The sequence below is a fragment of the Macaca mulatta genome, chromosome 5 (assembly GCF_049350105.2).
Source record: "Macaca mulatta isolate MMU2019108-1 chromosome 5, T2T-MMU8v2.0, whole genome shotgun sequence".
Lineage (NCBI taxonomy): Eukaryota > Metazoa > Chordata > Mammalia > Primates > Cercopithecidae > Macaca > Macaca mulatta.
In genome coordinates, this window is record NC_133410.1 from 27,439,566 (window position 1) to 27,727,923 (window position 288,358).

The 288,358-nt window shown below is 35.9% G+C and overlaps 2 long non-coding RNA genes across 2 annotated transcripts; both read left to right on the forward strand.

The window, feature by feature from the left end:
- The first annotated feature begins 30,473 nt into the window (after nucleotides 1-30,473).
- On the forward strand, nucleotides 30,474-135,993 carry LOC106998298 (uncharacterized). The gene is made up of 5 exons (XR_001444726.3): nucleotides 30,474-30,813; nucleotides 50,212-50,316; nucleotides 97,264-97,323; nucleotides 112,614-112,688; nucleotides 135,444-135,993. It is a non-coding gene; the product is annotated as an uncharacterized LOC106998298 (long non-coding RNA).
- Nucleotides 135,994-138,181: 2,188 nt separating this feature from the next.
- On the forward strand, nucleotides 138,182-171,881 carry LOC144340969 (uncharacterized). Its single transcript, XR_013417506.1, has 3 exons — nucleotides 138,182-138,406; nucleotides 154,688-154,845; nucleotides 169,118-171,881. It is a non-coding gene; the product is annotated as an uncharacterized LOC144340969 (long non-coding RNA).
- Nucleotides 171,882-288,358: the final 116,477 nt, after the last annotated feature.

Sequence of the window (288,358 nt, forward strand, 5' to 3'; positions counted from 1 at the left end):
TTCAGCAGCCCTAGTAAACTAATATGCCAGGAATGAAATGCTTGAATTTCATCAGAATCTCCTTCAATTCATGCAACATATATTTTTTCTTTTATTTTTGACCTGGAAGATGTATTTGCTTCTTATTGACTTAAGTAGCACTTTGGAGAAATGGATCTAAACATTGATTCTTACATCTGGAATCTAAACTGAACTTTTTTTCTCCCCTCTTATCGTTGGATTACTCCATTTAAAAAAACATAGCCTGTTGAGGCCGGGCACAGTGGTTCACGCCTGTAATCCCAACACTTTGGGAAATCAAGGCGTGTGGATCACAAGGTCAGGAGTTCGAGACATGTCTGGTCAATATAATGAAACCCCATCTCTACTAAAAATGCAAAAAATTAGCCACTGTGGTGGTGTGCACCTGTAATCCCAGCTACTTGGGAGGCTGAGGCAGGAGAATTGCTTGAACCCGGGAGGCGGAGGTTGCAGTTAGCGGAGATTACGCTCTTGTATTCCAGCCCAGGCGATAGTACGAGACTCCATCTCAAAAAAATAAAATAAAATAAAATAAAATAAAATAAAATAAAAAATAAAAATAAACATAGCCTGTTGAACTGTTGAGGGAAGAAGAGACAAACAGACAGAGACAATTTATGTAAACAATATAAATATATGATATTTGTATGGTGGTGAATTACTTGTTAGTCAGCAAGTAATTTATCAACACCATACAACTTAGAGAAAGAATACATGCCACGATGGAATTACACCTTGATTAACCAGATGATGTAAAGAAATCACATGTTAACATAGCCTTTTTCTATGACTATTTAAAATGGATATATAATGAGTGTGTGTATCTCAAAACACTATAGTCCTATAGAGATAAATGTATTAATATAGGAAAATTAGAATTTTGGGCCCTGAAAATACACACTGGGACAATAGGATCTTTAGGGATTATCTATTTTCTAGAAGTTAAAAAAATTGTTTTACATTTAAATCATGCACACAAACTAAACTTTCATCTTTTAAATCCTCATTTTAAATAGACTCTATTTTTCTTGTGAATCATGAAGCATAATTATTATCTCCCTGAATCTAGTATGTGAGGGCTTGCTATACAGACTTGCCCATGTGAGAAGTAGCTCAATCATAAAACAGCACTTGTTTTTTAGAAAAGATACTTTTATAACTCTTAAATTATAAAGTGTTATTTGAAACCCCTCTCCATGGTACATATAACAAATGGTTCATCTCTCCTGATTTGCATTCACAGAAGTTTCTTAATGGCAACAGGTTTCTGTTTTTCTTAGTGGTCAGTGTTACTGTTTGAGTGTGTACCCAAAGAATTTTGTTTGTATTACAAAAACTACATATCCAAAACATATCTTCCTAATTTGATGAAAATACGTTCAACTTTAAAGTATGACTGTAACAAATAAAAGGAGTCTATTTTATTTGTATATATTTCTGCTTTCAACATTTATAACATTTTATTCTGAGAGATAATCAGAGTCAACATTTGAAGAACTGGCTCACGGTTACCGGTAGTACATTCTGTTTTGTGTTATCTGTGTGTGATGATGTGGAAAACAGATATGAAATTGCCAACAGAATTTATAGTATACACTATCCACCCATAATCAAGACTTAAAGTCAAAGCACACTGAGTCAAGGGATATATATTTTACCTTTAATATCTCTAAGAAATGGAGACAATTAACTCCCTCACTTTTTTTTTAATGAGTACTTTTTCTTAACAATAAACCATGAAAGATATATAAAATCATCCTGTGTGTTGAAATGGATACTCGACATATCTTGTTCTTGATGGCAATTTAAAAAATAAATATCTATGTGGGCAGATAAGTGAATGCATTTGTAAATAATAAAATTATTTAAATAAATTGCAATCAGAATTACTGTTGTTGTTTAACTTTATATATGTCTTTAGTTTCACAGGATCACTGAGATTCACTTATCTCTAACAAATTGTGTTACACAACAATGTCACCATTAGAACTGGGCAAATAGATAAATAGGTTTGTTTAGTTTAAAGTTCAAGTAAAGTGACTTCCAGATCTTGTCTTCTAAGATTAAGATCTTACTGTCCACAAGATGGAAAAATGATAGATAACAGTAGCACTGATTCTCATAATATTTAATAGTTTCTTTCACGGAATACCCTTTAACAAGGGAAATGCAATAATTATAGTTACTCATGAAGGATTTTAGAAATGGTAAAAGGGCCAGCTTGAAAACTCCTGTTTTTCATCTTCCACAGAGAAACTGTACTCTTTCATTTCTATTGTACTACAGTATAAGAAATCAATGACAGGTACATCTCTGTTTGGAATAACTTTTATAACATTCTCTCAAAGAAAAGTCTCTATTTTCTGCATGCCACCCACAGTTCACTGACTTTGAACTAGTCATGTCCTGGCCCAAATAGTTTGTTTCCACTATCTTTGGTGGAAGAATCCCCTGAGATTTCTTTGCTGAGGTATTTTCAGTTGCTGTTCTCACAATAAAGATGACTTTTTAGAGGCCAGCCATGTTACTTATCAAATGAAGTTCAGTGCTTACTTATTTTCTTCGTTAACCTTTTGAAGGTCATATTGGTTTACTAGTGTATATATTTTTTAAAAATGTTGCCTACTAATTGATTCTTCTATCCATGTGTTTTATTACTTTAGGGTTCTTACATAATTATATTTTTTAGTCTTTTGCTATTTCTCCAAATGAAGGAATTTCCCCTTTAGGGAATAGCAGTGCTTTCAGTCATGACTCTAATTAGAAACAAAATAGATTCTATTATTGTATTATTTAGCTGATTTAAATAGATAACACTAAAATACTTCAAATCTGAAGAGGATGCTCTTTTCTTGCTCCTGTCAAAGCTTTCAGGGGTCCAGCCTATTTAATTTCTTTTGTCTTTCATTAACTAGTTAATTCACAAACCTTTATAGGGTCCCAACAGTATATCAAAAACTATATAGTTTATTACAGTAGCTGTAAGAACTGAGTGACTCATAATTTCATAAACTCATCATCTATTAATAGGAAGATAAAAAGGGTAAACATAAGTAAGTTCAGGATATGGTATATTAGCAGAAGAGACAGGCCAGCGAAACTAAAATATGATCATGAGTCTGAGGGACTTCCTTATTTTTTTCTCTTAAGTTTAAGAAACCAGGATAGGAATTGAGGAGACAATGACACTTGGGCACAGTGTTTCAAAAAGACGGAACTGTAATAATGCCCTGAGACGTGAGCACACTGGCATATTTGAGTAACTGGAAGTAGTGTGTCGTGACAGTGTGGATGATGAGCTCAGAGTTTTGATTGGAACTTGGATTGTGCAGAAAGTACTAGGTCATTGAAAACCACTGGCTTTCCTCTGAATCAGGTGAGGAGCGACTGGAGAGTATTTAGTAGAGCAGTGACTCGATCTCATTGACATGTTGAAAGAATTATTTTGGCTGCTGTGTTTCAGTGAGACTCTATGGAAGGCAATAATGACAGCAGGAGGCTGTCACTGTAACCTGGGAGAGAAAGGAGGCTATCACTGTTACCTGGGTGAGAGCTAACGGTGCCTTGGAGAAAGGTGGGAGTGTGTGTTAGTGGGAAATTTTCAGGTTCTATCTATATTTTGTAAAAAATTAAGTAATTAAAGCTAATTTTGCTGATGTTTCAGATGTGGGATTCAAATAAAATATTTTAAGGATAAATAAAGTTTTTCTAATTGATTGTGTTTTTTTCCCCGGATGGGCTAGAATGATCAAGCACAATGAAAAGGAAGAGTGTGTGGAGGTGAAACAGGTTCTATTGGAATAATAAGCAGTTCTATTTTGAGCATTTCAACTTTGACATTTTCCAAGTAAAGATATCAAGTATGCAGTTATATGTAGTGTTATCAAGTTTAGTGGACAAATCTGAATCAGAGATATAAATTTACTTGTCATCAGTATGCAGATGGCAATTAAAATTGTGAAACCAGAAGAAATCACTGAGGAAGTGTAGATAAAAGCTTAAAAAATGATCCATAAGATGCTCTAAAATTAAGAAATTGGTGGAAATTGGATTTAACAAAACCAATAAAGTATTACTAGAGTCATCCAAAAAAAATCAGAGAGTGTGATATACAGAAGGCAAGTGAAAGAAACACTTCTAAGATGAAGATGTTATTAGCCTTGTCTTATGCTCTGATGTGATGAAAATGGGATAGTATATATCATGTTTTTTCTCCCCAAAATACAAAATCCTATCTATTATGAGAAAAACATGAACTAGATTCCAATACAGAGATACTCTGCAAAATGTCTAACCACTACTCAATAAAACTGTCAAGATTGGCCAGGCACCGTGGCTCGTGCCTATAATCCCAGCACGTTTATGAGGCCGAGGCTGCTGGATCATTGGAGGTCAGGAGTTCCAGACCAGTCTGGCCAACATGGTAAAACCCCGTCTCTACTAAAAACACAAAAATTACCTGGTGTAGTGGTGCATGCCTGTAGTCCCAGCTACTCGGGAGCCTGAGGCAGGAGAATCGTTTGAACCCGGGAGGCGGAAGTTGCAGAGAGCTAAGATCGTGCCACTGCACTCCAGCCTGAATGCAATGTAGTATTCTGAATAAGATCCTGGAACAGAAAAGGGCACGAGGTAACAATCAAGGAAATCTGAGTTAAGAATGGAATGTAGGGGGCCAGATGCGGTGGCTCATGCCTGTAATTCCAGCACTTTGGGAGGCCAAGGCGGATGGATCACGAGGTCAGGAGATCCAGACCATCCTGGCTAACACGGTGAAACCCCCGTCTCTACTAAAAATACAAAATAATAATAATAATAATAATAATAATAATAATAATAATAGTAGCCGGGTGTGGTGGTGGGCACCTGTAGTCCCAGCTACTTGGGAGGCTGAGGCAGGAGAATGGCGTGAACCATGGAGGCGGAGCTTGCAGTGAGCAGAGATGGCGCCACTGCACTCCATGCTGGGCGACAGAGCGAGACTCCCTCTCAGAAAAAAAAAATTGGGGGGGGGGGGGCTTTAATTCATAACAACATACCAATATTGGTTCATTATTTGTACTACTGTACCACACTGATGTAATATATTAGTAATATGGGAAGCTGGGGCATACTCTCCATACTATCTTCATAATTTTTCTTAAAATCTAAAACTGTTCCAAAATAAAAATTTTATTTAAAATGTTTATTAGAAGTATTATTAGGACCTTTCAAAATATGAAATAACTTTCTCCTAGTCCTGCTTTGCTAAGATTTTTAAAATATGAATGTGTGATGAAAACTATCATGTATCTTCCACATATATTTACATAAAACATCCATTTTCCCATTTAATTTGACAAACTATAAGGAAAATTATATTTAAAGATTTTCCAAAGTTAAAATGTTTTAAATAGTTCTGATAGTATAGAACAGACTGCAGTAAAAAGCAAAAATAAACAAAAAAGCAAGCTAACTCCCAATCTTAGTGACTTCAACATCACAGGATCACATCTGTCTTGAAGCACAGGTTGAACTTCAGTAGGCAGTCTGATACAGGACATTCTCACCCCAGGGATGCATCTGAAGGAACCTCTATGATCTAGATGTTCCTGGACACTGGAGAAAGATAGAAATATGATCAAAGACACAGAAACACATTTTTGAAGGATATTTTTTGTCGGGTCTTTTATTCTGTTGTGTCTATAGTTTAGTCTCTCCAGTAAATTTTTAATCTCAGGTATTACATTGTTATACTTCGGAAATTTAATTTGGCTTTCTTATCATTATGTTTATCTTTTTCCCTTGAGGTAGTTGCTGACTTTTAAAATGGTATCTCCTATAGTTCGGATCTGTGTCCGTACTCAAATCTTATGTTGAATTGTAATCCCCAGTGTTGGAGGTGGGGTGTGGTGGGAGATACGTGGGTCTGGTGAGAGATACGTGGTTCATGGGTGAGGATCCCTCATGGCTTGGTGCTGTCCTTCTGATAGTGAGTTTTCACGAGATCTGGTTGTTTAAAAGTGTGTGATACCCACCCCTGGAACCCTTTGCTTGCGCTCTGACATGTGAGATGCTTGCTTCTACTTCGCGTTCTGCCATGAGTAAAAGCTTCCTGAGGCCTCCCCCAGAAAGCCAAGCAGGTGACTGCACCATGCTTCCTGTACAGCCTGCAGAACCGTGAGCCAATTAAACCTCTTTTCTTCATGAACTACCTAGTCTCAGGTATTTCTTTATAGTAATGCAAGAACAGACTAATACAGTGTCTCACAGGCTGAGAAACTGATAAGAGCTTTTGGTAGACTCATGAAGCCAAAGAGAAGAGTGGTACAAACTGAAGTTCAATGCTTCAAGAAGGAAGAGTCTAGAAACATCTCAGGCATTCAGTCAGGATTCCTAAGGGATAATGCCAGGAGTATATGGGAAGTGGAATTTGACTTGTCCTTAGAAGGACTGAAGTTCATCCTTGAATAATGTTATTTCCTGGTTAAATCAAAATTAAATGGAATGGCTGGTTTCCCTAGCCTATCAGCCTATCAGAAGCAAAAACAAATTGTCTCTTGGGGAATATGGGTTCATACAACCATTAAATTATAGTTATATTTTTATTTGCAATGTATGCCATTTAAATCATAATAACCAAGTATAAAACAAGACAAGCCTTAACAATTAATCAAGTGGCAAAAACAAAATAATAGATACAGGCTCACAAGAAATCCAGATAATAGAGTTATAGACATAGACGTTAAACTGATTAATATGTCAAAGAATTGCAAAATATACTGAAGAAAACAAGAGTATGAACAAAAATGAAATGGAAATTTCAGAACTAAATTTTTGTCCTTTCTAGTTACAAATTTTTTCTTTAGCTCCGTTTGCTCTGCTGTTAATCAGATCCATTACGTTTTATTTTTAATTATTTTATCTTTCAAAAATCATAACAGATATGAAAAGATATCTGGAATAACATATGAAGAGGGAACAGTAACAGACATGATCTGGATCAGTCTAATGGAGAAGAGTGTAAACAATGTGAAGAGTCAAAGAAAGAAAAAGAATACATATCTTATGGTGTCATTTACATAAAGTGAAAAAAACAGGAAAACCGTATCTATAATGTCGCATGTCTTGACATTTCTTAACTTCAGAAAGAAGAGAATGGTACTTAGAAGATGGGAAAAGGCATGGGAGTTCTTGGGTGATGATATTGTTCTATATTATGACCTTATCGGTAATTACATAGGTGTGCTCATTTTGTAGTGTTTCTTCAGGCTGACCACTTACTTTTACACTTGTTTATTTCATACATCAAAAAAAAGTTTTGCTGTCAAATAAAGGTCTTTACCACATATTAAACTATTATTGATCCTCTTTCATGACCCCCAAAATTGAACATCTACCTACCTAATCAATGTTTACCAAATTAGGTTTGGGAAATAAATGATTTTTCTATGATAATCTTTTAATTTCACATTTTCATATTGATAACAATCTTAACAATTAACTTTAAAAGAGTCTCCATGATCTAGATAGCTACTTATGATTGCTATTTGGTTTTCGTCCTTTTTGTGTGTCAGGAGATCAGTTGAACTGGAGAGAGAGTTGAGCTGTCAGATGTTGAGGGTAGCCAATAAATTCAGCAAAATGTACTGAAAGTAACAATCAAGGCTTTAATCACTTGCTCTGAGAGTACAAGCAAGAGAAGAAAACCTGTTCCATTTTCCCCCATGGAACATGGAGCGTTACCAAGGCAGGTAAGTTGGGAATGGATCAATGCAGATATAGGTACTGGTTCACTGATAGGAAGCTCCGGACACAAGGTCCTAGCGTTTTATGGACCTTGGGGTTGGTTTTACATGAACTGTTCTTTTTATGTCCTATCTAAAAATGCTTTGTGTGCCCCAAGGCTGTGAAAGCAGTCATTTTTATCTTGATACTTTATAATGTTGGCTTTTACATTTCAACCTATGATCTATTGCAAACTAATGTTTTAATATGTTGTGGGATGAACCAAAAATGTTTTGTTTGTTTAATATGGTTATTTCAATAATCTTTTTCTCATTATACTACACTGATAACTTTATTAAAAATAAATTTACCATATACATACCAGTCTACTTCTGGATTCTATTCTGTTCCATTAATATGAGTTTTTAAATTTCCTATGTAAAAATTACATTATCTTGATTACTATAGTATCTATTAATGTTAGATGGTATAATTTTTCCCAATTTGTTTTAGGGATTATAATATATTGCTTATTTCTAATAAACTACTTACATTTAGTACTGTACTACTTCACATAAAATGTAAATTATAAAAGCAACAGAATATTAAACAATATTATTTCATCAACTTCTCCAAACCTTTGTGCCTTTCTTGTCATATATGTTATATACAGATATGTTATAATGTTGGCATTTTATTTATTTTAAATAGTCCATTTTAATCTAAATATATTAAGAAAATGAAGCAAAAGTAATATTGTATATTTATACTTAATTTTTCCCCTTCTAGTTTCTGGTTCTCTTCATTTCTTCATGTATACCTGAGTTTCTATCTGGTAACATTTCCCTTCAATGTGATGAACATCCTTAATCATTTTTTACAGCTTTTTTCTGTTGGGAACTATTTCTTTAAACTTTGTTTGTCTGAAAATTCTGTATTTCAAATTTATTCCGATTCATAAAGGATAATTTCTCTAGCGATAGGATTCCAGTTGACAACTTTTTTTAAAACATATTAAACTTATTGTGTTTTATCACTCCTTCATGTAATAAAGTTGCTGGAATTGTTGTTATTGATATCTTGTTTTTGTTAGGTTTTCAGAAGTTTTACTATGATATGCCAATGTGAGGGTTTTTTTTTCTGTGTTTTTTGTTGTGTGTATGTGTGTTTTGTTTTTTGTTGTTGTTGTTGTTTTTGTTTTTATTTTAGATAGGACCTCTTTCTGTTGCCCAAACTAGAATGCAGTGGTGCAATCATGGCTCATTACAGCCTCAACCTCCTGGGCTTAAGAAATTCTTCTGCATCGGCCGGGCGCGGTGGCTCAAGCCTGTAATCCCAGCACTTTGGGAGGCCGAGACGGGCGGATCACGAGGTCAGGAGATCGAGACCATCCTGGCTAACACGGTGAAACCCCGTCTCTACTAAAAAATACAAAAAACTAGCCAGGCGAGGTGGTGGGCGCCTGTAGTCCCGGCTACTCGGGAGGCTGAGGCAGGAGAATGGCGTAAAAACCCGGGAGGCGGAGCTTGCAGTGAGCTGAGATCCGGCCACTGCACTCCACCCTGGGCGACATAGCGAGACTCCGTCTCAAAAAAAAAAAAAAAAAAGAAATTCTTCTGCATCACCCTTCCCAAGTAGTTGGTACTACAGATGTGCACCACCACATCTACCTTTTTTTTTTTTTTTTTTTTTTTTTTCCCGTAGAAATGTGGTCTTGTTATGTTGCCCAGGCTGATCTTGAATCCCTGGGTTGAAGCAATTCTCCCTACTCGGCCTCCCGAAGTGCTGGGATTACAGGCATGAGCCTCTGTGCCTGGTGTATTTGTTGTTTTGTTTTAATATAGTTGCCTTCTTTGGGCCTGCTAAGCTTTTAAGACACACTGTGAGTTCATCTTTTTAAGCAAATTTGGTAAGTTTACAGACAAATATTTCTACAAAATTTTCTTTCTCTTCTTTCCTTTGTAAAATCCAATTGTATGTATGTCAGTTGACTTAATCCCTCAAGTATTTGAGTCTCTGCTCATTTTTTTATTCTAGCTTTCCTTCTCTTTTGCTTCCGTTTGAACAATTTCTATTAACCTAAATTCAAGTTAATGGATATTTTTATTTTTCCTTTCAGTTGATCCTGTGAGTTTTCTCACTTCAGATATTTAATATTTTATTTTATGGGAATTCATTCAGACTCTTTTTTTACAGTTTACTTTTTCTGAAATCCCCCATTTTTTCTTTTTGACTATCTTTTCCTTCAAATGCTTGAACATATATATTGTATCTTTTTCAAATACTTTATATGCACATTCCAATATTTGTATCACTTTAGGGTCTGTTTCTACTATGTTTTTACTCTTTTGGCTGGAGAATACATGCTTCTACTTCTCTTGAGTGTGAAAAATCTGTTTCTGGTTATCTCATGTCTAGTATTTATGATTGTGATATAGTAAGATATTTGGATTCTGCTTCTTTCTTTGAAGTATTATGTTTTGTTCTAGCATACAGTTAAATGAATAATTAATCACGACAAGCCTTTTTTTTTTTTTTTTTCCGCATGTATCTGTTTTAATTTTTTGCTTGGTAATAGTCTGTAACTCTTACTTTTGAAAGGTGACCTTTATGGATCGTCAACAGTACCTTAGTAGGATTACTTGCTACTTAGGAAGCGTCTCCCGGTTAGCTCAGCTATACTGAAATGTTTCCCAGAATTGAGCAACCTCTGATGTCTTCATTCATTCATTAGCCTCCTGGAAACTGCACAGGCCTCAGAGTCTCACCTTGAGCATGCATAGCCTTGTCCTGATCATCCTTAAAAACAGAGGATACAACATGCTGCCCTAAGGGTCTTTTTCTCTATACTTCTCTCTCCTTTCTATTATCCTACCTCATAAACTTATCCCTACTCAGAAGATCTGAATTCTTATGTCTTCCTGTTTTATTCATTGACGCTCAAGCTTTCTTCCTGGGTTCCTCCTCTCTGTGCTGTGGTCTAAAAAAAAAACTCCCATGCAAGAAGCCAGGGTGAATGCAGAGCTCAAAGTGTTTCTCTTCTTTCAAATAAAATAGTCCTACACTCTCTGTTGTCTACCGCTTGAAAACATTTACTTTATGGCCGGGCGCGGTGGCTCAAGCCTGTAATCCCAGCACTTTGGGAGGCCGAGAGGGGCGGATCACGAGGTCAGGAGATCGAGACCATCCTGGCTAACACGGTGAAACCCCGTCTCTACTAAGAAATACAAAAAACTAGCCGGGCGAGGTGGCAGGCGCCTGTAGTCCCAGCTACTCGGGAGGCTGAGGCCGGAGAATGGCGTGAACCCGGGAGGCGGAGCTTGCAGTGAGCTGAGATCCGGCCACTGCACTCCAGCCTGGGCTACAGAGCGAGACTCTGTCTCAAAAAAAAAAAAAAAAAAAAGAAAACATTTACTTTATATATTGTGGGCATTTTAATACTTGTTTACAAAGGCTGCATATGTCTCATATGGGGTCTGTGTTATGGATTTAGAAATGGAAATCCTATATATATTTTATTTACACCTAGCTAAATAAAACAGGAACTATCTGGTTTGGTATATTTATCTCAAAGCAATGCTTTTGAAAATAAGTACATTCTACCTTGTCCATTTAAAGAGAGAATTTAGCTGCACTTAATTGAATATGCTAGACCTGGTATACAATGTTCCTATGGAGACACCAACAATTAATGTGCACCCCTAATTTTAAGCTAATAAAGCCATATGATTTATTCTGATCATCATCATCATCACAGGTAACACTGAATATTTTGTATCCTTTAAATTTTTTACTCGACACTTGCAGTAACCTTGTGAAATCGGTAATATTTTATATAAGGGGACTTAGGCACGGAAAGATAAAGTCATTTGCTCAAAGTCACGCATAGAAGATGTGTTAGAACTGAGCAACTAATAGAAACAACCCTGTTCACGCTCTTCCCCAGGGTTTTACTATCTCAAAAGACCAACTGTTTCTCTTGTGGGCTTCAAGAACATGCTTTTCTCCACTGCCTGCTATGCCACTTCGTTCCACTTCATTGCCTCATAAAATAAAATTAAACTGAAGAGTAGGAAAGGTGAAGAACATAATTTGAGGCAGAGTTATAGATAAGACAATTTCTAGGAGCAATGATAATTTCCAAGAGAGAACATCTTATGACAAGAGTGATCAATCTGAGACCTATCTCTACTCCCACTCCAAACTCCACCTTACGGAGCTATTATTTATTTAATATATTTTAGAACATAGTTTAGATGTCCTTTCTTCTAGAAAGACTTTGTTAAATACTCACGGCCATCTCACCCCCAAATTGGATAAATGACCCCTCTTCTGTGTATTGGAATCCTCCTCACAGTACTCATGACACTGTACCATAAATGTCCCTTTACTCATCTGCCTATGAACTCTAAACACAAAACATTTTCTTGAAAGCTGATCCTTGTGTTATTCACTCCTTTATTTCAAGTACAGGCACACAATGCCTACAAAATGCTCACAGTTATTTTGTAAAAATCTTTCATTTGGGTACCTTGCACAATCAAGAAGTTTCAGACACAGCTGTACATGATATAGTTAAGATCTCTCTTTTCAAAAAAGTGGATTTCCACTTTTGTCTGCACTTTGATAGTGAAGCCCTGGCCTGATTATGCTGTGATTATTTTTAGTCTTCTGGAACCTTTTGCCAGTGCTTTCACTGTGGAGGATGAGCTTATATGTTCCTTGAGGTAGTCATAGAAAGAGCAGCTTCTTCATGTTAACTGTAGCCGGAGAGTAGTAGTATTTATCAGAAGTAGAAGCTACTGAAATTTTTATATGGCCATTTATGGTTTCAACGAATTATAGGAAATAAATGACAGTTGAGCTATTTTCTAGAACATATGAATGTTAAATCTGAAAGAATTATTTAACAGCATAAAATTTTAAATAGGAGGCATTTAATTAACAAGAAAATGTTTCTTTTAAGACACAGGCTTACAATTAGAGTGTGAAAACAAGTGGCTAAAACGGTTCTAAAAGGTGGCATAACCTGAGTCCCGCACTTGGCAAAATATGAATGCTTTCAGAAAAATAATCCTATAAAAACATCTAATTAACTTCTGGCTAAAAATAATGAGATTTTCCCATTCTATCTTTTCTTTTTCTTCTAGTGGGTCTTGCTTAGTAAACTGTTTAGGTAGCCTCAGGATATAAAATCTGTCAAGAACATTATTGAGACATGGGGGATGGTTCGTAGAACCTTCTCCGTCAGAATAGATGACAACTAATTATAGTCCAGAAACTGGAAAACCCTGGGGAAGAAGGAAAGTCTGAGTCTGCCCAGATAAGATTGTTTGAGGCTATTTTTGATGGTTAGAGTATTTATGAGTTGTATTAATAATAAATGAACTAATGTTGTAGCTCTAAAATATGAAAACATTCTTATTTGACCAGTAGAAAGTTGCTTGCCTGGCAACCATAATAAAAAGAAAATAAATATTAAATAATAAATTACTTCTTTAAAAGAAAGTTTTCATGCAATTCTTTAATATTCATAACGTTGTAAACCAAAATGTTTAAAGCTTTGTAGTGCTGCATTGTGAAAGAGAAGAAGGAATATAGTTTACTTAATTTAAGAAATGGTTTGTTATTTCTTTCTAAAATCACTGTGTGTTCCTTAGTGCTAACATTGTTCTCTGTGTATCCTCTATTATTAAGCAATTGATGTTATTTATAATTAAATGACACTACTTAGTTGCCATTCTATCACATAATACTTAATAAATGAATAAAGATCCTTGAAGTTTTATTACCCTTTCTGGCAAGGGAGAGAAAAGGGCTTCTCTTGGTCTCTCTCTGGCATTTGTATGAAGAGTTTTCTTCTAAGTCTGCAGACTAAGTGAGTACACTGGAGAAATATCAGCAGTGTATTTTGATTTAAAAGGCATTCGGTAAGCTCTTACACTCTGAAGCCTAAGTCAGACATTGGTGCCACAATGCCTGAAACTTACCATGTATATCTGCCAATTTTTATTAATCAGTGTCCCTTTTCTTCAGCCTTTTATTGCAAAACAAAATGTGTACGTAAGTGGGGGAAGGCAGACAATGTTATTACTTTGGCATGGATCAGTTCATTAGATCCTTTGTGACTAGAACCTGGAGTACGTGTGCAAGAGATAGTAAAAAAAAGGTACATGCAGAATAGTGATAATGTTTTCTCATTTTCCAGCCCTATATATAAAACTGGAAGGATAAAGACACATTAGATAGGTAGGTAGGTAGACAGAATGAATATCATCCCACTTCATGAACTAATTTACCCAATGTGTATAATTCCAACAATGTTTACTATTGAAACGGGAAAGGTTCCCTTGTCCCCACCGCAGGGTGTATGATGGGGGTGTGGCTGACTTCTTCAGTACCTCGCTGCTCAAACCTCTAGGGTAGCATACAGATGGGCAGGTGGTGGGGCGACCCCACGGCAGGGTCTAGGAGTGAATAAAACCGCTGAAGCCTCAGTGGGCGTGTGCTACAGGGCGCTCTTTTAGATTGCCGTGTATAGGCTGCTTGCGGTAACCAACTCAATTAGCCCCCTTCCTTTCCACAAGAACAGAGGGATTTCTGTATCTTGAGGTTTCTTGTCTTGGTGTACTGGATGAATCGGATCACATGTGGGCTTGGAGAATGAGTGCAAGGTTTTATTAAGTAGAAGTAGCTCTCAGCAGATGGAGGAGTCAGGAGGGAGATGGTTTTCCCCTGGAGTCTTCTGCCACCGCTCTGGTTAAACTCTTCTCGGATCATTCTGGCCACACTCTTCTCTGATCATTCTGGCCAAACTCCATGTCTTTCCGCTGGTGCATGGTCTGCGATGCCTGTCGGTGTGTTCTTCCCACAGCGGGTTCTCCACGACCAGCCGCTTTTGTCTTCTTCCGCTGATGTGCTTCTCATGACGTCCAGCCACTTCTGTATCTGCCCAATAGGGTCTAGGGTTTTTATAGGCCCAGGATGGGGCGTGGCAGGCCAGACTGGTCTTAGGAAATGCAACATTTGGGCAGGAAATGCCTGTCCTCAGGTAGGTCCATTTGGGTGGAGCCCCAGGCAAGGACCATGCCCTTCTCTACCTAGTGCTTCCCTTCCCCACTTCTGTATCCTGTAAAGGGACCACGCTCTTCCCTTCCCAGCACTTCCGTATCATTGTTAAGATAGAAATGGTAGAGAAAAGAGGAGGACAGTTCCTTTCATTGATCTTTTTTCACTGATTATTGTTTCTGCTATTAAAATTGACTTATAGGGGTACAGAGAAATCGAAAATGCTTTAGAAACTCCACAGGCAAATAGAGGGAAGATATTTAGAATAGGAATAAGTTTAGAATTTTAGAATTTTATACGGATTTTAATGCTGTTTCTTTCACCAAGTAATTTTAGATCCTTTGCAATAGTAATCTCAAATACTATAAAAGCAAAAATTATTACAAAACATTAAGAGGAAAGTCTCAATTTATAGCAGGAGGGAGGAGAAAACTAGGATTAAGAGAAGAGGAGGGAAAACTTCATTAACTTTTTTCACAAACAGACAAAGGTGCAACGGAAGATAGTTGCATAATTCTATGGCTAGTAAAAGTACAAATCTCATTATTAAAGGAGGAAAAACTCGCATATGACTCTAGGCTCTGGGCTAATTTACTTATGTACATAATTATATAAAAGATTTTGAGCTCTCTATTGAATGTTCTTGAGAGTTACTGTACAGAAACATTTGAGAAACTCCTTGTAAGTACATATGTGAAATTATTTTATGAAATCTAAAAGGACAATTTTAGCTGTCATAACATACACGTAAGTTCATAGGAATCAGAATAATATGTCTATTTTCAGAGAATGTGGGTAATGTGCTCAATAAAAGGAGAAATCTCAGAGAATCCAGAAGGAGATTTTAAACCTCACTACCTACTGGTGCCTGAAACGTAAATGTAGATTCGTAAAAGAGGCTGGTTCTAATAAGAATTGATGCCTCTAGAGTGCTTACTAGCTGCAAGGATGTTTAGCAGACTTGGTGAATAAAAATAAAAAATGGTCAGTTAAATTTGAATTTCAAACAAACAATGAACAACTTATTTTTTTAAATCTAAGTATGTCCCATGCAATATTTGGTAATATTCTTTTTGTCTGGGGGGACATCCTTCAGTAAAAACTTATTTATTGTTTATCTGAAATTCAAATCTAAGTATACATTCTGTATTTTATCTGGAAACCAGGTCTAAACTTTAAATTATTAATGCATTCGATTCTTAACCTGGCCTGGTAAGTATTTTACTTTTTTTTTTTTTTTTTTTTTTTTTTTGAGAGAGAGTCTGGCTCTGTTGCCCAGGTTGAAGTGCAGCGGCGCGATCTCAGCTCACTGCGACCTCCGCCTCCCAGGTTCACGCCATTCTTCTGCCTCAGTCTCCTGAGTAGCTGGGACTACAAGCACTCTCCACTACGCTCGGCTAATTTTTTGTATTTTTAGTAGAGACGGAATTTCACTGTGTTACCCAGGATGGTCTTGATCTCCTGACGTTGTGATCCGCCCGCCTCGGCCTCCCAAAGTGCTGGGATTACAGGCATGAGTCACCACACCTGGACTTTTTTTTCTTCTTCTTCTTTTTTTTTTTTTTTTAATTTTACAGATGTTAAAACTCAAAGAGGTTATATAACTTTCTTACATCCATGCAGTTAGTGGATCGTGAAGCTGATGCTCAATCCCTGAGGCTCCAGGGCCCCGTGGATTCAACTTTTCTCTCTACAGAACTTCTCTGCCTTCACCCACGAATGTGGGTGCAGACCAAAACCAAATGGAGGAAAATGAAGAACTGATATGAAGCAAGACTTCTAGTAAAATACTAAATGTAATAAAATAGCTCTATTAAAATTCCTGCTTCTAATATCACCACACTTTAATCGCTGTCATCCTGTCGTAATGTGGTTTTCCTAAAATTTAAAACCGGTGTGATTACTCTAGACTCTTCCGCAGCTCTCAGACCCTACAGAGTAAAGTTCAATGCCTTCACATGGATAAGCCTTCATAATTTGACCCTGGCCTGCCTGCGTTACTTCATCTCTCTTCCACCTCTGTTATCTCACTCATTTTAAGTTTATGCAGAGGTGTCATGCCTCAGAAATACTGAATTACTTTAGTTCTCTGAATATGAAGGGCGTAAATGTATCTGAAATTTACGCAGAACATAAAAGGAGCCAGGAGTAAAGCTGTTAAATGAATGAGCAAAGGGTCATTTCAGTATGCATTGATACTCCATTATGACATTTCCTCCTCGCTCTTTTTTCCTCGACAAATTCTTGTTATCTTGGATATTAATACCTTATCATATGTATGGCAAATGTTTTCTTCATTGCAAATCCTGTCTTTTCACTTTATTGACTGATTTTGTGGTTGCCATTGTTGGTAGTGATTTTTTTTGTGAGAAACTTTTCAGTTTGATGCAATCCCATTTGTCTCTTTTTGCTTTTGCTGGCTGTGCTTTTCGGATCATAACCAACATATCTTTGCCACCACCAATGTCAAGAGGCCTTTTCTCTATGTTTGCTTTTAGTGGTTGCGTAGTTTAAGGTCTTACACTTAAGTGTTTAAGCCACTCTAAGTTGATTTTTTTTTTCATAAGAGTTGAAATAAGGGTCCAATATCGGTCTTCTGCATGTGCACATTCAGTTTATTTTTCACCACCATATATTGAAGAGACAGTCCTTTCCCTGTTGAGTGTTCCTGGCACTGCTGTGGAAGATCAATGGACCATAAATATGTGGATTTATTTCTGCACTCTCTTTTTCTGTTTGATTGGTCTTTATGTATGTTTTTGTGCCAGTACTGTGATGGTTTCATTACTACATATTTTAGTAAATTTTGAGATCAGATAAGGTGATGCTTCCAGCTTTGTTGTTTTCTTTCAAGACTGTTCTGACTATTCTGGGTCTTTTGTGATTCTATACAAACATCTGATGAAGGGTTAATATATAAAATATATTTTAAAAACTCAAACAGCTCAACACCAAGAAAACAAATAACCCAATTTTTAAAAATGCGCTAAGAACTTGCATAGATATTTTTCAAAAGAAGGCGTAAAAATGGCCAACGTATTTATGAAGAAATTCTCAACATTACTAACCATTAGAAAAATGCAAATTAAAAACACAATGAGCTGGTCACAGTGGCTCACGCCTGTAATCCCAGCACTTTGGGAGGTCAAGGTAGGTGGATCACTCGAGGTCAGGAGTTCAAGACCAGCCTGGCCAACATGGTGAAACCCCATTTCTACTAAAAATACAAGAATTAGCCAGGCATGGTGGCGCATGCCTGTAATCTCAGCTACTCTGGAAGCTGAGGCATGAGAATCCCCTGAATATGGGAGGCAAAGGCTGCAGTGATGTAAGATTGTACCACCGCACTCTAATCTGTGCCACAGAGACAGACTCTTCTCAAAAGAAACACAACACAGACACACACACACACACACACACGTGATGAGATATTACTTCATAACTGTTAAAATGGCTTTTATCAAAAAGATAAAAGTGTTGAGAATGTGGCAAAAAAGGAACTCTCTTACATTGTTGGTGGAAATTAAAATTACTACAGTCATTGTGAAAAAACATCATGAAAGTTCCTCAAAATATTAAAAGCAATACTACCGTATCACCCCCAGTCCTACTACTGGGTATATATCCAAAGAACATGAAATCAGTATGTCAAAGATATATCTGCACTCCCATGCTCATTGCATTATTATTCATAATAACCAAGGTATGGAATCAACCTCTGTCCATTAACTGGTGAGTAAAGTAAATGTGTTATGTATACACAATAGAATACTATTCGGCCTCATAAAAAAAGGAAATCTTGCCGTTTGTGATAACCCAGATGAACCTGAAAGACATTATGCTAAGTGAATTAAGCCAGACCCAGAGAGACAAATACGACATGATCTCACTTACAAGTGGAATCTAAAAGAGTTGAATTCATAGAAGCAGTGAGTAGAATGGTAGTTATTAGGGGCTGGAAAAATAGGAGGAGATGGGAAAATGTTGGCTAAAGGGTCGAAAATTTCAGTTAGAAGGAGTAAGTTCTGGATATCTATTGTACAGCATGGTGACTGTGTTTAATAATAAAGTATTGTGTGCTTTGAAATTCCTAAGAGAGATTTTAAATGTTTTCACTACAAAAAATGCTAATTATATGAGATGAAATATATGTTAATTAGCTTGACAAACATTTCACAATGTATACAAATGTCAGATCATCGTGTACCCCATATATACAATTTTTATTTGTTAATTAAAATATGTATTAGAATTTTAAAAATAAAGTACTTTAACTTAATTTCAAAAGAGAAATATGACTAACTTAACTTTTAGGTACTTGAGATTCAAAATATTTTTTTAAAAGTAAATAAGATAAATACCATAAAAAGTTAAATAAAATACTTTCTATTGAAAAAAGTCTTGTTTTTTTGTTTTTTTGTTTTTTTGGTTTTTTTTTGCTGATAAAATGTTTTCTCCCTGAAAGGCTATGCTTGGCTCTCCAAGGCAGACTTTCATACTGGCTATCACTTGCTTACCCAAAGACAGCCATGTTTGGATTTGCTTTTCTAGACAACTTAATGTTATTCAATTTTGATATCTGAAATTTAAGCAATATTTAAAAACAAAAACAGAATAACACACAAATAAAAATGTATTCCAACAATTTATTACCTAGTCAGTGCTTTTAGTTATCTCTTGTAATTGCACATTGTAAGCTCCCAAGAGTATCTTTTGGTTGGCTGACTAATGGCTTATTATCTGTAAATGGTTTTTTAAAAAATGTATTCATGAAAAAAGAAGATCTTTGCATCAAGTTATCTCTGATAATAAATATTAAGATGTTTATAATGTGCATTTTTTCAGTTATATTAAAATAATGAATTCATTATAAAGCATTTATTAAAAATCCTACTACATGCTGAATAAAGCTTTAATTATAATGTATAGTAGTTGCCAAATAAACTTAGGTGATGATTAAATTTTCAAAATGAGAAACTTGAATGCATCTTATGCATATTAACATTATACTCAGTCTTACAGATGTTAAAGCTTAGTAATGTAAGTAGGTTGCTTATACTTTATCTTTGTCCCTTCTTGACAAATAGAATAAAACAAATTTTAAAAAATGTATTGTTATTTCTCAAATGAGGTTTGTCATGGTTGTGGTTGTCTTTCTTTTCTTCTTTCTCCTTTTCTCCTTCCTTTCTCCTCCCTCTTCTTTATTCTTCTTATTACTATACATAGTCCTAAAATCAATTACTACTTTTTACTGGCAATGACCAAATCTCTATCTGCAGTTCATACCTCTCCCCTGAGTTTCAGAAAAACAGTGGATTTTTTTTTTTTTTTTAATCGAAGTCTCACTCGGTCACCCAGTATGGAGGGCAGTGGTGTAACCTTGGCTCACCGCAAACTCTACCTCCCGGGTTCAAGAGATTCTCCTGCCTCAGTCTCCTGAGGAACTGGGATTACAGGCATGGGCTACCATGCCTGGCTAATTTTTTGTATTTTTAGTAGAGACAGGGTTTCACCATGTTGGCCAATCTGGTCTTGAACCCCTGACCTCAGATGATCCTTCTGCTTTGGCCTACCAAAGTTCTGGGATTAGAGGCATGAGCCACCGTGCCTGGCCTACCAGTGGATTTTATATTCTGTTTCTCTCTAGTATAATTCCAAGTACAAAGTGATAATGATCCCATGAATGACAAACTGATGAATAAAATGTCAACAGTTCACCCTATTTAGCCTTATGATGGCCTCTTATTCCCAATTCAGTATATTTTTATTTCCTGCCTTATCTTTACAAAATATAAACAAAGGAATATATTAAAAAGGAGGGAACCAGGAAAGGGGAAAACCAAGAGATGAAAAACAAAATTCTGATAAACCTAGATCAAGGTGCATCTGAATTATAAAATATATTTATTAATATGTTTTTATTCATTTAAATAAAAGCCTAGAATTGTGCTTATATTATTAAATTGATAGGAGAAAATGCCTTGTTATTAGTATAGCCATCTTTTATGTCTTCATTTATATAGAGAGACATGTTCCTAAGATATTGAAAACATCTGGTGCTTCATTGGTTTTAAATATACTTCTTCATATTTTTGAAAGCACAAATTACAGAAAGCTTATGGGCAGTTACCTAGTCCAATCACTCACTTAGTGAAAAAGGAATATTCACCTCAGTAAAGTCAAGTACCTTTCTGATTATTACACAATAGGTTAAGGGCAGAACTGAATCTATAACTCGCACCTAAAATATTCCAGTGTCTTTTCCCACACATCTAAGAGATCATTAGAATCATTATTCCTAGATCTAGTGCAAAGGCAAACTAGAGCCAATGTCCTGTCCTGAATTATACTGAATTTTGAAATAACATTTTACAAATACATGCATTTGTCTTTATAATTTACAAACCTTTGTTTTAGATTGTGGTATTATGTGTGTGTGTATGTGTATATTTGTTTGTACATAAATACACACATACCTCCTGAAATCCTTGGCATTTACTGAATGGTAGGAGTAACTTCTGATATTCATAATGAACCATACATGAGGGGTTTTTTGGTGTTTTTTTTTTTTTTTTCTTTTTGAGAGGGAGTCTTGCTCTGTCACCCAGGCTGGAGTGCAGTGGCATGATCTCACCCACTACAACCTCTGCCTCCCAGTTTCAAGCGATTCTCCCACCTCAGCCTCCAGAGTAGCTGGGATTACAGGTGTGTCCCACTACACCTGGCTAAGTTTTGTATTTTTTAGTAGAGACGGGGTTTCACTATGTTGGCCAGGCTGGTCTCAAACATCTGACCTCAAATGTTCAGCTTGCCTAAGCCTCCCAATATGCTGGGATTACAGGAGTGAACTACCGTGCCCAGCCTATGTCTGAGTTTTTGCTGATGAGGTGATGGTGCAAAATTTTGGGAGGAAGAGGGAGTTGGCCAACAGAAAAGATCAAACTCATGAAGAAAATGGGAATTTTCAGCTCCATCTTGCAATCTCTTGGGCAGAGAGGAGGGCTGGAGATTGAATTAGAAACCCTCTTAAACAACAAGATTTGGAGACTTTCCAGGTTGGTGAACACAGCAATGTGCTGGGAAAGTGGCAGGCTGCATACCACACCCCCATCCCTACCCCACACCTGGCTTCATGCATCATTCTAGTTTGTTCTCTCTGAATTGTATCTTTTAAAACAAATCAACAATTATAAATAAAGTGCTTTTGTGACTTATTCTAGGAAATTATGAAACCTAGGAGAAGGCCCTGGGACCCCCTCCCCCAATTGCATAGCCAGCTGGGAAGAAGTGCGGGTTACCCGGGGCCCTATTTGCGGCTGTTCTCTGATGTGGGGTAGGCTCCTGGGACCAAGTCCTTAACCTTTAGGGTCTAGACTCACTCCAGGAGTTAGTGTCAGAATTGTATTGATTTCATCTACACCCAGTTTGTTGGAGAGTTGGAGAATTGTTTGCTGTAGAAAAACATGTATTTGTTTAAAAAACACACATGGCCAGGTGCAGTGGCCCATGCCTGTAATCCCAGCATTTTGGGAGCTTGAGGTGGGTAGATCATCTGAGGTCAGGAGTTCAAGATCAACCTGGCCAACATGGCGAAACTCTGTCTCTACTAAAAACATCAAAATTAGCCAGGTGTGGTGGTGCACACCTGTAATCCCACATAGTCAGGAGACTGAGACACTAGAATTGCTTGAACCTGGGAGACGGAAGTTGCAGTGAGCTGAGATCGCGCCACTACACTCCAGCCTGGAGCGAGATTCCATCTCAAAACACACACACACACACACACACACTCTTAGTGTCAGAAGTGGTGTCAGAAAATGATACACAAGGCCATAAAGGATGTGTGTGTGTGTGTGCACACATATAGAGCTTTTATAACATACACATATATGTGCAAATATATATATGAAGGGCATATATTTTTATAAAGCTTATATATGCTTACATACGTAAGCTACATACACAGGCATATATGTGTGTACTTTTAAATATATTTTATAGAGGGTATATATAAACTCACACATACACATACAAACACATACATAATATATCCTGCAATATAAACGAGTCTTAGTAGTTAGAAAAGTTTGCATAGGACATATTTATACTAACAAAGTACTCATAATTTATCCTAAATTTAAATTAAAGTGGGAGTCTTTTATTTTATCTAGCAACCCTAAATATAAAGCATTTTCCTAGATGCCATAACTCACACCTTCAAATCAGTGAGGTTTTTCCTGCTGGTGTACTTAAAATAGGTTTACTGCAATGTTACTCTGGGTTGGCAGAAGAGAGAAAGTTTGAGAATTAGGAGTCAGTAAACATCTTAAGCAGACATCAATTGTAGAGACCCGGATTTTTTCAATGCCTCGTTATTCTGATGTGTTAATATTAAATCATATCATCTTCAACTAGCAAATGCTGCAGTGTTAACATTTGCATATAAGTCAATTGCTTGGAACTTGATAATTATGCTTTTCAGAAATAATATTCTATAAGACTGTCAGCTCCCCTAGGCCATATTACAAAGGCCTATTTGGCAAATAACGTAGTTGAACTACTCGTTAAAATACCATTTGATTTGTGCTTTAGAACTCGGGACAAAGTGGCCCAATTTTATTCCTCCTTCTGTGAAGCCGAGTGGGCTCTTCTGCTACACGACTTATTATTGTATCTTAGAAAGGATGTTGACCTCCCAGCAGAGCTGGCAATTTGTATAATTAAGAGTTTTGTAAGTTTTGTATTAGTTTCTCAAGGTTGCTTTCTATTCTATAGAAAACAAATTTGCATCAATTTCTCTTTTTTAAACTGTCTCTTATTCTTATGTCTTGTAATTTGCCCTAACGCTGTTTAGGTTGACATTTCACTGCATCTTCTCAAGCATGTACTGAGGGAATTGTATGGTTATGAGGAAGAGAAGCAGAACACTCAGAAACAGCACCGCCGTTTTTGAGCATGGTTGATGTACCAAGCACTGTGCTATGCGCTGCTCTCTACAGGCTACAGATAACAGTTCTTACAGCCGTCCTGTGATTTAGGTCAGCGGCCGCCAACCTTTTTGACACCGGTGACCAGTTTCATGGAAGCCATTTTTTTCCCCCATGGTGGGAGGGGGTGGTTTGAGTCGTGATGGTTTTCAGAACATCGGGCATGAATTATATTCTCATCAGGAGCGTGCAATCTAGATCCCTGGCATTTGGAGTTCACAGTAGGGTTCGCACTCCTATTCCAAACTAAAGCCGCCACTGATCTGACAGGCGGTGGGGCTCAGGCATTAATGGTGGCTGCTCCGCCTGCTGCTCACCTCCTGCTGTAAGGCCCGGATCCTAACAGACCACGGGCTGGTACCAGTACGTGCCCCGGGGGGTCGGGGAGCCCTGACTTAGATGGTATTTCTCTTTTACGGAAGAGAGATGGGTCACGGAATGATTATCCAAGATAGTGTAGCTTGGTAAATGGTGCAGGTAGGATTTAAACACATTATTTTTCTGATTCTAAACACCTGTTTTCATTCATAATGTTGTTTGGGGGTAGAAACCCCATAGGTACAGTAGTTGAGAGATGAACTATCTTAGCATATCCAAGCAATTCAAGTGGACAAGGCTAGATAATTTGATTGAAAATGTTTTACATCAAAATAGCCCTATTTAGTGAAACAATGGAACATAAAAAGTTTTCTATTTGTCTTATAGTCTATGTTCCAAATTTTTACCTCCTTTGTTTACTTGTTTCTTGTGATATTTACACTCACACAAGACCATTATATTATATGGAGACTGGAAACTCCAGAAAGTTAAATTTATAAAGGCAGTAAGAGGTAACGCAGATTTTCAAATATGACCTCTGATCTCGTGTTTATTAATTTTTCTAATTTTTTTCAAAATATTATTGTTCCAGCAGTGTTTCATATTACATTTGTCTTAATAAGACTTTCAAGTTGATTTATGATACTCCAGATGAGTTACTTGAAAACAGAAATTAAACGATGCTGTAAAATGTATCTTCTCTTATTCTAATACTTCACAAAAAATTGCAAGGCTTTCTAAGCCATACTTGGTGGCACATATTTTGTAATTTTTCTCACATTGTAGAAAATTTTAAAATAGTGACAATAAAAAAATACAGTGTTGGATAAATGTATAACTACTGTCCTTTGAATGATTACTGTGTGCCAGGTCTTATGCTGAAACTTTTACAGGAACATTTTCATTTAATCCACAGAAATAAGAAAATAATCAGAACACAGTGGCTAGCTTTCCTAAACAAAGTTATTACAGTACGCTTTTACTGTTAATAGTTTTACTAGTACACATTCTTTTGTTACCCAATCTTTTGGACAAATGTGTAAAACAAATGAAACATTATAAAAAAACAAAAATATGCAAGCATAATATTGCAACTGATCAAAAATACACAGGAAGCTCACAGGATAAATGAGGCATTAACACAGGGTGACTGTTTCATTTGAACAAAAAAAGAAGAGGAACATTTATCTCATTAGTTTATTATTCACTCCTGAGAAATGTCATAGAAATTCTAGAATGCCTTGTCCAACCTCCACAGATTTCTAGTTATCCTTTTGTGTACTAATATCATAGCTACTTTTAGCTAACATCCTCAAAAATAGCTCAATGCTGTTACTAGGAGCAGAAAGGAGTTGAAACTTCGAAGTCTTCCCATACTCTTCCAGGGGTCCCATAAAAAACCTGGCTAAAAGACTTCCTAAAGTTAAACTCAAAGTCTTCTATGCTCATTCCACACTATGGATTTTTTAATGCTTACTCTCTTTTTTACATAACTGTTCAACATTAATTCTCATTTGCTTTTCATTGTTACCTGTCTGTCTTTCAGATGAAAAAACACATGTAGCTGAATTCCATGTTTAAATAAATGCAGAACATTGATATTTTTAGCATTAGTCCCAGGGGCAGAAAATAGTACAAGAACTGTAATGTAACAGATAAAGCACAGATTCTAACCCCAGATAGAGTATGTTCAAATGTATGTTCCAATATATCTGTGTGCAGAGGTTTAGACTACCAAAGGAAATCAAACTATTTCACCCCTTGAACAACACAGAAAAGGCACCACTGATCCCTTCTTGGGGGACTCTCTGCTTTTTTCACAAAGCCCAAGGAGCCATGGGTAGATTTCTCTCAGGTCTGAAACTCTGTTCTCTTTTACAGTGAGCCCCCCGATCACTGGGCTTTTGAATATATACATGTGTGCATGTGTGCATCATATATTGTATTTCCATGTATGTATATGTCTGTCCATGTCTTTGTATGTAGTCTACATGCTATCAAACTGATTGAGAAATATATAGACACTCCCAAATTAAATAGCTAAGCCAAATGCTTTTCAATTTCCAGTGATATGGGTACATCTTTGTGAATAAGACTAGCAAACATTGCTGGTTTAGTAGAAACTGCTTGTCTTATAAGTTATCAACAAAATACTCACATAATTAACTTTAGGGGTTTTTCTTTCATGGTAACTGCCTAATGTACATGTACTATGAAGCCGGTTAATAGAAAAATAAGATAATGACTAAGCATTGTCTAATACCTCAATAATTTTTCTATAATTATTGAGGATGAAGAAATTAAATAGATAGAGGTGCAATAAGAGTCTATAAACATACTTCTTTTATAATAATTATGTTTAATGATATGTTTACTTTAAAGATTTTCCAAATTCATTTATATCTATGCACTTAAACTTTTGCCAAGTTAAATTGAATTATAGCTATTCACAGAATTTTCAAATAAGACAAAATACTGAAACATTAACAAAGGGTTTACATATATTCACTTGTTGCTTTTCATCACAAAGAAACAGAATTTTTTTTCATTTCTTAGTATGTTCCACATTCAAAACTTTGAAGATTCCTATATTTTTAGAAATTAGGAAGTATATATTCAAAAAATAAGCATATGTGACAATTAAAATGCGTTAATGAGTCAAAATGAGTTCTTGGTTTTCACTAGAAATGCAGGTTATTTTGTGTATTAGGCCACTCTTGCATTGCCAAAAAGAAATACCTGAGAATGAGTAATTGATAAAGAAAAGATGTTTAATTGGCTCACAGTTCTGCAGGCTTCACATGAAGCATGACACTGGCATCTGCTTGACTTCTGGAGAGGCCTCAGGGAGGGAATACAAAGAGGAATAGGCACCATATCACATGGTGTTTTAGTCCATTCTCATGCTGCTATGAAGAAATACCTGAGACTGGGTGATTTATAAAAGAAAGAGGTTTAATTGATTCACAGTTCCATAGGGATAGGGAGGCCCCAGGAAACTTACAATCATTGTGGAAGGGGAAGCAAATATGTCCTCTTCACAAGGTGGCAGGAAAGAGAAGTGCTAAGTAAAAGCGGGAAAAGCCCCTTATAAAACCATCAGATTGGCCAGGTGCAGTGGCTCACACCTGTAATCTCAGCACTTTGGGAGGCCAAAGCAGGAGGATCACGAGGTCAGGAGTTCAAGACCATCCTGACCAATATGGTGAAACCTTGTCTCCACTAAAAATACAAAAATTAGCCAGTCATGGTGGCGTGCGCCTGTAGTCCCAGCTACTCAGGAAGTGGAGGCAGGAGAATCACTTGAACCAGGAGGCGGAGGAGGTTCCAGTGAGCTGAGATTGCACCCACTGCACCCCAGCCTGGGAGACAGAGCTAGACTCTGTATCAAACAAACAAACAAACAAACAAACAAACAAAAAAAAAACAGAAAACAAATCTTGTGAGAACTCACTCGTTATTACAAGACCAGCAGCATGGGGGTAACTGCCCTTATGATTCAATTACCTCCCACTAGGTCCCTCCTACAACAGGTAGGGATTATGGGAGCTACAATTCAAGATGAGATTTGAGTGGGGATGCAGCCAAATCATGTCATATGGTGAGAGTGGGAGCAAGAGAAAGAGAAGGGGGAGGTGCCACACACCTAAAAAACAAACAAACAAACAAAAAAAAACAGATCTCCTGAGAACTCACTCACTACTGTTTGGATAGCACCAAACCATGAGAGATCTTCTCCTAAGGCCTAAATACTTTGTACTAGGCCCCACCTGCAACATTAAGGATTACAATTCAACATGAGACATGGAGGAACATATATTGAAACTATATCATTAAGAGTTAAAATTGTCATTGACATCTGTAATTAAAACTACTAGAAATAAGGGGAAAATTTGGTATGCAAAGTGTACAAGAAAAGCAAGACATATTTTTGGTAAATATAATGAAAGCCTGAGGATGTGGTTTTGTTGAAGAAAAAGTAGTAGTGTTTAAAGGTTATTGAAGAGTTGTTTCAGAATGAAAGAATACAAAAATAAATTACATATATAAAGCTGAATGAATATCAATATTATAAAAGGTTATAAAATTTTATAAAGAAATTTTACATGTGATAAAATGCACTAAGATTAAACAAGTTTATTATTAGGTTTTTAAAAATTGAGCTTTAATATCCAAAAGTACATTGATATAAAACTATAATTTGGTTTTTCTTTTAAGCATGATGTTTGTGTCATATGTTGTTTTTTATTTTGAGACAGAGTCTTGCTCTGTGGCCCAGGCTGGAGTGTAGTGGCAGGATCTATGCTCACTGCAAGCCCCGCCTCCTGGGTTCACACCATTCTCCTGCCTCAGCCTCCCGAGTACCTGGGATTACAGGCGCCCACCACCACGCCTGGCTAATTTTCTGTATTTTTAGTAGAGACAGGGTTTCACCATGTTAGCCAGGATGGTCTCGATCTCCTGACCTCATGATCCGCCTGCCTTGACCTCCCAAAGTGCTGGGATTACAGGCGTGAGCCACCGCGCCCGGCCATTTGTGTAATATTGATAAGATACAGTAACAGATTTTTGTTTACTTTTTGAGTCAACTGCAAAAACAAAGAAAAAGAAAAGGAAAAAGAGGGAAGAGAGACAGAAAGACATTCTGTATCTTGCTATCTTTATTTGGTGTTTTGTTAAAATTAATAACTATGATCTCATAATGATCTGTGATTCTGTTATAATCAAGTGTTTTAAACCTTTACATATTTGGCAGACTTTCCAAAATCAAATTCCAAGAACTAAATTAAGTCTTTTCAACCTCAAACTAACTTTTGGACATTTCACAAGGGCCCCTGGAAACATAGGAGAAATATATTAAACTAATTAGCTTTATTTGCTATGTTAAAACTATACAGAATTGTCAATAAATTATATTTAACATTATTTGAGTAATATTTATGTAAATACGTTATTGATATATTTGCACCTAAACTGTATAAGCTCCCTAGAAATTGAATGTTTTTAGTCATCATTTTGTTTTTTACGTTAAAATGTTATGCCACAGAAATAACCCAATTTTATTCTTGATTGTGGAGTATAATAATGTCCCATCAGGTCTTTAACCATGATCATTTTAAGTCTTTTTGTCCAGTGGTAATTGCTTTTTTCTGACATTTTTTGGGGGGTGAGGCGTTTAACAAGTAACTATAATTCTACAATGTGTATCAAGCAATCCTAAGATAAAGAAACAAAGTCAAAGGAATCATATTAACTGACTTTAAACTATATTACGACTATAGTAACCAAAGTAGCATGGTACTGGTACAAAAACAGACACAGAGACCAAGGGAAAAAAATAGAGAATCCAGAAATAAAGCAGAACACCTATAGCTTTGACAAACTCAACAAAAATCATAAATGAGGAAAAGACCCTCTTCTCAATAAATGGCTCTGTGATAACTGGACATCTTTACGCCAAGGAATGAAACTGGATCTCTACCTTTAACTATATAGAAAAATTAACTCAAGATGAATTCAAGACAAACGTAACACCTCAGACTATAAAAATTATAGAAGAAAATCTAGGAAATACTCTTAGTGTCAGTCTTGGCAAATAATTTGTGGCTAGGTCTTCAAAAGCAATTGCAGCAAAAACAAAAATTGATAAGTGAACCTAATTAAAGAGTTTCCTTTGGGAGGCCAAGGGGGACAGATCAAGAGGTGAGGAGATCGATACCATCCGGCTAACCCGGTGAAACCTCGCCTCTACTAAAAATACAAATTTGCCAGGTGTAGTGGCACACGCCTGTAGTCCCAGCTACTTGGCAGGCTGAGGCAGGAGAATCACTTGAACCCAGGAGGTGGAGGTTGCAGTGAGCTGAGATCCAGCCACTGCACTCCAGTCTGGGCAACGGAGTGAGACTCCAACTCAAAATACATACATACATACATACATACATAAATATTAAAAATAAAAAAGAGCTTCCATATATCAAGATAAACTACCAAGGCAGTAAACAAATCATATATAGAAGAAATATTCACAAATTACACATCCAACAGAGGTCTAATTTCCAGAATCTCTAAGGAACTTAAATTAACAAGCTAAAAGCAAATAACTCCATTAAAAATTGAGCAAAAGATATGAATAGACACGTCAAGAAACAACATACAAGTGACCCAGAAACATATGAAAAAAGTGCTCATCATCACTAATCACCAGAGAAAATAAAGATATTGGCAGGGCTTCAGAGAAAAGGGAGCACTTTATCCACTATCAATCGGAATGGAAATTAATTCAGCCACTGTGGAGGACAGTTGGGAGATTTCTTTAAGAACTAAAAGTGGAACTACCAGTTGATCCAGCAATCTCATTACTGGGTATATATGCAGGGGCCTTTGAAAACAGTATGCTGAGAATAGATAGGGCTCAAGGACAGTATCTCCAATTGAACTTTTAATGAACTCCCGTAGGCGCCAAGAAGGCGGGCAGATAAGGAAGAGCATAGAAACAAGGAACTGAGTAGAAGGTTACATGTAGGAAAAGAAAGTTTGTTTTGCATTGCATTCTTTCTGCTGATGTGGGGTTTATGGAGTATAAATAAAGTGAGGCGGAGGCTCTGAGTGCGGCCGCCATGTTCTCTGTGTGTCTTTGTCTTTTGTGTGTTCTTTCATTCTCCACCACCCCCGGCACGGACCCCAACAAGTGGCGCAGCGAGCAGGGTCAGCATGGGTGAGTAGGGGAGAACAAGAAGGGGAACCCCCTAGGGGCGGGTAAGGCCCGGATATTGTTAAGGGGAACCTTCTTAAGCTTTCATTATGGGGAATTCCATCTCTCTGGCCTCAGAATATTTACGGCTGTTTCAAGGACTGTTGCTGTCTATAGGAGTGGAAGTAAAAGAAAAAGACTTTGAAGCGATTGTTTGCCCATGTTGAACAACATTGTTACTGGTTTCAGTATCAGACTAAAGTGCAGCTGAATCGCAGAGAATGGTTACAGGTAGTAAAAACTCTGCTTAGAGCTCTCCAGTTAGGGGATGTTATGCCTCTAAAATTGTGGACCTTGTGTGACTCTATCACTCAGACATTAGAGTTACTTGAGACTGATTCAGAGTGTGGTAATGTAGCCACAGGAAGAAAGGTATCTGAGGATTTGAAAAAAAAAATAAAAAATAAAATAAATAAATCTGAAATGGAGCCCATTTGTGCCAGGATAACAGAGGATGGGGGGGTAGCAAAAGGGGGAGAAGAGAAAAAGCCAGCTCTTCCTTCTTCTAAGGGAAATTGTGACATGCAGTGTATTATGGAAATGCTTCAACAAATATTACAGATATATTCTTCTAATTCACCTTTGCGAGCTTTCCCTGTTTCTTTTCCTTCTGCCCTGTTAAAAGAGGATTTTCCAGAGCCTCCAACCCCCCGGCTTCCTTATCTTTACCTTTGTTTGGCAAAGTTGAAGCCCTGTTCACATCAGACATACTTTAAATTTATACTAAACACCTGTTTAATATGTCAAAACCAGTGTATATGTATATCTTATTGTTTGTTAAAATATTATGAGTATTTCAATAGTCAATAAGCACATTAATATTAACTATTAATATTAATATAGTATTAATAACCCCAGCTAGGAAATTGTTATGTTATAGGGGTGCATAGGTTCCACCAATTTACACTCCAAACAGAAGTTGAGTATTCGAGTTGCTTAACACATTAACTACCTCTTGATATTTTCTGTGTTTTTAAATTTTAACCATTGTATTGTGTATGTAATGATTCTCAATTTGGTATTAATATACATATTTCCTAGTGAGTAATGATGTTAGACATATAGGTTTATTGTCATTTCTTTGTTCTGCTACTTTTGGTTGGTTTATTTACCTTTTCCTATTAATATGTTGGGATTCTTTATATTTGGGGATATGAGTATTATTATATATTATATATACTTTTAATTAAAAAAAAAATTTAAGGAGCTGGATCTGTTTCCAATTATTTGTGCTTCTTTTGCTCCTAATGCTCAGTTTTCAAATGGTGGCAATAATGTCCAATTTAATGCCTTACAAATTAAATTTTTAAAAAGAAATGAAAGCTGCCATTTCTAACTATGGACCTCAACCTCCTTTTATCCTTGGTCTTCTTGATATTTTTCATCAGAAAATTTGATAATTCCTATAGACTGGAAGACTTTGGGGAAGGCTTTTCTTGATCATTCTCAGTGGTTACAATTGCACAGCTGGTAAATGGACAAGGCACATGTACAGGCTAGGAAAAATGTTATGTGTGATCCCCCTGGACCCACTGAGGAACAACTCACAGGCACGGGCCAATATGCTACTCTTAATACTCAGGCTGGTTTAGATGATGTTGCCCTTACTCAAATCAAGATTTTGTTTTTAAGGGCCTGAAATAAGGTAGAGATAACAGGAAAATCTTCCCTTTCCTCTGTGAAGATTTTACAGGGCACAAATGAACCATATCTATATTTCGTAGCCCGTCTTCAGGATGCTGTCTTCAAAATTGTGGGTGCTGGCCTTGCTTCAAAAATTTTGTTACAAACATTGTCTTTTGAAAATGCTTATGCTGACTGTTAAAAATTGTTAAAATCGTTAAAGGCCAATGGGGCCAATATAGATAAATATATTAAAACTTGTGTTAGTGTTGGAGGGGCTATTTATAATGCTCAATTATTTGCTGGAGCTTTGTTTAAAGCCTTAAAAGGAAATAACAAACAAGGTGCTTGCTTTCAGTGTGGTAAACCTAGACATTTCAAAAAAGAATGTCATAAAAATTGAACACTTTTATCCCTCAAGGCAGAAAGCTGCCTTCAGAGGTGTACAAATGTTGTGGTAAAGGTCGACATTGGACAAATAAATGTCGTTCCAAAACTGATAAAAGTGGAAATTTACTGTCTCCTCTCCTCGGAAACGGGAGCCGGGGCCCACAGGCTTGGGGCCCCAACAATTACAATACAAGTCTACTACAATATTCAGTGAGCAATGGCCTACAACATTAAGGAATAAATTCAAGTCCTCCTTAAGGATCCCACACCTTACCCCAGTTTCTCAGCTTTATGCGGCAACTAAGCAGAGCGCCGCTGCTGACTTAGCTATTACTCAGCCTTATACTTTGTCTCCTAATAAAGGAGTATATAAATTAGCTATTAGAGTGTGTGGCCCTTTGCCAAAAGGACACGATATTACTAATAAAATTCTTATTATGGTTCAAGTCTCACAATTTATATGCCTAGAGGCAGGGGAACGTATTCTCAATAGGGAGGGTTTGGTAGCACAGAAAAAACTGTTTTTTGGGAAACTTTAGTTTCTAATCAAAAGCCCTTATGTTCATTGCACATTAATGAAATAGTTTTTAAAGGGTTAATTGATACGAGGGTGAATATGTCTATTATTTGTTTAAATTAGTGGCCTATACAATGGGAAAAAAGACAAGTTTCAGTTATACTCACTAGCTTGGGTGCTGCTTCTGTGGTTTATCAAGATGTAGAACGTTTAACCTGTGTCGGTCCTAAAGGTCAACAAGGTCAAGTGTTTTTTTTTATTTTTCTATTGTTCCTATCAATATTAATTTTTGGGAACAAGATCTTTCACAACAATTTGCTGCTTTTTTAAACATTCCTCATATTTCCTCAGCTGCCAAAAATATGATGTTCAAAATGGGCTACAATCCTTTAAACTCATAGCCACCACTCCTATTTAGGTGAAACAGTGACCATTATTTAAAGAAATACTTAGGACTTTAAAAGAGTAAGTCAAAAAACAAATGGCCAAGAGGAATCTAAAGCCACGTACTTCTGCATGGAATTCCCGTCTTTGTCTTGTCTTAAAACTATAAATGTTTACATTTAACCTAGGGAAAGTTTACAGCCCGGTCTTCCTAATCCTGCCCTTATCCCACAAAGTTAAAACCAGAGAAAAGCAGCAAGATGCTTTTGTATCATTACAAACTCAGCTTTCTTTCTACTCACTTAATATTGCCACAGAAAAAATTTAACTGGATTTTCTTATTCAATATTTAGGTTATACCTTGGGGGCACAAAATATTCGACCCCAAAAAATTCAAATTCGACGTGATCATTTAAAAACATTACATGATTTTCAAAAGCTTCTAGGAGACATTAATTGGATGCGTCCTGTTTTAAGAATACCAACATATCAGTTATCACATCTTTTTTCTATTCTAGAAGGAGACAGTCACTTGGACAACTCACGCCATTTAACTCCTTTGGCTTTACAGGAACTCCAGCTTGTTGAAGAGCAACTTCAAAAGGCCCTTCCTTTTGTTTATTTCATACTTTACCTTCTCCCACAGGAATGATTCATCAAACTAATCGACCACTAAAATGGATCTTTTTGTCCAATAAAATATCTAAACGCTTGGCTACTTATATCGATCGTTTAGCTGAACTGATCATCAAAGGACGGCATCACTGTCGACAACTTTGGGGAGGAGATCCTTCCTTAATTATCTCTCAATTCACTCATAGTCAGATCACTTATCTTCTTGCAACTTCTGATTCTTGGCAAGTTGCTTGCGCTTCTTTTGTTGGACAATTTTCTACCCAATATCCTAAGTCTCCGATCTTTTCATTTTTTAGGCAACATTCTGTGTTGCCTTTCTCACCAATTTCTGTATTTCCTGTTCAAGGTCCTACCTATTTTACTGATGCTAGTAGCAATGATAAGGCTGGATATTGGAGTGTTCCTCAATCTCGAGTTACAGTTTATCCTTATCCCTTGGTGCAGCAGGGAGAATTGTTTGCTGTTCTGATGATCTTACTTGATTTCCCTACTACTGGTTGTAACAATGTTAGTGATTCTCAATACGCTGTTTATGTTACTTCTTATATTTCTCAGGCCAGTTTACCTCTTTGTGCTACTTCTTCTCTTCAAAAACTCTTTTCCTTGTTATCTTCTACTTTGAGCCAACGTCGAGCTCCTTTATTCATCACTCATCTTCGTTCTCATTCTCAACTTCCTGGACCATTAGTTCATGGTAATACTCAGATTGATTCACTTTTAATAGGCCACCTACATGCTGCAGAACAAAAATATACTCTACATCACACTAATAGTTCTGGCCTTCAACGACGGTTTCATTTAACTTATAAACAAGCTCGTTCTCTTATTCGAGCTTGTCCTTCCTGTGCTCCTTTGAGCATGCCATCCTTCCATCCTGGGGTTAATCCATGAGATGTCCCTTCTTTTGAACAATTAAAGTATGTTCATCATACCATTGATACCTTTTCTTATTTTCAATGGGCCACTCCGTTGACATCTGAGAAAGCTGATTCTGTTATTACACATCTCTTAGCTTGTTTTGCCATCATGGGCATTCCTCTTATACTTAAAACTAATCATGCCCCTGCCTATGTCTCTCGTAAATTACAAGTTTTCTTACAGCAATACAATATTCAACATATCATCGGTATCCCGGGCAACAGTCAAGGTCAAGCCATCATTGAGCACACAAATTTAACTTTAAAAACTTAACTATTAAAACAAAACAAAAAGGGGGAAATGAGCCCCCCAGAAACCAGATTTTGAAACCAGATTTTGAAGGTTCTTTTTACCTTAATTTTTTTGAATCAATGGAGACAATTGCAAGATTCTGCTGTCGTAACCCATCTTTCCTCACCTCCCTCGGTGATAGTCCCCGCTGACAGTTTAAAGGTTTGGTATCCTAATGAAGAAGGTAAGTATGTTCAAGGGCAAGTTCTAAAACAGGGACGGGGCTATGCTCTTGTCCTTACAGGGAGCGGACCTGAGTGGTTTCCTACAAGATGATTGAAACCCTGTTGAAAAGAAAACTGGATTCAGCATGCATTTCTTCCTTTGTTGGATATGCCTCGGTGGGGGACTTATTTCTCTTAGTGAGGCTTTGTATGAATATTGGACTTATATTCCCTTTCCGCCCTTGTATCAGGGAGTCGCCTGAGGGGAGGTGGAAATTAAGGTTTTCACCAACGACACTACTTGGATGCCGTCCCCCTATATAGACAAGGACAATATAGAACGGGAAACGGGAATTATAAACAACACATATCAATTTGGAGTGGAAGGACTTCCAATATGTATGGGAAATAGTTCTCATTTTCTCCGAAAATCGCATGAAGCCTGGGCTGTTCGTTATAATCATAGTCATGTGGCTGCTAATACTGTTATTATTGTAACTAGAAGTTTTTAATATAATCATACTGTATATAGTAATGAAACTATTCCTAGTTCTTTACTTTTTTGTCCTATTCTAGAGGTTTCTCCTAATATTGAGGTGCTGGAGTGACAACAATGTCGGGGAACAAAACCTCGGATTTTATTAGAATACAATGGAATGTAAATAACTCATTGGAGAGTGCACGGTGATTTTCAAATAAAATTTAGTCACATACCTTTGAAATGACACTGGGTAAATAAAAGTATTGCTGCTAACAGTAATGAAACCTTGGTATGGCGTGAAGGAGGCCTGAAGTACAGAGTCATCTTTGGAAGTTGTTAGCTGCAGGCGATGCCATTAGCACTTTTGTGGGGAATATGTCCCTTAATCTTTCTAACCCAACTAACTCCTTTCATATTCAGTTATATCGAAATACCTCCTGATATATTATTGCTTGTGTCCGTGAGCCCTACCTATTATTAGCAGGGAATTTGACATGGGATAATGATACGGGGATTGTTAATTGTACAGATATGTGTACATTTTTGTCTTGCCTCAATCATTCCTGGTGGCACAACTTTACTGGGGATATTTATATCCTCAGGGCTCGTAAGGAAATTTGGCTACCTGTTAACCTTATGCGACCATGGGGGGCATCACCTCTTGAAACTTATATTTGGACTTCTCTTCAGCGAACCTGCCATGCCCTTGGACTTATAATTGCCTCGGTGATGAGTCTTGTTGCCATCGCCTCCACTGCGACCGTAGCAGGACTTGCTCTTCATCAAAGCATACAAAATGCTGAATTTATGCAGCAATGGCATGAACAATCTCACTGGTTATGGCTTCAACAACGAAACATCGACTCTCAACTTGCTGAAAGATTGAACAACATGGAGCAAGCATTAACATGGCTTGGAGATCAGCTCACTGTACTCAGTACTCGGATGACATTACAATGCGATTGGAACTCCACTCAATTTTGTGTAACGCCTGTACCTTTTAACATCTCTCAAAATTGGACTGTAATCCGAAAATTATTAGTAGGCCATAAAAATATTAGTTTGGACATCCAAGAGCTCATTCAGAACATTTCCAAAGCATTTCGACAACAATTACATGTGTTATCTGGAACCGTAACCCTGCAGAGCTGGGTCAGCGCCTTGCTGCCTTTAACCCATGGACCCAGATGAAAACATGGATTTCTACAATCTCTGGAAGTATATTGCTTTGGGCACTTGGATTGAGTCTACTTCTTTTGGTGATTCGATGCTCCCTCCATCGCCTCCAAAAACAAAAGAAAACACAGGAACAAATATGGGCTACCTTTTTAGGATTGAGGCAAAACAAAAACAAAAAGGGGGAAATGCAGGGGCCTTTGAAAACAGTATGCTGAGAATAGATAGGGCTCAAGGACAGTATCTCCAATTGAATTTTTAATGAACTCCTGTAGGCGCCAAGAAGGCGGGCAGATAAGGAAGAGCATAGAAACAAGGAACTGAGTAGAAGGTTACATGTGGGAAAAGAAAGTTTGTTTTGCATTGCATTCTTTCTGCTGACGTGGGGTTTATGGAGTATAAATAAAGTGAGGCGGAGGCTCTGAGTGCGGCCGCCATGTTCTCTGTGTGTCTTTGTCTTTTGTGTGTTCTTTCATTCTCCACCACCCCCGGCACGGACCCCAACATATATACGTAAAGGAAAATAAATCATTCTACCAAAAGAACACATGCACCCATATGTGCATGGCAGCACTGTTCACAGTGGAAAAACCATGGAATCAACCCAGGTGCCCAGCAACAGTGGATTGGATAAAGAAAATGTGGTACATAGACACTATAAAATACTATGCAGCCATAAAAAATAATGAGATCATGTCTTTTGCAGAAACCTGAATGCAGCTGGAGGCCATTAGCCTAAGTGAAGAGAAAACTAAATACCACATGTTCTCACGTATAAGTGGATGCTAAACATTGAGTATACAGGCACATAAAGAAGGGAACCATAGACACTGGGGACCACTAGAGGAGGAAGAGAGGGAAAAGAGCAAGAGCTGAAAAACTACCTATTAGGTACTATGCTCACTATCTGGGTGACAAGTTCAGTCATACTGCAAATCTCAGTATCATGTAATATACGTTTGTAACAAACCTGCACATGTACTCCCTGATTTTAAAATAAAAATTGAAAAAGAAGAAACACACACATATAGTCATATATACATATATAACTGTATATATGCATAGATTTATTCATATAGAACTTCATACGTATATAACTATTATATACATATATAACTGTAAAACTATGAAACTTCTTGATGGAAGTTCTAGTAAATATACAACTAATGAAAAAGATGTTAAAGTGTGTGTCTTCAAAGACATGCAATCATATCTTAAAGATGTTGAGGGTTCAGGTCCAGATGACTGCAATTAATCAAATATTATAATGTAAAGAGTCCCAAAAATGTTACAATTTCCCAGTGCATATAAATATTATGTTTACACAATACTGAAGTCTGTGAGGTGTGCAATAGTATTATGTCTAAATAATGTATGTATATTAGTAAATACTTTCTTAATAAAAATGCTAATGATCATCTGAGCCTTCAGCATGTCAAAATCTTTTGGTTGGTGGAGGATACAGCCTCAATATTGATGGCTGCTGACTAATCATGGTGATGATTGCTGAAGTTTGGTGTGACTGTAGCAATTTCTTAAAAATGAGGCAATGATACATTTTGCCACATAAATTGACCCTTTCTTTAATCCATGATTTCTCTGTAGCGTGTAATGCTGTTTGATAGTGTTTTGTCCACAGTAAAACTTCTTTCAAAATAGAGATCAATCCTCTCTAGCTGTTCCAGTCTTATCAACTATTATTCTGTGATATTCTAAATGTTTTTTTTGTCATTTCACCAATGTTCACAGCATTTTCACCACGAGTAGATGCCATCTCATAAAACTGCTTTCTTTCCTTATCCAGATGAGTGGAGTTACTTATCCATTCAAGTTTTATTATGAGATTGCAGCAATTCAGTCATATCTTCAGGCTCCTCTTCTAACTCTAATTCTCTTGCTATCAACCCCATCGGCAGTTACTTTCTCCATTGAAGGCTGAAACCCATCAAAGTCATCCGTAAAATTTGGAATCAACTTCTTCCGAATACATGTTCATGTTGACATTTTGACCTTCTTCCATGAGCCACGAATGTTCACAATGACATTTAGAATGGTAATTCCTCTCCATAAAGTTTCAAATTTAGTTTGCCAATATCCATTAGAGGAATCACTATTTGTGACAGCTATAGACACACAAAATGTGTTTCTTTAATAGTAAGACTTGAAAGTTAGAATTACTCCTTGATCTATGAGCTGCAGAATGATGTTGTGTTAGCAGGCACGAAAACATCATTCATATCCTTGTATCTCTCCATCAGCCCCCTTGGGTCTGAAAGCAACAATATTTTGAAAGAAATATTTTATTCTGAGCAGTTAGTCTCAAAACCGGGCTTAAAATATTCAGTAAATCATTCTGTAAACAGATGGGCTGTCACCCAAGATTTGTTTTTCCAGTTATAGAGCACGAGCAGAGTAGATTTAGCATGATTCTTAAGTGCCCTAGGATTTTCGAAATGGTAAATGAGAATTGGCTTCAAGGTAAAGTCATCAGTGGCAATAGCTCCTGGCAAAAAAAGTGGGCCTGTCCTTTGAAGCTTTGTTATTTATTATTTTATTGACACATATTTGTACGTATTTATAGGGTACGTGTAATATTTTAATACCCAGAAAAATGTGTAATGATTATATAAGAATATTTAGAATATCTGTCGCCTCAAACGTTTATTATTTATTTAGGTTGGAAAAATTTCAGATTTCTCTTCCAGCTATTATGAAATATACACAATATTGTTGTTATCTATGCTCATTCTATTGTGCCATTGAACAGTGAAATATATTTCTTCTATTTAAATGTATGTTTATCACAATTAATCTACCTTCCTTCACACCCACACCCTGACACACACAACCTTCTCAACCTCTGATATGAGATGAATTTACTCCTTCTCCATAAGAACAACTTTTTTTTTAGCTTTCAAATTTGAGTGGAAATACACATAATTTTCTGTGCTTAGTTTATTTTACATAATATATTAACTTCCAGTTCCATTCAAATGACAGGATTTTATTTTATTTTTGCCCAAATAGTATTTTATTATGTATATATGCCCCACTTGCTTTATGCATTCATTTGTTGCTAGACATGAAGGTTGACTCCTATCTTTCCTATTGTGAATAGTGCTGCAATAAACTTGGAAGTGCAGATGTCACCTTGAAATATTGAATCATTTTATTTGAATAAATACCCAGTAGTGGGATCACTGGATCATATGGCAGTTTTTTGTTTTTTGTCCTTTGAGATATTTTCAAATTGTTTTTATAATGGCCGTACTAATTCACATTTTTCACTAACAGTGTATAAGAAATCCCTTTTATCTGCCTTCTCACCGGCATTCATTTGTTTGTCTTTCTGATAATAGCCATTCTAACTGGGGTAAGATGATATTACATTGTGGTATTGATCCTCATTTGCCTGCTGAGTAGTGATGTTGAACATCTTTATATCCTTGCTGGCCATTTGTATGTCTTCTGTTGAGAAATGTCTATTCAGATCTTGTGTCTGCTTTTAAATGTGATCGTTTTACTGGTGTTGAGTTCTTTGAATTTCTTATATATTCTTAATTTTAGTGTATTGCTGAATGAAGAGTTTGCAAATATTTTCTTCTGTTCAACAGTTAGTCTCTTCATTCTGTTATTGATTGTTTCCTTTGCTATACAGAAGCCTTTTTAGTTTAATATGGTCCTAGGTCCTATTTGTCTTTTTTTTTTTGCCTGTGCTTTTGAAGTCTTAACCATAAAATCTTTGCTTACACCAATGTTCTAAGGCATTTCCTCTATGGTTTTGCCTAGTAACTTTATAGTTTTGAGTTTTAAGTCTTTAATCCACTTTGAGTTGATGTTTTGATGTAATGAAAGATAGAGGCCTAGTTTCATTTTTCCGCCCATGGATATCCAGTTTTCCCACACCATTTACTGAAGAGGACATCCTTTCCCAAATGTATAGTCTTGGCACCTTTGTTGCAAATCAGTTGACTGTAAATATGTGGGTTAATTTCTGGGTTCTTTATTCTGTTTTATTGGCCAGTGTGTCTGGTTTTATGCCAACACATGCTATTTGGTTATTACAGTCTTGTAGTATATTTTAAATTCAGGTATTGTGATGCCTCCAGTTTTGTTTTTATTGTTCAGAAATAATTTAGTTATTAGGGCTCTTTTATGATTCCATACAAATTTTAGGGTTTTCTTTTCCATTTCTGTGATGAGTGACATTGGTATATTTACACGGATTGCTTTGAAACTGTGGACTACTTTTGGTAGTATGATCATTTTAAGGATATTAATCATTTCAATCCATGAGCATAGGATTTTTTCCATTTATTTGTAACATCTTCAATTTATTTCGTCAATATTTTGTAGTTTTCCTTAAAGAGGCCTTTTTCCTCCATGGTTAAATTTATTCCTAGGTATCTTATTTTTTTTTTTTGTAGCTATTGTAAAAGGAACTTACATTTGGTAAATTATTTCTTGGTTTATTTTTCAGATTGTTCAGAAATGTTACTAATTTTTGTAAGTTGATTTTATAACCTGTTACTTGACTGAATGTGTTTATCTGTTCTAAGAATTTTTTGGTGGAGTCTAGGTTTTTCTAAATTTAAAATCCTGTCATTTGCAAAAAGGAATAATTGTACTTTCTTGTTTCAATTTGGGTGCCTTGTATTTCTTTATCTTGCCTGTTTTAGCTAGGACCTCTAGTACTCTGTCGAATAGAACTGATGAAAATTATCGTTTATGGTGTTTTCTAGTTCTTAGAGAAAAGCTTTTAGCTTTTCCCCATTCAGCATGATGTTAGCTATGGGTTTGTCAGACATGGCCTTTATTATGTTGAGGTGTGTTTCTTCTATGCTTGAGAGTTTTTATCATGAAGAGATGATGAAACATTGATTTTATCACATCCTTTTGCTGCATCTATTAAGATGATCATATATTTTTTGTAGTTAATTCTGCTGATGTAATGTATCACACTTATTAATTTGCTTATGCTGAATTATCCTTGTATCCCTTGGATAAATCCTGTTTGATCATAGTGTATTATCTTTTAGAGGTGCCATCGGATTTGGCTTGCTCATATTTTGTTGAGGATTTTTGTGCCTTTATTCATGGTGGATATTGGCTTGAAGTGGGGTGCGTGTGTGTTTGTATGTATTTGTGAGTGTGTGTGTATGTTTATGTCTGAGTTTGGTATCAGGATAATGGTGGCCTGGGAGAAGGAATTAGGAAGAATTTCCTTCTCCAATTTTTTAAAATAGTTTGAGAAGAATTGATATTAGCTCTTCTTTATAAGCTTGGAACAATTTGGCAGTAAAACCATCTAGTCAAAAGCTATTTTGGAGGGAGATATTTTATTACTAATTCAATGTCATTACTTATTATAGGACGGGTCAGGTTTTCTATTTATTTCTGATGTAATCTTGTTAGATTGTATATGTTCAGGAATTTATTATTTTCCTCCAGATCTTCCAGTTTATTAACATATAGTTGTTTATAATGGTCTGTAAGAGTCATTTGTATTTCTGTGGTATCAGTTTTAATATTTCCTTTTTAATGTATGATTATGTTAAGATTTCAGTCTTCTCTGTTTTTTTCATGGTTAGTCTAGAAAGTGGTGTTTTTATTTTGTTTATTGGTTAAGAAAACAACTTTTAGATTCATTGATTTTTGTACTGTGACTTTACCCTTTATTTCACTTAATTCTGCTTTGATCTCTGTTATTTCTTTTCTTCTGAATTTAGGTTTGGTTTGTTCTTAATTTGTTAGTCCCTTGTGGTGCATAATTTGGTTTGAAATCTGTTTTTTGATAAGGGCATTTGTTCCTTCCTCTTAGTACTCCTTTTGCTGTATCCCATAAGTTTTACTATGCTGTCTTTACACTTCCATTTGTTTCAAGTCTTTTTTTAAAATTGTTTCTTAATTCTTCACTAACCCAATGGTCAACAAGATCAAGTTGGTTAATTTCTATATATTTGTACAGTTTTCAGTGTTTCTCTTGTTCTTGATTTCTTGCTTTTTCTTTTTGTTGTTGTTGTTTTTTTGGTTTTTTTTTTTATTTTGTATTATGGTGGTCTCCGAAGATACTTAATAAATTTTGGTTTTTATCAATTTACTGAGTTTTTGTTTGTTTGTTTTGTTTTGTTTGCCTAACATATACTTTGTCTTAAAGAATGCTCCATGTGCTCATGAGAAGAATGTGTATTCTGCAGCTGTGGGATGGAATATTCTGTAAATGCCAGTTAGGTCTAAATGAAATTTAAATGCAATGTTTATTTGTGGATTTTTTGTCTAGATGATTTGTATAATGCTGAGACTAGGATGTCGAAGTCACCGACTATTACTGTAATGGAGTCTATCTTTTTATTTAGATCTAATCATGTTTAACTTATATTTCTGGATACTTTGGTTTGGGCGTATATATATTTAGAATTGTTATATCTTCTTGTCGAATAGATCCTTTTATCATTATTTAATGTGCTTCTTTTTTTTTTTTTGTACTGTTTTTGACTTAAAGTTGGTTTTACCTTATTAGGTATAGCTGCTGTTGCTCATTTTTGGCTTCTGTGTGTGTGGGAAACATTTTCCATCCAATCACTTTCAGTCTGTATGTCCCTTTACAGGTGAAGTGAGATTATTGTAAGCAACTTACAATTAGGTAGTGCTTTTTATCTATTCAGCATGTCTATATCTTTTAAGTAGGTAATTTGAGCTATTTATATTCAAGGTTATTATTAATAGGTAAGAACTAATTCCTGTCCTTTTCTGATTGTTTTGTATATCTTTTGTTGTTGTTTTCTTTTTTCTTTTATTGTTTGTTTATTTCTTTCTATTGTTTTTGTCCTTCTGGTTGGTGTTTTTCAATATGGGCAACACTTGAGTTTTTGCTCCTTCTCAATTCTGTGTCTACTCTAACAAGGAGTTTTATACTTTCATTTGTTTTTATGATAGTAGATAATAGCCTTTCACTTCCAGATTTAGGGCTGCCTTAAGCATTTTCTGTTGGGCTGATCTAGTGGTGATTAGGTCCCTCAAGTAATTTATTTATTTATTTATGTACTTACTTATTTGGGAAAAACTATTCCTCTTTCATTTTTGAAGGATAGCTTTGCTGAGTATAGGGTTTTGTTGTTGTTGTTGCTGTTTGTTTTGTTTTTAGTACTGGGAATATAATCTCTCATTCTCTCTTGGCTTTAAAATTTCTCCTCAGAAATCTGCTGTTAGTCCGATGGGGGTTCCTTTATATGTGACTGGATGCTTTTATGTTGCTGTTTTCACAGTTCTTTCTTTGTCTTTGACTTTTGACACTTTGATGATAATTAAACTTTGCCAAGGCTTTCTGTATTGTACTTATTTGTCTTTGAGCTTCTTATATACAAATATCTAAATTTCTTCTAAGACTCAGGCTTAGGAAATTTTCTGCTACTTTTTGTTGTTGCTGTTAGGTAGAATTTTGTTTTTGTTTTTGGTACAATTTCTGCCTATCTCTTTCCCTTCCGAAAGACCCAAAACTCAAACATTTGGTCACTTTACATTCTGCCATATTTATGTAAGCTTTATTATTCGTATTCTCTCTATATATAGAGTAAAATAAATATATATATCAGTATATAATCTACGTATTTCAGTATATCTATATATATCTATCTATTGATATATATATACTGATATATATATAGATCTATCATAGTAGATATATATACTGATATATAGATATCTATAGATAGATATAGATGTGTATCAGTATATATATTATATATACATATATATTATATATACATATATATATGCTGATTGGGTTATTCCCAAACACCTGTCTTCAAGTTCTGTAATTCTTTATTCTACTTGAAGCCCTTGATTACAGTTTTGTTTTATTTATTATAATTTTTTAATACAGAATTTGTTTTTTTAATCTCTGTTGAATTCCCATTCAGATTATAAATCATTTTTCTGATTGTTTTGTATTAATTTTCTGTGTTCTCTTTTATCTCACTAAGCTTCTTTCGTCTTAATTTCAATTGTTTCTCGGGTATTTCATGGAGTTGTTTTGGTTGAAATCTGTTGCTGGAGAATTATTGTGTTACTTTAAAAGCATCATGTTTTCTTGCTTTTTCATGTTTCTTGGCTCCGTATGTTCATATCTGCACATGAGTTGTAATAGTCCCTTCTTCCAATTCTTTCTGATTTACTTTCCTAGGGAAAGACATTCTTTTCTGTAGGTGTTTCTACAGTGTTGTTTGGGTAGGGAACTTTAGACTTGATTCTGTGTGTATGAAGTATAGTTTTTGTATGATTACTTTGGTTGTAATCAGCATCAGTGGTGTCTGTGATTTCCACAGTTTCCTATCCTGCACTTGTCAGTGAAAGCTGTATCAGGCTCTGCTAGGGACAGATGTGTCAGAATAAACTAGTTTTTGGTCCACAGTAGTTGTTGCTGTGAGCTAGGTAAGCCTTTCTGTTATTGGCTTCACTGGAGGCATACGTGGGCACTAATAGCAGACCTAGGTAGGTTGATTCTTAAGCTTCCAGGCTGCTTGCTTGGATAATGACGGTGCTAGCAGTGAACTGGGATTGTGGGCAGCAGGTTTTGTATCATCAATGACTATCAAAGGCAGGCCAACCCTCCGTTCTCAGGTGGCACACTTTGGTGTTAGCAGTGGTGGTGGCAGCAGGTTGGGCTGGCTTGCCCTCAGGGCCCCCAGGAGTAGCGCACAGATATCTGTGATAGTGGGTGGTGTGGAGTGAATCTCAGGCCACTATATGACATGCTTGGGCACCAGTGGCTGACAATCTGGGCCTTTTTAAAGGCTCTCTAATGGTGCATGTGTGCACCAGAAGCAGCAGGCAAGGAAAATTGATCCTCAGGTTCCCAGACAGAGTTCTTCCATATAGGGAGTTTGCACCAGGTGGGGTGGGCCTGTCCTCAGGACCCCAGTAGTGTGCACAAGCACAGGATGTGATTGACAGAAAAGGATGATCTCCAGGTTCCCTGATCGCATGCTTGAGTACCAGCAACAGGGAAGCTGCACCATTTGTCAGACCTTCTAATATTGCACACATGCACCTGGGACAATAGGTGGGGTGAATCAGCCCTCACTGCCTCTCATGGTGCACATGGGCATAGGCTGTGGTAGGCCAGGTGGAGCAATCCCTATGCCCCAGTTGGTGTTCTTGTGTTCCTGTAGCAAGCAGCCTGGGTCTTTTTTTCAGAACTCTTGATACTTCACACATGTGTCTGAGTCTAAAGGTGGGGTGGGTCATCCTCAGGCCCTTGGGCATGCCCGGGTGGTGGTAGCAGTGAACAGGGCAAGCCTGTCCTCAAGCCCCGGCATGGCATTTCACGGGGCTCATCTCCAGGCCCACTGAAGGTGCATGGTGGGGCATGGCCACCCTGCTGCAGGGATGGGGTCAGGGTTGCTGTGAGTGGCAGCAGTCCTAGTCGGGCAGCTCGCAGGTTCTGGAAAGCATGTGCTCCAGCTCCCTTTGTCATAGCTGCAGCCACCCTGGTGTGCTGCACCCAGCATTCCCCAGGGTGCAGAACATTGTGTGAGATAGAGTTCTCACAACCTGGGCACACTGGAAGTGCCAGCTGGTGTTCCATCTCCGTAGCCCTCCAGGTGGGCATGCGAAAATGTTAGTTGGGTTCCAGGATGTGGAAAAGCCTCCAACAGTCTGATGGAGGCTGGGCTCTCATAATATCTCCATTCAGCAGCTGCTTAGGTCTCAAGAAGTGTGTAACACCCAGCATGGACTCCTTCTCTGGAACCGTGTGGTTGCTCAGACTCTAGACAGCCGTCTATCCTAGTCTCAGGGACTGCAATAGCCAAGGGGCTTTCTTTTTTTTTTTTTTTTTTTTTTTTTTTTTTTTTTTTTGAGACGGAGTCTCTCTCTGCCGCCCAGGCTGGAGTGCAGTGGCCGGATCTCAGCTCACTGCAAGCTCCGCCTCCCGGGTTCACACCATTCTCCTGCCTCAGCCTCCCGAGTAGTTGGGACTACAGGCGCCCGCCACCGCGCCCGGCTAGTTTTTTGTATTTTTTAGTAGAGACGGGGTTTCACCGTGTTAGCCAGGATGGTCTCGATCTCCTGACCTCGTGATCCGCCCGTCTCGGCCTCCCAAAGTGCTGGGATTACAGGCTTGAGCCACCGCGCCCGGCCAGCCAAGGGGCTTTCTTAGGCCAAGATTGTGGGAGTTTTCAGTGAAAATGTGGACCTCTAGGAGTTGCTCAGTTACCTTTTCCCTACACTGGGGAGCTTCCACAGGCTCCCAGCTAATCCCAGTTGGTTCAGCTGCCTTGTTTCCCTTTCTTCCTGTGTCTCAGATGTTCGCTGTCATTTCCCTGCAGAATTCCAGTGTTCTCTCTTAAATGCTGTATTCAATGTGTGGTTATCTACTCACCGTCCTTCTATGCAGGAGATGAGGGCTAAGTGCCTATAGCCAATCATTTAAAGCCTCTCCCCACCATTTCTATGAAGCTTTGAAGTCAGTCATTGACTTCTTCTCTCTAGCTATGAGAGTCCAAGAGGTCTGTTTCATATAATTGATAATCTGTTGTTTAGTGTAGCCAGTTTCTCTCACCCTAGATATAATTAAAGAGTTAGGTTTTTGCTCTGGATTACACTTTGGCTTCATGCAATGTTGCAGCTGGTTTGATCTTTTATCCAGACCACTAAAACTTTCTCCATATCAGCAAAAGGCTTCTGCACTTTCATATCATTTACATGTTCACTAGAGTAGCAGTTTTAACTTCCTCCAAGAACTTTTTCTTTGCATTCACAACTTGGCTGTTTGGTGAAGGAGCCTAGCTTGTGGCCTATCTCAGCGTTGGACATGCCTTCCTTACTAAACTTTATCATTTCTAGCTTTTGACTTTAAGTGAGAGACATGTGACCCTTCCTTTTACTTGAACATTTAGAGGTCATTGCAGTGTTACTAATTGTCTTAATTTCAATATTTTTGCATGTCAAGAAATAGCTAGGGAGGCTTGAGGAGAAGCTGGTCAGTGGAGCAGTCTGAACACACACGGTATTTGTTAATTAACTTTGCTGCCTTCTATGGGTGTGGTTTGTGGTACCCGCCAAGATGATAACAGTAATAGCAAAGATCAGTAATCACAGATCATCATAACAGATATAATAATAATTAAAATTTTGAAATATTATGAGAATTACCAAAATGTGGCACAGAAACATGAAGTGATCACATGCTAATGGAAAAAAATGGGATCAATAGAACTATTCTACATTGTGTTGCCACAAAACTTCAATTTGTTAAAAATGCAGTATCTTCAGAGTGCAATACAATGAAGTCCAATAAAATGAGGTATATCTGTATATGGAAAGAACAAAAAGAACCCTAAGAAATACAAGACTCTAATAACTTTGAATCTATGCCATTAGACTAAATTTCCAGAAATCTAATTTAAAACAAAACTGGGCTCAAAAAACTGCTAACCTAACATTAAGCAAATTAAGAATTAATTGTATGGGATTGAACTGACAAAATATTGTAATTTTAAATGAGTTTTTGTTTAAAATATTCCTCATTATTTTTTTATTTTCCAGATTTAAGTTAACTTTGTTTTAACCTATATATAATTTGCAGCAATTTGGTAATGCATACTTCCGTAAACAGAACTGACATATTTACTTTCCTCTTTACCTAATCTCTCTAGAATTTAGAATTTATTCTTGAGTATTCTTAAATTATTTGCATAATTTCAATAAGAATATCTTTTTTAACAACACACAACTGGAAACCCGGTTCTTTCACTGAGGTTTTAAAAGTAATGTCATATTTTCTGATCTGACCAGATAGCTTTCAGGAACCGAAGTTGAATTATAAAGCCAATAAAAGTGCCTTGGAAAAACTGGCCTGAAATACCTTGTCTACACACTTCCTTATAAGGGTTTCTGGGTTTGTGATAAGTAAGGAATGTAACTTTCTGACAGGTCCAGGAATTTCAAAACATTTTGAGAACTTTGAGAAAAGACGAATTTACCAATTTGTAGAAGTATTACAGATGCAGTCAGATGGTAAAGCTTTCCCTTGACTCCTAGCCTTCACAGGCCTTTTAAAAATATAACCTGAAGTCACTTACAAAAGAGTCCCAGCAAACCATATATTTTTTAAACCCTATATTATCAATCACTATTCTTGTTGCACTTTATGCAAATAATCTTGCCAAGTTAATGAGTCTAAACTTACGTTTCAAATGAATTAGTCTGACTGTAAATATCTTTGGTAGAAATGGAAATGAATGTGGAGAGAAAAATTGTGTTTAAAAAAGGCAATTATAGTACATCTGTTATTAGATTCTAGCTCATTATTTTGAGGATTTTATTCTTTATCTACAATCTGGACTAGATACTGAATTCTTTTAGTTTTTTTCAATATTAAGCTTTGAATCTCCAAACTAATATTTTTCAAATTTCCTCCTATCCTTCTGTTTTTTTTCAATTTTCACTAAAATTGAAACTGCTTTTCCTGCGGCTTTGAATGCTGAAGCTGGTCAACTTGATAAATACAATTCAGAGAAATTACCTTGATGGTTGCGGATGGACAAGCTTTATGACATTCAAACTGCAAACCAGGAAATTCTGTCAGTTTGTCACTGCCTGCTCTGCTCCAGCTGAAAATACTTTAGCTCACATTCAGAAATCTTCTCAGTGAACTGCTATTCAGACTCAGAAAGTAGCTTGGAGAATACTCCAGACGTTAAGCTTTGTGAGTTTTTGTTTGTTTGTTTGTTTACATAGAAAAGTCTCTTATTAAATTTCCTTATTCTTACACTGCATAGAGACCTAACCTTGATGGGCCCCGTCTGCAATGCACCTCCTGCAAAGAGACAGAGCTGTTTAAGTGAACTGACCTATTTGGAGGACTAATAGACGGATTTAAAAAGGTATGTGGTGGCCGGGCACGGTGGCTCACGCTTGTAATCCCAGCACTTTTGGAGGCCGAGGTGGGTGGATCACGAGGTCAGGAGATCGAGACCATCCTGGCTAACACGGTGAAACCCCATCTCTACTAAAAATACAAAAAATTAGCCAGGCGCGGTGGCGGGCGCCTGTACTCCCAGCTACTCAGGAGGCTGAGGCGGGAGAATGGCATGAACCCGGGAGGCGGAGCTTGCAGTGAGCCAAGATCGCGCCACTTTACCCCAGACAGAGCAAGACTCTGCCTCAAAAAAAAAAAAAAAAAAAAAAAGAAAGGTATATGGTAGTGTATTTGAGAGTTTTTTCCCCTGTTTTCCTATATATGCTTTCTCCTCCTCTTGTCTCGAAACTTCTAACCCAAATCTCTACATAGCTACCGATTCTTCTCTATTATGTGAAACTTTCTGAAAATTAAATTTCAAACGGGGAACCGAAGGAAACCAGCACATTTTACTTGAAAATATACTTCTCTATATATTTCTGTATAAATCCAAAGATTTATTTTCCTATTTCCCTTCCTAAACCAGAAGGGAAAGTCAAGCTGGGTACTGCGTTAGGCAAACCTTCCTCCTATTTTATTATTTTATAAGTTAGCTACAAATTAAAAACAACTACACACCTCCTTCACAATTTGCCCATGGGAATTTCCTTGTGGGCCTCAAGGTCTTCACCCTAGAACACTTCTGTTGAATTTTACCCCAGTCATGTAAATTACTAGCTTATTTCACAGGTGCCAGCAAAGGACAGTGAGAATTCAGTCATTCCTCTGCTCACCTGAGACAAATGCATATCTGATTGCTACCTCTGTCCTATCGTTTACATAAAAATGCATATTCAATGAGTCAGACTAAAGACGTAAGTGACTATCCCTCTACCCTCCTTTCTCATGTAAGTTGCGTATTCAGTGAAAGAATGATCAAAGTCCCAAAAGAACGCAACCTTTTGTCTCTTATCTACCTATAAACTGGAAGACTTACTTTGAGTGGTCCCACTTGGCCGGAATAAACCAACGTACATCTTATACATATTGACTGATGTCTCATGTCTCCCTAAAATGTATGACAGCAAGCTGTGATCTGACTACCTTGGGCACATGTCTTCAGGGCCTCCTGAGGCTGTGTCACAGGCACGTCCTTAACCTTGGAAAAATAAACTTTCTAAATTAATCAAGACCTGTCTCAGATACTTTTGGGTTCACACTTCTTTGGCATATTTTGCTATGACTATTTGGAGGGGCTACAATCCACAGAAATAGCTCTGAAAAGTTGCCCTCTTGTCGGGGAGGTTTGTGACTGCAGAGAAAATCTACAGTAGTGAGGTAAATGGTGGTTATTGAGAAGAGCAAAAATCACCCAGTGATCACCGAACAGGTCTCAGAGACGAAAACTCCTTCTTGGAGGAATGTAGAAGGAAGCAAAGACCACCTGGTGACCCTCAAACAGGCAAAACTGGGGGATTTAGAAGTAATTAAACTTTGTTAGTATTTAAAGTCAGTATCTGGTTCCAGACCTCTTTTAAACTTAACATTTATAAATAACTAGAATTTCTATACGTCTCCGAAATGCCATGCCAAAACTCATTGCACACTTGCTTACATGAAGGCACCAAAATTACTACAAATGTGATTATTTATCATGATCTATGTGGCTCATAAGGTCCAAATTACCCTTAAGCTCCTGCCTTAAGGTCTGTAAATACTCCTAAGGAAAAATAGAACTGACATAACTTACCATTCTAATGTTTCCGTTGCTATCTGTTTTTACTATCATATCATAGCTCATATCATATCTCAAGATCATATATCATATCATAGCTCAAGATTAACTTCCATAAACCATACCCCTACAAAATAAATTCACTGTACCTCATTGGCTCTATTTTCTCAAACTTTAATCAATTACATAAACTTGCTTTGCCTGGAATTCTAGAATAACCAAATTTTTATCTAACTCTCTTCTACTGGCTGTCTTTATAAATTACATCTTCAAGGTGACAATGAAATACTACTTTCTCTAAAGGTGAATTTTGTGTTATCCACTCAAATATTTCCATGATTTATGATCAATATTTGGTTTTGTGTTTTTTAAGGATTTTATATTTCCAATTTGTATTGCCTGGTATCATATACTAATAAGAAGATATAAACATACATCTATCATTCAACTCTTCTTAGTTTCTTGAGGTGGTTATTATGCCTCAAGATCTTTTTTTTAATCACGAAATGTACCAAAGTACCTTCTTCATAGCATAGGTTTAATAAATATATTGAAAAAAATAAAGGTGTTAATTAATGAGGGAATTAAGCACTCAATTCTAACAAAAATGAATACAGATTATAGGATTTTTAAAACAGTTTGAATTAAACGTTTTTTGTTTTGTTTCTTAGTTTTTAGAAAAGTAGAATTAACGGATCTAGGATCCAAATAAGATCTCTGTGTCTTCCAAACCTTCTTTAAAAATATTTCTCCCTGGTTTTAAGAGTTAGAGAGATGTAAAAGATAGTATTTGGGGTTATATAATTTTGTTCATGATTTTAATCACTGGAGAGAAAATAGTTTAATCAATTAACAGAAATACTTAGAAAACATTTTTCTACATATATAGAAAAGCAAAGAGATAAAGAAAGAGTTTTAAAATAAGAGTAAAGAGCAAAAATCCTAGAAAATAGGCTAGAATTGGAATAAGAATTCTAAGAAATTGGGAAGCTTAAAGAAAAAAGAGAATAATCACCAGAAAAAGAATGGTAGAGATTAATTCAAGCTAGTTATGTTCAAAACACTTCATGCGATGGTAATGTCGTAATATCCTACTTTTACTTGTACATGGTTGCTCAAATTTTATAAACAATGATGCCTGAGGACCCTGTTCTTCATTAACCTGTCTAACCTTGATATGTAGAAATAGCTTAATGTTTTTTCTAATGCCATTAGTAAGCAGAAGTAATTTCAATTCATAAAACTAGGGCAGGAAGCAATTGACCCAATCAGACTGTTGCATTCCCTGATGCCATTTTTTAATTAGACATTTTTTTTCTAGTTCTGAATTTCAAAGATCTCTTAGATTTAAAAAGTGTGATTGTCTTACAAAAGTAAAATTCTATGAGCCCCACATCATGTGACAACTCTGAAAATGCAGCTCTAGTGCTTAAAGGTTGTTTGATTGAACCAAAATGACATCACATTTTACCCCAGATGATTTGTGTGGATGACTCTTGGCAGATACATTTTTACAATGCCACATTTATATGTTTCTTTTCCTTTTGACTGTTATTTTTTGGATTCCAGATATATAATTCTATTCTGAAAATATTAGTATATGTCTACCAAAAAACATAATAAATTATACTTTAAATATTAGTCATGTTACTTTATAGGAAACCACAAGTCTCAAGGTCATAAATGTCTGAATAAAGAGAAGGAGAAAGAGGAAAGGAGGGAGGGAAAGCAGAGAGAGAGGGAGAATTGTCTCTAAGCCTGGAAATGTCATTGGAATATGTGAGAAACAAAATGGAAGGGAGGAAAGAAATGGGAGAGAAGAGAAAGTAATTTAAAGGGTACTTCAATGGTTTTCTTCATTTTGGCCTTGGGAAACTTAAGACAAAGTTAAATTAGAGAACAAAAATAGTAATATAAGTAACATAATTTTTCCACCTTATTTTCCATGTTGAGGCCCTGACTGCTATTGTCTGTATTTCAAGCTAATAATAATAATACTAAATGAAAATCTTTGAGAAATATGTCTTTGTTTCTCCAGTGCAGTGAAAATAAATTAAAGCTAATGTCTCAATTAAGGAGAGTTCATAGTAATCCCCAGTTAAAGGGTAAATATTCTTTGGGAAACATACTAATAAGATAACTTTTCAGTCAGCAATAGTTCTAGAAGTATTGGTACAAAAACTCTGGATACCATGGAAGTTTAGTGGATGATCCTAATCAATTTAAATTCAGCTAATGCTTTGTCCTGAGCAGAAGAACCAACCAACTTAAAATATGACATTTATTCTTGTTTTCTTCCTGGCCAGAATCTGATGTCACCAAGTTTTGATATATTTATCTTTATTCAACACATATTTGGATATTTATTATTTGATGCATACTATTCTAGGAACTCATGAATTACTAGTAAATCAAAGCCTACTACCTATCAGCACATTCAAAAAATCCCTCTTCTCTTCTGCAAACAAATAAATAGTAGATGCCAGGTGTCAGTAAATTATACTATATAGGCCAAATCTAGCATGCTGCCCGTTTCTGTGCGGCCAGCAAATAAGAATGGTTGCTACATTATTAATGCTTTTAAAGAATGAAAATAATATGTGACTAATGATAATAATATTGTGTAACATATGAAATTCTAATTTTACATTTCATAAGAAAGTTTTATTGGAACACAGACAAGTTCATTCATTTATATTTTGTCTACATTGTCAGCTACAGAGGCAGAGTTAAGTCATTGGGACAGAGACCATATGGCCCACAAAGTCTAAAATATGTACTTCCTGGTACTTTATGAAAAAAAATTTGCTGACTCTGGGGATAGGCCCTTACTATATTGGTCTTCAGTATTAAATACCCTTAATACTGACTTCCCTGTTCCCTCTCACTTTTCTCTCAAATCTGTCTTCTGCAGAGGTAGAAGAGAGATCTATCTAAAATGAAAATCTAGCCTTGTTCCTCCCTTAATTAAAACCCTTCACTGGCTCTCCACAAACTACAGGGCAGTGCAAGCTTTGCAAACCAGTCATGACTCAGTTGATCTTTGCTTGCTCACACATTTCCTTCACCACACCATAAGCAGTGAGATATTCCTATTAAGAAAAAAGAACAGTCATAGTTACCCTCTAGAATTAACTATTTTAAAGCAGAAAGGAAAGAAAGGGAGAAGGTGACAACTTATAAAATTAGGGGTCACAGCTGAGAGAGGACCCCTGATGTTGTAGGAATGATCTCCATGCTTTTTTGCATAGTGTATAGAGTGTAGCCGAGCTAGATACTTTACTGATACCAGTAATTAGAAATGGGAATAATACTGTCAGTCACGAGCACCAACAACATCCAACAACAAATGGAACTATTTTATTTGCTGGAACTACACTCATCCAACAACTATGCTAGGTGTTGGAAATCAAATTGCAGAGACATATATAAGTGAACAAGAATGGCATTAGCCTAACAGAAGTCTACCAATGATATAAGCTCAGAGACCCATAGAAATGTGGAGAAGGGAACCCTAATCAATATGTAAAGTGCCAAGGAAGACTTCCTGTAAGAACAGACCACAAAATAAGTCAATAGGAGTTAGCCAGAAAGAAACAGGGTTCCAAGCTAAAGATACAGTATTTGCGAAGGCTTCGTAGCAGAAAGAAACGTAGTATAGGAAAGTCTAAAACTTCTCTCTGGAGGATTAAATCTAAGGTTGTTACGAGATATTGACAATAGACAGAACAACAGGAAAAAATGGGTCCAAATTGATGAACATGCATATAGGCATGGGACCCTTGCAACTATAAGACTCAAAGGATGGCCAGGCGCGATGGCTCAGGCCTGTAATCCCAGCACTTGGGGAGTCCAAGGCAGGTAGATCACGAGGTCAGGAGATTGAGACCATCCCGGCTGACATGGTGAAATCCCGTCTCTACTAACAATACAAAAAATTAGCCAGGCATGGTGGCGGGTGCCTGTAATCCCAGCTACTCGGGAGGCTGAGGCAGGAGAATGGCGTGAACCCAGGAGGCGGAGCTTGCAGTGAGCCGAGATAGCACCACTGCACTCCAGCCTGGGCGATAGAGCGAGACTCCATCAAAAAAAAATTAAAAAAAAAAAAAAAAGAAAGAAAGAAGACTCAAAGGATGAGCCAGATCATTGAAATTTATAGAATAGAAAATAATAGAGGCTTGGAGGTCTGCAAAAAGACCTGTATCATGTTCTTCAAATCTTGAATTCTATCCTTTGGCACAGAAAGACTTAAAAACTATTAGGTCTTCTTTTTGGCTTGTTAGAAACAGGGACTAACGTGAATTTCCAGAAATCTTTAAATGCAGTTTTTATTTTTGGTTTTTGAGTTTTTTTCTAATGAACAAAGTTTTTTCATATTTAAAAACTTTATAGTTTTCCTGCTTTTGTCTGGATGGTCGGGGCAGGTAGTGTCACAAGCTATAGAAGGACTGTGGATAAGAAGTATGGTGTATTAGTTTGTTCTCACACTGCTAATAAAGACATACACAAGACTAGGTAATTTATAAAGAAAAAAGGTTTAATTGACACAGTTCAGCATGGTTGGAGAAGCCTCAGGAAACATATAATCATGGCAGAAGGGGAAGCTAATACATCCCTTCTTCAGATGGCATCAGGAAGGAGAAGTGCTGAGTAAAAGGGGAAAAGCCCCTTCTAAAACCATCAGATCTCATGAAAACTCACTCACAATCACTAGAACAGCACGTGTTATATTTTTACTTTCTTTTGTTTTTGAGGTACTCTTTGCTAGTTCTGGATAAGGAAGTTAAAACTTGCCATGTGGGAATTACAACTCAAGATGTGATTTGGGTGTGGACACAGCCAAAATCATATCACACGGCAAGCAAAGACTGTATTGTTATGTAGATGAAGCCTCACGGGTAGTAGCTCTCAGAAAGAACAGATGGCAGCTGTGGTAAAACTTTCTCGGTCAAATACTTTAAAATGTTATATTTTTACTTTCTTTTGTCTTTGAGGTACTCTTTTCTAGCTCAGGATAAGGAAGATAAAAGGGGCCTCAAAAAAAAAAAAAAAAAAAAAACAGTGTCAGAGTCCCAGCATCAGCATCATTGGAAGTGGTCGAATCATGGGTTGTTAAGAATAATTCACCAATAACAATACAGATTAGAGAAAGGAAAGTTTATTAGAAGAAATACTGTAATAGGGTGCAGCAGGGCACCTCAAGTGAGATAGGACTTAGTGTTCTGCAGTGGATTAAGTTATGTCAGTTCTATTAGTTTCGTACAAAAGTAATTGCAGATTTTGCCATTACCTTAATATTTTCCCCCTGCTGCCACCCAAACATAGTGATGAAGTGATACGTATAACATCAACACAACAGCAACAATAACTTTGCTGGTGCTTACCATATGCCAAGCCTGTCAATAAACTATAGACACACCTGTAAGTTAAATACTAAAGTTGATCCTATTTTGTACACGGATAATTTGAAGTGCAAAGATATTAACTGGTTGGCTCTAAATAACAGAGATTCAAGCAGATAGAGCCAGGATTTCAACTCTTGGTATCATACTTCAATTTCTTTGGTATCTACAAGAAGATGGAAATAAGTAAACAGCGAAATAGTACCTAACAAAACACATCCACCACTGACAACAGAAGTCACCAATTTTCCTTGTTTTCTTTGTGCTTCTAATCTCACCCATGAAACTCAAAATAATCCTTTACTCCTCCACCTCTCTCATTTCCATTTTATGTCTATACTTTCATATTATCTGTAAGAATGACCTCCATTTGGTATCTACTGTGACAACCTTACTTCAGTCCCTGATTACCTCTTCCTTGATTTATTGCAGTAGGTATCAAATGAGTGTGCCTGCTTCCAGTATTTCCGTATGACTGCCACACTGTAGTTAGAATGATCTTTCTAGAATGCAATTCAGTTAGCAAGCCTACAGGAGGATGGAGGGTGGGAGGAGGGAGAGGATAAGGAACAATAACTAATAGTTACTAGGCTTAATACCTGGGTGATAAAATAATCTGTACAACAAACCCCCATGACAAAAGTTTACCTATGTAATAAACCTACACAGGTACCCCGGAACTTAAAATAAAAGTTAAAAAAGAGAATTTTTTTCAACAAGGCTATTTAGCATGACACTTATCTGCAAAATGACCTGTATCATGTCCCTCAAATCTTGAATTCTATCAAGATTTAAGGCACAGAAGGACTTAACAACTATTAGGTCTTCTTTTCTGCTTGTTATAAATAGGGACAAACGTGAATTTCCAGAAATCTTTAAATGCAGTTTCTGTTTTTGTTTTTGTTTGTTTTTTTCTAAGGGACAAAGTTTCATTTACAAACTTCATAGCTTTCCTGCGTTTGCCTGGATCCATCCAGTGAGTTGCTACTTTCGTTTAAAGATTCTTATCAGGCCAGATCTCCTTTTTGAAACTTTTCTAAACCCAGCAATCAAAAATTTTTTTTTCCAAATTTGCACATATAGAATCCTATACTTGCTATTTTGAGAGCACTGTAATACTCCAAATTCATGCATTTAAAATGCTGGCTCTACCTATAAGTTCTGTGAAAACAGAAAATATATATATATATATATATATATATATATATATCTTTTGATTATTGGTCTTGGGGCCAAGCACTGAACTTGACATCTAGTAGGGGATGAACAAGTGAATCATTGAAGGAATGAGGAGGGTTGTGGATGTAATTAGATCCTGTCTCCAGCTGGTGGGGTCCTCTAAAAAAAAAAAACAAAAAAAAAACTTGATTTAAAAAAATAAAACACCCGTATCTCTCCTTAAACTGTTCTACTGCCCAATTCCCGGTATAATTTAATTATACCCTGAATCTAAGAAGCCACAGAGGTAACAGAAAGTTTGCATTGTGTTTGTTCTGATGCATGAATTTTCATCTAATACATGAAAGGAGAAAAGTCTGAATTAAAGTACTTGCGAACTGTCACACATGGCTGTTCTGTGCTCCCAAAAGATGCCTGGAAAGCCAGATTTGAGGGGGTGAAGGTGGGAGGCTGAGAACAAGGGAAAGACTAAGAAATCAGGAGTGGGGGTGACATGAGAGAAATCCAGGAGAGCAGAAAAGAAACTGCAAGATAATTAGCTGCCATGATTAAAAGGTTTCATTTTTCAAATCACTTTTCAATCTCATTCATGTCATGCAAAATGTTAAGATCTATTTCTAGACTGAGTAATACGCTGTAGTACAAAAATTTGATAAATAATTATCTTCTTATTTTATCCATAAAAATATTAAGACAGATTCATTTAATTACCATAACCAAGCTCGACAGGGTGCTGGCTGGGCCCTGATGGATTCCCATTCCCTGCCTGACTCACGTGTTTGGCCTTGAGACTTGTGAATGAACACCTGGGGGCAGAAGCTGGCCCAGCTCCTTCCAGTTCACAGCAGAGTACGGCATGTCATGCTGCTCATTTTCTGATGTGCAGGCTTTGCTCTTCCCTTAGGGAATGAGATTCTGACAGGCACTTTATCTCAACACATTGAGTTTTATATGAAATTGTCATTTTCTCTTGCCGCCTTCCTAGTTAGTTCAATACCATGAAGAGATACACAGAGTGAGATTTTATATTGAAGTCAAGCCAGGAGACTGTTGATTCAAGGGAAGTACACTGTTTTACACACATTGCTGTAGAACAAGAAATCAAGAAGGACAAGGGCCACAGAGCTAGGCCATTTCACCGTGAGGTTTAAGTGCCTTATGTGTACAACTCTTGTTGTGTTCACACATATTATCTTAGTCAACCTTCATAAACTTTCAAAGAATGTTATATGCCTCATTTTCATTATCAGAAAAATGACATTCTAATAAATAGCTGAGAGAGATGCTTTAACCTCTATGTACAATTCTCCTGGCATGATGTAGCAGCTTATAAGTGAATTTATGAAAGGGCTAACAGTCACTGCTAGCGACTGGCCTGTCTTCATCACTATGTGAAGAACATTCTAGTTCATGCATTTTGGGGGAATAATCATTAGTAATGTTTGTCACCATTTAATGACCAAATCAATGTTTTACTGATTTCATGGTAATTTTCTTTTGGCAGCTGCTCTAGCAATCACTTCAGTGATTAGGATTTTGGAGCAATGGAACTTTTCAATGGTTGGAATTAGGTGTAAAGAGCTTGTAAATGTCTAGTTTGGGGGACCACAGTCTGACAAAAGTAGGTGTGGACTTCTAATTTCCGTAACTGTTTCTCAGTCTCTTACACTGAAAAATATTGTCAAATTTTGTGACTGACTGCTCATGCTCACGTCTTGTGATTCTCATTAAAATCATTGTAAGAAGATAAATAAAGGCATAAAGCCACAAGTACAAAAAAAATGAAAAAAAAAAAAAAACAGAGAGATGGAGGTTGCAGTGAGCTGAGATCATGTCACAGCACTCAGCCCAGGGGACAGAGTAAGACTCCATCTGAAAATAAATAAGTAAATACAATCAAAATAAAAATAGAAACAAAGCAAACAAAAAACAGATTTGGTGACCTTAAAAACCTCTTGGATATGCATAATAGGAAAATTTTAAAAAATTTAAAAATGTAAAAAACAATAAAAAGTGATGATAAATTAATGAAATCACAGAGAACATAGAAAACAAGAAAACAGTAGAAAATAGGAAAACAAAATTGAGAAATTTAGAACATTAACCCAGAAAACATAATATCTAAATAGGCATTTAGCAATATAGAGAAGAGAAAATGGAAATGAATAAATTATTTAAAAAAAAATTTCCTAGATTGAATATCATAAAATGATAGATTTTCATGCCCCTAAATGTGTCCAGCACAATGAATGATAAAAGGCCCACCAATCACCCTTTATATATTTGGAGACAGATGACAAGTCACTTAGAAAAGTTTGGTGATCAGAATGGCGGTGGATCAGAATCTCAAAGACAGCGAGGGCCACACTTCTATAGTCAGCAAATGTAACCACGCATTCTATAACCAGGTAAAGTATTAATAATGACATTTTCATCTGTGTATGTTCTCAATGCTTCTATTTCTCAAGCACTCTTTCTTTTAAAGAGACTAAGAAGGCGGGGCGCGGTGGCTCATGCCTGTAATCCCAGCACTTTGGGAGGCCGAGACGGGCGGATCACGAGGTCAAGAGATGGAGACCATCCTGGCTAACATGGTGAAACCCCGTCTCTACCAAAAATACAAAAAAAATTAGCTGGGCTTAGTGGCGGGCGCCTGTAGTCCCAGCTACTCGGGAGGCTGAGGCAGGAGAATGGCGTGAACCCAGGAGGCGGAGCTTGCAGTGAGCTGAGATCCAACCACTGCACTCCAGCCCGGGCGACAGAGAGAGACTCGGCCTCAAAAAAAAAAAAAAAAAAAAAAAAAAGAGTAAGAGAACGGTTGCTTCTCTAATAAGGACTAAAGAATTAAAAATTAGTGGGATGCAGAAGAGTTTTTTCCAACATGTGAAAGAGGTAAAAAGAATTTTCAAAAATGATGATGAAGAAGTGTTCCACAGGGTGAGAGTTTCATATCAGGGAAAGTAGCCACTTTATGTTGGAGCAACAGATAAAGATGTCTGAAAAAAAAGTCTCATTAAAATCAGTAATTAATGTGCAAAGTAGGTTTGCTAATTACCAATCCCAAGGGAAGACTCCCGTTGCTTGGAGAATAGCAAAGATCATCACTGTGCCAATCACCAGAAACAGAAGTCCATATATACTTATTCCTACAGTATCCTGGGCTATTATTTCTGTCCACCATGCACTAGTTAACTATTTATCTGAGGCTGGTGAAACAGAACATACTCACACACAACAACTTATGCTCAGTGGATTTATTAGTTACAGAGAGGCAGCAAGGGACAAAAGAAGTCTCGCATTCATTGTGAGCTGGTCTAAGACTCAAGAAAGCTGCTCAAGTTAGAGGAGTCTTGACTGTGTGCACCCCATCTACACCACAGCTAGAGAACCCCAAAAGACAGCCTGCCCAGTTGTATACTTCAGGAACCATATGACTCACTCAGTAAAGCTTTGAAAGACTTCCTGCTTCTAAGGAACAAAGCCCAAAGCACAGGCTGTCCTGGGCAATTCTTCCCTAACACAAGATGTTACAGTCCCTAGAAGAGACAGGAGCAAGACCTGGGCTTTTGCGGGCAGTCCCTCCCTATCTCAGGAGGCTGCATTCCCAGAATGCAGATACTCTTGAGAACTACAGGCAAGAAAGTGGGAAAACTAGGTAGGTCCAAGGTAACATGGAGAACTGTCTGCATAATGATGAGAATATTTTAAAAATAAAATGTCATCGTAATATTCTAGATAGCTAAGCTGTTACCACAATATTGACAACAACTCTATATGGAGTTGTAATGTTATAATTCTTACATTACAGATGAAGATGGTAAGGCACAAAGATAGAAAGCAACTTCACTAAGGCTACACAACTATTAAGTGGCCAGAGCCAGGATTCACACGTTAGAACTCTGCCTCTGGAGTTTGTGTTCTCAACGTGGCTGCCAGCAAAGAAATGAAAACTGTGAAATAGGCTATCTACGTTTGTATGTGGGGGTCCACATTTGTAGATGGAGTAACTTGGGTCCTCTGACTTTGTGGGCTTCCATTTCTTCATCTGTAAATGTGGGATGATAATGATACTTAGAGGACTGAACAATGATATATGTGTAAGCAATTTGTAAGTACTGAAGTAATACAAACTCCTCTTTGCTTTCAAGAAAAGCAAATTTCATGACAGATATTTTCTGAGACACAGGTTACAAACTAAAGTATAGACAGGCAGAAGCAGCGGGAACATGTTTGTAACTTGTGACACCTGTAATTCTAGAGAGCTGAACTGAAGAATTGTTAATATTAGAGACAATTGAATTACAGTGTGCACTGCAGTGAGGATTGCAGTGTGGAGTAAGATCCGTCAATAAACTCACCTATGAGCAATAGAAATTGAGAACTTGGAGAGTCAATGGGAATTTCAGGCTTACTAGGACAAATGTAATTAACTAAATATTAAGTCTTCTTTCCCACTGGAATATGGTAGGGATTGGCCTTTGACATAATGGCATGATTCAGTCAATAATCACATCGAAGTGGTAAGAATAATTCAAAAATTAAGGTTGCAATAAGATGCGCCAGAGAATGTATATTCCTGAATACAGTGCTCATTCTTTTGGCCTGAGCATAGCTTAATAATGTAAGATCTTTTTAATAACTTGCAAAATTCTTAAACTTAGGAATTACATGTATTAATGGTTCTAGATGGCTATAAACCTCATAAGGAAATACAGCTCTTTCAAGGTCACGAGGAAAATTTGTGTTCCAGAATCATCAACTGCCAGCTGTATTTCAAATTAAAGAAAAAACAATTAAAATAGCAAATACAACTTGAATAAAGTGTTAGGCCTTTTAATCACTGAAAACTCAAATTTTACTTACTCAGTTAATTAGTAGTTGGCACATCAAATGATATATGATGCCAGTTCTGGTATAAAACAGAACATTAAAAATAACTTATGAGTAGGTAGGAAAAGACTTTTAAGTAAATAAAGATCAGTAAAGTTCTGCAATTGCACTGGAGTTCAAAACATGTCAAAATTTAATTTAATTTCTTCAGAGAATTATGTCAACTTTTTGAGATGTATAATCATCAATGGATTTTTTTTCTGCTTTTGCTACTAAAGTCTACAACTGGCAATTAAGCAAAGAGGAGAGGTTGAGGAATTCTTTATTTCATTGTTGGCTCAAAATGTGTTGAATTCAAAGTCCACAAATAAGAAATTATCTTATATGATTCTTCACACTTTGCAACCTTTATTTCTTGCTGTTTATATATACAGTTGAAATTCCTAAGAACCAAGAATATAAAAGAAAGTTTATTAGGTACAAAGTCAAAGATAATGTTTTCTTAAGATCTTGTGTATGGTGGCCTTGCCAGCCTTTTCCCCACAATGCAATGCAGAATACGAAAAAAAAAAAAAAGATGGAAGAACAGATGGGAAAGTAACTAAGTTATGCTAAACTAGGCTTTCAGGGGGAAGCTGGCAGCTGTAGGTATGCCAAAAGCTACAGAAAAAAACAAAAATCCAGCCTACAGAAATCGTGCCCCTAGAACCCACAGCTCCTGCTTTCATGGTCAAAACGTAAAGGAAAATTGAAGAGGAAATCTAAGTGTTCTTGAAATTACCAACAGCAGATTCATGAGGGCTCTCACTTTCACTTTTAATTATCTCCAGGAAAAAGAAAAGACTTGCTGTAAACAACATCATTCTATCATCCTACAACATCCTTGACAAAACTCTGGAAACAGTACGTTCTTAAAGATGCAGTTCCATTATTGAAAGATCCTCATTAAATTATCTTGATCTGGATCTTGTGTGAAAGTATGAAACTTGTTTTCTGATATTTCTTTGGGTTATGCTTTGTGAATCTCTATCTGTTGTCACTTTTTAAGGAGTCAGGAGGCTTTCATTGCAAAAACAAACTTGTTCAATTTAAAATTCTAAGTGCATGCACATATTCCCTTTATTTTCCATAGCCCAGTGTTCTGTGTGGGTCTGTGATCAAGGGTGTATGATTATGATGGAGTCTGCTATTTTGTTCATTTTTTCTCCCCTTTGTTGATCTAAGAATAGGTGAAAATTTCAACATATCTTACATATATGGCTACCTACGTAAAATACATTTTTGATTGCTGCTTGCTTTCTGGTGTACACCAATGGCCAACAATATCCTTTGTGTATCAAATATTCAAAAGGTGGCATCCTAGTGGGGAGCATTTTGAGATGCTCAGAGTCCAGCAGGGTAATACATTCTTGAGTTTGTGACTTTTTGTAGCAGTTTTGCTTGGCTTGATCTCCTCCTAACACAGTTCCCCTAGGCTTCCCTTCATTCTCATCTCTGGGTTCAGTGCTGATAATCATAAAGTGGGACACTGTCAAGATATGTAACCCATCCACCTTCTTTATTGTTCAATTAACGAGTGCAAAATACATGCACATTTTCAAGCCAACTATGAGGATATATGCTCTTCACTAGCATTATTCTTTCTGCCCTGCTGTTTCTCTCCAATACCCTGTTGTTCCCTTCTCACATAGGTCTGGAGGGCAGATTGACAAATCTACCTTATAAGTGGACATTCACCCAGGGAGGGGATACTAGCTTTCACTCCTTTTAGGCTTCCCTGATCTTTATGAGTGACTTTATTGTAGCCCTCCTTCCCCCTCTTAACTTAGATGAGATTGCATTATCTTTATCTTCCACCAGGAGTAAAGGAGTCAACTGCCAAGGTAATTTAATTACTTTTAAACTTGTGACTTCAAACACCAAAGTTAATCTTCTACCCACTCAAACCCCAAGTAAGTCCCTTTACAGGTAAAGGTGGTCACTAAAGACAGATGAGCCAAATCACCCTCAATATTACTGCTATTATTAAGATGATCATTATTTTTTATCTGAGGGATTGCAGTGATCCATAAAAAGATATTTCTGTTTCCCGTATAATCCCTCCACAGTATAATCTCCAAATTCTATTCAACCAATAGAGATAGTGGAGCACAATGTTAAGAGTCAAATTCCTGTGTTCAAACCCTAGCTTCACCAATTACATATTGGTTCTATGGCTTGAGGGAATTAAAATTCCTAATTTCAGTCTCTTCATATGCAAGTTGATAACAATAGTGCCTATTTTATAAAGTTACTAGGGATATAAGCTTTGTAGAGAGAACACAGCATTTAGCAACTAGCTATGTTTTACACAGATTATTTTTCTGCATAGCATCGACTGTACTGTATTCAAAAATAATATTTGAATAAGTCTTCTTCCTAATACTTTAAGATATATAATATTTTCTGCATTTTACCAGGAAGAAATAAAACTTGAGAGAATATGTACTTGCCTAAGTTTCCACAGGTGGTAAATAGAAAAGTCAGGCCTTTAACTCAAGTTATTTTGAATTTTAAAACAAACACACACATATACACACACAAACATAAAACAAAGCTGCTCAGAAAACTGGCATTTTCCTTCACATTGGCTTGTATTTTTGTCATTAAGTTAATTCCCTCAGTGCCTCTGTATATCCTTAAATCCAAATTCTCCTGCAAGACAAACAAACCTTCCCTAATCTGATCTTTCCCTCTTGGTCTCAAAACACTGCAACAATTTTCCTGAACAGCTGTGACCATGTAAAGATAATTCTAGTTCCCTGAGTTGGCCACGGCCTTTCTCTCTTGCTTATATTCACATGGGCCATTCTTCCAGCTGGACTTGCCCTTCCAACTTTCCTCATCCCCATTCATCTAGAGAACTTTGGTTTGAGACTTACTTCAAATTTTTTTCTTTGTTTTTCTTTTTCTTTTTTTTTCTTTTTGAGATGGAATTTTACTCTTGTCACCCAGGTTAGAGTGCGATGGTGTGATCTCAGCTCACTGCAACCTCCACCTCCCTGGTTCAAGCGATTCTCCTGCCTCAACTTCCCAAGTAGCTGGGAGGCATGCACCACCACACCCGGCTAATTTTTGTATTGTTAGTAGAGATGGAATTTTAACACGTTGGCCAGGCTGGTCTCGAACTTCTGACCTCGGGTAATCCACCCTTCCAAAGTGCTGGGACTAAAGGCATGAGCCACTGTGCCTGGACAAATATTTTTATTTCTGAAGTCTTTCAGGATTGACTTCCCCCACTCTTTAGGTTTACTTTATGTCATTTTGTTATTGTTACTACTATTAATGCTATTATTAATTATTTGAAATCTCTGGTGTGAAGTCCCATGTAAAAGGCCCCATGCCTAGGAGACATGTGTTTTTGGAACTACTAAATAAAAATTTTAGTTTATTATTACTATAAAAATTATGGGCTTTATTTTTGCCTCTAGTGTTAGGTGAAATGAATCAGTCATACCACATACATCATCTCTAAGATTGCATCTACTGAACATATTTTGAAAAATGTGAGCAAGTCATTCTCATTCTTTTTTATAAAAAAAAAGGTTTGCATTGAAGAAAAAAATTAATTTCATGTTTCAATCCAAACTAAAAAGCTATTTTTATGATCTTTGTATTCTCCTATACTCACGATTTGTCTATCATCCACCTCCTCCTACTTTTCTACCTTCTATATGTTAGTGAGATTATTTTTATTATATATAATGTACATATTTAAATATATATAAAACATACTTCATCCATATGCCTTCATGTTCTCTAATTGCAATAATGCAAATCCTTACAAAAATGAAGTCCAGTTCTAATGTCAAAATAGTCATGTGTGTGATTCTGTGATATGAAGGTAAAATAAACTCTTGATTTCACATTATTCTAGGAAGATACTATGCAAATAAGTATATTTCACCTTCATTGATTAAAATTTAATTTTTTCATGGAGAAAGGAATCATTTTCCCCAGGAATAATGTAGAATTTAAAAACAAACTAAATAAACCTTTCAAAATTGCAATTTCAGATAATGTTTAAAAGTGAAATTTGTAGATTAAGTGTTTTCCAAACCCTTTAGCATGGGGGTTAACAGGTTATAAGTCACAACACCAAAGTTCTTTTCTTAATCTCTTTCCTTTCAGCGCAGTCCCTAGACTAATGAAAACACTGAACCTCCACTCATACAGGTTTTCTCAATCTGAAGAATATCTAGCAGCATAGTAAAAGTGTGGAAGAGCTCTGTTCCAGAATTCAGGGGAATTAAAAAAGGCACCCCCCCCGCCAACACACACATACACCACACAACACACACATGTTAAAGCAAGGTACAATTTTGGGGGTTCAAGTACACAGTCATGAGAAAATATAAACATAGGTATATCTTGTATGAAAATTAGATCTTCAAGAAAGTTGTCAGAGAGAAGAATATCTTGGAGGTTAAAAATATTTGGCTTAGGAGGCACTTAATGGGGGTATGTTGGGTGCAAGCTATCCAACTTTGTGTGGTTCTGTTTGCCAATATCAAAATTGGGGAAACACAGAACTCATAGGGTTATCAAAGTATCCATATAATAATGTAGGTAAAAAATATGGGCCAGGCGCAGTGGCTCACGCCTGTAATCCCAGCACTTTGAGAGGCTGAGGTGTGCGGATCATGAGGTCAGGATATCGAGACCATCCTGGCTAACATGGTGAAACCCTGTCTCTATTAAAAATACAAATAATTAGCTGGGTGTGGTGGTAGGCACCTGTAGTCCCAGTTACTCAGGAGGCTGAGGCAGGAGAATCACTTGAACCTGGGAGGTGGAGGTTGCAGTGAGCGGAGATCGTGCCATTACACTTCAACCTGGGCAACAGAGCGAGACTCCATCTCAAAAAATAAATAAATAAAGTAAAATTAAATTAAATTAAATTAAATTAAAAAAGGAACATTTCTTCCACATGTCCACATGTAATTGTTACCACCACTGGGCAGAACATGTTGAACACTGGTAATATTAGGGGACTTCTACCTTTTCAGGAGGATTAGAAAACTCCACAGAAAATGTCCATTGGCACATATGTCACACACAAAAAAATAGAAATTTCTTATAAAAATTACTGTGTGCAAGGAATCCTTATATCAAAGATACAAACACTAAACATATATATGAAGGGGTTTCCAAAATTTCATGAAAAATGTGCATTATGAGAAAACTATGCGTGGGTTTCAAAAACATTTTGCACCAAAACAAATTTTTATTAACTTGTTATATCATGTCTGAACAAGATCTAGTTTGAGCACTAAGAAGAGGAAGACATTTGTTTGAAACAGGCTTCTCCAGGAACAACACGAATTCTGTTACAATGGAAGAAAGTACAAACATCACATTTATGATGAAGTTTGAATGGAGGAATTATGAAATCACTGATTATCTATGAAAACTTTATGGGGATATGTTCCAAGGAAATCAGTAGTTTCTTAACCAATGGATAACCCATTTTAAAAAAGGAAGATACAATGTTAAAAATGAATCTCGCAACTGCAGACATGTTGTCATCCACATCAATTCACAAGGAAAAAGTTAATCTTATTCACGACCTAATTGAAAATGATATTTAACAGGAGAAAATGCAGGCAACACCCTAGACATCTCAATTGGTCCACCTTACACAATTCCAACTGAAAAAATTAAAGTTGAGCACACTTTCCACGGAATGTGGGCTAAAACCATTGCACCCAGATTAGTTGCAGAAAACAGCAGAGCTTTCTATGCAAATTGTAAACAAGTGCAATCAAGATTATAAAGCATTTCCTTGAAGATTTGTAAGAGGAGATGAAACATGATTTTACCCATACAATTATGAAGACAAAGGACAATCAAAGCAAAAGCTACCAAGAGGTTGGCTACCTGTAACAAAAACAGACCTATGAAGAGAAAAGGTCATGGCAACAGTTTTTTCTGATGTTCAAGGCATTTTGGTTGACTTGCTGGACAGCAAAAGAATGATAGCATTTGCTAGTTATGGGAGTGTTTTGAGAAAGTTAGCCAAAGCTTTAGCAGGAAAAATGACAGGAAATCTTCACTATAGACTTGTATTAGCCTATTCTCACATTGCTAAAAAGAACTACCCGAGACTGGGTAATTTATAAAGAAAAGAGGTAGATTGGCCCATGCTTCTGCAGGCTGTACAGGAATCATGGCTGCAGAGGCCTCAGAAAGCTTAGAATCATGGTGAAAGACGAAGTGGGGGCCAGACACAGCTTACAAGGCTGGAGCAAGAGGAAGAGGGAGAGAGGGAAGTTGCTATAAAGTTTTAAACACTCGATTTCTGGAGTACTCACTGACTATCATGAGAGCAGCACCCAGGGAGAAATCCATCCCCATGATCTAATCACCTCCCACCTAGGCTCCATCTCCAACATTGAGGATTATAATTCAACATGAGATTTTAGCAGGGATACAGATCCAAACTGTATCAGGAGTCTTTCTTCACTACAACGATGCCTCTGTTCATTTCTCTCATCAAACAGGGGTCATTTGTGAGAATTTTGATGACAAATCATTAGATATTCACCTTAGTCTTGATTTGGCTACTTCTGGCTTCTTTTTCTTTCTAATCTGAAAACTTGTTTAAACTTAAATAAAACATGTTTTTTCAGTTAATAGTGGAAAAAAACACTGAATTGACGTGGCTAAATTCTCAGAACCCTAAGATCTTTAGGGCTAGAGTAAACGGCTGGAATCACTACTCACAACAGTATCGTGACCTTGATGAAGCTTCTGTTGAGAAACAAAGTTTATATTTTATGATTTTATTTTTTAATACTATTTTTTCACGAACTTACTGAAGTCCACTCACGTGTGTGTGCATGTGTTTGTATTCTTAATATTATGGGATTATAGATAAAAAGAATATGAATATATAATACCAAAAAGAAAAGATACACAGTCCAAATTTTAAAAAATAATTTGATAATAGTAGATTGGGAAAAAACATCTTAGAACATTATAAATACCATGTGTGGATGAGGGATAGAGGGAGTTTAATACAACTTAACAAAATTAGAAATAAACAGATGCTATTTTTTTCTGGTGGTTCTTATATGTACATTTGTATTTGCAAATATATATGAATATACACTGATGTATGTATTTATATGTGTATAAATATTTATAAAGTTAAAATTTACAGCAAATCTCAAAATCAAGCTTTGTAACTTTCAATTAGCACTCAATATTCATTGATGTCCATATTGTTTCCATCTTTATGTGCATGTGTACCCAATATTTAGCTTCCACTTATAAATGAGAACATGTATTTGGCTTTCTGTTTCTGTGTTAGTTTGCTTAGGATAAGGACATCCAGGTGCATCTGTGTTGCTGCAAAGGCCATTATTTCATTTTTAATGGCTGCATAGTATTCTATAATAAATATGTACCACATTTTCTTATCTACTGTTGATGGACACCTGAATTAGTTCAACATCTTTGCTATTGTGTAGTGATGCAATGAACATATGGGCTATTTCTGGGTATACAACCCAAGAAAAATATATATGATTTTAAATCTAATATTTGTTTCAAACTTTCCAAACTTGACATATTTGTCAAAATTATGCAGTGCATTACTAATCGTTGTATGAAATCTCTTAACTTTCAACATATAATTATCTTAATAATTTAATTTTATATAGCAAAACACAATAAGGAAAAATGTCCAGCATTTTGTTTTCATAACACCAATATTAAGAATTAGCAGAAGGACAGCCACCACCACCAAGAAATATCATTATATTTTTCTTCTAAAATGTGATGGAAATAAAAAATTATATTTTAGAAAATAGAATGATTAAAATAATGCATAAAATAATAATACATTGATAAACTGGAGTCATTCAAGGAAGTTCATATGATGAATAATATGTTTGAGTACAGTTACGATTCAGAGAGAAAAAGGATCCAACAATATATAAAAAATAACTTGGTAAATTAAGCTTTTGTTTTTATTTAAAGCAAGCTCACTAGAAACATTTCATACAAAATATACAAAAACTATCATCAATAGCAATAAAAATTATACCTAATATTTGTACTAAAATATATAGTGGTTTTGAATTTACTATTCAGTTAAAAATACAATTGGATATTAAGAAGTTGGAGAAAACAAAGCTAGAGTTTCCACTTTATATCACTTATTATGTTTTTGTTGCTCACCTTTCCAGGAAAGGTCTTCAAAATAGTCATCTACATTTGATGTGAGATCCTCCAAAGCTTCTTTATTTCCATTTTGTTTAGGATATTGCTGGAATTATCACAAATAAATTACTTTCTTCAAAGTCTCCAATGACCTTACAGTTTTTTTTTTTTTTTTTTTTGTCAACTTTTATTTTAAGTTCAGGGGTACATATTGATATGGTTTGGCTGTGTCCCCACTCAAATCTCATCTTGAATTGTAACTTCCACAATTTCCACGTGTTATGGGAGGAACCCAGTGGGAGGTGATTGAATTATGGTGGCAAGTCTTTCCTATGCTGCTCTTGTGATAGTGAACGATTCTCACAAGAACTGATAGTTTTAAAAATGGAAGTTTCCTTACACAAGCTTTCTTTTCTTGTCTGCTGCCATGTGACACATGCCTCTCACCTTCCAACATGATTGTGAAGCACTCCCAGCCACGTGGAACTGTGAGTCCTATAAACCTCTTTCTTATGTAAATTGCCCAGTCTCAGGTATGTCTTTATCAGCAGTGTGGAAATGGACTAATACAGTAAATTGAAACCAGGAGTGGGGTGCTGCTGAAAACATACCCAAAAATGTTGAAGTGTCTTTGGAACTAAGTAACAAGCAGTGGTGGAAATATTTTGGAGGACTCAGAAGAAGACAGAATTTGGGAAAGTTTGGAACTCCCTAAAGACTTGTTAAATGGGTTTGACCAGAATGCTGATAATTATATGGAAAATGAAATCCAGGCTGAAGTGGTATCAAATGGAGATGAAGAATTTGCTGGGAACTGGAGGAAAGGTCACTTTTGTTGTGTTTTAGCAAAGGGACTGGTGACATTTTGCCCCTGCCCTAGAAATTTGTGAAACTTTGAACTTGAGAGAGATGATTTAGGGTATCTGGTGGAAGAAATTTCTAAGCAGCAAAGGATTCAAGAGGTGACATGGCTGCTGTTGAAGGCATTCAGTTTATAAGGGAAGCAGAGCAGAAAAGTTCAGAAAATTTGCAGCCTGACAATGAAAAATCACGGAAAAGAAAAGAAAAGAAAAGAAAAGAAAAAGAAAAGAAAAGAAAAGAAAAGAACACATAGAAAAGAAAATCACATTTTCAGAGGAGAAATTTAAGCAGGTAACAGAAATTTGCATAAGTAATGATAAGCTGCATGTTAATCACCAAGACAATAGGTAAAATGTCTCCAGGGCATGTCATAGGACTTTGTGGCAGTCCCTCCTATTACAGTGCCAGAGGTTTATGAGGAAAAAATGGTTTCATGGGCCAGGTCCAGGGTCCCTGTGCTATGTTCAGTCTAGAAATTTGGTACTCTGCATCCCAGCTGCTCCAGCCATGACTAAAATGGGCCAAGGTATAGCTCAGTCTGTTGCTTTGGGGGATAGAAGCCCAGAGCCTTGGCACCTTCCATATAGCATTGAGCCTGTGGGTACACAGAAGTCAAAAATTGAGGTTTGGTGACCTCTGCCTAGATTCCAGAAGATGTATGGGAATGCCTGGATGCCCAGGCAGAAGTTTGCTGCAGGGGCATGAGGTTCATGAAGAACCTCTGATAGGGCAGTGCAGAAGGAAAATGTGGGTTCAGAGCCCCTATACAGAGTTCCTACTGGGGCACCTCCTAGTGGAGCTGTGAGAAGGCTACCTTCCTCCAGATGCCGGAATGGTAGATCAACCAACAGCTTGCACTGTGCACCTGGAAGAGCCACAGACACCACGTCAGCCCATGGAAGCAGCCAGGAGGGGGGCTATACCCTGCAAAGCCACAGTGGCAGAGCTGCCCAAGACCATGGAAACCCACCTCTTGCATTAGTGTTACCTGGATATGAGATATGGAGTCAAAGGAGATAATTTTGGAGCTTTAAGATTTGACTGTTCCATTGGATTTCAGACTTGCATGGGGCCTGTAGCCCCTTTGTTTTGGCCAATTTCTCTCATTTGGAACAGCTATATTTACCTAAGGCCTGTACTCTCATTGTGTCTAGGAAGTAACTAACTTGCTTTTGATTTTACAGCCTAATAGGCAGAAGGGACTTGTCTTGTCTGGAAAGAGACTTTAAACTGTGGACTTCTGAGTTACTGGTGAAATTAGTTAAGACTTTGTGGAACTGTTGGTAAGATAAGGTTGGTTTTCAAATGTGAGGACATGAGATTTGGGAGGGGCCAGTAGTAGATTGACATAGTTTGGCTATGTTTCCACCCTAATCTCATTTTGAATTGTAACTCCCACCATTCCAGTGTGTTGTGGGAGGAACCCAGTGGGAGGTGATTGAATTATAGGGGCAAGTCTTTTCTGCACTGTCCTCATGATAGTGAATGAGTCTCATGAGGTCTGATGGTTTTAAAAATGGGAGCTTCCCTGCACAAGCTCTCTTCTTTTTTCTGTCACTTTCTGAGATGTGACTTTTACCTTCTGCCATGATTGTGAGGTCTCCCCAGCCATGTGTAACTGTGAGTCTCATAAAACTTTTTCTTTTGTAAATTTCCTAGTCTTCCGTATGGCTTTATTAGCAGTGTGACAACAGAATAATACACATGTGCAGAATATGCAGTTTGTTACATAGTTAAATATATGCCATGGTGATTAGCTGGAAAGATCATCTCATCACCTAGGTATTAAGCCCAGCATTCGTTAGCTAATTCTTTCTGAAACTCTCCCTCCACAGGTCCCACCCAGTGTGTGTTGTTCCCCTGCTATGTGTCCGTGTGGTTTCATCATTAAGCTCCCGCTTATAAGTGAGAACATGTAGTGCTTAGTTTTCTGTTCCTGTACTAGTTTGCCAAGGATAATGGCTTCACATTTGAAGCCACGTCCCTGCAAAGGACATAACGTCATTTTTAATGGCTGCATAGTATTCCATGGTATATATGTACCACATTTTCTTTATTCAGTCTATCATTGATGGACTAGCAATTCATCTATTTTATTAACTTTTTCAAGACACTAGTTCCTGAATTCATAGATTTTTTTTATTTTAATTACTTTATTTTATTTTTTCGCATGTTATTGAGGTACAGGTGGTATTTGGTTACATCAGTGAGTTCTTTAGTGGTGATTTGTGAGATTTTGGTGCACCCATCACCCAAGTAGTATACACTGCACCATATTTGTATTCTTATATCCCTCATCCCCTTTCCACTCTTCCTCCCAAGGCCCTTAAGTCCGTTGTATCATTCTTATGCCTTTGTGTTCTCATAGCTTAGTTCTCACATACAGTGAGAACATACAATGCTTGGTTATCCATTCCTGAGTTACTTCACTTAGAATAATAATTTCCAATCTCATCCAGGTCACTGTAAATGCTGTTCATTCATTTTTCTGACTAAGCAGTATTCTTTCATATATATCTAACACAGTTTCTTTATCTACTCATTGATTTATGAGCATTTGGGTTGGTTCCACAATTTTGCAATTGTGAATTGCGGCACCATAAACATGCATGTGTGAGTATCTTTTTCAAACAATGACTTCTTTTCCTCTGGGTAGGTACCCAGTAGTGGGATTGCTGGATCAAATAGTAGTTCTACTTTTAGTTCTTTAAGGAATCTCCACACTATTTTCCATATAGTAGCTGTACTGGTTTACATTCCCACTAGTGGTATAGAAGTGTTCCCTGATTACCACATCCATGCCAACACCTACTAATTTTTTATGTTTTTTATTATGGCCATTCTTGCAGGAGTAAGGTACTATCTATCGCATTGTGGTTTTGATTTGCATTTCCCTGATCGTTACTGATGTTGGGCATTTTTTCATATGTTCAGTGGCCATTTGTATATCCTAATTTGAGAGTTGTCTATTCGTGTTTTTGCCCACTTTTTGATGACTTTTTTTTTCTTACTGGTTTGTTTGAGTTCATTGTAGTTTGTTTCAGGGTTTTTTTGTTTGTTTGTTTGTTTTTTTAATGTATCTATCTCCTTCAGTTCAGCTTTGATCTTCATTATTTCTTATTTTCTCTAGATTTGGGGTTCGTTTGCTCTTGGTTCTCTGGTTCTTTTAGTTGTGATGTTAGGTTGTTAACTTAAGATCTTTCTAGTTTTTTGACACAGGCACTCCAGTGTCATTAATTTCTCTCTTAACACTGCTTTATCTTTGTCCCAGTGGTTCTAGTACATTGTATCTTTGTTCTCATTAGTTGCATAAAACTTCTTGATTTCTGCTTTAATTTCATTATTTTCTCAAGAGTTATTCAGAAGCAGACTGTTCAATTTCCATGTAGTTATGTGTTTTTGAGTGAATTTCTTAATCTTGAGTTCTAATTTGATTATGCTGTCATCTGAGAGATGGATATGATTTCAGGTCTTTTGCATTTGCTGAAAAATATTTTACTTCTATTACATGATCAATTTTAGAATAAGTTGTGTGCAGCAATAGGAAGAATGTATATTCTGTTGTTTGGAGTGGAGAATTCTGTAGATATGTGAGGTCCACTTGATCCAGTTAATTTTCTCTCTTGGTTAACTGTCTAATATTATCAGTGGGGTGTTAAAGTCTCCCACTCTTATTGTGTGGTTGTCTATGTCTCTTTGAAAGTCTCTAAGAATTTGCTTTATGAATCTGTGTACTCCTGTATTGGGCACATATATATTTAGGATAGTTAGCACTTCTTGTCAAATTGAATCCTTTTGACAAGACCCTTTACCATTATGTAATGCCCTTCTTTGTGTTTTTTGATCATTGTTGGTTTAACATCTGTTTTGTCAGAAACTAGAATGCAACCCCTGCTTTTTTCTGTTTTTCATTTGCTTGGTAATTTTTCTTCCATCCCTTTATTTTGAGCCTATGTGTATCTTTGCACATCAGAGGGGTCTCTTGAAGACAGCATACTGATGGGGCTTGACTCTTCATCCAACTTGCATTCTGTGTCTTTTAATTGGGGCATTTCACCCATTTACATTTAAGGTTAGTATTGTTACATGTGGATTTGATCCTGTCATCATGATGCTGGATGGTTATTTTGCAGACTTGTTTATGTGGTATCATCACTGGTCTTGGTACCTCAGTGTGTTCTTTAGTGGCTGGTAATGGTTTCCCATTTCCATACTTAGTGCTTCTTTCAGAGGCACTTGCTAGGTATGCCTAATGGTGATGCATTCCCTCAGTATTTGTTTGTCTGAAAAGAATTTTATTTCTCCTTCACTTATGAAGCCTAGTTTGGCCAGATATGAAATTTTGGGTTGGAAATTATTTTCTTTAAGTTTGTTGAGGCCAGGCACAGTGGCTCATGCCTGTAATCCAAGCACTTTGAGAGGCTGAGGTGGGTGGATCACTTGAGGTCAGGAGTTCAAGACCAGCCTGGCCAACATTATGAGACCCCATCTCTACTGAAAACACAAAAAATAGCTGGGGATGGTGGGGCACAATTGTAATCTCAGCTACTTGGGAGGTTGAGGCAGGAGAATCATTTAAACCTGAGAGGTGGAGGTCGAGTGATCCAAGATCATGCCACTGCACTCTAGCCTGGGTGACATAGTGAGACTGTATCTAAAAAAAAAAAAAAAAAAAAAAAAAAAGTTGAATATTGGTTCCCAATTTCTTCTGGCTTATAGAGAATCCACTGAGAGGTCTGCTATTAGTCCAATGGGCTTCCCTTTGTAGGTGACCTGACCTTTCTCTCTACCTACCCTTCACATTTTTTCTTTCATTTTGACCTTGGGGAATGTGATGATTTTGTGTCTTGGGGATTATCTTCTCATGGAGTATCCCACTGGGGTTCTCTACATTTCCTAAATTTGAATGTTGTCCTGTCTTACTATGTTGGGGAAGTTCTCCTGAATGAATTCCTGAAGTATGTTTTCCAATCTGTTTCCATTATCCCCATCATTTTCAGGTACCCCAATCAGTTGTAGATTCAGTCTCTTCACATAATCCTATATTTCTCAGATATTTTTTCATTGCTTTTCATTCTTATTTTCTCTATTCTTTTCTACCTGTCTTAATTCAGAAAACCAGTCTTCCAGCTCTGAGATTCTTTCTTCTGCTTGGTCTATTCTGCTATTAATGCTAGCGATTGCATTTGAAGTTCTTGTAGTGTATTTTTCAGCTCTAACATGACCTTGCAGTTTCTAAACACAATGCTGAGTCATAAATTCTTACTTAGATATGAACTAGTGATATTCTTTCTTTGACTTACCATATCACTTGGCTTGGCTTGGGGGCATACACATTTTGTCTTATATCACTGGCTGTTCTTGCTCAGTTTTGTTAGCTGTCATCTCACCTTTTCCAAATCTCTTAACATTGGAGTATTTTGGGCTCAGTTCGTGGAGCTCAACTCTTTTTTTGCCTGTTATCACTCCCTTAATGAAATTATCTAGTTTCATGCCATTAAATAAACCTATATGCCCACAAATCCAAAATTTATATCTCCAGATTAGATGTTTTTGATCTTCAGATGCTTATATCTAACTACTAAATTGACATTTACTTGTCATCTCCCAATGAATGTTTAGTAGATATATAAACTTTTGTTTATTTTTTTAAAGCAAGCTAACCACAAACAAAAAATACATAAATGTCAATAGTAACAATAAAAATTTATATATCCAAAATCATAATCTGAATTTTTCCCCAGCTTACTCAAAGGGAATCTTCTCATCTAAGTTGATAGTAACTTAATAATTCTAGTTGCACACGTCAAACACTTTGAAGTCATTCTTGGTTCTACATTCAATTCATTAAAAAAATCAATTCTTTCAAAACTCCAGTATATCCAGAACAGGCTGCTGCTTATATTCTCCATTACTAATACTTCCATCTGAGCCATCAAATAAACCACCATTTATTTGGATTAGTGTAATCATTTTCTAATAATTCTTCCTTTTACTACATCTAACCCAACTCTATAGTTTGTTCTCAAAGCATCAGCAAGAATTTTCATAAATGGAAGTTTAATCATAAATCTCTTTTGTTCAAAATTCTGTATCACTTTTCTACTTTACTCAGAGTCAACATCCTACAAAGACCTAAAACACCCTACATAATATGGTTGCTCTTTCTCCTTTCTGTTCCTGTCTCTTACCATTTTCACCTTCACTCACTCTATTCCAGCCATACTGATTCCTTTACTGTCAAGTAACACCAGGCATATTTCAACATACTTCCTTCTGCTTGGAAGTATCTTTCCCTGGCTAATTCCTCCAATCTCTCCACATTTTTACTCATATCATGTATTTTCAGGATTATTAATTTTCATGATATTGTAGACATTTTTACATTTACATTCTTGTAGTTTCCAATTCATCCTTCATTGCCAGGTGTAAGAATAGAGACATGAGCTCTTTGAATATTTTCTCTTTGCTGGGTGGCATATTAACCCTTGTCAGGAGAGGACACTAGACAGACATTGCTAGAGAAAGGAGTTTTCTGTCATCTTCCTGAATACTATCTCTGCAAGATTCTGCAGAGCAAGAGATTTTTTCCAGTGCCTGGTTACTGGAGCATAAATGGTTTATTCAGTGCCAGGTGCCTATAGTATAATAATTTTCTCCAGCACTGGGATCCTGCAGAACATTATGGTTATTTCAGTAGCAGAAAAAAGCTTCCTCTGACATCACTCTTAGGGAATTCTATTTGTGAATATGTTTCTCCAATGTCCTAAAGGGTGGATTCCAGCCTGGCCCACCATCAGAGCACCTAAGTGACTTCTCTGCCATTCAGCACACCACAGAATGAACTCAAAAACAACATATCATTTGCTATATTCAAGTTATTGATTTATAATAATTTTTAGAATATGTTTAATTAGGAAACTCAATTTTTGTGAACAGAAAACAATATTATTAAATATTTTAAAATATAGCTGTCATGGTCATATTTTATCTATCTTTTCATGTACTTTTAAACATTACACAGTTTTATCAAATGGACTAAACACTTTTATTGTTCTTAACAATGACTACCGTACAATCAGCCATGCTATGCGTATTGAGCAACACATGAAAAGTTGAAATGTGTAATACAGCCATAGCTCTGAAGAGTCTCTTGTGTTTCATAGTTAACTATTTTGGTCACCAACTTGGTGACTGATTATCTGGCTAACCTGACCAAATACAGTTTCAGCAAAGAAAATGCATTGTTTTCCTAAAATCTAAACAGAAAATTATTTGAATAAATAGAATAAATATATTTTAAGTGATGTAAAAGTGAATGAGTAATAAAATCTCAGCAATCTGGCAAAATGAAATATAGAGAGAAAAAGAGGGGAAAATGAAAAGATAAGCAAAGAGAGAAAGAGAGAGGGAATGAAGCTATGGAGATAAATTTCACTAAGTATTCTTTGCTGCCCTATTCTTATATTCTTCAGCCAGTTTTTTTTTTTTTTTTTTTTTTTTCCAAAAAGCAATGGCCTAGAGCTGGGAACTAGATTTTTGCTTTTGTTATCAAAACCCAGTTGCCTGATACTGCCAATGTCTTGTGTGCTGGAAAAGCAGTTAAATGATAATAAAACAGCAATATTGAAGATGTTCCAGCTCATATTCATTTGACAATGTGAAAATATAGTACAATTTAGTTGTAACTGCTGTCAGACTTTTAAATGGTCCTTAAACACATAGTCATTCTAAATTTATTTTTTCTACAATTTGTGATAGTGTTACTAGCCAGGAAACCACCAGGAAACAACAGAAAACCATTTTTGGTAAATTGGAAGTCTTTAATGTTGGGAATGCTGTGCCTAAAAGTGTTGTTATACTACAGGCTGATTTATAGTGGTGCTGTTGGTTATTTACTGTGTTGTTATAAAACAAATCTGCTGTGCTTTTTGTGGTTTACCAAGTGCTTTATGTAAAATTCTGAATGGTGATTTAACACAGCTCTCTAAATAACTCTTCTCTTCTCTGTGGCTCCTGATGCTGACTTTGATTTAGGATGTCAGTCTGAAGATGAGAGGCTTTCATATAAAAAAGCAATATTTTATGTGTAGATATCTTCCAACAGCAGCAATGTTAGCCATTGAACAGTTTTCATTGAGGAGCTAAAATACCAAAGGCATTGTCAGAGACTAAATGTAGAATTACTGGTTTCCACAGTTCTCAAAATCCCATTCAATATCCCACAGCCAAGACCACCTCTGAAGCTCACTTAACTTCCATTCATGTTGAGAAGAGCACCAGTCAAATTTGGAAGAAAGAAATTGGTCTATTGTAGATGATAAGTCAAGCTGGTGTTCTTCTGTTTCATTCTTTTCATCCAATGACAATGATAATGCTAAATTTCCTAGGTTTCAAGGAACAACGTTATTTGGTGTATGTGATCACTGATTTTATATGTCAACTTGGCTGGGTTAAGTGAAACCAAGATAGGTGGTAAAACATTATTTCTGGGTATGTCTGTGACAATGTTTCTAAAAGAGATTAATATTTGAATGGGTCGACTGAATAAAGAGGATTGCCCTCACCAATGTAGGTGGGCATTATCCAATTCATTAAGGGCCCAAATACAACAAAAAGGTGAAGAAAGGGTGAATTTGCTCTTTGCTTGAGCTGGGCCATTAATCTTCCTTTGCCCTTGTCCATTGGCCTTCCTGTGTCTTGTGCCTTCCCGCGTGGACTGGAACTACATTGCCAGCTCTTCTGGGTTCTAGCTTACAGAGAGTAGATCAAGGGACTTCTCAGCCTCCACAAGCAAGTAAACCAACCCTTCATAATCAATCTGTTTCTATATTTAGGTTGGTGCAAGAGTAATTGTGGTTTTTGCCATTGCTTTCATTGAAATATATCTAAATATATCTAAATAGATACATCTAAATATACCTAAATATATCACTATATGTCCTATTGGTTCTATTTCTCTGGAAATCCTTGAAAAACACAGTGTGGTATTTTTTATTTGATATTTTGTGGATCCAAATGTAAACAATTTTGTCTCCAATTGTGTCAACAATTTTGTCTATTAATAATGGCAATATTAAGTGAACAGTTAGTAAATGTGATCAGTCCAACTAGGTGATAGGCCATAGTTGATTAAAGCCTTATTAATAATTGATATTAATACTATTGTCAAATTGGCTATGTGACATTACTCATCAATAATTATGGTTACCCAGTTAAGAGACTGATGCCATTTTGGATCTACTGTTATCTTTTGCGTATTTTAAAATGTTACCCAAGTTAATTAATTTTGATACTTAGATTAAATTTTTAAAATGATGAAAGCTAACCAGATGTACCCCAGTGATTTTTTTTTGTTTAAGCCTATGGACCAAAAAGTTGGTTCTGAGAGTTATTCAATTTGTTATACTTGGAAACTAGCCACTTGGTCCATTTTCAACTGGAAGCTATAAGGAGTGATCTTTTGCGGTTCTGATATCCAGGATTCTTGTAAATTAGATGTATACACATACTATGTACCCATAACAATTAAAAACTTAAAAAAATAAATTTTACATATTGTATACTTAAGCTTCACTTGATTGAAAGACCCAGGCATAATGAATCTTGAATTTATTCTAGCTGCATGTTTTCAGATACAGGTTAGCTAGTCTCATTATTGAATTTTATAGCACATACATCATCAAAAATAATAATATTATTGACATAATTTATGAATATGTAGATTTGTCATCAGGGTAAATGAAACATCTGTTTAAAATTAGCTTTTACAGAAAAGATATACTTCTTTTTCCTTTTCTGGATAAAAACTCTAAATTAATTCATTCACTTTTGTGTACTTGTGAAGAGGGAGGTTATCTCAATAATAGTACATGCTTCAGTTCATACATATAACTCTAGATACACTGTAATTTTCTCTCTCTATCCCACCCTTTCCTGTTTTTCTTTTTAAAATTCCTCCTCATTTCACCCAAATATTGGTTTCCATTGCTTCTCGGCCTCTGTTTTAATGCTGGAAAAAGATTTCCTACCTTGATGAATGAGCTCTGCCAGAGCTTATACACTTTGATGCCTTGGTGCTTCTTGGAGTAATAATGAGAACTGCTGCTTCCTAATAGGTATTGCTGTTAACTCTAGTGAGAAAAGGGATTTTACAAGATGATTTATTGACTACACAACATGATTCCCAAACTGATTTGCTGGCTGGCAAGTAACAATAATATTACCAGTTGATATTAAACTTACATAAATGGAAAGTTAATATAGAAGCTGATTTTTAAAAAAATGTTTCTGTGCTGACATATCTAAAATGAAAAGATCTTAGCCCTATCTTAATGGTTTGCAGGCTTGAAAATCAACTGCATGTAATATAAGTAGCCAAATACCTGATGTTTGTGATAGCTCGTAGATAACCTTGAAAGAATAATTTTCTTCAGGCCTATCCAATTCCTTGTCTTGATTCGCCTCATCCCAACTGACTCTAAAAGTTGTGTTCCTATACCTCTGATAATGACATTTTTATCAGAATACAACATAAAATGCCATGTACTAGTCTTTTAAATGTCTTGAACCACATCCCAGCCCACAGAAATAAATTCAATCTTATCATATTAAGCATACTCTAAAAAAGAATATTTTCTCTCTGCCCTTTACGGTGGAAGTGAAATGAAGTAAGTTTAAGTGCTCACTGCATGATGTGAGTGAGTGGGTGTGTCCTACTTAATTCTAGCAATAGAGCTGGGAGGTGGGGGAAATTTTTTTTTTTTCTTTCTGTAGACCTATACTGAGATTCCAAAGAAACCATTTGTCTTAAATCCACAGAGCTATTAAAATTGAAATTAAAATCTAGGTCAGTCTAACTTTATGACCAATGTCCTTTGCTTTATTTTAATACATATAACATTATTTAGTATAGTGACTATTACTGATATATAATTGTAAGAAAATACATATGTTAAGATAAAGTATATGAGGGAAACATTTATAATTTGCTTGCTTTTGAATTCTGTGGGATTCACCAAGAAAAAAAAAAATCAAGCATCGACTTTCTGCACCAGTAAAGTATAAAAAAGTATTTATATTTTATTCTATGTAGCACAATTCATCAGAGGTTTCTGAAGAGGAGGAGGTCTAGTAGTTTAGATAGAACGTTTGCCACTCTCTGCCACCAATTAGTATCTTTTCATCCAAAGATTTTGTGCAGAAAAATCTGGTTAACTCAAAATATGTCAAAGTAGAATCACTGGTCACATATATACTCTTCATTTTATAGATGAGGCGTTTGATACCTAGTGAAGGGAATTACTGAGTTTACATTACAGACAGTTAGAGGGAGCTCTGGGATTCTAAGCTATGCTTCCCGATTCCCTGAACAGAGTTATTTGCACTTTACCAAACTGCTTTTCTGATATTCGACTAGCTTTGGAAATAGTAGATTCTAAGGGCTATGAATCCAAATGCTTGTACATTTGGCTTTTCCTTTGTAAATTTTATAATAGCGCAGTGGCTGTGGAGAAGGTAATCTACTTCTCAGTGTGCATGTTCTTTTACTACGGGCGATAATCTACTGAGTTCTGGAGTTCCCATAATATAAGCAACTCCCTTTGTGACTTTCAATTGCTGTAGGTTTGTAATGGTGCTTGGCACTTTAATAATTAGTCTACAGGGAGCTTTAATAGAGTAGGGCAACTGTTTTAATTAACTTAATCCCCAGAACATGAGTTGACCATTAGACATCAAATCACAGTTTAGCTCCAAGAGTATTTGAACTCTGAGGAAATCACATTTGTAACTACAGTGGGGATAACATTATCTCCTGTTATAAAACAATGCAGCTGCAACCAATTTGGCTTCGCTGGCCTCTGACACTGTGGTAAGTGGAAGCCATTATTTCCATTGGAATGAATGCACAATGGAAATGGCTTAAGAGTTTGGTTTTGGGTAGTGTAGAAATGATGTGTGCTGGCCTAATTTATGAGAAGCAAAAGACAAATAGAAAGGAATAGCCATTTTAAAACTTGCAGACTGCCTGTTTTCAGCTGAATAAAGAAATGCATGTTACAAAGCAACTTAACAGGCTAATTAGGCTCAAAAGAGCAATATCTCAATAACTCATTTTATACTCTGATAACTTTATGTGACCTTTTTTAAACTATGGAATTATTTTAGTCACTCAGTTATTTGTTCAAATATTTTTATTATACACAGACTACCTGTGAGAGAAATGCTAGGTGCAGAGAATATGAAGACAAGTATTTTCAACAATATTAAAATTGCAATCTAGAGTTTACAAAATATGTTTTCGTCTACATAAAGGAATTTTGTCCTCACCTTAAATTAAATAGATTATTTCATTGGTTCATATATTATTTTCTGCATTTGACAAACATTTTAAATAACTATTGTAAAGGCAATATAGGAAGCACTGGAGGTCAAAATGAATAAGACACATAAGGTAACTTTCAAGAACATGAAGTGAAGTACAAAAGACAAACATGTAAACGGGCAATTTAAATACTGTATAATTAAGTTAGATAATAATACTACTTACAGGGTACCACAAGAGAACATTAGAAGGAGACATACCTAGTCCTGAAATTCTAGAAGATTTTATAGATGAAATGATATTTGAACTAAAAAACTGAAGATCAAGAGGTTACCATCAGACCTAAGAGTTGGCAAAGCTGTTTCAGGCAAAATGAGTAAATGCACCAAGACCTAGATTCAAGAGAAAACTTGCCTGGCTTCTACTCTCATGGAGATTCTTGGTGCTGGAATAGAAAATATAGAGATAAAGCTAGAGGAGTGATTATATCATGAAGACTCTTTTATGTTTTGCTATAAAATGTATACTTAATCATAAACAGCATATGAAACCACAATGAAGAATATTAAGCAAGGAAGCTTATAAACAATGAACAAGCAAACGGAATAATATAATTTAATAGCATATGTTCAAAAGAGTACCTCGACATGTAATAAACATAAATATACCAATGATATAGCTTACATTATTTTTATTGTTATGTGTTTGGAGTTTGATATGTATTTTAGACATGTTACACATATAAATTTGGATTAGGTACATTTCAAGTGTTCATTAACTGGACATAGTGAGTGGCTACCTCGTTAGACAGTGCAATTCTAATTCTTACCTAGCAAACCTCTAAGTCTGAAAGAATCTACCTCAGTCTAATCCTTCCTGAAACTGGGTAGATAATTTTGCCTAATTCTGGAATTTAGAGAACTGGCACATATGGGCTCACACCAAACCACATCTGCAAATTAAATGATAAATGATTATAATCAAATAATATTAAATGATGAATAATGTTATTTATTCAATGATTATTTTTTATTAAATGATAATATCATTTGATATTTAGCTTCATTTAATATTATTATTTAACAAATAATACATTTATCATCAAATGCTATTATTAAAACTATTAAGTGATCAATGATTAATAATAATATTTTGGCAATTATCTGAAAATTCCTTGAACTTTCTATTTCCTTAGAATATATGTGCAGAAATGGTTTTGTTTATTGGATGTCTCCTTGGGAACTTCAATTAACAAGAATTAAAGGATGAGAAATAAGCCAGAATTATAACAAAATTTTCTGGCAATTGGATAGATAATTCCCCCATCCTTAAAATCAAAGAACATAATATAAGAAGTAGATGGAGGAAATCATGACAGTTTCTGTTCTGTTCAGGATAATTGTAGCTTTAAGAAATCAATTCAGTAAAGTTGCAGGATACAAAATCAACATACAGCACTGTGTTTCTATGCACTAGTCACAAACTATCTGAAAAAAATTAAGAAAACATTCCTATATTCAATAGCATCAAAAACAATAAAAATTGTTTTTGGTTAAAAAATAATTTTAACCCAAAAGCTAAAATATTTCCAAGAAAACTATGAAACACTGATAAAAGAAATTGAAGGAAACACAATGAATATATATCATGTTCATAGATTGGAAGAATTAATAGTTAAAATAGCCATACTACTCAAAATGTTCTACAAATTTAATGTATTCTCTACTATTCTTTCTGTTGCATTTCTCACAGAAATAGAAAAAAAAAAAAATCCTACCTTTTTTATGGAACGACAAAAGACCCCAAAAAACCAAAACAGTATTGAGAAAGAGGGAAAAAGCTGGAGGTGTCACACTTCCTGATTTCAAACAATATTTCAAACATACAGTGATCAAAAGTATGGTAATGGCGTAAAAACAGACACATAGACAAATGGAACACAACAAAGAGCCCAGAAATAAACCTACACATACAAAGTGAACATATCTTTGACAAGGGTGCCAAGAATACACAATAGGGAAGGGTTATTCTCTTCCATAAATGATGTTGGGGAAAAGATATTCAGATGCAAAAATGAATTTGGACTTTCATCTTACACCATATATAAAACTTAATTGGAAATGAATTAAAGAGTGTAATATAAGACCCGAAGCCCTAAACCTCCTAGAAGAAAACACAGGTTAAAAAAAACAAAAAAACAAAACAAAACAAAACTCTGTGACAGTGATTTTTGCAATAATTTTTTAAAAATATGACATGAGAAAAAAGAAAAAATATAGTGGAACTACATCAAACTAGAAAGTTTCTTCTTCACAGCAAAGAAAACAGTCAACAAAATGAAAAAGCAAGCTACAGAATGGGAGAAAAGATTTCCAAAGCAAATATCTGATGAAGGGTTAATATCAAAAATATATAAATAGATACTATAATTTGATTCAAAAATACAAATAACCCCATTAAAATACGGACAAAGGACCTCAATGTGCATTTTCCAAAGAAGACATATAAATGGCCAAGAGATATATAAAAAGCTGTTCAACATCACTATTCATCAAGAAAATGCAAATCAAAACCACAATGGGTTATCACTTCACACCTATAAAGGTGGCTATTATCAAAAAGACAAGAAATACAAGACAAGTGTTGGCAAGAATGCGGAGAAAAGGGAATACTTGCACACTGTAAATGAGGTCACAAATTAGTGCAGCCATTACGAAAAACAGTGTTGAGGTTCCTCAAAATTTAAACATAGAACTACCATATATATGATCCAGCAATCTCATTTCTGGGTATATATTTAAAGGAAATCAAATTAGTGTTTTTATTCCTATGTTTATTGCAACATTATTCACAATAGTAAAGATATGAAAACAATTTAAACAACTTGTGTTTATCAATTAATGGATAAAATATTGTGGTATGTATATATGTGTGTGTGATAGAATATTATTCACACTTAAAAATGAAGGAAATCCTGCCATTTTTGACAACATGACTGAATCTGGAGGACATTATGCAAAATGAATTAAGCTAGGTACAGAAATACACATACTGCATGATATTATTTATATGGGAATCTACAAAATTCAAACTAATGGAAGCAGAGAGTAGAAAGCTGGTTGCCAGGGACTGGGGAATGGGGTAAATGGGAAGGTATTGTCCTTAAGGTACAAGCTTTCAGTTATGATTTGAATAAATTTTTGGGATCTAATGTACAGTATGATCACTATAGTTAATATTACATTGTTTACTTAAAATATGCTAAGAGATTTGATCTTAAGTGTTCTCATCTCTCTGTCTCTCTCTCTCTTTGTCTCTCTCTCTCTCTCTCACACACACACACACACACACACAATGACAGCTATGTGTGGTAATGGATCTGTGAATCAATTTGATTGAAGTAGTCATTTCGCAGTATGTACATATAGCAAATTAAGAAAACACCCCCACCTTCAATAGCATCAAAAACATGTACAATTTGTATTTGTCAATTATATCTTAGTAAAATTGAAAAAAACTTAAAAATAGCACTAAATTGTGGGAACAACTACATCCCCCACTAAATAAATAAATAAATAAATAAATAAATAAATATATATATATGTGTGTGTGTGTGTGTGTGTTTGCATATATATGTGCACGCATATATATATATATATTTTTTTTTTTTTTGATATGCAGTCTTATTCTGTTGCCCAGGCTGGAGTGTGGTGGCATGGTCTTGACTCACTGCAGTTTCTGCCTCCTGGGTTCAAGGATTCTCCTGCTTCAGCCTCCTGAGTAGCTGGGACTACGGGTGCACACCACCAAGCCTGGCTATTTTATATATATATATATATATATATATATATATATATATATATATTTTCAGTAGAGATGGGGTTTTACCATGTTGGCCAGGCTGGTATTGAATTCCTGACCTCAGGTGATCCTCCTGCCTCGTCCTCCCAAAGCACTGGGATTACAGGCATGAGCCGCCATGTCTGGCCCAATAAATATATTTTTTAAAAAGAATATTTATTTAAATTTCTAAAGAGAGACATCAGGATCCTGGTAAATTTGCTCATTTTAAATCAACAAATGTAAACAGGAAGTTTGATATAGGAATGCACTTGGGTAATAAAATTGAAAATTATGATAAGGTTATTATAATCCTGCTTTCAAAGGACATGCAATCAACAGGTGAGACAAAGCTGTGCAATATTGACTGTATATTAGGATGAGTGATGTGTGTAGCTAATCAAAATATAAAAAGAAAATGTGCCACCAGAAATGATCTGCATATTCTCACTCAAATATTTGGGAATATTTACAAAGGAAGGGGTGTTTTAGGTAAACTTTAAAGGATGAAAAGGATAAACAAAGATTGAGGTGCAGGGCAATCTAGGGTAAGAGTAACTTCTGGGCATGGCCTGCTCAGTGTCTCAAATGAAGGTATTGTCGCAGGATCTTTATAAGAACATAGGAGGGGGTGGAATTACAAAAGGACTGTGGTCACAAACAAAAGGAGATTTGCATTGTCTTGTTGAAGATTTCAAAATTTATAGTATAGGTAATGATGTATTATTGTAGAAGTTGGAGTATGATCTAAGAGTAACCATGATGTGAAAGAATGATTAAAACTCGAGGTGACATATCTTTAGGTGGAATGTTTTCTCTTATTTTATATCTTTATTTTTATTCACTCATTTTTAGAGATGGAGTCTCACTCTGTTGCCCAGGCTGGAGTGTAGCTGCTGGATCATAACTCATTGCAGCCTCAAACTCCCGGGCTCAAGTGATCCTCCTAACTCAAATTCCCCCCTCCCCAACAAGTAGCTGGGACTACAGTGTGCCACCATGCCTGGCTCCTTTATTTTAAAGGTGAAGGAATAGACATATAGAAGTTCTCTAAGTGAACCAAAGGTTGTATAACAGGCTGAAAGTGGTGGACATGACTCTTACAGTCAGAAAGTCAGAAACTCTAACTCTTTGAGTCAATGTTTTTTTTTTTTTTTTTTTTTTTTTTTTTTTTTTTTTTTTACCACTGCCCCTTTCTCTGCCTCTCTGAAGAATAGATGGCTGTAGCAAAAAATAATAATTATTATAAAATGATGAGTATTATGTGCAAGTAGAGGTGTAGGCTGCTTAGGACCTAGGCATTGCTTTGGTGTGGTGGTGAGGAGACCAAGAGAAGGAGAGGAATTAAGACGATTTCAAAATTATTCTGCATGAGTAGAAGGCTTTGTAGATAGTAAACCAAGAAAGGGGAAGCAGGAATAGAGGCAACTGTTCTCTGTAACTTCTTTACATATTTTTTTTTCCACAATAGATTTGTTGGGTTAAAACCAGCAAGACATTTGTTTGGTGATATGTAGCAGTTTGACTATTCTTAGATGCTCCATTTGTTCATAAAATTACCAGATGAACATTTTCATCTTGGGAAATTCCACTTCCCTTTATCTATGTAATCATAGTCATTTTAAAATTATAGCCACAGATAAACACTCAAACAAACCCACAAACACAGAAAGAGTTCCTCCTTTACTCTGAATGTTAAATGGCTAAAGACATTAATTGGTGATTTGAAACAATAAACTCAGGAGCATTGTATTGTAATGTTACCAGCTTTAATAGAGGTGGGAAAGAATTCAGATTTTTTTTTTCTATTTGACTATATCTGTAGAGCTTTTTTATATATAAGAATACTCAATATATAAAAAACCTGTATACTGTCTGTTGCTATTTTGCAAAATCTTCTGCAGTAGTTTAAAATATTGGGCCTAATTCTGAACTTGTTCTTGGATGTAGGTTCTTTAGCACGTGATTTTAAAGTAACTCCTAGGAAAGGTGAAGTCTAATCTACTCCTGTTTACTTTGGCTTCTTCTATAAAACTTGAATTTGTTATTGTGATTTGGACAAGAATGACCTTGCATAAACTCTTAGTTTAGTCCTTAAGCAATCTTGCGTATTTCAGAGAGTGCTCTTGTGCTTATATCTTCACTAAGAAAAACAAACAAACAAACAAACAAAAACAGCCTTAGTCATCCCCATAGGCCCCACAAGTCGAAAGAGATGTGCAGAGCCCAGCCTCACTAGGTGACCTTAACTTAGCATGAAGTACAGCTGCCCCAGCCAACCTGCAAACACATGAGAGCAGTTCATTCTTTTTGTCTTCTGCCAGTAATTGCTGTAAGTTGTTACACAGCAATAGTTGACCAAAACACCTCCTGTGTAAGTATACGTGAAAACTCTTTTTATGTTTTTGAAAAAATATTTGTTAATTTGAGATAGAAATTACAGAAAATAAGGGTGCTCCGATTTGTCAAGAGCCTGTTGAAGGCCTGTACAACAATACTTGTGAAAAAATATTATGAGTTTCCAAACCAGAGAGAAAGAGAGAGAGAGCAAGAATGAATGTGCGTGTGTGTGTGTGTGTATGTGTGCATGTGTGTGTGTGTGTGTGTGAGAGAGAGAGGTTCTACTGAACAGAATCACATAATCAATATGCAGCATTCCTCTGTAGCACTTTACAAAGGAGAGAAGGCTAGTGCTGACCAATTGATCTATTCTACTTTAACATATTGCTTCTTTGCAAGTTGGTTTTCTAAAGTAAGCTACAGGCTTTGATTTTTTAGAATAACCCTTGCACTATTATCAATTTATCCTGCCAGAATTTTGTCTTCTTGGTGAAAGTCCAGAAGTCCTTTTTGTAGAGTGCATTGGAACATGGTCTCAGGTCTCTCTGTGAAAACCTCCAAAATAACCTTAAAAAGATTTTAATATTAAAATAACCACTAAAATAGTTAAACTATTTTTTAAATGTCTCCTAAATTTTGAAGTTATATATTCCTAAATACTCATATTCAAGACAAAATTGTGTTTCTATAAATTTTAGGTTCAGCTGGGGTAGGATAATGATGTAATATTCCAGGATATCCATAGCAGAGGGGAAGGATTAACCAAAACAGTCATTTCCTCTGGTATCAATGACCCTCTGGCCAGAAGCCTCATCTTTACTTCTAGTCGTGGTCTCTTTTTAGGTTGAGTAATGCTAAGTGCAGCCATGTTCCCATTACTAATTATTAAATCTATTGGTCATTAGATTAGTCATTAAAACCTATGTTTTAAGGACTCACAGGGGCCTTTGGACTTCATTCAATGAGTTTTCTAAATCACTATCATAGGTACTCATTAGAAGAATAATAAAGGCTAGACTTAATCAAAATTTTATTTTTGCTCTGCCTGAGCAAAATTGGACAAAGAAAGAAAAAGGAGATATATTATTCTTTTAATTCTAGTTTCTGGCACTGGTCTCAGGTAAAATGTTAAAATTGGCAAAGTTCCCTTGTCTTCCAAAAAACAATGCAAAATGTTGGAGATGCCAGGTGATGATTATTTGTCAAGAATTGTCCTAGGGTTTATAAGCACACCAGAGACAAAAATGGACAATAAATAATCTTTATCTCTGGGAAGACAGATAGTAATCAATAAATGATAGATAATAAAATGCTATATTGAAAGGTTAAAATTATATGGTAAAATAGATCTGGGAAGAGAGTTAAGGTAGAGTCTATGGTAGAGATTAGAAGCAGTGGGCACTGTTAGTCTCATGGAGAAAATGACAGAAATATGGTATGGAGTAAAGGAGAGAAAGGACCAACCAAAAAGGGAATATGAGAGAGTATCAGTGCAGAGTTCCTGAGGCAGTGAGTGCCCAGTAGATTCCAGGAGCTTTATAGGTCTACCATGTAGCCATTATGGAGGAGAGAAATAGGAGATGACATAAGAAGGAAATGAGGAGCCAGATTATATAAAGCTGCGTAAATCCAGCAAAGACTTTGGTTTTACTCTGTGAGAAAAGAAGTGAGCAGCAAAGGGTATGAAGCAGGTGGATGACATCTAATAATAGGTTTAACAGCATTGTTTTGGCCCCTGTGTTTGGAAAGTGATCGGTTAGGATTTGTGACCCCACCCCAAATCTCATTTTGAATTATATTCCCCATAATGCCCGCATGTCAAGGGAGAGACCAGGTGGAGGTAATTGGATCATGGAGGTGGTTTTCCCCATGTTGTTCTTGTGATAGTGAGCGAGTTCTCACAAGATCTGACGGTTTTGTAAGGGGTTCTTCCCCCTTCACTCAGTACTTCTTCCTTCCACCTTGTGAAGGAAGCGTCTTGCTTCCCCTTCGCCTTCCGCCACAATTGTAATTTTGCTGAGGCCTCCCTAGCCATACTGAACTGTGAGTCAATTAAACCTCCTTCTTTTATAACTTACCAGTCTCAGGCACTTTCTTATAGTTATATGAAATCAGACCAATAAAGTAAATTAGTACTGCCGAGAGTGGGGTGATGCTATAAAGACACTCGAAAATGAGGCAGCAAATTTGGAACTGGGTAACAGGTAGAGATTGAAACAGTTTGGAGAGCTCAGAATGACACAGGAACATGTGATAAAGTTCAGAACTTCCTGGAGACTTGTTGAATGGCTTTGACAAAAATGCCAATAGTGATAAGGACAATGAAGTCCAAGCTGAGCTGTTCTCGAATGGAAGTGAGAAACTTGTTGGGAACTGGAATAAAGGTGACTTTTGCTATGCTTTCACAAAAAGACTGGTGGCACTTTGCCACTGCCCTAGACATCTGTGGGACATTACACTTGATAGAGATGACTTAGGGTATCTCGTGAAAGAAATTTCTAAGCAGCAAAGCCTTGAAGATGTCACTTGGGTGCCTTAAAATCATTCAGTTTTATGCACTCACAAAGAAATGATTTGGACTTGGAACTTACGTTTAAAAGGAAAAGCAGAGCATAAAAGTTTGAAAAATATGTAGCCTGACAACGTAATAGAAAAGAAAAACCAATTTTCTGAGGAGAAATTCAAGTCAAAATTTTGCATAAGTAACCAGGAACGAAATGTTAATTGCCAAGACAATGGAGAATATGTCTCCAGGGCATGTCAGAGGTCTTCACAGCAGCCCTTCCCATCACAGGTCCTGAAGTGTAGGAGAGAAAAATGGTTTTCTGGGCTTGGCCCAGGGTCTTGCTGCTTTGTGCACACTCAGGACTTGCTAACCTGCAACCCTGCCTTGGCTAAAAGGGGCCAATGTACAGCTCAGGCAATTGCTTCAGAGAATGCAAGCCCCAAGCCTTGGCAGCTTACATGTGATATTGGGCCTAAGAGTGCACAGAAGTCAAGAATTGAGGTTTGGGAACCTTCATTAAGATTTTGGAGGTTGTATGGAAATGCCTGGATGTTCGGGCAAAAGTTTGCTGCAGGAGTGGAGCCCTCGTGTAGAACTTCTACTAGGATTCTGTCAGTGTGAAAGAGAAGTGTGGGGCCAGAGCCACCAAAAGGAGTCCCCACTGGGGCATTACCTAGTGAAGCTGTGAGAAGATGGCCACTGTCTTCCAGACCCCAGAATGGTAGATCCTTTGACAGTTTGCACTGTGTCCCTGGAAAAGCTACAGACACTCAATAGCAGTCCATGTAAGCAGCCGGGAATGGGGCTATACCCTGCAAAGCCACAGTGCAGTGCTACCCAAAACCACAGGAACCCACCTCTTACATCAGTATGACCTGGATGTGAGACATGGAGTCAAAGGAGATCATTTTGGAGCTTTAAGGTTTGATTGTCCCACTGGATTTTGGACAAAAATGGAGCCTACAGCCCCTTTGTTCTGGCCAATTTATCTCCTTTGAAATGGGAACATTTATTTGATCCTGTACTACCATTGTATCTGGGAAGTATCTCATTTATTTTTGATTTTACAGGCTCATAGGTGGAAGGGACTTGCCTTGTCTAAGTTGCGATTTTAAACTTGGACTTTTGGGTTAATGCTGGAATGAGTTAAGACTTTGGACACTGTTGGGAAAGTATGCTTGGTTTTGAAATGTGAAAGGTAGATGAGATTTTGGAAGGGCCAGGGGTGGAATGGTATGGTTAGGCTTGGTGACTCCACCCAAATCTCATTTTAAATTATAATCCCATAATCCCCATGTGTCAAAGGAAAGACCAGATGAAGATAATTGGATCATGGGGACAGTTTCTCTCCTCTCATGATAATAAGTGAGTTCTCATGAGATCTGATGGTTTTATAAGGGACTCTTTTCACTTTGCTCAGCACTTCTCCTTCCTACCACCTTGGGAAGAAGGTGCCTTGTGTCTCCTTTGCCTTCTGCCATGCTTGTAAGTTTCCTGAATCCTCTCCAGCCATGCTGGACTGTGAGTTAGTTAAACCACTTTCCTTTATAAATTACCCAGTCTCAAGCACTTCTTTATATAGTATGAAAGTGGACTAATATAGAAGGATTACAAGAGTGGCAAGGATACAAACACAGAGACCAACTGTGGTTATTGCAATATTTCAGACAGGTGATAATTGTTTAGACAAGAGTAATAGCAATGGGATGTGGAGAGAAGTGAATCTTTATTGAGAGTAGAGACAATGCGATTTAATAGAAGACATGAGAAAAAATAGGGAACCAAAGATATCTCAGGGTTTTTTCCTGTGCACCTAGAATGAAATTGCTGGCATTAACTTAGTAAAGAAAGTCTGTGGATAGAGCAAGTTTTGGAACCAGATGGGCGAACTCTCTGTACACCCTATTTCTAGTCTTTCAGAGCTTCTATACAACTCCTTTAATACCAGCCTATGATGTCAGACACCCTATTCCTACCACAATCCCACTTAGATAATCTGAAAAATTAACTTTTGAGAACTCCATAAACAAAAACAAATTTAACTTGATAACCTCTGTCACCTCAGGATAAAATATGTCTTCATAAAGTCCATAGCAACCACAGATCTTTTACCAAATGAACAATGTAAAAAGTAAACATCTTAGGTCAATGACCAAGGAAGCATAGAACTGCAATAAGTGATGTGGTTTTGGAAAATTTGAATCTGAAACAGATCTTGAAATCATGCCATGTGTATAGTCACCCACCTTGAACTTCAGCAGAGTCAACAAAATTTACTTACGTTTTTAGGCCCTGCAGCTGTAGCATTTTAGGGCCTGTAGCTATATTAAGGGTGCAAACAAATGCTCTTATTTACTGTAAAACCAGGGCTGGTTATGGGGGCCCTGTAATCTTCATACTTTAGAAAGCTGAGGCAGGAGGATCACTTGAGGGGAGGAGTTCGACACCAGCCTGGGCAACATGGCAAACTCCCCCACTTTTCAAAAAATCTTTAAAACATTAACCAGGAATGGTGAAACACACCTGTAGTCCTAGCTACTCAGAAGGCTGGTGTGGGAGAATCACTTGAACCCAGGAGTTTGAGGTTACAGTGAGCTATGACTGCCCCATTGCACTCCAGCCTGGGCAACAGGGTGAGACTCACTCTCTGAAAATAATAATAATAATAATAATAATAATAATAATATCAGAAAAATAAAGAAACACAATTAGACTGGATTCCATTCATCTTTATACCAAAATAATAATGCAACTCAGTTTTAGAAATGTATCTATTTATTGGAAGAAAGATCACACAAATGCAAAAATGCTAGGCCCAAAAAATTCATAATGAGTCCCAGAGAACCAGGTTGGATAATAATGTAGTCCATACTACAAATGCTGGAATTATTGAGTTAATGCTTTTGTAACAAAAACACAACTCTCTCTATCATCAGAGATCTGAAACTCTGTGTTTCAAACTACTCCTTCAGAGAAATACTTGTTTATAAAGGCAGTATGCTTGTTTGCTGAATATTGTCTATTAACTCTTGATAGCAATATACTATGTACTCTACACTAACTAAATCTTTGGAAATGAAACATTAGAGAAGTACAGAAAAACCTAGTAAAATTTCCCTTTGTTACAAACCAATGTGTTTCTCTTTTCATATAAAATTCTTCTTGGATATTGTCTTTTAAGTGTTGAAAATTGCGAACATAATTCAATAATCAAGGGAAATGATTGCATAAATGTCCTGGATTGAGGCAATTTAAAGCAGCAGGTAAATTTAATCCCATATCGGATACTCCACAGGGTTGACAAACCTGTATTTTACTTACCCCGAGGAGTCTGAAAAGAATTGATGGACAAGTGAAAAACAAAATAAAATGGCAGTGCCAACTCTCTTTCTTTTTGCACAGTGAACCAAAAAAGATTTTTGATTGATTAAAAAAGGCTGGCTACTCTTCACTCACAGCTGTAACACTTAAGTGAAAATGAATAATAAGCCTAGAAAAAAAAGGCTATTCCACAGTCTTCTGATGCATTGATAACTACCTCTTTTTTTTTTTTTTTTTTAACTTTGTTTTCCTTTATTTGTCTGGCTGTTAGTGTATGTATCTGACAGAATCAAGAATTAAGGCTGATTATCTGTTTGATGAGCTTTAAAAAGAATGTTTGGCAATGAATTTTCTAACGATAAAACATCCTTGAACTCTCATTTCAGGTGCCCAGGAAGTCCTGGAACTGAGTCCTGGGGCAAAGTTCTGGAAGGCGGGAAAAGAAGGTAAGAGTGTGCCGAGATTGCTGTGTTATAATGAGGTGTGTGGTTGAGAAATTTGTGAAACATCAATGTCCAAAACCAAAGAGGGGGACAGCAAAGAGAGTCATTATAAATTTGCACAAACATCCAAGCTGGTGAGCAAAAGGTAGAAGCCAATTTAAAGCTAAGATACTCCGGCTGAAGCCTGCAGGAAGACATACATGCCTTACATATAAATTGCTGTCTAAACTGAGAGAACCCACAACTATTCCTCAGAGCCATGCATTCACTCTACACTTGTTCTTTCTACTCCTTCCTCCTTTTTTCTCCCCATTTCCCTCTGTGAGAGGCAATATTACTTCATGGATAATAAAGTTGACACCTAACGAATTGTAGCCCAAGTTCTGACATTTACTGGCCTTGTGTAGTTACCTAACCACCATAAGCTTCTCACTATAGCTTCATTTGTTAAATAGGCAGTTGAGGAGTAAACACCTTATTAATTTATTTTAAAGTTTAAATTTGATCACTTGTTATTAGCATATATATATATATATATATATATATATTTTTTAGGAATCAAGGTCTTATTCTGTGGCTTGACACAATAGAGATGTTGTGTAAATATTAATTGCTTTTTGTTACTGTTGCACTATTTGACAAGATGAAGCCATATTGACTTAAATACAGAATACTTAAAGTCTTTAAAGTTTTATTTCACGTGGGAATTAATCTTTGATTCTTTACTTCCCTCAAATTCCCCATTCAATGACTTTTTGAACTCACTAATATTTATCAGAAGTAAAATTGTAAATTCCAATGACTCTAATTTTACTAGTAAGTCCTGGGATGTAATATATAACTTTGGAAAATATTTACCGTGTTTTTCTGTCATCCAGTTTATTATATTTAAAGTCTTTTCATTTTAACAATACGTAGTTTAAGTAGCTGATTTTACAGAACCTGAGAGTAAGCCAGCATTATAATAAATGTCTCAAAATAGCTGAACTGACATTTCAGACCATTAAAAAATAATATTTGACTGGGCACGGTGGCTCATGCCTGTAATCCCAGCACTTTGGGAGGCCGAGGCGAGTGAATCACAAGGTCAGGAGTTGGAGACCAGCCTGGCCAACATGGCAAAACCCCGTCTCTACTAAAAATACACAAATTAGCCAGGCATGGTGGCGGGTGCCTGTAATCCCAGCTACTCGAGAGGCTGAGACAGGAGAATCGCTTGAACCCGGGAGGCGGAGGCAGTGAGCCAAGATGTGCCACTGTACTCCAGCCTGGGTGACAAGAGCAAGACTCTGTCCCTAAAAAGAAAAATAAAATAATAATATTTTCAGATGAATACCAAGCAGGCTAATAACAATATGACACAATTGGTATGGTTACATTTAAAAATCTATCATTAAAAAAAATCACTCTGAAATAAATATAATACAGCTACAGGGGTATCTATTTCTTCTATAATTCAATTTTTATGCTTTTGTTTGTTAAAAACTTTAGAACTCAACATTTTCAATGGAAATAAGATAAAATGTTTTATCTTGTTGCTTAACTGTGCGTAAACAGAGGAAGGTCTGAGAAAGACAATGCAATGTGCCATTCAAATACAATAAGCTTAAAACAGAAAACGATGCTGGGCCATAGATGCCCCTCTATATTGTTTCATTCCCTGTGGCTACCACTTAGCATGTTCCTTCTATGTCTGTAACTCATTAGACTTTAGGTCTGCTACATTTGTCTTGGCATTCTCTCTTGTACACTCCACTTAGCTTTCTTTTTCACAGTTCCTGGCACCAGTATACCCCAAAAAGTGTGTTTTGGAAGCATGAATTAATCCAGTGCTTTTGATCCTATATATTGAGAACCAACTATGCAGGCAGTGATTTAAGAGCTGGGGCATAAGACAAAGAACAAAACACACCAAACCCCTGCTCTCAATGTGCTTACAGGATCATAATGAGGGAGTCGTGGCATTTGTAATGCCAGGTGGCATCCACCCATGAATAAGATTCACAAGCCTAAGTGTAAGGGGACGTCTCTCATGGAGCCCTGGGATGCCAGGAGCTGTGAGAATTATCTCTGCAATGGGCAAAACAAATCCTTATTGCACTGCTCCTCTTCCACATACAGAGTATTCTGGGAGAAAAAGCACAAATGCCCGGGAATTCAATTTAGATGTCCAAAAGGAAAAAAAAATACAAAAATCTTTAAATTTCAAAGCTTCCACTCTATTTATGCAGAGTTAGGGACAGGGTGCTGATATACCAGGGGCTTGTTGATAGCATCCATTTTTTTGAAAACTAACTGCAAATAAAATTTAAAATCTATAAGAATTATTTTTACTACACAGGCTGGCCTCAAAAATTAGTGTAGAAAAGAAGGATAAGGAAAAGAATTTAAATGACTCTGCATGGTAATATGAAATATGTACTCAATTTGTGGACTGTGGTAATGCCTTTGAATTATGTGACCTATGGGAAAATGGTTCTCTTTTTTCTATGGTTTCACAGGATATTTGGAGAGTATATGTAAATGAGAATGAGTGTGTATATGAGTGTTTGCAGTCATGCTTTGCACAATAAACCAAAAGTTACTAGGAAAAAAACAATAAGGAAACATACATTCATCTCGCACTGGCCACAAGACTTACATAAGACTGGACCTATTTTAGTGAGTGTTCTCCAGAGAAACAGAATCATCGTGTGTGTGTGTGTGTGTGTGTGTGTGTGTGTGTGTGTGTGTGCATGTGTGTGTACATATATATCTCTTATTGGTTTTCTCTTTCTCTGAGTCTCTCCCTCTTGCTCTCTTTCAGTCTGAAGTTAGCAAGCTGATGAACCTTGAGAGCTGGTGTGTAGTTCCAGTCCAAATCTGAAGGGTTGAGAACCAGGAGAGCCTATGGTTAAGTTCAAGTCTGAAAAGCACCAGGTTCAAGACCCGAGAAGAGTACATGTTTCAGTCCAAGTTAGAAGGCCAGAAAAGGCCAACGTTCAGCAAAGCAGTCAGGCAGAAAGGATTTCCTCTCATGCAGCCTTTTTGTTCTATTCAGGCCTTCAATTGATTTGATGAGCCCTAGCCACATTGGGAGGGGCAATCTGGAATGCTCTGTGTACTGATTCAAAGGTTAACTCAAGCGGGAATACCCTCACACAAACTCAAGATAATATTTGGCCAAATGTCTGGGTGCCCTGTGACCCAGTCGAGTTGAAACGCCAAATAGCCATCAGAGACCCACTCTTGGACTGTTCTGTTAAAACCCTTTCAGATATTCAAGAAGAATTTCTCAGAAACCAGACACTGTGCTCTGTGAATTAGTATGTGCCATTGTCCAGGCAAGGAAGTGGTTGAGATCCTAAAGGGATACCAGGTTCTGTGCATAGAGGGTAAGGTGCTCAAAAGAGGGGGAAGGGGGTGGGAGAATTTGCAATATAATGGACTATAGGAGTGCCAACTCTCTATCTTTCTTTCTGTGTTTTTTTTTTTTCTTTCAGCTACCCCCACATATCAGTCTTGCCTTCATAATATAGCAGAAAATTGTATTAAAAAGTAGTGCTAGGTCTAGCCACAGCTCTTTCTCTCTTTATGTGTCTGTTATGGTCTTTCTGCTATCCACACACATCAGTCATATATTAGTGACGTACTATTATGAGACTGAGGTATAGGAATGTGTAACCTTCATGTATCACCTCTCTGCTGAGGTCAGTATCATTATGGCTGCATCCGGTTAAAGGAGGATGGTGGTCCAGACATTCCTGGAGAGGGACTGGAACTGCCGATAGGAAGTAAAGCAGTGGGAAGAGACTGATCAGAAGGTAAACCAAAATAGGCATATGTGTGTAACGTAGGTTGAGGTAAGGAGAGATAGACATTTGAATTCATTTTGACAGTTCACTGGCTTGCTGTAAAATAATTTGTACTTGGCTCATTCCCAAAACCTCTCTGACAGCAAAAAAAAGTCCAGTTCATGTTTATATACACAAAGACTGAATCTGTGTCTGTGCATTTACTTCTATCTGCACAGTGGGTGTGCACTCAAAATATAGATGAGAAAAGGATATACAGAACCCTTCTTTCTTTAAAAGCATAGATTCTTATCCTGTTTTCAATTCTCCTACATAGCTCCATCAGTTAGTACAGTACCTGTACCATAATATACACTAAATAAATCTTTCTGGAAGAAATGCATGAAGGTGGGGTGCCAGGGGCTATGATAATTTACTTCTTAGTCTTTTTGTTTTTGAGACAGAGTTTTGCTCTTGTCGCCCAGGCTGGAGTGCAATGGCACGATCTCGGCTCACTGCAACCTCTGCCTCTTGGGTTCAAGTGATTCTCCTGCCTCAGCCTCCTAAGTAGCTGGGATTACAGGTGCCCACCACCACACTCAGCTAATTTTTGTATTTTAAGTAGAGACAATGTTTCGCCATGTTGGCCAGGAGGGTCTTGAACTCCTGACCTCAGGTGATCCACCCACCTCGGCTTCTCAAAGTGCTGGGATTACAAGTGTAAGCCACAACGCCAGCCTACATCTTAGTCTTTTAAGAAAATCATATTATCAATGCCTTTGTAAAGAAAAATAAGACTGATTTGGATTTATTTGTCTAATCCGTCCTTCATGAATATCTGGATATTTTAGAGGAAAACAGCCCTGACGGAAGCAGTAATAAGTATTTTCCTCTGAGCACAACACATATCTCGTTCTAAATAGACTTGATTTTTAGCCAGGGTTTCCAGATTTTCATTTATCTTTACTTAAATTCAAGTGTGTGACTGAAAGCTAAAGGTCACTTTATTTACCAAAACCAAAATGTCAATAAGTAAGCATTCTCTTTCCTGCCCCTTCAAATCAGCATGCACAAAACATCACACAATGCTGTAAAACCAACTCCTCAGAGATATTAAATGAAAGTATTAATCCATACAAAATATGTTAATTCCTCAACTACTTAGCCCACAGGAACACAAAGGATAATGTGTCAGGAATCAAAAACCCTGTATACTAAATAATCCTTTCAGGAGTCTTACTAAGCAGGAATCCCTGGGAATAATTGTAGTAATTCAGGGCCAATCTGGCTAGGAAAGAGAACACGTGCGTTGTAAAGGCCGTGGAACCTGAAATACCTGTGTCACTGTAGTCAAACTGCTTTTTTAACCCTCTGGTCCTTTTATTTTACCACCTGTAACACTGGCAATAAAACTTACCTTAAGAATGATTGATCTAAAATAGAATAGGACCCCTGGAAATGATGGGATTTGGGTAGGCTACAAAAGCTAAAAAATATAAGCTGCAATTACCTATTGAATTTGGATATTGATGACGATGTGCTTATGATAACTGTAGGCACGGACTCTCTTGATGAATTTTCTGGTTCCCCTCTGATATGTGCACACTGTGGAACATTAATTCATTCTGTCATTCAGGAACTGCTTTTTGATACCCTGTAATATATATCAGACAATAGGGTAAATGCTGTACAAAACAATGACAAACCATTACAACTTTAATTATTATAGACAGAATCTGTGTTTGACATTGAGAAATCAATGAGAAATTAGATTAACATGAGATCACTGTTGTGTTAAAAATCAAAGGGGTTTTGGGGACCACATAGGTGGTACACTGAACTCTGGTATCCAGGAGGAAATTTTCCAATAGAAGGGATGGGCTGTTACAGTGATTGTCACTGGTGGTGTTAGAACTCAGGGTACAAATCTTAGAGAAAGTTTCCTAAGGTTCAAGTGTAACCTCCATTTCTCTGGCTTTTATGGAAGTTAGTAACAAAAATTCTTCTATAATGTGACTTTTAAAAGCATTATGAGAAAATGTGCATAAAAATAGGGCTTTTGGGGAAAATGTTAATAGGATTGTTGGGTGACTCCCAACCTGATATAAAAAAATGATAGTGAAACAATTGCAATCCATATCAAAATACTAGCATTAAAAAAAACACGCTAAATCCTATAGAAACAAACAAACAAACCACTCTGAAAAATATAGGACTTTGCCTTAGAAAAGGGAAAAGCAGCTTGACAAAACAAATTCAAGAAGAGTTGAGGTTGCTGAGTCATGGGGACAAGGTCAAAATGCAGGCAAATCAGGAAAATGACTCCCCAAACAGAACAGGTGGTCAATTGGAACCACAGGAGAAGAATGGGCATGAGGTACAGGCCTGTTTTCCTCAATGGCTTGCTGGGCTCAGCTGATATTACACAAAAATTAACTGGCTGGGAAAAATCACATTTGAGCTAATATGACTTGTCCATTATGCTAACATCAGCCCCCTATTCATCAAGCACATGGGAGCTTATTCACATTGCAGAAACTCACACTGAAGCAGAAGAGACTGTTGAGATAGTTATTAAAATGTGATGTTTGATTCTGTGGAATTCTGCTCTGGGGCACATTATCTAGCTTCCCACAGTTCCTGGTACATTGTACAACCTTATTAAATATTTCTTAACCAAGTGCCCCCTTGAATACGTCGAAATTCCAGTAGTCCCCCGAGGTATCATGAAGCGGAAGCTGGTCTCACTGTGCACACAATTCCTTAGCTCACCTGCAAATGGTGTGTCTATCCTTTGCACTCTCTCAGCCACTTTTCACTCCTTTACTGGGAAAGGGTGTAAGTCATCTAAAAAAGGGCACATTTTTAGAAGAAAGATGGGGACCAATTACTTTTGCTTTACTGGGCACTGTTTTCATACCTAAATAGGCAATTGCATGAAATCTTGAAAAGCAAGCAGTGGGCTCAGTTTTTGTATGTTCAATTATAAGAAGGGGAAAATATTGAACCTCAGGAATTTAAAGTATTTTGCCCAGTGACACTCAGCTAATGATGGTTAGAGTTAGAATATGAATCCAAGGGTGTCTTTCTCTGACATTTATACTCTTTCCCCTAGGTTTGTCAGTGATATATGACAGCAATAAAAGTTTTATTCACTTCAATGTCAATATGTTTTCTTTTAGAAATCAAAGTCTTACTCTAAAGTAACAAAGATCTGCGTTAGATTTTAATCATCATCTACAGTTTGAGAAGGAGGAGTGGTGTTCTTATAATACTTCAGTTTCTCAAATTTCATCTGCTTGGTCCCACTTAAAACAATCTCTGGGAAAAAGCTGTTTAGGGCCTTCTGTTTCAATGGACTCTCTCACCATGCAGGCCTGTGCTCTACTCATAAATAGAGCTGCTAAAACTTCTTATAGAAACAGAAATGGCTTATCTCAGTTTTTAAGAGCTTTAAGAAACCTTGAAGAGCTTTTAGATCCTATTTAGTTTAGTTTGTTTTTATAAACATCCTGGAAGTTTCCATAGTACTTTTTTTCAGTCGCAGAGGATATATTGAAAAGGATCAATTTGTTGTTTAGGACAGTATAACTCTTAACTCATGAAGAATCTGAATAAAATAACCTCACTTCTCTTGCATGCAAACACAAAAGGAACCTACTGTATGTGGAGTGCTACGGAATGAATATTTGTGTCCCTCAAAACTCATACTTTGAAATCTTAGCTCCCAAGCTGATGGTATAGGGAGGTGAAGCTCTTGGGAGATTAGGTCATGAGGGCAGACCTCTCATAATACAGGCCACAGTGAGCTTCCTTGCCTCTTCCAACATGTGAGGACACAGTGAAAGGACAATCATCTGTGAACCAGAAAGCCAGCCCTCACTGGACACCCGATCTGTTGGCACCATAGTCTTGCACTTTCCAGCCTCCAGAACTGTGAGAAGTAAATTTCTGTTGTTTGCAAACTACCAGTCTATGGTATTTCGTTATAGTAGTAGAACAGACTGAGACATGGGGGCTCCAAATCTAAGTTCTGTCAAACTTATTGGCAAAACCTATCTGCTTCGTATACGTTGTTTGTAAAAGTCTGGCTCTATTTCCCTAATATCTCTCTTATTTACTTATAGCAACAACTTCTTTTGATTTTAATATATTCATTCATTTAACTATTTTGTGTGTTGAGAATATAGTGGTAAAATGCAAAACAACATGTGTTTCTTTTCTCATAAATCATACATTCTGATGGTGATGTTAATGGGAAAGTTTTGGGGAGAAATGAAAAGAAATAAATGCATAAGTTAATTTCAAAAATATAAGTCAAATAATGATTAATTTAGCATCTAATTAAGTGGAATAATTAGAATCCATTATCATAGAATCTGAAAAGGGAACACATTTTCTCGTCTAAATAACTCTGGGTACCATGGTTGCCAGGCTTGGTGGCTTACGTCTGTAATCCCAGGGCTTGGGAAGATAGAGGTGGGAGAATGGCCTGACTCTAGGGGTTGGAGACTGCAGTGAGCTATGGCCTCATCACTGCACTCCGGCATGGGGGACATACTGAGACTCCAACTCTAAAAATAAATCAGTAAATTGTAAATATCAACAATTTTGAAAATGTACATGCTCAAAGACAATTTATTTGATTAGCTCTTACTAGAGCTTTCTTCTTAGAAGAGTTCTCAGGAAATGGGGCACATGGTGATTGTTTTAAAGGGTATAAGGGCTACAGAGTATCAGCTTAAATGCTGGGCTCCTCCATGGATTAGCCCTGAAATGAAGAAACTTCCTTTGGCCATCTTGGTGGGCCCTACCACAGGGCTATAGTCTTATGGCATCTGTGGCTAATTGCAATTTCCAAAATTGACCATAGAAATGTAAGTATTGTCACATACTCCCCCAGAATTTTGATACTCTTCTCATCAAAAGATCAAATCTGAATGCTGTCCCCTCAAATAGGGATCATAATTTGATGGAAGTGACACTACATAGATTCAATGGGTGACAAAAGGTGATACAGCTTCCACCTGGCTCTCTTCTCTTCTCTCTTGGGACATAACTATGAAATCCTTGTGTTTTATTTTTCCTGAAGCATTCATGCTGAAGTAGTCAAATGAAGATAGAAACAGATGCTTGAATAGCCCCAACTATTTCAGCCACCAGTTTGAATCTTCTTACAACTAAAAATATAAGTGAGCAAACCATCCTCAAGCCTCCACAATGCCCCAGCTGATGCTGAGTGGAACACAGATGAGATGCCAGAGTCCTGCCAAACTGCAGATTAGTGACCAAAATAAAGAGCTGTTTCAAGCTACTAAGATTTGTAGTAGTTTGTTATGCAGTCATGTGAACTGAAACACTTATATAAAATATAAGTCAAGAAATTGCACTATGAGGCATGTTGTGTAATCTCAGTATATCCCGCATAATTGAATGGGACCACTAGAAAATTGCCTATTGACTAATGAATGTGCTGATTTCCTAGACACAAACACACACACACACACACACACACCAGCAACAGACTTCTAGAATACTTCTAATGTTCTTCTGAGTAGTTTTCTTATGTAACAGTAAAAAATTTAGAAATAGTAAATCAATTTTTGCCTTCAAGCCATCGCCCTTATGTCATTTTGTTGGGAAAAATTCAACCTGTCTACCCATTGGTATTTCTCTTTTTTTTTTTAAGAAAAATTTCGCTAAGGCTAATGTTTTAAAATTTATTACTTTCATTTCATTGAATATTAACAAATAATAATTTTAATATTCTTGGAGTACAAAGTGATACATGATATATGTATGAAATGTGGAATAATTGAATCAAACTAATTAGCATGCCCATCACCTCAAATACTTATCATTTATTCCTCTTTTCTAACTAAAATATTGTACCCTTTGACGAACATCTTCCCATTTCTCCCACCCCCAACCACTGGTAATTGCCACTCTACTCTCTGCTTCCGTTAATATAATTGTTTTCAATTCTACATATAAATGAGAACATGCAATATATGTCTTTCTGTGCCTGGCTTATTTCACTCAGCATTATGTCCTCCAGGTTCATCCTTGTTGTCACAAATGACAGAATTTCCCTGCTTTTAAAAGCTGAATGAATAATATTCCATTAGGTATATAAACCACATTTTAAATCCATTTATTCATTGATGGACCTCTACATTGCTTCCATAACTTGGCAATTGTGAGTAATGCTACAATGTACATGAGAGTGAAGATATTTCTTTAACACACTGAGTTTAAATCGTTTCCATAAATACTCAGAAGTGGGATTGCTGGATCATTAGGTTTTTGAGGAACCTCCATACTGCTTTTCATAGTGGTTATACTAATTTACATTTCCACCAATAGTGTACAAGAGTTCCTTTTTCTCTACATCTTCACCATTTTCATATTTCATCTTTCATCTTTCATCTTTTTGATAATTACCATCCTGACAGTTGTGAGATGCTATTTCATTGTGTCTTTTATTTGCATTTTCCTAAACATTAGTGATGTTGAACATCTTTTCATATATCTGTTGCCATTTGCATGTCTTCTTTGAGAAATATCTACTCAGGTTCTTTGTCAATTTATTTAACAATTCTTGTTATTGAGTTGTTTTCTTTGAGAAATATCTACTCAGGTTCTTTGTCAATTTATTTAACAATTCTTGTTATTGAGTTGTTTTAGTTTTATATATATATAATATATATATAAAATATATATTATATAATATATATAATATATATATAATATATATATTATATATATTATTATATATATAAAATATATATATTATATATATATATTTGATTTTAACCCCTTGTTAGAAACATGGCTTGCAAATATTTTCTCCCAAGCTAAAGGTTGCCAGGTTTTGTCTTTTCACTCGTTAACTTTTTACTTTGTTGTGCAGAAGCTTTTTCATTTGATATAATCCCATTTTTCTAGTTTTATTTTTGTTGCCTGAGTTTTTGGAGTCAAATCCAAAAAAATCATTGCTCAGGCCCTTGCCATCCAGTTATTCATCCATGTTTTCCTCTAGTAGTCTTACAGTTTCAAGTATTACATTTAGGTGTTTAATTGATTTTTTCAATTGATTTTTGCATGTGGTGTGAGAAAAAGGGCCGGTTTTATTCTTCTGCAGGGGGATACCCAGTTTTGTCAATAACTTCTATTGAAGGGACTGCTTTTTTTTTTTTTTTTTACCCATTGTATATTCTTGGCCACTTTGTTGAAAACCAACTGACCGTAAATGTGTGGGTTAATTTTAGGACTCTCTATTTTGTTCCACTGATTGATGTGCCTATTTGTATGCTGACTGGTATTTTAAAATTTTTTCATTTTTCATTTCTATCATGTAAAGAGTCATTTATGATTGGCAGATTATAAACTGAATAATAATAAAGAGGGTGGTGGATATGGCAAATTAAATCACTTGGTTCTAATTATTCACCTCCTTCACTCTCACTCTTTGTCATATAACTGTCCAGTGCCAACTCATTGTGGGCAGGAAGACCTATCCTTGCCTTCTAAATCAGAACTTAGCCTTGGGATTCACAATCATTACGTGTTAGCAGAAGTGAAGTCATAAAATCTTGAAGATATCTTTGTATATTTTTCTTGTTATCTTGTACCTCTGTCATCTCCCTGAAAACATGCTGGTGATGACACGTTGGAGGTTTAGAGCTATATGCAGAGAAAAGCTGAGAGTATTAATGGCCCAGTCACCCCAAGCAAGAGCAACCTAAATAAGTTGACAGTCAGTCAGCCCCACATATGGAACTGAGCATGGCAGGAATTGCCAACCAAGAGCAATCTAAATCTCTTACTCCCAGACTCATGAGGTGATTAAGGGTTTATTGTTTAAAGCTGTTGAGTTTTGGCATGGTTATTAGGAACACTCGTAATATGAATGGAATAAACTGTTTTAACATTACATTGGGGAAGAAAGTCTTGCTGGAAGAAAAATGGAATTTTGACTTGAGTAATAATTCAGCAATGCCTTTTTGGCATTTGTATTAGTATTTAAGATACCATGAAATACTCTGTAGTGTAATAAAAAATAAAATAGTGTCAGAAAATGGAGAGCCACACTCAGAAATACAGTGTGCAGAATGTTCCAGAATAAGAAAACAAAACAAAACAAAACAAGATATGAAGTAACAGGTGGGATTTGGATCATTCTAGAAGAGGAATGACATCTAATGAGATTTGAGTTTGCCATAAGCATGAAAGTTGATAAGATGTAGACTTCATGTTTTTAAATAGACTTTAGAGCAGTTTCACATTCATAGAAAAATTGGGGACAAGGCACAGAGTTCTCACATACTGCATTGTCCCATACATAAACAACCTTCCTCCCTCAACATCATACACCAAGAGGTATGTTTGTTACTATCAGTGAATCTACATTGACACATCATTATCACTCAAAGTGCATAGTTTACATTAGGGCTCACACTTGGTGTTGTATATTCCCCGGGTTTGGCGAATATATAATGACTTGTATCTACCATTGTGGTAGCATACAGAGTGTCATTGCTCTAAAAATCCTCCATGCTCTGCTATTCATTCTTCCTTCCACTTTAACCCTTGACAACCACTGATCTTTTTACTGTGTCCATAGTTTGGCCTTTTTTCAGGATATCATGTAGCTGAAAGCATACAGTGTGCAGTGTGTAGTATTTTCAGATTGACTTATTTTACTTACTAATGTCCATTTATGTTTCCTCTTTGTATTTTCATGGCTTATTTCCGTTTAGAGTTGAATAATGTTCTATTGTCTGGATGCATCACGGTTAATTTATTATTCACTTGCTGAAAAAAACCTCTCAGTTGCTTCCAAGTTTTGAAAATTATGAGTAAAGTTGTTATAAACATCTGTGTGCAGATTTTTATGTAGACGTAAATTTTTAGCTCATTTGGTTAAATACCAGTGAATGTGATTGCTGGTTGCTATGGTAGGATTATGTTTTGTATTGTAAGAAACTGCCAGTCTTCTAAAGTAACCGTACCATTTTGCATTCCCATCAACAAATGAGTGTTTGTGTTACTCCGTATCATCCCTAGCATTTGCCATTCTTAGTGTTTTAAATTTTAACCATTCTAATAGATGTGTCTGAGTGTCTCATTATTGTTCTAATTTACATTTCTCTGGTGGTACATCTTTTTATATGCTTATTTTTCATCAATATATCTTCTTTTGTCAGGTGTCTATTCAAGCCTTTTGCCCATTTTGGGGGGTTATTTTTCCTATTATTGAACTTTTAGAGTTCTTGATATATTTGAATCGCAGTCATTGATCAGATATATCTTTGGCAAATACTCTCTTCCAGTCTGTGTCTTCTACATTCATTCAGCAAACAGTGTGTTTCACCACAACAGGAATTTTTAATTGTATTGAGGTTCCATTTATTAATAATTTCTTTCATTCATTGTCTTTGGTGTTGTGACTACATATATTTTAACTGGAATTTCTCAGTTATTAATGTGGGAAGCTGAAACAATATGTTTTAAATGTTGACATAATGTCATCTTTTCTAAGGCAAAAAGAGAAATAAGGAGCATGCAAAAGAAATGATCATCACAATTACAATAAATAATATTTCTTATTTATTAAGTTTCTGGAACTAATTAAGACACTTACATTTAATATTTTATTTTATCCTCACTACAACCAATGTAAGTGGTATTAAAACACAGCAATTGTTTTGTAAATTAGGAAGTTGGAAGCTCAGTTAGTGAGGTTACATAGCATTCCCAAGGTCATATAGTTGGTTAGTGATAGAGCCAGGATTCAAACACAGAAAGCTCCAGGATTAAACCCAGTAAGGATTCTATGAAACCAAAGTATTTACTTAACTTCCTCAGGAAAGTTTCTAGAAAACAATAAGCAAATGGCCAGCCTTCCGAGATGTGGACGTCGCTGAGTTCCAGTGATGTGAAGAAATTAGGCGAATACATTTTTCTGTTTCTGGCTTACAGCCCAAGATACTGGAGCCTCCCTCCTCTCATACCTTCTTATCATTTAATTATTAACAGTCTTAGTTAATCATTAATTATGCACTGTCAATTATGCTTATATTATTATTTGAAATAGATACAATATATGACTGATTTGACTAAAATTACCCCTTTGTTTAATTGTCAATTTGCATAAATTCAGATGCAATGAGATGTTGCATAGTGATTCATCAGGCATTGAAAGCAGAAGCAACAACCTGAACGACGGGAGGCTCAGTCTCACAAATTATTGCCATTTTCATCAGGAAAGGAATTCCATTATGACTGACTTTCCTTAGTCTGAAATTGTGATGAGGAGTTTGCAAACTTGAGCCATCATAGGTTTTATAGGGTGACACTAAAGGCGAACACGTATCTATGACCACTGGCAAGACATCTGTCCTGCACATAATTGAAACTTTCTCCTGTGCTGGTCCAGTGCCTTCATAGCAGGGCAATAGGTTTCCATGCTGGTGCTCTCATTATAGGGATGGCTGTCTGAATGTGATCCTTGAGTCTAGGGAGTTGAATGACTCACTTCCCCCACTTACTGTAAAGTGAAATTTCAATTGAAGGTGAGTGACGTGAACTAGCAAATTTGCTTCAAAGCTGTTTTCCTATGCTTCCATAGTAATAACATTTTGAAGTGCCTACTATGTGCTAGTCGTGTATTAGGAATTATGAGTAATTGCTCACATTTAATAAAAACAGCTCTATACAAATTTATGGTGCTGTCATAGTTTTAGAAGTCACAAGTTTAACAAGTGTCAAACCTGCAATATATTCTAAATTTAGTGGACTCAAAAATCTTCTGTGTTATAACTCTAGTACCTATAGGGTATTAACTGGCACATCTAGAAAAGTAACTTACGTTGTTTTCATATTTAATAAGTACATATTTTTTAAAGTATATTAAGACATATATTCTTCTATTTCTAGTGGGGCTCTGTTATTTAAGCCACTACTGATACAAAGTTGTTTTCAGGCAAAGCATAATAACATATGTTCTGAATTTTTAAAATTTTATTATATTTTTAATTGAAAAATAATAATTGTATATATTTATGGTATACAATGACATTTTAGATACCTGTATGCATTGGGGGATGATTAATTTTATCTAACTAACATATCCGTCACCATACTTATCATTTGTTTTTGGTGACAACATCTAAAATCTACTCTTTCAGCAATTTTGAAATATACATTATTAATAGCTATAGTATTTGTTACAGCCTAATAATAAGGGATATTTAAATAGTGCTACAGTTTCAAAATAATTCAAATTTACAGAAAGTAACACAATCTCTATTACATTATTAGAATTTAGGGAGTAATATTATAATACCCATTTTATAGACATGAAAATTCAGAAATTTACTTACCCAAAACTGTAAAACTCATAAATGAAGAACTTAAATAAAAGACTTGTATTTCCCAAGTCTATCCCCTTTCCTCTCATCTGTACTTCAGTGCTTTAATTGTTTTCTCTTTTCTCTTTTTTAAATTTAATTTTAGGTGATCAGCGTGCTCATGGATGGCTTCTGACTCTCCAGGTTTCCATGCAAGGGTACTCAAACGTGTGTATGTGCAGTGAGTATTAAAGGCTAAGATACTTTTCTATGAAGTCTCCATCTTATTAGAATTTATTTCCCTTGATTCCTACACTAAAAGGATCTAGGAAATATTGCTTTCTTTGTAAATTGTTCTTCTTGCTTCTTCACACCAGAATTAATGTGCCATCATACCTTTGAATGCTGAGAAACCTGTGCCATCCTGTCTCCTCTGCTAGCTATTAACTAGACAAATATTTTTTCTGGACATTTTTATTGTATCTTTGACCAATTTCCCCACATAATAAGCAAATTACTATGTAGGAAACTGCCAACATGGCTTAAAAGTTAACAAACATTCATTAGGTTTAAGGTCCTAAAAAAATTGAATAATAGTGTACATTAAAAAAGTAATAAAATAATAAATAAATGTGCATCAAGAAATGATGTATATTAAAATAACCAGTAGAATATTTTGGAAAGAAAAATATATAAAAAATCAAATGAATCTAGGAGCTAGTTTTTCAAAAAGATTAGCAAAATAGGTAGACTGCTAGTTAGACTAATAAAGAAAAGAGAGAAGAATCAAATAGACACAATAAAAAATGATAAAGGGTATATCACCACTGATCCCACAGAAATACAAATTACCATCAGAGAATACTGTAAACACCTCTATGCATATAAACTGGAAAATCTAGAAGAAATGGACAAATTCCTGGACACATACATCCTCCCAAGACTAAACCAGGAAGAAGTCGAATCCCTGAATAGACCAATAACAAGTTCCAAAAAGGAGGCAGGAATTAATACCCTACCAACCAAAGAAAGCCCGCGAACAGACGGATTCTCAACCGAATTCTAACAGAGGTGCAAAGAGGAGCTGGTACCATTTCTTCTGAAACTATTCCGAACAATAGAAAAAAGGGACTCCTCCCTAACTCATTTTATGTGGCCAGGGTCATCCTGATACCAAAACCTGGCAGAGACACAACAAAAAAGGAAAACTTCGGGCCAATATCCCTGATGAACATCTATATAAAAACCCTCAATAAAATACTGTCAAACCGAATCTAACAGCACACCAAAAATCTTATCCATGACAATCAAGTCAGCTTCATCCCTGGGATACAAGACTGATTCAACATACATAAATAAATAAATGTAATCCATCACATAAACAGAACCAATGACAAAAACCACATGAATATCTCAATAGATGCAAAAAAGGCCTTTGATAAAATTCAACATTCCATCATTCTAAAAACACTCAATGAACTAGGTATTGATGAAACATATCTCAAAATAATAAGAGCTGTTTATGACAAACCCATAGCTAATATCATGCTGAATGGGCAAAAGCTGGAAGAATTCCCTTTGAAAACTGACACAAGACAAGGATGCCTTCACTCACCACTGCTATTCAACATAGCATTGGAAGTTCTGGCCAGGAAAATCAGGCAAGAGAGTGAAATAATGGTTATTCAAATAGGAAGAGAGGAAGTCAAATTGTCTCTCTTTGCAGATGACATGATTATATATTTAGAAAACCCCATCATCTCAGCCCAAAAACTTCTCAAGCTGATGAGCAACTTTAGCAATGTCTCTGGATAAAAAAAAATAAATGTACAAAAATCACAAGCATTCTTATACACCGACAATAGACAAGCAGAGAGCCAAATCATGAGTAAGCCCCCATTTAAATTGCTACAAAAGATAATAAAATACCTAGAAATACTTAGGGACCTGAAGGACCTCTTCAAGGAGAACTGCAAACCAGTGCTCAAGGGAATAAGAGAGGATACAAACAAATGGGAAAAAATCCCATGCTTATGGATAGGAAGAATCAGTATTGTGAAAATGGCCATACTGCCCAAAGTAATTTACAGATTCAATGCTATTCCCACCAAGCTACCATTGACTTTCTTTGAAGAATTAGGAAAAACACTTTTATATGGAACCAAAAAAGATCCCATATAGCAAAGACAATCCTAAGCAAACAGAGCAAAGCTGGAGGCATCAGTCTACCTGACTTCAAACTATTCTACAAGGCTACAGTAACCCAAACAGCATAGTACTGGTACCAAAACAGATATATAGACCAATGGAACAGAATAGAGACCTCAGAAATAACACCACACATTTACAACCATTTGATCCTCGACAAACTGACAAAAACAAAACTGACTAGCCATATGCATAAAACAGAAACTGGACCCCTTTTTTACACCTTATACAAAAATTAACTCAAGATGGATTAAAGACTTAAACATAAACCCAAAACCATAAAAACTCTAGAAGAAAACCTAGGCAATACCATTTAGGACATAGGCAAAGACTTCATGACTAAAACACCAAAAGCAATGGCAACAAAAGCGAAAATTGACAAATGGGATCTAATTAAACTAAAGAGCTTCAGCACAGCAAAAGAAACTAGCATCTGAGTGAACAGGCAATGGAGAAAATTTTTGAAATCTGCCCATCTGACAAAGGTCTAATATCCAGAATCTATAAGGAACTTAAAAAAAATTGCAAGAAGAAACAATCCCATCAAAAGTGAGTGGAGGATATGAACAGACACTTCTCAAAAGAAGACATTCATGTGGCCAACAAACAGATGAAAAAAAAAAAGCTCATCATCACTGGTCATTAGAGAAATGCAAATCAAAACCACACTGAGATACCATCTCATGCCAGTTAGAATGGCAATCATTAAAAAGTCAGGAGACAATAGATGCTAGCAAGGCTGTGGAGAAATAGGAATGCTTTTACACTATAGGAGTATAAATTAGTTCAACCATTGTGGAAAACAGTGTGGTGATTCCTCAAGGATCTAGAATCAGAAATACCATTTGACTCAGTAATCTTATTACTGAGTATATACCCAAAGGATTAGAAATCATTCTACTATAAATATACATGCACACGTATGTTTATTGCAGCACTGTTTACAACAGCAAACAGCTGGAACCAAGCCAAATGCCCATCAATGATAGACTGAATAAAGAAAATGTGTCAACCATAAAAAAGAATGAGTTCATGTCCTTTGCAGGGACATGGATTAAGCTGTAAGCCATCATTCTCAGCAAGTTAACACAGAACGGAAAACCAAACACCGCATGTTCTCACTCATAAGTGGGAGCTGAACAGTTAGAACACATGGATATAGAGAGGGGAATATCACACAGTGGGGCCTATCCAGAAGTGGGGGCAAGGGAAGGGAGAGCATTAAGACAAATACCAAATGCATGTGCAGCTTAAAACCTAGATGACGGGTTGATAGGTGCAAGAAACCACCATAGCAAATGTATGCCTATCTAACAAACCCACATGTTCTATACATTATCCCAGAACTTAAAGTAAAATATAAAAATTTTTAAAAAAGAAAATATATACATGCATTGAAATATAACGTATACACAACAGGTGGAATAATAGTAAACGTATGTATGGTTAGATTGGATTTCGAAATTGGAAAACAGCACTGAAGAATTTATCAATAAAATGTGTAGGGAAGACCACTTATTTGATAACACAATAGGGTGATGACATTCAATAATAACTTAATTGTATATTTTAAAATAACTTAAAGAATGTAAAATAACCTAAAAAATGTAATTAGATTGTAACTCAAGAGAAATATCTTTAGGGGAAGAATAAAAAAATACAAGGAAATTAAAAAATTAAAAATATGAAGAATAAATTTACAAGCATAGATAACACTGAAGAAATTTTTGATAGTTTCCTAATAGAATGACAGGGATAACATTCAGGGAAATATAACTGAAACTATTGTTGAATTAAAGAAGTACATGAATTATCTTAGTGCACTGACTTTATACTGAGTATATAATGGGACAGAAACATGTTAAGGATAAAGAAAAATCTCTAAAACCCAACTAAAGAGAAAATATACATAAAAAGGAAAAAAAATATTATTGAAAATAAAATTATTACAGTAAAATTACTATAAAACAAATAACTTTCAACATAAAATTTCCTAGCCATTGAACATATGATTCAGACAAGACTATTACATGAAATTTTCAGATATACAAAGAATATATACTACCAATAGATTCTTACAAATTACCCAATAATGTATTTCAAATCAGAAAACCCAACAAAAATAACAAAATATGAACACCTCATCAATCTTGGGTTTTAAAAAAACAGAAATAAAAAAAACCAATTCAACAAATTATACACTATCAAATTATAATCGTCTGATATAGTTTAGCTGTGTCCCCACCCAAATCTCATTTTAAATTGTAATTCCCATAGTCCCCACATGTTTTGGGAGGGACTAGATGGATGGTAATTGATGGGGCAGATTCTCCCATGCTGTTTTCCTAGTAGTGATTTCTCATGAGATCTGATGGTTTTATAAGCATCTGGCATTTCACCTGCTGGCACTCATTCTTGTTCTGTCCTATCACTCTGTGAAGAAGATGCCTGCTTCTCCTTTACCTTCCACCATGATTATAAGTTTCCTGAGACTTCCCCAGCAATGCAGAACTGTGAGTCAATTAAGCCTCTTTTCTTTATAAATTTCCCAGCCTTGAGTATTTCTTTATCGGTAGCATGAAAACAAACTAATACAGTAAAAAGTTATCACAGAGAGTGAGGCGCTCCTGTTAGAATGCCCAAGAATGTGGAAATGCCTTTAGAACCAGGTAACAGGCAGAGATTGGTACAACTGGAGGACTTAAAAGAAGCCAGGAAAAATCTGAGAAAGTTTGGAACTTCCTAGAGACATGTTGATTGGTTTTGACCAAAATGCTGATAGTGATATGGACTATGAAGTCCAGGCTGAGGTGGTCTCAGATGGAGATGAGCAACTTCCTGGAAACGTGAGTAAAGGTCACCCTTGCTATGCTTTAGCAAAGAGACTGGCAGCATTTTGCCCCTACCCTGGAGATCTATGGAACTTTGAAGCTGGAAGAGATAATTTAGGGTATCTGGTGGAAAAAAATTGCTAAGCAGCAAAACATTCAAAGAAAGCAGCACATAAAAGCTTGGAAATTTTTCAGCCTGCCTTCAATAGAAAACAAAAACACATTTTCTGGGGAAAATTTTAAGCTGGCTACAGATGTTGGCATAAATAATGAGAAGCCAAATATTAATCACTAAGATAATGGGAAAATGTCTCCAGGGCATGACAGAGAACTCCCCAGCAGCCTTTCCCCTCGCAGGCCCAGAGGCCCAGGAGGGAAAAATGCTTTTTTGGGCCAGGCTCAGGGTCACCTTTCTCTGAGCAGCCTCAGGATGTGGTACCCCATGTGTCAGCTGCTTCAGCTCCGGCCATGGCTAAAAGGGTCCAGGTACACTTTGGGCCATTAATTCAGAGAGTACAAGCCCCAATTTTTGGTGGCTTTCATATGGTGTTCAGCCTGTGGGTACACAGAAGTCAAGAATTGAGTTTTGGGGACCTTTGTCTAGATTTCAGAGGATGTATGGAAATGCTTGGGTGCCCAGGCAGAAGTTTGCTGCAGAGGTGGAGTCCTTATGGAGAACTTCATGGAAGTGCTCCCATTCCAAATGGGATAAATTGGCCAAAAGTGTGGCTACAGGCCCCATGCAAATTCAAAACCCAGAAGGGCAGTCATTAAATATTAGAGCTCCAAAATGATGTCCTTTTACTCCATGTCTCATATCCAGGGCATACTAACAGAAGGGCTGGACTCCCAAGGTCTTGGGAAGCTCTGCCTCTGTGGCTCTGAAGGGTGCAACCCCATGGCGGCTTTCATAGCATTGAGTGTGTGTGGCTTTTCTGGATGCACAGTGCAAACTATTAGTTGATCTACCATTATGTGGTCTAAAGAACAGTTGCCCTATTCTCACAGCTTCACTAGGAAGTACCCCATTGGGCACTCAGTGTGGGGGTTTCAACACCATATTCTCTCTCTGCACTGCCCTAGCAGAGGCTCTCTATGAGGATTCTACCCCTACAGCAGACTTCTACCTGGACATCCCTGCATTTCCATACATCATCTGAAATCTAGCCACGGGTTCCCAAACCTCAACTCTTGCCTTCTGCATCCTCACAGGACTGACACCATGTGGTAGCCACCAAGACTTGGGGCTTGCACCCTCTGAGACAATGGCCTGAGCTGTACCTCTGCTTGTTTTATCTATGGCTGGATCTGGAATGGCTGGGATGCAGGCCACTATGTCTCCAGGCTTCACAGGGCAGCTGGGCCCTGGGCTTGACCCACCAAATCATTTTAATATGATAGACCCCTGGACCTGTGATGGGAGGGGCTTCCCCAAATGTCTCTGACATGCCCTGTAGACATTTTCCTCATTGTCTTGGCAATTAATATTTGGTTCCTTTTTACTTATGCAAATTTCTGCAGCCAGCCTGAATTTTTTCGCAGAAAATGAGGTTTTGTTTTCTACCACATGATCAGGCTGCACATTTTCCAAACTTTTATGCTCTGCTTTCCTTTTTAAAAACATAAGTCCCAATTTCAGATCATCTCTTTCTGAATGCCAATGACTGTACACTGTTAGAAGAAACCAGACCAAATCTTGAATACTTTGCTGTTTAGAAATTTCTTCTACCAGATGCCCTAAATCATCTCTCTAAAGTTCAAAGTTCCATAGATCCCTAGAGCAGGGACACAATGCCACAGAAAGAGTGACCTTTATTCCAGTTCCCAACAAGTTCCTCATCTCGGTCTGAGACCACCTCAACTTCTTATTGTCCATATCACTGTCAGCATTTTGGTCAAAACCATTGAAAAAGTCCTCGGAAGTTCCAAACTTTCCCACATCTTCCTTTCTTCTTATGAGCCTTCCAAAGTATCTCAACTTCTGCCTACTACTCGGTTCCAAAGTCAGTTCCACATTTTCGGGTATCTTTATACCAGTATCCCACTTTCCTAGAATTAATTTTCTGTATTAGTTTATTCTCACACTGCTATACACAACTACCTGAGACTGGGTAATTTATGAAGACAAGAGGTTTAGTTGGCTCACAGTTCCATAGGTTTAACAGGAATTATGACTGGGAGAGCTCAGGACACTTACAATTATAGCAAGCAGGAAAAGGAAAGCAAGCAGGTCTTACCATGGTGGAGCATGAGAGAGAGTGAAAGTGAACAGGAAACTGCCACACACTTTTAAACCATCATCTTGGGAGAACTCACTCACTATCATGAGATGAGCTAGGGGAAAATTCACCCCGATTATCCAATCACCTCCCACCAGGTCCCTCCCCTGACACATGGAGATTGAAATTCAAAATGAAATTTTGATGGGGACACAGAGACAAATCATATCACCCTGTGACATGACATTACCTATATAATAAATCTGTGCATCTACCCTTGACCTATAATAAAACTTAAAAAACAACAACAAAGTGTTTGCATCTGTAATACATAAAGAATAATAATATTTTATCAGTTTCAAACATAAATAAAAGGCTTGAATAGAAGTTTTTACAAATGAGTATATAAGAAAACATATGGCCAATAAGTACATAACAGTGTTCAACATCATTTGCCTTCAGGAAATTCAAATTAAAGTCGGGATGGAATACCAATCTACACCTACTGAAATGAAAAAAAAAAAAAAAAAAAGCAAAAGAAAATCAACAGTACAAATATTGGCAAGGATATGGAAAAATTAAAACTTCTACAGATTTGTAGTAAGAAAATACATTGACACAACCATTTGAATGTCTGATTTTTTTAAATGTAAAATATACATGTAGAGAAGAAAATGTAGTATATTTTCCTCAACCATTCCAAGAGTCTTGGCTGGCATCTCTATAACAAAAGACAGATTAACAAAATGCAGATTAACAAGAGAAAAGAATGACAAATTAATGTAACAAACTTTTACATTACACATGAAAACCTTCAGAAAAAATGACCCAATGACCCAGCGAAAACTATGTACTTTTATGCTAAGTCTGATGAAAGAAGTAGATAGTTGTGTAGAAAAGTGGATGGACAAAAATGATATGGTAAATGTTTATTATTATTATTATTATTATTATTATTATTATTTTGAGATAGAGTTTTACTCTTCTTGCCCAGGCTGGAGTTCTATGGTGTGGTCTCGGCTCACTGCAACCTCTTCCTCCTGGGTTCAAGTGATTATCCTGCCTCAGCCTCTCAAGTAGCTGAGATTACAGGCGCCCGCCACCAGGCCCAGCTAATTTTTGTTTTTTAGTAGAGATGGGGTTTCACCATGTTGGCCAGGCTGGTCTCGAACTCTTGACCTCAGGCAATCTACCCACCTCAGCCTCCCAAAGTGCTGGGATTACAGGCTTGAACCACCGTGTCCGACCTGGTAAATACTATTAATGCTAACAAACTGGGGGGAATACAGAAAAGCCTGTTTAGAGCTTTTCTGCATCTCTGTGTCTGTAACCTCTCTTTCCTCTGTGTATGGGGCATGACTGCTCCGGAATGAGGATCTTATAACCTTTTTTTTTTTTTTTTTTTTTTTTTTTTTTTTTTTTGAGGCGGAGTCTCGCTCTGTCGCCCAGGCTGGAGTGCAGTGGAGCGATCTCGGCTCACTGCAAGCTCCGCCTCCCGGGTTCCCGCCATTCTCCTGCCTCAGCCTCCCGAGTAGCTGGGACTACAGGCGCCGCCACCACGCCCGGCTAGTTTTTTTTGTATTTTTAGTGGAGACGGGGTTTCATTGTGTTAGCCAGGATGGTCTCGATCTCCTGACCTCGTGATCCGCCCGTCTCGGCCTCCCAAAGTGCTGGGATTACAGGCTTGAGCCACCGCGCCCGGCCCTTATAACCTATTTTTAATTGTGGTAGTGGAGAGAAATTTGTACAGATCCTGCATTACACAGAATGGCAAAGGAGGGTCAGAGTGACTTTCTTGCTTCTGAAGCGTTCCAATTGCCACGATGCCATATTTTGTGTTATTGTGTTCTGAGCCATGACATATACTACCCTACAATCCAGTAATCATACTTTTAGATATTTATCTAAGATAAAAGAAAACATGTCTGCAAAAATCTCTGTACTCTATTATATAAATAATATAATGGTGACTTTTTTATAATACCCTCAGACTGGAAATTGCCCACCTGTTCATCAACAAGGAAATAGATGTACTATGGTGGATATGAATAAGAAATTAATTCTTGAAAAAAGAATACACAAGAACATTAATGTATCTTAAAAACCTTATGACTAGTGAAAGAAGTAATTCACAGAAAAGTAAATACTGTGTAATTCAATTTTTATAAAGTTCAAGAATAGGTAAAATTAAGCTAGCTATGTGGATAAAAATCAGATCGCTGGTTTCTTCAAGGAATTGATTAGGAAGGAGTTTTAGGAAATTGCAGCTTGATGTTAATGCTCTGTGCCTGAAAAAAAGGATGGGGTTTACACGAATAAATACATTTTTTAAAAACTGAAGGAACTATACTCTTAATACTTCCACATTTCAAGTATATAAATAATATCTCAGAAACAGATAATAGTAGCTTTCTACATTTCAAAATATGTAAATAAATTCTATATAAACAATAATAGAGAAAAAGAAAGGGAATGTTCTTCCTTCTTTGGAAGGAAGATAAACGTTCCAATTAATTTATCAGAAAAAGATAATTTTAAGTAGTTTTGTGAAACATATGTGTGTAATTATTAATAATACTGTGGGATTTATTATTTCACAAGTCATGTCAGATCATAGCAATAAAATAATGGTAGTACAAAAGAGAAAATAAAAACTTTCAACCAATGGGAGGCAGGAAATTTGAGGGAATAAGAAAAAGAAAAAGTACAACCAAAGCCAAACAAAACAAAACAAAAACTACACACACACACACACACACACACCCCCACATACACACACACCCACACAAACACACGATAAATTGACAGACCAAAAGACCAAGTATTGAGTAACTATATGAATGTAAGCAAATTAATATCTGACTGACATAACAGGAGAACAGATGAATAATTGTCCTCTGGTCACAAAGCAAGTGACAAGATTGAGCATTGAATCCCCAGTTTATTTTGTACAAAGCATACACACTTAAATACTAGAGAACATCTAGGATTTCAGGTGAGCTTGGAGGAGATATTTTATGATAATGATTGAGAAACAAAGAACTGAATTCATTTATAAACTAATTTTATAATGCATACATCAGTTTATAAAAGCCTATTCTGAAGATTTGCTAGTCACACTGGCCTCCTTGCTGTTTTGGGGATATGTGAAGCACATCGTATTCCTGTATCATGCTGTGTTCTTCATTTCTCCCACTGTGGTGAATGCCCTACTGCCAAATACCTGTGTGGCTCAACTCTTTCTCACTGTATTCACGTAACCACTCAAACGTTACCTTAGTAAAGAAGATTTGGTTCTACTCTATTAAATATAGTAGTCCCTCCCTTCTGCCCTGTCACTTTTTATTCCCTTATCTTACCCATCTGACATTGTATGTGTCTGTATTCATTAACTTGCTCATTGACCATACTCACTGAACAGAAGGTGCCTTCCATGAGAGTAAGATTTTCCCCTATAAAGTTACAGCAATGTTTTGCAAATAGTAGCTGGTCATTAAATATTTATGGAAGGAAATGTGAATGCATTGCATTCTTTCCTTCCCCCACAAAAGTACTTATTTATTATTTAATTGATAGTTCATTGAGATATTTTCATAACTTATTATATTAGTCCATTTTCACACTGCTAATAAAGACAAACCTGAGACTGGGAAAAAAGAGGCTTAATGGACTTACAGTTCCACATGGCTGGGGAGGCCTCACAATCATGGTGGAAGACAAGGTGGAGCAAGTCACATCTTACATGGATGGCAGCAAGAGAGTTTGTGCAGGGAAACTCCCATTTTTAAAACTGTCAGATCTAGTGAGACTTATTCACTCTCATGAGAACAGCAGGGGAAAGACCCACTCCCTTAATTCAATTACCTCCCATTGGGTCCCTCTCACAACACATGGGAATTCAAGATGAGATTTGAGTGGGGACACAACCAAACCATATCACTGGTGTTTTAATTCATTTAACAATCATTCAATAAGGAATTCCAGCATCTATGTCTATACATTTTTGCAGTTGTCTAGATAACAATTTTTCATCATGTTATTATCTATTACAGGTAGACAGTTTTGGCAGATTTATTTCTAGTGAACACATAATAATAAAGACACACTACCATTTGGGGGTGCTTACTATGAAGCAGTCACTATACTAGGTACTTTAAAACATTATGAAAGATAATTCTTATAAAAATACATAGTTTTATTCGATCAATTTTACAGATGAAATAATCTGAGAGCTAAAGAGTTGAATCAGTTTGCTTCAGGATATGGAGCCTGATTTGCCTTGCTTAATAACAAAAATTGGGACAGAAAGAGGCTTGACTTGTAGCATATTCCTGGTTCCACAGTGTAAACATCCACATCATGGCTGATTTCAAGCTACAAATGTGATCACTGAACACAGAAATAGAAACAGAAACTAACAATCAGCTCGTATGAGCCACTGTATATTTCTAATATTTGGCAAAGACAGAGAACAAACCATGGCTGTTTGAATCTATGTTTTCAGCCACTACACTGGAGTTACCTAAGACGGTGACTAAGCACTGTTTAGATGTACTTTAAAATAAATCTAAAGGTATAGATCTTTTTTTCAGTGATATTATTTGGCCTGAAAAATACTCAACGAAGAAGTAAATCTACTTTGTTGACGGTTGGAATAGTATGAGCCTCCATTTCCAGTCCCTGTTCAATTGACAAGAATACTATTCTTTTTCTCAGTATCTGTTTCTTTCGCACTATAACAAATTGGTTGGCTCTAGTTTTGTCTTTTATCAGGACTTGTTGTCTAGTATCTTCTTTCTCTCTAACCAATATGGATGATGAATCACATCTGTTCCCCACGTAATGACTTCAAAGGAAGAGTTTACAGCTCTACCTGTGAGTTTCTGTGATGTCTGGTTGTTTTCACATTGCTGTATAATAGATCTCCAAAGACCAGGAAAGAAGAGGAAGTCTATTTCTAAAACCATTATGGCATAATCAACAATGAGAAAAATACTGGGGTTTTATTCTGCCTTACGATGAAAATGAGAAGTTATGGGTAGGGAAATTTTAATAACCAAATAAAACTTACAAGATAACGTATCAACTAGTCTATGTGCAAAAAAGGGAAGACTGTATTAAGAATAAGATTCTCTGGTTAATGAGATTGTTTTAATAAGAAGGTGTAAGAGTCACAAGTTAAATAACAAACTCACTCACTTGCACAAGTATCTGTTCTTGGAAGTTACATATATTTCTTTGCCTATCAGAGTACTTGCCCATATGCAATGTGAGTGCCTGATCATATAAAACTGTGACCTTATTATACAGGGTTTCTTCAATGTGAAATATGTCTAATACATTAGCCAATAGTTGCATACAAATTAAGATAACAATGTCAACATTTTCTAATTTCAAATATGAAAATAACTCTGTTTGAAAATACAAAAGGGTTCTTTCTCACTTGTGTTTTTTGTTTTTTGGAATCATACAATTTTAAAATCTCAAATATTTAAACTACCATAACAAAATATCTATATAAAGCCTGTTATAATGTCAAAAGTAGCCATATCCTCCCATATTCTAGCTTACTTTACTTCTTTATTATGATTATTTAAAGATAATAGAAAGAGAAATGAAGGGGAGATTAGGTTTGTAACACCTTTGAAAATATTTGAATAGCAATGCATCTTAAATATTTAATATATATGAATTACCACTGTATGTTCTAAAATAATGTAATTGCACATAAACTCCTTGTCTTCCTTATTTTAAATGCATTCAGGGAAAAGTTATTCAAATAAAAAATTATATTCCCAGGATGAAAATCATAGAATTATAAGGTTCTTATGCATCTACTTACTATGCAGACTTAATAAGTAACAGGATTTTATGAGACTGAAATATTATTGTTATTCATTTCAACCATTTGAGCTTAAAATACTGTCAATTTAAAAAAGCACAGCGCTGAGTTTGTAGCAGCTTCTGAAATAGCTTACTCTTTTGTTAAAGTATGTTTGGGTTTTCTTACCTCAAGAAGCAATTTTAGGCTGGGCACGGTGACTCACGCCTGTAATCCCAGCAACTTCGGGAGGCCGAGGCAGGCGGATCACCAGGTCAGGAGATCAAGACCATCCTGGCTAACATGGTGAAACCCCCGTCTCTAAAAATACAAAAAATTAGCCGGGTGTGGTGGTGGGCGCCTGTAGTCTCAGCTACTCGGGAGGCTGAAGCAGGAGAATGACGTGAACCCAGTAGGTGGAGGTTGCAGTGAGCAGAGATCGTGCCACTGCACTCCAGCCTGGGTGATAGAGTGAGACTCCGTCTCAAAAAAAAAAAAAAAAAAAAAAAAAAGAAAAAAAGAAATTGTATTCTGAAATAAATATTTCAGTTTTCTCAGCAAGTGTAGAATTAAATGAACATTTATTAATATAGAGTACATTAGGGATACATTTATATATTGCCTCAGAAGCAATAAATGCAACCTGGTTTCTGCTTCATTACATTTAAGATATGACAACTGGAAAGATTCCCTCATTAAACCAAATACTTTTTATTCCAGTGATGGATTAGTTAATATTTAAAAAATTAGTTGAGATTTAGGACTTATCTGTCTTCTGATATAGATAATGCCAGTCAGGGCAATGTCATTTTGAACAATGTTACGATTCATTCTGACGTTATACTCATCATCCGAGGCACAGGGTGAATCACATCTCTGCTAGAAGCGTTTATCTTTTTAAATTCATGGGATACAAAGTTTGGAATAAATGTTAGAACTCATTGTGTCATACCTTTAGACCAAAATTTCTCAAATGCTTTTGCATCAACTTTGCATCAGTAGCACATAGCAAAACCATCCATAAAAGTATACACTTAAAAGAGTGAAGCCCAGAAATCTGAATTTAATCTGACACTACAAGTGATACTTTGCATTATAAAATTGTCAAACGACCACTCCAGCATGGCTTGATATGCTTCTTTGACAACTTTTTCAGTGGCTGAATATCTTTGGAGGAAAAAAAATGCTATGACACTACACTCAAACACTACTCATAATATAGGCAAGTCTATTAAAAATATAAATATACCTTATACTTTGTCACCATTTTTCACTTCCAAAAGTCTATTTCATCCTCCTAAAATGACACTGAAACCTTCCAATATTTTCAATGTATTTTAACAAATTATGTAATGCAAATAGGCCTTTGCATTATTGACTAAATGCAACACTCATTCATGTCAAAAATTCTCAACAAACTAGAAAGAGAAAGGAGCTTCCCAACTTGATAAAACACATATACAAATAACCTCTATTGAACAACGTATTTAGTAGTGAGAAACTGGATGATCTCATTTTAAAATTGGAGATAGGTAATGATATAATTCCTCATCAATTACATGAAGAATCATACTGGAATTCCTAGCTAATGCAATAAGCGTGAAAATAAATAAAATGTATACATTTTCAGAGAAAGAAATCAAACCATTTGGTTTACAGAAGACATAAATGTCTATGTAGAAAAACTCAAGAGTCTTCAAAATTAAATAAATAAAACCTTCTTAAATGAACTAATATAGGAAAGACACAGGATACATAGCTAATATACAAAAGCTAATTGATTTCCTATATACCAGTGATAAACTGGCATTTGAATCCTTTAAAAATATACTATTTACAATACTCCTATCCCAAAACCAAAAATGAAACACTTAGGTATAAATCTAATGAGATATCTATAACATCTACGTGCATATTCCTACAAAACTCTGATGAAAGAGATTGAAAATATTAAATGAAGGAAGAGATATTTCATGTTCATGTATTAGAAGACTCAATATTGTTAAGATAACAGTTCTTCCAAGTTGATGTATAGATTTGATGCAATTTCAGTCAAAATCACATCAAGCTATTCTGTAGAAACTTACGAACTTATTATAAAGTTTATGTGCAAAGACAAAAGACCTAGTATAACCAAAACAACGAGGAAGAAGAGGAACTGTATTAGTCTGTTCTTATGCTGCCATGAAGAAATATCCAAGACTGGGTAATTTATAAAGCAAAGAGGCTTAATTGACTCACAGTTCTGTTTGGCTGGGGAGGTCACAGGAAATTTATAATCATGGTGGAAGGGGAAGCAACATGTCCTTCTTCACATGACAGCAGGAGAGAGAAGTGCCAAGCAAAAGGGAAAAAGGTCTTTATAAAGCCATCAGATCTTGTGAGAACTCACTCACTATCATGAGAACAGCAACACGAAGGTAACTGTCCATATGATTCAATTATTCCCCAGCACATCCCTCCCATGGCGTGTGGGGATTATGGAAACTACAATTCAAGACCATATTTGGGTGGAGACACAGCGAAATCATATCAAGAACTAGGATGGATGATTCAAATAACGTGATTGCAAGACTTATAAAGATACAATAGTCAAGACAATGACAATTTGATAGAAAAGGAATAGTCTTCAACAAATGATGCTGAAACAAGTGGGTGTCCATATTAAAAAGAAAGAACCCACATACAGACCTTATATCTTTGAGAGAAATAAATCACATTGAATCATAGATGTAAATGTGAAACAAAAATATGTAAAACTTTCAGAAGAAAACATAGAAACTCTAGATGACCTTTGGTTTGGTAATGAGATTTGAGATACAACACAAAAGCATGATCAATGAAAAAATGATAGTAGTTGAACTTTACTAAAATTAAAATCTTTTTCTCTGACTAGTACACAGTAAGAGAGTGCAAAGACAAGGCACAGACATGCAAATATATATGTTAAACAAGTGCTATCCAACACATACAAATAACTATTATAACCCAACAAAAGTAAACACATGAACTAATTTGAAAATGGTTCAAAAAATTGATGCTCACTAGAAAAGATATCAATATGGCAAATACGCATATAAAAAGATACTTGACATCATATGTCATGAGGAAATTGCAAATTAAAAAATTACCTGATATCCCTACACACCTATTAGGACAGCTATAATCCAAAGACACTGGCAATAGCGATTGATGAGCAAAGATTCACAGCACCAGGGACTGCCATTCATTGCTAGTAGAAATACAAAATGCTATGGCCATTTTGGAAGCGGTTTAGCAGTTAATTATAAAGTTAAACACAGCCTTATCATATGATGTAGGAAATAGACTCTGGCATACGTACAAATCTGAGTTGAACACATATGTTAACATGAAAAACTTTATATGAATGTTTATAATACCTTTATTTATAATTACCAAAAGCTGTTCTTCAACAGATGACTAAACAATGATATATCTATGCAATGGAATATTATTCATAGATTAAAAGAAATGAGCCATCAAGACAAAAAGATGTGAAGGAATATAAAATGCATAATGATAAGTTTAAAAAAACAGTCTGTAAAGGCTGTATCGTATAATTTCAAACATATGACATTCTGGAAAAAAACAAAATTATGGAAAGTGGTACAAACAGCAGTGGTTACTAGTGGGTCAGGGAAGGAGAGTAAGATTGAAGAGGGGAAGCACAGAAGTACACAGCTTAGTCTACATTCGTATATTTTCTTGTTCTGACAGATGAGAGAGCCTAGAAGCAATAACAGTCCAATAGCAACGAGCACACTTAGTTCATCGATCTATGTTTCTAACACTGTTGTTCACTGAAAGGACTCAGGTAAACTTGAAAACACCACTGATTGTTCACTGAAAAGACTCAGGTAAACTTGAAAACATCACTGATTGTAAGACTGGGGCGACAGGAAATATGCAAGATGATTCTGAAACTTCTTGTAGTACAAGAAAATAAAGAAGTTCTCCAAAACCACCTAACCAATAAGCAGACGGACAAACAAACCTACACACATTGATGAGGGTTTGTCAAAGGGACACAGGAGTCAACTGGAGGATGTTTCAATGGTCATAGCTAGAGAAATTTGAGCCATACAATAAACAAAGTACTATTGGATTCTAACTCAAAGTATAAAATACATGCCCATGAATTATGCCGATGTGAATAAATAATAAACGGGAGAGAAGAGACAAATCTGTGCAGAATTAGTTCAATAATTTATGTAGATATATCTCCCTCAGGAGATGGAGAATAAGTCCTCACACTTTAAGTATGTGCTGTACAAAGTGTCTTCCTCGCAAAGCATACACTGTGGAATGGCGTTGGGGTAGGGGAGGAGTAACTTTCAATAAAGAAAGCTGATAAACATCACCTCACCCAGATGGCCCAGGTTAGGTTGATAGTATATATTCTTACTATGATGTGATGAAAATGGAACATTATTTCTATGACTGTCCTCCTCCAAACCTGTAACTCAATCTAATCATGAGAAAACATCATACGAATCCAGAAATATTCCACAAAATAGCTTGAGCAGTACTTCTGAAAACTGTTATGTCATCCAAAGCAAGAAAGGGTTGTGAAACTCTTCCAGTGCAGAGGTGCGTAAAACAATATGACAGCTTAAAGTACTGTGGTGCTCTAAATGAAATCCTGGAACAGAGACAAACATGATACAGTAATAAAGAACATTGCCGGGAGCAATGGCTCGCTCCTGTAATCGCAGCACTTTGGGAGGCTGAGGCAGGTGGATCACCTGAAGCCAAGAACTCGAGGCCAGTCTGGCCAACATGGTGAAACCCCATCTCTATTAAAAATACAAAATTAGCTGGGAGTGGTGTCGGGCGCCTGTAATCGCAGCTACTTGGGAGGTTGAGGCAGTAGCTGGGATTGAACCCGAGAGGTGGATGTTGCATTGCATTGAGATCCTGTCATTGCACTCCAGCCTGGGCAAGAAAAGTGAAACTCCACCTCAAAAATAAATAAATAAATAAATAAATAAATAAATAAATAAATAATGAACATTGATTCGTTAATTTTAATAACTGTAACACACTAACATAAGATGTTAACTATGGGGGCTGAGCAAGCGATTTATGGAAAATTGGTACTATTCTCAATTTTTCAGTAAATCAAAAAGTATTCTAAAAATAAATATTTATTCTTAAAAACAACATTTACAAGGAAAATCCAACTAAATAAAGAAGAAAAAGCACAAAGTGCAAGCTTCTTAGGAGCAGGATTCAAGTATTCAGAATTGTATGCTTTCCCTTTGTAATTTTAATGTTTTTCAATTTGAATTCCTTCCTTCCTTCCTTCCTTCCTTCCTTCCTTCCTTCCTTCCTTCCTTCCTTCCTTCCTTCCTTCCTTCCTTCCTTCCTTCCTTCCTTCTTTCCTTCCTTCTATTTTCTTTTTTCCTTTGAGACAGGGTCTCATCACGTCACCCAGGTTGGAGTGCAGTGGAGCCCTCATGACTCAGAGCAGCCTCCACCTCCTGGGCTCAAGCAAACTTCCTGCCTCAGCCTCCCAAGTAACTAGAATTACAAGTGTGTGTCACCACGCCTGGCTAATTTCTGTATTTTCTGTGGAGGCAAGCATTTGTCATGTTGCCCAGGCTCGTCTTGAACTCCTAGACTCAAGCAATCCACCTGCCTTTGCCTTCCAAAGTGCTGGAATTACCAGTGTGAGACAAAGCTCTCAGTCCTCAACTTGAATTTATTTTTTATAAAAGGAGGAGAGAGACTAAAATGGGAAGCAAGAAGGAAGGAAGGGAAAAAAAAGGAGAGAGGTAGGAACAGGGGAAGAGAAAGTTAGAGCAAAGCGGTAGAGGGAAGAAACAGAAGGGAGGAAAGAAACCATTGACTTGCCCCAAATTACCCACGTAATAGTAGGTAAAACCAGAACTTAATTCTTTTTTTTTTTTTTTTTTTTTTTTTTTTTTTGAGACGGAGTCTCGCTCTGTCGCCCAGGCTGGAGTGCAGTGGCCGGATCTCAGCTCACTGCAAGCTCCGCCTCCCGGGTTCACGCCATTCTCCTGCCTCAGCCTCCGGAGTAGCTGGGACTACAGGCGCCCGCCACCTCGCCCGGCTAGTTTGTTGTATTTTTAGTAGAGACGGGGTTTCACCATGTTAGCCAGGATGGTCTCGATCTCCTGACCTTGTGATCCGCCCGTCTCGGCCTCCCAAAGTGCTGGGATTACAGGCTTGAGCCACCGCGCCCGGCCCAGAACTTAATTCTTAATTCTTTCAAATGCCAAAACCCTCACATTATTAACCTTTTCCCCCCTTTTCTGTACAGAGAGGATAAAATGGCTACAGAGTCAGCAATGTGTCCATTGCTTAACAGGAACTAAAAGGAGGGAAATTTCATTTCTCACCCCTTTGGCAAATTCGTAAAATATGTGCTTACTGCCATGTTACTGAACTAAATAAACAATTATAGTCTAAAAGATAAATGTGAGTTTTGCCTAAGATGTTGCAAACAGTTAAGTCAATTCTATCTGCTTTTTGTTGTAAATATTCTGCAGAGCCAAATTTTATAACTTCTTTTGTCATATGTTCTTTGCATCATCATTGCACTTTGGTTTGCAATAGCAGATTCTGGGGTGTAACGTTAGTTAAGTTGATGAAAAGGAAGTGATCAAGTGTCTCTACAAAGTAAACCTTGTTTGAGGAGTTTACAGAGAAAATAACCTCTATTTAAGTGGAATGAGAAGGTTCTTACTGCAATATTTTAAAGCTGTTTCTCACATATTATATTCACTTTTTAATCAGGGGAGATGATGTATAATTCTAAAAAATACTTTAGGCCAAGATATAATGATATTCTTCTTCAATACCCTATATTACCCATGTAGTTAAAAGAAAGAGAATGTGCTTGGTTATTTTTTTTTTTTTCCTTTTGCCTCCCTTTATTTTATAAGCCCAGAGGGATGCAACTCATTTTCTGTGTAACTATTTTAAGACTAAGTTAGAGAACTCCCTTTTTCTTTATTCTTTCGTCCTGTTGTGTTTTCGGTTGGGAAGAAACTAAGCCTTTTTAATCAGTTGTGAGTGTCAAGACTAGAAAGAGTTCTAAAGATGTGAAGCAAACCCCTGGAGTTAGTTGGGCTGTGGTGATTGCTCTAGAGCCCAGGGTGAATTTTCATGGGGCCAGGCAACTGTCCTCTGCAGTTGTTAAGAAGAGACAGGAAAACACCAGTTTGCAAATTTCCGCATATTTTATTTATGCGGGCGAATATTATAATTCAGATATAATATTACGAAAAATAAAATAATGATCATTAAAACTTATCCCTATAAAAACTCATGATATAAGAAAACTACAGATAGACTTTCTTCTTTTAAAGTAATTATTATCTGCGCCCGGCATAGTGGCTCATGACTGTAATCCTAGCACTTTGGGAGGCCGAGGCGGGCAGATCACCTGAGGGCCAAGAGGTCAAGGCCAGTCTGGCCAACGTGGCAAAATCTCGTCTCTACTAAAAATACAAAAATTAACTGCGCGTGGTGGCAGGCGCCTGTAATCCCAGCTACTCGGGAGGCTGAGGCAGGAGAATCGCTTGAACCCTGGAGGTGGAGATTGCAGTAAGCCAAGATAGCACCACTGCACTCTAGCCTAGGCAACAAAATAAGACTCTGCCTCAGGAAATAATAATAATAAAATAAAAAATAATTATATGACTTTATTGGTACTACTGAGGCAAAATGACATAAAAACCACTTCCAGTTTTCCAAATCCCGTTTCAAATATTAAAATAACACCAAGATTATAGCATACACACAGTCATAATTGGGCATGTGTGCTTTTTTAAATAACTTAATTGACAGATATAAATATATATAATTATTTTATCTCATTTAAGTTAAATTAATTTTCATGTGAACTGGAGAAATTTTATAGGTTGTAGTAATCTACATCATATTTTATCAAATTGCATCACATTATTTCACAATTTTACAATATTAAGAAAAGCACCAGAATAAGAGGTAGCTCTCTGGTAGCTTCTCTGAACATTAGCCAAATCACTTGAAAAGACTGCATGATCTTTAAAAGTTTTAATGTCCTCAAATTTAAAGTGAGAATAATATTTGCTCATTTCATATTCCAGGGTCTTTAATCAATGACAAATAACATGAGAATTTTTAAAAATGTAAGATACTAACTATTTTTTAAGAAAGAATTGTAATTAAACATTTGACATATAGGCCATCACTCTTTCACAAAACACTAAACCTTCATAAGCAATTAATTGAATTTACTCATTTAAAATTTTATAAAGGTTTTACATACAAATAAATTAATCTTTTACATGTGAAAATATTGAAAGGCTTCAAGATTAAAGAAAAAATATTTTGTTTTTCTTTTCTTTTCTTTTTTTTTTTTGGAGGCGGAGTCTCGCCCTCTCTCCCAGGCCGTAGTGCCTCAGCCTCCCGAGTAGCTGAAAAAACAACTCTCTAAATTTAAAAGAAGAACAATATTTTGACTCAGTATACTGTCTTGTAAATAGATAAAGATTAATAGTTGTTATTTAGGAAAGATACAACTGGAAACCCTTCTGATAAGTAAATACAAACAGCATATTATTAACATTCATCACATATGAACATCATTTTAATACCCTTGAAGATACTAAAAAACAATTTGTATATATCAATATTTTGAACAGTAATTGTGATATTTTTGTTTACGTTATATTTTCTTAACATTTTTGCTTAGAGTATTTAAAAATTTAAACAATTTTAACCTTAATTATCATGTGATAATATATTACATGTATCTCAGTGTAAAGAATATTAATTACATAGGCTCTAATTCATATTTCTAATACATTATGAGGGTATTGCTAAAATAGCAATCTTATAATAATTCTGCAGAAAAATGCTCAGGTATTAACTTCTTCCTCTATAACTATGACATTTTCACTTGAAATGTTACTGTTGAACTTAATTCATTTCAGATTATACAATTCTAAATGTATAGATATTTAAATGAGAGCTTGTCACAAGTTTACTCATGAAACTATTTACAAATAGACAAGGGAGTTTCATAAATAATATCTGGGATGATAATTTATAATATTTTGCAAAGCAAATTGTTTCAATTGACACAAAAGTAATTTGGAAGCAATCGAATATATACCATAATTGATATGCTAATTATAAGTTGTTATTTATTAAAATAAATTTCCTAAAGGTGGACTTTTGCTCAAGAATGTTCAATTTTGAAGTTAGTCTACAAATCAGATCAACCCTACTCCAAATGATCAAATTCAGTAAGATTAAACAATGTATCTTCTATGTTGTATTCAAATTATCAAAATCTTAAGTATATCTCTTGCCTCTCATTTTTATTTTTATAATTTTCCATGTGTAAAAATAAGAGGTAATATGTGTAATGTGGTAGTAACATATAATCCTATACACACTTTAGTTCATTGCCAGAACGTGGCAGATAAATTCTTTCCTAAGAGTCCTAGATTCAACTAGTAACTTTCTTAAACACAATGAAATTTTTATCATCCTTACTTTATAACTAAAACCAATATTTTTCACTTATGTTCTCTCATCAGTCTTAACTAAACCACTGGTCACGGGAAAACAGGCTTCTAGTTTTAGAGTTATGCAATGAGTTAGATGAGTGCCGTGGTTTTTCTAATGGATCCCTAAATGGAAGCCACGTTTTAATGTATTCAGCCCATCCCAAGTCATATCCTTAGTTTGAGAGTTTAGAAATTTTATTGTATACTTAGAGGCTATAACGCTTAAAATAACTGACTTCTACTGAAACATGTAGAAGACTACATATACAATCAGAGATCTGTGTATTCTTTTCAATGAAGACTGTAATATCTAAATCAGATATTTATTTGGGTCTCTAAAGATCATCATATTTTTTTTTTCTCTAGGCAAACCATTGGAAAGCCAGATAATAGATGACTGCCTGAAGAGCATAACAAAAGAAAGGCGTATTATGTGAAGTATTCAAATCTCTCTCACAACATCAGACTTACATATCCTAATGTTATCGCCTTCGGTATAGGGATCTAGATGTCAGGAAGATGGTTGAGTTTCCCCGGATGATATTTTCAGTTCTTAACAACATGGGTAACATTGGCCTTTGTAACTATTTTTTCTTCTCTTCCATTCATTCTTGACTCACCAACTAAGTTTCTAATTAACCTTTTGGTTAACTGAAATAAAATAAAATAGCTGCTATTAGTTAACATTTATTTTAAGTGCTTACAATGTGCTAGAAAGCATTTTCATCATGTTACATTAATTATCTCATTTAATCCTCTCACCAATCCTGCTAAAAACCAACAGTTTACATTTCAGGAAACTAAACTGTAGACTGCTAAATTAACAAGACTGATTGGAGGTAATTGTTAAGCCACAGATGTAGTACTCAAACTCGAGTGTGTTTAAATGTAAACAGTAAATCTTCAATCTCGGTGCCTTTCATTTCTCCTCATGATAGGGCAATCTTGCTCTTATTTTTATTTGCATTTTGGGGAGTGTCAAACACCTCTAGATTGCTTAATAGTACCACCAACACTCTTACTACAGATGACAATGCTGGGTTTCAAAATAACGTGTTCAAGTTTCTCAGCTATAAGGACTAGTAAGGGACCTGAACCTGAATCTTCTTTTAAAACAGACACTTGCTGCAGAGGTGGCCTCCTCTTGGTAAGCTCGGTTCTTCCATATGTGAACAAAATTCAATAACTGACTGGGCAAAAGTTCTCTTTGGAGTAATTATTTCCTTGGGGAGCACTGCTGGTTAAGCCCACAGTATAAAATCCAAAGGGTTTCATCATTATCAAGAGCAGGTCAGTTCAGTATGGTATGTGCACTTTTCTTTAATTCATTTTTACCATCCCTGCAGTAAACATGGTCATAAATAAGCCTATCAAAACTCTAATTTAATGTTCAGAATATTCTCTTCATTGCCACGCAAACACTTATCTCTACAGCCCTCTCAGTTATCACAGGGACAGCTAGAGATTTCCATTTTGAGAAAATTAACCTTTTATTGCCCACCACAGTTCTTCAAAGCCACTTGCTATTGTTTCCATCTAAATCACCCAGGAGTGACAAATTGCAGCCACTGCATAAGAAAAGATTCTCTGGGAGGTCAAGGGCTTTCTTTCTCAGTTGCAAAAAAAAAAAAAAAAAAAAAAAAAAAAATAGGTATTGTCAAATAACTCTAAATTTACCTTGAAAAACATTTCAAGGGCCGGGCGCGGTGGCTCAAGCCTGTAATCCCAGCACTTTGGGAGGCCGAGACGGGCGGATCACGAGGTCAGGAGATCGAGACCATCCTGGCTAACACGGTGAAACCCCGTCTCTACTACAAAATACAAAAAAACTAGCCTGGCGAGGTGGCGGGCGCCTGTAGTCCCAGCTACTTGGGAGGCTGAGGCAGGAGAATGGCGTGAACCCGGGAGGCGGAGCTTGCAGTGAGCTGAGATCCGGCCACTGCACTCCAGCCTGGGCGACAGAGCGAGACTCTGTCTCAAAAAAAAAAAAAAAAAAAAAAAAGAAAAACATTTCAAGGAATCATGTAGTGTATTATAACAGAAAATGATCAATGTAATTTTTTTACAACAAAGATGAATGAAAATTATATGCACATATGGTATGTGTATGTTTGCATCTGTAAAGTAACTCTAATGCTAGTTAAAACTTCTACTTACAGCATTTATCCAGATTAAATTAAATGTGAAATCAAGGAAAATTATAATCTGGGTATAAATGAGGCAGATGTAGAACGTGAAGACACTTTGCTCATTCCATTATGGATATTGATTTAAAATTACATACCTCATGCCCTGAAAGCTGATGAAATAGTTTGGTTCCTTACTGAAAAAATTTCTTCAGTATATAGCATAATGCTCATAAGTAAGTGTGAAAGTGAATGAATGGATAAATGAAAGGGCAATAGGCAAATTATGAAAAGCCTTTAAGAAAGAGCATAAAAGCTTACATAAATTAAAAAAAAAAAAAAACCGTCATCTAAAATGCAAAACTCTCCCCAATATGTTGTCAGTCCTGCGGACCAGAGTCATTTGGAACAGAGCTGAGATCAATTTGAAAAATAAAACCTATATTTAAAAAGTGATTTTAAAGACACTAGGTCTGGCTGTTCTTTAGTCTGACAAAGTTAGTTAAAATCAGAGAATTATAAAGTATTCTCAATTTTCAGTTGACTTATTTTTTAAAAACTTGATTTAATAATAATTTTGTTATAGCCTAAAATAATTGCAGCCTCTTAGAATTCAAGGTAATAAAATTGGTTTTACAGTATCTGGAATAACCTCTTTCTTACATGGGTAACAGAAAGATGAACCACTTTGTTTCAAATTCTCATGTTGTGTATGAAGGTGGCTCCAGCCATCCCTGTTATTTCAGAGTACCCTTAGTGTGTGGACTATCTTCTGCTTTCATAATAATGGATTTCTTTCCTCTTTGAATTTGCTACCAGTTAAAACATTTTGTAAAACCGTGAAGGTGTACTTGACTTTCTGCTATTATTATCTCATTCTATAGTTATACAGAAATTTAAAATATGTGATGTATATTCAAACATTGTTATAAAAGTCCTTTTTTTTTTTTTTTTTTTTTTTTTTTTTACAAAGAGGACTTCATATAATTTTCGGAGAAACTTTTAAAAGATGTATGCTTGGGAGGCTGAGGCAGGCGGATCACCCGAGGTCGGGAGTTTGAGACCAGCCTGACCAACATGGAGAAACCTCGTCTCTACTAAAAATACAAAATTAGCCGAAGCATGGTGGTGCGTGCCTGTAATCCCAGCTACTGGAGAGGCTGAGGCAGGAGAATCGCTTGAACCCAGGAGGCGGAGGTTACGGTGAGCCAAGATTGTGCCATTGCACTCCAGCTTGGGCAACAAGAGAGAAACTCTGTCTCAAAAAAAAAAAAAAAAAAAAGAAGTATGATTATTTTCATTTCATAGATGAAGGTACAGTGCCTATTATAGCCTAAGTGCTCAATAAATTATTATTAAATGGATAAAAGAAGCTAGTAAAGTTAGACAACTTTCCTAAAGTCATGTAGAAAGTGTATACCAGTGTAGGAACTTAGCCATCTCACTGTTTGTGGTCTACCCTTTGATTATTGGGAAAGTATGTGTGAAGCACCAGATATCTGCTTTGTAGAAGGAATGTTCTCAAAATTCACTTTAAAGCTAGCTTTTTTTTTTTTTTTTTTTGCATAAGAGCTCAGACATTTTTCATCCCATTTTTTAAAGAGATAACCATTAAGTGTCGTTGTGTTTATCTTCTAGTAAGTCTCTGAATCATCTATTTTCTTAGAATAAAGGCCTCAAATGATGGAGCCTCAATTTTAACATGCTCTTTGATGAATTAACATTTGCTCTAATAGTCCCTCTTTATCTTTACGACCTAAGGACAATTTATAAAAGTTTCAAATCTCTGTCTTAGTATCAGTATCTGAAAATTTTCTCTTTTTAAAAGAAAGTATGTAGTTAGCAGTGGACCCTACAGATTATTTGTCTGCCACCAATTCATCTTCCTCCTTACTGAACCTAGCGCTGCTCCATATGCCATTGCATCTGTGGAAACTGACCTCATCTCAACTTTAGTAGGAGACTTAGTTTAGGTAAAGACAGTTGGCTTTGGAATTTCTTGAGTGACTCAGGGGGTGAGCAGTAGGCCTATGTTTGTCCCATCACACTGACTACAAGAACTTATATTTTTCTATCTGTTGAGAAATATGACTGTTTTGATTATTAATGGTTGCATCACAAACACTCGTTCCCTCCAATTTAAAAAAAAAAAAAAGAACAAAGCAATGGTTTAAACAGTGGTCATTTATTTAATTCACAAACAAGTAATCTGGGAAAGACTATGTGAGGATAACTCGTGTCCATTCCATGTGGCATCAGCTGGGCAGCTGGACTAGAAATGGAAGATTCACATTTAAGATATTAATCTACATGAATCATAAGATGGTGTGGGCTGTTTCCTGGGAGTTCAGCTAACCACAGTTGCTCTTCACAGGGGCCTGGTGTGTGACTTATTAGACTTTTGCACAGTACAGACATTGGGTTGCAAAACCAAGTGTTCAAAGACAAAGTAGAAGCTACCAGTATTTTAAGGCTTGGGTCTAGGAGCAATCACAGATTCACTTTTGCCATATTCCATTGTTCAAGTAGACATAGCTATCACCCAGATTCAAGGGGATGGTACATAGAACTCATCTCAAGATGAAGAAAACATCAAATTATTTGTGGCTACCCTTAATGTTGCATGATGAGTAAGAAAATCTGCAGCAGTGACAGATAGTATCTTGAAATCAAGAGAGGAACAAGCTTATAGGTTACTTTAATCCAGTGGATTTCAGAGTTATGGGAAGAACCTGGGTCTTTGAAAACAATGAGCCACTTAATCAACCTGCCTGAAAATGTCACTGTGTGTGGGATTCCACCTATGTGAGATAATACATTCAATACTTTTCAAAGCAGGTCAAATTTGGAATATCTGTTAGTTGTATTAAAAAGATAAACTGAGGTAAATATAATTTATATAATGTATTTAAACAAACAGTAATCCATGAATAGGACAGCTCTAAACAGGAAGTGGTTCTTCAATGCCATTGAAAAAACATAAAGGATACACTTTTACAGAATGAATCGGAAGGTAATACAAAGAAAATATTTAATTGATAAGCATCATGAAACTGCCTTATTTGCTCCATCCCACTGAAAAATCCCTTGTTCTGTAGTCACATTATCTGGCCTCCTCTTATTGGTCAAGCTTAAGTTCTGTTTTTCTGTAATACAGGCATTTACAAGAAATGACCCAAGTTTTCTCCCTACATTGGCAACTTAAGCAAGGTTAAAGTTATTTTCAAGGCCTAAATGGCTTGGTTAGCTCAGGGATTTTTCAAACCTGATCTTCATTTTTATTTGCTTTAATAGTTTCTACTTAAGCAATTCTAACTGATAGAAAGTCACGCCAGGATTTAAAAGACAATATGGAAAAATTTGATCTGGTTTATATCTCTAAAAGCCTGTAGTTAGAAAGAAAAAGGGAAGTGTGAGAATCAGTAAAAGAAAGAGGAATAAATTATTTAGTTTCTGTTTCTAAGATATAATATGGGTCATAGTAAATTTATTATTAAACAACAAAGGAACAACTGAATTAATACTAATTAGTAATGTGCCAACTCCCTTGAGCCAAATGAAAATTTCTTTATTATCAAGAGTAGATAGTGATGAGTTGTTTGATTTGTTTGTTTTACAATCTCTGTGGCAGATTTTAACTACATTCTAATTAATTTACTAATGGGATTTGAACACTAATTGGCATTTTACAAAACCTTCAGAATTGTAAAAAATAAGATGTTGTACAAGTCTTGTCAGAAACAATTGGCTTATCTGTCATTCTATCAATCAAAAATTTTCAATATTGAGAACTTTGAAATCTGCCTTGAATAATAATCTAGAACTAGTTTGTATGTTAAAAACATTAACTTTCACAAAATAAAAATTCGTCTTTGAGAATTATATTTTTCCATTTCACCTGTCTTGTAAAATGAAAATAATAGCCAGAAAAGCATTATGTTAAATTTTTCCTTCCTTCCTTCCTTCCTTCCTTCCTTCCTTCTTTCCTTCCTTCTTTCCTTCCTTCCTTCCTCTCTTTCTCTCTCTCTTTTCCTCTCTCTCTTTCTCTTTCACTGCTTAATAAAAATAACTGAATTGGTAGTGTTTATATCTACTAGAATGAGATGTCACAAATTCTTTCCTGTATTAATATTATCGGAGAAATTTATGCTAAAATTTTAAGCCCCACCCAAGAGTGCATATTTTGTTAAGTGTAAATACAATTTGTAAATTACGAAGTATTTCATGTGATCCTGTTCAGGGGTTGCCCTCTGAGAAAATATCTGATGAGGGAAATTAAGTGGGCAGTGGCAGGAAAGGGAAAGGGCAAGAATGGACCCAGATGCAGATCCAAATGTAACCAAGTAGATCAGTTTGTCTACAACCTACCACAAATGTGGGTTTTAATTCCGAATAATGATCCTGAGTTACTGCGTTTTTAAAAATTACAGCCTAAATCATCAAATATGTTGGATCAATATAATGCTGTAATTACTAAATTTAAAGTATAGTTAAACATTTTTAAAATGCAAGATTCTGAATGACAGTATTTGAGGCCAGAAGATGTAATTTCTTTGAATAAATTCAAACAAGATTTTTTGAGATGCATATTTTTAAAAACCATTGTCTATGTAAGTAAGAATATGACTTAGTAAAAATTATCTTTGACTGTATCAGGCATAAAAATAAAGTACTAGTACTTGGAAAACCCTCTATAACATGAAAACATATAATAAATGTTCTTATGCTAATTACAATTCTACAACCATGATTAAATTCCCCCGGTCCCAAACTCCAGTCTCCACCTCTCTCTCTTTCTCTCTCTCTCTCTCTCTCTCTCTCTCTCTCTGTCTCTCTTTCTCTTTCTCTTTCTCTGTCTCTGTCTCTGTCTCTGTCTCTGTCTCTTTCTCTCTCTTTTGCTCTCTCTCCTCTCCATACCTGATTGTCATTGTCATTTGCATTAAGTGGGCATACTAATACAGGCTGTTATTTGGGACCTTGGTCAATTTTTTTTTTTTTTTTTTTTTGAGACGGAGTCTCGCTGTGTCGCCCAAGCTGGAGTGCAGTGGCGTGATCTCGGCTCACTGCAAGCTCTGCCTTCCGGGTTCACACCATTCTCCTGCCTCAGCCTCCCGAGTAGCTGGGACTACAGGAGTCTGCCACCACGCTCGGCGAATTTTTTGTATTTTTAGTAGAGACGGGGTTTCACCGTGTTAGCTCGGATGGTCTGGATCTCCTGACCTCGTGATCCGCCCCACCTCGGCCTACTCTCTCATAGCCTAAATGTCTTCATTTTAAAAATAAGCACTTTTATGAGATGATTTCTCATGTTTTAAAGTTCCATCTCATTTCTCTGTCTCTTCTCAACTCCTCTCTTTGTGTGTATATGTATACATATGAATTCACATACATTTATACACACATATATGCATCCAATTACTCTACTTTGATGCTCACTGCTCACATCCAGAATTATGTTTAATATTTTTTCAATTTATATCATTTTAATAGATTCACATGTGAAGATGATTCAGTAATATAATATGCATAATTGATCCCATCAATGCCAGCACCCCAATGATTATATACAAATATTTGTATGCCTCTGAACAACAAAACACATAACCTAATTTAGTATTTGTTATAACCCTGAGAAGGAAATCTACCAGTTTAAATTTGTTTTAGTACTGCTGCAGCTAATAACTGACAAGATGAGATAATCTGTCTTGCTCCCACTAGTCCCAAAATTTAATGCTTCTGTGAAAAACAGAACATCTCTGGACCAGCACAGGTGAGTCTTACTATCTTTACAAATAAACCTGGGAATAGTTGGTTTTAATAAGCTGCCTCTGTCTCCATTTGTAAAAATTGTAAAAAAAAAAAAAAAAAAAAAAAAGAATGATATCGTATTGAGAGGGGAAATATAGCAAAAAGCATATAAGAATTGTAGATCTGTTATGCTTGTCACAATGTTGAATGGGTACAGAATAAATGAAGAAATACACACTTATTTTATTTTTTATCTTTATCCTCTGGTATATACAATTTTTCCTGACCAAGGCAAGGCTGTAAGTCCCTTGTATTTCTGAAAAAGGTTTTTATGGTCTTTTTGGTATTGGATATTGTCAATTGATTCACATTTTACTTAAAGCTTTATATTACAATAAGAATTTGACATAACCAACTAACAAAGTATTATGAGTTTTAACACAGTAAATTTTAGACAAATGGATAATACTTCACAAACTCCAAGTTGGATTGGTATTTCGCTGGGTGGTCTGTCTCATGTAAGATACGCATCACTCCTGAGCACATTGAGGGTATGTTCCTGCACAAATGGTGAACAGTCGAGTCATTAAAATGTAGAGTGCAGTAGGGGAGAAAGTTCAAAGGAACATTGAAGACAGAGCAGTCTGGGAGATTTCCCTCCACATTTTCTTCTTCCTTAATTTATTCTGTTTCATCGTCATCTTCAAAACTTATTTACTAGTCTTGCTTCACTGAGGTGAGAATCTAATTAAGGACAAGACATTAAGGAATTAATACACTGCAGAACTGACTCCCTCTCAAGTTGCATTTATTTGTTAAAATAGGTAATATCTTTAATCCAGCATCCTTGAAGCATGGTGTATTTGGCATCACTCGTATAACTGAGCTAACCCCTCCCTTACACACACAGGCACACACACAAACACACCAATATATTATTACCTACTATATCAGTCCTATTAGCAAGTCACCAATGTCAATCACTATAATTTCTGGTTAAGGGTTGTCTTTTTTTCCAAGTTTATATTTTCTTCTTTATCTCGTGGTTTAAACACCAAAAAAAGCAACAAAGCATCATCTTGGTGAATGTTGAAAATCTTGTGTTAACTCGCACTCCATTATGTCACTTTACCACAAAATAGAGTGGAACCTATTATTGAAATTCCTAAAAGTCTATTCCAAAGAGGAAAATAAAATATAATAGACTTGGTTCCAGGAAAGCTAGCTAAATCTATTGTCCTAACCTAGGACTTGTACTTCTACTTGAAGGCCTATGTTTGTGTAGTACAATGTCAGCCCTGGAGTTCTTCCAAAGGGAATACAATGCCATAGTATTGCCCAGAATTATCCTGGCTTAACCTCTGCATTAATTACTACAACAGCCTGAATTCTACCCTAAATCATTCTCATTAGCGTGAGGCCCCCGTTATATGCAGCATGAATAAACCAAAACATCTTACAGAAATCCCTTTTTGCAGCCTCTCTCTTCTGTTAATTGGCTTCAATGTCTCCTCGATTCAAATTTCATAACAAAGTGATAATGATTACATCAACCTGGAACAGAACAGTTGGCAGAAAACCTGAGTTCTGGCACTACTGCTGCCATGAGATTTGTGATCTTGGAAATTCACTTGACTTCTGTATCTGTTTTCTTATAAAGTAAGAAAAATCATGTCAGCCTCACAGGATTGTTGTGAGGTTTCAAAGAAAGATGTTTAAAACAAATGTGAAGCATATTATGATGAAAAGCATTTCCATTATTATAATAATTACCGGTTAGTTGGCAGGAAGAAAACACACACCCTCTTCAATGGTATAACACCTCTGGTATTCCTTACTACACTGGTACTGCAATTATCAGCATGTCTTTCTATAAAGTCATGCATAATAGGTTTCAGGTCCTTAAAAAATAATTTCTAATAATCTTATGTAACATATTCTTCTAAAATTCGGTGTTTTTAAAGGGAATTCAAGAAGAGGGGACCTTGTAGAAGTATTTTCCTATACAGGGTCGTCTATAAACCGGTACCCACAGTGAACATTAGTTGAAGAAATGAGAACATATGTTTAAAAAGTTTTTAGGCCGGGCGCGGTGGCTCAAGCCTGTAATCCCAGCACTTTGGGAGGCCGAGACGGGCGGATCACGAGGTCAGGAGATCGAGACCATCCTGGCTAACACGGTGAAACCCCGTCTCTACTAAAAAATACAAAAAACTAGCCGGGCGAGGTGGCGGGCGCCTGTAGTCCCAGCTACTTGGGAGGCTGCGGCAGGAGAATGGCGTGAACCCGGGAGGCGGAGCTTGCAGTGAGCTGAGATCCGGCCACTGCACTCCAGCCCGGGCGACAGAGTGAGACTCCGTCTCAAAAAAAAAAAATAAAATAAAATAAAAAATAAAAATAAAAAGTTTTTATAGAACTTTGGCCAATAACTTTATGTCCATTGAATCTGATAATAAAAATCAGGACTGCATTTTATGTGTCTTTTTATTTATTTTCTTGTAGTTCATTTGTACTCTATTTTACAAAGCTTTGTTAAACAACAAATTGAAAAACAAAATTCCTCAGCAGAGGTAGGTTGAGAAGCACTGGTTAAGAAAACATTGTCCAATGCTCTATTTAGCATCGTTTTATAAACAGGATTGAGAAAGTAACCCATTCTCTAAAATGTCACCCATGTTACAATGTGTTTCATCAACATTCCCTACAGAACTTTCTAAGGTTAACCAACATCCTCATATAAATGCTTATGCAAATATTGGAGCTAATGATTCTCTTAATCTAGATATCTAACAGTTTATTAAAAATGTGAACATATCTTGACAATAGATGTTAGGTTATGATTTTCTATAAACATTGACTACAAAATAAGTGGATATTAATTTAAATAGATTGTTAATGATTAAGATGCCTACTATTAAACTACAAAAATAACTATCTAAAAATTGAAATATCAAAAAGGAAAGGGAAACAAATTATAAAAGACTAAAGAAAATGGTCTTTTGGCCAAAAGAAATCATTTCAGAAAAACTAGAGAAAAAAGGGAGATACGACTTTCAAGTTTTGCAACAGCCCTCTAAAAAAAGCAGAATAAGAAGATAAACTAAAACATCTGTCAAGTAGAAAAACAGAAAAATCTTGACTATATGAACATTTTTCATTTGAAAATTGTATGATTAAATTATTGCATACTATAAAAACAATTTATTTTCAAAATCTGACCTTTAATCTTAAATCTATAAGTACATTGAGAAAAGAATCAAAATCTAATGTTGACTTAAAATCAATCAGTACTCTGTAAGAGACACCCTATTGAAGATTATGGAATATGACCTCAGATATTATAGACACATTAATGTTCTATAGCATTCTAAAAAGGTGCTTATGCAGCCATATATCCACTTGATAAAAATATAATTTTACTATTTGTTCTAATTTAAGATTTGTCATGAACTCATTTGATCTTGATAGTTTCTTAACCTCTTAAACCTCTAGGTATCTCAATTTTATTTGAAACAGTCATCATTCTTCTGTTTAACTGGCTCCCTTTTAAAAGGTTTCTTTACTGGTTTCTCTGTATTTCTTCAATCTCTAAATGTACTAACCAAGAGCTGAGCCCCAGGGTCTCTTGCCCTCTCTATCTGTGCTCACTCTCTAAGTGACTTCATCTAGGATGATGGTTTTAAACAGCATCAAATAATTCATTAAGCTTACAACATTCAAATATTTATCTCCTCTTGTCTCAATATTTCTATATTTATTTGTCCACTCTTCATCTCCAATTGGTTGGCTAATAGGCGACTTAAACCTGTATAACTGAATACAACTCTACCGGGCCCCTAAACATGCAGTCTCCCTCATCTCACTCAGTTCAGTTTGTGTGACCCAAATACCATGAAATTGTGATTTCCCTCTGTCTGTAACACTATACATCCAGTCCTTTACTACGGTATTTGGCTCTGTTTATGAAACATGTCTATCTATATTCCCAGCACTTCCATATCTACCCCCACATCCTGGTCCAAACCACTGTTACCTCTTATTTAGATTATTTCATTAGCTGCCCAACCCTCCACTCATAAATCATCTCACCCGCCCCACAGCTTAGTCTTTACACAGTCAGCAAAGTTATGATTTAATCAGTAAAGTTGATCATGTTGCTATTCTTAAAATTCCTTGATGGGAACTATCTAGCGCAGAGTACAAGACGAAGTCCATCATTGCTCCATGAATCCCCACATGATCTGGCCCTACATTCTTCTCTGACCTAATTGCCTTCAGATACCCCTGGCTTGTCCTCGTTCAGTTTCTGGAAACCATGCTCCAACCTCAGGGATTTGACCTTGCCTGTCACTCTGTACTGGTAATGGCTACTCAATATGAAATAGTATTAACGTACATCTCCTTCAGAACTCTCAAATCTTTCTACTTTGCTTTATTTTTTGTTCTCCATAGTTCTTTTTATTATTATTATTATTATTATTATACTTTAAGTTCTAGGGTACATGTGCATAACGTGCAGGTTTGTTACATATGTATACTTGTGCCATGTTGCTGTGCTGCACCCATCAACTCGTCAGCACCCATCAACTCGTCATTTACATCAGGTATAACTCCCAAGGCAATCCCTCCCCCCTCCCCCCTCCCCCCTCCCCATGATAGGCCCCGGTGTGTGATGTTCCCCTTCCCGAGTCCAAGTGATCTCATTGTTCAGTTCCCACCTATGAGTGAGAACATGCGGTGTTTGGTTTTCTGTTCTTGTGATAGTTTGCTAAGAATGATGGTTTCCAGCTGCATCCATGTCCCTACAAAGGACACAAACTCATCCTTTTTTATGGCTGCATAGTATTCCATGGTGTATATGTGCCACATTTTCTTAATCCAGTCTGTCACTTAAAACCACATAACAAATGTAACGTGTATTTGTTAATTTATTTATTGTCTGTATACCTATCTCATTATTTGGGTAAGCTTTATAATGAGGCAAATTTAGTTGCTTTACTCACAGCTCCAAAGTCAATACTCAAATTTAGAACAGCACCTGATCTATAATAAATACTCAATAAATATTGCTGAGTACTTAAAATAAATATAAAATGGGCTACCATTTCTTTTTTGAATAATTAACAGCTATTAGCCCTCATGGTTTCAACATAAATATCTTTTCAGAAGAACTCTTTTTCATTTCTCTAGTCATCTTCTTTATCCTTTCTCCCCCAAAGTCACAAATCTGTATAATTGTAGTCTTATTTAATTTCTCTTCTCCTCTCTAGTTATTTCTTTTTTCTCTTTCCTTAGAGATATGGCTGTGTCTATCAGGGCCTAGATTAGTGCTGCGCATCCTGTGTGATCAATATTTGAAAAAAAGAGGTAATTGAATAACGAACTGAGTGGCATATATTAACTGGGTGGCATTTGATGTCAGTTGAAACTAATAGGTGATAGAGATACAGTGAGAAGAGCTAGGTAATCAGGATTCTGAACTCTCTCCCTCATGTCATATAACTTCGGAAAATCTTCTACTGGTCGGTATGACTGAGCTTCCCCTTCAAAAAAATAAAATATAATATAATTTTTCAAAAATATTTTCCTAGCATGATAATCAAATATATTATCGAAGTCATATCTTTCTAACATTTTTTTTTTAAATTGAGAACAAAGAAACTAGTTGCATTTATCTGGAAAACCTTATTTATCACTGTTATAATTTTGGAAATAAGGGACTTCAAAGTGTAAATTATAGAGGATTGTAAAAAGAAAATGTTAGTAGTCATACTATTAAAAAAAATCTAAGTTAGACTTTTTTTTCTTTAATAAACTCTTAAAAGAATTGTAAGTTTTGCATGGATCATTAAAATACGATAAATGTAAAGATTCATGTATTTTATACACAAAACGTATTAAAATAGCTGTAGTCAGTTTACTATACTTAAAAATGAATTATTCACTAAATATATTTGAATATACTTGACTTTATTGAACTCATTTTTATACACACTAATTATAATTATACTTACTTTAATTGCATTATTATTAATTTTCACAACCACCCCCATTATTTCCATCTCACAGATGGAGAAAGGAGGTCTGGAAAAGTTTAATAATTCACTCAAAATAACAGAACTAGAAATAGGTGGACGCATTTTTGTGTGTGTCTTTCTTGTTATTGTTTGTTCTTTAAAATGGTTGATAGTCGATTGTCTTTTTAATATTAGAAAATATTTCATTCACACAATAACAGGAACTTATATTCATAACTTACAAAACAAAATAACAACATAAACACCCACGAATATTTCACTCAAGTTAAGAAATTGAACTTTGCTCAAGCTGCTAAAGCTCTCTCAGTACTTATTTCATTCCTATCTTCCTAATCCAGGGATAATCAGTGATCTATGGTATCGTTTTTAATTTTTATGGGTACATAGTAGGTGCACATATTTGTGGGGTACATGTGATGTTTTAATGCAGGCACAGAATATGTAATAATCACATCAGAGGAACTGGGGTATCCATCATCTCAAACATTTATCATTTATTTGCACTAGGAACATTCCAATTCCACTCGTTTAGTTACTTTTATATATACAATAAATAATTGTTGACTGCTGTCACCCTGTTGGGGTAGCCATTACTAGATCTTATTCATTCTAACTATATTTTTGCGACTGTTAACCTTACTCATTACCCCCTCCCCACCCCTGCTACCCTTCCCAGTCTCTTTTAACCGTCATTCTACCCTGTATTTTACTTTAAAAATCATTTCCTTTTATCCTTTAATATTTTTAAACTTATGTTTTTGATCTTCTTAAAATGGAAACTTACTGAGCATATTCTTTCTTAGCTTTTTTCCTCTTAAAATTAGGATAAGTTCATGTCCTTCGCAGGGACATGGATGTTGCCAGAAACCATATTTCTCAGCAAACTATCGCAAGATCAGAAAACCAAACACCGCATGTTCTCACTCATAAGTGGGAGTTGAACAATGAGAACACGTGGACACAGGGAGGGGAACATCACACACTGGGGCCTGTCAGGGATTGGGAGTTAGGGGAGGGATAGCATTAGGAGAAATACCTAATGTAGGTGACAGGTTGATGGGTGCAGCAAAGCACCATGCACATGTATACCTACGTAACAAAGCTGCACGTTCTGCACGTGTAACCCTAGAACTTAAAGTATAATAATAAAAAACGTTATTATGATTTATAGAAATTAATATACATAGCTTTAATTAATTCATTTTCATCACCATAAGGTATTTCCCTGTATACTGTAAATAGTTATTCATTCTTCTATTTGGCACTTAAGTTGTTTTCAGGTTTTTACTCATTTGAATATGCTGCTATGAGCACTCTTGGATATACCTACTCCTTCACTATGGCATAAGTAAAAGCAAAATGACTGGACTTATGTTTTACTTCAAGTAGTTTAATTTGAAAACCTGGTTAAATTTGAAAACCTGGTTTCATAACAGTTATTACTTATTCCTTCGTATGTAATGGCAAAATAATATGAAGTGTGATTTTAGTCATAGGGTTTTGGCAAAGTTGCCACAAAATCAAGAAAAATTCAACAGTTTTTATATGCTCCTATATTATAAAGTAAAACATAAAACTGCCCTTCAAATAAGATTTTGAGACATATCCTAAAAATGTTAAATCATCATGTTCCACTCCCTTCCAAGTTACAAAGAAAGCAAACACTTCATTAAGAGGTTGATGGTAGTAAGGATTTCCTGAGAGAGCACTGTGGAAGGAGAAGAGACACCAAATAAGGAGGATCAATGGGGGACAGCTTTGGAGAATTTGAAATGTGTTATTTGGAATCTGAGAGACAGGCACTGGTATCTGAATCATGACTGAAGAAGTTTCCAGCTGAGAGTCTAGTACTAAAGTTGCCCCTGTGGTAGGTCAGAATATGGAACACTTCCAAGAATAATCAAAATATATTGGGACAGCAATGTTTTTGTATTTCTCATGGGCCAAATAATAGGGCAATGAGAAAGTAGCCAGTTGTCAAACTGATTTATTCTAAAACAACTCTGCCTAATAGGACTACTAGAAGGAAAAAAAAAAAGGTGGGGGTGGGGACCTGAAAAAGGGAGAAGGCTGCCAAAATCTAGGAGTCTGTAGTGGAATTTTTATAAGACCATCTGGAGGAGACATTATTCACAATTTAAATCAATGAAGTTATAAGAAAGAGCCTCTCTCGTGATAGTTTTCTAAAAAAAAAAAAATTGTAAAAACCAAAAAAGTAAAATAATTTATAAAAACACTTCCCTGAATGAAAGCCAGCCTTTATATCTGTTTCTTCAAGAATGCAACAACAGCAGCTATGCCTGTTGCATTAGTTCAGTAAAATATTTTCTGTCCTTGATTCTTCTTCATTCTATAATCCTAGAGCATCTAAACAGTAATTAAGAAGTGAGGAAACACTTAGAGAGAGAGAGAACCAATTACGCCTTCCTATCTTCAGTGCAGGCATCCTGTCCACATTCGGATGTTGACTAAACTAGGGAAGGAAAACAATTTCAAATCAAATGAGACTTCCAATATTACACTGGGTTTAATTTTTTAATCTCTAGAAAATATTTATTTAGTTATGTTTTATTACCTACTAGTGGCTGCAGAAGTTTGTATTACCTGAAAATAACCAGACAAATATGTGATACTTGTCGCAGTTTTTTTTTTTTTTTTTCAGTGTCAGGAGAAAAACAAGTGATGAAAAGAGTTTGTAATGAGCCGTCTTGTAATAATAACAAAATTGTTTCCTACTTGTATTCTACCAAGTCAAGCTTTCAATAAATTATGTGTATATGAATTAAATAGATGGTTATTTAAATGCATAAATGAAAGAACCAGCTTTTTACACACCAACCTATAGTTAACTTTATGTAACATGTTGTTATTGATAAGATACTATGGTAGACAGAATAACTGCTTCTCAAAGATACCACATCCTAATCTTCCAAATCTATACATATACTATACTAACTGCAAAAAGGATTGTACAGATATGACTAGATGAAGAATCTTGAGATGGAGATTTTTCAGGATTATCCATGTGTGCCCAATATAATCACAAAGGTCCTTATAAGAGACAGGCAGGAGGGTCAGAATCAGAGGCAGAAGGTGTGGCAATGATGACGAAGAGGCTCTGAGTTAAGCAATACTGGCGACTTCTAAAATCTGTGAAAGGCAAAGAAACGGATACCCCCTAGAGCATTCACAAGGAATACAGCCCTTGATTTAGGACTTTTGACGCCCAGAACTATACAATAATAAATTTATGTTGTTTTAAACCAATACATTTGCAGCAATCTGTTTCTATTGCAATCAGAACTAATAATGATACTATGTACTCAGCTCTGTTCTAGGTGATGAAAATACTTAGATGAACAAAATAGAGAACCCTTCTGTATGAGGTGCTTGATGCTTTGCATGAATTCAAGGCTTATTTTTTTTTACAAGTATAAAGTGGGTATCATTAGCTCTTTTAAAAGATGATGAGAAAAGAGATCAAAAAGCAATGTTTTCATTGTCACAGAGCTAATAGATGAGCTACCTGTCTCCCAGAGCCTGTGATCTTTACACTCATTAAATTAACTCCTTCACATCCTTCACATAAGTGGAAAGTATATTTCAGTATAAAGTGGGCTTATGTACCAAAGATTTATTTTCTGAGATACAGCTTGTTTCGCCATTGTTGAGGGTGATAGGAAAGCAGGTATGGGGAAGACGCTTCTACTTGAAGAGTTCGAATGCAATTTCTTTGACACAAGATGGACCTAAACATCTAAATCAAATAAAAAATTAAAACTTTTGATTTAATTCAAATATTATTTTAGCAGAAAACTACACCGTAGACATGAACACATGATTATTATATATACATGTTTTCAATGTGGCTTTTCATTTATGATTTAAAAAACCAAAATGAAACAGAAGTTACATCAATAAAGCATGTCCCCTAACACAGTTATTAATAATTATGTCTTTGGAAAAGCATCACATAAGAGTGGGTTTTAGTAATTATTCAAGGGACAATTGATAAGGTTCTCTTCTCATTTCCCATTATTTCTCTCCAATCAGTTACCTCTTTCATATATACTCTATGTGTAGATTTCTGCTTATAAACATAGCATTTACAGATTCCTAAATCCTTATAAGCTTTACCTGCAAAGAAAAAGGTAGTCATATATGGCTACAAAATACTTTAATTCCTGAATAAGTCTCATAGTATTTGATGTTCAGTAATGAAGAAAATGTATATAAACTATGAAATTTTTATTACTAACAGGGATATGAAGAATGTGGGCATATAAAGAAGATGGTCAGATGAGGAAAAGTATAAGCTGGTCTATTAAGTTTTTAAAACGGAAGACACCAAAAGTGGAACTCTTCATCTTTAACAAGAAAATCATGTTTAAAGTAAAATTATAGATGCTGCTTTTTATTAGGGTCAAAATTTTTACTAATCTGGCATTTTAGATGATAGAATGGATTGAAAAGGAAGGCTAAGAAATAGTTTCTTAAGCAAGGTGTTTATGGATGGAATGTATTAATACATTCTTACTTGTACTGAATGGTTTCTTTTTTCATTTCAGTAGCTTTAGGGGTACAAGTAGTTTTCGGTTACATGGATGTATTGTAGAGGGGTAGAGTCTGAAATTTTAGGGGATCCATCACACGAGTATAAACTGAATGCTTTTTAAGCATTGTGTAAGTTGAATGCTTTTTAAGCGTTTTGGTCAAAAGCAAGTGGAAAAACGCCAAGACCCTCAGAATTTGCTCTTAGCCCCAGCTCATTTTAATAATAATAATAATAATTAAAAAGCAATTTGCTTGGAAATAAAAAAGGTATTTGTTCTTGAAGCATATCTTGCCTGAAGATTTTTTACCTAGGGTGAAAACAACATTTGTAAGCCCATTAGTTCTTTTCCCTAAAATAGTTCATTTAAAAAGTCATTAGCTCAATAAAAAGGAATTGATAGAGGGCCTTTAGGGATTCTACTCTAAATCTGAGGGATTTGCTCATTAAAAATCAATTGCAGAACCAAAGCCTCCTGTATGTGCTTGTGATGGAAAGAGAGAAAGAGAAGTTTTGATATAAAAATCTTGCCTAGTTTTATTTAAATATATTTGAGTAAAAATCTAAAAGTTATCTTAAATGATATTTTAAAAGATTCCTTCTTTAGGATATTTACATCTTAATAGAAACATAATGTTACTTCCAGATGTCATTATTATGAATTTACAAGGGCTAGATGCCACCATGTCTCACAGCTAGGTTAGAAATTTTACGTTCTGATAGTTTCCTTATAAATTAAGCCATAAATTTTTGTCCATTATTTCTACTACTCTGCTACAAATTTAGCACTGAGTAAGTTTAATAAGTTGTAAACATTACTCAACAATGTATAAGTCACACAAAAAAATAAAGTTAGTTTTTCTTTAGTTTTTCATCTTAAGAAGAAAAGATATTTGCTGACCAAAATCTCAGAAATCACCACTTAAGAAATCAATCATGTAACCAAACACCACTTGTTCCCCAAAAACTTATGGAAACAGTAATAATAATAATAATAATAATAATAATAATAATAATAATAGTAAGTGTTGGGGCCTGGTGGATGATTGGATCAGGAGGGCAGATTTCTCATGAATGGTTTTGCACAATCCCTCTTGGTACTACCCTAGTGCATAGTAGTTGATAAATTTGATTCTCTCCTTGTAGGAAGTTTGATGAGCTATGTTGCTACCATTTGCCATTACTTCCAAAGACCTCATGTGTCAGAGGATGATGAAAACAAGGTCAATATCACCCTGTAAGTTACACACAGAAAGTGGCCACAGTAGCATAATGATATCTACAACTATTTAAGAGAAACAAAGGTAAGATGTGAAACTGCCGTCTTTTGTAACTAGTGAAACCGTTTCTTTACAGAAGGTGGGAATCTACTCCATGTCTTTACCTATCTAGATAATTGCCTTCATTGCTTTCTTCTTCTGGCAATTCATTTTGAAATTCCCACTTACCCATGAACTTTTTTTTTAATTTAATTTTTGAGACGTAGTCTCGCTCTGTCGCCCAGGCTGAAGTGCAGTGCCACAATATTGGCTGACTGCAACCTCTGCCTCCCGGGTTCAAGCAATTCTCCTGCCTCAGATTCCTGAATAGCTGGGATTACAGGAGCATGCCACCATGCCCGGCTAATTTTTGTATTTTTAGTAGAGATAGGGTTTCACCATGTTGGCCACACTGGTCTCCAACTCCTGACCTCAGGAGATCCACCCACCTCAGTCTCCCAAAAGACTGGGATTATAGGGGTGAGCCACCCTGCCCAGCCACCAAGGAACTTTTAAATATGGAAGTTCCTATAGCAAAAATCACTTTCTTCTTTAAATTCAAAAGTAGTGGTTGGGTTTGCAGTCTACCCACCAGTCAAAAATGTATCATATGTTCAAAGTAATTTGTACAATCTCAGCGCTACATTACAAAGTTTTTATCAATGATAATTTAATAAATATTGAAGAATCAGGCCTGCAAAGAACTTTAGGTGTCGGGAATAGATAAATGAAAGGTGATCGACAGATAGATTTCTGAAAACATTATCCCAATAATGCACTAAGAACATAATTCATGATTTCTGAGTCTTTCTGTATGGTTAATATTATTTTCAGATTCTGTCTGATTCAAAGATTGTTTTCAGAAAAGCTATCGAAATAATCGAATGTTGGCTGAATGCCAACAGTGCACCAAGGAATATTCTGCACTAATTTTATGAAAGCAATGTATTGCAGTAACTATTAATAACCCAAATATATAGAGAGGGAAAGTGGGGAGTGAAAGTGAGTTATCCAAAGTTAGTTAGGAAATGGAGAAGTGAAAATGCAAAGATGTTTTGATTTTACGATCAGGGCTTTACAGCATATCTTGCTTTTTAATTTTTTGAATGTTTAAATCAGTGTTAAATAAAACAATATATGTTAAAGTCCCCTAAACAGAACCATGAGGCACCTTTAAAAATGAGAAACTTTTTACAAATGCCATCTTTTTTTTAGTTCTTATAGACTATTAAACTGTACTGTCTTTAGATTTAGGAGTCAGTGATGATGGTGCTGTTATTTTATTTTTGTATCTTAATGTGAGTGATAATTCTTCATGTTCTATTTTGAGGTTTCTCTTTTCTTTCCTTCCTTTTTTTAGTATCCTTCCTGGAATAAATTGAAAAAATCCTTTTAAAAGATAATAACTCAAAGCAACAAAAGTCAGAATGAGCATATCTGCAGTGTAGCAGTGCCTGAATTTAAATGAAACTAGTTCTATCTTTTAAGCTATTGGAATGTATTCAGTAAAGATGACAACTTAATTCATTAAATTATTATAAGATTGCAGTATTTGCCTCACATGAAGACATGCCCATCAATAAAAAAAAGAAAGAGAGAAAGAAAGGAAAACTAGCTTTATGTTAATAAGGCCATGACATGGTACTGTCACGTACTTGTTCACGTTGTGTCTATACATAAAGTGTGAGGAAATAATTAGTCCCTGACCCTAGCATTGTAGTTGAATAGCCCTGTGGCTACTGTGATAAATGGGTTGGGTTCCCACATGTTCTCAATCTGTATTTCAGATGCTGGGATCACCTGTACTCCAAGAAGGCAACAAACCTCTGTTGTACAATTCTCTTCGTCTATTTTTTTGTTCATGACTTCTATAAACCAATAAGAAAAAAAGCAAATGCTTTTACCCTTGTCTCATTGATGACCATAACAAGTTTCCAAGGGATTCAGCAATAATATATATCTGCTTTAAGGAGATATCTCTGGATTGGGGACTTAGATTGAAAAGGCCAAGAAAATAATCATTTTGCAATTTTTGCTGAAACCTTTACCATTGATGTTAAATCAATGAAGGAAATTATTTACAATCCAAATTATTTTCTAAGAGGTGGAAATAATTAATTAACAAAAATATATTGAGTCTCTACTTGAAGTTTGACATTGATGTAGGGATCACACTTTTTCCACCATTTACATTTGGTCTTAAATCTTAATTTGTTAGATGCTAAGACAAATGGAGTACAAAGTAATCAAATAAAAGCCACAACAATTTTTGGGGGGCTTGGGGAAATCAAGAGTTATGATGTTTTGCATAATCTTATTGAACAATTATTTGGTGGTTCTTAGTTTTTATCCAAAGCAATAGTTCTTAGTCCTGAAATCACAGAGTTCTGAACAATGGTATAAAGAAATAGAAAAGAGGTGGCACAGTCAATGGGTCAGAAAGAAAAATAAACATAAAATAACTAGTTCAAAATATAGTATAGGGCTAGATCTAATTTCAAAAGTTAAGAGCCTTACGTTTAATAGATGAATATTAAATTCACCCTTTAAAGAAAAAATGCCCTTTTAAACTTACGAATCATTTATTCTTTATTGTTAAAATGATGGGGATAATTTGATTGTTTTAGGCAGTTCTCTGTCCAAAAAGGAGAGAAAAACTTGAAAGGTTGTTTGTTTGGCTAATATATATGATATTCTATATCCATATCACATATATCATATTGGAGTGAGAAATCTAATCTCACTCCAAATATTGCAGGAAGATATGCCATTCGTTGAAAACTCTGGGGTAATATTTTTATGGCCAGTGTTCTTTGCTTGACAAAATATATTCATTTAGTAAATAATTATGGAGCATTTTCCGAGCTCCAGGTAATGAAACCAATACAGGAGTTTTTTTAGACTGCCAATCTTTAAGGAACTCTAAATCCTGTGTATGATGTATACATTGAAAATACTGTGATACAAATACAACTTAGGTAAGAAACATCAGCAAAAAGTTTATGGAAACACTGAAGGGAGAGTGATTAACTCTGACAGAAAAGGGTTGGAAAAAAATCTTTACAAAAACATTTACCTTTCAAGAGCATGTAAATGGACAAATACATAATTTAAAACTAAAAAGTAGCTGAAATTTCATGAAGAATTTATATTTGAACAGTTTCAAATAAAGTTAGTTCATTCAATATTAACACATGATTTCTTTTGACAGGGTCTTGCTCTGTTGCTCAGGCTGGAGTTCAGTGGTATGATCATAGCTCATTGAAGCCTAGATCTCCCAGACTCAGGCAATCCCCCCACCCCAGTCTCCCGAGTAACTAGGTCCACAGGTGTACACCATCACGCCCAGCTAAGTTTCTAATTTTAAAGTTTTTGTAGAGACGAGTTCTCAAACACCAATATCAACACAAAATTTTATCTTAGTGAAATCATGAGTAGAGTAAAAGTTGCTTTTTTAATTTTATTTATTTATTTATTTATTTATTTATTTATAGGTACATTTTCTTTTTTATTTTCATTTTTTTAATTATACTTTAAGTTCTAGGGTACATGTGCATAACGTGCAGGTTTGTTACATATGTATACATGTGCCATGTTGGTGTGCGCACCCATTAACTCGTCATTCACATTAGGTATATCTCCTAATGCTATCCCTGCCCCCTCCCCCCTCCCCACAACAGGCCCCGATGTGTGATGTTCCCCTCCCTGTGTCCAAGTGATCTCGTTGTTCAGTTCCCACCTATGAGTGAGAATATGCGGTGTCTGGTTTTCTGTTCTTGCGATAGTTTGCTGAGAATGATGGTTTCCAGCTGCATCCATGTCCCTACAAAAGACATGAACTCATCCTTTTCTAGGGCTGCATAGTATTCCGTGGTGTATATGTGCCACATTTTCTTAATGCAGTCTGTCACTGATGAACATTTGGGTTGATTCTAAGTCTTTACTATTGTGAATAGTGCTGCAATAAACATATGTGTGCATGTGTCTTTATAGCAGCATGATTTATAATCCTTTCGGTATATACCCAGTAATGGGATGGCTGGGTCAAATGGTACTTCTAGTTCTAGATCCTTGAGGAATCGCCATACTGTTTTCCACAATGGTTGATCTAGTTTACAGTCCCACCAACCGTGTAAAAGTGTTCCTATTTCTCCACATCCTCTCCAGCACCTGTTGTTTCCTGACTTTTTAATGATTGCCATTCAAAAGTTGCTTTTTACAAAATCATTATGCTACATTGGAATTTTGCCTATGTTTATTCTATCATTTTTCTGGACAAAAGATGAAAGGATGAGATTGTAATACACTTCTTCCCTTAGACCAATGTTTCGCACTGGTACAGTTATTGGCATTTTGGCAGAAAAATTGTGTTTTTAAATATATTTAGTATCTATGGACCCTGGACATTACATGTAGGTCATACATTTCAGTTATTTTGACAACTAAATCACCCTCTTACTTTTCCAAAAATACCAAGTGAGCATGGAGGTATGCTTAAGACACTTGGTTGAAAGAGCTAGCCATTCATCATACCTGACTTTATAAAAGCATGGGTTGATATAACAACTCCATTTTACCTGCTCCTGGTGGGAAAGTCTTTGAAATGGCAAATTTCAAAGGCAATCTTTAAAGTTTAACCAGAATACTTTTGGTAAGAATGTACTTCTGAAAGCTTACATATTGCTTACCATTACTTACCAGCAGGTGCCTAAAAGGCAAAAGATTAGAAAAAGAAGTACAAAGAAAGGGAGCAGAAGAAACAAAAGGAAGAGAAGGAACCAATCATGTTTTTTTAAGGAAATAAAATTAATCCTATAATACCTTACACCCTAATCCATCTCAGTGAAGGCCATAGATTATAAGTAAACTTCAGAAATCACCCTCTTTACACGTATTTTTATTCCCACAATTTGTATCTACCCTAGTCTCCTCCCTGTTCCATCTCCCTGACCTCCTAATAGAAATGTAACCCATGACATTATCACATTTTCACTGTTTGTAGCTTCAGGAAGAATAAGTTATGCCTCTTTCATTTTCCATCTCTGTAACTGTTTCCTTGCACATACTTTCAACTCCCTTCATTATAATAGCCTGACATAAGCAAAACCCTGGTTATGTCTGGCAAGATAATATGGCTGGAGAAAAAATAAATAAAAACTTTTTCTGCATAAACCACAACTGGGACTCCATCATTGCTTGAAAACCCTACTCAACTATCCTCTAAAAGAACCATTTCTTTCCTCTTTTCTCTTCTCCCTATTTACTGTAGAAAAATAGAAAGGATTTCAGTAGAGCTACTTCATCATGCTAGCACCAAATCTATTAGCTTGCATTAATATCTAGAACTCTTTCCTATATTTCCCTATAATAGTGAAGAATCTCTGTCTCCTTCAATCTAAGTCCAGTACTTCTGTTTGTATGCTTGTATCCTGGATGTCACTGCTTCTCAGTATTCAATGGATTGTATCTTCAATTATCCTCTCTAGTTTCATTTCTTCTTTCTTTTCTTTCTTCTTTCTTTCTTTCTTTTCTTCTTTCTTTCTTTTCTTCTTTCTCTCCTTCCTTCCTTCCTTCTTTCCTTCCTTCCTTCCTTCCTTCTCTCCCCCTTTTCTTTCTTTCTTTCTTTCTTTCTTTCTTTCTTTCTTTCTTTCTTTCTTTCTTTCTTTCTTTCTTTCTTTCTTTCTTTCCTTCTTTCTTTCTCTCTCTCTTCCTTCCTTCCTTCCTTCCTTCCTTTCCCTCTCCTTCCTTCCTTCCTTCCTCCCTTCCTTCCTTCCTTCCTTCCTTCCTTCCTTCCTTCCTTCCTTCCTTCCTTCCTTCCTTGCTCAATCACCTAGGCTGGAGTTCAGTGGCACAATCACACCTCACTGCAGCCTGAACATCCTGGATGCAAGTAATCCTCCTGCCTCAGCCTTCTGAGTAGCTGAGACCTCAAGTATGAGCTACCATGCCTGGCTATTTTGTTTGGTTGGTTTTTTGTAAAGATGGAGCCTTGCCATATTGCCAAGGCTGGTCTTGACTCCTAGACTCAAGAGATCCTCCTACCTCAGCCTCCCAAAGTGCTGGGATTTCAGAGCCACCATGCCTGGCCTTTTACTTTTTGGCCCTCTATTTTCTTCATCATTAAGCTCCCCGTTTTGTTGGATTATACCCATCAGTAGGCACATATGCCTTGATATCTTTAATTTTTATAAAATTCATTTTCTTTACCATTTGCCAACCAACTTTTTAAAAATATATGCCCCATTATTACCTTTCCTGCAATCACAATATATGTCTTCAATATAACAATGCACCTTTACAGAATTATACTCAGAGGATGAGAAGGAAGATAAAACAGGACAGGATAAATAAGGTAAAAGATAATGGCTGAGAACTTTCAAAATTTCTACAAAAATGATTACTCATATAGCCAGGAAACTCATAAAATCTGAAGGAGGGGAAAGCTAGAACAAATATCTTACTTAGACACATTGTCATCACACTTATAAAACCAAAGTTAGAAAGGAAGTGTTAAAAGCAACCAGAGACAAAACAGACAGGTTATGTGACATATTGGTGACAATAATATGGTGTAATGGCTGACATCTTATTCAAAATACTGGAGGCTGAATAACAATGGAGTAATACCTGTAAAGCGCTAAAATTTTTTAAAAAGGTAAACAAAACTCTCATACCTAAAATTCTATATCCAAATAAAATAAAATATCATTGAAAATGAAAGTTAAACAAATATATTTTCAGGCACATAAAGGCTGAGATAATTCAGTTCTAACAGACCTGCACAATAAATGCTAAATGACTCTTAATTCTGAAAAATCTGAATCTAATTACATACGTGGTAGGCAATTTAATAACGTCCTACAAATCTCACATATTCATACCCTTTTTTGTGCTTTTTTCTTTGTGCTTCAGATTGAACACTATTTATGCCTTCAAGTTCACTGATTTTCTCCTCTATGTTTGTTCATATTTATTTAATGAATTCTTTATATCTATCTATATGTCTATGTACTATCTATATATCACTAGATCTATATATATTCATATGTATATATCTATATTGACATCTTTACATACCTTATCCTAAAATTTTTATTTGATTCATTTTAATAGAGTCTATGTCTTTGATAAAATGTCCATCGCTTCACAACTTTTGTCAATATTTTTTATAAAACCCACATGGTTATTTTTGAGTTTCTATCTAATAATTCCAACATCTTGATTATCTGTGAATCTGTCTTTATTAACTCTTTCTTCCTTTGAATATATATTCCATTTACTTGCTTGTTTGAGTGTTCTATTCTTTTTTATAGAAAATCTTTCTTTGCTATTTAGTCTTGCTACCCAGTTTTGCGGTTGCTACACAGTCTTTGCTTTCTAATCCTCCATAGTGCTTTCTATACTTCAGAGAATTATTTATATGCATCTTCACTTCCCTCAGCAGTCACAGGATAGTCATTTTATTCTCTGCAACCCGAGAGAGTATCTTTCTTATTTCTCATGTACAACCGTCAGCCTTCTGCAGGTTCAGTCGGTAGTCTTTCAGATAGGTTTCTTTCAACCTTCCTGCCTACCACTTTCCCAGCCTGTGGTTCCTGGTATCCCAAGGTGCCTTGTGTGGATTTTTCTCAGCTTTCCTTCCCTGCCCCTAGTTATTGGCATACTGCACTCAAGCACTTAATGAAGACCCATGGGAAAGAATTGGAGTAGGTGAAACTTGTCATGTGGCTGGAACTTCTGGAATTCTAGTCTGTCATACCAGACATGAAAGGTTTTTAACACATAGTTTGGCATTTCTTACACCAGTCTTTAGCAAGTTCTTTATTTTTTAACCACTCTGCCACTGTTTCAGAGATAAGAACAGCTAAGTCTCTTTTCTTGTATAAACGTCTTGTCTTTGTCGGAAATTTAGTTTAGTTAGGTTTCCTTGAATCTTCAACTTTCTGATTGATTTTAAAATCTATTGTTTTATAGCTTATGTGGTTTTTCTTTATTGTTTTTAGGTTGAGAACTATGGTGTTTAACAACTTTTTAGTCCTTAAATAGGAGTAGATATTCTGTTATTTGCTGTTATTTTGGATTCAGTCTCTCCAACTTTGTGCTCTGTTGATTTTATCCAAAATTCTATTATCAAACAGAAGTTGGAGATTGTTTTATTTTTTTCATCCTTCTTTATCCAAAGATAAAGTATAAGAATTTTAGGCCAAAATATCTGCATTCAAGCTTATTCAAGGTGGATTAACCACTAAAAAGCTTTGAATTGCAGTACTTTTTTCATTAAAAGAGAATACTAATTAGTACTATTTAATAAAACCAGCTTCAATAAACAAACTGTCCTATGAATCATCGAGTAGAAGTGAAAATGAAGTAAGGTAGAGCTCATGAAAGCTCTTTATAAATTGTAAGTTAGTATGCACCTGTTGATTTTTATAACCATTAATAAATGGTACGTTTCGAACCGGTAATTTTTCTAAGATTGCATCCAAGATCATTCCAATTTGTAGCAAAATCACACTCTCACAACTGCCATCAGCTCTGGTGAATATCATTGACAACTTCTTAAATTCTTTATCCTTTGTGGCAGGTTACGATTTTTTTTTTCTTGAGAAATAAAAATGTAACATAAAAAATAAAAATTTATTATTTATAAAAAATAAAAATGTAAAAAAAAATAAAAATTCACACTGTGAATGCAAGTCACCTAGTATTTCACATCCTAAGGGAATAGCGCTATTAAACACATTTACTACTTCATTAATTATTCAGACTATCACTCCTACTCCATCACTAAAATGTATAGTAAATCTTTAACATAAATCCAGGGAAACTCCTTCAAACTGTATAAATAAACCAAATATTGTTTAAAATATAAACATCTGTTAGAAATGAAATGGACATGGAATGAGCATGTGTGATGAATCTTAAGTAAGACATCAATTCCATGTTAATACTTTTTAAAAAATTTGTTTGATTCTGCAAAATAATATTTTACATTTTTAAAAATTCTCTTTAATAATTACTTGTAGTCCTAGCTCACTTATTCTCCCTTTGCACCTTGGAATATTTCACTTTTGTGTGGCAGCAACATTATTTCTGGATAGGGGCTGGGTGAATTTTAGATTATTTTAGATTTTTTAATGAGTTCTAATAATATTACTGATGCCACCACTTTTCAACTAGCTAAGTAAATGTTTAACAGGGTTAATAGGGATAACTGAAATCCATACATAGGCGCACAGTTTTTCCAATTTCTTTTTCTTGCTTATTTCAAATGATAGCTTCTAGCATAGGGGAAATGATTGAGCAAAATAATGCCTCCTTTCTCTTCCTGACTCTGGCTTCAAGTAAAGGTGCTAATGAGAACTGTGGAGGAGTGAGCCCCTAAAATAGAGTCAGGAAAGAGGCAGGAGCCAACCAGGATGGCACTTGGAAAAAGTTATGAGCAAAGACATGTTTAAATTGGAATTGTATTAGAAAATTCTAAAAATGTTTGTGAGGATACAAATTGTATAAGACACAAAGTATTTCTGAGAAAGAAATATAGAGAAAAGTCAAAAAGGGAGGTTGTGACCTGCCTGTTACCTATTTCAACATGCATTTACTCAGAATTCACCTGTACCAAACACTGAGTATTAATATAAAGTCAGAATGATAATATTGGGCTTCAGATCTAGCCTGCGCTACTAATAAGTTACAACAAGTATTATGATGGGTAGGAGAAACCAGTACATTCTTATCCTATAAAATTAAACAATAATTAAAGTAAGTAAGGTGTTAATAGATGTTTTATCACCAGGATATTCCATATCAAATGTGAAAAAAGCAATCATGACTGTGAAGTAATTTCCCAGGAAGAAAAAAATAATTAAACACTAAGAAAGCTAGAGAAGGAAGTATTTATCATTCACATTTCTTATACCATGATTAAAATATATTATCAAAAATAGAAAGCAAATATATTTCATCCAAAGTATAAAAATTATAGCTAAAAATAATATAATGTAATGTATCTATCAAAACCAAGTGATAATTTTAAAACAATATAAATGCTTGGAAATTGGATACTCAGTAATGCCATTTGAGGTATTTTGCATGGTGCAAACATCCAACTTTTTAAAAATGTTATGTTAATCTAGTGTATTATGTGTCTGAAACCAATCGCAAACTAGCCTTTGACAGACATACAATATAGAAGGAAACAAATATCTCAAAATCAGTATCTTTTTATTTTTGTATTTTGCATAGCAAAAGAAAGTGGCAAGTGTGATTCCAGAATGAGGAAAGAGAAACATTTCAAGGCAAAGCAGTCAGTTACAATACCACAGGTTTTCTTTCCTTACCTATTTGGCCATAAACTCTATTAGGCATACTAGCCCAATTCACATGCAACCACAAAACTGTCTGAGATCTGAGTGTACTGTATGACTTGTTTTGTTGTTTTACTTTTTTTGTTTTGTCTTTTTCTGATAGTGATGGCATTCCCTGTCCTTTTTTCTTTCTAAAATTGTAAGCTTCACAGTTAGTTTAAAAATGTTAGTGCCATTGCTAGCTGCTATTTCAGTTTCTGAGCATCCAGATGAGCAAAGAGAATATGTTTCTTCCATGTCACCAGTTTTATTCCATAAAAAGAAAAATGGGGTTCTTAAATATTCACATCTTTTCAAATATCATGAGTTTCATCCTATTTCCAATTCTCATTTACTCAAGCCCAACTCCTACAAACATCCCCTAAGCATGTACTATTTTTGATTTCCCTGTTCTAAATTATCTCACAAATCACAAATGTTTTTTATACAGTTCTTTTTTGATCACATTTCTTTCCTCAGCATCTCCATCGCCTTCCTCTAATTCTTCATTCACTTTAGCCTTTGAGTCCATTTCCAAGCTGCATAAGAACAATATATCTGGGCTTAACTTTTGTCACTTTATCACATGACCAAGATGTTCTGTAAATCATCTTGTCTCCCCGTGGCTCCTTTCTATACAGTGTTATCTGCTGCCTTCTCATCATTAGAAATATTGTTCTCTTGGTCTCTATTGACATCCTATCCACTCTTTCAAGCTTAACTGAGTACAACTCTGCAAGCTATCTCCAACATTATAACACAGGAAACTCGACATATATGAAGCTTAATTTCTTACTGTTTAATACTGAATTTAAATGCCCCTGTCTCACCGTGATTTCTGTACCTTGGTTAATGGTGCCATTAGAAACAAGCCTCCCAGGAAAAAATTCTGAAAAAAAAAACAAAAAAAAAATCCAGTCTTCTTTCTCTTCTATAAATCAATTCTGGTCCATGATTTCTCCCCTTTGTTTTTTGTTGTTGTTGTTGTGTGTGTGTGTGAGTATCATTTGAATATGTGCCTTCCTGTGCTTACCTACAAATTCTGTCTTAGGTCAGATGTTTATCAATTTTCACTAAGTTTACTATATAACAAAAGAAAAGACTCTCCACTGCCCACCAATTCCATCCACTCAGTGGCCACCAGAATTAACATCAATATCTGGGTGTCTTATAAGCAAATTATATTCAACATGTTTCAAAATAAATTCACTACCCATCACTCCTTTAAAGTTTGTCTCCTTCTCTATTCTCTCCCCATTTTAATGATAGCCTAATGAATCTAGTTATGCAAGCCAGTGACCTGGGATCACTGGTATGCTGGAGCCAGCTACTTAATGGCTTGTGAGAGCCAATTGTGTGTATCTCTTTCCAACATTGTACTCAATGACATCATGTTGGCAGCTTGAATTCGGCTTTCACGGGAATATTTATACCACTAGAAATTGGCAAATGCTGTCATTTGGCACTTTGATTTTTGTTCTTGTTTTCAGGAAGTCAATTTACCAGCATGTCACTGCCTGGGAACATCCTCCATGACAGTCATTCTTCTTTTCCATTTTTTTTTTTTTTGCAAAGTGCCAGGTTTTTAAAGACTTTAACTTATGTCTGTTTAACCGTTTTATTCAGATACATCCATTTATCCTCAAGGATCATCACTGAAATAATTTCCTCATAATTTATTTTCTTTCTTCCTTGGAATAGTTCTGCAACACTGCTACCAAAATGATCTTTCTGTAATGAAAATCTGATCCTATAATTTTACGTATCATAGGATTATATAGGTTTATACTATACTATGTTATATTATATCATATTATATTTATTATAACATTAGTTACAAAATAATGTAACTCCAAAATACTGGAGAATAGAGTACAAATTCCCAAACACACTGTGGAAGGCTTCCATTTGTGATCTGTGATCTTTACCTATTGGTCCAAACTTCTCTTCTCCTGCTTGGTGTTAGATATCCAAATGACATACCTATGAATTATTTTCAGCTCCCTTAGGTTAAATCAGTTCATTGCTTATAGTTTGTAATGCTGCGCATTATCATTTCAATATTCATTTTCCAAGCTCAGAATGCCTTACTTATCCAAAATCTAACTGTAAAATTTCATCTGCCAAACCATTCCAGATATTTTCAGATATTCTCATTCCATTGTTGTCTTGTAAATAAAAATCATATTACTACTAAAGTAAAGCCTTTGTCACATTAAAGTACATATGGAGATTCATCTTTTTATTCAGTTTTGCGTTCTTGGAAGCAGTCCTAACCATGGTGACTGATTGACCCATAGTAGTTGCTTAACTACATAAAAAAATAAAAAGAAGGAATAATCTGTGGATTACATTTAAAAATCAGTCATAAATGACAAAGATCTCTTATACTCCTGCTTCTCTTCAATTCAAGTCAAGGAGTCCCTTCTGAGTGCCTATTACTACTAAGAACTATGCATCTTGGTTTTAGATCTGTCACAATGTGTCTGCTTGTATTGCTGTTACCTGATTCGAAAATGGAATGTTTGTCACATGTGTGTACATGTAAATTTTTTCTAAGAATTATGGCAACATGTTTGACCTATAAACAATATCTGTTCAATTTTGAAAATATTCTCAAGGTTTGATAGGGCAAATATTGTGCCATAAAGTTTAGGAATAATAGCTAACATGTTTGTACTATGTATTTATCTATCATCTATATGACTAAAGAGAATTCTCACCGCTATTGGCATCTGTGTCTATTCACTTAATCTTCATAATAGGCCTATGAATTTTGCTTACTATCATTATCATCCCTTTTCTATAAATAAATTAGCTAGACAGAAAGAAATTAAGAAAAGATTTCCAATATTACATGGGAAATAAATGAAGAAAACAGAATGTTAACCTAGGCGGTCTGACTGTGGAGTCTCTGCCTTTAACTACTATATAGTAGGTGGATGACTCAGTAGCTGATAAAATAACCCAAGCATTATAAAGAAATGTACAGAAATTGGTCTTCCTTTAAAAATTTTAATTACCACAATATTTTTTTCCGTATTATAAATACAAAACAAAACCAATTTTTGTCTGAGTTACAGAAAGCACTGTAGGATTTGCGTCTACTCTTTATCCCACTTCATGATGGGTGAAAGGTGGTAGCTGGAAAAAAGTGTATGTCTGTAAGGGAGTATATATTTATGGAATATCCTGAAGGTTGAAAAATAATAATTATCCTTTAAAAACTATGTGAAATCATTAGGGTCAAATGGCATTTAAATGTTAAGTAAAATTGTTGAACATGACAAAAAGAAAAGGAAAAGCGGCTTTTAATTTATAGCGATTATTTTCACCTCATGGAAGTCTGAGTAAGTTGAACTCTTTGGGGGAAAAAATGTTTTTCTTTATAAACTCTCAGTGCAACACTTTTCTAAATCAGAAATATTTTGTTCCAGAAATAGTGTTAATCTGTTTTAAATGCACTCTTTAAACATGTGAATTTTGCTGATTTTATATTTGAAATACGGCACAGCTCATGCAAGTATTAATTGATTTATAGCTCGCTCAGTTGACTATGATTTCATGGAGCGCAAAAGTACTTACAGTAAGTGTTACAACCTCCCAGGGGAGAGTCCAAAATGTTGAGAAAAGGAGCATTGAGCAAAATAGCTTCTGGAGAAATATTAACCAATTTCTGACTAGCTTTTAATGTGCCTGGGGGGACCTTTTGTTTTGCAGATTATCTTACTGTTTTTGCTGTCATAGAGGACTTTAGCTGGGCATGGAATGTGTTTGCATTACAGCAAAAAAAAAAAAAAAAAAAAAAAGAAAAAGAAAAAATGTTAAATAAATGGAACTGTAAAATATTGAGATACGAAAGAGGCAGGCAGCCAAGCGAATACCATTTATATCAGTCTCCTCTTCCCCTATGTGCTGTACTACCACGTTCCTTCACTGACTTTTCCCCTTCCCTTTTCACCATCCCTCAGCTTGCTGGGCTGGAAAGATAAGGACCCATTTCCTTAGGGGAATCAGTTCTTGCAACAGTTAATCGACCACCAAGTGCTGAAGCATCCAAGGGAAGGCGGCTGTACATCTGGAAAGAACAATCTGCCTCTCAAGAGGCATGGATTTCGAGAGATATTTGGAAGTTTATTGATTCCAAGAGAGTTGAAATCGTGGACATACATGCTGTTTTCTCAGAGGAGTTTATCAGAGCACACTATCACCTTTCCGCGTTCTGTGTCTCTGCTTTGGGTAACAAGAGAAAGTCACTGCTATAGTTTGAACGTTGCACTGGGATAACAAATATCACACAGGAGTTTTTAAAAAGCAGAATTATTGAAGGTTCAATACTTTGAATTCAGGGTAGCCAAAGTCCTAGCTTGGGGTGTACTTTGGGGTAAATTTGTTTGACACTTTGTGTTGCTTTACATTGCTCTTCTTTTGGATGTCTGTTTGTAACAATTAGTTCATTTTATTTTAACAATCTGGGCCAAAATTTCTAGAACCTTTTGCTAGTTATTGAGGGGTGGGGGCAGCCTTCTCCCTAATTTGGAGAAAGAGTTTATTCTCAGACTCCAGATGGTCGTTTTGGAAATTCTGTTGTGACCAGAAGTGGAGAAGTGTGATTGTCACTGTGATAGCTGCTAAAGAATTTGTTAAGTATTAAGATAAAGTAATATATATAGTTTTTTGTTGTCTTATGGTTCTGGGGTATTTTTCTCTTTTCTTATACTTTAGACCATTATGATTTTACTCTCAGTTGATATATAAACTCACAAATCTGGGAAACAATATTTGATTTAATTTTCTATCTGTGGCGGGAAGAGAGGTGGAGTCTGGAATATATAGGGTGAATCCAGCAAGAGAGAAATATATCAAATATTAATATGTGACATAAGACCATGTGGCTAATGTTACATGTCATTTAAACATGCTAGGAAAAAAAAAAGAGATGGAATTGGTTTCAGTCCCATTTTGTTTTGCAGCTCACTTGCAATATGTGGTATCTGGCCAGCTGTCTAAGCCTTTTATATTTTTATTCATGACATCCTATTCATTACATCCTGTATTTTAAAATAAAGCTAGTTTAATGAAGTTTTCAAAGAAAAATTTAAAAATATTTTCTAATGGCAAAGGAAATGTTCTGTGTAGGTTTTGTTATTTTTGTTTTTCATCCAATCTAATTTAGAGAATCAATTTTTAGCTACTGGTTTGGAGAATATTTAGCTAAGATTTCTTTTCTCTTCTGTTTTATGTAGACCAATCTGCGAGTTTTGTAATTTTATTTTTTCTTTTACACTGGGTTTTTAATTTTAAATCCCCACTTTCATACATATATGATCTCTCTATTTTGCATCCGGTAAAATATACAGACATACACACACACACACACACACACACACACACACACACACACACCATTCAACTGTCTAACTCTTTCTACAACTCTTTTCTCTTTCTTGCTTATGCATTGTTTATGACAGGAAGATAGATTGTTAATGCTTAATTTTGAATATTGTTTCATTTTTGAAGCAATATTCAAAAAGTGTGACCTTACCAGAAAAATCTATTTCCAATATAGTTTCTATGCCATTCAGTGTAAGTATTCAGCAATTACAAGGCATGGTTTTTCACTTAGTCTCTTGGAAGCTAGGGAGAGAATTGTTTTTCTACATGCTGATGAACAAATAAATAAATGTCTTCTGAGGTCATCAAAAAACAGTTTCCTCTTTTGGTTTTTAACTTGTTCCTTCATGAATTCTGTTCTCCATCTTCATTTAAATGATTGTAAAATAACCTGTTATGTAGTATAAATCATCTTTTACTTAAGGCATTATTCTCTGTGTTGGATATTTAAGAAATTTTAAGGTTTTATCCTTAGATACATAATATGATAACAGAAAAATTTATAGAATAATATTTGTCAATATCTGATTCATTATTTTTGATAATTTGTAATATGTAAAAGTTTTTTTATTCAAAAGAGAAAGCATTTTCTAAATGTCATTCTTTGTTTTTTAATTCTATAATTAGTATCTTCTTTTTAAATGATACCATTTTGGTTTCATGGAAACTGTCTTGAATTTGTTATATAAAGCTTATTTAAGATCTGTGACAATTTTTTTTAATTTTAATTGATGAAGAAGTTTAAGTTTCACAGTAAAATTGAGCAGAAAATGCAGAAAGTTTCCAAATGCTCCCTGCCCTCTCACACAGTTAGCCACCTTCTCCACCGTCATCCAGCCCCAAAGCGGTACATTCGTTATCATCATTGAGTTTGTAGTGACATGTCATTGACACCTGAAAAGCATACTTTACATTAAGGTTTCCTCTTGGCATTTTACATTTTGTAGGTTTTGGCAAATGTATAATGACATGTATCCACCACTGTATCATCATATGGAATAACTTTGCTGTCCTAAAAATCCACTGTGCTCTACCTATTTATCCTCCTCCCCAAACCCTGCCAAACACTGATCATTTTTCTCTCTCCATAGATTTGGCTTTTCTAGGATGTCACATAGTTGAAATAATATAGAACGTAGCCTCCCAGAGTTGCTTCTATCACTTCATCATATGCATTTAGGGCTTTTCCGTGTATTTTTATAGCTTGGTAGTACATTTCTTTTAAGAATTGAATACTATTTCATTGTCTAGATATGATACAGTTTGTTATCCATTCAGTTATTGAAGAATATCTTCGTTGTTTCCAGGTTTTGGCAATTATGAATAAAGCGTCTATAAACATCTGTGTGCAGGTTTTGTGTAGATATAATTTTTCAACTTATTTGGGTAAACTCTGGGACCGTAATTGCTGGATCTTATGAGGGTATATTTACTTTTGTGAGAATCTGCCAAACTGTCTTCAAAGGTGGCTCCACCAGTTTGCATCACCATCAGCAATGAATGAGAGTTCTTGTTACTTACATCCTCACCGGTATTTGATGTTGTCATTGTTTTGAATTTTTGCCATTCTAATGGGTAGGCAGTGGTCAATTTCCTTTTAAGGTAACTTTCACACCTGATTGCATTTTAATTCTGAAGTCTGTAATTCATCTCTATTATGGAAATACTTCCATTATTAATAGTGTCAAACTCATGTTGGTAATTATATTGTCCCTTCCATTTTCCTCATTTTTATAGCCCCGGAATATATCTAACTTATCTTTTTATCTCTTGAAGTCTTAATAGCATGTCTTGCATATATATAGTAGTTTTCAATGTGGAAAGAAAACAGTTCTCCAAAATCCACATAGTTCCTGAAATAGTTTAAGAAGAAGCGCTAAAGAAGCACTAAAATACCAACATGAATGTGTACCCAAAATAAACTTTGAATCTTATTTTTATTGTTTTTAAAACATTATCTAGCTCATATTATGTGGCTAACACTCTATATTACTTTCAGACACATTTTCAAAAACATATTTTTACATTTAGTCTTCTTTGAAATGCATTCATCAGTCTTATTATCATTACTATTGGCCTGAACGTGTTCCCCCAAAATTTATATGTTAAAACTTAACCACCAATATGAGAGTACCAAGAAGCAGGACTCTAGGAGGTAACTAGATCATGAAGGTCCCAACCTTATGAATGGGATTAATGCCCGTATAAAAGAGACTTCACAATCATTTGTTTCACTTGCCTTCCTGCCTTCCACCATTTGAGAATGCAGCAACAAGACTCCCATTTCAAGGCACCCTCCTGGAAGCAGAGACTGAGCTTCACCAGACAATGAATCTGCCACAGCCTTGATCTTGGACTTCCCAACCTTCAGAACTGTGATAAAAACATTTCTGTTACTTTAAAAATTACCCATTTTGTGAGATTGTGGTATCATAGCAGGAATGATCTAAGATAATCACCGTTTTTAAATCAAGGACATGAAGTACCTAACATTTAAGTGTGTCTTAACATCAAATAATAATTCAAACCCAGTACATTTGAGTCTAAGATGAAAGTGTCTTTTTGTTCCCAGTGGACTATGCCTAGATTGTTTTTCAAATATTTTATTCTAAAAAGCAAAGCAACCATATCAAAGCAACAATTATATTGTTTGTTTATTTCAATTATTAATATTATTATTTTTAAATGGTAGAGGCAGAAAAATAATTTGCATAATAACAGAACAGATATAACAAAGATGGAGATCTTAATATAGTTTTGACAATTCAATTTTTACATAATTTGGTGTTTTTGGTGATGCATTCTAAGATCGCTACCACTTAGAAGACTAAAAGCTATAAGTGAGAACTGCTATCAAAGATCTGCTACTATTGGGGAGTTTGTTGTGGAATGCTAACTTGAAAGCTTAAAAGTTCTAGGCCAAATTCTGATTTAGAGTAAAAAATATGTATTAATTTTCTTCACTTTTTGTTAGTTGGTTAATTGAATCAAGCCTTCAATTGAATACCTTAACACAGGATGAGGTATGCCAAATGTTAAATAATAATTATTTTAGTTTATATTTCATATTTTATACATTTTTATTAAGGGAAATCCTGATTCTGGACTCCATGGCTACAGATCTTTAAGAGAACAAATGTTGTTACAAGCCATTGACTTTGTCATAATTTATTACAGCAGCCTGTGGAATCTAATGGACTATGTTTATACCGTTTTTACATTTCCCAGTCTTTTATGCAGGGCACCAGTTATCCATAACCCTAAGGACAAAGATTTGTGGAAATCATTGAATCTGATTTTGAAAAGTAAATGAGTTTGTTTCTCACCATTAAACAAAACTTATCAGATGAAATATATAATATTATATAATTTACATATTCTAATTATTTCAAAAGCAGTCTTTAGCAAGAAAATGTGATCAAGCTGTCAGCTGTAAACCAATATGTTGGGTCTTGTTCATGAGGCAAATGAAATATGCTTTGCACAGAGGAGAGAAGAATGAAGCATGAATCCTTCGCGTAGACAAAACTTCATTGCCCAGACCATAAAACAGTCAAAAACAAAAACAATGGCTTAATCAATAAATTCTAGACTGTCTTGCACATAATGCTACTTAACAAATAGTTTTTAAGGATAAAAAAGCAGGGAGAGAGGAAGTAAGGAAAGAAGAAAAGGAGTAAGTAAAAAGAAGAAAGAATAAAAGGAAACAAGACATATTTTATAATCCATAACATAGCCTCCATTAGAGAAAAATGTTGCCAAGAGCTGAGTATAAAAATTATACCATAATAAAGCTTAAAGCAAAATCCTGCAAGCCAATATAGACCCTTGACTAATGCTTTAGCTTTCTAATTCTTTTCATCTCACTATTGGGCCACAGGAGATTGGGGGGAATGGAAACAATCTTTTTTTTTTGTTTCTTCCCCTATGTCCACATAGGAGACCATTTCTAACAATAACAATAATAATAACAGCAATTATAGTTCAGGTTTAAGTTATATTAATGAATAATAATAATGATGATGATATATTTGTATAGCGATTCATAAAATTCTTAGTGCCCTCTCAGGCATAAACATATGAAATGACCTATGTAAAGAATTGGCACAATCTGTGTCCTCAGGTGGTCCCTGTTCAGTCTCCAGAAATCATTGCCTCTCCCATGGCAATTCATTTCCTCTTTTGGGTGGTGTGATTCTTTGCCTTCACACTGCATTTCATTGCACTAACTCAAATGGCTCAACCATGTCTGAAGTCGCATGGGGAAAGCTCTGTGAGCTAACACGGATTTTTGCTCGCATGTAGAAAACTTACTTCCCTGGGACAAAATCACAGATGCCCAAATGTTCAGAACTCCGACTTTTCCCAGGAGGGTTGGCTCATACCTCGTGAAGACAACCTCCGGGCAGAGGGCCTATTGTAATGTCTGCTTTTGCTCACACTGCAGTTTTAAGCTCTAATTTTACCCTGTCTACTATAAATGCCATTTGACCACCTCTGAGTGAGCAGTGCTCCTATGGTTATTGCATAATTCTGAATTTTATTTACAAATAAAAGTAATAGTGTAAATCGAATGATTTTTGCAATTATCTAAATGGACTATTGCCTCATAGTAGAAAACCAGAAAATTCACGCAGCCAGATCCCTGTCCACTAAATCATATAATCTTTTTTTTTTTTTTTTTTTTTTAATTGGAAACTTTATCCCAATCCTTGTTTTAGCCGTATGCTGACATAGATGAGGAGTGCTTGGTACAAATACCTTTGCTCACTATGTAGGGGGAAAGACATACATCCTTAGGGAGGATACAGATGTTGGTGAGATTGATGTGTTTTTTGCATAAAAAATACAGAAATTATCAAACTCTTGCAGTCAGGAGCCAGAGAAAAACTGTTGAGTTTTATTGGTTAAACCAAAACTATTACTGGAACAGCAAAAATCCAACATAGTGATATCCAGCTTACCCCTACCAAATGGGTCAGCTATCTAGAACATTCCTATGAAGTTGTTTCTAAGAAATTAGAAGCCTGGAATATTTTGAGTGGTCTGAAACATTTTCCTCCACAAAGCAGATGCCCGTTTTATTAGTTTTTCAACTCCATTGTGATGATACATTTCTTTGTTTTATACTGAAACTGTTGTGCTCCTTTTCAGACAGCCCCTGTAATTCTATTAGAATATAGTCTCCACAAAGACAGGTAAGTGGTCTATTTTGTTTACAGCTGCATCCTCAGGGGTTAGAACAGTGCTTGATATACAATAGGATTTGAATACATGCATGTGGAAGAAATGACTTCCGTCAGGACTAAGGTACTTACACAAAAGTACTTAAAGCAGGGCGCGGTGGCTCACGCCTGTAATCCCACCACTTTGGGAGGCCGAGGCGGGCAGATCACCTGAGGTCGGGAGTTGGAGCCCTGCTTGGCCAACATGGAGAAACCTCCTCTCTACTAAAAATACAAAATTCGCTGGTTGTGGTGGCGCCTGCCTGTAATCGCAGCTACTCGAGAGGCTGAGGCAGGAGAATCACTTGAACCCGGGAGGCGGAGGTTGCGGTGAGCCGAGATTGCGCCATCGCACTCCAGCCTGGGCAACAAAAGCGAAACTCCGTCTTAAAAAAAAGTAGTTACATAAAGCCTTACACAAATTTTGGATAACTGATACTTATCCTAAAATACATACTTGGCTCACTCTTTAGAACAGACTATAACAACATCCACAGTGAAATCTGAAAAAGTTGATGCTGTAGTTCACATTATTTCTTTTCATAATTCTAAAAAGAAGCACTTTCTTTATACTTCTTATTGGCTCAGCACTGTGTATGTTGCTATGATGGATGCAAAAGAAGTCTTAAACCACATTCCTGAAAGGTGCAGCTTCTATTCTAATTGGAAGGCAAAAATAAAATACAACGAAATGGCATAAAATTTTCAATAAATGCTTAAGGTGAGGCATAGTGTAGTTATTGTCATATAATTAGTTTATAACTGTTCTATCTTTAGCTTTAAACCTTTAACTGCAGGTCTTTCACCTACCTCAACTCCACCAAAGGGAAAAAACAAAAGCAAAAACACAACCCTCTTATTCTAAATAGACATTTCCTTGCCTATACCACTCTTCACTTACATAACGCCTTCCTTCTGTCTTTTGATTGCTAGATCACTTAAAACCTAGCATTGCTCACTGCACTCATGACTTAATCTCTAGTTGCTTCCTCTTTTCCCCATTGGTTTGTGCTCAGTCATGACTTTCTGATGACAATTTTTTTTTTTTTTTTTTTTTTTTGAGACGGAGTCTCGCTCTGTCGCCCAGGCTGGAGTGCAGTGGCCGGATCTCAGCTCACTGCAGGCTCCGCCTCCCGGGTTCACGCCATTCTCCTGCCTCAGCCTCCGAGTAGCTGGGACTACAGGCGCCCGCCACCTCGCCCGGCTAGTTTTTTGTATTTTTTAGTAGAGACGGGGTTTCACCGCGTTAGCCAGGATGGTCTCGATCTCCTGACCTGGTGATCCGCCCGTCTCGGCCTCCCAAAGTGCTGGGATTACAGGCTTGAGCCACTGCGCCCGGCCCTCTAATGACAAATTTAAGGGACCTCTTCTCGCTGACCACTGAGTCATTCAAATTATCCTTTCCCAAGTTTTCTGAGATCATGCTTTGTCTTAATTCTTCATCTACTTCTCTGAGTTCCCCTTGTCATGCATCCCCTTTTATGAGTTACTTTTCCTCCTATGTGTGTCCTCTAGAAACACCATCTTTCTAGCAGTCTTTGTCTGTGAGCTCTTTAGTAGAGGAAGACCTTCTCTTTCTTTGACTTGAAAATGCCCCCCACATACACACACATACGCATACGTTTTTCTTGTTAATTTGATTTTCCTATCTGATAAACTATTGGTTTCTCCGTTGTTTTCAACACCAGCTAGGTAACTCAAAACATCTACATAACTGAAAAAATAAAACTCTTTTATCGAAGAATTTCCTGAATACCAAATTAAATGAAGAAATAAAAGGGGGGAGAAGGAAAAAATAAATAGTAGAAAAGGAAGAAAAGAATAGAAAGCCACCTTTATAAGGATAATCATGTAGTTTGTTTTCTGAATGCTCTGCATGGCTGTCTGTTTGCTTTATAAAATTAAAAGAATAAGAAGCAGGCAGTCTTTACAATGTTCATAACTTTTTAGGCATTTAATGTGTGCAAATTCTTCTAAAAGGCACAGTCAGTTATTAAGGGTTAAAATAAAACTCTTACTACCCACTATAAGAGGAAAATACATATGTAGAAAAGCAGAAAATTGAATTATTGATTTGACATTCCCTCAAAAAAAGTTATTCTCTAAAATGTTCCAAGCACATCAATACTTGTCTCTGACTCTGAAAAGGCTTTTTTCATTGTTCTCATAATTTGCATGTTTTACTAAATTTATGAATCCTTTTTTTTTATTATTATACTTTAAGTTCTAGGGTACATGTGCACAAGTGCAGGTATATCTCCTAATGCTATCCTTCCCCCCACCCAATGACAGGCCCTGGTGTGTGATGTTTCCTACCCTGTGTCCAAGTGTTCTCACTGCTCAATTTCCACCTATGAGTGAGAACATGTGGTGTTTGGTTTTTTGTCCTTGCAATAGTTTGCTGAGAATGATGGTTTCCAGCTTCATTCATCCCTACAAAGGACTTGAACTCGTCCTTTTTATGGCTGCATAGTATTCCATGGTGTATATGTGCCATATTTTCTTAATCCAGTCTATCATTGATGGACATTTGGGTTGATTCCAAGTCTTTGCTCTTGTGAACAGTGCTGCAATAAACATAAGTGTGCATGTGTCTTTATAGCAGCAGGATTTATAATCCTTTGGGTATATATCCAGTAATGGGATGGCTGGATCAAATGGTATTTCTAGTTCTAGATCCTTGAGGAACCGCCACACTGTCTTCCACAATGGTTGAACTAGTTGACAGTCCCACCAACTGTGTAAAAGTGTTCCTATTTCTCCACATCTTCTTCCTGAATGAGCAAAACCTGGAAGCATTCCCTTTGAAAACTGGCACAAGACAAGGATGCCCTCTCTCACCACTCCTATTCAACATAGTGTTCGAAGTTCTGGCCAGGATAATCAGGCAGGAGAAAGAAATAAAGGGTATTCATTTAGGAAAAGAGGAAGTCAAATTGTCCCTGTTTGCAGATGACATGATTGTATACTTAGAAAACCCCATCGTCTCAGCCAAAAATCTCCTTGAGCTGATAAGTAACTTCAGCAAAGTCTCAGGATACAAAATCAATGTGCAAAAATCATAAGCATTCTTATACACCAATAACAGACAAACAGACAGCCAAATCATGAGTGAACTCCCATTCACGATTGCTTCAAAGAGAATAAAATGTCTAGGAGTCCAACTTATAAGGGATGTGAAGGACCTCTTCAAAGAGAACTACAAAGCACTGCTCAATGAAATAAAAGAGCACACAAACAAATGGAATAACATTCCATGCTCATGGATAGGAAGAATCAATATCATGAAAATGCCCATACTGCCCAAGGTAATTTACAGATTCAATGCCATCCCCATCAAGCTACCAATAACTTTCTTCACAGAATTGGAAAAAATGACTTTAAAGTTTATGTGGAACCAAAAAAGACCCTGCATTGCCAAGTCAATCCTAAGCCAAAAGAACAAAGCTGGAGGCATCATGCTACCTGACTTCAAACTATTCTACAAGGCTACAGTAACCAAAACAGCATGGTACTGGTACCAAAACAGAGATATAGACCAATGGAACAGAACAGAGCCCTCAGAAATAATACCACACCTCTACAGCCATCTGATCTTTGACAAACCTGACAAAAACTAGAAATGGTGAAAGGATTCCCTGTTTAAGAAATGGTGCTGGGAAAACTGGCTAGCCATATGAATCCTTAATAAAGCTTTTTTTCCACAGAAAAGTAATATTTATTGAATCATATAATTTCTTGGCTTGAAAAGACTTACAGAAAAGTCTTAAGTCTCTGTTTTCTCTCCCCTACTATTCCTAATACCTGAGCTTACATCTTATTACACAACTATAATCCTTGCTGTATGACAAAGAGCTACCTATTGTACTGAAGCCTACTTTTCCCGTATGGAGATCACTTGCCTCACTTCAGCCTGCCCTGCATTCATCTAGAGCCTTGTGCTTTGGCTATGCTGGCCCTGGCCTGCCTCTACCACAGCTTCCACTGAGTAACTCACAGCTTTTCTCCCTCTTCCTACAGCCAGCCACCTCCTGGCACATTCTTTCTTTGAGTTCTCATAACTGCTGATTAGAAACGGAAACTAGTATAAAGCAAAATGCATACAAGCCCCATAGCCATTCACAATAGCAAAAATCCAATAGCCCTATACTAAAGCATTCCATTTTTTAAGACCTTTAGAGAAGAATGGACTTCTATCTTATATCTATACCTGAAGAGTGTCTCATATCCCATAGGAGATGACTTTGCCACATTTCCTTTCTCTATTTTCTTGAATGATTTTTCCCTGGGATATTTACTGGACTTTCCTCTTCATCTATGTTGAATGTTGGTTCAAATGTCACCTACTCCATAAGACCTACTAAAATAGTCTCAGTTGCCCCTTCTGGCATTCCAGATCATACTTACTCTGCTCTGCTTTTATTTATTTTCTCCATAAGAATTAAAAAATTAAAATCTTTTCATATATTAGATAATCTATTCATAATTTTTTTTTTTTTTTTTAATGAGACAGAATCTCACTCTGTTGCCCAGGCTGGAGTACAGTGGCACAATCTCAGCTCGCTGTAACCTCTGCCTCCTGGATTCAAATGGTTCTCCTGCCTCATTCTCCCGAGTAGCTGGGATTACAGGCATTCACCACCACTCTACTTTTTTTGTATTTTTAGTAGGGACGAGGTTTCACCACGTTGGTCAGGCTGGTGTCTAACTCTTGACCTGATGATCCACCCTCCTCAGCCTCCCAAAGTGCTGGGATTACAGGCGTAAACCACCGTGCCTGGCCTGTATTCTTATTTTTAATTCTTCACTATAAAATTTAGCTCCAGTAGAGCGGACACTTTTTGTTTTATAGGATCCCGAACACCAATAACCTGGCAATAATTGGCACTTGAGACTGGTTGATGGGTGCAGCACACCACCATGGCACACGTATACCTATGTAACAAACCTGCACATTCTGCACATGTACCCCAGAACATAAAGTAAAATAAATAAATAAATAAAAAATATCCTATGAATGAATGAATGAAAGAAATGAAAGGAAGGAAAGAAGGTGGGAATCTGGGGAAGGGGACAGAAGGGAAGGAAGGAAAGAGGAAAGGCTAGAAGAAGAGAAGGAGGGAAAGAAGGAACAAAGAATAGCAAGCAAAAGCCAAATAATAATCAGTGATCTTCTCTCGGCAAAGTCAATAAATATTAATTTCAGGTCAGTTCAAGAATTTAGTGACTATCATATTAAATTAAGCATTACTAAGTGTTAGAATATGTAGATAAATGATATATACACCTTCAGTTAAAGGAGCTTGTAATGGTTTTGGAAGACAATCTTCTCTATAAAATGCAGTAAAATATTAGAAAAGTCAGAATATTATTTACTATATAGGCTCTAATAGGTTTGCACTTCAACGTATCCTAGTTGCTTCTAGATGATATAGATAAAGTGAAAGCTAGAATAGGAATGCTGTGTGAAGTGTAAAACCAGCAGCAGGGAGACCAATTGGAGGCTCATGCAATAATCAGGTGAAAGATGTTTGCCTAAACTAGGGTGGTAGTAATGGCAACAGGGAGCCAGGGATGGCTTTCCACAATGCTTAGGAGGTAATATCAGAGGAACGTGGTGAATGATTAAGAATAGGAGCAAGGCATGGGTTTGAGGATAAGTATATTAAATCTGTTCGTCATTGAGGCAGCCTCTATTTAATACTTTTACAAAAGAGTGGATAGGATAAATACAATCCAGTGATTAGAGCAAACACATCAATGGGACATGATACAGAAGAATCTCAATTGGAATACTTTGAGTGTTTGCAGCCTCTGAAAATTAACTGATACTATTAAAAGCAGGCACTAGGAAGGAGTGGGTGGAAGTGTCAATTCAAAAACACAAGAAGTATTCAGTTTTGTTTTATAAGTTAACTTATTTAACATACTCTAGGACAAATTAGTAATATTAGTAATAGGAGAATATGCCAGTTCACCCCATGTTCTACAGGACCAAAGACCTAGTGAAGTTGATGAAAAAAATACACTTAAAATTTTGCATTTATTTAAGGCAAGAAGGTTCTTGAAAGATTTAACTTATTAGTTAACTTATGATTTAACAAATATATATTAATCACATATTGCATAATTAATCTCTCCGTGATGGTGGGGACATGATAATGTTTACCCCTCTGTTTCTAGTGTCTACCCCATGGCTTAAGAGTAATAGACTCTCAGTAATCTTTTTCCAGTTGTGAAAAAATAAATGAATAGGAAAGTTATTAACAGGGTGGACTTTGAAATCAAGGAGAAATGTTTTATATCCTCAATTTGCCATCTACAAGTAAAGAAAGCTATTTTATTTCCCAAGCTTCTGTTTTTTGCCCTCATATATAAAATGGAAATAATAATAGATCTACCTCAAGGGGTTGTTGACATTTATAAGTAATAATCAGTTATTATTTAAAACACTTAGCATAGTGCCTAGCATGCAGTGTGTGTCCAATAAATGTTAATAATTATTATTATGTTCAAGTTTGTGTGCCATGTAGATTTTAAGCCACAAATAAGTTTGAATTCTTAAGGCAGCTATCAAAGACTCTGACAATTGTGTTCTTAGTAAGCCAGAAATCAAGTCCATTTAACGGGATTTCAGGGAAGACAACTCTGCTTTGTAAGTATTGTTTTATTCTTTTGATTCACGTTTCAGCATGTCTTCAAATCTTTTTCCTGTAAATTTCAAATTTTATTATTTCATCATTTCTTCTCATTTTTTTGTTACTATTCTTAATTAGGGATACTTAATATTCCTTATAACAAAATGTTTAAAATTGAAATCATTTGAAAGTGGAAAAGCTGAACAATAAGTAGTTTTTTAAAATATTTTTTTCTTTAGAGAATGTGGTTGAATTTATATTTGTGCAAGAAATATATTCAATAACATCTACAAACTTCTGAATAAGTGTTTTAGAAGAGCAAATACAGGTTTCACTATACTCCTTAGAAATTGATGAGATCCTCTGGAGCAAACGTAGCTTTAACATTCTTCAGGAGTGTTTCATAATCACAATAAGCATAGAACACACTCTAAAAGTAAAAGAAATAGCAAAACCTGCCTGAACAAGTAACACTTTCTGTTTGAAAAAGTCATGTGACTTATTAATAAGGCAGCTCTTGTTCTCAACTTCTGAAGGAGAACCTAAGAGAAACTGTAGTGTTAGACTCACTGACCACATGTGAGATCAAACGTTAGATCTAGACTAAGAAACAGAAGGCACTACAGAAGTCTAGTAAAGAAAACCAACCTAGCAACCAAAATGGATTCATGAAGGTGAGTCTTCTTGTTTTGCATTCATCCAATATGGAAATTAGTTATTTGGTCAGTCCGTTATGTAATCTTTACTAATTAAATGCCAAATGTACAGCTTTTTGAAAACTGCTGCAGATTGTGGACAATAGTGATGAGGCTTTCCATCCAATTAACAAATTAATGCAGTCATCTGCTTAACCTGACTCTTCAGTGAAATTAGTAATACTAAGAGCTAACTGACTCTTAGTGTTAACTTCCCGAGTAAATACTGAAAACCAATAAGCAAGAGTCGGTTTTGTTTTTAGCAAAAACAAACCAAGGATTAATTAACTGGCATGATATACTGGAAACAGATACTCAAGAGGCACACAGAATTCCCTCTGAATGATATAGAGGGATTACAAAAATTAAATAGAATTTGAAAATGATTTCTGTTTAGGCAATGTTGCCTAAAGGCAGGAAGAACTTTCCTAAAAGAGAAATTCCCCTAAAATTCCTTTTGCTAGTATGGATTATTGGTTTATAAAAACATTAGCACCCTTTGTAGAATATTTTCTGTTCGTACTTTTCCAGGAATTCTAAGCAAGGTTGCTAAGTCTGCCGGATCGTTTTGCAGCAAGTTGATATTCATCATTCTCACTCAGGTTTCAACTGCATATAGGGAAACAAATTACCCTTTTTCAGACTGTCATATTCTGAAGAACTGGAGTCCTTCTCAACACAACAAAATTCAGGACAATTTATTTTTGTCCATCTTGGTTCAATAAATAGAAGACCTGACTAGAATTCTGAAAAGCGTATGTTATTGATATAATCCGTAATGAATTTTGGCGAGATCTCCTCAAGGCAAAAGTGTTCATATATGCAATACACAGTCATGTAAAATTCTTGTTCAATACTTTTAAAATCAAAAAGTATTGATTTTTTGAGTGAATTTTTCATTGACTGAATGTGTCAATAATTATGTGGCAATATGTATAGGCATGTAGGTATGGATGTTTGTGTGTGTGTGTGTGTGTGTGTGTGTGTATTCACATAATTAAGGTGAGAATACAAGTCAGGAGTACCTACTGCATTAAAATATTTGCTACTTTTATATAACCCATGACTTCATGATTATTTGAAAAACCTGAAAATGAATTGGATAATATATGCAAATTATCATGCCCTTCTTGAAGAAAACATATAAAAAACTTGGAATTAATGATTCCAAAAACTATTTTTTCTACATAGCATACATTTTAGTGTGAAAATGTGTTAATTATGACAGCACATAACTGTCCCAATGAAAGAGTGCATCTTTAAAACATAAATCAAATGCCAAATATCTGTGATGAACATTCAGGAATACCCGAAGTAAATTTTCTAAATTGAGTGGAAAACAATTAGCTAGCATATCTATTATAAAACTTTACTCTTGAAAACAATGCCAACATAGCCATTCAAGGGAAAAAGATTGTTAACCACCGACTCAGAAGTAGTTACATTAAAAACTTGGAGAAAACTACACATATTTAGTCAATTAAACTATCATTAGAAATTCAAGGGAGAAACGTTGTTAACCACTAACTTGGAAGTAGTTTCATACAGAAACTTGGGAAAAACTACACACAGGTAGTCAGTTAACCTATCAATCAATGTGCATGTGTTAGATATATTCAATGTCATTATTTACTGCCTACAACCATGGTAGCTTTATAAAATGCCAATTCCCAAGCCAATCTCACATCTACTAAGTCAACATGAGGAGGTAGAGGTTGGCAGTATCTGCTGATGTTACTTACTGTGATGTGTGGATCTTCTGGTAGAAACTGGCTCAACTAGAACACTTATAGAAGGTTAGAGTGTTAGCCAGTCACTACAGTAATTCCAATCTAATAACTTTGAAATGAGATCCAGATATATATTCTTTTAATAAATAATGATCAGAAACATTTGAGAAATATTCTCCTAGTCAGTGGTCTCCAAAATGAGAGGTAACATCATCAATAGGAGAGTAGAAAGAAAAATTTTGTTTTTACTCATTTTTATCTCAACTTTCTAAATTTCTCGTTGATAGATATTGTATAATTCTCTTTTGTAGATATTGTATGACAATTGTAATGTATTGACAGAGTGGCACATGTATATAATTATAAATAAGTGTATATGTGCTTTACGTATACATATAAATATTTGTCACAATACACAAAATTGTATTACACATATATCACACAGACTAGACATTCACACACGCACACACACAATATTCAGAGTATGTCCTTAGGAAGTTTATACTAAATGGTTCAAAACATTTGGTTATACCTCTTTAAGAGGTACTAAGTTTTTGTTTAGAAACTGTAGAAATAGAGAAAAAATTAAATAGTTTTTTATAAGCTTACAGTGAAGGGTCAGATGCATGTATTTCATTCCCAGGTAGCCTCATTCAGAAAGAAAGCACCTGGACTCATTCCTGACCCTAGGTGGCTCCTAGGGAAGGGGGGTGGTGAAATAGGTTTGAAGTTGCTCACTTTAGTCACAGACCTCCAGGATCTCAGCTGTAGAAGGCCTCATGGCCCCTATCGACATATGAGCTGGTTTTTCTTTCTCTATATTGTATAATATATAGAATGGCTTTTCTTCTGTATATTGTATAATATATATTTTGTACTTACATATTGTATAATATATATTTTGTTTTGTTTCTCCGTAGTTAATTCCTTTTAGTTAGAAATTATAGCTACATCAGCTATTCTTAGTATAAACTCAATGTACTTGAAAAATGTTCAGAGAGGCTATCAGAGAGTAGGAATATTCCTGACACAAAGCATCGAAGAATCTTTCTAGTCTGGTTGTCTATTTGGAGATTCAATTTTTCTAATAACCCTGTGTTAGCCTAGATACATGTTAAAATAAAACAATACACAATATTATATTTAGGAAAAATATGGCTTACTCAGCAGTCCTAGGGGAGGGGCCAGAAAATCTTCACTTTAGCATCTTCCAGATGTTATAATGACAAATAATCACATTTCAGAATCATTGAGGTGACGCACTTTGGTTAACAGCTCTTGTCACTGAAAAGAATACCTTCACCATCTAGTTATAAAACTTTGGGCAAGATCATTAGGTCTGAGGTTCTAAACTTACCTATAAAACAAGGATATTGACCTTCAGACATGTCTCAACATTTAATTAGGTTGTAAAACCAATTTTGTAATTGACAGTCCCAGTGTGTCATCTATCTTTTTTTTATTTTTTATTATACTTTATGTTCTAGGGTACATGTACACAATGTGCAGGTTTGTTACATATGTATACATGTCAATTATTATTTCTAATACATAAAAATACTTTATAAATCACAAAGAAAATAATGGAAAAAGTCCAGAGATATTAATGGACATAAAAATCTACTTTAGAAATGGCCATAGACTGGAAAAAAAAGCAAACCTTATTTGTGGTTACATAAATGCAAATTAAAAGAGCAATTAGCTACTAGTTTTTATCTTTTAGAGTGGGAAATATTAATTACTCATAGTCATCGTTGACTATAAAGACTATAGGCTTTCTCATACATGTTAGTAGGAGTTTCAATTGGTGCAACTTGTTTGAAGGCAATATCTAAGTTTTAAATGGGAATATCCTTTGACCCACATATTGTACTTCTAAGGCATTTCCAACAAAGTTAACTGTACAATTTTACACAGGTTTTATGATTAGATGGCTTGAGGTAGAATTGCTTTATTACATGGCCACTGAACATGGTATTGGGAGTCAGAAAATTGAATGCCTCTGGGGTCCAGATTTAAGGAAGACTAGGAAGTGGTGGGGCATTATCAGAACTCCAAACCCACAGGCTGTGCTATTTCAGCTCAGTGTATTGTCCTACACCCTTCAGTTTTCAAGATAAGGCCTTTTACATAATCTTTTCACATTTAAAAATGTGGGCCTCTTAGTCTAAACTTTTAAAATGCCATCTAGACCACCACAGTATCTAGATTTTGGGCAACTTTTTCAACCCTTGGTGTATATCTATTTTCTCATATAGTTTTAATTCTAAAATGTGTGCAAAAATAGGCACAGAAGGGTGAAAATAACATATATATGTCATGTTTAAAAAATAATAAAAGAAATTCCAATCATGTTACTACTACTCACCTTGAGAAATAGAACATTAACCAAACTTTTCTGTCTTACTACAATTATATTTGATTTGTTTCCCTTAAGAGGTAATCACTGCCTTTAATTTTGCTTTTATGTCTTGTTTTTCTTTGTATTGTTAGCAATGGTATCTCTACGTTGGGTTTTGCTTAGTTTTTACTGGTATTGAATTTTAAAACAGAAATCAGACTGTAATGTATTCTGAGACTTTCTGAGATTCATCCATTTTTTTGTCTAAATAGTTTATGCTTTTAGATTTAATATAATGTGTTAAAGTTTAATATGCATGCCATATTAAATTATTTTAGAGCATTAGGAAAAAAAACAATTTTGTGTATTGTGACAAATGTTTAAAACTAAGTTATAGAGAACATATGACAGGGTTTCACATATTTAAAAGGTAAACATTGCATCCTGAAACTGTTCTTTGGAATGTGTGTATATGAGTACACTGGGACATGATGTAAAATATATTTTTAACAGTGATTTATGGCCAAAATTATGAGAAAACAATTGGACTAGATTTCTAAAATGTTTTCCATTTGAAAAATGTTTAAAATATCATATTTCTATTTTTGAGCTAGGGACTTCAAGTACAATATCAACAAAGTATTTAAGAAATAAACCAACCTACATATCATTGTTTGATATAATGTGAATTAAAATAAATCAAGTAGAAATATCCAAAACTTAGGATTATTTAAATAAAATCACCCAATTGAGAAACAATGCATTTCTTGATGTCAGAAATAACCAAAGAGTAGGGAATAAATAGCATTCATTTTAATTGTAAATGAAATGTTAATATTAAAAAAATATATAATACATTATATATATTAAACTAAAATAACTTTTTAAAAAAGAAAAATGCAGATAAAAAAATTTAAAATACTCAGAAAAGATGGAAATATCTACTTTTAGGTGATACTAGCATATGAAAAAATCGGTAACAATTCAAATGCTCTAATACCAGAAAACAAATCAATAGGCAAAAAGTCAAGAAATACATACATACATACACACATACACAAACACATGCATACACACATATAAAATTTAACAAAGAAAATAGAACTACAAAGCCTTGATTCTCAGTCATGATTGTACATTGTTTTCACCTAGGGAGCTTTAAAAAGGACTATTGCCTTGATCCCAATGCTAAAGATTCTAATTTAATTGCTATAGGGTGTAGCTTGGGCACTGATATTTTTTATAAGCTCCCAAAGTAATTATAAGACTCGACCAAAGTTGAGAAATATTGCTCAAGAGAATTGATTCCATTATTTACAATCACACACCAAAATTTGAACTTTGACAAGAGACTTTCCATGTGTGTTAAATAAACTGAATCATATATTTTAATTCTTTTTTATTGTTTTCTTCATGTCTTTGTCTTTCTTCAGTTACTATTGACATTATCAATAATAACTGCTAATCACAACTGAGATAAATGAGCATCAAAAAAACCCAACAATACTTTCTTACTTTGATAAATGTTGAAGGAGCACAAAGCAAATCACATAGTATATAAATACTACATATTTATGTTTCATAAATAAAATAAAATCCTTTGGAGATGAGCCAAGATGGCCTACTAGATGCAGCCAGGAAGAGCTTCTCCCACAAAGAGAGATTGGGCCATCGATTAGACTGGCGCACTCTGGGAAGATCATTGGTAAGAAGGCAATCAGAGCAGACAGAAGGACTTTGCAGACAGTGTGCTGCAAGGGTAAGAAGCTGGAAACCCCGCACAGGGTTGCAAAGCACCTGGACTCATTCCTGACCCTGGGTGGCTCCTAGGGAAGCGGGGTGGTGAAATAGGTTTGGAGTTGCCCACTTTAGCCACAGACCTCCAGGATCGCAGCTGTAGAAGGCCTCATGGCCCCCATGGACATACAAGTTGGCAGGGACAACTGCCTGGAGAGTTGAGTGAGACAAGACCCCAGCCAGTGTGGAGCCCAGAGGGTTTAGCATAGGAATAGCCATAGTGGAGCACAGCCATGGGTACCTGTATTAGTTCATTTTCGCCCTACTGTAAAGACACTACCTGAGACTGGGTAATTCATTAACAAAAGAGGTTTAATTGCTTCATAGTTCCACATGGTTAGTGAGGCCTCAGGACACTTACTATCATGGTGAAAGGCGAAGGGGAAGCAAGGCACGTCTTGCATGGCTGCAGGAGAGACAGAGCAGGGAAGGACCACAAACTTATCTAATAATCAGTCTCCTGAGAACTCTGTCACAAGAACAGCATGAGAGAAACGGACCCCATGATTTAATCACCTTCCACCCGGTCCCTCCCCTGACACATGGGGATTACAATTTGAGATGAGATTTGGGTGGGGGCACAGAGCCAAACCACATCATTCTTCCCCTGGCACCTCCCAAATCTCCTCTCCTTCTCACATCTGAAAAACAACCATGCCTTCCCAACAATCCTCCAAAGTCTTAAATCATTCCAAAATTAACTCAAAATTCCAAATGAAAGTCTCATCTGAAACAAGAAAAGTCCCTTCCACCTATGAGCATGTAAAATCAAAATCAAATTAGTTACTTCCAAAATACAGTGAGGGGTACAGGCATTTGGTTAATATTTAAAATCCAAATGGGAGAAATTGGTCAAAACAAAGGGGCTATAGGCCCACTGCAAGTTTGAAACCCAGAAGGGCAGTCATTAAATCTTAAAGCTCCAAAATCTCCTTTGATTCCATGTCTCACATCCAGGGCATGCTGATGCAAGGGGTGGGCTACCACTGCCTTGAGCAGCTCTGCCCTTGTAGCTCTGCAGGGTAAAGATCCTGTGGCTGCTTTCAGGGTCTGGTGTGTGTTTGTGGCTTTTCCAGGCACTTCGTGAAGCTGTTGGTGGATCTGCCTTTCTGGCATCTGGAGGACCATGATCCTCTTCTCACAGCTCTATTAGACAAAGCCCCTATAGGGACACTCTGTTGGGGGTACAATCCCACATTTCCCTTCTGCACTGCCTTAGCAGAAGTTCTTCATGAGGGTTTTGCCTCTGCAGCAGACTCCTGCCTGGACATCCAGGTGTTTCCATATATTTTCTGAAATCTAGGCAGAAGTTCGCAAACCTCAATTCCTGACTTCTGTGCATGTGCAGGGCCAATACCACATAGAAGTTGCCTGGGTTTGGGGCTTGCGCCCTTTGAAGCAATGGCGTAAGCTGTAAGTTAGCTCTTTTTAGCCACAGCTTGAGCTGGAGTGGCTGAAACATGGGGCACCAAGTTCTGAGGCTGCACATAGCAGTGGTACCCTGGGCCCAGCCCATGAAACCATTTTTCCCCCCTGGGCTTCCAGGCCTGTGATGGGAAGGGCTGCCATGATGTATGAAATGCCCTAGAGACATTTTTATCATGGTCTTGGTGGTTAACATTTTGCTCCTAGTTAGTTACACAAATTTCCGCAACCAACTTGAATTCCTCACCAGAAAATGGGTTTTTCTTTCCTATCATATGGTAAGACTGCACATTTTCCAAACCTTTATGCTCTGCTTTCCTTTTAAACATAAGTTCAAAGTCAAATCATCTCTTTGTAAATACATATATATCACTGAATGCTTTCGGAATAAGCCAGGTCACATCTTGAACGCTTTGCTCCTTAGAAATTTTATTTACCAGATACCCTAAATCATCTCTTTCAAGTTCAAAGTTCCACAGATCTTTAGGGCAGGGGGAAATGCTGCCAGACTTTTTGCTAAAGCATAGCACGAGTGAACTTTACTCCAGCTCTCAATAAGTTCCTCATCTCTATCTGAGACCACCTCAGCCTGGACTTCATTGTCTATATCACTATCGGTCTGGACTTCATTGTCCATATCACAAAACCAATCAACACGTCCCTAGGAAGTTCCAAACTTTCCCACATCTTCCTGTCTTCTGAATCCTCCAGAAGTGGGTAACCTCTGCCTGTTACCCACTTCAAAAGTCACTTTCACATTTTCAAGTTATCTTTATAGCAGTACCCCACTCTGCTAGTACCAATTCTCTGTATTAGCCTATTCTCACCCTGCTATAAAGATACTACCTGAGACTGGGTAATTTAAGAATTTACAAATTGACTTATAGTTCTGCATGTTTGGGATGTAAATGCCACTCTGCTTGCTTGGCTCTGCCAGGGTTCCTGCCTTGCTATAACCACTTGCAGCACAGCCTTAGCTTTCCAGCAACTTCTGTCATAGCTCTTCCACTGGCAGACCCTGTCTAATTGTCAGAGCACTTTTGCAGACAAAGCCCCACTAGCACGCACCTGGCCACACCTGCTCCTGTCAGTGTGTACCCACCTGCAGCCTTTCCCTGTCATTTTGCTACTGTGCATACATAAGAGCATCTCCACAGTCTTGCCAGTCTGCATCCACACAGGGCTCACTGGCTTGACTTTCAGGACTTGGCTTCCTGAAAGCATCCAGAAATGAAGTCAATCAACTAAACATAATTTATACCACACTCAAACCCCTTAAGGGCATCACAGAACATGAGAGTGAAAAGCCCCATTAAAAGACAGCAACTTTAAAGAGTAAAGGAACATTAGCCCACACAGTAGATTAGAAAGAACCAGCACAAGAACTCTGGTAACTCAACAAAGCAAAGTGTCTTCCTATCTCTAAATGATCACACTAGCCCCCCAGCATTGATTCTTAACCGGACTGAAATAGGGTAAATGACAGACATGAATTCAGAATCTAGGTGGCAAGGAAGCTCATTGACATACACAAGAAGTTTGAAAGATAATCCAAGGAATACAGTAAAATGGTCTAAGAGTGGAAAGACAATGTAGCCATTAGTTTCTTCTCTTATTTTCTTCAACAATTACATTATGTATTAATCTAACATATTTATTGAATGTACATGGATTGATACTGCAATTATATATACAATATCTGCTCTTAAGAACTTATCATCTAGCCTGGGGCATAAACAAAAACATAAACAAACAATGGCAGAAGTTACAAAAGGTAAAAATAAATATAACACAGTAATTTTATGCTTTATCTCCTTTACTTTTGATTTCTCAACTACTATTACTATACAATAAAAATTAAAAATATGATGTATTGAGCCACTGGGAGGTCACTGAAAGGTGTATTAATGTGTGGTGGGTTGAATTGTGGTCTCCCAAAAAGTAGGATAACCAAGAATCTACAACTGTGACCTTATTTTGTAGAAAAGATCTTTCCAAATATAATTAATAATTTCAAGATGAGGACACCCTAATGATGAGGTCATTTAGGGTGGCCCAAAGTACAGTGGCAGGCATCAGAGAAGGGAAAAAGGAGATTTGAGACACAGACAGGCAGGGAACAAGTCATGAGAAGACAAAGGCAGAGATTGGAATTCTGCAAACACAACACAAGACACCCCTGTTTCCGGAGGTACCGGAAACTAGAATAGGGAAGGAAGGATTCTCGCTTAGAGCCTTCAGAGGGAGTTTGGTACTCCTGGCACCTTTATTAGTACTTCAGGCTCTCAGAACTATGAACAATAAATTTCCATTGTTTTAAGCTACCAAGATTGTAGTAATTTGTTATGGAAGTCATAGGAATTTAATACAGAGGGACATGCCCTGGCTTTGATTTCCATTTTTTTTAAGATTATGGAAAGTATGGAATTGTGAAGACCAAGTGGTGGATATTTTCATTACTCAGATAAGAAATAGTTATAGTTTGGACTAATGTTTGAGTTGATCTGGAAGCCATGAATGCAGAGTAGATGTGGATTACATGAGAGAGATGAACAAAAGGGAGAGATCAGTACAACTCTCAGAATGTTTGTTCAAACAGTTGGTGGATGTTGATGCTATTTACCTATGTATAAAAGACAGGAAGAGTAGTTTGAGAGAGGGTAGTTTTATTCAAATATAAAGTAGGGAAGGCATGAGAAAGAAGAGAAGAGAAAAAATGATGATGAATTTTGGTGGGAGCAATCTCTATATACCTGTATATACATGCATGTGCATATGCATATACATGGCATACATATATACATGGTGTACATACATATATACATATATAAATGTTCTGAGTCACTATTTAAACTTCATGTTTTCATGTGAACAACTGTTCCAAAAATTTGAAAGTCACTCTTTTAAGTGATAAAACCATTAATATCAAATGGTGCTTGCTTGCAGGGACTTAAAAATTGTTTGGAGAGTAAGAAAAATGAAGCAACAAGCATGAAGAGAAAGATTTACATGACAGTAATGAAACAGAGGGGAGGGAGAAATTCGTCTTTACTGGTGGTGCAGTAGTAGAAGGATCAGTGAGGTTCAGGGTTTTAAGTCAGCAATATGGATAGAAATGTGGCATATGATCAAGGGAGAGGAGAATGCTTTGCAAACATTATACGCAAAACCAATGAAGTAGGAGATTGTGTGCTGTGTTGGACGTACTTTAGTAATAAGTAGTAGTAGCGGATATACATGGAAGAGTTTATGGAAAAAGGTGTGGCCCATGTGCAGGCAATAAGTAGCAACTAAAGTTTCTACTATATCACAAAAGATTCTGGCTTGTATCTTTCAAATTTAGGAAGCTATTGAAGGATTTTAAAATAGGGAGTTCATGACTTGAATAGATTTTGGGGAATATTATTCTGGCTATGTGAGATAGCACAGAGGAGTTACATCTGCAGAGTGTGTATCGACAGAAACTGTGCTGCTCCCTGGAAGAATCTAAGAGCAAATGTTGTCCTCAATTAGCATGAAAAATATGTTAATTCTCTATTTGTTACTGCTTCGTTTGAGATAAATATATTTATAATAACTGAGGATAAGAGCAAAGCCCTATGACTCTCTTCTAAAGTTAATAGCAATGCCCTGTGACTCTCTTCTGTTGCCATACTTCACGATATTAAATATTTATAGTAGTAGGAGTCCGAAGAACATTTTCAAGATTAAAGGATAGGATAATATGTTTTCATTTGTTACATTATATGGTCGAGAGAGGGATCATCAAATAAGAGAAAATGAATTCCAATGCTAGCTGTCTTTCTATCATGCATGCGAGTTTTCAATATAATTCTGTTCCCAGTCTAGGAGGGGAGGTAATTGTGTTTTGGAGACACTGTTCATAAAACCTTATTTTATCTTTACACAATGACTTAGCGTAGAAGGGTAGGGGAGGGAGGGCTTTAAACTTGAAGAGAAAATGATTAAGTGCTTCTAAATCCTATCTATAAAATAAAATTTCTCCTTCTCCCTCTCTCTGTCTTTCTCTCTCTTTTGACAATTAGGATAGTCGACTATATCACAGGGTGATACGGTGTCCTCACCAAATCTCAACTTGAATTGTATCTCCCAGAATTCCCACGTGTTGTGGGAGGGACGCAGGGGGAGGTAATCAAATCATAGGGGCTGGTCTTTCTTGTGCTTTCTTGTGATAGTGAATAAGGCTCACAAGATCTGATGGTTTATCAGGGTTTTCCTGCTTTTGCTTCTTTCTCATTCTTCTCTGCCTGCTGCCATGTAAGAAGTGCCTTTCACCTCCTGCCATGATTCTGAGGCCTCCCCATTCCTGTGGAACTCTTAAGTTTAATTAAACTTCTTTTTCTTCCCAGTCTTGGGTATGTCTTTATCAACAAAGTGAAAATAGACTAATACACAGGGTATAGCAAGACAGTCCCCCCTTAAAGATTTTAAAACATTATTTTTCAAAAAAAATGCAAAAATAGTCATGATTTTTTGCAAATATAACATAATATAATAAATAACATTTATTTTTCATTTGTGCCTTACTTATAATTTATTCATCTATTCTTCTTCAGAAAAAAAGTTATTTTTTGCAAGTAACCCAAACCCCAGGACTTAAATAATTTAAAAGAAACTTACTGGATTATATGACTAAAATATTGAGAGACTGAAAAAGCTTCAGAGACTATGTTCATTGTGGTTGCTCAAATCATGCTAATCTCTCTTTGTATTCTTTGGCTTATCTTGAGTTGGACTCTAATCACATAAAACATTCCCTTCTTGGTCTTAAATTGTTTCCCTAGGTCTCAGCTCTATATATTTTCTCGTTCAAAGAATGCTCCCACAGAGCCTCATTTCCCCTAACCATCAAAGAAAGTTTTCAACCTTTGGTCTGATTAGAACAATTTAGATCGGGTGTTCATCCCTAAGCCAATTTCTGGGGCTAGAAAAATGAGATTAGACCAGAGTTTTCAATATCTCTATTATTAACATTTTAGGCGAGATAATTATTTGATGCGGAGAGTTACTGTCCTCTGCACTGTAGAATATGCGGTGATATCTCTAGCCTTTACTCAGTAGAGGTCAGTAGCAATTTATAACACCTTCCCATTGGAAAAATGTCCCTAGGCATGGTGAATGTATCCTGGAGGGAAAAAAAATTCTCCTGGATGAGAGCCACAAGATTAGTATGCTGGAGTTACATCTAAACCCTAAACCAGGAGTAGAGTAGAATTCCCCGAAAATTGAATCCAGGGAAGAAAATGGTATGGATAGACACTATTTTTATAAGAATAATTAGAGAAAGGGGGACTGATACCAGTAACCAAATAGATAAATTATCTGCTATTTTTTATTCATTCATTAAACATATATGTATTACAAACAGTTGTATGTGGCATTATATGATAGAAACTACAGGAAATATGAAGAGTAAATTAATCTCCACATTAATGAAACATACAGTCTACAATCACAGTCTACAATTGAAGTTATAGGTCAACCTATGTATCTTTTTTTTTTTTTTTTTTTTTTTTTTGAGAGGGAGTCTCGCTCTGTCGCCCGGGCTGGAGTGCAGTGGCTGGATCTCAGCTCACTGCAAGTTCCGCCTCCCGGATTTACGCCATTCTCCTGCCTCAGCCTCCTGAGTAGCTGGGACTACAGGCACCCGCCACCATGCCCGGCTAGTTTTTTGTATTTTTTTAGTAGAGACGGGGTTTCACCGTGTTAGCCAGGATGGTCTCGATCTCCTGACCTCGTGATCCGCCCGTCTCGGCCTCCCAAAGTGCTGGGATTACAGGCTTGAGCCACCGTGCCCGGCCAACCTATGTATCTTAAAATAAAATTTGTTGCTATAGCTTTCTGAGCATAATTTTAGTATACTTCTTCTCAGACTATATAGTCATTGATTTACTTGTTTCACTATTAAATACATTGCAATTGCTTTGAGAGTAGATATTATTTATTCCTGCTACATGTCATCAGTACCTAGCACAAAGTAGGCTCTCATTATCTGTTTTATGAAAGAAAAAAGCTCTCTTTCGTTCAATAATTTTCATTCTCATTAATGTCAAGAATTCTTGATACAGAATCTGTATATCTGAATAATTATTGTTTTGTTGCAAAATGTGATGATTTAAAGAGCATATCCTATCTTATATTCTTATTTACAGTTTGGTTTTACATAAACTGTGATAAAATATGGAGGCAAAAGAATTATGAGCTCCCATATTGTTGCCTTAACCTGACATAATAGACATTACAGTGAAACTTAATTTGACACAGTCATAATTTATAATAGCCAATAACCATGGCTTGTATATCACTTGTCTTGTGCATATTAAGGTGTGCTTTGGGGTGAAAGTATACCTCCACACGATTTCACCCCAAAGCAAATATATACACATACACACACACACACACACACACACACACACAGACTCTGTATCTCTGATTCTATACTCTGCTTTTGTTTCCATGCTTGTACCTTAAAAGTCAGAATCTATCTATCTATCTCTTTTCGAGTCATCAACATCATTGTCTTAGTCCTTTCAGGCTGCTATAACACAATACCATAAATTGAGTGGCTTATAAAAACATCAATATATTTTTTTTACAGTTCTAGGGACCGGAAAGTCCAAGATTGAAGCAGCAGCAGATCTGGTGTCTGGTGAGGGCCCAGTTTCTCACAAACAGTTATCTTCTCACTCTGAGCTCATATGGCAGAAGGAGAGAGGGGTGTCCCTTGGTCCTCTTTTATAATGGCACTAATTTCATTCACGGGGACTCAGCTTTTATGATCTAATCACCTCGAAATGCCACACTTCTTAACACCACCATATTTGTGATTCTGTTTCAACATATGAATTTGGGAGATAACCAAACATTCAAACCCATAGTCGTCATCATCATCATCATCATCATCATCACTACCAGGTATGAAAGTGTTATATGCTAATCAAGGTGCTAAATATACTACATAAAATTATTACTTTTAATCCTCACAACCATTTGCGATTGTTACACTGCATGTTACAGACAGATTCCTAAAATGGTGCACAAGATTTTCTGCTCCTTTTGTGGATATCCTACATAATACATGGAGTTGTACAAAGAAAATGTTTTACTCCTGTGATCAAGTTATGTTAGGTGGCACATATGTGTCTTTAAGAATGAGAATTTATCCAAGTAGACTGATTTAATCTTGTTAACCCTGCAAGAGCAGAGAGATTGCTCTGACTGGTCAAAAAGAAGAAGTAAGTAATATCCACTCTGGCTAGCCTGAGGAAAACAAACACCCATGTTGGGTTCCCAATGAGAGCGTCTGCTTCTAGGAACTGAGATTGTCCCCAGTTGATAGTTTTTAGGGAAACAGAAACCTCAGTTCAACAACTGCAAGGAACTTTATTCTACCAACCACAAGACTAAGTTTGGAAGCAGATTTTGTCCCTAACCCTGCAACCTCCAGAACCTCTGTGAGAAATCAGTTCAACAGATCCCTTGATTTCAGCTTTTGTATTTTGATACCCAGCTGTTATACACCGAGCAGAGAAACCTACCACCCCATGCTTGACTTATGACTGACAGAACTGTGAGCTAATAAATGCATATTGTTTCAAGCTGCTAAACTTGTGGTCTTTTGTTACACAACAATCATGTGCTCCTCATATGTATTTTGCATTGTTATCAACTAGATGAGAAATACAGAGGTTAGTAAAGCATAATGGATAAGAAAGTGAGCTTTGCAATGAGACTTCCTGGGTTTGAATTCTAACTCTGTCATTTGCTAGTGATGTGACTCAAAGCAGGTGAAGGAGGTAAAGCATCCGACCTGGTACCAGGAACATTCACATGTTCAGTATATCCCAGCTGTCATAGTTACCTCCATGTCATTACAGACATTCAGGGTTTGGAGGAGAAATTTAGCCAAGGTTGAAAACCTGCTAAGGTGTGAATCCGATTTATCACTCTAATCTGTGTGACTCTCCAATATCTGTACCTACCCTATGGAATGCATCCCACTGCCCTTCAGGATTGCCCTTGGGATAGTCTGGCATGTGTGTCTTTGTCCTCAGCTTCTCAGCTTCTTACTTCTCTGGCAACTAACCTTGCCAATTGGGGAGAGAGCATCTCACCAAACTAGAGGAGATCTAGGTCAGAAAACCCAGAAATCCAGGTCCTTTCCATATTCTTCATGTCCTTACAACATCAGGTCCTAATATAATGAATAGTTCTTTGAAACATCCTCTGAAAAATGCAATGGGAATCTCCTGTTTTCTACCTTTTTCCTCCAGGACTTTTGGTGTGTTCCTGAACTTTTTTTTTTCTTTTCCCTTTGCCCACCTTCACCTTCCTTTAGGAAATGTTAGCAATTAAAACCTCACCCTCAGGTGTAAATGTCTCCTGCCTACAGCAGACCACTAAAAGCCTAATGGACCAGTCTCAGTACACAGGTCACTAAGAGTAGCAGCAGTGTCCTGTAACCTGTCCCTACTTGTAGCAATTCAGGGGAAATATAAGATGTACTATTCTAAAACAATTTAAACCCTGAGTCAGTGGTGGAAAGTTATTAGAGAAGAACATTACCAAATAATTAATCAGGCTTTTACAATTGTGTAAGCCAAAAAGAGCACCTATAAAATGGAAATTTAACCTCTACTGGGTATCCAAGCAGGTATATTTTTCTCCCAGCTTAAAGACTTTGTAGTGATGAAAATGTAGACAAATTCATTGGGTTCGAAAGATAATCATCTGGTACAGAAGTAATTGGTAAAAGTTAACTAATTTAGAGGGCTCTCATGGAGAAGTGATAGCTGGAGGCTACAAAACCTGGCTTCTGCAAGTTCTATTGCACACAAATAATTACTCCAAGAAACAAATGAAGTGCTATTTATTGGCAGTAGGACCTGGATCCTTGGTGATCACCAGTGAAAAAGAAAACTGTGAAATTAATTTGTATTAAGCAAAACTGCATTCAATCCAGCAAAGCTGTTCTGTGAATTTCAGTTGGTATTTAGGCAAGTTATTATTGCCTCAGGCCTATTGAACACTGAAGCCAGTGCCTAGCCATTTTTTGCAACAGTTTTCCAGTTGGGTATTTCATTTTTACTATGCATTCATCTATAACATATTATGAGAGTTATTATTATCTGTGATGGAAAGTAATGATACTATCAGTTGGGGGAAAATGTTTAAAACTTGCATAACCCCTTATTAAAATTCTCAATCAACCAAATTTATCTTATGCCTTAAGAAAATCATTTATTAGGAGCTTTAAGTTATTTATTTCTATTTTTTCTTCAGATTCCTAGGAAAGAGGAAAACAATCACTCTAGAACTGTTATAAGCATGCTAACCAGGACTTCAGATAAATGAAAAAAAAAAAGGATATCAAACTGTTTTAGCCTAAAGAAATATAAATATTCTTTTCCTCTCCAATTTTTTCTTTTAGAATTGTATACAGTAGTATATGAGCACTATTGCGTACAACATTTTTAAAAATGGCTCTAGAAGTGGTTGTGAAGCCCTGATTTACAACATTTGTCTTTTCTGTCATGTGTATCCCTCCCCACCACACCCAAGTTCAAGCTACCAAGGATACAGCACTGAAAGCAAGGTTGAGAAGAAATGCATACAATGGGCTCACTGAGCTTGTAGGTCCCCCAGCACACCACTGATTTTATATCGTTTTTATTATAAGAACTCGAGTAGATTCCCTCAGAAAAAATGGCTCACATCTCTTCTCTAATGCATTGCACTCTTATTTTTTATCTACATTATTGTTATTTTTATTTACTTGTATGCATTTCTCATTAGAATGAAAGACTTATATTGGTTCACTCATTGCCATGGTAACTAGCAAAAGTTTTAGATAGAGTAAGTACTCAATAAACATTGGTACGAAAATTTCCTTGAACTATCTCATTTTACTGCCTCCAATACTAATAGACAGGAGACCAAATTGAGCTTAATGAAAAATGTTTTTAGGTGCTCAGAGTTCCTCAGTACTTTAAGGAAAATCTCAAATGTAGATACCACTTTGCTTTAACTGCCAGACAGTCCTTAGAGTTTGTTGCATATTGAACAAAACACTTATTCTCCAGGAAATGTGAAAGCAAGTGGATTTTAATAACAATCATATTTTGGTTGTTTATTATTATATACTTTAAATCACTTTTCATCCTCAAAACGACTCAGAGAGTCACACATCCTTTTGTAAATGAACAAAAATAAAGGAAATAGTTTTCCAAGGTCATGAAGTTGGTCCACACTGGACCCAGGGGTGGCAGAAATAATGTTCTATGCCTAATTCACTCTTTCTTCTCTTTTGCCATATTCCCATCATTTTATTATTTAGCAGGGAGGTCTATCACACCTATTATCAAAGGTGGGCCTTTTGCTAAGTGCTGGTACCACAAGGACGTAGGTCAGATTCTGTTCTAATTCTTACATATGTAAGCCAAAGTGGGTGCATGTGATTAGCATAGGCTGTTATTTGTGGCACAATAAAGTTACTAACATATTGTTATAAGACTAAGATCATTGGTGGATTATTTTGCCTTGTGAATCAGAAGAGCTCTCACAAAGTAATTTCTTGTTGAATTATACATAGAGTGAAAACATCTATGTTTGAACATATTTTGAACATGATTTGAAAATATTGATGTTATTAAATCATATCTTTATACTTTGGGGTAAGGCTTCTTTCTTTAAAGAGTCACACTAAATGTCTCTTGCCTTGTTTTTAATGCAAGGATCTTCAGAAAACCCGTTCTTTCTCTGTTCCATTTCTAGTTAAAAGCTATATGGTCAACAAAACACATGAACAGTTATTATGAATTGTAGAAACACATATGAATCATTTTACTTATCTACTTTGAAGTATGGATGCTTTTGTAATTTTTAAAATTTTCTTTCTAAGTATTTTGTGGCTCTTTGAATTAAATGCTGACAGAGTAGGCATGATGCATATTATAAAACAATTTCAAGTATTGAAAGTCTCACAAAATACAGTTATATGAACATGGTATAAGATTATAAAAAGAATGTAACATTTATTGAATACTTTTTCTTATGCGATGGTGAAAATTTTATCTCAAGAATCTTTTGGAAGGTTGCTCTATCTCATGATGTTCTGTAACGAACATAAAGGCAGTTTTGAGGATTCGTAATATGCACAAGTTTGTGCATAGCACAGATTTCAAAGAGAAGGATTTAAAATCTGAATATTATCCTTGTTTGTACCTGTATACATTTTGAAATTCTCTCCTCCCGCTCTTCTTAATTGTTTCTCTGTATCTTTCAATGTAACATTTCTTCACCCCCAAAAATACATTTCTTATCAAATTTCTTACTTTTCTTGTAAAGCAGAAGAAGAAAGAAAATTTTTCAAAAGATTTCAAAGAATGACAGTCATTTCACCCTCAGGGCTGGGAGCTGCTCCCTCTGACCATCTGGCTACCTAGTACTTGTTTCCTTTCCTTTTTAAGGAATAGCCATCTTCCAATGTGTGGAGTCTTGGTGCAACCTAAGACAAACTGAAAATCACTGCCCTAGACACAAAGTGGTCACATTACCAAAGCGTGATCCTTCAGTCTTTCTCTGTCTTCAGTGGAAGCTTTGGAGAAATAACATCTGAAGCAATAACTCACTCACAACCAAACTGCATTTGTTTAAACTGTTTTCAATTGTCTTGATGGACACTGTCAGATGCCCCACACTGCTATTTTCTATTAGGTCTCATTAATCTCATGCAATGCAACTCGCCCTGACCCTCTGAGCTTCCACCCATGCAACAGGAGAGACCAGCCACAATTAGTCTGCACCCAACATTATTTCACATTATTCAACATTGTTCCAGCTGCTGCAGGACCATGTTCTTTCTCTTTCCTTCTCCCAGTTGCTATCTGTGGGCCCCTCAGCCAGTATCTCTCTTTGCTCACATATTCCTTATTAATAAACCATTTAATTACTTCTGATTCTGTTACGAGCAATGTGGTGTGTTTTGACATTGACACTTTTAAAGAATGGGGGGCAAGAATGGCAGACCCTGCAGGGGTGGGACAATACAAGAAATTTTGTCTCCTAAAGGGAAGGAAGAAAAAAACAGAGTTGGAGTTTGTTCATTCTAGCAGAGGGGGCCAAATGACACTTCTGAGTAGTTTCCATTATCATAACTGCCAATTCCTTACTTTTCTGGGCCTAGTTCTTCATCATTGCATTTGATTGTGTACATTCCACTAACATGCAGCAAATTCTCTTTATAAATAATAAGTCAAAGATTATGTTGCAACCAAAGAATTATAAATGAAACAATAGGTTTAGAGAGACTATTTAATTATTTAGTTGATGATATGGTTTGGCTGTGCCCCCACCCAAATCTCAGTTTGAATTGTATCTCCCAGAATTCCCATGTGTTGTGGGAGGGACCCAGGGGAGGCTGGTCTTTCTCATGCTATTCTCATGATAGTGAGTAAGTCTCATGAGATCTGATGGGTTTATCAGGGGTTTCCACTTTTGCTCCTTCCTCATGCTTCTCTTGCCACCATCATGTAAGAAGTGCCTTTCACCTCCCACCATGATTCTCAGGCCTCCTCGGCCATGTGGAACTGTAAGTTCAGCTAAAACTCTTTTTCTTCCCAGTCTCGGATCTGTCTTTATCGGCAGCGAGAAAATGGACTGATATGGTAAATTGGTACCAGTGGAGTGGGGCATTGCTGAAAAGACCTGAAAATGTGGAAGCAGCTTTAGAATCGAGTAACTGACAGAGGTTGAAACAGTTTGGAGGGCTCAGAAGGAGACAGGAAAATGTGAGAAAGTTTGAACTTCCTAGAGACTTGTTGAATGGCTCTGACAAAAATGTTGATAGTGATATGAACAATAAGGTCCAGGTTAAGGTGGTCTCAGATGGAGATGAGGAACTGGTTGGGAACTGGAGCAAAGGTGACTCTTGTTATGTTTTAGCAAAGATACTGGTGGCATTTTGCCCCTGCCCTAGAGATTGGTGGAACTTTGAACTTGAGAGAGATGATTTAGGGTATCTGGCAGAAGAAATTTCTAAGCAGTAAAACATTCAAAAGGTGACATGGGTGTTGTTACAGGCATTCTATTTTTAAAAGGAAACAGAGCATAAAATTTTGGGAAATTTACAGCCTGACTATGTGATAGAAAAGAAAAAACCCATTTTCAGCATATAAATTCAAGCCAACTGTAGAAATTAGCATAAGTAGCAAGGAGCCTATTGTTAATTCCAGCGAACATGGGGAATATGTCTCCAGGCCATGTCAGAGAGCTTCATGGCAGCCCCTCCCATCACAGGCCCAGAGGGTCAGGAAGAAAGAGTGGTTTGGTGGGCCAGGCCCAGGATCCCCTTGCTGTGTGCAGCCTAGGGATTCGGTGCACTGTGTCACAGCCATGGCTGAAAGGGGCCAACATAGAGCTCAGGCTGTGGCTTCAGAGGGTGAAAGCCCCAAGCCTTGGCAGGTTCCACGTGGTGTTGAGCCCATGGGTGCACAAAAGTCTAGAATTGAGGTTTGAGAACCTCTGCCTAGATATCAGATGATGTATGGAAATGCCTGGATGCCTGAGCAAAGGTTTGCTGCAGGGGTGGGGCCCTCATGGAGAACCTCTGCTGGAACAGTATGGAAGGGATATGTGGGGCTGGAGCCCCCACACAGAGTTCCTTCTAGGGCACTGCCTATTGGAGCTGTGAGAAGAGGTCCACCATCCTCCAGACGCCACAATGGTGGGTCAACTGAGATCCACTGACAGCTTGCACCATGCACCTGGAAAAGCCACAGACATTCAATGCCAGCCTGTGAAAGGAGCCAGGAGGGAGGCTGTACCCTGCAAAGCCACAGGGGCAAAGATGCCCAAGATCATGGGAACCCACCTCCTGCCTTAGTGCAATCTGGATGTGAAACCTGGAGTCAAAGGAGATCATTTTGGAGCTTTAAAATCTGATTGCCTCACTGAAGTTAAGCCTTGGCATGGCTGCTGTAACCCCTTTATTTTGTCCAGTTTCCCCCATTTGGAATCGCTATGTTCACCAAATACCTGTATCCCCATCATATCCAGGAAGTAACTAGCTAGCTTTTGATTTTACAGGCTAATAGGTGGAAAGGACTTGCCTTGTCTCAGATGAGACTTTGGACTGTGGACTTTTGGGTTAATGCTGAAATTAGTTAAAACTTTGGGGGACTCTTGGCTCTTGGGAAGGCATGATTGGTTTTGAAAAGTGAGGACATGAGATTTGGAGAGTCCAGGGACAGAACAATATCTTTTGGATGTGTCTTCACCCAAATCTCAACTTGAATTTTATCTCCCAGAATTCCCACCTGTTGTGGGAGGGACTCAGAGGGAGTTATTGAATCATGAGGCCAGTCTTTCCCATGCTATTATTGTGATAGTGAATAAATCTCATGAGATCTGATGGGTTTATCAGGGATTTCTGCTTTTGCATCTTACTCTTTCTTCTCTTGTTGCTGCCATGGAAAAAGTGCCCTTTACTTCCCACCATGATTCTGATGCCTCCCCAGCCATGTGGACCCGTAAGTCCAATTAAATCTCTTTTTCTTCCCAGTCTCAGGTATGTCTTTATCAGCAGTATGAAAATGGACTAATACAGGGGAGAACAGAAACCAAATACAAATTAGAGCTATTTCTGAACACCCCCACTCACATGCACACATACATATGCATACCTACATACATGTTTTAACAGTAGGACGAAGACAAAGAATGTGTCTACTAATTCATAAAGATCCATCCAGTTTACGCACCACCTCTGTGGCCACACATAATGTCTACTCTTATTCAAGAGAAATATCTTCTTTCTCTTAGCCTCCATAGCTCTAAACGCAACCCTATATTTTGATTGCTTTACAGAAAATTGTTGAAATAACTGAGATTTATTTAATGCTTACTATGTGCCAACAGTATTCTAAAGACGTTATATTTTTGTTCCTATTTCTTCCTTGGATCAAACATTATTATTGTTATCTCATTATGCAAATGAGTAAACCAAATTTGGAAATAACCCACCTATAGTTTCACAGTTAGTATGGTCAACACAAAATTTGCTTCAACTATCAATGTTTTTATCAATATTTTACGTTGTACATAATTTGTTTTTCCATACTTTGTTGCGTGATACTCTTTAACATCTCTAAACTGAGGCCAGGGAGTGTGTATTTACACTAGATTTGTGTATTGCCCAGAACAGTGTTAATACATTTCAGTAGTTTAGCAAATGCCTATTACAAAATTTCTTGTAGATTTCAAAACACATAACTTGAATTCTTCACTTTTCAGTGAGTTATTTTGACATAATTTGAACATTGACTAAATCTCTTTCAATGCAGGTAAAATATTTAGTCAACATATGTCCAAGACAAAAATAGGAGCTGCAGCTCTTGACAAGCACTCAGTGAATATATAGCATAAACCTATAAGTGAAGGAGATTAAGTATCTGCATGAAGAAAAGGGCAAAGGGATTTCAAGATTTTCAGCTGATAATCAGAGACAGGAAAGAGGATATTACTGGAAAATAGTAACCACCAAGAAAATATGTCCCAAAGTGTACGAATACGACAGAGCTAATTGTCCCATGTCTATCAGCAATGAAGAAAATGTGATCTTAAATTTTCAATTCAGTTCTTCAGAATTTATGTAACTCTGGGAAGTTAAAGTTCCATTGCATAATATAGTATGACACTATGAAGACTTTTCCTTAAAAATAAATTTTATCTCAATAGTTTAAAAAAAAAAAAAAAGTTCATGTTAAAATACACCTGTTATCTGAGAAAAGCAAAATGGCCCTCCAGGTAGAACACTACACCATGGGCTCCAGGAGATAAGGTGATATGAATAGAGAAAGACTGGAAAATGTGATAGGCAGAGCTGGCTTTAGGCATTTGGGTTGCTAAGCAAGCCCACAGATACCACAAGCTCCCCAAGGATCATTTTAGTCACTCATTTAGCATAACCTGGGGTTGGAATGTGATGTGTATCAACAAAATCCCAGCAATGTACGCATGGAAAAGTGCTCATTTCTCTTTCACCTGAAGCAGTTGAACCCCATGAGCTCATGCAGGTTCTTCTTAAAGCTAAAAGAAGTAATGACGTTAGTAATGGAGGCAATTAAGAAGTGATAATGTGACTTATATCTGTCACAGTCCAAATATCAGGAAGCATTTATATTTAAATATCTAGACCCAGATTTTGGTTACCTACCTACGGATAATGAGACTTCATGCTCTCAAGCCATTTCACTCTTCAGATTATGTGCATCTCAGCCTTTTTGGTGTTTCAGTGTATTTATAATGCTGAATATACTTTACTGAATTGAGGCCAGTTTATGACTGCAGACTGAGAAAGTATAAATAATCAGAATAAGGAAAATGATTAAATCTACAAACAAATTCATAAAAGTCAGTTTCAAAGGAAGTATATTTTATGTATTTAAAGGCATAAAGAATGAAAATAGGCTAAATTAACCTCTACCTGTAACAAGTTACACATGGACACAGAGATGAGTCTAAATTGTTGATGCCAGTGAGGATGTAACAGCACCGTAGATGCTATGCTACTGTCTCTTACATCTTCTGATACTCACTTCGAGATTCTCTTTTCAGATTTAAATTTTCTAATATCAAATTCAAATGACAGAGCAGATGCTGACCTTCATCCCCCAGGCGTTTATCACAGGACAGATTCTGACTCGCTCATGAATATAATCTTATTCTTTGCAACTGGCATGTGGCCACTCCGAGTGGTGAGACGGAAAACATTTGGTCAGACGTCCCAGAGTTCAACCTATTGTAAAAAGTAAAGTAGAGGTTCCTCTTCAAAGACTTTCCTCCCCATCTAATTAGGAATAAATAGTAACTTCTCTTAGAAGCAAAATTTATTCAAACACCTGTGCTAACATTCTTAAAGATTTGCTAGAGGTAATAAAGAAATCGGTGTACTTTATGTTCTTAGCTCCCACAACTTAGCCTAAATATTTCCCCTGTCTTGCTTATACTGGTCCAAGTAAGCATTAGATCATAGCCTGTTTTTACTTTTCTCAGCATTCCACAAGTTAATTCTTCCTTCCTTTGTTCTCCTCTGCCTTTGCGTTTTTTAAAATGTTCTAAGTTGCTAGCCAATCAGGACAAATACAGAATGTGAGGTCCTGTTCCAGCCAGTGGAAACCAGACACAGCAGTAGGGTGGATGTGTCAGGTTATAAATGACCCTGTCTCCTTTGTTTGGTGTACTCTTGTGGCAAAACTGCTGGCGAGTGTACCCTTTCTGCAGAAAGTAAAAAAAAAAATGGCCTTGCTGGGGAAATTACATTTATGTTCTAGTGCTATTTCATTACAGCACTAGGGAACAAGCATTTCTAACACTATGCTGCTTCCATTTTGTTTAGTTGGATTTTGTTGGGCTTTGTTTAGTGGTGGTGGTATTGTTGTCCCCACCGATAGAGGCACTTGCTACTGTTCCAGTTCAGTCCTACAGTAGATGAGCAGCAAGGATGCTTTCCCTGCCCCTCTCTTCCTTCTCCTTCCTCTCCTTTTTTTCCCTCTCTTTCTTTATCTCTTCTCTCCTTCCTCTATCTTTAAACATGCCTATAGTACAGCAACTTGAACCTTAAGTACTGTCATATGAGAGAAATATACTTTTGCATTTCCATTTCTTTCAGCCACTGTAATTTTGAATCTCTGTTGTAGTATCTCACTTTTCTTCTTAGATAAAGCAGTTGTTAGTGCAAGGAGTAATAGGAATAAATGGAGTTTAGTGTATTTTCAGAAATTCAAATGCTAAAGCAAACTAAATATGGCCAGAGAAGGACTCTGTACTTCTACATTTGAGTCCTTGCAGATGAACTGCAGCCTAACTTAAAAGATGGACAAGATTAAAACCTAAATATTTAGTATGTGTCTGTAACAATAGCTGAGTCTTGGTCAATCCCAGCAGCTGTACTTCCACCATTCATTCACTGCTGAGTGAATGCCAAGCTGTAACTAATCCATTTGTTTCTGTACCTCACTTCTGAGTTCTGTATGTCACTTCCCTTTTTTTGTTGATAAATTTGTTCTGACCACCCACGAGGCATCCCTGGAGTCTCTCTGCATCTGCTCTGATTCCGGGAGGCGGGGGGCACCCCATTGGCAAATCGTCATTACTCAACTCCTTGAAATGTACTTAGACTAAAGGTTTTCTTTTTAACAGAAGTCAAGGCACTCACTTCATGCCCTCCCTTCCTTTTAGGGAGTCCAGGATTTCTTTCTAACTCTTCCCCTTTTTTTAAGTTGTTGTTTGTTTGGTCGTTGCCTTGGGTGGAGGAGGGGGTTGCAGAAATAAGGGACTGTTGAGGGGAGGAATAGGCGGGGGTATTGTTGCTCTGCTACAGCTCATCTCCTGGGAGCATTTGCTAGGCTCCTGGTTCTCAGGGAAATAGAAAGACCTGCTCTGCTGTCTTGGGATTCCAGATCACTCTTCTTCCTCATTGAATGTTCGTTACCAGTGAACCTTCCTGCTACTCTTCTCTCCAGGTCCGGCTGTATCTATCTCTCTGGAGGCAAAACAAGTACGCTAATCAATTAATATAGTGAAGATATAACTCCCTCATGCTAGTTTGACATATTGCATATCTTCACCTACACATAATAACATTTTGGGGAGCTATTACATAATTTGACTGGCTGATCCTGTATAAAGACTAGAGTTTAATGTGAATGTTCCTAATATATGAGGTCCATGGAGTCTGGCTGGTCGTCTGGTTCACCAGGATCAGTCTGAAACCTATAGCACACTTGAGGTCCAACTGGAGCCCAACACTGAAAAAACAGTGAAGGGAACCTTAAAAAAAGGAGGAGCACAGTGACAGGGCAAGAAACCAAGGAGATCTGATGTAATACGTTTAATAGAGCAAAATGTTTTTAAAGTCTAAATTATCAACAATCTAAGGAAAACCAGGGAAGTTGATCCTATGATAGATCTGAGTGTTCTGTTTTGTCTTATTTTGTGTTGTTGATGCTATTGGTACAAAGTGCATCTTAGGTAAACATCTAGTCCACAAATTCAGGCAAGTATGAAGTGTTTCTTTAATGTTGCACAATCAAACTATTTCTAATTTAAATTTAATTCTAATGGGTGATGAAAAAATTGTCAGACACTTTAATTTCTCTTTACCATCTGGTTGACTTTCCTTAATGTATGAAGGGTTGGTGGCAATGATGCTTGCATATTAGGAGTGAGAACATTTGCCCTTATTCGCCATCTATCCAGTCTGGTACCCACTGAATTTTACCTGTTCCAGCCTCATCTTTTGTTGCATGAATGTCACAGCTATTACATGAATGTTGCAGGTATTCCCAAACAAGAGTCCCCTCTACGTCCAGGTCTAGCAAAGTGTTCTTGTTATTTCTTTTGTGGCCACTCTGATGCCTCTAGAAACTCTCTGATGAAGCTTCAGTCCCTTTCTACATAGAGACATCAATCTTAGCTTTCAACACTCCCTTTCACATGTCTTTCTAGAAATAGAATTTAATTTATTTGGAATATACTTCTAAAGTGAAGAATTAGTACCCTCCACTTTCAGACCTGAAAAACGATCTGAACTATCTCTTACCCTTACATTTCCTTAGAAAAGTTAGAACATTGATATTCAGGAAGACTCCATCATGAAGACCTTTTGCTTCCCCCTTATTATTCCTACATCCAAGTTGGAAATTTTATTTATTTTCTACCCAGGGAGTGGGGGAAACTAGCTCAGCTTTTTCATATATTCTTCAAAATATTTTTCTTTTCTTTTCTTTTTTTCTTTTTTCTTTTTTTTGAGATGGAGTCTTGCTCTGTCGCTCAGGCTAGCGTGCAGTGGCGTGATCTCGGCTTACTTCAAGCTCTGCCTCCGCGGTTCATGGCATTCTCCTGCTTCAGCTTCCCGAGTAGCTGGGACTACAGGAGTCTGCCACCATGCTTGGCTAATTTTTTGTATTTTTAGTAGAGACAGGGTTTCACCATGTTAGCCAGGATGGTCTTGATCTCCTGACCTCATGATCTGCCCGCCTCCACCTCCCAAAGTGCTGGGATTACAGGCGTGAGCCACTGCACCCAGCCCCAAATCTTTTTCTTATACCTGGTCCTCAGCTTTTAAAACCAAAAAAATATGTGTCCAATGTAAGATAACTATCAAGAAAAAAAAACTGCATTGAAAAATGATTACTGTATTATTCATAATCCATTTATGCTGTACTTAAACTTCCACTGGGGTGGTCAACTCCAGCCCATTTTCATGAAAGAGTTATGTTGATTCCTAAGTATTTACTTTAATCAGTAGGGGTGTGTGTGTGTGTGTGTGTGTCTGTCTGTCTGTCTGTCTGTATGTTTCTGTCTCACTTCCTTACTCTCTCTTTGTTTACTCTTAAAGGGAAAACTAACCTAGAAGGAATGATCCACCACCCCTCTATGAAAAAAAGTCTTAATCTTTTAAGTGCCTGAGTCTTGACTCTTTTGTCACCTTAGGAATGCCACTGCCACTCTGGGTTCGTCATCTCACGATGGGTCTTCTATTGGATTGAATAAAGTAAAGCCTATTATAAAATGAAATAAATCTTTTTCCAACTTTCTCTTCCAGAATTCAGAAAATTCTATCCATGTTCCAAATCTGAGCATCAAAGCCAATGGATATCCTTTTGGGTCTTTGGATCTACGGTGTTGATATTTCCATGTTTGTTGGGAAGTGTTTCTGCCTAATGTATGGCAATGTTGACCTTAGTGGGTGGGTGTATTTCTAAGCCTGTGATCTAAGTTAGTCTATAGAATCAGCTTTGTGTTTACTTTATTGTCAGCTCTCCAAGAGCCCAGTGACCTGTGACAGCTGAATTATTGTGTTCTCTATGAAGGCTTCTTCTACCATAGGCCTTTATTGCTGTTTTTCTTTGAGCCAACTTTTCTCAAAGCAATTTATCATCTGTCTACCAAAACTAGTACACCCCCACATCATTTAATTTATATGTCCCCTATGCAGTTACTTCTAATACCCATTTAATTATATTAAAGAATAGGAAGACATGGACTTTTAGCAAAATTTTATTTTAAATAATAAAATAGCTTATGTAAAATTAGAGAACAATTGAGCATTTCAGCTCGAGAGCTTTTACTCAACTGAACTCATCACCTGTATCTTAGCACATGCAGTTCTCTATTGCAGATACTTGTCTGCACTTTCCTCCACAGTTAGATATTCAGTACACATATAGAAAGAGTTGTATTGTGTACATTTTGTTCATCACTGTAGCACATGAAGCAATGTCACCTAGGCAAAACTAAATGTGTTATGTAGATGGTGTCTAGTTTATATTTCAAACTACTAATATATTATAATGATGTGTAAGATATTGAAATAATCTCTACTAACACTAAGTAGAATGAATTGCTTTTTAAAAGATATTCTTAGTTGTCAAATATGAAAAGAGAAAGCGGTAAGTCATGTAACATGATTGTTTTAATTGTTTGTGATTTTTTAGTAGGAACTCAAAGACACATAACTCTATAAGCGATGTTTTTATTGGTCAATGCCTTCAAGCAAGTACATGGAGGCATGTTTATTTTCTCTCAGCTGTTATTGTTATCAGGATATGAGTGCCATCTCCCCTGTATCAAGTACACTTTGGAGAAATGTATTTGATGTCCTTAGGAGACTTGGTGTATTTTTTTTTCCTTTCAGGCTCTTGAGGTTAAAAACTCAGAAATTTGCCTTTGTGAGGAAGTACTTGAGTTTTAACATCACCATAAAGGATGAATTCAAAATACAAGAATATCAGATGGTTCGTGGGTAGTGTTGAAGCTGGGCATGTTTCTAAATAACGGCATTTCAACTTTCTATGAATTAAATAGACAAAAACTATTTGACACTGTCTCATTTTCTAACCTTCAACAAATACGGTCTCATTCTCAAAAAATAGACTCTCAGAATTTTAAGTATTGAGAACCATTACATATGGAGTAGGTGGAAATTTAACTGTCTTTTCTAGTAATTAATTAACTGTTGTTCTGATTAACCATGCTTATATACACTGTTCTTTCAAACAAGCAAATTCAACAGGAAACCACTTGTACCTCTGGATTCTGTATAGTTATATCAACCTACTCTGATTAACAGCAGCAACAACAAATCACATGAAAAGAAAGGTGAAATTGTGCTCAATGACAACATACAATTGTCTTTCATGTGGTAATTGCATATTGTGTTTCTATTGTTTATTCATCCTAGATAAAGAAAGTCTCAACACTTCTGGTATGTAGTATAGTAGCCAGCATTAATAAAACATGTAATAAATGTTGAATGAGTATGCATAGAATAGTCCTAATTAAATCAAGAGGAATGGATAAAGGAACAAAGAGAATAAATGACCACAAAATATAGTACTATTGAAATATCCAAATTGTAAAGTAATGGGCATTTAGGTTTAACTCTTCCTAATATTGGACCAGGTCACAGTCTCCATCTTGAGATCTTTTTAGTAGGTTTCCATTCTTTCTTACAATAAAAGTACTATGCATTTTTTTTCTCAATTCCCATGTTCCTTGTTTAAAGGCTGTAACTTTTTATCATCACATGAAATTGTTCTTTTGTTTGTAAAAACAGGTTTCTCTTTTCCTGCCTTTCCTAATTATAGTAACCCATATTTAACTTTACCAAGAAACATTTTTAAGTCTTGTTCAAACTAGTTAGTTTTACTGGGGTTAGCATTGTTTCAATGAAAGCAATTAACTAACTTTAATAAGATGTTAGTAATGATTTTAGATTTGCTCATCCACGTTCTTCATGATCAGTGATGCTAATCCATATACTCAAGAAGACATAGGGTATGGCTCACGTGCATTATTCTGAAATCAGTCTCTATGTTAATGTTAAAATTAGTTTACAGTGTGAATGTGTCTTTGCAATTCAAAGGTGGCCTGGATATCTCCAACTGGATTTATTCTACATTTTAAGTGAATTCTTTATTGCTTTCTATTATAGACTAGAGATAAACTATGCAAAAGTTCACACAGTCATAGAATCACTGATTTAAATAGAACCTGAGAGATCATGTAGATATATCTTCCCTGGTGCTATTAAGCACCTCTCTGTGTACCTACTAAATCACTTATTGCTTAACACTGGACGTTTATGTTAACACTAATATCTGCTTTAACTATGGGCTCACCAGAACCAGGTACTAGGAATGTTCAGCTCTATATTTGTATTTTACATAGATAGGTATAGCTGTTATTGTTGTTGAGTGAAGCCCTTATTAATTACTTCATCCATATAAGTTATAGCTACCAGGATGCTAAGAAAGATGAGGGAAAAAAGGTGACTTTTAGTATTGTTCTTTTATGCTAAGTAAACCTTGACCCTAAGTTTTATGCTATGGTTTACTGATAAGGAAAAAACACTTATCTAAAAAGTCAACTTTGATTGACTGGCATATTGATCAAATTAACAAAAGTGCAAATGCATTAATTAATTTGCTACTGCCTCTGTGATGACATCTTTTGGTTCATCTAACAACCCTTCTTTGGATATCTTCACGCCTGTAATCCCAGCACTTTGGGAGACCAAGGTGGGCGGATCACAAGGTCAGAGGATCAAGAACATCCTGACTAACACGGTGAAAACCTGTCTCTACCAAAAAAAATACAAAAAAATTAGTCGGGCGTTGAGGCAGGCACCTGTAGTCCCAGCTACTTGGGAAGCTGAGGCAGGAGAATGGCATGAACCTGGCAGATGGAGCTTTAGCAGTTAGCCAAGATCCCACCACTGCACTCCAGCCTGGGCCACAGAGCAAGACTCCGTCTCAGGAAAAAAAAAAAAAAAAAAAAAAAAAAAAAGGAATGTTACACACTTCTCATCTGGGAAGCCTTCTCTGCCCTCCTCATGTAGAGATGAGCCCCAAAGCAGCTATTTGTATGTGGCCTCTAAAAAAGCATCAATCATATGAATCAGCCTGTATGTGTTTTCTTGTGTTCTTTACGACTTGGGGCCTTTGAGACAAGAGCCTATACACAGTCTCCTTTTTATATATTATGTGCAACGGAGTGACTGGACTATCGTAGGCAATCTGTAGATGCCAATAATATTGAAACTTGTGTATTTCATTGAGCGCAAGCAGATGCTTCACTAGAAGTTATTGATGATATACCTAGTACTCCTACAAGATCCCTGAGATGATCAGCTAGATGTCCATAATCTTGGGCTATCTCCTCCCCTAGGCAATTTATAGACAGGAAAACATAAGCCCTCTCACATTTAAGATTGAATGTAACTCTATTAGTTCATAAAACAACTATGAGTTCAGGTTCCTTAATTATAAATTAGTTTTTCAGCTTGTATTATTGTGATTATTAAAACCAGGTTTTGTAAGGGGCTCAGTAATTCTAACAAATTAAAGCATGAAGTGAAAAGCAGATACAGAAAATCAGCTCTTAATATGCATAGGCTTTACCTGTCTCAGTGATTGCATGTATAAATACACTACTTGCAAAATTGTGCCCCTGAAAAAGTATTTGAAATAGGTCATTGATATATTTTTGTCTTATTTTTTTTTTTACAGCTGCAGTTAAAGTAGAATTATGAAAGTGATTAGCCTCAGGTCTGTCATCATTCATCTCGAGCCTGGAATGGCAGAAGTTTGCACATATTATTGTACCACATCCAACAATTTGCTCTAATGGAATCTTGTGAAATCCTGTCTGATGTTTGATAGGTATGAATTTAAGCTGTGTCATCATGTAGAGTACAGGGATGAAAAGGAGTAGAAGCTGTGATCTACAATTACTGGCATCATAAAACATGAGCATGACTAGATCTAAGTCAGTGAAGAAGATCATTTATAAGGGATGGCTCTATTTCTGGGAAACCAGAGTCATCATATTATTTGTGGGTAATTTAATTAGTGAATAAATGATTCAACATAGATGCTGGTGCAGTATATATTGAATTTACAAATAAACTAAAAATAAATGTAATTTGAGCATCAAAACAAAAATAAAATCACTATTAAATGGCTAGAGGGTAAAAATGGTTCTCAAATGGTGTCACCAATTTGGGGGTATTTAAAGAGTCCAATGACTTTGGGATGATTAGGGATCTGGAATATCATGCTCACAACATTCACATTTGCTGAATAAAATGAAAGAAATATAAAATGTTATATGCATGAACTTTATAATATTAAAGCATTAAATATTAATATGAAGCCATAATGCCAAGATATTTTTTCTGCAAACAGAAACTCCTTTTTTATTTACCTAATAACCTTGTGTGCAAGTATTCTTGGGAAGGATGGTTAGAACTTTTGAAAGAGCATCCAATCTGCCTGCTATCTGAGCAGAAGCAAATTGAGGGTATAGATCATAAAATCTTAGTCCTGAATAGGAGCTGAGAAATAATTTAGTCTGCATAGATGAAGGCTCTTAGATCCAGAGCTGTTGAATGATTTACATAAGTTCACATAATTGCCTAGTGACAGAGCTGGGATTAGAACCCTTGGCAGCTGACAAAGAATGCAGGACCCTTTCTATGGTACCACTTCCTATCACAGCTAGAAAATGACTACTAACACATCAGCATAACCTTGATGGCTCAAAATTCCCTTGGCAGAATATGATTATTGAACATGATTATTGAAATAAGAATCCAGAGGCTGCTCTAGCATTGCTTTTGCACATCCTGCCTTTGGGAATTTGCAGGTATCCCCGGCTGTTCTTAGGAGAGGAGAGTATGAAGGGCCACTGGTGATTTTTGCCAAGCCCCTTAAGTACTTGGGAGGGAAATTATTTTAAGACATTAGTGGCTTTTGTGCCTTACTGTTCTATCAGCAGTATGAAGTATGTGAGCTTACATCAGTTGGGTTGTTTCTACTTCAGGAAATAGCAAGAGATACTGAGGGAACCACTGATGTTGATAATCCCATTTTCAAACCTGCTTTCTTAAGGTAACTTTAGAGAGTTTGGAACAAGGCTTTAAATGACCTGTTCCTACTAGAAGCTGAAAGTGTGGTGGTGAAATGATGAAGAGAGGTTGGTTAATGCATACAAATATATAGTTAGATAGAATGGATAAGTTTGATAGCACAGTAGGGTGACTATAGTTAACAACAATGTATTGTGTTTTTCAAAATAGCTAGAAAAGATTTGAAATGTTCTCAACATAAAGAAATGATAAGTGTTTAAGGTGATGACTATCCTAAATATCCTGATTTGATTATAATAAGTTCTATGCATTTATGGAAACATCACATGTACCCCATATGCATGTACAAATATTGTCTATCAATTTACAAAAAAAAGACCAGCTTCTTTAAATGGTTAAATCTAAAGAAGTGTGAATATACTCCTTATACTCCAGTATATGGCATCATAGTCATTCTAGAAGCCTTAGTGAGCTCCGCTGCATCTTCAAGCTGTCCTCTCCAGATGTTGCTAAGAGACGAGTTGCACTAAGTAGCTGGTAGAAGAACCCTAGAGATTTACAGACTGTTCCAGGGAGTCACCTAGGTGCTAATGAGAGCAACATCTGGGCTTTGTCAAATTGGAACCAAAGTCAACATACCAATGGAAATTCTGGATTTATCTGAGGAGATATTGTTTTTCTGAAGGTTTGCTTTACATTTATTGGTCACCATAAATTGTGCTGCAGTTTGCATTTTCTACTCTGTCTAATGACTGCAGGAAGGAAAGAAAGACTGTTGATATGATTTGGCTGTGTCGCCACCCAAATCTCATCATGAATTGTAGTTCCCATAATACCCATGTGTCCTGGGAGAGAGCCAGTGGGAGGCAATTGAATCATGGGGCAGTTTCCTCATGCTATTCTCATGAGAGTGAGTGAGTTCTCACAAGGTCTGATGGTTTTAGAGGGGGCTTCCCTTTTCACTTGGTTCTCATTCTCTCTCTTGCTGCCCTGTGGAGAGGTGCCTTCTGCTGTGATTGTAAGTTTCATGAGGCCTTCTCAGCCATGTGGAACTGTGAGTCAATTAAACCTCTTTTCTTTATAAATTACCAAGTCTCAGGCATTTCTTCATAGCACAGTGGGAATGGACTAATATAGTACAATGGTACCACAGAGATTGAGGTGCTACTGTAAAGATACACAAAAATGTGGAAATAACTTTGGAACTGGGTAACATGCAGAGGTTGGAATTGTTTGGAGGGGTCAGGAGAGGACAGGAAAATGTGAGAAAGTTTGGAACTTCCTAGAGACTTGTTGAATGGCTTTGACCAAAATGCTGATACTGATATGGACAATGAAATCCAGGCTAAGGTGGTCTCAGATGGAGATGAGCAACTTGTTGGGAACTGTAGCAAAGGCAACTCTGGTTATGCCTTAGTAAAGAGATTGGCGGCATATTTTCCCTGCCCTAGATGTCTGTGGAACTTTGAGCTTGAGATAGATGATTTAGGGTATCTGGCAGAAAATTTCTAAGTGGCAAAGCATTCAAGAAGAAGCAGAGTATAAAACTATGGAAAATTTACTTCCTGATGATGCAGTAGAAAAGAAAATCCCATTTTCTGGGAAGAAATTCAAGCCTGCTGCAGATATTCACATAAATAAAAAGGAACTGAATGTTAATTGCCAAAACAATGGGAAAAAGTCTCCAAGGCACATCAGAGGTCTTCACAGCAGCCCCTCCCATCACAAGCCTGGAGGCCTAGGAGAAAAAAAAATGGTTTCATGGGCCGGGCCCTGAGCCTTGCTGCTTTGTGTCGTTTCGGGACTTACTGCCCTGCATCTCAGTCTTGGCTAAAAGGGAGCAATATACAGCTCAAGTCATGGCTTCAGAGGGTGCAAGCCCCAGGCCTTGGCAGTTTCCACATGGTGTTGATCCTGCAGGTGCACAGAAGTTGATGACTGAGGTTTGGGAACTTCCACTTAGATTTCAGAGGCTGTATGGAAACACCTGGATGTCCAAGTAGAAGTTTGCTGCAAGGGTGTAGCCCTCATGGAGAACCTCTGTTAGAGCAGTGGAGAAGGGAAATGTGGGGTTGGAGCCCCGACAGAGTCCCCACTGGGGCATTGCCTAATGGAGCTGTGAGAAGAGGGCCACTGTCCTCCAGATGCCAGAAAGGTAAATCCACTGACAGCTTTCACCATATGCCTGGAAAAAGCCACAGACACTCAATGCAATGAACGCAACTGGGAGATGGAGTATAGCTTGCAAAGCCAGAGGGATGGAGCTGCCCAATGCCATGGAAGCGCACTTCTTGCATCAGCATGACCTGGATGTGAGACATGGAGTCAAAGGAGATTATTTTGGACTTTTAAGGTTTAATGACTGTCCTATTGGATTATGGACTTGCATGGGGCCTGTAGCTACTTTGTTTTGGCCACCTTCTGCCATTTGGAACAGCTGTATTTACCCAATGCCTGTAACCCCAATGTCTCGAGGGAGTAACTATCTTGCTTTTGACTTTACAGGCTCATAGACAGAAGGTGCTTGCCTTGTCTCAGATGAAACTTTGGACTTGGACTTTTGGGTTAATGATGGAGTTGGTTAAAGCTTGGGAGAATTTTGGCAAGGCATGATTGTGTTTATAAATGTGAGGACATAAGATTGAAATGGACCAGGCTGGAATGATATGGTTTGGCTGTGTCCCCACCCAAATCTCACCTTGAGTTGCAGTGCCCATTATCCCCACATGTCATGGGAGGGGCCCAGTGGGAGATAATTGGATCATGGAAGCAGTTTCCCCCATGCTATTCTCTTGATAGTAAGGTCTTACAAGATCTGACTGCTTTATAAGGGGCTTTCCTCTTCACTCAGTTTTCATTTTCTCTCCTGCCAACTTCTGAAGAGTTGCCTTCCACCACAATCGTAAGATTCCTGAGGCTTCCCCAGCCATTTAGAACTGTGGGTTAATTAAACCCCTTTTCTTTATAAGTTACCCAATCTTGGGTATTTCTTCATAGCTGCATGAGAATGGACTAATACAACTGTGATGAGATCATTTGCTACAATATGTGATTGTTGAGCCCTCTCTATGCTAGACAACTTACATATGCAATCTCATTAAATCATCTCAATGGCCTTGAGAAGCGCCTGTCAATATCCCTGCTTTGAGAATAACAAAGAGAGACTCAGAAGTGAAGTGACTTGTCAGAATTCTTTCTGGTAGAATGTGCAGGTTTGGGATTCAAAACAGATCAGTCTCAATTCAAAGTTCATGCTCTTTCTACTGTATCATGTGGTCTGTTTTATTCTTGTTCTTTTCTTCTACATCTCTCTGAGAAGACTGAATTACAATTTCATGAAATTATTTGGAGATAAGGGCTCCAGTCTTTTAGATGGAATTCTTACTCAGTTACAAGAACACAGACACAATATTCAAGATAGAGAGATTTAAGCTAAGGGGCAGTTGATAATTTGTTATCTTCGTAGTTCTCAGAAATGTAGTTATAAATGCAGAAAGAATAATGACATAATCTAAAAATAATAAGACAACATGCTTAACTTGCTGCTAGAGCTATATATCATGGAATATCAAGTATTAGACAGGACCTTTAAGCCAGACAGTATCAGGGGTACTTTGCCTTGCTCCTTTATACATGTAGGTTGCTATGGTTACAAGAGATACTGAATTGCGTGGAGCCTGAAGAAGCTACTCTAATACTTTAGATTGTTTGACATTTGTCAATATTTCTCCCTCTGAGATGTAGCAGGTGGAAGACTGACAATGTTTTGTGTTCATAAACGTAAATTGCCAAAAAAGTCTCCCAAAATTATTTTGTTTGGTGAAATATTATTTCCCTAACATTTTTCTTTTATGTTACCCTACAATACAAGCAAAATGTAGCTATGAAGGCAGAGGAAGATTTCTGGAAACTGAGAGAGTGTTACTCTCAAAAGCACAGATATAGCAGGGTTGAGGCCAATGCCCTACTTACACCCACAAAGCACTTTCTCTAAATTTGATGCCATTTCTCTCCCTAAGTAGAACTAATAATTAAAATAGTGTGTGTTTCACTAAGGTGCACTAATTGAGTCTGAAGCTGGATTTCATAAGCAAGCTTTTGTTGTTAAAGAATACAGCTATCTATATATCCTTTAACAAATATATATATATATATATATATATATATATATATATAAAAAATATATATTTGTTATATTTCTATCTCAGTTCGGGGATAGAAGTCAGACATTCATTTTCTCTGATTCTCCAGAAAATAAAATTACACTTCCAAATTTTATACATGGTCAAAAAATAGCAGCTAGATTGGAGTAATTTCTATTTCATTTTAAAAATTCAAAAGAAGTTCTGATTATTAGCATCCTGATTATGATAGCTGGAAAAAACCAAGAATAAAGAATATTTGGCTAGTCCTCATTAATTTTCCATCCAACTGAGAGCACTAACACTACAGTTTCTGTAGACAGTAGCCAAATGTCCCTGAGAAGCAACCAGTTGATTGCTTTGAAACCTAAAGGACTATAAGACACTGTCACAAGGTAAATTCTGTGCATGAACAGGAGAGACAGGTTTATAGAATTTAAACATTATCTTCCTTTGTATTGCAAAACAGACAGAAAGTTCTTTTTGGAAAAGTACAAGATCAAACATCATTGTAGAAAATAAATATTATTTGGTGAGGAATCCAAAATAGGCCATTTCTGCAAAGTAATCGAATGCAATCTGCAGTTATTATTTGTCTCATATGTACATATTATTTCATACAGTATATGACTACTGGGACTCAGACAATGAATTTTTAAAGGGTTACAACTGAAGAAAAAGTTTATCCTTTTGACCTCTGCTTATTTGACAGCCCTTTTAAAACTGATTTCTGTAATGGATATTCCAGGTTCAATAAATTGAAGTTTGTTGGGTGTAAAACACTTCTACTAGACTGTAAGCATATGAGCTTCAGGAAACCATGTATTTTTTGTTTATTATTAGAGCCCCAGCATCTAGCGGAAGGGCACCTGCTAACCTTCATCTTCCTTTAAAACTGTTTCTGTCTTGGTTACAAGAGCCAAAAAGTCACACAAACTAGGGAATTACTAACTCACCTTTCCTTGGTTCAGGCGTCATGTGACCTGAGCCAAGACAATAAGACTTTTTCCTTATGAATTTAATTTCTGGAACAGGGAGAAATTGGAGATGCTATTTTTAGATGAGATGCTGTTAAGATAAAAGAACAAGATACCTACTGCCACAGTTTCAATGATCAGAAAAATTCCTCATAGTAAAACAGAACATGAAGTTGATACATGAAGTAGAGAAGGCTATTACATAATGGTAAAGGGATCAATTCATCAGGAAGAGCTAACTATCCTAAATATATATGCACCCAATACAGGAGCACCCAGATGCATAAAGTAAGTCCTTAGAGACTTACAAAGAGACTTAGACTCCCAGACAATAATAATGGGAGACTTTTACACCCCACTGTCAACATTAGACAGATCAGCAAGACAGAAAGTCAACAAGGATATCCAGGAATTGAACTCAACTCTGCACCAAGCAGACCTAATAGACATCTACAGAACTCTCCACCCCAAATCAACAGAATATACATTCTTCTCAGCATCTCATTACACTTATTCCAAAATTGACCACATAGTTGGAAGTAAAGCACTCCTCAGCAAATGTGAAAGAACAGAAATTATAACAAACTGTCTCTCAGACCACAGTGCAATCAAACTAGAACTCAGGACTAAAATACTCAATCAAAATCACTCAACTACATGGAAACTGAACAACCTGCTCCTGAATGACTACTGGGTACATAACGAAATGAAGGCAGAAATAAGGATGTTCTTTGAAGCTAATGAGAACAAAGATACAACATACCAGAATCTCTGGGACACATTTAAAGCAGTGTGTAGAGGGAAATTTATAGCACTAAATGCCCACAAGAGAAAGCAGGAAAGATCTAAAATTGACACCCTAGAATCACAATTAAAGGAACTAGAGAAGCAAGAGCAAACACATTCAAAAGCTAGCAGAAGGCAAGAAATAACTAAGATCAGAGCAGAACTGAAAGAGACGGAGACACAAAAAACCCTCCAAAAAAAAAAAAAATCCATGAATCCAGGAGCTGGTTTTTTGAAAAGATCAACAAAATTGATAGACTGCTAGCAAGACTAATAAAGAAGAAAAGAGAGAAGAATCAAATAGACGCTATAAAAATGATAAAGGGGATATCACCACCGACACCACAGAAATACAAACTACCATCAGAGAATACTATAAACACCTCTACACAAATAAACTAGAAAAATCTAGAAGAAATGGATAATTTCCTGGACACTTACACTCTCCCAAGACTAAACCAGGAAGAAGTTGAATCTCTGAATAGACCAATAGCAGGCTCTGAAATTGAGGCAATAATTAATAGCCTACAAACCAAAAAAAGTCCAGGACCAGACAGATTCACAGCAAAATTCTACCAGAGGTACAAGGAGGAGTTGGTACCATTCCTTCTGAAACTATTCCAATCAATAGAAAAAGAGGAAATACCCCCTAACTCATTTTAAGGCCAACATCATCCTGATACCAAAGCCTGACAGAGATACAGCAAAAAAAAAGAAAATTTTAGACCAATATCCCTGATGAACATCGATGCAAAAATCCTCAATAGAATACTGGCAAACCGAATCCAGCAGCACATCAAAAAGCTTATCCAACATGATCAAGTGGGCTTCATTCCTGGGATGCAAGGCTGGTTCAACATATGCAAATCAATAAAGGTAATCCAGCATATAAACAGAACCAAAGACAAAAACTACATGATTATCTCAATAGATGCAGAAAAGGCCTTTGACAAAATTCAACAGCCTTTCATGCTAAAAACTCTCAATATATTCGGTATTGATGTATCTCAAAATAATAAGAGCTATTTATGACAAACCCACAGCCAATATCATACTGAATGGGCAAAAACTGGAGGCATTCCCTTTGAAAACTGGAACAAGACAGGGATGCCCTCTATCACCACTCCTATTCAACATAGTGTTCGAAGTTCTGGCTAGGGCAATCAGGCAAGAGAAAGAAATAAAGAGTATTCAGTTAGGAAAAGAAGAAGTCAAATTGTCCCTGTTTGCAGATGACATGATTGTATATTTAGAAAACCCCATCATCTCAGCCCAAAATCTCCTTAAGCTGATAAGCAACTTCAGCAAAGTCTCAAGATGAAAAATCAATGTGCAAAATCACAAGCATTCTTATACACCAGTAACAGACAAACTGACAGCCAAATCATGAATGAGCTCCCATTCACAATGTCTTCAAACAGATTAAAATACCTAGGAATCCAATCTACAAGGGATATAAAGGACCTCTTCAAGGAGAGCTACAAACCACTGCTCAGTGAAATAAAAGAGGACACAAACAAATGGAAGAACATACCATGCTCATGGATAGGAAGAATCAATATCATGAAAATGGCCATACTGCCCAAGGTAATTTATAGATTCAATGCTAGCCCCATTAGGCTACCAATGACTTTCTTCACAGAATTGGAAAAAACTGCTTTAAAGTTCATATGGAACCAAAAAAGACCCCGCATTGCCAAGACAATCCTAAGCCAAAAGAACAAAGCTGGAGGTATTACGCTACCTGAATTCAAAGTATAATACAAGCTTATAGTAACCAAAAACAGCATGGTACTGGTACCAAAACAGAGATATAGACCAATGGAACAGAACAGAGCCCTCAGAAATCATACCACAAATCTACAGCCATCTGATCTTTGACAAACCTGACAAAAACAAGAAATGGGGAAAGGATTCCCTATTTAATAAATGGTGCTGGGAAAATTGGCTAGCCATAAGCAGAAAGCTGAAACTGGATCCTTTCCTTACTCCTTTTTTGAAAATTAATTCAAGATGGATTTGAGACTTAAATGTTAGACCTAAAACCATGAAAACCCTAGAAGAAAACCTAGGTAATACCATTCAGGACATAGGCATGGGCAAAGACTTCATGTCTAAAACACCAAAATCAACGGCAACAAAAGCCAAAATTGACAAATGGGATTTAATTAAACTAAAGAGCTTCTGCACAGCAAAAGAAACTACCATCAGAGTGAACAGGCAACCTACAGAAGGGGATAAAATTTTTGCAATCTACTTATCTGACAAAGGGCTAATATCCAGAACCTATAAAGAACTCAATCAAATTTACAAGAAAAAACAAACAACCCCATCAAAAAGTGGGCAAAGGATATGAACAGACACTTCTCAAAAGAAGACATTCATACAGCCAACAGACACATGAAAAAATGCTCATCATCACTCGCCATGAGAGAAATGCAAATCAAAACCACAATGAGATACCTTCTCACACCAGTTAGAATGGCAATCATTAAAAAATCAGGAAACAACAGGTGCTGGAGAGGATGTGGATAAATAGGAACACTTTTACACAGTTGGATTATAAACTGGTTCAATCATTGTGGAAAACAGTGTGGCAATTCCTCAAAGATCTAGAACTAGAAATACCATTCTACCCAGCCATCCCATTACTGGGGATATACCCAAAGGATTATAAGTGATGCTGCTATAAAGACACATGCACACTTATGTTTATTGTGGCACTATTCACAATAACAAAGACTTGGAATCAACCCAAATGTCTATCAGTGACAGACTGGATTAAGAAAATGTGGCACATATACACCATGGAATACTATGCAGCCATAGAAAAGGATGAGTTCGTGTCCTTTGTAGGGACATGGATGCAGCTGGAAACCATCATTCTCAGCAAACTATCACAAGAACAGAAAACCAAATACCGCATATTCTCACTCATAGGTGGAAATTGAACAATGAGATCACTTGGACACAGGAAGGGGAACATCATACACCAGGTCGTATTGTGGGGAGGGGGAGAGAGGAGGGATAGCGTTAGGAGATACGCCTAATGTAAATGACAAGTTAATGGGTGCAGCACACCAACATGGCACATGTATACATATGTAACAAACCTGCATGTTGTGCACATGTACCCTAGAACTTAAAGTATTAAAAAAAAAAAAGATAACCATAAATGAAGTCATCTGTTCTTAGCCAACCCTAAATGATGTAGTTTAAGCTGTCCTCATTTCAGGTTTGTTTACATGACCCAATAAATTTCTTTTTCTACCTTAAACTAACTCAAGTTGTGTTTTTTGGAATTAAACTAGAACTTTTTTTGTACTAATTCACTTAGCACAGTGTTCAGTTCTTCCTGTGAAACATTATAAGATCCAAGGAAAAGCGTCTTAACCTTCTCACATTTTTATAAAACAAGAGTGTGGGTCCAGGCAATTTGCCATGTCCATCTTATACTCTGATTCTCTCTCTGGATATTCGTCTATGAAACTTCTCATGACACTTGTGGTTGCCACAGTGTGATAGATGTTAGCTAGAATGTAACAAAAATTTTTCTTATTATTACCCAATTTTTATGTACTCATCTTTTACTCTGATACCTCTACCTCTCAACCATTTATCCTACTATCCTTAAAGAACTTGTTGCTAAACTTGCAGTATTAACATGGAATTCAAAAATTACTTCTGCTTTCTCCATTTCAGGCTGAACCTCGATGGTGATTCAGATGGATCATGAGGCTCTTTCAACAAAGCTCAGTTCCTGTCTTCTAACGCAGTTATTCTCATACTTTTATACTGAAATATCCAGAACAGCAAACGAGTTAAATATGTTTTCTGTGGAGTTCTGTACGAAGAAGATTTAGAGCTTTATAAACCTAAAATAACATATCACAAGGACAAAATTTATTTGAAGTGGGAGACTTGGCTTAAAAGCATCTAATATAAATTGTATATTCTATTCAATAATACAAAAGCAGTGCTTTATTTAGAACGAATTAAAATGCATGCTTCAGATAAATGCATCATGTTTAGCTTTGGATTTACTGAATATACTATTTAACAGATGTTTGAGTTACATACTTTGAGAAGCACAGGCCTTTGGTACTGATGGCTCCTGTTAAAATCAAAACATGTTTTCTGAGAGCATAATCATATGAAACCAGGAGCACATATTAACATGAAACTCAAATCACTTCCCCTGACTTTCTTCTTTCAAATGTAAAGAAAATGGAAAACAGGACAGATAAATTTGAAGAAACAGAAGAGCTCAGGAAAGTTCAAAGCATGAAGCAAACTCAAAAGTCTATCTAAATATCTAGGGAGCAGCTTCAAAGCACATGGTACCTGAAGATGAAACAGCAGAAGTGAAAAGAATTGCTCCTGTAGAATAGGGCTAAAATTGTACTTGAAGCATGTCTGGTAATATCCCAGGAGAAGAAGGGTCAACAGTAGCTGTGGTAAAAATGCATGGAAGCATCAGGGAAAATAGAAATGTAGAGAAGCAGATAGAGTGAGCCCAAGGCAAGATGAGGGTTCCTGGGGCTGAATTTCAGAAAAGCCTGACTATGGAGAGTGGGAGTTCCTGTTTTCTTTCAGTGACTTGCTAATTTCCATTTTGTGTGTGTGTGGCACTAACAGATTTTTGCTTAACTTGGGACATTTTTAACAGTAGAGGAACTCTTCTGTCAGTTCTGATATGGTAATTTTAAAACACATATTCTTTAATTGAACATTCATTAAATCACTTGGCCAGGAATCCAAATAACAAAATGTCTATTATGGAATTCTGTGTGTAATAGAAGTTATGTAACTTGTTTCTTCTCAGTATAGAGAATAAAAAGTAAAGTCAAAACCACCCCCAGATGACCACTTTTAGCACTTTCATTTTATCGGGAGAGGTGAGCAACATGCAGAAAATACATATTCTTGAATTAATCTCCTTTGGGTACAGAGAGAAACAAGCTCATTATTCTTCTAACTGGCAACGTTTGATTTTATTGACACCCTAACAGTATGTCAATTGCTCACTATATCTCCCTAGGCTGTAGTCTTGCAGACTTTCTTTTTTTCAACTTACCAATTTTATGATGTATTCCCATGGATGTCTCTTTACGCTATTTTACACTCTATTTCTAGAATAATAACGGAAATTTCAATGGAAACAACATATCACATTCTCTGTCTACTACATAAGCATGTCTTTTTTATTTGTAAATAGAACACATTTTGCACACATTAGGTAATACACACATATATTAATTTGGTTTAGAAATTATATTGAAAGACACAATTGCATAAGGGTAGGGATTTTACTTTTAAATTCTTTTCATGTCTTCATGGACTGGCTCTTTGCTTCACACCTAGTAGCTGTGAAACAAGTACTTACTTAATGATGAATGAACGAATAAATAAATAGTTAAATGCAGGAACAACAATGTTGGTAGACATATAGGATTATAGAATTTAATTGCTTGGTAGAATCATCAAGTTCTACCCAAATTTGGTGTGGCCAACGGAATAATGTTCCCTTAAAGATATCCAAGTCCTAATCTCCCAAACCTGGAATATGCTACCTTACGTAACAAAGGGACTTTGCAGATGTAATTAAGTCAATGATCTTGAGACAGAAATATTAACCTAAGTAAACTCAATGTAATTACAATGAACAATGTTCCTTAAAAGAGGAAGGCAAAAGTTCAGAATGAAACACACATACACACATAAAGTGACAACGAAAGCAGAAAGAGTGAGAGATTTGAAGATACTACCTTACTGGATTCAAAGATAGAGGAAGGGGTTGAGATCTAAGGATTTCAGGCAGCCTTTTGTAGTTGCAGAAGATAAGGAAATGAATTCTCCCTAGAACTTCCATATGGGAACAGCTCAGCTGATTCCTTGACATTAGCTCAGTGAGACACATTTTCAGACTCTAACTTCCAGATTTGTAAGAGATAGATTTGTGTTGTTTAAACTATTACATTTGTGGCAGTTTGTCAAAGTAGTAAAAAGAAACACATATTGAGGTAGGCATCAGAATTTCCTGAGCAATATAGTGTGATTACCTTTGAAAATTCTACTCAGCAGTTCTGGAATTGCAGCCTGAAATTTCAAATTTACTAAGTGCTCCCACTGTATCTGAGTTAGGAATTACCTAGAAAACCATGCTATATTGCATTACACTAATTCTGTACTTGAGAAAAAGTACAATGTTAAAATCTCAAGAACATTAATACAGATTTAAGTATAATTTATCATGTAAAAGCATATTTGAAAAAGTAAGCCTGAAGAAAAGAAACAACTGAAGTATTAACACTATATTCTCTAACTATATATTGATTTTCTCCTTTTGCTTTTACACAGCGAACCATATATACTTTCACAGAGGGTGATTTGGATAATACGTTCCATGCATTGCTCCAAGCAGAAATTCTCAATCTATCATTTCTGCTTGTATTATTTTACACCTCTCAAAGACATTCACATTTCATCACAGGGAGCCAAAATCAGCCTGTGTTATGTCTCTCTTTGTGTATACCACAATACTTACTTTACTTTCTCCTGAATAGATTGTTAGTGGTTTTTATTATCTCCTGTAAAGAGTGTGATAAACGCATGTTGCAAGGACATTTTTATTTGATTCACCTTATTCTATTAAATCATGATAACCATAGCATTACATCTATTTGTCTATCTGGCTATTAAACATATTCAGAATACCTAACAACTTTAGGGGCATTCAATATATAGAATGTGCTAGTATTGGTTATTTTCTAAAAAAATAATAATTATGAATGTCATTCTATTATTGCATTAGTGACTTAGTTAAAATTTAGGCCATTAACAAAAAAGAGATTAAAAAAAAAAACCATTAGGCGCTAAAGTAATCCTCAGCAATGGCTTTTTCAAAATGACACTTTGGCATCATAAAGCGGGTATTTAGTAACCATACTCTATTATGGAACAGCAAATGGAATTTACATTCTATTTTCCTACATCTACTTCTTTACTATAATTTAACAATCATTTAAATTATTACTATATAGTTATTTCAAATTTGATATGATTCCTACAGGTGCTCTGATAGTAACATTTTCTTTGGTGCCTCATGTCACTCTTTCTCTTTCTCTCTCTCTTTCTCTCTCTCTTTCTTTAAAAATAAGGTGTCTTTACAGGAACACATTTCACTATAAATGCCTAAATTTCTCCTTTCAGAATGATTGTTAAAACTCATTGAGATCTCAGACTCTGTGTTTTTTATTTTTATTTCATACATAGGAAAAAATGGACTCAGAGACACACATGGTTATAGGAGGCTGTGACTGTCAACTCTACCGCTTCCTATTGAAGATTGAAGCCTTTATGTTATTGAATACATTGAATATATTGCAAATTGGAAACCCATTAATAGGATTCTAAGAAGCCTTACTACCAGATCTGGATTCTAAACCTCCTTGCTGGTATGATAGGTTATTGTCTGAGATATTAAGCAACTAGACCTATGTTGGGACACTTGCTTCACAATGTAATATGATGGATTATTAATGAGGAAAAAAGATTGCCCTAATTGTGCTAGTGAGGATCTTGAGCACTCTCTATTTTCTCTTCACTTCTGCTTTAGTGGTTGCAGAAAAGATTTCTTTTTTTCCTGTCAGATATACATGCAGTAGCAAAAAATTGAAGCATCTTTCTGCACTAATGAGCTGCAAAATTTAAAAGTTTGGGGCAGTCTCCATGGAAACTTTTTAGTATGGTGCCTACCAGTGCTAAATGTGTATGAGGTGACAATTCCTTCTACATGGCAGATTGTCACAGATAGCATATGGTAGGACTTTATGAAAACCACTAAAATTATTTCTGCCTCAGTTTCCATCACTATAAGGCATAATCATTCATAAGGATTACTGAGATAATCTTTAAATTTGCATTAAATTCCTTGGAGATAGGCATTATATAAATAGGAAGCTCTATATTAAATGAACAAAATTTCAACAACGAGTAGGTACACTTAATGGATACAATGTGGTCTGAAATTTAAGTAATTGACCAGAAATCAGGACCTGGGACCAATTACTGGACATTCAGTCTGGGTCATTTGAGAGAAATTGTATAGAACATTCTTTCTTCATTTTCAACATTTACTTATTACATGAAGTAGACAATTTAACACTAAATAAGGCTATAGTTACATTTTCTCCATGTATCACTGCAGGCTGCAAAAAAAAGTATTATATTAAGTTAATAGTCAGAATCTTTCCCCAAATGATGATAATTGGATCTCTGATTCAAAGGACACCAAAGAAATGGCTAGAGAAAATATAGCTCTGTCCTCAGTATATATTATTTTTAATAATAATCTGTATTTTAAAAGTATTACATCATGTTCACTCCAAGAAGGGAGAAAAGAGCTCAAAACATATCTGGTGGTGCATCTGTAGTACCAGCTACTTGGGAGATTGAGGCAGGAGGATCACTTTAGCCCAGGAGTTTAAGGCTGCAGTAAGCTATGATTGCACCTGTGAATAGCTACTGTACTACAGCCTGGGCAATATAGGAAGATACTGTCTTTTTTTTTTTTTTTTGAGACGGAATCTCCCTCTGTTACTTAGGCTGGAGTGCAGTGGCGTGATCTCGGCTCACTGCAAGCTCCGCCTCCGAGTTAACACCGTTCTCCTGCCTCAGCCTCCCAAGTAGCTGGGACTACAGGTGCCCACCACCATGCCTGGTTAATTTTTTTGTACTTTTTAGTAGAGACGGGATTTCACTATGTTAGCCAGGATGGTCTCGATCTCCTGACCTTGTGATCCACCCACCTTGGCCTCCCAAAGTACTGGGATTATAGGCGTGAGCCACTGCGCCTGGCCCCCGGAAGATACCGTCTCTTAAGAAACAAAACAAAATATCTGACATTTCACTTATAAATCTCATGTATTAATTTTTCATATTTCTGTTATTCATGCTGACATAATTATTGTGAAGTCTCTTTGCGTGTGATGAAAATCTATATTCTTATTCAATATTTGTTAAATACATTATACTCTGCTAGAGTATCCTGATGGACTCAGGGTAGAAAAATGACCAAAAGAACAGCTATCTGAATTCTCTATCTTAATCAGTATGCACAGTGTTAACCTTATATAAGAATGTCCCTATAGTTAATCATTTGTGTTTTCATTAAGCAGTATTAAAGCTTTTAGAAGATGCACACATACTGTGATTTAAGGAGGCCTGGCAGTTACAATAGAAAAAAGAAGCTGATTCTTGTAGAAAGTCTTGAAATTTTGACACTGGTAGTTTTGGCAAGAACATTATTAAAGTTAAGATTTGTATATAACCAATGAGAACAGATGGACACAGGGAGGGGAATATCACACACCAGGGCCTGTCGGGGGGTGGTGGGCTAGGGGAGGGATAGCATTAGGAGAAATACCTAATGTAAATGATAGGTTGATGGGTGCAGCAAACCACCATGGCATGTGTATACCTGTGTAACAAAACTGCATGTTCTACACATCTATCCCAAAACTTAAAGTATAATTTAAAAAAGTTTTTTAAAAAAGATTTGTTTAGAAAATAGCAAATTGCTTAATCAGGGGAATCCTCACAGAGTTGACAAGTATGGGCTGTGAAGTATGTTTTGCTGGAAATATACCTGTAAGTCACTATATTTATATATATTCTCCAAACAGAGAGAAATAAATGCAAACATCATTTACCTGGAGGACAGGTTGAGAATGAGTTATAGCCTAATATGAGATCCATATGAAACTAAAAAAAAAAAAAAAAAAATCAGAATGAGGGTGATACATGATCCCAAAATAGAAGTAAACAGTTTTGGGACAGAAAAGATTCTGAAAAACTTGCCCCCAGTGGTTCATCCTTGAATTGTATCAGTGTCCCTACCCCTCCCTCATACATATACCATGTCCCCTTCATGATTCTGAGAAATTTTGAAGACAAGAGTCAAGGGGGTTCACAAATGACACTAAGACCTTCATGTTACCAAGAATGATTAGTATATCAGCCTGGAGAAGCACTTGCTACAGGCTAGGCAAATTAGAGTCCCCTATAGAAGATGATTAAAGTAGACAGAAGGAATAAAATTAACATATTATTCAATAAACCTTCCTTATGTCTCATCTGCCCAAATAAAAGTCCTGGGAATATGTTTATAACTAACCATCATGCAAGTTCTTTCATCCCAAGATATGTTCTCACTATATTAACTATATGTACTCCCCTACACACACATGTATCCCCTAAACTTTTTAAACTCTTCTACTTTATATGCTAGAAATTGTGCTAGGCATTTTACAAATATAAATTCACCCTATTTGTACATTTAGAAAGGTAAGATACAAAATTATCAAAATCAATATTGACAAAATTTATCTTCTTTTTAAGTATATTGACTAAATAGTTAAGAGTTCAAAGATGAATTATGATAAAGAGTGTTTAGCAAAATGTTTTCACATAAAATACTTTGAACTCACTAGCAATGAAGCGAATATTATAACCAGAAGACTCTCAGGAAATTTAATCCAGAATGAAGGATACTAAGTGATGTATGGAACTGCTTTTTCTATTTAAACATCAAAACTCCACGTGAATCTTGGAAGTATACCTCTGCGCCTTAAATGAAAACACACTTTTGACATTATGTATTGCCTCTTGAGAGAAAACTCTGCTCAATTCATAAGTGAATCATGGATTACCCAATTCTTTCTTCTATGGGCTCTCTCAGGGCGCCCCTTGGTTTCACTTTATTATGTACAAACATAGTATTACCTTCTATAATGCAATACTTTCATATACAGAGTAATATATCATTTAGATTACTCTTTAGTCCATCATTTTGAAAGTTACAGTTTTCTGAGCTAACAATTATAGCTATATAGAAATAATAAAACCTTCTTTTTTCTTTTTTTGAGATGGAGTCTCACTATGTCACTCAGGCTGGAGTGCAGTGGTGCCATCTCGACTCACTGCAACCTCGGCCTCCCAGGTTCAAGCGATTCTCCTGCCTCAGCCTCCCAAGTAGCTGGAACTACAGGTGCATGCCACCATGCCTGGCTAATTTTTTGCATTTTTAGTAGAGACTTGGTTTCACTGTGTTAGCCAGGCTGGTCTCCATCTCCTGACCTCGTGATCTGGCCACCAGGGCCTCCCAGAGTGCTAGTATTACAATCTTGAGCCACCGTGCCCGGCCAGTAACACCTTTCTTAATTAAACAGACTTATATTGTGCAACTATAATAGAATATGTGATATCTAAATTCAAAGGGTGAGAGAATTATATGTTATTGCATATGCCTAAACTTATGTACCAAAACGTGCTATGTACGTGCATACATCTAAGTGTACTAGGCTTTCATCAGAAGTCCCTTTTAGATTTCTGCAGCTGCTTTTTTCCTTTCTCTAGATCCCTTATAATTATAAAAATATATTTATGTAAATTCAAAAAATCTTAATATATATAGTTACACCTATTTGATATATATTTATATATGTATTACAGTGATGTATTTCTGATGAATGTTTTCTAACAACCACAAATATGTGGAATATAACTTATACAAAAAACATTTTGGATGACATAACAACTCAAAAGTAATGATTTCCCACACCGATGACCTGTCTCTACTTCTAATATAAATATGGCATCAGGAAGTATGCTTTCTTAAATATGCTCCCCTTCAGCTGACAGTTTATTGGCTACCAAGACCTATGATAAGGAGCAAATATACATTTCTTTATTTAGACTATTGACCCTTGGGAGAGGTATATTTCAAAGGCAATTTTTTTTCAGGCTTGAGTGGTTAAGCTTTTAGCTATGTAATTCTACAGAGATCATTTCTTCCAATTTTCTTTAATTTTCAGTTAAGTAATCTGTGACCTACTATACCTATTCATTTGGAGAGGATTACAAGGCAATTTCAATTTCCACTGAAGTCTCTGGCCCTTATGTGCTGGATCATAAGTATCTCATCCAATTGCATTTGTGAGCCAAGAACGCTTTCTACTTATTTGGGGATGCTTCTTTTTATTATTGCCCGAGGATAAGACAGACTTAATGAATGGAAGACTAGTTATGTGGGAGAATAATAACTTCTAAGACAGGTTTTCACCTAAGTGCCATAGAAAGGCTGTCATACACTGATGATGATGTGAAATGTAAATTTAGGGCCTATTGTTTAATCCATTGCTCTTTTTAAAACATTGACTTTTTAGTATGGTAGGGAAGCCGAGAAGTTAGCAATATTTCATTATTTCTCAAATAAATCAATTCAAAAGATCATTACCAAAATAGTAAAATTCCACATATTTTCAATATCTGCCAAGTACTAAAACCCAGAGTCATCGTGTCATAAAAAAATAGCACTATATTGGAATCCTTTTTGAAATCTTCAGTGCCCAAAATATGGAAGAGATCAGTCAACAAAAATGCATTAAGAGGAAGAATAATAGGATTTATGGATCTACTTTTAGTTTTATTTTGTTTTTGCATTTTCATAACGTTTATTGATATGTAGATATTACTTTTAAATATGCTATATTTTAGCTTATATCTAGAATACATTTCCGGCAAATGAAAATGCACAATGGTAAGTAAAGTTACCAGTACAGATTGACCATTGAAATCCCAATGAGGGTTCCAGGAGAGTGAGCCCTTTGAAAACTCTCTTGTTATGGTGGAACCAGGAAAGTCACAAACATGGTGAGTAATATGTTCCGTGAAAAGATGCCCCATGTGTCCAAATGTCGGGAGACACTGGATGATCTGTTTTCCAGAAACAACAGCAGCAGTTTTGAATATGATTCAACAATCCCAGTGAACTTCTATATTCAAAGAAATAGAAATCAGTATATTGACAGGACAACTACACTTCCATGTTCATCGCAGCACTATTCACAATAGCCAAGATATGAAGTCAACCTAAGTTGATTATCAACATATCAACAGACAAATGGATAATGCAAATGTGGGTTATAACACAAATAAATGCTATTTAGCCTTAACAAAGAAGAAATTATTGTCATTTGCAGCAACATAGACAGATCTAGATAACATTACACTAAATGAAACAAACCAGGAACAGAAAGACAAGTATTGTATGAGCTCACTTATAATGAGGAATCTAAAAAAGGCAGAAATCATAGAAGCAGAGAGCAGAATGGTGGTTACTAGAGGCAGGGGCTGGGAGACATGAACAGGGAAAGGGGAGATGTTAATCAAAGGATACGAAGTTTCCTTTAGACAGGAGAAATGAGTTATAGTGATCTACTGCACAGCGTAGTGCCTATAGTTAATAATAATGTATTACATATTTGAAAATTGTTAATAGGTTTTAAATGTTCTCACCAAAAATGAATGATAAACATATGAGGAGATAATATGTTAATTAGCTACATTCCATCATTCCACAATGTATACATATATCAACACATCACATTTTGCCCCATAAATATATAGAATTATTATTTGTCAATTAAAATCAAAAATAATTTTGAAGGGCAGTGCTTAAATTTCTTTATTCTGTGATATACTACCTATTTGATCTTTGTCCAGTCACCCTGCCTCACTGTACCGTGGTTCTCCTCTCCAAAAAATAAAATGCTAACCAATTAAAGAGAAGCCAGAGAAAAGCAAATAGAAGCAAATTAAAGTGTATTGCATATACGTAGTTAAATTATGAATTATCTATTTGTATGTGAATGGGACCCTCCGACATGCACTCATATTTTTAATATAAAATGTAGCCTAGTGTTCCCCCTTGGAATTATAATCATGTGCTATTTTGAAATCATGTGTCAGAAAATAACTTTGCTCTGAAAATGTTTCATTTTTTTCTTTATTTTTATAGAGTTCTGGACTACTTGGTAATTCCACCTATCATGTGGCAGATTACTTATCTGTGACCTGTTGTACCTATTCATTTGGTGGACAAAATCGGTAGACTCTTTAAGTGCAGTAAAATTAGTGATGACTTTGTTTGTCATCACAAACCAAGATTTGTCATCACAAATCAAGATTGTTTTCAGGACAGTCAGTCCCACACTTAGGTTTCAGTGGAATTTGATTTGTAAGAACAAATCAGTGTTTTGGAAATGTCATGTTCTTATTTTAATGAGTTTATAATTAAGCAGAACAGAGGTTGTTTTCTTTGCAGAATCCCACCCACAAGAATTCTATTGATTTACTCTTTGATTATATGAAATAGCACATCAGGGTGAAGGTAAAGCAGAAAACAAATTATGATCTAATCTAAGATGTAGATCTATATTAGAATGAGACTGCTGACCTGTGAAATACATTCAAACAGTATTTACAAAAATCATTCCTATTGTCAAAATGATGAAGAGACATTTTCTCTGGGTGTTGCAGTGGGGACTGAGATAGCAGAAGTCTCCAAAGGTAACTGTGAACTTAAAATGCTAAAATACTTTCCACATATTTGCATTACAAAATGTATTTTTCATTGTAGAAAGAATATTTTAAGTCCTTCAAAGTTTTTTATTATTATTTATAGAGAATATAGGTTCTGAGACAACAGTGTTGAATGTAGAAGAACTCCTGAAATTAAATGCAAGAATATTGAAGATTACGGCTGAGCCTCTTTATAGTTGCAAATGTTATTGCTTTCACTAAAATTACTTTGAGATTGTTATGTTGCCATGAACTTTATTCAAGTGGCAAGCTTTCTCACCCGAAGTATGTTCATCTTTCTCAATTGAAGAAATATCCACATATAGAACAGATATTTACAATCATAAAGCAAAAAATTTGTTATTATACTTTAATTATTATACCAGGTCCTATAGATAGCATCCAATGATGTAGCATCGTTCAATGCTACTTTATATAAGACCTGGCATAATTACACATAGGAATTAGAATTTTAAAGTGAACAAAACAATTCCTTTTTTATAAAAGCTAAAAATGGCATTTTAAATGTCATTAACATAAATTAACATATGTGCAGGGTATTGTAAGACTGCCAAGAAGGACTCCACAAAGAAGAGGTAATTATTTTTGTATGAATGGCAGCTTATTTTTATAATAATAATTAATCACATATAATCATCAGCTTCATATGATGTCCATTTGTGAAATAACATGATCAGAACATGAAATGTGTGCTAAAGGTAGATAAAATTGGAAATTCAGAATAGTACTCAGTTGGGGAGAACCTTGAAGGTCAAACTAAGCCACTGGATTATTTTTACCTTCTTGGGAAACACAAAAAGTTTTCTGTTTACTTTTTCTACCTCTTGGGGAAATGGCCTGTGTAAAGAATACTTAAGAAGTTTGATCTGAAAATACGTCTGGAATAGTCCTAACTGGGCTGTTCTCAATTACCTTACTTGGAGATTCCATGTGATCTCAAAAGCATTTCAATGATGAAAAGTCTAAAAGAACACATGCCAGAGAATAGGCATGTTAGGAAATGACTCAGAATGTCCCACAACTGATAATGAGGAAGAGGTAGATCACAGGCTAGGCTAAGCAAAATTTTCTGAGGGGTGTGTGGGCAGCTATATAGTTTTGTTTTGTTTATTGTGGGGAGCGTGTGTGTGTGTGTGTGTGTGTGTGTGTGTGTGTGTGTGTTTATATAGTTACTGGAGCACAGGCAAGGGCATACATACTCTGGGGGAAAAATATCTTCCAAACTCTTTTTACAAGGTCAGCAGTATTCTCATGCCATAACTAGGTAAGGATACTATAAGAAAAGAAAATAACAGATCAATAGGCCTAATTAATGTAAATGCAAAAACTCAAAAAAAATAAACAAATCAAATTCAGCTTCACTTTAAAAGGATTATACATCATCCTCAAGTAAAATGTACCCCTTGGATGCAAGGATGTTCAACATGTGCAAATCAAAAAATGTGATACGCCGTGTTAACAGGATGAAAAATAAAAAGCAAATGATAATCTTAATGCAGAAAAAGTATTTGATAATATTTAACATCTTTTCATAACAAAATATTTCAACAAATTATGTATGCAAACAATGTACCTCAACATAATAAGTGCCATATACCACATATAATAAGCCCATAGCCAACATCAAACTTAATGATAAAAATCTGAAAGGTTTTCATCTATGATGAGGAAGAAGATTAAGAGGCTCACACTTTCTACTTCTATTCAATAGATTACCGGAAGTCCTACCCAGTGTAATTAGGCAAGAAAAAGAAATAAAAGTCTTTTGAATCAGATAAGAAGTAAAATTGACTCTTTGCAGATGACATCATCTTATTTATAGAGAACCATACAGACTGTTGGAAAAAACTCTTAAAGTTAATAAACAAAAATTAATTAAAATTGCCTAATACAAAGTCTATATGAAAAAAATCAGTTGCATTTCCATACTGTAACAAACTATTCAAAAAAGAAATTAAGAAAACAATCTCATTGATAATAACATTAAAAATAATAAAATGCTTAAGAATAAATGTAAGTGAGGAAGTGAAAGATCTGTACACCGAAAACATAAGAAATACATGGAAAAAATGAAAAAGACTGAAATAAATAAAAAAAAAAACTTATGTTCATGTATAGGAATAATTAATACTGCTGAAGTGCCAATAATAACAAAGTGATTATGTTGTCAAGAAAACTGTATTCTACCATTAATACTGTGTATAAACAATTGTAGGAACATAGAACACTTTTATTTTATAAAATTACTGATTTAAATGAACCATTTATAGTATCTTATAACTTTGAATCTAAAATTCTAGTGTATTATGCCTAAATTACATCTTAAAATTCATTTTGGTGAAATGGGGTTTGAAAATAAATGTATATCTGAGCTAGAATGAGTGGTATTTTGTCATATTTCCAGATATAGTTTACATGCTACAGTGGGTTCCTGGTGTTATTTCCATTTCATGTATAATTGCTTGCATTGGGATCTATGGACACATTCTCAACTGACTTGTTACTAAAACAAGATCAGAGAACCATCTACAAATATGTAGTATTCTAAGAATGTGCATTCTTCTCTTTTGTTGTTTTTATTTGAACTGGAACTCTGACCAATGTACAAAATATGAATTAAAGATGGAATCATTAGAAAAGAGAATGAGATAAAAAGAGATAACAAAAGGAATATAAGTTTGCATGACCTTCAACTCAGAGTATACAATATGCAGTTTGCAAAAGAGATTAGTGCATTATCTCGTGATGTTATTGGAATTACTGACTTAGCCTGTACTAAATAACCTTCAGATAATCAAATTACAAAATTTTATCTGCAATATCTTCAAGAAACTTAAGAAAAGAGGGAGTTTTAGCATACTTATGTCTAAGGTCAAACAATTCCATTTGAATTTTGAGGAAAACAGTATGAGTGCCGTAATTGTCTTATCTTAGGTAATAACGTGAAAGAGAGTTTACATTATGTATTTTTGATAAACTATCATAAAAATTCCACTGAATTTTCAGGTCTGACAAACTCACATAAATGCCAAAGAAACTAGTTATTATTAGTTTGCCCTGTTGTGAAATGATGCCTATAAATTTAATCTCAGATAAAAACATTTAGTGAGAATATTATTAGCTTTGAGAAGTCTAGTGTCCTACAGACTCCCCACAGTGAGTTATCAGATGTGTGTTAAGTCAGCTTTACCACAGAGAATGCTAAACATATAAATTAGTACTTAGTATGAAGGACAATGTTAGGTTAAAATAATAGTGTGAAATCAATTCTATTTTTAAAAAATTAAATAAAATTATACTTAATATATCCTTAAAATAGAAACACATGATTTGCTTGCGTTTGAAAACAATTATTATAGTCTCTCATTTACTGCTTTTTTTGAGTGCCACGAATATTCATTCATTCATTCAAAAAATAAGTACTGGTTGGATGCCAGTACAGCAATAAACATTTAGTAAAATAGTCTCCAAGTCAGAGGATATTACATTCTAGTGTGAGAAAAGAGATAATAAATACATATGTACTTGCATATTGAATATGTCAGTCTGTTATAAGTTTCATGTACAAGAATAACACAGGGTAAAGGGAAAGAGGCCAATATTAGGAGCAATGGTATTTTTTATAGTATAGTCATACAAGTTTTTTTCTGATGAGATATCATTTGAGTAAATACACAGAAGAAAAATAAAAGTGCTAGTTCTGCAGATACCTGGGGAAGATTTTTCAGGGAAAAAAAATTCTGAGGTATGGGGCATTTAGCATGTTCAAGCAATGGCAATAAAGTCAACAGCTGAAATTAAATGAGTGAGGGGAAGATGAATGCGGAGTAGTTGAGACAGGAAACAATGATGCCAATATACCAATGGTCTTATAAACCAGAGAAAAGGTCTTTCTTTAGTACACAGATGTTGGATTCTGGATACATTTATAACTTTAAAGATTGTATGTGGATAGTGAGGTTTGAAATAGATTATTTAAGGATGATTCCAAGGTTTTTTGTTTAAAGCAACTGGTGACATGTAATTGCCATACAGTAAAGTCAGGAGAATTATTGGAAAACTAATTAAGAAAGTTATTGAGTTCGGCTTTTATTTATTTATTTATTTATTTATTTGCAAAGAAGTGGCACAATTTTACATTCCTACCAGCAATGTATGAAGGTTCCAGTTTCTCTAGATTGTCACCAACAATTGTTACTATCTGTCTTTCAAAAAACTTTTGGTTTCAGGGATACATGTGTAGGTTTGATATATAGCTCAATTGTGTGTCACAGGGATTTGATGTACAGATTATTTCATCACCCAGGTAATGAGCATAGGATCCAACACATAGTTTCTCAATCCTCTCCCTCCACTTACCCTACACCCTTAAGTCAGCCCAGTGTCCGCTGTTTCCTTCTTTGTGTCCATGTGGGCTCAATGTTTAGTTCCCATTTATAAGTGAGAATGTGTGGTATTTGCTTATCTGTTCCTGTATTAGTTCACTTAGGGTAATCGCCTGCAGTTTTATTTGTGTCGCTGCAAAGAACATGATCTCGTGCCTTTTTATGACTATATAATATTCCATGGTGTATATGTACCACATTTTCTTTAACCATTTCACCTTTGATGGGCATTTAGGTTTATTCCAGGTCTTTGCTATTGTAAATAGTACTGTGATAAGTATGTGAACATGTGTCTTTGTGGTAGAATGATTTATATTCCTTTGGGTATATACCCAATAATGGGATGACAGGGTCTAATGGTAATTCTGTTTTAAGTTCTTTGAGAAATCACCACAACACTTTCCACAATGCCTGAACTTACATTCCCACCAGCAGTGTATAAGCATTCTCTTTTCTCTACAACCTCGTCAACATTTGTTATTTTTTACTTTTTAGTAATAGCCATTTTGGCTAGTGTGAGATGGTTCTCATTGCGATTATGATTTGCATTCCTCTAATGATTAGTGATACTGAGTATCTTCTCATATGCTACTTGGCAGCATGTATATCTTCTTTTGAAAAGTGTCATGTTCTTTGCCCGGTTTTAAATGAGGTTGTTTGGTTTTTTTGCTTGTTAATTTGTTTAAGTTCCTTATGTATTCTGGAGGTTAGACCTTTGTCGGATGCATAGCTTGCAAATATTTTATCCTATTCTGTAAGTTGATTGTTTACTTGATAGTTTCTTTTGCTCTGCAGAAGCTCTTCAGTTTAATTAAGTCCCAACTGTCAGTTTTTGTCTTGTTGCAATCACTTTTAATGTTTTTGTCATGGACTCTTTGCCAGGGCCTTTGTACAGTATGGTATTTCCAAGGTGACCTTCCAGGGTTTCTACAGTTTTAGGTCTTACATTTTGAGTTAATTTTTGTGTATGGTGTAAGAAGTGAGTCCAGTCTGAATCTTCTCCATATGTCTAGCTAGTTATCCCAGCACCATTTCTTGAATGAGGATTCCTTTCCCCATTTCTGGTCTTTGTCAGTTTTGTCAAAGATCAGATGCTCGTAGTTGTGTGACAATATTTTGGGGTTCTCTATTCGGTTTCATTGATATTTGTGTCTTTTTGTGTACCACTGCTATGCTGTTTTGGTTACTGTGTCCTTGTATAGTCAAAGTCAGCTGATGTTATGCCTCCAGTTTTGTTTATTTCGCCTAAGATTCCCTTCGCTATTTGGGCTCTTTTTTGATTCCATATGAATTTTAAAATAGTCTTTTTCTAATTCTGTAAAGAATGACATTGTTGTTTGAGAGGAAGAGCATTGAATCTATAAATTGTTTTGTGAAGTATGGCCATTTTAACAATATTGCTTCTTCCTATCCATGCACATAAAATGTTTTTCCATTTGTGTGTGTCATTTCTGATTTATTTGAGCAGTGTTTTGTAATTCTCATAGTAAAGATCTTTTACCTTTCTGGTTAGCTGTATTACTAGGTATTTTATGATTTTTATGGCGATTGTGAATGGGATTGTGTTCTTGATTTGGCTCTCAGCTTGGATATTGTTGGTTTATAGAAGTGATACTGATTTTTTACAGTGATTTTGATTCCTGAAATTTTGCTGAAGTTTCTATCAGATCTATGAGTTCTGGGGCAGAAACTATGGGGTTTCCTAGGTATAGAATTATATCATCTGCAAACAGAAATAGTTTGACTTCCTCTCCTCCTATTTCGATGCCTTTTATTTCTTTCTCTTACCTATTTTCTCTAGCGAGGACTTCCAGTACTGTGAGCCTTTCATGTCTTTCTGGTCTATAAATTTTATTATAAGTCACCTCCAGTAGGTCTATAGACAATTTCTCTCACACTAAATTCCACATGTACACATCTAGGAAACATTACCATAACTTACTGTCTTCAAAGCCATAATGTTAATCTTGACTCCAGTAGTCTGGGATGGTTAGAAATATTGATCGTTCAAGATATGTATGTTGTAAGTCACGGACATCAGAAAGTTGATAAGTCTCAGCAGAAGAGAGAAACCAAAAACTTGCCTCCCGGTGTGTTATATTAGAGGAGAAACTGTTTCTTTGACAGATATAATCTGGTGTCAAAATGTACTTCTTAGAAATGATTGAGATATATCACATTGCTCTCTGTGGAGTTCCTTTGCTAAATGAGGGCAATGAACTCCTCTAAGTTCTCAGCAGCCAGACAGATGTTTGTCTTTTCTAGATTACCCTAGCTGCCAATGAATGCCAAAAGTGCTGAGAGAAAAGACATTCTACTGAAAATAGCTTTCCTTTCATTAGATTTGTGGAAGTATCTAAATTTTTTATCTCTCAGTTATTTTGGATCCTGAATCTTTACCTCTGACTACAGCGCCAATTGAAAAGAAGGGTCTGGAAAAAATAATTTTAGGAGAAAAATTTGTTGCAAGGATTAAAATATGAATATGTTCAAGAAGTTACCTGATAAGTCCATGGAATATACATATATTCTGGCTCACAAACAAAAAATGGCAGAAGGAGGTACCTCCGTTATTTCAGAGACCATTGTAAATAAGAACGCCCAATTGACTGTTTAAGTACATGTACTGTCCATATTGTCAGTAATTTTAAACTAAAATATGCAAAATTTTCGCACTTTAGGCTATAATTAAATGTTTCAATTACTAAATGGAGAGGCAATAGAGGTAAACATCAAGACAACTTAAGACATTTTTCATTTATGTGGGGCCTCATAATTTATAATACATGTGTTCACATTTTGTATCATTTAAGTTTCATAAATGATAGATTAACCCCAATTTGAGATTCAGGGAGGGTAAGCAAGTTTCAGGTTTCAGAAAGTAATAAATAATAGGTACAAGATGCTGAATTGGGTCCTAGCATAAATTCCAAATCTTACATTGATTCAAGTACTGCACAATTCTTTCCAAATGGAGAACTATGTTGATTGACCACATTTAGCATGTCAAATTTCCATGTCTTGTCAAGACACACCATAATGTTTTAGTCATTCCTTACTTCCATGAATTTGCATGTGATTTCTAGAGTTTGAAATATTATAAATTTGATAAACTTTATATTCTATGTTACACAAAGTGTCTTAGCTTAATGTCTGTCGCTATAACAGAAAGCCTGGGATTGGGTAATTTATATTAAACAGACATTTATTGAGCTCACAGTCCTGGGGCAAGGAAGTTCAGGAGCATGCTGCTAGGCGAAGGAGGGCTTTCTTGTTCTGTCATAACATGGAGAAAGGGCAAGTGAGTGTGCAAGCCAGAAAGGGTGAACTTGCTCTTATAACAAACCCAATCTTGTGATAGGTAATCCACTCTAAAAATAACAACACTAATCTATTCTTGAGGGCTCCACCTTCATGACCCAATCATTGCTAATTAGGCCCCACCTCCGAACCCTCTTACATTGCAGATTGTTTCTCAAACTTGAATTTTTGGGGGCCACATTCAAACCATAGCACAAAGGCATCCAGTTATTCCAATATTTGAGTCATACTGAGATAAAATTTGTAATATATTTTTCAATTAATCATAAAAAGAATGTAATAATGAATGATGTTTTGCTTGAATAAATTATTCATATATACTTTAAAAATGTCATGATCTTCCTCAAAAGCTTGCTATTACACTCTGTCTAGACTTGAATGAGACAAAAGAAAAGCAAAATGGGTCCTCCTTTGTGAAAAGACAAGGCAAAAGAAGAAGAGAATTGATTGCATCATGAAAAGGTGGTATCAGAGTTTTTTAATATAACTGACAAAATCTGAATGCCTGTCTAGATTTGAGTAGGCTGAATAGAATCTTTGCCTAGCAGGAGCACTTTATGTTCAAGCATAACTTTTCTTAAAATTTGAGGAAAGATAAAAAATATATTCATAATTGAGTATTTGTGGCAATGATTCTTAAATATATACATAATGTTAACTTTTCTGTAAACTTATCTAAAATATGATGTCAAATTTTTTGAACTTTGTGCTACTTAGGGACATACAAAGATAAGTTTCTTCTTTCTCTATGACACCAATACAATTTATGACTGCCTTTAAATTTACATTGCCCAGCTGCATTGGTTACCAACTATCTTGTAGGCAAGTTTATCCAAACTGTTCCAATCCCACTTGCAATTTTTCGTTTTGAATATTTTCAACCAAACCACTTAAAATTCAAAAAAAGATACTGTCAAAATAATAATAATCAGCATGTTTGCTAAGTCCTTGTTTATGCTGATTCCAAACAGGATCTTCTTATAATGCAAATATTCTTTACTTCAGGAGGCACACAACTGATGGCTGATCCAATGTCACTGAATTCTCCTGGTCCAGGGGTAGGCACCTGAATTTCCAACTTACTTGAGAAAGCCAGAAAAGAATAGCCTGGGCATAACCTGAAGAAATTAACTTTGAGAAATTTCTCTCCCAGCTTCTACCTGGTTCCAGCTTTCAAACCAAAATCAGTTCCTGACTGTTCCATCTCACTGCCAAACTATTATATCAGGAGTAGAGGTTCTGGGACAATTACATTGCATCCTTATAAGACTAAGTCAGAGGAGCATGTGTCTGATTAGTCTATCTTAGTGCTGGCTGCTATAACAAACTATATTGGACTGGATAATTTATAAACAACAGAAATTTATTCTTCACAGTTTTGGAGTCTGAGAAATTCAAGACCAGCAAATTGTCTGGTGAGAGCCTGTCCCTCATAGATGACGCCTTTGTGTCCTCATATGACAGAAGGGGCAAACAAGCTCCCTTGGGATTCTTTTACGAGGACATTAATCTCATTCACAAGGGTGGACCTCTTATGACCTAATTATCCCCCAAAAGCTTAAATCTCAATACTACCACATTGAGAATAGGGTTTCCACGTAAGAATTTTGTGGAGACACAAACATTCAGACCATAGCATTTTATCTAAGTTCAATTTTTGTTTTACTGGTTGAGATAAAAGGTACCTAACACAGGAAAGGAAAGGATTTAATCTGTATGGAGTTATCATGGAATCTTTTAAATTTCTTTTTTTTTTTTTTTTTTTTTTTTTTTTTTTTTTTTGAGACGGAGTCTCGCTCTGTCACCCAGGCTGCAGTGCAGTGGCCAGATCTCAGCTCACTGCAAGCTCCGCCTCCCGGGTTTACGCCATTCTCCGGCCTCAGCCTCCCGAGTAGCTGGGACTACAGGCGCCCGCCACCTCGCCCGGCTAGTTTTTTGTATTTCTTAATAGAGACGGGGTTTCACCGTGTTAGCCAGCATGGTCTCGATTTCCTGACCTCGTGATCCGCCCGTCTCGGCCTCCCAAAGTGCTGGGATTACAGGCTTGAGCCACCGCGCCCGGCCAAGGTACTTAATAGCTGTCTCCAAGTATGCTATTAATTTTATTTACTTTTGAGTAAGTGATAGTAAACACAGTAACATTTGCAAAATTGCCAGTAAACAGATACCAGTTGAATTTTTTTGCTCTTATCTTATCTTCTCAAGTTGAAGTAAATTAAGATATCATATAGAGCAGTGCTTCTTAACCTAATTGAAGTAGAAACTATTTTTTTATTTATTTGTTTTCTTCTTTAATTCCCAATTTTCCTTTTTTTTTTTTTTTTTGGTAGAGTACAGAGAGAGAGAGAGAGAGACAGAGAGAGAGACAGAGAGAAGAGATAATGTGCATGTGCTTGGATTTTACACTGAAATCATTCTAGAAATTTCTAAATGCTTCCTCTCAAATTTTGTACTAATTGCATGACAGGCTAGTAACAGTTTGTTGATTGAAATTTGTAATATTAGAAATAATGCCAGAGAATATTGTTTTAAAAACTATTTGTTCCAATAGGTCTATGACACCTTGGAATTCTCTAGTGAAGGCTTGAGTCTTATTTGTTGTATCCATAACTTAAATCGAAAACTGCCTGAGACATAGTAAGTTATTAAAAACTATTATACCTTGAATATATAAATTAAAAAAATCAAAGTAGTTTCAAAACACTCAAGAATCCTGAACTTCCCTGTCTTGGGAGAACCAGTAAAAGTAGAATTAGATACTATGGTATTATAAAAATGACAATAACAACAAAAAGTGCATATATTTAATTTCTTACCTCAAATTCTATATACCTCACGAATAGTTGGAATTGAATTAAAATAGCTTTCAGCTTTTAAAGGTCATTTGTAGATGAAGTGGGTTAAGCTAGACTGTGAAAATGGAAGGGCCTTAGGTTAATCAAGCCTGTGTTAATTCCAACAGCAGACACTCTTGTGGCACATTCTAGTCTGAACTTTGATAGGACAATTTCCTTTTCTTTCAAATGGGCACACTGATACTTACCTTGTGTATTAACCTGCTAGGGCTGCCATATTAGAACAACACATTTTTTTTTTTTTCTCTGTCCATGTGTAATCATGTTTGTCTCTCTCATCTGTTAAGCATATAAATCTTATTAGATTAAGACCTTATCTTAAAAATCTAATTTAACATTAGTTATCTTCATAAAGACCTTGTCATTAAATACAGTCAAATTGTGGATTACAGCTTCAATTTACGAATTTTGGAGACAACTTTCAATATACTTCACAACACTTTGGTAAAATTATTGTGAAAAGTTACAGATAATCCATAAGAAGCATGTTTCATAGTATTCACTGCATATTGACCTGTCATCAAGTTATTACCATTACTAATGAAATGTATTGTTACGCTATGTATTGGTTGTTAACCAACTGCAAAGTGATGCATTATGTATTTGCAAATTTCCCTAAAAACAAATACAATTAAATGAGAGTTTTAATAAAGTAGAAAAATGTAAGTTTTTTCAAAAAGGAGTAATATCCATGTTTACTGTAAGGCTAGATAAGAGTTGAGTACATTATAAAAGAACATTAATGACACTAATGATAACAGCAATAGTTTAAATTGGCAGATTTTAAAGGATAAAGTAACGGTCTAGGTTATCTGATCTCACAGTTAATGACATTGACATCTTAACCTTACCTTAGCTTAACACAGTATTAAGTATCCAGACTCGCTGGAGATTTAATTTTTACCAAGATTTTTTTTTTTTCCAGAAACAATCATGATTACTAATTGACAATCATATCTTAATAGTGTCTTCATAGTGGTTTTCTTATGCAGCATGAATAATTTCATACCATCTGTATTACTCGACTTTCATAACAAAACTCTGCCAATGAATTGAAAACTAAATGTGCTAATCTATTCACTGCACTGAGCTCATGCATAAAATACAAGAGAATGTTTGAGAAGTTATCTATGTATTTGCATAGGCTTTACATTTTTTCTTTCATTCTTTCCTAAGGCTTTTTACTCTGTCACTTTCCCCACCAACCACCAACATGGCAAGTAGCTGCCTGGGCTTCTAGCTGATTCCATTTGTGGACCCTCTGTTTCAAATTATTTTTGACTCATGAGTGGAAGGAAAATTTAATGGTTTACCCCATCCTCTGCCCTGGAATAAATGTTTGTGCTTTGGGAAACTTTGCACCACTCTGGCAATTTCCTGTTTCTTCACTCAATATAGGATTCTGATTGCAAAGGCCAAAAGCTAACACCAAGTATCCTAGCAGAGTGGTGAGTGAGTAGTGAAAAAATTACTTATCATTATGTATAATAGTTACTATTCAGGGCTATATTAGTTCTTTCCTATTTTGAGTACTAAATCGACATAGCATTAAGATGAAAGTTGTGATTGTCTCAAAATGTGTTCATTATTAGATTTTGAAATGATAAATCTCCCTCCTTCCTGAGGTAGAACATGCTTCTAGTGCATCTGTAGTGTTCTCAAAAAGCAGGAAGACAATGCTCAGAATGAACAGTGTTTATAGCTCGAAAACTCCTTTGAGCTGTAAAGTATAAAGGATAGATATTATGATCTAGTGATAAAAGGATCAAGTTCAGGGCTTCACCCAGAGGATTTGGGGCATAGAACTTACAGAAACATAAACTGAAGGATGCAGCCAAACAATGTTAGGAGTGACCTAAGTACAGAAAATTCCCTCATGCAGAATGTCTTCTGCTGATTTTGTCCCCTCACTTTGCAGTTATAATCTCTTCTTACCCACTCCCTGTGAAATAAAAAAACCTTTCCCCCATAGTGATTTTATTCAAAGTGATTCAAAGTGTTTAGCATCAAGCAGATACAGCTCAAATCTCAGCTATTTCCCTGACTACTCGGGTGACTTTGGGCAAGTTTTGTTTATCTTTTCAGAGTTCAAGTATTCCTAACTTGTACAATTGTGATGATGATAGGATTTCTCTTATATCGTGGTAACAGGATCAACTGGGTCACTATATGGAAAGTATTTACAACTTTCTTAGCACATAGTAGGTACCAAATAGTGTCCATAAATATCTGCTATTTTCATGTGGAGAGAAACACATAACTGGTTTTTGTTTGTTTGTTTGTTTGTTTGTTTTTAAAGACATTAGCCTTTCTTTGGTCACCTGGATCTAAGCTGTCTTGGTTCAATGGCTTTGTTTTTCACCAGCAGGTCACTGCATATTCCTTTTGCCGCAGAGCATACAATTACTATGAATACTGGTTTATGACTTCCCTGGGCAGTTGGAATCAAGCTGCAAGATGAGTGTATCTGATAGATAACAAAGTCACTTTCAGTACAACAACAGTCTGTCACTTACATAAGCTCAGATAAATGTCACTAGCACCTATTCAAAGTTTCCATAAAAAGGGGAAGCAATAGTAAGCTCTCCTGGTGAACATTCTCAGGTGGATCCAGCTGTACCTGACCCCTGCATGTCTCCCCATAGACAATAGAACCTATCATGCCACAGGCAGCAACAAACTTTCTGCCTGAGATCACAAATGTGTTTCCTATTTCTTCAAGACCTTTGCTGACTCATTGTGATCATCATCATTATCATCTTTACCATCACCATTATCATCATTAGCAGCAGCAGTAGCAGCAGCAAAACCACCATCACCATTAGTACACTGAAAAGAATGGAAATATGTGGCACTTTGTCTTTACTTTCTAGTTGCTTATATATTAGGTGATAATAATATCATAGTAATAAGCCTTGACACGCATGACTGTAGTTCAAACAAGCTCCTGGTCCTCCATATCCAATATGTAACTGCCCATTGAAACATTCTACTTGGCTGCCCAATAGGCAATGCAGAGCATATAAAGACAAAACTGAACACTTAGCCCTTTTCCATCTCTCATTCCTGGTATCTTCTAGTTTCCTGTGTTAATAAACATCATTCCTCTGCAATTGAGTGCCCATATTCAGAATTATGGACAATCCTTAATTCTTCTATTGTTATAATATACATTGACTATATCAGGAAGTGCTATTAGCTCCAACCACAAGGTATATTTTGCCTTGTTTCATTCCCTCCATCTCTACTACTGTTACCCTAGTGTAAGTCAGCATCATCTCCTGGTCTGACTCCCTGCTTCCATCCTTTACTTACAACATTCCATTCATTACCTACTATGATATAATAATACTTTTTTTAAAAGGCATTATAATTAAAACATAATAAATTGCCATTACACTTAAAATAAAATCAAAATTTCTGATTTTCATTGTAAGATCTCATGACCTGGCTCTTCTTAACATATTAAATCTATATTTTAGGGGCTTCGTCTTTACTTAAAAAGTCTGGCCAGGCTGGCTTCCTTTCTGTCTCTCAATTGTAGAAAGCCCATTCTCACCTCAGAGACTTTACACTTGCTGTTCCCTTTGTCCGAAATGCTTTTATCTCCTTACCACCTATCTGGATCTTTCTCTTTTTGCAGTTGTGAGCTCAGATATTACCTCAACAGGAGATCTCCAAATTCCACCTTCCTGGCTAAAGTTGCACTCCAGTATCTACCACATTGGTCATCAAAACTTGTAACTTTCTCTTCATATATTCATTTACTCTGTTTTTTGTTTGTTTGTTTTTTGGTTTTTGTTGTTGTTGTTGTTTGTTTGTTTTTCTTTTTTTTTTTTTTTGAGACGGAGTCTTGCTCTGTCACCCAGGCTGGAGCACAATGGCGCGATCTAGGCTCACTGCAACCTCTGCCTCCCAGGTTCAAGTGATTCTCCTGCCTCAGCCTCCCAAGTAGCTGGGATTACAGGTGCACGCTACCACACTTGGCTAATTTTTGTATTTTTAGTAGAGACGGGGTTTCACCATATTGACCAGGCTGATCTGGAACTCCTTACCTCAGGTGATCCATCCACCTCCTTTATTCTTTATGGCAGTTCTCCTCATGAGATTGTAGGCTCCATGGAGAAAGGGACTTTGTCTGTATTATTCATGGTTATATGTCCATTCTTAATATAGATAGTGCTCAGGAGACAGAAAGAAAAACAGAAGCCAAATGATGCTAATATAGGGGATTTGTCCCTCATCAATGAGCATATATGTTCTTGGGACTTACATAGCAACATAGTTTCCATATTAGGCAAAATCTGCTTCTTTATATAAATATACTAATTTTAAAAAATACCCAGGGATTAGTATATTTCCTTTGACATCAGCACTTATTTTATTTCTACAGTACATTATCCACCTGAATTGAAGAAGCAGAACAAGCCGGAAGAGGAAACACTGTAATAAAATTAAGATCTAGACTCTAATCTTGTTTTTTTTTTTTTCTCAACGTATTAACCCAGAGTAAATTGTTAATCTTAAAAGAAAATGTTTTTCTTCCATTGTTCCTTTGTCATGATCATGCCTGTGTTCAGAAGGAACTGATTCAAGGGTGTGAGAAGAAGACTCACAACTTATTCATATCTTAGAAGCCCCGTAAAGACAAGCCTATAGTTTGATGTTTTGCAAAGAAAAGAAAAAGTGATTCCAAAACCAAAGGCAAGAAAAGTGAACTTTCTCAAGACATTCTAGGCTACTGTACTTAGTGACGTTTTTCACAACATGGAAAGCTGCTTCCTCCTTATGCATAACATCTTCGTGAGGGTATGATGGCCTTTCCATACCAAGCTTCTTGCCTTGCAAACTAATCAGTGGTCCATATGACAGAGCCCGTAGCCAGAGAAGAGGGTTCCTACGGAGCATCACAGTTGCCTGCCTTGAGAAATGTTGCCTGATACTGCGTGAAGAGCTGGTGATTAGGAGTGTTTTGTAATTGGTGACTGCCATAGGCTAAGAACTATACCCAATACTCATTTTCTTGTGACACATATAATGTCATGCAGAGGAAGAAAGAGTTCATTTTAGACTGATCCTGAATTTCTCACTAAACTTAGTGAATGAACCTGACATGAAAAAATGTAACATAAAAGATTAATCAATTAAGTTAATTAAAACATAAAATAGTTTGTGCTTTATTTGTGTTAGGCTGTCTTCTAAACATAGGAGGTTCAAGGGGATACAATGTTAAACAAAACACACACAGACCCTGTCCACAAGTAATGTATTAGCTAACGGCAATTTCTCAAATCATTTTCATCCAGTAGCCAAAATCCCCCAAATCCTGAATTCATCATTGTATATTTTTAAATCAATGATAAAGTTTTTAAACCTAATATTTTCAGTGACTACTTTGGTAATTTTTCTCAAATAATTCAAATTTTTCACTTAGATTACAAGATTCTCCATTATCTATTCTTTCATTATACTCTTTATTTTTAAAATCTTAACGATCACTTCATAAAAATTGGCTTCCATGCACAGTATTTTCATCTTACTTGAGCAAGCAATTTTGTGATACGTTTGGTTAATTTATCACCTTCCATAAGTACTGAACTTATTTCAATCAGCCAGCAGTTATCAAAATCATCTACTGAAAACAATCCATAATAGAAGATTCTCTCTGTGAGAACCAGTGTCAGTTTTTCAAATGTTTATGTTTATTTGCTGGCATTTAAAATAGAATAAAAGGGCTCATATTTCTGTGATACATTGTTGCAGTAACGACCTCCAATTTATTCATGCTGCCCTCTAGCTGTATCTTTAGGGAGAACCTTCCCACACTGACTCTGGACTTGATAAGTAACTTTCTTTGATCAGTGAGAGAGTAGCAAGAGTAATATAAGCATGCACACGAAAAGAGATGTCTCCTTACTGTTGGTAAACAAGATGTGGCGGCCGGGCGCGGTGGCTCAAGCCTGTAATCCCAGCACTTTGGGAGACCGAGACGGGCGGATTACGAGGTCAGGAGATCGAGACCATCCTGGCTAACACGGTGAAACCCCATCTCTACTAAAAAATACAAAAAACTAGCCGGGCGAGGTGGCGGGCGCCTGTGGTCCCAGCTACTTGGGAGGCTGAGGCAGGAGAATGGCGTGAACCCGGGAGGCGGAGCTTGCAGTGAGCTGAGATGCGGCCACTGCACTCCAGCCCGGGCGACAAAGCGAGACTCCGTCTCAAAAAAAAAAAAAAAAAAACAAGATGTGGCTATTCTGCTGGGAGGTAAGAAGGCACGGGCAGTAATATTCAGCATCCTCCTCCAGCTAACTTTCAGCTAGTCCCAGTTTACCTAGCGACTGCTTACAAAGCCAAGAGTGAGATCCATCCAAGATCAGCTGAGCCTGGCCTAAATCAACAGAATTGCCCTGCTGAGTACAGGGTGAGCTAAATAAATGGTTGTTTTCACAAACCACTAAATTTTGGGTGATTTATTCTGTAACAACAGCTAATCCATAAAGTTTCCAAGAGTTTTAAGTGTGCAGATAAGAGTCTATGATGCTGGTGATTCAAAATATTCTTCAGGAAATAAAATTACTACCAAGACTACCAGGTAAACCACTTCCAGAAGCTTGAAGCTTCAAATATAATCTGATATAGTTCAGATTATGATAAAGTAAGATTTGAATATTTTATTTTTTTTTTTATAAAACACATTTTGAAGAAAATTTTTACAAATTTAACTTTTCATGTCTTTGGACAGTTTTATAGGTCAGATATAAAAGGCATTTAAAATAGTTTTTCTCATAATTTTTCTTAGTTTTAAAAAATAATATGAAGTCCTTTTAAATAGTGTTTAGTTTATAGCTTAGGGGATTTTTAAAATATTTCATATTAGATCTGTCCCATGACTCTGTATAAAGAAGTTTTTTGTCATCCAGAGGAGTCTTAAAAAAAACTTTGAAGTAAATTTTAGGACAAGTTCATTTCTTACATCTTCCAAATAAATCTCAAAGAAACTAATAGTTTTGGTTTAGTTTTATATTTTAGACACTAAGCAAAATAATCTTTAAACAACTTCTCGAGTCTCAAAAATATCCTAATATATACAGGAAACTAAAAATAACCAGCCAATAAATGGTAACTATTTTGTGTCTTGGACACGCTCTAGTAGGTTTTACTCTGTTAGGTATACACAGGGCACATAACATACAAACAGATGTGCAATAAATGGCTACTTAGAACAAAATACTATATTGCAGTATATATTTAATGTAAAATCTTGTGTTTTTGCTTATTACCAAATGAATTTTATCAAATTACTTATTATTGATATTCAATGATGCATAATTGCTTCATGAGGTTTGTTTTTTTAAATTAATATATTTCAAAGAATATAAAGGAATACATTTTATTTAAAGAATAAATACATTCCTTTAAACCCAGCACTTTGGGAGGCTGAGGCGGGTGGATTATGAGGTCAGGAGTTTCAGAACAGCCTGGCCAATAAGGTGAAATCCCTTCTCCACTAAAAAAAAAACAAAATACAAAATTTAGTGAGGTGTGGTGGCGCACCTGTAGTCCCAGCTACTTGGGAGGCTAAGGCAGGAGAATCACATGAACCTGGGAGGTGGAGGTTGCAGTGAGCCGAGATTGTGCCACTGCACTTCAGCCTGGGCAACAAAGTAACACTCTGTCTCTAAATAAATAAATAAATAAATAAATAGAATAAATACACTCTAAAACAGTGCCCATTCAATGTTTTAATTAACGAGACCTAATTGTCATTGCAAATTTTTTGGCTCTATGACATAATTTGTAAAATCTACATGAGTTTTCATGGGACTATATTATGAAAATTGTGTTTTTAAGCAATTGTTTTCCTTTTACTGTATTGCTTTCCTTAAAACTTTCCTTAGAACTTGTATTCAGTCAACAAATACTTTTCACAGATTTTGCATGAAAATAGTTTGATTCCTTAACACTGAAACGCAGGGTTAGACTGATAGCACTGGGTAATGATAAATACCAGAACCAATCCCATCGTATTTTTAGGTGGTATGCCTTCCTTTGGAAAGCTACCAAACAGATTTTCTTAGAGAAACTCATACATACAGACTATGTTCTCATAGACTATAATTATAAATGGATTTTTTGCATAATCTCTAAAAACTATTGCTACAAAGTTAAATGTAGAGATTGTTCATTAGATGGTTGGTAGGAAGAACTTAAAATTCATTTCTATCTTGTAAGACTTTTTGGTTTAGAATACATTGACTTTCAATTGAAAATAAAAGTAGTAAGATTACATATATATATATGTATATCAAATAAGTGGACAAAATGGGAATGCTAACATACTTATATTTAACATATCTTGATAGACTCTTCTTTATTTGGCCATAAAAGTCACAGCTAACAGTCAAATATTTATTCTGTGCCATACCCTGTGCTAAGTGCTTCATCCTTTTTATTTACTCAAGAAAATTAATTAACTTCATTTTATCATTCTCATTTTATAGCTTGGGTGCCCACGGTAACAAAGCTATTAGTGTTTGGATCAAGATCCAAACCCTCAATGTCTAAGAAAAGCATCATACTCTTTATCTAAGTGGACTTTGTATAGATGCAATAGAATATCCATTCAAATATTTTCTAAAGCGCCAGGTCGCTTGAAGTTTATTTATACTACTATAGATTTTAAGCTGCAATTTCACTGTAGATAATGCAAAGACAATTAATAAAACCAGACAATAAGCAAATAAAGAGGCATTATTTTATTACTATGAAAGTTAATATGTCATTTGTCACTTAAAAAGACATGTCTTTAATTTGCTTGGCAAAAGAGTATAAAGTCTGAATGTTTAATCTCCCTAAATTGTTCATCACATTGCAATAGATTTAATCTATTCTTCATCAAAAAAGACCACCTACAAACAAAGCAATTACTATTTGTTGTTATACAGATAATAAAATAATTAGGTATGCCAAGCATAGGAAAGTGTGTAATTTTACTGCCATTTGTAAGAGATGATTAGAAGGAACGCTCCACAGGCACTTCAGAATTAATTGAGAGGAAACAGGTACAGATTTGATTACTGGTAATGCTTTTTGGAAGAATCAGGAATTTAGAAGCTATTAATAATGATTTTAAAGATAAAGTTGGAGAAAGACGTGTTACAGATGGGAAAAAATTATTGTTTTGTAGGGAAGAGTACAGAATCACCCTTTGTGATGCTTTGAAATTCAGTCTATTTTTGGTTTGGTGTAGAAGTTTGCAGAAAATAAGTAACTAAAGATACATCATAAGCAGGTTAACAGATAATGATGAAACTGCAAAAAACATTTATAATGCAAATATTATAACAACAACAGTTATTAATATGGAGAAAACTAGCAAAAGAGGCTGAAGCATAAGGAGACATCTTTTTTGGCTTATTTTGTTTTTGTGTAATGATCTGAACAAATTCTCTTTGTAATTTAAGTAGAAATAAAAGCTTTAAAACCCTCTGAAGATATTTTAGTAGAATCCTTCAAAGTCCTCCAAAATCCATTCTTTATAGGCAGTGACAGTATAAAAAAAAAATCAGTTTTCTAACTTGAAATACCTATGGTAATACTGTGGATTATTTTTAGTCAATTCTAACTCATGTTATTTTTGAGAACATAAAAGAAGTTTATTGTGTGATAAAATTGGAAACCACAAGATGTGTATTATGTCAGAAAGTGATGGCAGATAAATGTCGGATAAGAATATCTATTATAAAGAGAGATGAAACTGAAATATAATAGACAAGAGCCATTTAAGAAAATAAATTACATCTTATTCAACACTTTTGTGTTCTATCTCTTTGCCTCAGATATTATATGCTCTGTTTCTGTTCATAAAATGTTATTTAATGCAGCATAAAGGTCCACGTCTACCATTCTATATTTTTTTGCATCACAGCACAATATTAACTGAAGACTGCCTGCTGATAGGAGAGCATGTTCATTCAATTTTTTTTAAAGCAATATTATTTTCTTTCAGAGATATGCATAAAGAAGACAAAGATTTAGAGTGTGTTACACTAGTTCACTTGCTGGCGAAGATGACACAATCTAAAAGCTATTGCAGATGATAGATTATGACCTATATTGTGAGTCTTACCTAAACCTTACAGTGAACTGGTCAGCTCTTACCAGCAGAACATAAAAGTTACCATTGTTGGAACTCAGTGCATGAAACCCCAAAGCATGACACCTTGGCATGCTGAGTATCTTACACTGAAGGAAACGGAAAGGACCTCAGTAGTGACGTCTTGTTGACCTTGCTTCTTTAATACCCCAAAATAAAGGCCCCAGAAGCAGCCTCAATAGCAGCCTTAGTAGCACCGTTTTCACTGACCTTCTGCCTTTCTGTCTGCCCGCCTCATTCTTCCTCAAGTCAAGGCGGAGAAACCAGACTCTCTATTCCCTAAGGGGGACTACAGAAATTAGAACCCCTATCGCCCAAAGCCAGCCATAAAACCCAAAAATATTACTCTAATTTTCCCCTGCCTTTCTGTGTAAGGCCTGGACATAAAGAGATTCTTGTCAGACTTTGTTTGTTAATGGGCCATAAGATGCCCATCCCAGAGAGGGTCTGGCCTTATACCCAGAAAGAAACAATGCTGCACAGAGGCCAAGGAGGATGGGAACAGACGCACCTTCCTAGGTTTCCCCCTTTAGTCTATTCCTATCCCGTCACCGTTCTACATGGCTGCCCATTCTTCATCAAATCTAAGCATAAATGTGGACAGTTTTCCTGTCTCCATTGGGTCTCCATTCTGGAGGCTTTCATTTCATGTAAAACTTTGATTAAATGCATTTGTTGTTCCTTACCTCTGTTAATCTTCCTTCAATCCAGTGGGATTGTTCTGTAGTTATAATCATTCTCGAAATATGTATCTGAAAAATTCTGGAATAAATGTTAACTAAGCACCTGATTCAAGTTTCCTAGCATTAATTTTGTTAGTGGTTAGGTAACTTGTCATTCTTTCAAATTCAGCTAAAAGACAGACTTTTAACTAGATGTCATGTCCTCATCCCTCAAAGTTAGATGCAGGCTATTTTACATATTCTCATAATCCCTCATGCTTGCTCGCAACTTAGAATTTATCAACTAGTATTGTTGTTGCCTATTTACTTGCCTTTCTCCCCTACTAGACTGTATCTTTTGAAGGGACTTTGTCACAATTGTAAAATGAAAGAAAGAGGAAATGCAGAAAAATGTATAGACCAGGAAGAAGAGTGATGAAAATAGTGATGCATATGAAGAAGAGAAAGGAATCAAAGTCTATTTCTTAAAATACCTAAAGAAAAGATGGGGAAAACTAAAATTAACAATTTGCACACAGCTATTTATAAAGGATATGTGTTTGGAGAAAAATATACAATGTTAGTAAAGCAGCTGTAATGAAAGATGGAGTTGGTGATGGTTGATGGTTCCCAGAAAAGTCATGATCATTATGAAGATGATTGGGGTAAAAAAGAAGAAATGTAAGGAATAGCATTACATTTAGGGTAGAAACTCTTCTCTATCAGTATTTTTTATGAAAGTTTAAATGTTTCTTTAGTCTTTCAAAAATATAAAGTTTGTTAAGTATAGTAAATTAATTCATACTAGGAGATCTTGGGTAATTAGATTCATGTTTGTGACTACGATATGGATTAATACAGAGACAATATATAAGATCTTTCAATCCAAAAATCAGAAAGTAAGGCATCTCAACAGCCTATTTAAATAAATAAAACCTGGGAAAACAGTCTTTCTATGCGTGTACATGTTATTAGCACACTTTTATATATTGTTGTATCTTCTTGGTTTACTTCATGCAAATATGTATCAATGATTTCATATAAATGTGACTTATTCATTCATTTATCTATTTTAGTAAAATTAGATTACTCTCTTTGGCTATTTTTTTTTCCCTCCCTGTTCAAATAAGAGCAGGGAGAGAGAAATGTTCCCAGGGCCACCAACTCTATTTAATGGGGAGTACTACCATCTTGTTAATGAGTGTGTCAAACATATCCCTATAAGATGTCCCTGAGCTACCAAGAAAAGGCCTTAAGAAAGAGGAAACTAATTTTCTTATTAGCCTACAGCAGATTGGGTTTGGAATGATGGGTAAAAATGAAAAACAAGAAATTTTAAAATGCACATAAACTCCCTTAAATCTGTTATTATTTCTTTATTTTCATTGTAATTACCTCTCTGTAATCCATTATTTAGGATAAATTTGCAAATTAGTATCCTACTTATATACATTTAAAACAATATATAAATTTTTACAGCTCAAATTTACCTAACAAACACAAACTTGGTTGTGCCTCCTAGATCAACAAATTCATTTAATTAACAAGTCATCGTTAACCTTTTTGGCTAATATTATATACATTTAATGAAAAGAGCAACTTTCATTTTCAGATTTTTTTGGTAAGTATTCATTTCCTGTTGCATTATATAAAAGAGGAATCAGGTGTAATTTTTCCAATAAGATGATGGTCACCCACGGACCAGAAATATCTTTTGTTCTTTTTGACCTTCAGATTCATTCAAGTCTGCAGTCTTCTGATGTCTTGGTTGAAAAACAACTTTTAGTTATTTGAACTAGATAAGAAAACATCAGAAACGATCTCAATATGCTCTCATCTTTGAGAGAAAAATTATTTTATATCATGACAAATTTGTCTTGGCTGAAAAAGCTCAACAGGGCAAAAATATAAGTTCTGCCTTGTGAACCTATTTTATATACAAATATGAGTCAATATGAGGCAGTGCAATATAAAGGTTAAGAGCAGACACCCTTTGTTTTACTACTAGCTGTGTGATCTTAGGCAAGTTATTTATCACTCTCTCTCCCTCCTTTTTTTTTCACCTGTTTTTTAGAGTTGTTATGATGATTAAGTTAGTACACACTGAATGAGTTAATTTTTGGAAGAATGCTTGGCACATGATAAGCTCTCAGTGTTTGCTGTTACTTAATTTAACGTTTTCTTTTTAAATGTTTAAATTGGCAAATAATAAGTGTTCATATTCATGGGTGCATAGTAATATTTCAATACATATAATTTATAGTGATCAAATCAGGGTAATTAGCATATCATCATCTCAAACAATTATAATACAAGTAATGATAGGCGACATTTAACCGTTAAAACTCCTGGTGGTTGGTGGACTTCAAATGTTGACAAACGACTGATTCCTTTTTATTATTCCATCTTCTACTCTGTTTAATAGATAACATCAATTGAAAGTCAGTGGACACAAAACCCATCTTGTAATGGTTTGTCTTTCCGAAACAACTGGATTACAATGATTCTTCAGCGCTGGTCAGGCAAACATAGGAACATTAACTACTATTCTTTGTGTGCTCAATTTTAAAACGTTAATATTTTCAATTTGTTTGCATGGACAGTTTTGGGGGATATAAAGCCAGTAATAAGCTTATAGATTTCAACTGAGTTAATTCTGAGGAATTATATAAATCCATGTTTGCATATGTCGGTGTGACTGTATGTAAGGCACTCTTGAGAGGGTAACAAGTATAGCTAAGCTGTAATAAATCATCCCGAAATGCCAAATTCCTCAGAGAAGCGATGTTTTTTTCTTCGTGTAAATCCCTATTTGCTCATGGTCTGGAATTTTCAAGGAAGAAGATCCATTTGGGGAAACTCACATTCATATATTTTGGGTTTCCAATTTAAAATCTCCATGTTTGCATATGTGGACGTGACTGTATGTAAGGCACTCCAGAACAAGATCTTCTAACTTGGGAAGACAGTTGAACAGCATCTACACTTACTTTTGTTCAGCTTCTATAATAGACAAAGCCTAAGACAAAACCAGAAGGGCATACCACTCAAGGATAAAAGTAAGAGATGAGTTAAAAGGGCTGAAAAGATGGAATTTGGGAGTGGGGTCAAATCTAACTTATTTGGCTCATTCTTTCCTTTTCTTCCATTTCTGATGTCAGGAAGTGCCTATAACACAATCATAATCTTATACTGTTTTGTACTCTTTAGTAAAACATCATAGATACTGTCCGTGCTTCTTCAATCATGTAAGCTGCTGATCTTACGCCTATAATCTATCCTGAACAGCTAAATCCTAGTAGGCACTCAAGAAATAAATATGGCTTGGTTCTTTATGCAGGCTTGGATTTTGCTAATAAGGTTCTACAATAAACACATATATTTCCTTTTACTTACTTCTAAATCTTATTAATCCCTTGACTTCTAAAATACATTTAGAGCAAATACTAAATAATGGATTACACCTCTTGTTACATTCCCATTAATCCACCTATCAACTTTATACATTACTCTTAGGAACAAAGCTATCAGTGAAATCCCCTGAACTTAGGAGGTAGTAAGGAGAGTTTACATCACCTAAGCACATTATTTCCAAAGGTGTATAGAAGCCTAGTATTTTAAAGGATCCATAAATATTATTTATTTAATAAATTCTTACAGAGTCCTTACTATGTAGCAATAAGTTCTAAGTATGCTACTGAAGATAACTTATTTATTTTTCATGAAAACTTTATTATTAGTGCTATACTTCTTATTTCATTAATGAGGAAAACAAAGCATAGATTAAGCACTTTGCCTAAGTCATCGGTAAAGTTAAGCATTCAAACTTGTCCAGTTTGACTCAGGTCTATGCTGTATGGCAGGGCTTTGTATTGATTCTCCATCAGCCAGTAGTAGAAGTGCGGTGCTTTGAAAGAATTATGGTGGTCAACTAATTTGACCATTGGTCCTGGTCATTCTTTATTGTTATTATATAATTAATTACTTTCAAAGAAATGTGCATGTATTGGAATAAGATTCATATCCATCTTATTCTTATTGAATAATGAGTGTTTGACCTAGTACCTGGCAAATGGTTGGTGTTCTATAAATATGCATTAATTCAATGAATAAATAAACCCCAAATTCTAGCATACTTAAGTCCTGTAGTCAGCCCTGGGCAACCTATGTATATTAAAAGTCCTTGCTCCATATACACGGGACTTCATCTCACAAATACTGTATTTTCTATCTGTATTTGCAGAAAAAAAAAATTGCCTATAAATAAACCAGTGCAGTTCAAACTTGCTTCATTCAAGGGTCAACGTAATACTTCTTAGCATGAGAACATGGCCCTTAACTTTTCAGATTTGGATACTTTTCTTGCTTCAGACTACCTATCTCCTACTAATCAGGTAAGTCTAGTTTCTCCTGGAATAGGTCTTCTCAAATCTGCTTTATTTTTTATCCTTACACTCAATATTTGCCCTATTAAAAACATTTTTAAAAGAGTGTTCAGAAAGGCAAAACAGGAGGAAGATATCAGAAAGTTGGGGAGAGCGTTATTCTCTGTTTTCTGTTTGAGCACCCAATCTTACCTCATGGTAGAATGTGTTCCCCACATGCTATAATATATTGCTGAAATACAATGTATTGTATAAATTTATAGTCCACATTCCATTCATTACTTTATTCATTCAGCTAACATTTATTTAAGTACTATGATGTGCTGCAAGTACAACCATGAGTACAACAGACATAATCTCTGTCCCACTGGAGCACATATAAGCAAGATTTTAAAAAAATGATTGTAATATCTGAAATAGCAGCAGAATGACTCAAAAGTGAACTACAGTTAACAACATACTTGAGTTTATTCTCTGGCAGCGATAGTAGTAACAGTAAAAACATTTTTTAATGACCTACTATATAAGGTTGTACTTCTTCCTTATGCCTAATCATCTTGTAATTCCCAGACAAATTCAGGTTACTTCTTCCACAAAACCAGAACAAAGAGGAAACATGTTCATCATGCGAACTTGGTATATTTCTAAGACTACTGGAGATTGGGCTATTGACATCCATTTGCAATGGAAGTGTATTTTTACTACCCTGCTGGACCACCCACAAAATTGTTGTGTGTAGTGTCCTCTTTATGGGCCCTTTTGCCAAGCGGGTGGGAGTTGGCAGCTGAAATCAAACTGTGGGCTTGCTTGCCAGACAGCGTGATTTCAACCGCATCGAACTCAAAGAAGTTGATTCATCATTCAAGAGGAAACACTTAATTCATCATTCAAGAGGGAACACTCTTTTCCTACTTGTTCTACCTAAGACTCTTCCTTTTAGCTAATTATACACCTAGATTGTCTATTTTTTCCTAACACTCACAAAGTCACCACATGCCGGTGGGAACCTCGCTGAGATTGCCGTTTTTCTTCTAGGTACTTGAACAGGATTTTCGTTATCTTTATCCCTACTTTTCTTAGGATGCTGACTTTACCAGTAAACGCTCCTGGGATTTAATATTTAAATTACTCCTCATATATTCTTACATTCTAGTGTCTGTGTGTGTGTGTGTGTGTGTGTGTGGTGTATGTTTCTAAATATTTTTTTTCCTGTCGTTTTCCCTATTTACCTAATGTGCATTTGTTTCCTATTCCTAACAAAGTAGTGACTGAAAAATAAGAAACAATATAGAGAAGTTGGAATGGTGAGGAATTATTGGCCAGGGTGGGGAGCTACAGTGAGTCATAATTTTCTGCCTTGTATTTACATGATCAGATCAACATAAAAAAGGGAACTTTTATAGGTCTTGAGTAACTGAATTACCATTAAACACATGATAGACTTTTAGTTAACTTGTAACCCTACTTGCTCAATGATCGTGATAATGGAAATCATGGCAAAAATAATAACTCTCATATCATAAACTTGCTGAGTTTATTAAACGAGATATTACATACGAAGTTTTTGGCAAGGTTCCTGGTAGATAAAGTTCAAAGGAATCATCTGTTTTTTGTTTGTTTGTTTTTTGAGACAGAGTCTAGCTCTGTTGCCCAGGCTGGAGTGCAGTGGTGCGATCTCCACTCACGGCAGCTTCTACCTCCTGGGTTCAAACGATTCTCCTGCCTCAGCCTCCCGAGTAGCTGCAACTACAGGCGCCCACCACCATGCCTGGCTAATTTTTGTATTTTTACTAGAAACGGGGTTTCACCATGTTGACCAGGATTGTCTCGATCTCCTGACTTCATGATCCACCCGCCTTGGCCTCACAAATGCTGGGATTACAGGCGTAAGCCACCACACCCTGGCCAAAAACATCTGTTTTTAAAGTGTTTATAGGGGCATTGCCACAGTAGGAAAAAAATGAGTGGGTTGCTGGTCAGCAATAGGCTGAGCCATTTCTTACACCCAGGCTTCTGTTTATCCATAAGAAATTAAGGGAGGCGTTTACGCTTTTAGATGCTTTTTTTAAGCGAGAGCATAAAAGTGAAGCCCTGGCTGGGAACGGTGTCTCACACCTGTAATCCCAGCATTTTGGGAGGCTGAAGTGAGAGGATCACTTGAGGCCAGGAGTTTGAGACCATCCTGGACAACATGGCCAAACTCCGTCTCTACCAAAAATACAAAAAATTAGCCAGGTGTGGCGGTGGACGCCTATGTTCCCAGCTACTCAGGAGGTGGAGGTGGGAGGGTCACCTGAGCCCAGGGAGGTCAATGCTGCAGTAAGCCATGATCATGCCAATGCATTCCAACCTGGGTGACAGAATGAGACCCTATCTCAGGAGAAAAAAACTAAAAATAAAAAGTAAAATCTTAATTAAGGAAAAGTAAGGAGTTTAGTTTCACTATATAAATTGCCACTTAAAAAGAAGCCAGCCTATGTCACCAGATAAAATGCAGACTACCTACAAATTATAATTCGTTTAAATTTTAAAATATAATTCATATTGGGTATAATATATGTATAAAAAAAATTAAAGTTTATCCTGTAATATCTATGCTCACAGGTTGGAAAGTAAATGCTCCTGCTGTTTATTTTAGGATGGATCCCCCCAAAAATACTTGGGGCAATGACTTATTATCATGATTACTAGTATTATTATTTTCATTTGTCCCATCAGCTATAGGATGGACATTCCCTAGTAAAAATTGACTAGTGGAATTACTTTTAAATACATTTGGAAAAAAGGGAAAACCTTGAAATTTCCCTACCTGATTTTCCTCTTTTTGACTTAGTAATCCCTTGAAATCTCTGTACATAGTCATTCATGTGTAAAGGACACAAGAGATATGATTGTGTAAGAGAGGACATTGTGACTGCCTCTGAATGTCTAATTTTGCATTCCTAAAATCAGTTTCACCCCGTATCTCTCAGAGTCATCAAGAGAACAATTGAAATATTTTGGAAACACCTATTTATTTCAAGTTGCAAAAGCTTTATTAAGTTGGCAAGGGCTCCTTTGGCTACAGCAAATCTAAAATGTGAATCAGAGAAGTGTGTTAGTGCTTGCAAAATCCATGCTGTGAAATTATTCCTTTAAATAAAATCAAGTCAGCAAAAATGTAATTCTACGGCTGTTCTATGGTCGTAACTTCCACCTCTTATCAGATTTGAATAATTGTTAAGCTTTTAAAGAATAATTCATTTCTATTTTGTTAATGATTTCCTTTTCCATTTTGGCAATGATAATAAAAAAAGAAACCTAGTTCATATAAATCTGTGGTTTTTTTGGAAATTGATAGGATTAGAAATAAAGAAGGGCGGTGTTCCTCTCAAGGATGTCTATAAAGTCAGGTCTTAGTTTTTTGCCTGGAATTTATGTGAATATTATATCAAGATTTTTATAAATGTGCTTGGCACTAAGTCTTTGGTTTATTATAAATTGGTTTCCACATGAAATGCTTTATATAGTATAATAAATTGATTGCCACTGTATATTGGTTTCTGCTTATAATATATTGAATTGACTGAATAATAAATCTTTCTTTTCAGCAATTATTTTTATTGGTGTGAGTAAATTATATTGGTTTCACAGTGAGCCAAAATGTTTTGCATCTAAATTATACTTTCTTGGTCAGGTGTTTTTGAGTTTAACATTTAAAGGCTGAGAAAAGCATGTATATGTGAATATTACATTTTTCATGATAATTAATTACATTTTTTTGCAGATAACAGCAGTTTACTTCAAAGTCTCATATTAAAATTAAAGATATCTTATTTAATTTTATCAGATTTTCCATAGTGTATGATAGTTCGTGTTTCAATGTTTGCCGTAGATGCTGCAAAATAAAACAGATTTTATTGTTTTCCTGAACTCGGACCAAAGTGTATGATATATAAAAAGTCATGACTGGGCACGGTGGATCACGCCTGTAATCCCAGCCCTTTGGGAGGCCGAAGCGGGCGGTTCACAAGGTCAAGAGATCGAGACCATCCTGACTAACATGGTGAAACCCCGTCTCTACGAAAAATAGAAAACATTAGCAGGACGTGGTGACACGCGCATAGTAATTCCCTAGTTCCAGTTACTTGGGAAGCTGAGACAGGAAAATCGCTTGACGGGAGGCGGCGGTTGCAGTGAACTGAGATTGCGCCACTGCGTTCCAGCCTGGGCAACAAAAGCAAAGCTCCGTCTAAAAAATAGTAATAATAATAATAATAAAAAGTAACCCTCTCAGTAAAATATAAGGAAGAATACTGTGAGAATTATGGCTTTCAAAAGTGATAGGAATACCCTCAACTTTTGAGATAGAGTATTTGATACAGTATGGCTACGTTTAATAATAATATGATATTGTATTACTTTTGGGATTCTTTGTTAAAGGTTTGGTTTACATAGCTTTTTAAATGTGAAGATTCTTTCGTTTCCTCAGTTCGTAAGATTCTATAATTCTAAACACAGCAGTAATTAAGCAACTGCTGTGTGACTTCAAGGTGTTTGCTTGGTAGTAACCTGAGGTATATATGGAAGCAAAAGATTGTAAAATGGTAATACAGATGTTGTGACATAAAGAAGTACTGATAAAATAAGAAAACAAAGGAATTAATAGTCATGTCATCGCAAGAAGGAGGTTGGAAAGATTTCAAAATATGATAGAAAGTCTTCTTTTTACAGGGAACTGACACTAGTCAGGAAGGGCTGCATAGAATGTAAAGTAGTAGAGAGACGGTAAAGTTCAGCATATCCTGCCTGGCTACAGTCTCCGTTAAGTTTTATCTGAGAAAGTGACATCATCAGATTTGTAATTTCTGGGATGTACTATGTTTGGAATATATGAGAAATCTAGAGTGGGGTGTAGGAAGATTAATGGGGATAAATTTGCTATAATGTAGAAGAACTGTGATAGGTATTTAAATTAAGGTATGGGCTTGAAAATAGTAGAGAACGGATGAATTCAAACAGCACAAAGAAGAAATCTATAGGGCTGAGTGACTCTTTAGAGGTAGAAGGTCGCATAAAGACCTAAGCATATGACTAAATTGTAGTGCATTCACTAATGCCTGGAATACAGGAGGAAAAATATGTTCAGGATTAAACAGATGTGTCTGGGTAGTTCAATGGGATTAATAGACCCCAAGTGGACAGGCCAATTGGCTATAGGGTTTGGAGTGAAAAATTATGCCCAATTGATGATTTAACTGTGCATAAGAGTGTAAAGAAAGGACACATGTTTTAAAGTCTGAAAATAAAACTCTGTAAAGAGAGAATACAAAAAATGATAAAGAACCAGAGATAAATCTTTGAATAATGCTGACAATTAAGTGCCAGGCAGAAGAAAAGTATTAGGTAAAATATTATTAATTACCCCTGGTATTCATTCTACTATTATTTTATGTCAGAAACTCTGAGTTTAGTTAACCCAGATAGAAGCACATTTTTTTAATTTTTATATTTATTTATTTATTTATTTATTTTTATTTATTTATTTATTTTGGAGACAGAGTCTTTGCCTATCTTTGAAGTGTTATGTTGAAGAAATGTTGTTTATCTTTTTTATCATCTTTAAATGACTGTGCTTTGGAGTCCATGTCTGCCACAACTTAGGTTGTACCCCAAATAATACAAATATTTAAATCAAGGGAGTGGGACAGATAACGTCTTAATTACCATAGAGTAATCTAAAAGTTTGAAAACTAGTCAAGCTTGCTATTGTAGTTATATATTTAAACTTTTATTAATTGCTATACTTGGCATGACATGTGGGAAGTATTACTTTGATTCTTAAAAAAAAATTTTCGGTTTCTTTGGAGCCTAGTGTAAAGGTACACCAAACTAGCTTTGCATCAGAACCACGTGAAAAACTTTTAAATACACCTAGTTTTATTCATGTCCTTAGGAAATTCTGATTAAAAGCAATCTTAGAAAGGTAAATATTTATAGAATATAAACAAATGCCCCTGACGAGTTGCTTATCAGAGAGAGTTTCTTATATGCAACATTTCATTATTAAAAAAAACTAAAGGTTTACAAGACAAATGCAATATAAGACAGGATTGCCATGGGCAGCAGCAGTAATGTGTCATGAAATAATATTCAAACCAAAAAGATAATGTAAAAAAGAAGCCTCGTTGTATATACATTTAGCGGCCATAAAAGTTTATTTGTTAGGAAGCATTACGCACCAACAGTAGAATATCACATATAAATTGTAGAAACTGTTTGAAATGTAAGGGAAAATTGAAACAGTACACATACACATGGTATTTTAAGCCTAGGAAAGGTAAATAAGCAGGTTTTGCATTTAATTAATAAATGTAGTTCAAACATTGTGTTATATAAACATAGAAAACTTAAAAAGAGAAAAAATTATCAGACACTACATGAGATTTTTAAAAAAGCACCACCACTAATTTTAATTTTATTGTATTGTATTCATAACAATTTTTAAAAACCCTTTATTCTTGCATTATCCTTTTATCTTTTTGTATTTAATTCCATTTTGTTAATATCATTTTACATTTTCCCTGTATCTACTAAGTGTGGTTTTTTTTTAGCTTTATGTTCTAAAATGGTTAGATGGTTAGTATGGCTTCTATATTTGTTAATTAGCTACTTTTATTTATTTATTTATTTATTTTTTTGAGAGGGAATCTCGCTCTCTCTCCAGGCTGGAGTGCAGTGGCGCCATCTCGGCTCACTGCAACCCCTGCCTCCTGGGTTCAAGCAATTCTCCTGCCTCAGCCTCCCGAGTAGCTGGGACTACAGGTGCACGCTACCACGCCCGGCTAATTTTTGTATTTTAATAGAGATGGGGTTTCACCACTTAGCCAGGCTCCTCTGCAACTCCTCGCCATCATAAGTGATCTGGCCGTCTCAGCTTTCTGGGATTACAGGCATGACTCACCGTGTCCAGCCTTGATTAGCTACATTTAATTAAAATGTCTTTTAATAATGATTTCTCTAGTTAACATTGTCAATTTTAAGATGTTTAACACTGAGTCAAAATTTCTGTATAAAATTATACATTTAAATTTAAATTTTACTGTTCTAAATTTTCATTAAAATGGCCATAATATGATAATACATTCCAGACTTTCAGAACAGAATAAAATTTTTGTTCTTATACTACCTAAAAAAAAAAAAAAAAATTCTTTCGAAAAGAATTTTTGATATTTGCATTAGATTCTTTTTTAATATGCAATGAAAGTCTATATGTAGATAATTCATGTCTGAAATGTCATAATTTATTTTGGAAGAGTTTCTTAATCCTATTAAAATCTTTTTGTAATTTAATGAAGCCATGGCAGCCATAAAATAACCCCTGTCTAAACTATATATAATATGCACTCTTCACATCAAAGGCACATGCCTCTATATACTGAAGATTATTAATGAAGAATTTGGGACCGATTTGCTTATTTAAAATTGTACTACAAAAGGACTATAGCTGTGCTACACAATAAAATACGTGCTGTTATTTAAAGTTAAATTAAATTAAATTTAAAATTGTATTTCTGGATCTTACTAGCCACGTTTCAAGTGCAAATAGACCAATAGTTTAGCGTCTAGTTTATTGAATGGCACATGTATAGAACATTTCCACCATCTTAGAAAGGTCTACTGAACATCATTTATCTAAAACAGAGTTTCTAGCAATCAATTTGCTCCATTATCATATTCTAAATTCTAAGTCTGTATAATACACATTATTATACCATGAAAATAAGATTTCCTGGAATGTTACATTTTTGGTAGTGGCAGACAATTTTTTGGTAATGGAAGACTATTTGTAAGGACTATATTAGACAAAGTTAGCAGCTTTATTACAACAGGATTCCATAGAGTCTTGATAAGCAAAGTTTAAATATTGTGATTCTTTAATAGGAGAAATAAATACAATTAATTGTTGCCTCAGACACTCCGAAGCCCAAAGGTTGGAACAACTAAGTCACCCAAACAACAAAGATAGTGGCCTACTCCTTCCTCTGGGAGCTTAATCTCAGGGATGTTGCAAATCTCTGTCAGCAGGAGAACACCAGGGACGTTGGAGGCCCCAGTTGAGTGGTCCTGCCGAGTGAGGAGAAATGGGATGAGGGACCCGCTTAAAGTAACAGTTAGCCTACATTTTGGCAAAGCAACTGGGCTGTGCTGAGGGATTGTATTTATTTCATGTTCCCAAAATGTATATGACCATAGGACCTCCACATACCCTTTTCCTTTTTGAAGGATCCCTTGTAAAATAACATCTACTTAAATAATATGTTATTTCAAAAGCTATCAGAGATAAAAATACATTAAAAATATTTTGGAGGCAACAGGGGGCTGAAGTGGACCCCCAGAACAGCACAGCTGCCCTATCAAAATGTGGCCAGACTGCTTTATTAAGCGGATCTCCAATCCTGTTTTTCCTCACTGGGCAGGACCTCCCAACTGAAGTCTGCAGACACTTCTTATGGGTGCCTTTAGGCCAGCAACAGGCTCTTACTTCCCTGGGGCAAAGCTTCCAAAGGGAGGAACAGGTTGTCATCTTTGCTGTTTTGCAGGCTTCACTGGTGATACCTCCAAGTACTGGAAAATCTGAGGCAACTACGGACTAGAGCAGGCCCCAAACATACTGCAACAGCCCTACAGGAAAGTGGCCAGACTGTTACAGGTTTGCCCTTTCCCATAACTCCTCACCAGCAGGTCCTCCAGGCCTGGGTCTCCAGCCATCCCTGGCCAGAGCTATACAGTTAGTAGCAACTCAGCAACTCCTTGGATTGAGCATCCAGGGGTAACTGAAAGCTTCTATGTCAATGCCTCTGCAGGGGAACTGCCCTTGTCATGCCACCGTTGGACTAACATAGGAGCAAAACCCCTAAATGCCTCATCCACACCTCTAACAAACTGCAGTCGACTCAGGGGAGGAGGCTAATTTGTCTCCAAGGGTCCCATGCACACCCCACTGCTTCTCACAAGAGAGGGAATCCTTGCCTTGCCCCCACAGCACAGATCCTCCATCCTGGGCTGATTTTACTGAGTGATTGTTGACCTGCTTCTCTCTGAGGTGGAGTCCACAGGAGACAAGCAAAAGACCCTTGGCCACAACCACTACCTAGATCCCTTCCTCTGCTGCCTCTAAGCTAGGGAAGGAACATAAATACTGAAATCACCCCAGAGCTACCGTGAGCAGCCCAGGAGTGCCAAATCATGATCTACAACAAGCACTCAAGGGGGAGAGGAACAACATTTTCAGAGCATTGAGAGGGAACACTGCTGCAACTGTTAGGATACATAGAGGAGCCACACAAGCAAGCAAGAGTCTACCAACTGACCAATAAGCCTAAGTGCCACTTGCCAGATCACACCCAAAACTTCAACACCAAAAATATTTCATTAACACACCCTTCTCTGAAACTAGAGACAAGAAGCCAGCTAAAGGCCCTACACAAAGCCTTGGCCCAGCAAAAACATCCAGAAAAGAATTCTACTAACTGTACCCAATCTACACTACAATTAAATAAACAGGTCTAAACAAATTCAGGAACCTGATCATATCCTATACTTTGCTTTTCAATCGACCTATAGACTAGATTAAAAACAGGAAAGGAACCACTGATGAGTCACTTTCTACCTGACTTTTTAATATGTGCAGATTGTTATTGCATAGAGAATAATTATAAAACCACCTTTTGTCATCCACTATCTATACCTCAATATTAATGTTGTATTATCAAGATGCAATATGTATTTTTTCTCATTGAAATGCTCCTGTTTGATGAAGTAGGTAGTCAAATTTGTAAGAGTACTTATTTTCCTCAAAGGGCAAAATAAGTCAGTTTTATGTAGAAGGAAATATGTTTTCCAGGTATACATATTTATTAACTTACTTATATAATTATATAATTTACTTATATAATTAATTTTATCAAATTACATAATTCGATAAAAATATTTGGTCTTTATGCTTTTTCTTTAAGCCCCTTGAGGAATGTGTTGGAATGTGCTAACCTAATTTGGATGAGCTGGATTGTTCATTCCCTGAATCCCCTTCACTGTATGTTCCTGGGATAGAATTGGACAGAATAAGTTGTGGGAGATTTAGAGGTGGAAGCACAAGAAAGCCTTTTTGATTCTAAGAACTTATTCCTCATGATTGTAGGAAACAGGTGAGATGTGTTGTCAGGAGGTTTCTCGTGGTTGTGTTGTGAATGTTGAGAATTGCTGCAGTCCCCCAGGTACCTCTTATACTTTTTAACTCAAATAGTCCAGGTTTTGGCTTTAATCTAGGAATACAGTTCTTGGTGATTCAAAGCTCAGCACAAGCAGGGTGGGAAAAAGACATCAGCCTAGTTTTGCCATATATTATTCTCCAACAATTATTCTGAATATTGTCATGAGTCCTTATACTTTTCTATTCATTGTTTTTTAAATTGGAGCACTCTAAGGGCAGTTTTTCTATAGGTATTTGAGGCTCTATTTTGTTGTCATTGTTGTTTTTGCTGTTGTTTTGTTTTGTTTTTTAGTCTGAGTACATCTGTGTGCTTTGTACTTTTAAGGGTTTTCCATTTTTTTATTTTCAAATTTCTTTGAGAATTATTTTTTTCCGAATTGTTTTAAAATTTTATTTAATAGTATCTCATTTCACATCTAGGTATTTAGGGGAACAAGAATTACTTTATGTGCCCTGTCTTCCATGTTTCCAAAGTTTAGTTTCAATATTTATTGACAAAACACACTTTTATTTAAAGGTGATTTTGAGATTAAGTAATTTTTATATACGAAGGGACCCAGAGCCTGCTAGAACTCAATTAGAATTATGATGAGCTGGGCAAAGTGTTAGATTTTCTTCTTTAAATAGGCTATATTAATATGCAAAATATTATAGTGTACCTATAAAAGGAAAAATGTAAAATTTTGAGTTTTTTTACTTTTAGATACTTGTGATAAGCATCTATTTATTATTGCCACTTCATTCTTAGTGACTTTAAGAATTTAAAAATGGTTGAATTCCATGTGGAATATTCTGGGATTTCTAAATTCAACTGTATAAAAAGCACCTCAAAAGACAGAAAAATTGTAATCATTATTCTTAGAGATTGTGTTGTTTAATACCAGTAAAACATCACTATATTAATCATTGGGATCTGGATCTGCATCACAGGTCGATAATTTATACAGTTGATTAGCTGTAAAGTTTTATTTAGACATAAATATAAAATACAATGCTACATTCTATACCACACTCAAATATTGCCATATTTTATAAATACATAGGTGTGTACAACTCAACGTCAGGACTATTGTTAGATATTTAAAGCACTATAGATACCAAAACTATAACTGCAGACCTATTGAATTTAGCCATCATTATATCAACCTAACTGTATATTAATGTTAATGGCAACAAATCAGTATAGACTTTAATAGATTGTAAAGAAACATAAACCTCCCTTAATATTCCCAAAAGATAGTGTGTCTGCGTATACCACATTAAGACTTGAAAATAGTTGTGACAGTTCTCTCCCTTTTCTCCCTTTCTTCCTTGTTTCATCTCTGCCGTTTTCGTTTTTGGGGAAGTAATGGAAATATTCCAGAAGTTTCCATGCTGAATTCCCCTCATGCTTCATTAGATGTAACTAGGCCAAATATTCCTGCCATTACCAATAAATCAAATGGAACAACAGTGATTGGCTTAACCTTATGTTATGCATGTTTTATCTATGGACCAAGGGCAATGGTTGCCTTCCCTATCTTATATGGTGACAGGTTGGACACACGAAAAAGAACACAAGCAAGGGAGATAAGTCTACTTATGTAGACAACAACTAACAGTGTGGGATGCACATTTTCTAATATTTGTCTTTGCGTGACCAATACCTAAAACCATGCATAAGTGAGTTGCTTATTAAATTTGTCCTGCCTAAGTAGTAAAAACTGACGTTCAGTCTGTTCTGCCACCTCTCTATTACAAAAGAATATAATGCACTACCCATTTCTCAGAAGATATTTAGTGAAGAGCATTCAATAAACACCAAAGGTGAATTAAACAATTAGGAAGTCATTTCACAAACATACAACACTCTTTGCCTAATATGGAAATATCTTCCTGGGTTCACTCAGTTAATAAAAAGGGATGACCTGAAAGAGTAAGGGTGTTTCAGGTCAAGAAGGAGGTGAAGGTTTGTAAAAGGTGTACAGTATATGCCAAGAAATGTGTTAGGCCCTTGAAGAATGCTCAAGGAATAAAATGTCCATTTCTTCCCAAACTCTCTAGTGATTTGAACTTTTTTGTAGTTAGGTCATGAATGCCAAAGCAATTTACAAGCCAAAAAAGAGACTCTGTAGTAAATTACAAATGTAGGACAGAGAAGACAATGTCTTCTCTGTATATCTTAATTGAGTTTAATAATTAACAGAATAAGTTTCTTCCTTTTCACTCAAAATTCATGAATTCTCTGGAAAACCAAATATAAAAGAATGTCTGTTTCACACTAGCTTTTTTCTTATGGCTCTTTATTCTGCTTTTCTAACACCTGCTTTAACATTCTGATCTGAAATTATTATTAAAAAACAAATGTGAGGGGACTTAAAAGCAGGTGTATTTTGCTGGCTTTAGATCAGCATAATGAGAAGCTAGAATCTTGTAGACATAAGCTCTCTGTAGCACTTACAGATGTGAGTGCCTGTGTGTGTTTATTATTTGTTTTGCTTTATTTTGTGCTTTTGTATTTGAGGGAGTAAGAAACAATTTAAAAATTACAGGTCTTAGAGTTACACGCACCTGGCTTTAAATTCTGTTTCTGTGAAGAGCAATTAACTTATCTGTTGCCCAATGTCTTCATTTACAAGTGTCTCAAGAGTTTTATAAATCACAAAAAAATATGTATTTCCTGAGACAGTATATGCTAACAAATGGTAGTTATGTATATCTTATTAACTATAGTTCATTGACGGGAGATATAACCATTACTTCAACCTGAAGCATATTATTCAAGACTTATTTTAGCTCTTTAGGATTTTGGACAGCTTCTTAGTTAGATTTTTCAGCTAATATTATTGGCCATTCCAACTTAACAAATTTTTATTTAAAAAATATTTTGCATGGCCAGATTACAGAATGGCTATGTCTATGTCCGTAGTATTTGCTTAAAGATAAGCTTTGATTGTAGAATTTCAATTAAAAGTAGAATTAACCTGGCACTCTCACCATATAGTACTCATGGAAAAAGAATGGGCAAAACAGCCTGTCTTTATCAAAATATTTTCTCTAATCAGTTATAATTAACATGAAGTAATAGGATTTTTCTAGCTTTCTAGCTTTTCAAGATGAATTAATTTTGAGATTGCCCACACTCCTAACTTCTGATTTGGAGGAGTGAATTCACCAATTAGGTTCACAGCAGATTAATTAGCTGGTAATTTAGAAAGTTAATCATCATTCAATGGTACTTATTAAGTGTCTTCATGCCCATGAAACTGGTGTTAGAAGATTGATGTGGGAGAATTGAAATCTCGCTTGAAGAAACATTTAGTTTTGACACCCCAGCTCCAACCTAAAAATATATACCCTTGGTGCTCCTCAAGTCTTTTTATCACTATTTAAGAGCAGGTGTTAAACACAATGCAAAAATGTGTAAGAAACATATTACGTGTGGAGTCTTCGTAGTTTTCCTTTGAGACTGATTAAAGTATATTTCACATTAAATATTCTGAAATAATTTTCAGCATTCCGTGCACACTGCAACCTTATTTTTTTTTCCTTCTTTCTCTGAAGACTTTTTCATGTTCTGTCTCAGTTCACAGATAAAAATCAATTTTGTGATTTCTTCCTCGTAGCTAATGGAAATTTGTTCAAATCACAAAGCTACTACACGATTTGCCTAATTCAGCAGAAATATATCTGCCTTGGTTCACTCAGTTCAAGAGAAGCCCAATTTGGAATAGCAAGGAAGTTTTGGATCAGGAATGAAGCGAATCTACGAAGTTTATAAAGTACTCAAAGAAATTGTGACCACCTAAAGCCAACCTATTAGACTTTTAATGTTAATGTCTATGCTTCCCTAAATGTGTATATAATGTTCACTACAAATATGAAAATAAAATAATCTTGTGTATATGCGTGTGGTCACACATGCATAAGCCCCGAGCACATATTCAGAATTGCCTTTAAAATAATATATTTACATTTTTATGTTCTGAGGACTGCAGAGGGTAGTAAACATTGCTTGGCAAACTGCAAAAACCTTCATGGATTTCTGTAAGCTTCATTTTCTTTCTTTTCTTTACTCTTCTGTATTTGTGAGAGCTAATAAACAATAATGATTCACCTCTAGACTTTGCCATCCTTGAACCATTTGGAAATTACAGACATATTCTTTAGTTTAGATGCTAGGCATAGAAATTTCTCGTATACATAGGCAATTCTAGCAAAAGGCTAACCAGAACAGGTTTTAGTGGTAAAACTCTAGTCACTTTCAGCAATTTTTTGTTGTTGTTGTTATTGTTGTTGTTGTTGTTTTTAATACAACCTCTCTTGCATGTGGTGCAGAGCAAGCCTGCTCTCTTTATTCTGGCCTTTGTGTAACTACAGAACAGCAGGCTCAACTCCACCTTTAACCTTACCTCGGCTCTTTAAAAAAATAAGTAATTACAATGATATTTGCTCCTTAAGGCCATTCCATAGAGGAATTTTAGAACCAACAACTTCAGAGACATAATATCCTAGATCAACTTGCTGCAATACTGTGAGCAGAAACTTTTGTGAGATTTGCAATCATCTAATTACCTCCTGCAAAGTAAGAAGAGCAGAAGTAGAAGCAGGCAAGGTGAGAAGACATTTGGAACACCTTAACAGCCAACAGAGCCTGAATTTCCAGAAACACCGATTAGTGCAACTGGTCAAGATAAAATAGTTCTCAATTTTATGCCAAGAAGTCCACTACTACACTTTTAAAAATGTTTTAAACTATTTTTTTGTAGTTAATACATCCTCTTGTTATTTTTAAAAAATGCTAGTAGAGGCAAGCTGGATCCTTATACAGAGAACAAAAACCTTCTTTACTAAATTCTATTTCAATTTTTTTAAAAATGCTTTTCCTGCACATTTTATTCTGTGAGGAAAAAATAATTTCGTGATGATTTGGGCAAATAACTTCTTGCTTCTGATACTTGCCAGAATCTTATCAGAAAAATATAAACACTCTACTTATAATTTATTGTCATTTCAACAATCAAGGTTTAAGACAGGATTACATTTATAATTCATCCATTATGAAGTGCATATTTATATCCTCATACAATTTGTCATTGAAGCCTTAACCCCCAAAGAGGTAGTGTTCAGAGGTGGGGTTTTGAGAGATAATTAGGTTGAGATGAGATCCTGAGGGTGAAGCCACATGGTGGGATTAGCGCCTTATAAAAAGAGGAGAAAGAGACTTGCTCTCACTCTCTCCACCACCGTGTAAGGACTCAACTAGAAGGCAACTGGCTGGTCTGTAAACCAGGAAACGGGTCCTTATCAGAATCTGACCATGCTACCCTGGAGGGCAGGAATTCTAGTCTCCAAGAATGATGAGAAAGAAAGGTTAAGCCACCTGGTTTATGGTTTATGGTACTCTGTTACAGAAGCCCAAACTGATGAAGACTTCATCTTGCCTTTAGGAAGACAGCAAACATTTTTATTATAGTAATATTTTTAATTAGCTCATTTTCCTTTCTTTTATCTGTTTTTTTTTTTTTTTTTTTTTTTTTTTGAGATGGAGTTTTGCTCTTGTTGCCCAGGCTGGAGTGCGGTGGCATCAGTGGCATGATCTCAGCTCACTGCAACCTCCGCCTCCTAGGTTCAAGAGATTCTCTTGCCTCAGGCTCCTGAGTAGCTGGAATTACAGGCACCCACCACCACGCCCAGATAATTTTTTTGTATTTTTAGTAGAGACGGGGTTTTACCATGTTGGCCGGGCTGGCCTTGAACGCCTGACGTCAGGTGATCCACCTGCCTCAGCCTCCCAAAGTGCTGGGATTACAGGCGTGAGCCACTGCGCCCTGCTTAGCTGATTTTCAAAGTTATTCTTAGTGAATTTAGTCAAATGGACAATGCTTTGGGGAGAATGAATGTGATTTAGGTAGAAAGGTTGTGTCTTTGTCAGATGATACTGAAGAAATCAGGGTTACACATGTGTGAAGTTGGTCAACAACCATTTTTACTCCCATTAAAAGCCTTAGGCTGCCCTTTTGTAAAAGCCTTTTTTTTTTGTGGTTGACCTTGACATTCACATTAACCTGATTTTGTCAGTATATAAACATCCAGCAAGGAAAAAGATAAAGGGAAGTTTGAATCCATGTTGTGATTTACCTTTAGCCCAGACCATAGGGATGCCCTTGGGCCCTGCACTCTCTGTCCACACATTTGTTGGAGAATTAGACTGGAACATAAAATTGCTTCGGTTTGATTTGCCGTGGCTCAACTTTGACCCTACTCCCCTCTGGGGATACCGACATGGAGCTTTTACCACTTACGCTCTTTTTGACAGCCTGTGGTAAACTGCACATTTTAGTAATAATGCACCTCTAAGCAATTCAAAGGTAACTTTTAAAATATCATTGTATATGTAAAGAAAAACAGTGTTTTATTTTGCAGCTTCCAAAGTTTTGTGACACTGATTTCATAACATTCTGGAACCTATGTCAATTTTTCTATTTTTTCCCAGAAAATAACTTATCCACATAAACCCCGCAAAGCTGTAGTATGTCTAATTATACAATTAACAAAAAGTTTCACAATAATTGAAAGTATAAGTGGCTTCATACAATTTAAAACATTAAGTATTTCCCTAACTGCACTTCACCACTACCTCACTCTGCCTAAAAGATTAGGCAATGTTTATTACTCCTGTCTGGGAGTGAAATATATGTTCAAGTTTCAAAGGATTTTCTAAAAGAAAAATTTACAGTTTTTGCTTGGGGTATGACTATTCTAAAATATTGTGAGAATATTTTAAAGATAAATTTACATCTGTATTATTTCCTGCGAGCAAGTGAAAAGAAAATGCCTGATGGGCCTTTTTCTTTTTCTTACTGTCAGAGAAAAATCAGAAATTCTATTGGTAAGAAGTGCAAATTAGTATGCAAATGCAAACATGCCTATTACGTTTTTCTAGAGGTTCATGAATTGGCCAAAAACAAAAATTCCAAATTATAGGTAGTTCAGGGATAACTCATGATGCTTGGAACATTTCCCTGTCTTTATAAACTCAGAGTATCTAAACTCTTTACAAAATAAACTGGACTTGTCTCCTTTCTTTCTTTTTTCATGTATTTCTGTCTTTCTCCTAAAGAATAAACCATGACTTTTTGGTAATTGGTAAAAAGTGAATGTTCCAAGGCATAAAGGACCCTTAAGTGCTGGGAGGAGAGTACAGAGGGATCTGGGGTGAAACCGTCCTCAAGAGCCTTAACCTGATAGTTGATGGTTGCCAACACTATTGTTTGGAAACTAGATAAAGCCTATGTGAAAGGTTCAATATAGAAATATGTAACTTTGCTCAGCATACAGACTATATTGACTGAACCAAAATGTATTTATTAAGTAAATCCCAGATTATCAATGTGCATTGCACATTCAGAATGTAGATAACATACAATCCATGCCGATAAGATACAATCCTTGCTATCTCTGGAAACTACAATATAACAAGTATATTTATTCTTATTCTTTTCTTCAATATTCTGGTTGTGACTCCATTGGTAGAGAACATGTGTAAAGGCGTGAAAGACCCTTGGCACTCCCACCTAGAAACTACTCAAGATTTATTTTTTCTACTTATTTTTTCTTCTCCTTTTTCCCATGAGTTTATTTACTTGATTTTTCATTCTTTATCTCGGTAATCCTACAGTTGTGCTCTATTTTTCCTGAATAATCAGACTAATTTTTATCTTAAAAAATTACCTGCTCTGAATGACTTGCTTTTTAATGGCATCTTGACTACAGGTACTACAAATCTAAGTTCTTGATGAGATCTAGGAGATACTGCTCTACCCTAGCCAGAAACTCACCAGATTTTTATCTTCTTGTCAAGAAAGCAATGTCAATGATTGGGAAGCAAAATTAATGTACATAAAATAAGAAGAAAATAATAACCTTGGGCAAGTTACATCACCCTTCTGGACCTCAGTTTGTACATTGTAAATGAGGAAGAAACGGAAATAGAAGATAATTAAGATAGTACTTATTTACTGGTTTCATTGCTACATTTTTATTTTTTATAATATCCATTTGAAAAGTTATTCTATCCTCAGGTTATTGAACTGTATTAGGAATCTTATACTGGGCATGATGGTGTGTGCCTGTGGTCCTAGTTACTTGGAAGGTTGATGTGGGAAGACAGCTAGAGCCAAGGGTTCAATGCCACAGTGAGCTATGATTGCACCACTGCACTCCAGCCTGGATGACAAAGCAACACCCAGACTCCAAAAAAAAAAAAAAAAAAAAAAAAGAAGAAGAAGAAGACAAATTCTGATATTATTGTTTAATTGTTCCAGGTAAAAGAATCAGGATTCAAATTTGACTCCAACTTTAGTCTTTATGTCTCCAAAATTTATGTTATTCCATTGTATTTCATTATATAAAATATTCTCACCTGGACGCCTACATAAAGTAGAAAAAATTTTTTAAAAATCTCTGTTATGACTGTAATGTGGTTAAAGGTCATGCTTAAGAACCTAATCAAATGGAGCTTTGTAAACATTAATTCTGCCATATATTAGCCTTGCAAAGAGAGATCCAGTGGTGAGATTTTGAGTGAAAAGAATGAATTTGAAGGTGTAAAAAGCATGAGCAGGCCCTTCAAAGAGGGCAGAGTGAAATAAAAGATGGAAACAGTGAACCAAAGACGGACTTAAAATGTGTAATTTGGGAAATTATAGAGAACATCTTTTTAAGAACAGAAACAGCTAATATTTAAATTTTTAAGTTGTTGTAAGTCATCTTTTTCTCTACATCTTCCTGAATATTGAATAAACTTGGTTATATGAATTGCTTTGCTTCATTTGGAAGGCATGGGGAATTTCTGTTTTCAATTTCTTGGTTCCCAAACTGCAGAAGAGATATGCCTGGGAGAGTGAGAAATTCTGTAAAGTAGTAAAGTAGGAAATAGAAGCTCAGAGCCACAGGAGGCAAAAGAATTAAAGCCCAAAAGAATTCTCAGGGATTTGGGAGAAGCGATTTTGTCTTCTACAGAGTGTGAAATTGCATTTAGAACAAGTATTTCTTTAGGATCTCAAGGATCAGAGAGATTCCCAGCTCTGATATCTAGGTCTTTCTCCCTCTCTGTGTGCGTGTGTGTGCATATATGTATGTATGTTTGTGTGTGCGTGTGTGTACGTTTCATATAGAAACACACACACACACACAAATACGTGTTTATTTTGTAAGAACCTAGACACAGGAAGAATACCTACAGACTCAGGGAAGGAAGGAGGTTTCATTTCCCTCATTTATTTTATGTTGTTGTTATGTAATGTATTATTATATACACTTATTTCTAAGTTTGATGGCCTTGTTCATGTTTAGGTCATTTTTCTGTTCTGGATCACACACGTCCATGATTAAATATAACATTACTTTCCACGGGAATTTAATCCACCATAAAATTTCCCTTAAAAAGTTTTGGAAAGCTGCCAGGAAGTCTTATTTATACAATGTAGAAAAAGTTTTCCCCACTTATGACCCAGGATTGCTTTGAATGGGGCCCAATACAAATTCGTAAATTTTCTTACAACATTACGGTCTAGTGTTTTGCCCAGGCATGGTGACTCGCCTGTTATCCCAGCACTTTGGGAGGCCGAGGCAGGAGAATCACTAGAGGTTAGGAGTTCAAGACCAGCCTGGCCAACATGACAAAACCCTGTCTCTACTAAAAATACATAAAAATCAGCTGGGTGTGGTGGCACACGTCTGTAATCCCAACTACTCGGGAGGCTGAGGCAGGAGAATCACTTGAATCTGGGAGGCGGAGGTTGCAGTGAGCTGGGATCATGCAATTGCACTCCAGCCTGGGTGACAGAGCAAGGCTTCATTGAAAAAAAAAAAAAAAAGATTTTTTTGCAATTCTTTTTAGCTCAACAGATAATTGTCAGTGTTCATGTATTTTATGTGTGGCCCAAGATAATTTATTTTTCCAATCTTTTAGCCAGGGAAGCCAAAAGATGAGACACCCCTGATAGATGAAAAACCTTTATCAATACCTATTATCTTACATAGTATTGTCCCATGTCCAAGTAAAAGCTGTCACTTGGCTGTCAATGGCCTATGGGTACCCTGCTCCTGCAGGTGCCTGTTGATGACAGTTAAGCTGAATTAGTTGCTATTGTAAGTCTGCTGATATTGGTTTGCTGACTGCCCATCAGAAACATTGTATATCCACCACCAATCCCACCCAAATCGCTCCTGTTCTTACAAAAATATTTAGCACCAAAGTGATTAACATTTAACACAGAGAGTCCTCAATATTTCAGGGGCTTTATAGCAAAACATAGTTATTTCCAATTAAAAACTGGCTGCCTTGTCATTTTAGTACCCAATCATGAGTTGATGTGCCTGAGGACAATCTGAATAAGACCTTCTCTGCTGTCCTTAACTATTGATCTTAACCTATTTTCTTCCAAGAAAATGTATGCACCTTAAAAATAATGTATGGTTTCCCTGGGGAATCACTCATCGCATATGTTCTGAGATTCATGGTGTGTGTATTTACTACTAAATTCCCAGAGTGTCTTGAATTCTGAGAATAATCCTACTTCCCTGCAAAACAAAATATGTCAAAACAGCAATTCATGTGAGGAAGAAACCACAATGTCCTAGAGCGCTTAATAAGAGCTGCATGGTGGAGGTGACATGATAATATGAATAATTGGAGGCTGACATTCTTTAATCCTCAAACCCTCTCTATTGCCATTCTTCTCTTAATTATCCATGATTCATGTCACAACTTTGGTTAAAAAATATATATGTAATATCTTTTTTGGTGATAAAGTCCTTTAGCTATAATAGATTACAATATGAAATGCAACCACAGTAAATTGTACATATAATAAATTGGTCCTTGGAAGTAATAAATTATATAAAATCAAAGCAAATTGAACATTTCAGAATCTAAGATCATGCTACCTAGGTTGGCATGTTCTTGCGAAGTATGTTTGAAGAGCTACCATTTTTTTAAGATAGTATGAGATAAAAATGATTAATGATTCTTTAATATGTTCATTAAATAAAGTTATTTTATAAGAACCTGAACACGGGAAGAATGCCTACACATTCAGTGGGGGAGGAAGGTTGCATTTTTCTCGTCTGTTTTAGATTATTGGTGTTATTTTAGAAACTATGTCTTTACTTTACCATTTATTATATATTTTTATTCCAAATATAGCGGCAAGGCATTCAAAAGATATTTTAAAAGAGTATAAGTAAAAACTAGCAAAGTGTTAAATGTAAAACATGTACTAAGCAATACTTAACATTTGGTAAATTACTGAGTGTGGGCTAAAGTAAATGCCCCTGAGAGCAATAACTTGAGCAAACCGTTAGGATGACACTGTATAGCAGATGCACCCGAATGTGTGTTCTGAGCTGGGGAATCCAGGAATAGCCAATCCAGAGATCCATTCCTTCCTCATGAGGAACATCTGAGCCCCTAGCCCATCTTGTGGAACGTGGGCTGGACAGGGAATTTAGGTCCTGAGCTTTTGGTTAAATGAAGGTTGCCAGGTAGAGGTCATTAAGGGAAGGGTTTTAAGTGGAAATGCTATATAAACTGCATGTTCTTTGCAAGTGGTTGCAGATTTTCTGCCCAGCCTGCTGCCACTGGCCTATGTGGTTATGTTGTCCAGCCAGTGACCACCATACTGTGGGAATGGTGGTGACCCTGTCCAGACGACCGCCACTGCCAGTCTTTCCCCCAAAAGTAAGCTCCTAACAAAACCCCATGTCTCATTTGCTGCCTCTGGGCCTCTTCTTTGGCTTCTTAAACCTGGCCCCTTCTCCGTTGAGGTTAATAGGACTATAGCACAACATGTGGAAAATAATTTTTTTGAGTACCAAGCTGTTTGGGGACAGCATCTGTATAATCACAGGTTGTTATTAAAATCCACATTTTGAAGAAGAGGAAGAAGAGGCTCGGAGAGTTACAAGTAGACTGGCATTTGGATGTTACACAGTCGGAACCTAAACCTTGTTAATATTGCCATTGTAAGGAAGAAAAAAAGTGATACCTCATCCTTAGCATGCAAGGTCTATGGCTGACATTGTTATAACAAAAGACAGATTAACAAGAGAAAAGCATAAAGAATGTATTTAATCAATGTCTTACACCACAAGGTAGTCTTCAGAAATAAACACCAAAGAAACAGGAAAATTATATATTTTTATGCTTAGATTCACTAAAGAATGGAGAGCCATTTAGAAATGTTGTTGGATATAAAGGGTATGATCTAATGCTAATAAACTGGGGGATCTTAGGCAGACCCATTTGTTCAGATTCTGCTTGTCTCCTCCTTCCCCCCAGGTATGAGGCTGGTCTCTTTTAGAATGAGGATCTTATAGCCTACATTCAGGAAAGGTAGGTCAGAGGATGACCTCCCAAGGTTTTATAACTTGCTTTGAGACAGAGGAGTTGTAGTCTCTATGATCTGTTTTGAGGGAGAAATGGGAGAATTGGAAAAGAAAGTGGGAGAAAGTGAGGAAACTTGGCTCTGGGGCCCGTCCAATCTTTCAGTTCAAAATAGTTAACATGCCAAAGCAACATACTTTGGGTATTATGTTCTGACCTTCAGTACTGTGTAATTGCATAATTAATTAATACAATTTGTCATTTGACACTGGGCAGGTTTTCCACAATCTGTGTGTTAATTATGCTTTCTGTAAAGTAAATGTAAAAACACTCTTACCTCATAAGAAAATTTTGGGGATAAATTGACTTAATATGTGTAAGATACTTAGAATAATATTTGGTACTTTGAAACTGCTCATTAGAGGCTATTTTTATTCTACATTTATAAGGAATAATGCAAATTTATCACATAATTATAATAACCTAATTTTCTTCCTTCCTTCCTTCCTTCCTTCCTTCCTTCCTTCCTTCCTTCCTTCCCTCCTTCCTTCCTTCCTTCCTTCCCTCCCTCCCTTCCTTCCTTTCTTCTTTCCTTCCTTCCATTTCTTTCAAATATACTAATATCCAAGATACAGTATTAATATAAACTGCAACTTCATTTTACTCAATGTATTGGCATTTTTGTATTTACATGTTTTAGGGGTTTTTTTTCTCCACGAAAATCTCATATGGTTATATGTGTGAGCAATCTGCCTTAGAATAGCTGCTTCCCAATAGATTGTTATTACCTGAAACAGTTATTATAATTTTTGCCATTTCACAGATGTAACAAAATGCCTTAATAATGGTGAAAACCACATCCAAGATTATACAATTAACAAGTAATAAAACTAAGACCACTGAGACAGATACCAAGATAAGCCTCAAGCCATTCACATTTCTGGAGGTATTGCAGATAAATTTTGTTTGCTGTATTAAATTGTAACTATAGTGTATTTCAAGACAATTTCTTATTCTTGTCTATGTATATTCTATCCTTGATTTTACTTTTAGCTGATTGCAATCCAGGGAGGCAAATCATTATGAGAATTTTAATTGTGTATACTGGGGGGATATTAATTTTTCCTATCTAGAAAAGACTCAGGAGATTTTTCTTTAACTCAGTGTGGATCATAAAATGGAATAAGCTGTATATATATATGTATATATGTTATCTATGAGATTTATATCAATAATATAGATATCCAATCTATATCAGGTATAGGTATAGATATAGGTATTTGTGTGTGCACCCAGTATGTGTGTGTATATATATGTGTGAGCGTGTGTGTGTGTATATATATACACACAGACGTATCAATCATGTTAATATTAATAAAGTCTCAGTCACTTAAATAAGTCATAAGACAAATCACATCACTCCCTTGATAAAAACCCTCCAATAGTTTCCCATCACAATCACAAGAAATCCAAAGCATTTAACATGGGCTAAAAGTCCCTACATGATATGGCCCCTGAATGCCACTACAAATGCATCTCCTATTTTCCTTCTTCTAAATCTCCAGCCATGCTGCTGTCCCTCATGCTGTGGCTTTAACGTGACCAGTGTGTTTCTGCCTTAGGGCTTTTCCACTTGCTGTTCTCTCTGCCTTGGGACCTGTACCCAATTTTCCACATGGTTAACTCTCACAATTCATGTTGTCCTTACATTTATTGAGTATGTGCACCAGGTACTCTTCTAAACACTTTAAATGAATTATGTTATGAAAACAAGTTATCTGTTTGGTGACATGGGTTAGGAAGAGTGGCATGGTTTAAGAACACAAGTGCAAAATAAAAATGTCATTTAATGCTATCGCAATATCAAAGCAACTAATGAACAGAACTGGAAAATAAATTTAGATGTGCTATTTTGTTAGCTTCCCATTTCCTCATACACACACATTTCTCAGACAGTGCTGTTTGGAATAATGTGTATTGACTCTTACAGTAGACTGGAAAAGACACAACAAGGTCAGACATTTTCAAAGGGAAAGGAAGTTCTGGGGAAGAGAAGTCAATTATATAAACCATTGGTGATTATTATTTCGAGGTAAATAAATGTCAGTCCCATGATATACCTCTGGGAAAAGGATGCTGCAATGTGAAATAATACATTTGCTGGCTGTGATAGCATGAGCTCAGATAAAACAAATGCCTACATATAGCTCCTGATGTACAACATAATGAGTCATAAAACAGTCAAATAAGGGATTTTACTTTGAAGACAAAGTCACCATTAATTTGGAAGGCCATATGTGTATCCAGGATGGGATCTCGAACTGGAGTAAAACTTTCTGTTTTTTGACATCACCTTCCATTCAATGTTCCCAACTTCTATGGCCATATCCAGGAACCTTGGGGAAAGTAGAGTCCTCAGGGGATTCTTGAAATTAAAAACTCACCTTAAAGCCAGTTCCCCATGTTTTGTGGATCTTACTTTTAGCTGATTGCAATCCAGGGAGACAAATCATTATGAGAGTTTTAATTGTGTATACTGGGGTGATACTAATTTATTCCCATCTAGATAGCATTCTGGAGATTTTTCCTTAATGAGCTATGCACAAGCTTTTTAGCCAGACAAATGGGGGTTTGAATCCTATCTAGGCAGTGTTATTATCAGAAAGTTGTCACATTTCTTGTTAAGGTTTGCTTCACTCCTCTCTAAAATGAAAATTATAGCTATTTCATAGAGATTGTATAACAATTAAATGAGACAATTATGTGAACAATTTATCATAGGTCGTGGCAGCGTAGACATTCAATATATTAGTTTTCTTTTCCTTTCATCCTCTTGTAGAATATAAAGTGGGTATTTACCACTCACTAATCATACAGAATATACCATCCTATTACATCTTTCTATATACATTTTCTACATGGTGATTTTGTCAAAATATTTAATATGAGGCTTCAAGTACTTTATCGATCCTTTATGAACAAAGTAAAGAGGAAACTCCAGCAGTTTCTGTTTATAGCTGACAAAGATACTTTCCTTGACCAAACCCTTTTCAATTCTCCTGAACTCATTTTTTAAATTGGCTCCGTTCTAGGTTACATCATCAACAGCCCAATTTTAGCAAGAATCCCATGAAGTCAGTTTAGTCAAAATTCCTGCCCTTAAGATCTGATCACCCTCGTACTCACAGAAATTCTTCATCCCCATCCAACCCCCAGGTAATGTGTGAACAACAATTGGCCTGCCTTCAGCCAAAATCCTGTTAGGTTGATTGAGCCA